Below are 205,000 nucleotides of genomic sequence, written 5' to 3'. Positions count from 1 at the left end.
CCACAGCAGGAGAGGATGACAGACTTAAGGTAGGCACGACGATGGTAAGGTTCTACCGGAGCTGCAACAGTGATGTCACCACCACCATCAAGGAGGGTTTCCTGTGGCAGGTAGTTACAGGCAACTAATCTGCCAATCATGACCATTCAAGGTGTAAACTTAATAAAAAGCATCTCGTTTAGATTCGCCAAAATTAAAATTATATTACTGATGTCTAGTAATTAGGGCCTTTAGACCTGCTGGCATGGGGGGTAATTACTACTCTGCTATTACTTTGTCCACTCTCGTTTACATCAAGATATCATAATCTGTCCCAAATTTGCTACTGCTGACCTACAGATTCTCGATCTTTTCGTGAAATTACCTTAGGTTAATTAAGGGAGATTGGCTACTGCACAATGCACCGTCAAGGGGGATGGTAATAACACATCTAGGGTCCAAGCTACCATGCTTGAGGCTCTGCTGCACTCAGTAGGCTGAAGCACCTTGCTGAGTGAGCTAAATTCTCTCTCTGTCAGGGTGTTCACCTGGCTGACTTAGGGGGTTACCGTCCCCGAGGAATGATGGCTCCGGGTCTGGGGTTGAGGGGCCTTTCTACCCGGCGGTGAGTCACTTTCTCAGGTGGGCGCCAGCGAGGCGACACGCGGACAGGCCTGGCCAGGGCGGGGGTTTGTTTGGGTGTTGTGGAATGGCAGCTATGTTCTCCCCCCTCACTCCTTTACTCTCTCCCTCCACTACCTCAGCCCCCGTTGGAGTCCCCGTCTCGCTGCCAAATTTTCCACAACCATTATATTTAATTCAAAATTTTCATAATTTTTAGGTTGAATTTGATGTTACATATTTTAATATAATAGATAAAAGTCAGTGACAGGTGCAGTTCTGGTATAGGCTTTTAAAAAGGCAGATGACATTAGCAAGGCCATTGAAGATGTGGCAGCCCACAGGGCCCGTGTGAGGCCATATAAGGCTTCTACGCCACCGGACCAGTAACAGTTTCTTGCTAGCTCTCGCCGGGGTAGGTTGTGCCTCCTTGATCTATTTCGCCTGTCGGAATATTATCAGACGCATTCACGGAAGTTTGTGGACTGTGCATCCTCTCGTCCTCTTCAAGTTCTGCTCCTGACGGCCAAGTGACCCAAAGCAAAATTGTTGCTTAAGGACAACCTCGAATATCTCCAGACCCAAAGCTTCGCAAATCAAACATACTTATACTTGCTCCAAGATGCTGGCACTCAGAGCTCTCGTCGTGTTGGCACTTGGCACTATGGCCTCGTCCTCTGCCATCCCTATTTGGGAGCTTCTGACTCGCCAGGAAAAGGTACTTGTCTAGATCTATTTGTTTGTGGGTGTCTGACATTCTGGGGAAAAAATACAATAATTTTATATATAAGTACTGAGTTTTGCAGAAGTCAGAGAATTTGACACGAGAGACTTGTCTCAAGTGTGTCTCAAGAGTTTGATTGAGGAGAGAGATAGCAGGAGACTCGTGTCATTGACTAGTAACAGGTCGCTAACGTGTTTTCTGTTTTGTTTACAGATGGGTCGCTTGATGTACGTGTTCATCCACCTAGTAGACCAGTACTGCAAGGATTCCAACATACCTGGTGAGTCTTCACACTATGTATTCTTCACGCTATGTATCCCCCAACAATAACAGTAGCCTTCATACTGTGTACCCTTCACTATGTATCGTTCACACTGTATCCTTCATACTGTGTACGTTTCACACTATGTATCCTTCACCTACAACACTTAAATACGTAGATATAAGTAAGATCAGGTTTACCCACAGAGCTGTCAAGCACAATGTTTTATTACTGTAGTGCTAGGCTGTTTCTCGTTTTGTTTTTAAGAACGCGTGGCTGGCAAATAATTGCTTCCACTCATTGTACTCTTATAAAGCCTTGCCCAGTGGATGATGTGCGCTTCACTAGGTCAAACACCGTTGGGTCTGGCTAGTAACTGGTTTGGGCGACCACTCACATAGCCTAGTCACTGGCTAGGGCGACCTTGATAAGCTAAATAGTTTTTTTTTTATCTCCGATGGAAACCATAACCTACTACCCATTTATCTTCTCAGTTACCCACTTACGAATTTATCCCACTATCTAAGGTCTAAATATGTTTGCTTGTATGACCACGTTGGAGACTTTTTACACACACTTGCTTGGGTTTCCTGTGTTTTTGTGAGTTGATATAACACTGGAATGATGCTTAAGAATTCAATATAGTATTCACCTCGTTTGAAATATTCTTGATTTCACTGTGATTAAAAAGTATTTGTTCTGTCTAATAAAAAGTTTAATCATTTAAAAGTCTTAAATGAATAGGTATTCTGCCCATTAAGATATTAGTCAAATAAAATTTTATGATACTACTGTGAATTACTTTCTAATATAGAAAGTAGTCAACTAGAAATTGTAATTAATAATCCACCAGAAATTGTAATTAATAATCCACTTAAACTTTTAATTAAATGAATCGGCTCAAATGGCTCACGAGGCTATTTTCTAAGGCATTTAAACAATTTTATTTGATATAAATCACTCGTCTTGCTGACATCTGAGTGCCTCCAACCGAGACTAAACCAATTAATCAAAGCTACCTCGAGTAACTTTCTAACGGAGTCACTCACCACCGACATTAGTGCAGGACTTTCTAATATGGGGGGAGGGGGGGGGGAGGTTGATCCACATTACCCCCCCCCCCATGGAGGTAAACCCCCCACGGACAGAAACAGACTCACGTAAGCTTTCTCATCGGACAAGAGAATTTCTCCTAAATACGTCATGAACCGGATGTTCCCTCGGAAAACCATCTCTGAACACCGGAAGATCTGTAGGAAATTACAACATTGTAATTAAGTTTCACTGGAGAATATATCAACTTTTTAAGTGATCCCTGGATAAGAGAATTATATATCGCGATAATAAAGATATTAAAAGATGATATAACAAGATATCGCGATGTTCTCGAGAATGCTGCAACAATTTGATATTATCATACAATAAAAGAACAAATGAGAATCGGTCATATTCTCATATATTCAGACATTAGAATACAGTGTTCATCTCGTTTGAAATATTCTTGATTTCTCTGTGATAAAACAGTGTTCGTTCTATCTAAAAGTTTAACCATTTAAAAGTCTTAAATGAATGGAAATTCTGCCCACTAATATATTATTTCAAATAACATTTTAACATAATACTGTGAATTACTTTCTAATATAGAAAGTAATTAACTAGAAATTTTAAATAATAATCCACAAGAAATTGAAACTAATAATCAACTAGAAATTCTAATTAAATGAATCGGCTCAAATGGCTCACGAGGCTATTTTCTAAGGGATTTAAACCATTTTATTATATGTAAATTACTTTCCTGGTGCCCGAGTTGCTTAGCACTGCCGAAACACTGTGCGCTAGGCTTTACAAGAATGTCAAAATACCAATAATATGTAATCTCACAAAGCCATTGTACCTTCTTGTAAATAAATACATAAATAAATAAATCAATATTATCAGAATATTAATACTGCGTCATTTGTGGGAGGAAGAAGTCGGTTACACACTGGGAGCGATGGGGTGGATTGCCAGGTTGCGCTAGATTTCAAGTCCGGGATCATTGGAAGGTCATGTCAGGGAGGGCAGATTGCGCACTCTCTTCCTCCCATTGTATACTTCAACAGGAAGTTCTATTTGTTCTACCCTTAAAAAGACGTTCAATGCGTCACACATTGTGGCTACGATTAATGAGGGCACTTCTGCTTGGTTATAATTATCACACAGTTTTCAAGCTACACTGCAATTTGTACTCTAAACTAAAAAGGTAATTGTTGAAACGCAATATATATAAAGGAAAATCTATAATTTTTCCCACGATGAGATTCAGAGAGCAGACTGCTTAAGGTATTATTAGTCTGCTCTTAAATTCTAACTTGCAGGATAGTATATTTTTTCAAATTATACTTATGTTCTTCAACAATTTTGTTTTGCAAGTTACTACGTCATAATATTGTTGCAAAGTCCGTTGGTCCCAGATTTCTTGTCTATAGGGACTTTGCTATTTGGCCTGAGACACACATACAGAGAGACACCGTACAGGATTCGCAGTCCATGGACCCGGGGTCGATTCCTGGCCGCGGCGGGATCAAATAGTAAGCCTCTTTCACCTAATACCGCTGTTCATCTAGCAATAAGTTGCTACCTGTTGTGGGCTGTGTACTGAGGATATGGTTGTACTCACCTAATTGAGCTTCGGGTCTTTGGTCCCACCTCTCAACTGTCAATCAACCGGTGTATAGCTTCCTGAGTGTGTGGGAAAAAAATTAGTTAGTAGTTAGTAACAGTTGACTGATTGACAGCTGAGAGGTGGGCCGAAAGAGCAGAGCTCAATCCCCGCAAGCACAACTAGGTGAATACACACACACACACACACACACACACACACACACACACACACACACACACACACACACACACACACACACACACACACACACACCGAGGCAAATTTTCCCCATATCCCCTCTCGAGCTTCGGAATTCCCAGACTGAACTTGGTCAACTTATACCCCGTACCCTTCCCCCCTCCCACCCCTTCAACTCTGCCAGACGCCCGTAATCTTCCACAACCCCCCCACCCCACCCCCCCTCTACCACAACCAATTCCCCCCCACCACTGCCCCATCACTCCACTGCTTCACCCTCACACCTCCCCTCACCACTTCACTACCACAAGTCTCAATAGCTTACCCACAACACCTTTTCACAACATCCCACTACCACACTACACCCCCAACCACAACACCCTACCACACCACAGCCCCAACCACACCACAACCACAACACCACACAGCCCCACCCCACCACACCACAACTCCCACCACACCACAACTCCCACCACACCACAACAACTTCCACTACCACTGGCCCCTACCACATCACCCCCACACCACAACCACAACACCCCACCACACCACCAAAACACCCCACCACACCACAACCACAACACCCCACCCCACCACCACAACACCCCACCACACCACAACCACAACACCCCACCACCCCATCACAACACCCCACCACCCCACCACAACACCCCACCACCACAACACCCCACCACACCACCACAACACCCCACCACCCCACCACAACACCCCACCACCACACCACCACAACACCCCACCACACCACAACCACAACACCCCACCCCACCACCACAACACCCCACTACACCACAACCACAACACCCCACCACCCCATCACAACACCCCACCACCCCACCACAACACCCCACCACCACAACACCCCACCACACCACCACAACACCCCACCACCCCACCACAACACCCCACCACCACAACACCCCCACCACCACAACACCACACCCCCCCACCACCTCATATAAAGCATCTATTTCACGTAGCACAAGGCAAACTCTGCCATACAAGTGGCTTTAAAAACTTGATTTGACCAAGCTTTTAAAACTTACCAGCTCAAAGAGTTGAAATGGGAACATATCGCCAGATTTGACTGATTTCGTTTATGTAAAGTAAAGCAATTCATAAACATTTAGTAGTGGATTGTTTTTAAATTAGAGGTTAGAATCCCTCCAAGGACGTCACGAGATCCCTCGGCTGATAATCAAACCCCCTTCAACTAGCCGCTCCTATCCCTCCCTCGCCCTCCAGCTGAGGCGCCGGAAAACCCCATCCTCCTGTCGTCTAGGAAATTTCGGGGATTCTTGCCATCTCGGTCCCTTCCGAGCCAGAGCTGGAGGGCCGGAAATGGTGGAGTGGGAGACGGTAGAGATGATAGTTGTGGTGGTAGTTGTGGTAGGAGTGAAGATGGTGGTGATAGCTGTGGGTGAAAGGTGTGGTGAAGATAGTGGTGGAGACAGTGGGTATTCCCGACAGGTCTAGTGATCTCACCTCTTCACAACATTTCGCTCATCTGAGTTTCATGTGCCTTCGTATCCCTTTTTTTTTACTCCCTGAAAGGTTCGCTCGCAAAGACCTTGCCCCAGTCTGTCTCGAGTCTTCTTCCTGTGGCGCCCGACCGTCTTAAAGACCTTCCTGCACTTTGATGTACAGACTCTCAGTCTGTAATGAACTTCTTTATGTTCACATCACACATATGTATTCCTTTAGTAATTATTTTGTTTCTTTCTCTTCAGTCTTTTTTCTATTCTGAAATATTTCGATTTTTTTTCTGAGCGACAATCGCTTGTCATTTCCCTGAACGAAGGCTGTCGATGAGTTTCAGCGTGTTTCACATTGTTGCGTGATCAATTTACTTGTGCACAGTCTAGCGTTAAGAGTGCACAAAGGCGATTTCTCCCAAGCAAGTTTATACCACTTGAATTTAAAGAGGAATTTAGATTTCAATGGCTATTAAAAACGACAAGAAGAGATAGAGATAAAAAGTAGCTAATACCCTGATGCCCAATTGTGCGTTCTGAATGTCTTTCAGTGTTGCTTCCAGGGCATCAAAGACGTTCAAAGGAGTTTAGATCATGTTTCATAAACGATCTTAAAGCTCCAATTACCGAGTGAGCCAAACATGCTGGAGTAGTGTTGACCCATCCACCAACATGCACCCACAGGGAAGACCACCTGAGAATGTTGTCTGGTCTACTTGACTCACCATCCACACAAGTCAGACCATCATTCTTACCAGCTAAACTTTTCTTTTTCTTCTGCCTAAATTTACGTCTTGGAGTCTTTGTTATCCATATTAAACAGCAACTTCCATAGTCACTAAATTCCTGCCTTGGCGTCCTGCACCAGTGAGATTAACGAGTTTTGGGAGACAAAGAGGGACCAGAAAAAATAAGTACTATTCTGTCTCGTAAAAATATGTATACTAAGACATTCTGTATACCCTTTATATATGTATAACTACACATATAGTATTGTAATGAGATGATGGTTTCTCCAGTAAGGAAATTTCATACAGCTCTGAGAAGAAGTGTAAAGGGATTATTATATGCTCTCTTGTTTTAGATTGTATTTTCTTCAACTCTAAAATTTATTCCAAATGAATTCTTGCACTCAATTCTATCTAATTCTCAAACATAGTATTAACGTGTCCCTGTTACATTCTCATCACTACAGTACATTGTTTTCCTGTGATATTCTTACTATCGCAGGCTTTCTCTTCTAGCATTCTTACTATTACGACCTATTTTCCTCCTGGGACATTCTTGGTCTCACAGTCCATCTCTTCTAACACAAGCAGTGAACACTGGTCCCAGCGTGAGACTCACCCGGTCTTCTCTCTGTTGTTTCAGACTGTCGCAAAGTGTTGACGCTCTATGGTATGTCCAACCTGGTCAACGAGGAAGACAACTCCCTCGACCTGATGGACCCCTACCAGAGCAACTCCAAGGGTATCATCTGGGAGAAGGTCATGAAGGGCGACTTTAAGCTCCCGTCCTACAAGACTTTTTACACTGAGGATATCTCCACTAGTAATGAAGGTGTGTTCTTTAGCCTTGTTTTGTTTACCAAGCTGGGGGTTTATTTTTATGTTTTTATATACCCATTTGATTTATGCATGGTAGTTATTATAAGCATTTAAATTGACAAAAAGATCTGTGTAAAGTATTATTTTTGAGCTCCAATAATAAGAATATTTAAAATGGTCAAGGATAGCCAGTTTCCACACTAAGTTACGATCACTGATACCATTTTCTTTGTTACAGATTACGATCAGATGAACGAGGTTCAGGACGGGCCTTACCCTTCCGTTTTTGGAAGCCACAAGACTGCCAACGACCCTCATCCTTATGCTGTCCGCGTCCCTGCCCCTGTTAAATTTGCTAACGCCCATGCCACCAGCAGCCATCCATACGCCGTACGGGTGGCTCCCCCCACTGAGGTGGCTGGCCAGACTTCAGGACCCTCCGGCATCAAACCTAGTGCTGACTTCGAGCCTATGATGACTGAGAGCCGCACTTCGACTTCCTTTGTCCACCGCTTGTTGCCTGGTCCCTCTGCTCCGAGGCTTGCACGCTTCAGACGTAACGTCTTCCCGGAGGAGGAGATGAAGGAACTGCTCTCGCAGGTCTTCACCAAGTGAAGAGTTATGGAATTTCTACCTAGTACCTTCTCCCTCCTCCGCTGCTGTACAGTTAGAGGTAGCCAGAGGTATGTGCATCGACCACCAGCAGCTTTCTGAATGCTGCGGACCTCTGACCACTGTGCCAATGCTTTAAGACTTGCAGTCGAGGACGCTTCCTAAAGAAAAACCTGTGTTCCAATTATAAGAGGCTTTGTAGACAGTAATGCTTTATTGTTATTTAAGTGGCGAGTCTGCCATTGTATATACAAATGTAAATACTTTATTTATATCTGGTGTATATCTAGTCAACAACGTCAGAGCTGTGTGCCAAAGGGTAGATGGAAACCTGCTTCCAGTCGACCTTTGAAGGCTATCATGAGAGGAGGATCGCGCTGCGAGGGGCGGCATTCGGTGTTTGTTTCTGATTTTATCTGACCAGAAAATGTATTCAATGCATGAGGCTACAGTAGCTCCTGAAGCTGGAAACTTTGGGAGGTCTCAAGCCCACCAGCTGCACTACACTTTGCACAATGAGTTGCGACATCGGATGCATTCCACAAGAACCTGGCCTTCAGCGCCTAACACTTTCCTCCCAATCTGTTATCAGCGTTATTTTGTAATGCTGAACGAATCAAGATTCATTACCATAATAACATTCATTTATCAACCACAAGCTGTTACTCTTCATCATTCACTATTATTTATCATCAATGACAACTACAGTAATTGTATTCTTTTGCCGCTATTACATTCATGATCCATGGCCACCGACTGTTCTTGTCAGTGGTACCAAGAACATTTATTCTATACACTCATCAAGACACGAGAGACATATGACTCCCAAACCATTTTCAGACTAAAAAAATAATGTATTAAAGTCTCAACATAACGAAGAAGCTATAGTGGGGCCCACTACAGATCCGTGGACTCTGAGCTCTGCTACTCAAAATCTTCTATACACAAGAGAAACAAAGCTTCGCACCTTCGTCCAAGTATGAAGATGATGTTAACATCCTACAGACGTTAAGGTCATGTTTACCTACAGCAGAAAGTAGCTACACTCTGCTTCGGGTCGACTCTCTCCAACATGCTCCATATTGTTATTGTTGCGATTTTCATTATATTGCATTCTTCATTCTGTATTATAATCATCTGGAATAATGTTTGTATAAATATTGTAAAATAAACGATTTTGTTATGGTTGTAAACCAACAAGTTTCTTTATCCACAATACTGTCTTCAAGTGTTTTTAGCCCGCTATACTGCGTCTCCAAGTGTCTGTAGCCCGCTATACTGCTTCTTCAAGTGTCTTTAGCCCATCTTCAAGTGTCTTTAGCCCACTATACTGCATATTCAAGTGGCTTTAGCCCGCTATACTCCATCTTCAAGTGTCTTTAGCCCGCTATACTGCATCTTCAAGTGTCTTTAGCCCGCTATACTGCATCTTCAAGTGTCTTTAGCCCGCTATACTGCGTCCCTAAGTGTCTTTAGCCCGCTATACTGCATCTTCAAGTGTTTTTAGCCCGCTATACTGCGTCCCTAAGTGTCTTTAGCCCGCAATACTGCCTCTCTAAGTGCCTTTAGCCCGCTACGCCGTGAGTCTAATTATTTTTGTCATGTACACTGTGACTAAGTATCTTTACCTGTTACACTGTGTCTTTGAGTATCTTTACCCACTACACTGTCACCTTTATTGGCTATGCTGTGACTCAAAGCAACCCATCCTACTGTTGAGATAGTATCTATTGTGACGGTCGTCAATAGTCACGAATTTGTACGTACTTAGCTCTTAGATAGTTGTATACTAACTAGTAAGGAATTCTTTAAAAATGTGAAGCTAAAAAAAACAAATATTCCCAGGCCTAGTATAGCACCTATATCTACTATATTAGGCCTCATATATCGTGTATTAGGCCTAGGATGGTTAGGTTAGTTTAGTTTGTCAAAACAACACAAAGTAAAAAATTATTTTCCGGTTTGTCCAACTCAATAGTGCCGATTTCTACTTTTCAAATTTGGTTGTACATGGGAATATATACACTATGGTCCTCATGGTTACTACAAGTACTACCAAAACAGGAGGACGGGCTGGACGAAGTACCAGAACCAAGGCCTCTGTCTCCAGCTACCAACCTTCTATTATGCAGGAAGAACCGCACATGTCTGAACCATCCAGTAAGGTCAGCATACTACTAAACGTTACTAGTGCTAGGCTTAGGCTCGGCTACAAGTATCTCTGGGAGTTTACACCACCTGCTAATGTAGACTTGACTAAATGTAAACTGTCAGCAGAACTATTTCACATATTTTACGGTATTATGTAATTGAATGCAGTTACAGCAGTCCCCGTGGCGCAAGTGGTCACACACTAGCCTGGCGTTTTACTAGCGCTTTGGCCTGGGTTCGTATCTTGGCCGAGGAGGATTTACTGGGTACCAATCCTCAACTGTAGCCTCTGTTCACCCAGCAGTGAATGGGTACCTGGTTGTTAAACGATTTGGCGGGTCGTGTTCCGGGGAACATTAGGATTAAGGACCTGCCCGAAGTGCTATGGGTGCTAGTGGCTGTACAAGAATGTAAGAATATATATATATATATATATATATATATATATATATATATATATATATATATATATATATATATATATATATGCCGGCGAGTGGGGAACCACCCCACTCGCCGGCATCCGAGTGCCGGCGGTGGGGTGGTTCAAATAGCCTCGGCTATCACCTCATTTTGTCCGGTCGTGATGGTCAAGTGGATTAAGGCGTCTTGTACATACCAGTTGCGTTGCTTCTGGGAGTATGGGTTCGAGTCACTTCTGGGGTGTGAGTTTTCAGCTGCATATTGTCCTGGGGACCATTCAGGCTTGTTCGCATTTGTGTTCCTCACGTGTGCCCCAAAGAATGAGGTGATTTGGTAAAATGCTATGCCCAAGATTAGTATCCGAGTGCCGGCGGTGGGGTGGTTCAAATAGCGTCGGCTATCACCTCATTTTGTCCGGTCGTGATGGTCAAGTGGATTAAGGCGTCTTGTACATACCAGTTGCGTTGCTTCTGGGAGTATGGGTTCGAGTCACTTCTGGGGTGTGAGTTTTCAGTTGCATATTGTCCTGGGGACCATTCAGGCTTGTTCGCATTTGTGTTCCTCACGTGTGCCCCAAAGAATGAGGTGATTTGGTAAAATGCTATGCCCAAGATTACTATCCGAGTGCCGGCGGTGGGGTGGTTCAAATAGCCTCGGCTATCACCTCATTTTGTCCGGTCGTGATGGTCAAGTGGATTAAGGCGTCTTGTACATACCAGTTGCGTTGCTTCTGGGAGTATGGGTTCGAGTCACTTCTGGGGTGTGAGTTTTCAGTTGCATATTGTCCTGGGGACCATTCAGGCTTGTTCGCATTTGTGTTCCTCACGTGTGCCCCAAAGAATGAGGTGATTTGGTAAAATACTATGCCCAAGATTACTATCCGAGTGCCGGCGGTGGGGTGGTTCAAATAGCCTCGGCTATCACCTCATTTTGTCCGGTCGTGATGGTCAAGTGGATTAAGGCGTCTTGTACATACCAGTTGCGTTGCTTCTGGGAGTATGGGTTCGAGTCACTTCTGGGGTGTGAGTTTTCAGTTATATATATTATATATATATATATATATATATATATATATATATATATATATAAATGAGAAAAAATCGTAGAATTCAGTGATAACTGTCTCAATGGAGTTTGATAAATGTGTAAGTACTTATGTGTAATTACTCATTCATAATGATGTACTGCCAGGAATCTTAGCAAAGTATACAAAATTTGCTTACTGTAGGTGCAGCCTGCACATGACTGTAAAGCTGCCGCCCAGTTGGGTGGGTGTGGAGCAAGACCAGCAACTGTGTGACTCACCATAGATGTAAAGTGCCTTGTATAGAGACTGTTGTGAGCCTCTTGTTGAAGCACTCATGATATCAAAAGATTACTGATAACTACCTAAGTATGTGTAATTACATAAGTGTAATTACCTAAGAGTAGCTACAGGATGAGAGCTACGCTCGTGGCGTCCCGCTTTCCTTTATGTGTAATATTGTAACTTAAAGATGGGTCAAGTTTGTACACACATTTTTAAGTTGCAATATTGCACAACAGTTTAATTAAAAACTCTTATAGGGAGGGTTACAATGTCTCAATACAATATTATAATCAAATATTATGTGTTTGGTCAATGGGTTTTTGGTTTAATCTTGCATACTTATTATCTGACCGCTTGTTCCTTCTGACTCTTCTTAGCTAATCTATGCCTGCTTCTGGGTAAATCTTTCCCTGGAGATGGGTGGTCAGGTCGCAGTTGTTGGCCTCCACCCTCACTCTGTTTCTCTCAGTCAGTCTGGTGTTGACAACGGCTCTAACCAGCCGAAACGTTCATATCCCTTTCCCATTTCTCTGTGGATTTGGATATATATATCCAAATATAGTGTGAAATCGCTCGCCCTCTCTCTCTCTCCCTCTCTATTTTTTTGTCTGTCACTTAATTAATCCGTTTTTCATCCTGTTTCTTATTTAATTACACAAACACACACATAAAGCGGAAATCGGAAGTACAAACAGCGGTGGGAAACTCTTTTGGAGTTAAACAAAGGTAAAGAGCCGGGGACTATCACGCCAAGCATATCACCAGCCCAGAGGTGATATGGCCATAGAGCCCAGTAGGCTCAGGAACCTGTACACCAGTTGATTGACAGTTGAGAGGCGGGACCAAAGAGCCAGAGCTCAACCCCCGCAGGCACAACTAGGTGAGTACAACTAGGTGAGTACCAGCTTCATATACAAATATCAATAGCATAAGCACTGCCTTCAGAAATCTGAAGGAATATTTGTTCAGGATCCTATAGTCCTCATGTGTTACAGTAATTTTGAAATATGTGGTGCCAGACCGGAGTCAAATATAAAACAAAGTTGAACAAAATCCAGAGGTATGCCACATATTAATTACAGAGCTAAATTATGAGTTACGAGGAAAGACTAAAGCAATAAAGCTTCACGTCTCTGAAAGATAGAGAAAATAAGGGGAGTTATTACTACCAAATATATAATTCACAAATTAATTGATAGGCCAAACAACGACAAATTGGCGTAGATAGTACCGAACGAAATCGGTTGATTTATATAAAATATTTAGAACAATTTTAGTGTCACGTTAAATAGATGGAATGAACAAGAAAGTGGAGGCAGCCTTCAAACACATATGTGTGAGGATAGATAAAATAGCCCAAAGAGCTCGGGAACCAATAGATTGAAGGCTAAAACGGGGTCCAAAGGATAAAGCTCAACCCCTGCAAGCACAGCTAGATGAGAACACACAAGTGACAACTTGACCATCCGATTCTGAAGCGAGGCTCTTGAGAGGAAGAAAAGTTTAGGTTGACTGAACGCAGACGGAGTTGATGGATGAGCAACGATTGAGAATACGTAATTATCATCATGGAAGAAAGAATGGAGAGGCTGATACAGAGTGGATGCCAGAGATGAGTGAGCACATGGGTTAGAACACGAGACTGAGGATAGATAGAGGATAGGGAAAGGATTGGACGAGTAAGTGATTACCAAATGAAGGCGCCAAGCCGGGAAGATTATGTAGCCTGCCCGTCCTCTCAGAGTGGCCACAACGGGCAAAAAATTTTACTAAAACGTTTGAGCCTAACCTATCGAATACGCATAGAAAAAACTTTAATATTTGTGAGCAACTATAACTTATAATACCCCTTTATTTTGTCTGTGATTTTCATTTCAAAACGTAGTACAGTATGTGAGAGGACGGACTGCGTCGCCGGAGTGTACGAATGGGTAAGGACATCGACGAAGAGAAATACTATGTTTATTTTTTTGTCTAACGATAAAATTATTTTCTTCCTAGCAATATTTTCCATTTCCGTCATATTTATTTTTCTCACAATGTAATGTAATAACGACAGGAATTCTTATGGTTTACATAACTGTTGTCGATTCAAGGTACCACGACTGCACTGGTGTTGGACATGTCTAAGAGTTCCCGGGTCTGGAGTCAAACGAAAGGCCTCGTGTCTAACCCAAACTCCTGGTTAGGTAGTACTTACAGTAACGACGTGAACCATCGCACATATAGTGACGTAATGGACAATTAGAAAGTATAATTTGGTAGTACTGAATTTGAACAAATTGGAAAAGGTTTTATATTTATGTTCCTCATATAACCTAACTTAACCATCCTAAGCCTAACACACGCTATATGAGGGCCTTATCTGTGGTATACTAGGCCTAGGAATATATAAGTTTGGTTTTATCTTTATTTTGTCTGGAGCCTATAAAGTGAATAGTACCAAATGCTACTAGCTAATTCTCTAAATACAGCAATATATGTACGATGGTCCACACAGTTACAAAAAGTACTATCTTAATTAACAGAAGGATACGTAGACGCAACAACATACCGTAGACACGGTATGTTGTTGTGGCATTACGTCGCTTGTCGGTGGAGAACAACTGTCCTCTGGGCAGATAATCACACTGTTCAGGAGGCGCTTGGCCGGCCCTGGCGTCCTTCCCCCCCCTGCAGAGGCAAGCCCAGACGTCCACCCTGTACAGACCCAACTTGAACACTATATATCGACACCCAGTAATCCTAAAGAATATAGACGTTAGGCTTCCTGTGAACTCCGGGTTGCCAAACAAAAATCAAAGTCTAACGGCAGAATCGCGAATGCTTCCTCCACTTTTCTTAAGATTTGTTGGGGTAAAAAATGCAGCAGCGTCTTCTAGTGACCTCCGGCAGAGAAAGAGCCAGACACTAACCCCGCCCAAGAGCTCACAGCTGACCCTCCCTCCCCCCCCCTAAGACCCGCCAACTCTCGGCAAGCCGGCGCCAGACACCGCCGCCTCGCTCTAAGAGCCAACCGGAAATTGAAAAAATCGGTTAACTTACCTGTGAACTTAGACGATAAGTGTGTCGTATTATCCTGGACTGTTGAAGAGGGTTGCTTGATGGTAGTACTGACACCCAATGGCAAACATCGCGATGCGATTTCCAGCGACCCCCAGGCGGAGCAGGTATCAAGACGTCTGCTCGCCGTCAAGGTTGAACCAGGCAAGATTTACATTAATTCTCCCCTGGTTATTTACTGATCAAGATGCACGGTGCTAACACACACCAAGGAGAGATCAAGGAGAGGAAAGGAACACGGTGTGTTGTTGAGTTGATTTAGGGGCGACAACGAAAGGAACACGGTAGTGTTGCTGGGAACGGCTTTGTTGACGTCGTTTACATAACTGTAATTAACAGACAAATGTTACAGAAAATGGACAAGGCAATGGTCTCTTACAATATTCGTATCTCAAAGTCACTTTGTAAGAATTTAATCTTTGATAAAATAAATTGTTTAGGTTAAAATCACAGATAAGAAACAAAAACATTTGCTACCTACAACAAATATGGACATTACACAGGCTCAAGGTCGAGGCATTATCATTACAAGCGGATACGAGTCACATCGTACACAAGACGGCTCTCCAAAATATTTTAAACCTACCTAACCTTACCCAACCTAACGTAACCCAACCCAACCCAGCCTTATCTAATGATATATACGGTACTGACAATCAGAAAGCAGGCTTTGTTGTAACCCTTCTGTACAATTTGAAATACACCATTCCAAATATTCTAGACTTATAGAATGCTAGTGACAGTTTTAAATTCACGCTAGGCTATTATTTTAAGTCCCAAAATTTCGGTGGATCACATGATGATAGACGAATCAACCCATTCAATTACGGATCACAATATCATTCCATCAAGGAGCCTTAGCCCTTCCCGGTATGACGAATGATAACACAAAAGGAGGGATTACCAGCGTCAGGAGGACGCTCCGGCAGGCCTCGGACCCCACCAATGTTTACACATGACACGTCATGCTAATGTATGATAATTACTCTCCACGTGTGGTAACATTTGGTTGGAATGGTTATTTATATCCCTTCTGAGGCGTTACCATCCATGGTTTGCATCTTTATATTATAATATTGTATCATATAATTATTACTAATTATTATTATTATTATTATTATTATTATTATTATTATTATTATTATTATTATTATTATTATTGTGATTATTATTATTAATGCCATTTTTTCGTGCTGCATTAATTGTAGTTTACTTTGAAGTTTGTAAGCTAGAAGTTCATTTTTTGTACAGTTGTCTGCAACTATGTGAGGTTTCTATAAATTTATTGAATAATATTATTTGTTATTATAGCCATTCATTTACAAGTTTTTGCATTGCTGAAGTGATAGTGTGTTGTGACAGGCAGCCTGTTGCCACAATGCGTTCCATAATTTTGCGTATTTCGGGGTGAAAAGATTCGAAATTGTTCTGTTTGTGCCCAGAGAACATCTGTCTAGTAGTTTGTTCTTGAGGGAGGAGGAACTTGTAGAGAAGTTAAATGGAGGGCATGCAATTTGTAAACTTCGTAGACTATACACAGACAATATATAGATTTGGATCTCTCCTTTGCTGCAGAGTGTGCATAGTGTGCATGCAGCGACACTGGTTCAAGTACATGAACTTCGCTGCTCACAAGATGTGTAACTCTCGTCTCTCCGCCATAATTGACCTGAGGCCCGCCGTTTTCAGCGGTCTCGACGGGGATGGGAAGTCGTCGGCTTGTCAAAGGACCTCCCCTATTATAAACCTGTGGACAGTACTCCCAAATTAATGGTGAGTACTATATTATAAATCTGAGTTGGGAGTTGTATTATACATCCCTTAACGTTTAGATGATGTGTTACCCCTCAGTAAAGAAGCATCAAGGAAATGTTTTCCACTGATTGAATGAGCTGGAGCACTGAAACACAGTCGCCTGAAGATATTTATACTGACAGTAACACTCTTTGGCTGCAATCCCATTGATAAAGAATTAGGAAGAAAACTAACGGTGATGAACAGCCATCCTTCTTGAAACCTTTGAATCATTTCTGTGTGAATACGCTAAAAAACGTTTCACTGCAATTTGTGTAGGGTTAATCATGGCTTTTACACGAGACCTGTGTTGGAGAGGAAGTTGTAAACCGCACATATTGAGGCTCCAGGAAGCCGAATTACACCTGGGGGGGGGGGGGGGGGCTTTGCACCAGTTACATATTTTTGGAATGCAGTGAGATAACCACACTGTATCACTGTTGTGCATTTTTTTTTTACCGAGGAATTAAAAAGGACTGCGTGTTCAGCTAGAACACGTGACTATCCATTCTCCTCACTATGAGTTATTATCAGTACGCTGACTTTTTTTTTTTTGCCTTATGTTCTTGATAATAACTATTCTGGTAAACCGTGGTGTAGTGGTTAAGACGCTCGCCTGGCGTTCCGCAAGCGCTTTGTCCTGGGTTCGTATCCTGGCCGGGAAGGATTTACTGGGCGCAAATCCTTAACTGTAGCCTCTGTTTAACTGAACAGTAAAATGGGTACTTGGTTGTTAAACGATTCTTCGCGGGGGTCGTATTCCAGGGAACATAGGATTAAGGACTTGCCCGAAACGCTACGCGTACTTGTAGCTAACACAATACTCCTCAGTTGATAATGAAGAGTAACGACACAAGATGTAAGGAAACTGCAGAAGGCCTATTGACCATGTGAGGCAGCTCCTATTTATATACAACATAAACCATGCAGTGATCTCATTTCTATTTCACAGCCTAGGACAATGTTCATATTTCTTGACGATTAAACATAATAATATCACTTATCACACGTAATATCACCTCTGTTATACTTGGTTGGGACATTTATGTATCTAGGATTACATTACCATTTTTTTTTATTCCAATTGAATATATAATTTATCATGTATAAATACAAATATAAATATTATTATGCACATCATATCATGTATAAATATTATCTGTTTTGAATTGTATTACAAAATGTAGTGGATGCTTTGTAATGTCGCAACCATTGTCTGACTGATGACCTCTGATAGTGTATTATACAGGAACGGGTACAGTTTCAGTGACGATGTACTGTACTGAGTGGAATCAATATTAGATAATTTATTACATAGGAACCACATGCTACTAATTTCCTTACCATCCTACTATTTTTGGAATTGTAAACAATTGGTTTACATTCCAGCTTATAAGCCGGGATGAGAGAGCTGCCGACCAAGAGCACTAAGGTGTCTTAAGCAAGACACAGTTTGGAACACTTAACGATGGGAGGTGAGACAGTTAACGACACCACGACAGGAGTTTATGCACTTAGGTAAGTGCATAAACTACATAAAGTGCATAAGTACTACACCACTAAAGAGTGTGTATTCTAATTGATAGTTTAGGGATCAAGTGTCATGTGTTGTACTTATCTTCAAATTCAACGCTGTTCATAAATCATACGTATGTACTTTTACACAAATATTATTATTGTTCTTATTATTAAGATATCACAGGTAAGTACATTACTACTGTCAGGGGTCAATTTGATAGGTGCCGGAGCTCTGATGGGCCTAACAAAAGCTTGTCATATCCTGTCCTATTTCTATATATGGCACATTATTAAGTATTTCGTGTTTGTACTCGCTAATTATCATAAAATAATATTATTAAACAAAGAAAAAAACATCAATCATAGATTTATCAATTTAAAAAGTTAAACCCCCCTAGTGCTCACAACATATAACCAGTGAGAAGTTTCACAAGAGTTTCCACAAAGGGTCAGATGGGAGATGTTTTCAGGGGTGTGAAGCAAGTCTTGTCCTGGTGTCATGTGCTGATCTGTGGCACAGCAGTCATGATATGGCATATGGCTCAGGATGCCACTGAACTAGAGGAGGTCCTCGTAGTTTAACAAACAGGTGATGATACATGAATTATGACAATTCTTGAGCATGTTGTTGTTATTAACCCCCCTCCAAAGGATACCTGATCAACCAGGCTGTGACTCGTACGTCAGGCTGCGAGCAGCCGCGTCCAACAGCCTGGTTAACCAGGAGGCCTGGTCGACGACCGGGCCGCGGGGACGCTAAGCCCCGGAAGCACCTCAAGGTAACCTCAAGGTATTACCAGGTTCATGTGACTGTATCCCCTCCCACACTCAGCAGTACTAATAGGAGTAACTTGTAAACAGCTCAGTAATGGGTGTAAATCTTGGGGGATGCGGCGTCCATGATCCTCCACATAGTCTCTAAAGGCATTTAGTGCAGAATAAGAAGAAAACTTAAACCTCTTACAGAGAGATAATATTTCAGCTTCTCCGTAATTAGGTGGTATTTCATCAGGCCAGCCGCCAGTAGTCTTTGTCAAGGACACACATTTCACTTAGCAGTGATTTATACACACTTTGAGGTTCAGAAGTTTGAGAGCCTTTCATGCATGTTGCCGTGACCGTGCGGTGCTGCACATTGTTCATAAGACTAGTAAAAAACTGTTGATAATTAATGGAAACAATTTTCTTATTCGCTTGTTATGGTAATTCTTCCAAAATTTCCCTTTTTAATTGCTTTTGAGGTTCTAAAGTTCTAATGTCAGGTTTCTCTTTTAGTCTATGTAATGCTCCGTTGAATTAGTTTGTCTGTATACAGTCGAAGTAGTGCGTTTCTGTAGACACTGACAGTAAACCAGGTTCATGCATCGTGTCATACATGAGAGCTAAATCCAATAGAAACTGTTCTGAAGTTAGCTTTTACTATAGACCTTCATAGGTTTTCCTATCACTTCCAAATCTTGTTTATTCTTTCACTGCTTTTTCAAACTGAAAACAAAGTGCTTCATAATTTTTCCACACTGCTGAAACTATTCGAAACGAGTTCAGAACACGGCCTATTTTGTAAATCTGTTGTTCAAGTTGAGAGCCACAGTCAGATACAGCAGTTCATTTTGATTTAGGGGTGACCTACTGTAAACTGAGTACAACTGTCCATAAATGCTTGAAGATTATTAATTCCATGAACTTCTCTCACTGAATCACCTACTGCAAGTTCTAATATGTGATTAAGACAGTGCCAGATTATTATGTCAGGGTAATGTTCCTTGAGAATTGTTGCAACGCCAGATTTGACACCCAGCACGACACTTGCCCCATCACTAGCAAATGCTACAAGGTTCTGTTTCAAATATAAGTTATCAAACCCATGATAATTGAGACAGCTCAATAGATGCCTAGTAATAGTTGCTGCTTTTTGATAGGTAGTTCAGTTAGATCTAAGAACATAAAATGGGGGATTCCCTTCCTTATCACTTTCATATTTATCATACTAAAACAACCTATCAAGGTTGTTTTAATGCTCAGGCGTGTTGATTCATCAATTAGAATATAAATTTTCCCATTTATCTGCATGATATGCTGACAAAAATTATTTTTCATATTAATGGCTATGTGTTTAATTATCTCTGTTGCACTAGTGCGGGAATATAGTCCCATTTCAATGTCAACACCATTTTGCTGTTGTAGTTCCAGTAAGCCAAAGTGATCAGAATATGGTGTGTCATTCTCAGCTAAATAATATGCAGAACGCAGAATTGAACAAGTTGTCTGTAGATGCGAAGCATTCATGTCATCACACAACTTTCCAAGAGCATCTTCACTAGCTACATTTTCAACACGTGCAGCAGCAGTGTGAGCTTTTCATAGTTTATGATCAATAATTGTTTTTCTGGGAGACTTCAAGCGTATACTTCGATCTCTTCCGTAATAGGATACTTGGTACATCTGCCACTCATGTGATACTCTTAAACCCTTAGACGTGAGAAGTGTTACATTGCTTATATTTGCACATCCTTGACAGACAAATTTATCTTCCCTAAAGTCTAACCATGGATAGGTTTCCCTTTTTTCCACATTTCTTCAGTCCAAACACCTGAACAGGGATACAAGTTAGACTTCAAAGCACCATTACTTTCTGAATTGCACTTGGATCTAGTTTCAATCCATTTGAACTGGAAGCAGTCGAAATACAACGTTTGCCCCTTTCACTGTTATCATTATCAGTCTCCTGAACGTTATTCTTCTTACACTCCTCATTTGGTTTATGAAAGAAGGAAGTCAACATTGTTTGCTTAGAAGCCATGATGGGATTGTTTGAGAGAAAAAATGCTTCTGAATTAGAGAGAAATCCAGGGACCACCAGCCACCACCAGAAAATGTATATATGTTGGTTAGCATTGTAAATGTGCGGCCACGTTTGTGGTAGAAAATAATAATAATAAAAAACTAAGTTTTAAGAGTGCCTGAATCCTGCAGTAACCACACTGAAGCCATCAACACTGCCACTCTTCTGGTCAAAAAAGGTGTCCAGCAGCTAGATACTCATAAATACTGTCAAGCAGTGTCCTCCCCCGAGATAGCAGCCTGACGATTTAAATGCGACCTCAAGCACACAGTATACATTCACTTCCCCAAAAATCTACCACTTACGGGCTATTCATACCCGTGCCACTTCTTGAGTGGTTTAATATTCATCAATCAATCAATGAACAGACTATGATGGCGCCCTGTATCGAAACTAACCCAACCAGTGCAGCTGACCGTCGTAATGTCTTCTTCCATGGCAGTGAATCAGTGTACTTTTTTATTATTATTAATATTTTCTACCACAGACGTGGCCACACATTTACAATGCTAACTAGCATATATACATTTTCTTCTGTCCTCCATGAACAGGGTGAAAGATTTGTCAAACATACAGTTCAGAGATTTTAAAATGTTAGGCTAAGCTACATACGTAAATACATAGATACACAGATTTATGAATGCATTAATGTGAATTTATAATGGTGAAATGTAATTCTGATCAGCCTTGTACTTTATACACATACATACACACACATACGTACAATCAGTGTACTGACATAAGTCTGCCGGGGGAAAAAGGTACATCCCGCGAAGCGACGAGAGTCAAGGGAAAACCAGTATTGACACCAGCGTTGGACACCCCACACGACGTGTCCACCTGGTGTGTCGGGAGGATCGGCGCCACGTGTGTGTTACCCAAGGAAGGAAGAGCATATGTGTGACGCCAAGGAAGGAAGAAAATTATCAGGGGGAAAGCGCCATGTTTTGACGACTATATAGCACTTGGAAGGGGTCAGGATAAGGATTAGGGATGGGACAGGGAGGGGGGGGGGTTAGGAATGGTATCCAACCACTTGAATGGTTGGGTCATTCGAATGGACGGTCTCGCTTCACGCCGACCTGCATGAAGCGAGACCGTCGCTCGACCGTCCAGTCCAAGTAGCTGGGCGTGACGTCAGGGAGCCGCCAAGGATGCTTTTTTTCAGCTTTGGTGTTCAAAGGGTTTGGAAAGGATGGGGGAGGTAGAGGGATGAAGAGGTGAAATTCTGGAAGAGGATGCGGGTGTAGAGAGAGAGGAGGTTTGAAAGTTCGGTGGCCTGTCCACCATGGATTGACATATGTGTGTGTGTCGTTTGTTTGGGTATGTGGTATGTTGGGTTGTCAGTACATTGGCTGGGTGGCTAGTGTTTGTGTCCTAGCTGGTGTCTGGAAGGAGTAGAGCCGTTGGAGCTGGTTGCAGGTGATTAATCTTGGCAACATCACGGTGGTTACTCCTCTGGGAGCACAAAAAAGTTTTTTGTTTTTTTTATTTAGTGACGAAATTTCAGTGAGCTGGCAACACATGGGAGAAACAAACCACTTGAGATATTATTTCCTAGCTAAGTAATCTGCTCTTTTCTTCCCCCTTGTTGAATAGACATTTGTAGGAATTTATTAGTATATATATGTATACCCTCATGTGACAGGATACATTGAGACTATACATAGGAATAGAGTAACGTTAGTATTAATAAAAGTCGAGAGCGGCCGTTGATTGCTGACTTGATTGAGGCTATCCAAGACAAATCATTATTTATTTATATGTAATTCTATGGTCAGTAAATGTACTTTTTAGTTTTAAACGTTGTTTATATGTACAGTACCTTCATTACGCTTATGACACGTTATATATATATGTATGTATATATATATATATATATATATATATATATATATATATATATATATATATATATATATATATATATATATATATATATATTATTATTAAATATGACCGAAAAAGTAAGATTAATAATTCTAACACGAATTTTCTCAATGTTTCTTACATTTTTCTTCACTGTTGATGGTAACTGAAAAATCAATTCTCCAAAATTTATTTTTATTTCTAGTCTGACGCAACACTTGAGCGCGTTTCGTAAAACTTATTACATTTTCAAAGACTTTAGTTTACACACACACAACTATAACTGAATAGAGCTTAAACATCTTCGATTTTTTATACCTGCATTTGGGTGAGGTGATATGTTACAACAGTTTTGGATGAGGTGAAAACAAACTTTCAACACAAGACAGAACATGAAACAATGGGTATAATATTTTGTAAGTTAAAGGGAAGAATGGAAGTAACTGCAAAGGGCCTATTGGCCCATATTTCTTGATGCTTCTATATTGGTGCGGAGTCTTGAAGTGGGTAGAATATAGTGGTGCATTAATTGGCTGTTGGTTGCTGGTGTCGACTTCATAATGTGTAGTGCCTTGCAGATATCTAGCCGCCTGCTATCGCTGTATCTATCGATTATTTCCGTGTTTTTTGTTAAGACTTCTCTGGTGATGGTCTGGTTATGGGAAGAGATTATATGTTCCTTAATGGAGCCCTGTTGATTATGCATCGTTAATCGCCTGGAAAGAGATGTTGTTGTCTTGCCTATATACTGAATTCTTTGAGGCTTACAGTCCCCAAGGATGCTCTCAGAGGGAGCCAGGTGTGTGAGGTGTTGGTGGAGGATGCTCTGAGAGGGAGCCAGGTACTCACCTAGTTGTACTCACCTAGTTGTGTTTGCGGGGGTTGAGCTCTGGCTCTTTGGTCCCGCCTCTCAACCGTCAATCAACAGGTGTACAGATTCCTGAGCCTATCGGGCTGTCATATCTACACTTGAAACTGTGTATGGAGTGAGCCTCCACCACATCACCCCCTAATGCATTCCATTTGTCAACCACTCTGACACTAAAAAAGTTCTTTCTAATATCTCTGTGGCTCATTTGGGCACTCAGTTTCCACCTGTGTCCTCTTGTGCGTGTTCCCCTTGTGTTAAATAGACTGTCTTTATCTACCCTATCAATCCCCTTCAGAATCTTGAATGTGGTGATCATGTCCCCCCTAACTCTTCTGTCTTCCAGCGAAGTGAGGTTTAATTCCCGTAGTCTCTCCTCGTAGCTCATACCTCTCAGCTCGGGTACTAGTCTGGTGGCAAACCTTTGAACCTTTTCCAGTTTAGTCTTATCCTTGACTAGATATGGACTCCATGCTGGGGCTGCATACTCCAGGATTGGCCTGACATATGTGGTATACAAAGTTCTGAATGATTCTTTACACAAGTTTCTGAATGCCGTTCGTATGTTGGCCAGCCTGGCATATGCCGCTGATGTTATCCGCTTGATATGTGCTGCAGGAGACAGGTCTGGCGTGATATCAACCCCCAAGTCTTTTTCCTTCTCTGACTCCTGAAGAATTTCCTCTCCCAGATGATACCTTGTATCTGGCCTCCTGCTCCCTACACCTATCTTCATTACATTACATTTGGTTGGGTTAAACTCTAACAACCATTTGTTCGACCATTCCTTCAGCTTGTCTAGGTCTTCTTGAAGCCTCAAACAGTCCTCTTCTGTTTTAATCCTTCTCATAATTTTAGCATCGTCCGCAAACATTGAGAGAAATGAATCGATACCCTCCGGGAGATCATTTACATATATCAGAAACAAGATAGGACCGAGTACAGAGCCCTGTGGGACTCCACTGGTGACTTCACGCCAATCGGAGGTCTCACCCCTCACCGTAACTCTCTGCTTCCTATTGCTTAGATACTCCCTTATCCACTGGAGCACCTTACCAGCTACACCTGCCTGTCTCTCCAGCTTATGTACCAGCCTCTTATGCGGTACTGTGTCAAAGGCTTTCCGACAATCCAAGAAAATGCAGTCCGCCCAGCCCTCTCTTTCTTGCTTAATCTGTGTCACCTGATCGTAGAATTCTATCAAGCCTGTAAGGCAAGATTTACCCTCCCTGAATCCATGTTGGCGATTTGTCACGAAGTCCCTTCTCTCCAGATGTGTTACCAGGTTTTTTCTCACGATCTTCTCCATCACCTTGCATGGTATACAAGTCAAGGACACTGGCCTGTAGTTCAGTGCCTCTTGTCTGTCGCCCTTTTTGTATATTGGGAATATACAAAAAAAGGTGGTTGAGGTGTTGGTGGAGGATGCTCTGAGAGGGAGCCAGGTGGTTGAGGTGTTGGTGGAGGATGCTCTGAGAGGGAGCCAGGTGGTTGAGGGGGTTGGTGGAGGATGCTCTCAGAGGGAGCCAGGTGGTTGAGATGTTGGTGGAGAATGCTCTGAGAGGGAGCCAGGTGGTTGAGGGTGTTGGTGGAGGATGCTCTCAGAGGGAGCCAGGTGGTTGAGGGTGTTGGTGGAGGATGCTCTGAGAGGGAGCCAGGTGGTTGAGGGGGTTGGTGGAGGATGCTCTGAGAGGGAGCCAGGTGGTTGAGGTGTTGGTGGAGGATGCTCTGAGAGGGAGCCAGGTGGTTGAGGTGTTGGTGGAGGATGCTCTGAGAGGGAGCCAGGTGGTTGAGGTGTTGGTGGAGGATGCTCTCAGAGGGAGCCAGGTGGTTGAGGGTGTTGGTGGAGGATGCTCTCAGAGGGAGCCAGGTGGTTGAGGGGGTTGGTGGAGGATGCTCTGAGAGGGAGCCAGGTGGTTGAGGTGTTGGTGGAGGATGCTCTGAGAGGGAGCCAGGTGGTTGAGGTGTTGGTGGAGGATGCTCTGAGAGGGAGCCAGGTGGTTGAGGGGGTTGGTGGAGGATGCTCTCAGAGGGAGCCAGGTGGTTGAGGTGTTGGTGGAGGATGCTCTGAGAGGGAGCCAGGTGGTTGAGGTGTTGGTGGAGGATGCTCTCAGAGGGAGCCAGGTGGTTGAGGTGTTGGTGGAGGATGCTCTGAGAGGGAGCCAGGTGGTTGAGGTGTTGGTGGAGGATGCTCTGAGAGGGAGCCAGGTGGTTGAGGGGGTTGGTGGAGGATGCTCTGAGAGGGAGCCAGGTGGTTGAGGGGTTGGTGGAGGATGCTCTGAGAGGGAGCCAGGTGGTTGAGGTGTTGGTGGAGGATGCTCTCAGAGGGAGCCAGGTGGTTGAGGTGTTGGTGGAGGATGCTCTCAGAGGGAGCCAGGTGGTTGAGGTGTTGGTGGAGGATGCTCTCAGAGGGAGCCAGGTGGTTGAGGGGTTGGTGGAGGATGCTCTCAGAGGGAGCCAGGTGGTTGAGGGGTTGGTGGAGGATGCTCTCAGAGGGAGCCAGGTGGTTGAGGGGTTGGTGGAGGATGCTCTCAGAGGGAGCCAGGTGGTTGAGGGGTTGGTGGAGGATGCTCTCAGAGGGAGCCAGGTGGTTGAGGGGTTGGTGGAGGATGCTCTCAGAGGGAGCCAGGTGGTTGAGGGGTTGGTGGAGGATGCTCTGAGAGGGAGCCAGGTGGTTGAGGGGTTGGTGGAGGATGCTCTGAGAGGGAGCCAGGTGGTTGAGGGGTTGGTGGAGGATGCTCTGAGAGGGAGCCAGGTGGTTGAGGGGGTTGGTGGAGGATGCTCTCAGAGGGAGCCAGGTGGTTGAGATGTTGGTGGAGAATGCTCTGAGAGGGAGCCAGGTGGTTGAGGGTGTTGGTGGAGGATGCTCTCAGAGGGAGCCAGGTGGTTGAGGGTGTTGGTGGAGGATGCTCTGAGAGGGAGCCAGGTGGTTGAGGGGGTTGGTGGAGGATGCTCTGAGAGGGAGCCAGGTGGTTGAGGTGTTGGTGGAGGATGCTCTGAGAGGGAGCCAGGTGGTTGAGGTGTTGGTGGAGGATGCTCTGAGAGGGAGCCAGGTGGTTGAGGTGTTGGTGGAGGATGCTCTCAGAGGGAGCCAGGTGGTTGAGGGTGTTGGTGGAGGATGCTTTCAGAGGGAGCCAGGTGGTTGAGGGGGTTGGTGGAGGATGCTCTGAGAGGGAGCCAGGTGGTTGAGGTGTTGGTGGAGGATGCTCTGAGAGGGAGCCAGGTGGTTGAGGTGTTGGTGGAGGATGCTCTGAGAGGGAGCCAGGTGGTTGAGGGGGTTGGTGGAGGATGCTCTCAGAGGGAGCCAGGTGGTTGAGGTGTTGGTGGAGGATGCTCTGAGAGGGAGCCAGGTGGTTGAGGTGTTGGTGGAGGATGCTCTCAGAGGGAGCCAGGTGGTTGAGGTGTTGGTGGAGGATGCTCTGAGAGGGAGCCAGGTGGTTGAGGTGTTGGTGGAGGATGCTCTGAGAGGGAGCCAGGTGGTTGAGGGGGTTGGTGGAGGATGCTCTGAGAGGGAGCCAGGTGGTTGAGGGGTTGGTGGAGGATGCTCTGAGAGGGAGCCAGGTGGTTGAGGTGTTGGTGGAGGATGCTCTCAGAGGGAGCCAGGTGGTTGAGGTGTTGGTGGAGGATGCTCTCAGAGGGAGCCAGGTGGTTGAGGTGTTGGTGGAGGATGCTCTCAGAGGGAGCCAGGTGGTTGAGGGGTTGGTGGAGGATGCTCTCAGAGGGAGCCAGGTGGTTGAGGGGTTGGTGGAGGATGCTCTCAGAGGGAGCCAGGTGGTTGAGGGGTTGGTGGAGGATGCTCTCAGAGGGAGCCAGGTGGTTGAGGGGTTGGTGGAGGATGCTCTCAGAGGGAGCCAGGTGGTTGAGGGGTTGGTGGAGGATGCTCTCAGAGGGAGCCAGGTGGTTGAGGGGTTGGTGGAGGATGCTCTGAGAGGGAGCCAGGTGGTTGAGGGGTTGGTGGAGGATGCTCTGAGAGGGAGCCAGGTGGTTGAGGGGTTGGTGGAGGATGCTCTGAGAGGGAGCCAGGTGGTTGAGGGGTTGGTGGAGGATGCTCTGAGAGGGAGCCAGGTGGTTGAGGGGGTTGGTGGAGGATGCTCTGAGAGGGAGCCAGGTGGTTGAGGGGGTTGGTGGAGGATGCTCTGAGAGGGAGCCAGGTGGTTGAGGTGTTGGTGGAGGATGCTCTGAGAGGGAGCCAGGTGGTTGAGGTGTTGGTGGAGGATGCTCTGAGAGGGAGCCAGGTGGTTGAGGGGGTTGGTGGAGGATGCTCTGAGAGGGAGCCAGGTGGTTGAGGTGTTGGTGGAGGATGCTCTGAGAGGGAGCCAGGTGGTTAAGGGGGTTGGTGGAGGATGCTCTGAGAGGGAGCCAGGTGGTTGAGGTGTTGGTGGAGGATGCTCTGAGAGGGAGCCAGGTGGTTGAGGGGGTTGGTGGAGGATGCTCTGAGAGGGAGCCAGGTGGTTGAGGTGTTGGTGGAGGATGCTCTGAGAGGGAGCCAGGTGGTTGAGGTGTTGGTGGAGGATGCTCTCAGAGGGAGCCAGGTGGTTGAGGTGTTGGTGGAGGATGCTCTGAGAGGGAGCCAGGTGGTTGAGGGGTTGGTGGAGGATGCTCTGAGAGGGAGCCAGGTGGTTGAGGTGTTGGTGGAGGATGCTCTCAGAGGGAGCCAGGTGGTTGAGGTGTTGGTGGAGGATGCTCTGAGAGGGAGCCAGGTGGTTGAGGTGTTGGTGGAGGATGCTCTCAGAGGGAGCCAGGTGGTTGAGGTGTTGGTGGAGGATGCTCTCAGAGGGAGCCAGGTGGTTGAGGGGTTGGTGGAGGATGCTCTCAGAGGGAGCCAGGTGGTTGAGGGGTTGGTGGAGGATGCTCTCAGAGGGAGCCAGGTGGTTGAGGGGTTGGTGGAGGATGCTCTCAGAGGGAGCCAGGTGGTTGAGGGGTTGGTGGAGGATGCTCTCAGAGGGAGCCAGGTGGTTGAGGGGTTGGTGGAGGATGCTCTCAGAGGGAGCCAGGTGGTTGAGGGGGTTGGTGGAGGATGCTCTGAGAGGGAGCCAGGTGGTTGAGGTGTTGGTGAAGGATGCTCTCAGAGGGAGCCAGGTGGTTGAGGGGTTGGTGGAGGATGCTCTGAGAGGGAGCCAGGTGGTTGAGGTGTTGGTGAAGGATGCTCTCAGAGGGAGCCAGGTGGTTGAGGTGTTGGTGAAGGATGCTCTCAGAGGGAGCCAGGTGGTTGAGGTGTTGGTGAAGGATGCTCTCAGAGGGAGCCAGGTGGTTGAGGTGTTGGTGGAGGATGCTCTGAGAGGGAGCCAGGTGGTTGAGGTGTTGGTGGAGTAAGGTGAGTGTTGTGACAACACGTCGGGCCGACCTCGCTATGCATGTCTGGCGCGCCATAAGATAAGGGGTTCTCTCTGTTTACAAGTTAAGGGGTCCGCGTCGGGGGTGTCGCCTGTCCTAGTGGTTTACGATCTTCACTGTCTGGACGTTGCAACAACTTCATATATATTTTCTTTTTAGAAATGCTTTAATATAATGATACTTTAAATTGAGTTTTTTTTTTAAGTTACGTTAAACTGTATTATTTAAGTTAATTTTTTTACAGTTTTTATTATGAACTCCAAACCTTTTGGCGTTCATAATAAATGTTTTGGGTTAGAGTAGAGCTATTACAGCGTTATATAATAGGCCTAGCTGCCGAGTCCTCATCTTGTATTATTTAAATTTGAAGCTAAGAGCTTGGCTTATAAATATCGCCGAATCTCCACGTCATAGGCTTGACTTTTTGTTATATTGCCTGTGTCCAGATATTAAATCCCCCGTAGGCCATGCCCCGTAGGCCTAGTTATACATTATTAAACCGAAGTAGGCCCGGGAGTCTTCGTTGCAGGAGTGTCTTGTAAATAACAGATTATACACCTTAAGCAGTCCCTGTGGCGCAGTGGTAAAACACTCGCCCGACGCTTCGCGACCTCTTTGGCCTGGGTTCGTATCCTGGCTGGAGAGGATTGACTTGGCGCCAATCCTCAACTGTAGCCTCTGTTCACCCAGCAGTGAATGGGTACCTGGTTGTTAGACGATTTGGCGGGTCGTGTTCCGGGGAACATTAGGATGAAGGACCTGCCCGAAACGCTCTGCGTGCTGGTGACTGTACACGACTGTTAGGTCTCTTGTATATAAGGGTCCCCGGTAGTACAGTCGGGTTCGTTCTCGACGCACAATCGAGAATTCCAGGTTCGAATTCCGGGCGGGACACAAATGGTTAAACACATTTCCTTTCACCTAATGCTACTGTTTACCTAGCAGTAATTAGATACTCAGGAGTTAGTCAGCTTGTTATGGGGTTGTATCCTGGGCGGGGTCAGTAATTCGGCCTTGGGGAGGGGGGGGGGCCTTGATAAAAGCCAAACGTGTATGAATGCACACTGGCTTCCTGTCCCCTGACCCAGTGAATTATTATTATTATTATATACTAGCAGTACCCGGCCACGCATTGCTGTGGCGGCAACACATGTGCGTTGTTGAGCCACAGTAACATTCCCTGGAGTCACAGTTACAGCCCCGCTCCTGTGCCAGGTAAGTCCACTGCGGGCTCACCATAGCCCGTGCTACTTGGAACTTTTTGTTCCCCTTAGCTGAATCTATAACAACAACAACCTTCCCTGTCCCCCAGTCCTCCCCACCATTACTCCCCTCTCCCGTCCCCCCCACCATTCCCTACTCCACCATCCCCTCTTCCTTCCCACCATGCCCCACTCTCCTGTCCCTTTGTCCTCCCCAGCATTCTCCATTCCCCCATCCCCTCGTCCCCACCATCCCAAACTCCCCCATCCCCTCGTCCTCCCCACCATTCCCCACTCCCTCGTCTGATGCCTTCCCAAATGGTCTGATGTTCCCATCAGAAAATAGGGAACATCAAGTGATCTGATGTTCCCATCACTGAAATATAAGAAAAACAGTTAAAAAATGAAAGGAAGATATGAAAAAATAAACAATAAACTATACTCATCAAATGAACGGTATGGTAAACAACACAGCTCAATTCCAACGCAATTCACGCAAAATAATTAAATCAAAATGAAAATAAATAAAAATCTATGAAAATTCAATTTATCAATGCAATCAGAAACATTGAAATGAAATTGTAACATATTTAGTATAGCATGTGTGTTGCTCTTACATGCAACAGATGGCGCTGTTTTTCAAGAAAAGCATAGTTTTACCTGTCACAGGTGTGGCATCTATCTTGAGGTTATCTTGAGATGATTTCGGGGCTTTGTGTCCCCGCGGCCCGGTCCTTGACCAGGCCTCCACCCCCAGGAAGCAGCCCGTGACAGCTGACTAACTCCCAGGTACCTATTTACTGCTAGGTAACAGGGGCATTCAGGGTGAGAGAAACTTTGCCCATTTGTTTCTGCCTCGTGCGGGAATCGAACCCGCGCCACAGAATTACGAGTCCTGCGCGCTATCCACCAGGCTACGAGGCCCCTCTATACTTATACTTACGAAATGAACGGTATGGTAAACAACACAGCTCAATTCCAACACAATGTCATACATAATAATTAAATAAAAAATTAAATAAATCGAAATCTGTGAAAATAAAATTTATCAATGCAATCGGAAACACTGAAATGGAATTCGTGACATATTTAGTATAGCGCGCATGTTGCTGTTATGTGCAGCAGAACGCTGTTATATGACACCTGGACCGATGGTACAATCCTGAACCTAGAACAGAAAACACAACACCACCCAATAAAATTATATTACAAATCAACTATGCACAGTGAACATAAATAATAAGAAAGAATAATGAAGGAAATAATCCGTAAAGGAGTAAAAAGCATTACTCCTGACCAAAACAGAGACCTGATCATATTCTACAAAACAAAGAAGACTACCGACCTCATTAAAAACAGGTCGAAGCCGACGGGGAATCTTTACAGCAGTCAAACATTGTCTACGTGTACTCCTGCTCCCACGAAGGATGTAACCTTTAATCTTTTTTTTTTTTTTTTTTTTTTTGAGATATATACAAGAGTTGTTACATTCTTGTACAGCCACTAGTACGCGTAGCGTTTCGGGCAAGTCCTTAATCCTATGGTCCCTGGAATACGATCCCCTGCCGCGAAGAATCGTTTTTTCATCCAAGTACACATTTTACTGTTGCGTTAAACAGAGGCTACAGTTAAGGAATTGCGCCCAGTAAATCCTCCCCGGCCAGGATACGAACCCATGACATAGCGCTCGCGGAACGCCAGGCGAGTGTCTTACCACTACACCACGGAGACTGCAATCTAAGTTCATAGGTATGACGTCGACCAAGCTGACGAGGCGTTTGACCTGTCATCTTCAATCCTGTGCTCCCAGAAATCAGACAAGCCCATGACATCACCCTAACAAGAGAAATGCTGAATAAGAACACCTGTATAATAGACAGAACCCAAGATGTAAGAAGATTATTGTTACGGCCCTCTCGGGTCGCAACTGGGTTCTTACTCTGATGTTGTTAGAGGAAGGGTATCTGGCCCCAAGCCAGTAGTGGCTTTCAAGGGATGTGATCCACAACGCAAGTAAATTAAAAGGGGAAGGGAAATAAAGTCAAAAACTTAATATAATATAATGATCACCGTCACCAATAAATATATATAAAGGATTACACGTGGGGGGGGGTATAAACACTATAATACACTGTCGTCTTCTTCTGAAGACCCTGGATCCTCTCGGTGCCAAGCTCTCGGTGCTCTCGTGGCCTCACGACGAATCCTTCGAGAAGCTGAGTCTACCCCGGCCACAGGTCAGCCAAAACACAGTTCCACTGGGGGCACCGCCGTGGAGGCCGTCAACCACAAGTCCAGCAGATGGCTGGCAGGTTCCGAATCAGCAACGCTGGTTAGGCCACTCCACGAGCGATACTAGGGTAGCGCCCTAGTTAGGAGCCTCGTGTGATACCACAGATCACTCTCCTTTCCGCAATACCCCAGTGGTTAAGCGTCTCCACCAGCCAGTCCCGGGTATGACAATCCTTCAACTGCCGCTTCACAGGCAGGGTAACACCACAGTGTTCATCCGGGAGGCGACTCACAGCTGCTGCAGCAAAACACTTGGTGTCGAGACGGCTGCCTTGGGTAGACTGACTCAACTTCCCTTACAGCAGTCCCAGGTCGACTCTGTAAGCAGACACGTCATCAGTAACAGGGACACACAAAAGCACCTCACTTACAGGCTCAGACCCAAACGCCCGACGTATCCACTCCATAGATGGCGTTGTTGTCTGAGCACCACCTCACCAGAGGTAAGCAGTGGCTGTGTGGTAAGCTGAACAGGACTGGAAACTGGCCCTTGTGGCCAGTACACCTCGTCCTCACCAGGTGTCGTCGTCCATTTGGAGGGGGTTTCGGGAGCTGACCCACAGATGGCGTGGTCGTCACTGCTCCAGGCTCGGACGCTGGATTCGGGTCCGTAACAATTACAAATTCTTGAAGCAATCCGCATAAAAATAGAACAACCCACCATGAATACTCAAATTACGGAACTATTTACTAAACCCACCACGAGAGTAAGAACAAGACCAGAACGTGAAGATGCCAACACAGAAGACACTACTCGACAAACAGCGCCCACTACGCTTGATTAATCTTTGTGTGTATCCTATTTAGCCTTCTGATCCTCAGCTTCTTTTCTCCTTTATTTATTACTCTTATGTTTACTCAATGTATTCCCACTGTTTACACCTGACCCCATTGTTCTATCCATTTGTATTCACTATTAGTATCCACTATTAGTATAAAATATAGCGTTCTGTACTGTAACATCACTTGAGAATGAACCATGTAGGTTCGAAACGTCGTGCAAATTTATAATAGGTGTAATACATTCTACAGTTAGTCACTTCTTTTTCTTCACCTTGAAAACGAACATGACTTTTGAGGAAATCTTCCAGCTGAACCCTGATGCAAAAGCACTAGTAAGAGAGATAGAAGCCCTAACTCAGAAAATAGTTAATACGGGATATGCTGTCATATTCAATGAGACATATATATATATATATATATATATATATATATATATATATATATATATATATATATATATATATATATATATATATATATATATATATATATATATATATGTCGTACCTAATAGCCAGAACGCACTTCTCAGCCTACTATGCAAGGCCCGATTTGCCTAATAAGCCAAGTTTTCATGAATTAATATATTTTCTCAAATTTTTTTCTTATGAAATGATAAAGCTACCCATTTCATTATGTATGAGGTCAATTTTTTTTTATTGGAGTTAAAATTGACGTAGATATATGACCGAACCTAACCAACCCTACCTAACCTAACCTAACCTATCTTTATAGGTTAGGTTAGGTTAGGTAGCCGAAAAAGTTAGGTTAGGTTAGGTTAGGTAGGTTAGGTAGTCGAAAAACAATTAATTCATGAAAACTTGGCTTATTAGGCAAATTGGGCCTTGCATAGTAGGCTGAGAAGTGCGTTCTGGCTACTAGGTACGACATATATATATATATATATATATATATATATATATATATATGTCGTACCTAGTAGCCAGAACTCACTTCTCAGCCTACTATTCAAGGCCCGATTTGCCTAATAAGCCAAGTTTTCCTGAATTAATATATTTACTATAATTTTTTTCTTATGAAATGATAAAGCAACCCTTTTCTCTATGTATGAGGTCAATTTTGTTTTATTAGAGTTAAAATTAACGTAGATATATGACCGAACCTAACCAACCCTACCTAACCTAACCTAACCTATATTTATAGGTAAGGTTAGGTTAGGTAGCCAAAAAAAGCTAGGTTAGGTTAGGTTAGGTAGGTTAGGTTGACGAAAAACATTAATTCATGAAAACTTGGCTTATTAGGCAAATCGGGCCTTGAATAGTAGGCTGAGAAGTGCGTTCTGGCTATTAGGTACGACATATATATATATATATATATATATATATATATATATATATATATATATATATATATATATATATATATATATATATATATACATGTACATATATATATACATGTACATATATATATATATATATATATATATATATATATATATATATATATATATATATATATATGTACATGACCAAGCTGACGAGGCGTTTGACCTGTCATCTTCAATCCAGTAAGTAATATATATATATATATATATATATATATATATATATATATATATATATATATATATATATATATATAATTGAAAAATCACACCCCAGAAGTGGCTCGAACCCATACTGCCAGGAGCACTATGCATCTGGTGTACTGGGCACCTAATCCACTCGACCATCACGACTGGACAAAAGCTGATGGTAGCCTAGGCTATTTGCCCATCAGCCCGCCGGCACTCTGATGGTAATCTTGGGCATAGTATTTTATCAAATCACCTCATTCTATGTGGTGATACCATCAGCTTTTGTCCGCTCGTGATGGTCGAGTAGAGTTTCACGCTTTTATAAAATTTCCATTTCTCACTTTCTCACGCTTTTATAATATTTCAATTTAAAAAATTGAATTGAATTAGCTTCAACGACTTTACGTCTAACGTATTCCATTTATTGACAGCTCTTGACACTGAAAAAGTTCTTTCTGACGTCCCTGTGACTATTTGCATCTCGAGTTTCCATCTATGACCCCTCGTTCTGCTGTTCCTCCATGGATTAAGATACGCCATTCTCTGGAGTTTGTAGAAAAATATACGAATTAAGATATTTTGTACTTTGTGACATATGAAGAGAACGGAATGCCAGTCAACCTTAATATTTTTGTTACTAAAGCCATTTACATTATAGCTTTCAATTTTGAAATTCATTGTTTACATCTGTGGCCATAGACTTGTCTGTGATGCTCTGGATGCTGGTGAACAGAGACGGTGAGGTGTTTCACTGTTTAAACGTTTATTGTGAACATTTGAACAGTGAACATTTGACAGTAAATGTTCATTGTGAACATTTGAACAGTGAACAGATGTTCACTGTTTCTGCCCGAAACGCTGCGCGTACTAGTGGCTTTACAAGAATGTAATTACTATGCTATGAAGAATGTAATTACTATGCTATGTATCCTCACAATCCCAATGTACCTTCTGGTATATATATAAATAAATAAATAAAAATAAATTAACACAGCTTCAGGCGATCCTCAAGTACCGGCTTGTGTCTAGTTCCATCCATCTAAACTTAATTTTGACACTATATCCATAGGCTTTCTAAAACCTTCGATATGTCACATCTGAGGAGATTTTTAAGGCAGATAGTCAAACAGAGATTGATTGACACGCACAAAGACATACACACATCTATTATTTTTATGTGTTTACACCCTAATATGCAAATGCGTACTTGATTTGATCTTTTCCGTCAGGAAGCCGCCACTAGTGCATCTGTGTATCCTTTTAAATTTCTCTAAATTTATCTAAATCTTTTGCAAAGACAGCATGGCAAAATGTTTAAGGTTTTATGTTTGGGGAAATAAATATCACTTTCTGCTACCACTTAAACTTAATTGTATGTGAGTTCTGGCAGGTGTTTTTCTTATCCCTCCACCACCTAACTTTTATCTTGTCTTCTCATCCTTACTGCCTATTTAACCCCTGCCAGTCCCTAACCCCTAGCCCCTAACCCTCACCTCCTCTACCCTTCTTGCCAGCTACGCCAGAGGACCGGTCCTAGTCATGAGGATAGAAGGCGTGGGTAGATCACCTCTCTTTCGACCTTCTGCAGGTTGGACCGGTCCTTCTGCGTCTCAGTGTGGTCCGCGGACGACCTGCCCTCCCATCGTTCCTATCCCCCAGGGGATCACAAAGTCCTTGACTTACTCGACTTACAACTGTGGTTCCTTCAGGCGTAATGTTTCCACGTGTTCGCTCCCTTTCCCTTGATCAAGGGCTTGTCACCTGTACACATTTTGAGATACATATTTGGGAAACAAATGCGGGGTATTAATACGACAATTTGAAGTTCCACGGAACTCTTACCTTTGACGGGGCATCTGAAGGGATGGGAACATCTGAAGGGATGGGAACATCTAAAGTGACTGGAATACCTAAAGTGACTAGATGTTCCACTCACTTTAGATATTCCAAAGTGACTGGAACACAAAGTGACTGGAACATCTAAAGTGACCGGAACACATAAAGTGACAACTATCTTTAAAATTATTAGTATCTCTAAATTAACAGAACCTTTGAAGGCATAAAAACCAATAAAGGAAAAGGAAGCTCCAAAGTTACAGTAACTTCATCAATTATATAATCATGTGAACTTATAGGAACCTCTGACGTTAAAGATGTCTAAAAAGACCCGTTGAGGTTACTGGATTCTTTAAAAATATATGAACCTCAAGCAACTCTAACCTCCCAAGGAACTCATATCTTTAAAGAGACCCAGGCCTCTTAATTGCAACAACCCCTAAAGTTGCAGGAAACTATGGAGTCACAGAACCTCTTACAAAAGCCTTTGAAAGTTACAAAAGCCTCTGAAAGTTACAAAAGCCTCTGAAAGTTACAAAAGCCTCTGAAAGTTACAAAAGCCTCTGAAGTTACAAAAACCTCTGAAATTACAAAAACCTCTAAAGTTACGAAAAAATTGAAAAAAAAACATGCCCCGAGAGGCGAGTTTATTGGGCAGCGCCACTCATCCTGTGAGTGGACACACCGCCATAGCAGCATGTACAACACTCCCCAACAGGAAAAAAATCCGCTGGGTTGTTCATCCTGTCACTTGTACCCAGACACAGCTGGGACTTGCTTAACTGTCTCAAGTGAACAGCTCCTTAAACCAGAAGATTAACATCTGTCAACTCATAAAAACGTACGTTATATTGCGGGTGCAAAATGGGAAAATCTTTTAAGAACAGTATCAATTTGACAAATAGTGTTTTCCTAACTTAAACAATGTGGCGTTTATTATTCTACACATATTTCTAATGTCTCTCAGGTGTTCACATTCACGTAGATAGTGGTCAAGGCGGTGTCCATCACTCTCATCACAGATTCTGCAATTCCGCTGATCAACTGTTGTTTCCATTCCGAATCTATATGGATATTTGTATCCAAGACGAATTCTCGGTATTACTGATTCTCTCCCACAGCCACCTCCTCTTCGTCCATTATGATTGGGATTGCCAGCCGCAACCATGTTGTACCATCTTACAGATTCACTGGTTTGTGCTTCTATCCTCCTTTCCTCAATTACCTTGCCACGGTGATGTTACAAAAGCCTCTGGAGTTACAAAAGCCTCTGGAGTTACAAAAGCCTCTGGAGTTACAAAAGCCTCTGGAGTTACAAAAGCCCCTGGAGTTACAAAAGCCTCTTGAGTTACAAAAGCCTTTTGAGTTACAAAAGCCTCTGGAGTTACAAAAGCCCCTGGAGTTACAAAAGCCCCTGGAGTTACAAAAGCCCCTGGAGTTACAAAAGCTCCTGTTGTTACAAAAGTGTGTGAGGTTGAGAGGGCGGAGTGTGTGCCAACTGCCGTACCTGGACTCTACTTGGGTGCGGTGTTTATGGTGATCTTGATAACGGCCCATAACAACTGCACACGTGGCCTCCGGAACACCAGGCAGCCTCATGTATTCTTTCCTATTTTCTCTTGTTTCTCTCTTCTTACGTCTGTCTCTCTCTGTCTCTTGTTTGGCATCATGTCTCGTTCATTTTAATCAGAAGGTTCACGTCGTCAGTGTGTGTAGAAGTGGTTGGTGGTTGTCTCAGTAGTGGAAGCTATGAAGGGGTGATGGTAGCTGTGAAGGTCCTGGTGGTATCAGCAGCCTCACTGATGGCAGACTTAGAGACAACAGTGACGTTCGTTGCATCAGCAGAGGTCAGCCGATTCCCGCATGTGCGTCATCACCCATAGGTCTCCAGGCGCGGTTGCTACAGAGTCTGGCTGTGTGCGTTAGGGTGGGAGGGGCAGTTAAGAAGAGTGAGGGGGAAATTAATGGGAAGGAGAGGAGTTAAGGAGTGGGAGGGAAAGTAACACAAGGGAGAGAAGTTAGGGTGAAAGGCGGAAATGATAAAGGAATGAGGTGGGGACCTTGAAAAAACAAATGGTATTCTAGCCTGGGGCCGCCTTTCCTGTGGCTGGCCAGGGCGTCCTAACGGTCACATATTGCGTCTCACAGCCGGAGGAAGGCACTGAAGAAGGATGGAGACCTGCCAGGGGAGGAGGAAGGTTACTGTGTGCTGGGGACGGCCATCAGGAACATACAGGAAAACGAAGAAATGTGAAATGGTTGCATCTATGAACGCCCGACAGCAGCTCATAGAAGGACATTTTTTCATGAACAGCCAAATAACATTGTTGAAAACATAAAATAATTAAACCAAAACCAAAGTGTCGAACAAAAAATCTGACGATCATAACGCACACGTAAACTAGCCGTTAGTTTGAGTCTCCGATGGTGCACGTAAATGATTGATATATATATATATATATATATATTTGAGTGAGGTGGGAAGGGTGATGTGGCATTAACACAAGACAGAACAGGAGGGGATATTAATAGGGTATTAAAAGTATCAACACAAGACAGAACAGAAACAATGGGTATTGAATAGAAGTGTTTGTAGAAAGCCTATTGGTCCATATTTCTTGATGCTTCTATATTGGAGCGGAGTCTTGAGGTGGGTAGAATATAGTTGTGCAAACTATACTCAAACTAGTTGTGCAAACTATAGTTGCACAACTATATTCTACCCACCTCAAGACTCCGCTCCAATATAGAAGCATCAAGAAATATGGACCAATAGGCTTTCTACAAACACTTCTATTCAATACCCATTGTTTCTGTTCTGTCTTGTGTTGATACTTTTAATACCCTATTAATATCCCCTCCTGTTCTGTCTTGTGTTAATGCCACATCACCCTTCCCACCTCACTCAAATGTAGATATAAAATCAGATATATATATATATATATATATATATATATATATATATATATATATATATATATATATATATATATATATATGTCGTACCTAGTAGCCAGAACGCACTTTTCAGCCTACTATGAAAGGCCCGATTTGCCTAATAAGCCAAGTTCTCCTGAATTAATATATTTTCTCTAATTTTTTTCTTATGAAATGATAAAGCTACCCATTTCAGTATGTATGAGGTCAATTTTTTTTATTGGAGTTAAAATTAACGTAGATATATGACCAAACTTATCCAACCCTACCTAACCTAACCTAACCTATTTCATGTTCTAACCTAACCTATTTCCTTTCGTGTTCTGTCTTGTGTTGATGAATTTAATACCCTATTAAATACCACCTCACCCCATCCACCTCACTCAAATGTAGATATAAACAAATCGGAGATGTGTAAGTTCTATTCACTTGTGTATGTGTAAACTAAAGTCTTTGAAAATGTAATAAGTTTTACGAAACGCGCTCAAGTGTCGCGTCAGACTAGAAATAAAAATGAATTTTGGAGAATTGATTTTTGAATTACCACCAACAGTGAAAAGAAATGTACGAAAGATCGAGAAAATTCGTGTTAGAATTATTAATCTTACTTTTTCGGTCATATTTAATAATATATGTCTACAGGAAAGACTGCTACCAAAATATACTAATATATATATATATATATATATATATATATATATATATATATATATATATATATATATATATATTTATATATATATATATATATGTATATATATATATATATATATATATATATATATATATATATATATATATATATATATATATATATATAAACACAAATAGCTTACTGTTGTAAGCTGTTCAAATTTGTTTGTTCATTTGTTCAGCTTACTTTTGTCGTTATTTGTTATAAATTAAAGTAAAATTTATGGTTAGAAAGCAGGTACAATGCGTCCATAACTATCCTAGCAGTCGATGGACCTTAAACATTAAGAACTACACAAAATAACCTTGCAACAAGAAGATAATGTATACCATTTACGATCAGTACTGAATAAGACATCATATTAAGATCATCTATGAACGAGATTCTGAACTATGGCTCGCGCCAAATTCCCTCGAACAGCAACGGTAAGACGCCACATTTACCTGTCTCAACCTTGTACTTTGGCTCGGAGATGTGTACCCAGTCTTGCTGGAACGTACCCCACCGCTAACCCCCCCCCCCCCCCTACCTTCCTGGAGGATCAATCACAGGTCGGAGGTTTTTACGCAAAGTTATCATCTTCCTGAAGATCGAAGTACATTGAGGGACGCAACGTGTGGTTGTGGGGGTTTCTTCCGCGTCTCGGGCAGCTCACCCGCGGGACTCGAAGTGTCTCAGATATTGACGTATGAGTTTAAATTACATTGTTGGCGGCAATCTCCAGCCTCATCATAATGGGGAATATGACCACTTTTAAGAAAATAATCTTTATTTTGAGGGAGAGAGTAAGATATTGTGCGGTGGACTCCTAGTGGCCTTCTAGTGCTCTGTTGGAGGCTGTGCGCTTTATTATTTGATATTTTCTTTATTACTTTGTTGATGTATGTTTGCGGCTGTGTGCTTCATGTGTATACATATTTCTGAATACATATGCGTTTGTTTAAACATACGCGAATTACCTATCCCAGAAAAAACAATCATATACTAAAGTTGGAAAAGAAACTCAGATTAGAGAGGTATTGAGTCATTATGTAACATTATTTAGCTAGAATCGCCACCGAACCTCCTATCTCTATCCCTCATTCCTCCTGCCTCTTCCCCCCCCCCCCTCCCATCCTATCCCGCTGATCCACACCCGTCCTCCTCCATCCGTTCCATCCCCTATCAGATGATTGTCGTACATCGTCCTCACAGCTCCTGGGGATGATGGATGTGCGATGATTGCCGGCCGCGTACCATGCGCCCTACACATCCTAATTAGACAAAAGATGAACAAAAGGTATTAAACAATACCTTTTGTTCATCCTAATTAGTTTCGTGGGAGCTGTGCACCTTTTTAGCAGCAGCAAAATTAGTTCCTGAAAATAACTCTTCGTGAGTTGGTGGAGATTATCAGGTTCGAGGTGAGGCTAATTTAACCCATAACAGCTATTATTATTATTATGAATTGATCATATTGATCATATTATTGTTATTTATTGCGGTGTTCATTTTTTTACATTGATTTATATGATTACTTTGTATTCACTTTAGGTATTTACACACAAACGTTACTATTTATCGCTCCATTTAATATAATTCCCATTTCACGTTGTTTTTTAGTTAATATGTGTAGACTACTGCCTCGTGTGCCTGCTGGAGCTGTTAGTGTGAGGCTCACAATACTACTTACCAACACTACTTACCTACACTACTTACCTTCACTACTTACCTACACTACTTACCAACACTACTTACCTACACTACTTACCTACACCACTTACCAACACTACTTACCTACACTACTTACCTACACTACTTACCTACACCACTTACCAACACTACTTACCTACACTACTTACCTACACCACTTACCAACACTACTTACCTACACTACTTACCTACACCACTTACCAACACTACTTACCTACACCACTTACCTACACCACTTACCTACACTACTTACCTACACCACTTACCTACACCACTTACCAACACTACTTACCTACACTACTTACCAACACTACTTACCTACACCACTTACCAACACTACTTACCTACACTACTTACCAACACTACTTACCAACACTACTTACCTACACCACTTACCAACACTACTTACCAACACTACTTACCTACACCACTTACCTACACTACTTACCTACACCACTTACCTACACTACTTACCTACACCACTTACCTACACTACTTACCAACACTACTTACCTACACCACTTACCTACACCACTTATCAACACTACTTACCTACACAACTTACCTAGTAGAGGTTGTAGGCGGAGCCTCAGTTATGATACCCGCCTTCTCTGTGGGTCGTCCCATTAATTGATTCCAGATGTCTGTTTGTCTCGTCATTTCTGCTTATAAAATGAGTAGATGGTGTACCCGGCGGTGCCCGGGTCTTCTGCAAAGAGTCGTGCCATTTAAGCTTTGGGACGACTCCTCCCTCTCCCTCACGATGCAAATCTTACATTAGAACATCCAGTGTGAATACAAGTATATGTTTTTTTTTTGTTTTTTTTTTATTAAGTTATGAGGTACATCTGCATTAGTGCAGCTACCCTAGACTATATGAAGTGGAGTACAGTGTGTCAAAAAAGCTAACTAGGTGATGCTATAAAATCCCCATCACACAGGAGGGTTAGTCATACAGAGGCATGTGATAAGCGGTCTGCACTGGCAGACTCCGGATGCATTTTGAGGATATCAACAACACAAGATTGAATAAGGTAGCAGTGGTAATACAAGTCCCCATCTCGCAGGATGGTTAGTCATACAGAGCCATGTGTTTAATAGCCTGCACTGGCAAATTTTGGGTATACTGTGAGGATATCTTCAAGAATACGAGAGTGAATAAAGTAATTGCAAAGCTCCAGGTACCTCATGCCAACTGGTCTGAAAGGTCTAATAACTGGGCATTCAGTGATGTAGTGCGGGAGATCATGCCGTAGTTCCTGCTCACAGAGTTTGCAACTGGAGTGCTCAGGATTGGGAGACCCGTCACCTGCAGCCACCTGCCACAGGTAACGGTAACCCAACCTGATCCTTGCAACCACTGTGTCGCACAGTCTAGTGGACGTTTTGTGCTGTCCATAGATGTAGGTTTCAGATCTGAACAAATCATAGCTTTTTATACTAGTACTTTCAGGTCGTTGGGAGTCAGTAAGTTCTTTCCTATCAGATCTGAATGTTTGGACCAATACAGTTTTGACAGCAGAGATGGGGATACCTAGATCTAATTCAACTTCAAACTTGTTACACGCTAATTTGGCTGCAATGTCTGTCTCATTATGATGGGTTATATTTATGTGTGAAGGTATCCATACAAAGGAGATTCGAGACCCTTTACTCTGTGCATCAATTAGGTCATTTATAATTTGTACAAGTATATGAACTGAAAAGCCGGTGGTAAACTCTGTGGACTCGACGCGACACCTTTCATCTTCACCGACCTTATGGGGGTCGCCATAGGAGCCGGCCCCCCTTAAATAGCCGCATTGAGGCCAACCCTGACCCATCTATGACAGTTCCCCCCCCCCCCCACTAGCCCCCCACCAGTCACCCTGCACAGTATCTGGCCTACTGTCTTCTTATCTTGAGATGATTTCGGGGCTTTAGTGTCCCCGCGGCCCGGTCCTCGACCAGGCCTCCACCCCCAGGAAGCAACCAGTGACAACTGACTAACACCCAGGTACCTATTTTACTGCTAGGTAACAGGGGCATAGGGTGAAAGAAACTCTGCCCATTGTTTCTCGCCGGCGCCCGGGATCGAACCCGGGACCTCAGGATCACAAGTTCAGTGTGCACTCCGCTCGGCCAACCGGCTCTCTTTTGTCTGGTATATTTGTTTGTCTTGGACAAACAAATATCCTCATTTATAGATGGATGAAATAACATATACTGTTCTCCATTCTAGTTCAACACACTTGATGAGCGTCTTCACACTGAAATTGGCCTCTTCAAGTCGATACCAATAAGTATTTTGTACATCAGGATCATGTCCCCCTCTAGGTTTCATGTACTAACGAGACGTGAGGTTCATATTCCTCAGTCTGTTCTCATAGCTCGATACTCACAATTTTGGCACTTGTCTTGCAGCAAAATTCTATGTTTTCTCGGTTTTCCCTCTTGTGCTGTTTGAGCATGGGGTGCCGTGCTGGTGCTGCATACGCAACCGTTGATCTACCATTTCAAGAAGTCTGTCTTCGTCTATCCTGTCAATTCCATTGAGAATTTTGCATGTTGCGTTCATGCTTCCCGTTTCTTCTCTCTCGCAAATGATGTCTCTCACCGTGTGAACGATCACTCACGGACGTGTTCCTGCACAACCGTGTTCACTCTTCCTACACTGTCAGTGTTGCCTGTGTTGTTTAGTTGGTAGGCCTGCAGTGTTGCCAGTGTTGCTGTCGGTCGCGTAAAGCAATGACATCTGTTTTCTAGGTGTGTGTGTGTGTGTGTGTGTGTGTGTGTGTGTGTGTGTGTGTGTGTGTGTGTGTGTGTGTGTGTGTGTAAGAAGCATCACACCAGCTGAGACACTCGTGCCCCAAGTCACAGGAATTCTGTGATGTTTATGAGGTCACTGGAGGCATCAGTAAGGACGCAGGCATCAGTGAGGACGCAGTAAGGATCAGTAATGGACGCAGCCTTGGTGGGAGGTGCGTGTCCCCGGCCAGGAGGGCCCGAGCCCGAGCCTGGGGAGACGCGGGGTGCCCTCACACCATCATGACGGTGAAGCCACCGTCATTTGTCTCGCTCTTAACAGATGGCGTTGCCGTTGGGGGCAATTTAACTGTACATACTTTATCTTCATTGGGACAAGGTAAACACATACTGAGAAGTATACCCTGCATCTTGGTGTATATATACACTGAGGGTTTACTGTAGCCCCTGAAGTATCTTGAGGACCAGCGTATACTTGCTGTTGGTCAGTTAGCAGTTGTAGTGGCCCTAGTAACCCTCCGGAGGTTAAATTTAAATTAAATTTTTAAATTTTGTAACCCTCCGGAGGTTGACTGGCCTCAAGTCCAACAGCAAGCCGTCGTGGGTGATCAGACAGCGTCTACGGGGTAACCTTGCTGCCTAGAGTGACCTTGCTGTAGGTCACCCAGTCGTTTATCACATCTTACAAATTGGTTGCCCCGCTTCCCTCCGTTACCCGACTTGCTTAGTATGCGGGCTGGGTAAGAAATGGTTTAGCATGTATTAGTTTCACTAGCGTGAGCCTCATCAAGCGTGCCGCCCCTCTACTCTGCTCCAGATACTTCACTCTTATTTGGCCGGTGTTTATACCTTTGGCGTCGCTGGGTTCCTGGGCGACATTTTAAACCATAATATGTACTCTCGCAATCCGTAATACTTTTTTTGTATAGGGTATATATAACTAAATAACTTTGTATATACTATAATGAATGCATTAAATTCTTGTATAATGCATTAAATTCTTCTATTTTTTTCGCTCCATTGGGCAAGCTCTTCATCTCCGGAAGATGTTGCAATAATTAATGATTAGCATCACACTAAACTTGCAACAGATAGTCCCTTTCAGCAGGTGACAAGAAACAGCTCCAACTGAAGCAAAAGCCCCCCCCCCCCCCAAAAAAAAAGAACAAGAGGGCAATACCACAGGTGCCATCAGAATCATGACCAGCGATGACACTATTGGCCCCAGGAACGCCACGACAGCAGAGGTTCTTCAAGACAAACACCCACCCAGAGCCCCCGACAGCAGCAGGGATCCCCAGGAAAACAACGTTGGAATAGAACCCTTGACTGTTCGAGAATCTGAGGTGTACAAAGCAGCCATGTCTTTCCCAACAGGTTCAGCAGGGGGCTTTACAGGGTTAAGACCCCAGCACATCAAACAAATGCTGAACCCGGTGCTTGGAGATGCTGCAAAGGACCTTCTAGTGGAACTTACCAGATTCTCCAACATGTGTTTGGCTGGCGGCATCCCTGAGGACATCAGGCCTGTCTTTTATGGAGCAGCACTCTGTGCTCTAAAGAAGAAGGATAGGGGTATCAGGCCCATTGCCGTTGGCAACACCCTCCGACGCCTCGTGAAGCTAAGGCTGCTTCCTATCAGCCAGGAAGCAGCCACCTTGCTGAAACCTCATCAGCTCGGGTTTGGGATCCCCCTAGGCTGTGAAGCTGCAGCACATGCAGCGCGGGCTTACATTGTTGATCTCCCGGATCAGAAGGCACTAGTAAAGCTTGACTTCAAAAATGCTTTCAATCAAGTCAGACGAGACGCTGTCCTCAGGGCTGTACACAACCATTTCCGTCCCCTTTACCCATTCATCCGATCGTGCTACAGTGGGGACTCTAAGCTTCTTTTTGGGGAGCATGAAATAAACTCCTGTGAAGGTGTCCAACAAGGTGACCCCTTAGCCCCCCTCCTTTTCTGCCTAGCTATCAAAGAGGTCACTGATAGTCTGACAAGCGAGCTAAACATCTGGTACCTGGATGATGGCACTCTCGCTGGAACTCCGGAAACCATTTTGGAGGATATAAGGAAAATCCAGGAGCAGGGAGCAGCCTTTGGCCTCATTCTCAATGCATCCAAATGTGAAATAATCTCCCGCAACCCAGACATCATTGGGCAAATACAAAATGTTCTTCCAGACAATCTCGTTGTCGAGCCACCAGACTGCACTCTCCTGGGTGCCCCCATTGGCCCACGAGCAATCGAGGAGGTCCTGGTTGCAAAAATCACTGATCTAAAGAGAATGCTGGACAGGATTGACAAGATTGATGCCCATAATGCTCTCTATCTCCTCACAAGATGCCTGTCTCTCCCTAAGTTGACCTACTTTCTGAGATGTTCTCCATCCTACAGCAGCCCAACAGCAGAGATAGCACCACTCCATAAAGGAGGAAATAAGGCAGAGGCAAAAAATTACAGACCGATAGCACTAACATCGCACATCATAAAAATTTTTGAGAGAGTGCTAAGAAGTAAGATCACAAAATACATGGAATCACAGCATCTCCATAACCCCGGACAACATGGTTTCAGAACAGGGCGCTCTTGCCTGTCGCAGTTGCTGGACCACTATGATATGGCATTAGATGCTATGGAAGACAAACAAAATGCTGATGTAATTTACACAGATTTCGCAAAAGCTTTTGATAAATGTGACCATGGTGTTATTGCATATAAAATGCGTTCAAAAGGAATTACCGGGAAAATAGGCAGATGGATCTACAATTTCCTGACTGACAGAACCCAATGTGTAATAGTCAACAAAATAAAATCCAGCCCATCAACCGTGAAGAGCTCAGTCCCCCAGGGTACTGTGCTTGCTCCAGTACTTTTTCTCATCCTCATATCGGACATAGACCAGAACACAACCTATAGCACTGTATCATCCTTTGCAGATGACACTAGGATTTTCATGAGAGTTGGCAACATAGAGGACACGGCAAACCTCCAATCAGATGTAGATCAGGTCTTTCTATGGGCTACAGAAAATAATATGGTATTCAACGAGGATAAGTTTCAGCTCATGCGCTACGGAAAAATTGAAAACATAAAAACAGGAACCACGTACAAAACGCAGGCAAATCATAACATAGAACGAAAAGGCAATGTAAAGGACCTGGGTGTACTCATGTCGGAAGACCTTACCTTTAAAGAACACAATAAAGTAGCCGTCACAACTGCAAGAAAAATGACAGGTTGGATAACAAGAACTTTTCACACTAGAGATGCTATACCGATGATGATACTTTTCAAAACGCTTGTGCTATCTAGAGTGGAGTACTGCTGCACAATGACAGCCCCTTTCAAAGCTGGAGAAATTGCTGACCTAGAGAGCGTGCAGAGATCCTTTACTGCTAGAATCCACTCAGTAAAACATCTAAATTACTGGGACCGACTAAAGAGCCTAAATCTGTACTCCCTTGAGCGCAGGCGGGAGAGATACATAATAATTTACACGTGGAAAATAATTGAGGGGCTGGTCCCAAACCTGCACACAGAAATAACACCACATGAGACCAGAAGACATGGCAGGATGTGCAGAATACCCCCGTTGAAAAGCAGAGGTGCAACAGGTACTCTGAGAGAGAACTCTATCAACATCAGAGGCCCGAGACTGTTCAACACGCTTCCACTACACATAAGGGGCATAACTGGCAAACCCCTCAGTGTTCAAGAGAGAACTGGATAAGCACCTCCAAAGGATACCTGATCAACCAGGCTGTGACTCATACGTCAGGCTGCGAGCAGCCGCGTCTAACAGCCTGGTTGATCAGTCCAGCAACCAGGAGGCCTGGTCGACGACCGGGCCGCGGGGACACTAAGCCCCGGAAGCACCTCAAGGTAGCCTCAAGGTAAGGTAGCCCTAAGTTAAATGTGTATGACACCCTTCTGAGGTCCATGCTGGTGAAAGTCCTGAACCTGCCATTGGACGACTCTCAGTGGGAGCAAGCAACCCTTCCTGTAAGACTCGGCGGCCTTGGTGTCCGCACAGCCTTCCAAATTGCTCTACCAGCCTTCCTTTCCTCCTCCCACGCATCGCACGACCTCGTCAGAGATATCTTACCTGCATCCCTGAGAGATTCAGCAGGAATACACGATCTTGCTTTCACTGAATGTTCAAATCAGTGGGATGTTCTTGCAGTCCCAGCAACCATTATAGAGCCAACAAAACAACACAAACAGTCCGGCTGGGACCACCCTCTAGTGGAAAAAGTAGCTGATGCCATGCTCAGCGTCGCAACATAAGACAAGGAGAAAGCCCGCCTCAGAGCAGTGCCTGCCCCCCATGCAGGAGACTTCCTCCTGGCAGTACCCATGTCAGCAATGGGCACGCGCCTAGATCCAGAATCCCTTCGTGTAGCAGTGGCCCTCCGCCTTGGTGCCCCAATTCACACTAAATACAAGTGTATTTGCAACAGGGTGGAAGCAGAACAATACGGACTGCTTGGGTTGCATTGAGGAAGCACAAAGGGCTGGCATGCAAGACACAACGAGGTCAATGACATCATCAAGAGAAGCCTCGTCTCAGCTAGGTGCCCAGCGGAGAGAGAACCTCGCATCCTAGGGGTCCAAAACCCGGATTTCCCCGCACTTCGCCCTGATGGCATCACCATATACTCATGGAAGGAGGGTAGACAGTTGGTGTGGGACTACACATGTGTATCCACCCTGGCTGACACCTATGTACACTTCGGAGCTGATCAAGCAGGTGGGTCGGGCAACCACAGGGAAACAGCAAAATCACTCAAGTACAGGCGACTGGAAGGTCAATACCTCTTTGTTCCCATAGCGTCTGAGACGCATGGCTCCTGGGGCAAGAGTGCCTTGGGATTTCTCAAGGAATTGGGTTCCAAGCTCATTGACGTCACCAGAGACCCAAGGGCTTCCAGTTTTTTGTTTCAGCGCCTCAGTGTGGCGATCCAGAGGGGAAATGCTTCTGCGTCCTCGGTTCCTGTCCGGAAGCGGAGGAGCTTCAAGAGATCCATAACCTTTAGGCATTTGTCTTGTATGTTTTGTAACCTTTAAATACACAATAAAGCAAAAAAAAAAAAAAAAAGGAAGGGGGTGGTAGGAGAAAAGCACACAAACTGTATTGGAGGGGACCTACATTCCCTCCAATGCGTTATGTGTGGTTTCCTCCGAGGCTATGGGTCCCCCTTCTTCCAGCCAGAGGTGGTACTCCTACTACTACTACTACTATATATATATATATATATATATATATATATATATATATATATATATATATATATATATATATATATATATATATATATATATATATATATATTAAGAACAGATTGAATTCAATTGTTTTATACTTGAATTCCTGACTTTGAACAATGTAACAAAATTGGGGGTACGAATGTCTTTATGTGAAGTGCTCATGTTCCAAAGTGAGGAGCACCTGATTTAATCTCGACACTCATAAACTATCCAATCTGTTTTACTACTAAGACGACAACATATATAGCCGGCCTTGGGTGAAGGGTGGGGGGGGGGGCTGTGACAATCTCTGTCTGGAACCCGTAGGCGCGGGTCCGGGTCGTCCGCCTCCTGGGGCTCGTGCGGGCCAGGCTCTGCTTCAGGAGGCTGGGGTCGTTGTTGCCCTTGATGGGGTGGTTCTTTTCCGGCTCCGACCACGGCGGTCTCCGGGTTTGGGGTCCCTGTGTGCCTTCTTTTACCAACTTCGAGGTGATCTCCGGAGCTGGAGCCCCTGGGGGCAGTTCGTTGTTGCCTTCAACCTCGTTCTGACAGTTCATGCGACGGCGCAGGAACCAGTTGTGACAGCTTCTCTCCCATATCAACCTACCCTGGCTTTGGGCCCTGGAGAGGCCTCTCCAGTCTGACAACCAGAGGGGCAACTCCCTAGTCTCCTGAGACTGATGGAGGCCTACTACTACTATATAGAATATATCATGCAATATAACATATGAAACAACAACCTGAATTTACCTGTGGGCCACCGTCTCTAGTGGCCTCGATGGGGATAGGAATCCGGTGATTTCTTTAAAGGCTCTCCACTTAAATGATGCAGCTGTAGGTCAGGTATGTTACTGATTTCAAATAATCTTAAGTTGATGTAGTAAAGTTTAAGTAATATTTAAAGAGCACAACCGGTTCCTGGCAGGAGTGGGACAGTCTCACAGTTACTTGCAACTGTTCTACTGTTCGGTCATTTGAATTACTCTTGGTCAGGTGTGACTGATCTGAACGGTTCGTAGAAATCCAAATAATTCAAGAATACATATACATATATTCTCGAGTCTACGTAATATTGTCGTACTGTGGTGCCGTGTGAAGGCAAAAGACAAGGAGGCTAGGGGATAGCAGGTTAGAGGGAGAGACAGAGAAAACGAAACTGGGAGAAAGAGAAACGGGTCAGGGTGAAAAAAAATTATTATTATTGAGAAAATCCGTAGGAGCCGTGATGAGGGTTCGAACACCTATGCGGAGGGTAGTCACACGCGCTAGCGACTAGACCACGACTTGGTAAAAAAGGATTACAACCTGGGTTCCAATCGTTTGCGTGGGAACACCCACCGCATAGGTTCGAACCCCTCTTCACGCCTCCTGCGGGTTTTCTCACTGATGCAGTCACGTTAGTGTGATCACTCTCTGTGTATTGAGAGAGGAGCGTCACAGGGACCTTCCCTGGCGGGGACCGTGAGATGATTTCAGGGCTTAGCGTCCCCGCGGCCCGGTCCTCGACCAGGTCTCCTCGTTGCTAAACTGGTCAACCAGGCTGTTTGACGCGGCTGTTCGCAGCCTGGTTGATCAGGTATCTTTTGGAGGTGCTTATCCAGTTCTCTCTTGAACACTGTGAGGGGTCGGCCAGTTATGCCCCTTATGTGTAGTGGAAGCGTGTTGAACAGTCTCGGGCCTCTGATGTTGATAGAGTTTTCTCTCAGAGTACCTGTTGCACCTCCGTTCTTCAACGGGAGTATTTTGCACATCCTGCCATGCCTTCTGGTCTCATGTGATGTTATTTCTGTGTGCAGGTTTGGGACCAGCCCCTCTAATATTTTCCACGTGTAAATTATTATGTATCTCTCCCGCCTGCGCTCAAGGGAATACAGACAGAAATCACACTAACGGCATGCATCAAATGAACAAATCCACAAGGGCCGTGACGAGGATTCGAACCTGCGTCCGGGAAAGAAGAGAGAGAACTATCAGGGGAAAGCGCCAAATCATTACGACTATATAGCACTGGGAGGGGGTCAGGATATGGATCTGGGATGGGACGGGGGGGGGGAAGACCTGCGTCCGGGAGCATCCCAGACACTGCTTTATTAGCAGTCTTATTAGCGTAGCTCAGTCGATTAAGGCAGTGTCTGGGATGCTCCCAGACGCAGGTTCGAATCCTCGTCACGGCCCTTGTGGATATGTTCAAGAGAATACAGATTTAGGCTCTTTAGTCGGTCCCAGTAGTTTAGATGTTTTACTGAGTGGATTCTAGCAGTAAAGGATCTCTGCACGCTCTCCAGGTCAACAATTTCTCCAGCTTTGAAAGGGGCTGTCATTGTGCAGCAGTATTCCACTCTAGAGAGCACAAGCGTTTTGAAAAGTATCATCATCGGTATAGCATCTCTAGTGTGAAAAGTTCTTTTTTATCCAACCTGTCATTTTTCTTGCAGTTGTGACAGCTACTTTATTGTGTTCTTTAAATGTAAGGTCTTCCGACATCACTACACCCAAATACTTTACATTGCCTTTTCGTTCTGTGTTATTATTTGACTGCTTTTTGTACGTGGTTTCCGTTTTTATATTTTCATTTTTTTCCGTAGCGCATGAGGGTTCGAAGTGAGGTAGAGCAAGTCTTAGATGACAGCGCCAGAGTCCATGGGCGGGGATTGTGTGAAAATCCTGGTTTGGCTTCAGTGGAAGCCTAAGGAAATCCTTGTGAGCTCAGTAGGACTCCAGGTTGCAATCCTTTTGACCATGTCGTGGTCTAGTGGCTAGCGCCTGTGCGTGGGAACACCCACCACATAGGTTCGAACCCTCATCACGGCTCCTACAGATTTTTTCGTTGATGCAGTCACGTTAGTGTGAATATTCTCTGCGTATTATTATTATTATTATTATTATTATTATTATTATTATTATTATTATTATTATTATTATTATTATTATTATTATTATTATTATTAATGTTGTTGATGCTACAAGAACAAGAGCACCTTATATAGAGACTGGTGGATAAAGAGGATACAGTGCAGAGGGATAAAGAGAACACACTATAGAGGAAGGATAAAAAAGAAACACTACAGAGGAGGGATAAAGAGGAAACGATAAAGATGGAATAAGCTCGGACATTCCGAGGACCGGAGGAACCAGTCATATCTCACACTGTAAGGTCAGCCAAGGACGGTGGTGGTAGCGTGGTGGTGGTTATGGTGGTGGTGGTGGTGGTGGTTGTGGTGGTTATGGTGGTGGTGGTAGTGGTGGTGGTGGTGGTGGTAGTGGTGGTGGTGGTTATGGTGGTGGTGGTGGTGGTTATGGTGGTGGTGGCGATGGTGGTGGTAGTGATGGTGGTGGTGGTACTTATCAGTTATCTATCAGTGACAACAGGGAAGTGAGGTTTAGCACTGTATGCCCCCGCCTACTAGCCCTGTAGTACCTGGTATAATTTAACAATTCTGACGTTCGAATTCTTTGCCGAATCTGGTCTTAAGTTTATAGATGGAGGTGGCTTCTATAACTTCACCTTACAAAGCATTCCACTTGCTGACCACCCGTGCAGGGTACCAGTATTTCCTTATATTTCTTGGCTCATTTCCGTTCCAGCTTCTATTTACCTCTCTCGTTATACTTTTACTTGAAGAGGCTGTTCTTGTCCACCTTGTCAATTCCCCTCAGTGTCTTGTATGTTGCGATCATGTCTCCCCTGTTTCTTCTCTCCAGGGATGTGAGATCTAGTTCCCTTAATCTGTCCTCATACCTTACCTTCTTAGCTCTGACACTAATCTTGCTGCAAACCTTTGTACTTTTGTACTTCTTTCAATTTTGGTTTTATGCTTTGCAAGGTGTGGGCACCAGGCCGTTGTTGCAAGTTCCAATATTGGTGTAACAAAGGACATGCTGTTTGCCCTAAAAGTACCTCAATTTCGGTTTAAAATCAACGTTTTAATGTTTGCCAGCATCTCGTATGCTGCCGATGTGACCCTGTTTATATGTGCCTCTGAAAATAGTATGGGAATTATATCCACTCTCAAATCCTTTTGTTTTCCGACTTCTGTAGTTGTCTTCCCCCTTAGGGTGTACATACCTTCTGGTGTCCCTTCTCCCTTTTCCCATCATCACGTTACACTTGTTGGAATTTAAATCTAGCAATCATTTGTTTGCCCGTTAATGGAGTTTATCAAGATCATCAGGTAACTTTCTGTAGTCCTCGGTTTTTACATGTCGTCTGCAAACATTTACCTGTATGAGCTCTCATTAATGAAACAGTAGGAGTCCCAGGACCGACCCTTCCAGGACTTCACTTTCTTCAACTTGAGCCCTCCCCCTGACTGTGACTCTCTGTTTTCTGTCTTTCAGGTAGTCCCTTACCTAGTGGTGGTGGTGGTGGTAGTTGTGGTGGGGATGGATGGTGTTGGTGGTGGTGGTGGCAGTAGTGGTGGTGATACTTACCTAGTGATGGCGTGACTAAAGATGGTGCTAATGGTGGTTGGAGGTGGCGCTGGTGGTGATTGATGATTGTGAGTGGTGGTGACGGTGAGTAGTGGTGGGTAGTGGTGGGTAGTGGTGGTGACGGTGAGTAGTGGTGGGTAGTGGTGGTGGTGGTGATACTTATCAATACAGAAGTATTGGTATCCACTTTCTGATGAGTGGTTTGGTCATCATATCTTCAGCCACAGAACCACAGTAAAGGACAGTAAAAATTTTCAAAACACTGGTGCTATTAGAACCGGAATATTGCTCGCTCGAGATAGGAGAACTAGAAAATATACAGAGAGCTGTATATTTTCTGTATACTTTACTGCACTCACATAATCAGTTATGATTATATTAAATTCCCCTATGAAAAGAGGTGAATAAGAACACACTCAAAGGTAGACTGGAGAAACATCTAATACTATATACACATGGATACGGTAAGAAAATTAAAATTAAACCTATGAATAATCGTGCAGTGGTAAGGATGACGCCTATGGCAGGGCTCATCCTGCCAATAAATATAAGAAATTTCACAGGACCGACAGTACAACCTTTCAAAATAAAACTTGGCAAGATTCTGCTCGAGTTATGGGATCAACATGACTGTGATGGGTGTGTGGCCCCTGTGGGCTACACACACACACACACACACACTCTCATAGAGGACACACACTCTCATAGAGGTGGTTGAGTAGTAGATGGAGTAGAAGGAGGGGTGGTAGAGGTGATGGGTAGATAGAGGAAGGGTGGGGGGAGTAGGAGGGGTGGTAGAGGTGATGGGTAGATAGAGGAAGGGTGGGGGGGGGGGGGGGAGGGGGGGTGGTAGAGGCAGTGATGGGTATGGAGGACGGACCGAAGGACGCCTGGACGTGCCCGAGGGAACACAGCACCAGGGTCGTCCAAGGACGTCGCACCATTCCATAAAGGGGTGGCTGGCTGGCGGCCCGCTGGGGTGGACGGCCCCGGGCCTGAACCCATCAACACCCGCTATGTTGCCTCCCTCCCTCACCCCTCCTCTCACTCTTGTTGTTGTGACTGTTGTGACGGTTGTTGTTGTGACTGTGACTGTTGTTGTTGCTGTGACTTGTTGTTGTTGTGACTGTTGTTGTTGTTGTGACTGTTGTTGTTGTTGTTGTTGTTGTTGTGACTGTGACTGTTGTTGTTGTGACTTGTTGTTGTTGTGACTGTTGTTGTTGTTGTGACTGTTGTTGTTGTTGTTGTGACTGTGACTGTTGTTGTTGTGACTGTGACTGTTGTTGTTGTGACTTGTTGTTGTTGAGACTGTTGTTGTTGTTGAGACTTGTTGTTGTTGTTGAGACTTGTTGTTGTTGTGACTGTGACTGTTGTTGTTGTTGTGACTGTTGCTGTGACTTGTTGTTGTTGTGACTGTTGCTGTTGTGACTGTTGTTGTTGTGACTGTGACTATTGTTGTTGTTGTGACTGATGTTGTTGTTGTGACTGTTGCTGTTGTGACTGTTGTTGTTGTTGTTGTGACTGTTGCTGTGACTTGTTGTTGTTGTGACTGTTGCTGTTGTGACTGTTGTTGTTGTGACTGTGACTATTGTTGTTGTTGTGACTGATGTTGTTGTTGTGACTGTTGCTGTTGTGACTGTTGTTGTTGTTGTTGTGACTGTTGTTGTTGTTGTGACTGTTGCTGTGACTGTTGTTGGTGTTGTGACTGTTGTTGTTGTGACTGTTGTTGTGATTGTTGTTGTTGTTGTGACTGTTGCTGTGACTGTTGTTGGTGTTGTGACTGTTGTTGTTGCTGTGACTTGTTGTTGCTGTGAATGTTGTTGTTGTTGTGACTGTTGTTGTTGTGACTGTTGTTGTTGTTGTTGTGACTGTTGTTGTTGTTGTTGTGACTGTTGTTGTTGTTGTTGTGACTGTTGTTGTTGTTGTTGTGACTGTTGTTGTTGTTGTGACTGTTGTTGGTGTTAATTGTGACTGTTGTTGTTGCTGTGAATGTTGTTGGTGTTGTGACTGTTGTTGTTGTGACTGTTGTTGTGATTGTTGCTGTGACTGTTATTGTGACTGTTGCTGTGACTGTTGCTGTGACTGTTGTGGTGACTGTTGCTGTGACTGTTGTTGTGACTATTGTTGTGACTGTTGTTGTGACTGTTGTTGTGATTGTTGTTGTGACTGTCGTTGTGACTGTTGTTGTGACTTGTTGTGACTGTTGCTGTTGTTGTGACTGTTGTTGGTGCTGTGACTGTTGTTGTGATTGTTGTTGTGACTGTCGTTGTTGTTGTTGTTGTTGTGACTGTTGTTGTTGTTGTGACTGTTGTTGTTGTTGTTGTTGTTGTTGTTGTGACTGTTGTTGTTGTTGTGACTGTTGTTGTTGTTGTTGTGATTGTTGTTGTTGTTGTGACTGTTGTTGGTGTTGTGACTGTTGTTGTGATTGTTGTTGTTGTTGTGACTGTTGTTGTTGTTGTGACTGTTGTTGTTGTTGTGACTTGTTGTGACTTGTTGTGACTGTTATTGTGACTGTTGTTGTTTTTGTTGTGACTGTTGTTGTTGTGACTGTTTTTGTTGTGACTGTTGTTGTTGTGACTGTTTTTGTTGTGACTGTTGTTGTGACTGTTGTTTTGACTGTTGTTGTTGTGATTGTTGTTCAGACTGTTGCTGTGACTTGTTGTGACTATTGTTGTGACTGTTGTTGTGACTGTTGTTGTTGTTGTGACTGTTGTTGAGACTGTTGTTGTGACTTGTTGAGACTGTTGTTGTGACTGTTGTTGAGACTGTTGTTGTGACTGTCGTTGTGACTATTGTTGTGACTGTTGTTGTTGTTGTTGTGACTTGTTGTGACTGTTGTTGAGACTTGTTGTGACTGTTGTTGTGACTGTTGCTGTGACTGTTGTTGTGACTGTCGTTGTGACTATTGTTGTGACTGTTGTTGTTGTTGTGACTTTTGTTGGTGTTGTGACTGTTGTTGTGATTGTTGTTGTGACTGTCGTTGTGACTATTGTTGTGACTGTTGTTGTTGTTGTTATGACTGTTGTTATGACTGTTGTTGAGACTGTTGTTGTGACTGTTGTTGAGACTGTTGCTGTGACTGTTGTTGTGACTGTCGTTGTGACTATTGTTGTGACTGTTGTTGTTGTTGTTGTGACTGTTGTTGGTGTTGTGACTGTTGTTGTGATTGTTGTTGTGACTATTTTTGTGACTGTTGTTGTTGTTGTGACTGTTTTGTTGTGACTGTTGTTTTTGTTGTGATTGTTGTTGTGACTGTCGTTGTGACTATTGTTGTGACTGTTGTTGTGATTGTTGTTGTGACTATTTTTGTGACTGTTGTTGTTGTTGTGACTGTTTTGTTGTGACTGTTGTTTTTGTTGTGATTGTTGTTGTGACTATTGTTGTGACTGTTGTTGTTGTTGTGACTGTTGTTGTTGTTGTTGTTGTTGTTGTTGTTGTTGTTGTGACTGTTGTTGTTGTGACTGTTGCTGTGACTTGTTGTGACTATCGTTGTGACTGTTGCTGTGACTGTTGTTGTGACTGTTGTTGTGACTTGTTGTGACTGTTGTTGTGACTTCTTGTGACTGTTTCTGTGACTGTTGTTGCGACTGTTGTTGTGACTTCTTGTGACTGTTGTTGTGACTTGATGTGACTGTTGTTGTGACTGTTGTTGAGATTGTTGTTGTGACTTGTTGAGACTGTTGTTGTGACTATTGTTGTGACTGTTGTTGTTGTTGTGACTGTTGTTGAGACTGTTGTTGTGACTGTTGTTGTGACTTATTGTTGTTGTGACTGTTGTTGTTGTTGTGACTGTTGTTGTTGTTGTGACTGTTGTTGTGATTGTTATTGTGACTATTGCTGTGACTGTTGTTGTGACTGTTGCTGTGACTGTTGTTGTGACTATTGTTGTGACTGTTGTTGTGATTGTTGTTGTGACTGTCGTTGTGACTGTTGTTGTGACTTGTTGTGACTGTTGTTGGTGTTGTGACTGTTGTTGTGATTGTTGTTGTGACTGTTGTTGTGATTGTTGTTGTGACTGTTGTTGTTGTGACTGTTGTTGTTGTGACTGTTGTTGTTGTGACTGTTTTTGTTGTGACTGTTGTTGTTGTGATTGTTGATCAAACTGTTGCTGTGACTGTTGTTGTGACTATTGTTGTGACTGTTGCTGTGACTGTTGTTGTGACTGTTGTTGTGACTGTTGATGAGACTGTTGTTGTGACTGTTGTTGTGACTTGTTGAGAATGTTGTTGTGACTGTTGTTGAGACTGTTGTTGTGACTGTTGTTGAAACTGTTGTTGTGACTGTTGTTGTGACTGTCGTTGTGACTATTGTTGTGACTGTTGTTGTTGTTGTTGTGACTGTTGTTGTTGTTGTTGTGACTGTTGTTGTTGTTGTTGTGACTGTTGTTGTGATTGTTGTTGTGACTGTCGTTGTGTCTATTGTTGTGACTGTTGTTGTTGTTGTGACTGTTGTTGTGACTGTTTTTGTTGTGACTGTTGTTTTTGTGACTGTTTTTGTTGTGATTGTTGTTGTGACTGTCGTTGTGACTATTGTTGTGACTGTTGTTGTTGTTGTTGTGACTGTTGTTATGACTGTTGTTGTTGTTGTGACTGTTGCTGTGACTGTTGTTGTGACTATTGTTGTGACTGTTGCTGTGACTGTTGTTGTGACTGTTGTTGTGACTGTTGTTGAGACTGTTGTTGTGACTTGTTGAGACTGTTGTTGTGACTGTTGTCGTTGTTGTGACTGTTGTTCTGACTGTTGTTGTGACTGTTGTTGAGACTGTTGATGTGACTGCTGTTGTGACTGTTGTTGTAACTGTTGTTGTGACTATTGTTGTGACTGTTGTTGTTGTTGTGGCTGTTGTTGAGACTGTTGTTGTGACTGTTGTTGAGACTGTTGTTGTTGTGACTGTTGTTGGTGTTGTGACTGTTGTTGTGACTGTTGTTGTGACTGTTGTTGAGACTGTTGTTGTTGTTGTTGTGACTTGTTGTGACTGTTGTTGAGACTGTTGTTGTTGTTGTGACTGTTGTTGTTGTGACTGTTGTTGTGACTGTTGCTGAGACTGTTGTTGTGACTGTTGTTGAGACTGTTGTTGTTGTTGTGACTGTTGTTGTGACTGTTGTTGAGACTGTTGTTGTTGTTGTAACTGTTGTTGTGACTTGTTGTGACTGTTGTTGAGACTGTTGTTGTTGTTGTGACTGTTGTTGTGACTATTGTTGTGACTGTTGTTGAGACTGTTGTTGTGACTGTTGTTGAGACTGTTGTTGTGACTTGTTGTGACTGTTGTTGTGACTGTTGCTGTGACTGTTGTTGAGACTGTTGTTGTGACTGTTGTTGAGACTGTTGTTGTTGTTGTGACTGTTGTTGTGACTGTTGTTGAGACTGTTGTTGTTGTTGTGACTGTTGTTGTGACTTGTTGAGACTGTTGTTGTTGTTGTGACTGTTGTTGTGACTGTTGTTGAGACTGTTGTTGTGACTGTTGTTGAGACTGTTGTTGTGACTGTTGTTGTGACTGTTGTTGTGACTGTTGCTGTGACTGTTGTTGTGACTGTTGTTGTGACTGTTGTTGAGACTGTTGTTGTTGTTGTGACTGTTGTTGAGACTTGTTGTTGTTGTTGTGACTGTTGTTGTGACTGTTGTTGAGACTGTTGTTGTTGTTGTTGTTGTTGTTGTGACTGTTGTTGTGACTGTTGTTGAGACTGTTGTTGTTGTTGTGACTGTTGTTGTGACTGTTGTTGAGACTGTTGTTCTGACTGTTGTTGTGACTGTTGTTGTGACTGTTGTTGTGACTGTTGTTGAGACTGTTGTTGTTGTTGTGATTGTTGTTGTGACTGTTGTTGAGACTGTTGTTGTGACTGTTGTTGTGACTGTTGTTGAGACTGTTGTTGTGACTGTTGTTGAGACTGTTGTTGCTGTTGTGACTGTTGTTGTGACTGTTGTTGAGACTGTTGTTGTTGTTGTTGTGACTGTTGTTGTGACTTGTTGAGACTGTTGTTGTTGTTGTTGTTGTGACTGTTGTTGTGACTGTTGTTGTGACTGTTGTTGAGACTGTTGTTGTGACTGTTGTTGTGACTGTTGTTGAGACTGTTGTTGTGACTGTTGTTGAGACTGTTGTTGTTGTTGTGACTGTTGTTGTGACTGTTGTTGAGACTGTTGTTGTTGTTGTTGTTGTGACTGTTGTTGTGACTGTTGTTGTGACTGTTGTTGAGACTGTTGTTGTTGTTGTTGTTGTTGTGACTGTTGTTGTTGTGACTGTTGTTGTGACTGTTGTTGAGACTTGTTGTGGCTGTTGTTGAGACTGTTGTTGTGACTGTTGTTGAGACTTGTTGTGACTGTTGTTGAGACTTGTTGTGACTGTTGTTGAGACTGTTGTTGTGACTGTTGTTGTGACTGTTGTTGTGACTGTCGCTGTGACTGTTGTTGTGACTGTTGTTGTGACTGTTGCTGTGACTGTTGTTGGTGTTGTGACTGTTGTTGTGACTGTTGTTGTGACTGTTGTTGAGACTGTTTTGTTGTTATGACTGTTGTTGTGACTGTTGTTGAGACTGTTGTTGTGACTTGTTGTGACTGTTATTGTTGTTGTGACTGTTGTTGTGACTGTTGTTGAGACTGTTGCTGTGACTGTTGTTGTGACTGTTGTTGTGACTGTTGCTGTGACTGTTGCTGTGACTGATGTTGTGACTGTTGTTGTGACTGTTGTTGTGACTGTTGCTGTGACTGATGTTGTGACTGTTGTTGTTACTTGTTGTGACTGTTGTTACGGGGGGGGGGGGGAGGGCACCTCGATAAGCCTAAGCATAGGCTTCCTGTCCTCGGCAACGATAGTTTTTAATTAAATAAATTATTATTATTATTATTATTATTATTATTATTATTATTATTATTATTATTATTATTATTATAAAACTGCACTCAAAATGTAAGGTCAGAACATTAGCAGAGCGTCAGGAAAACATCAGAAAGTCAAACAAATCAGCAGAACGTCAGGAGAACGTCGGGAGACCATCAGAAGAACGTCAGGAGAACATCAGAAGAACGTCAGGAGAACATCAGGAGAACATCAACATAACGTCAGGAGAACATCAGCCGAACGTCAGGAGAACATTAAAAGAACGTCAGGAGAACATCAGCAGAACGTCAGGAGAACATTAAATGATTGTCAGGAGAACATCAGCAGAACGTCAGGAGAACATCAGCCGAACGTCAGGAGAACATTAAAAGAACGTCAGGAGAACATTAAAAGAACGTCAGGAGAACATCAGCAGAACGTCAGGAGAACATTAAAAGATCGTCAGGAGAACATCAGCAGAACGTCAGGAGAACATTAAAAGAACGTCAGGAGAACATCAGCCGAACGTCAAGAGAACATTAAAAGAACGTCAGGAGAACATCAGCAGAACGTCAGGAGAACATTAAAAGAACGTCAGGAGAACATCAGCAGAACGTCAGGAGAACATTAAATGATTGTCAGGAGAACATCAGCAGAACGTCAGGAGAACATCAGCCGAACGTCAGGAGAACATTAAAAGAACGTCAGGAGAACATTAAAAGAACGTCAGGAGAACATCAGCAGAACGTCAGGAGAACATTAAAAGATCGTCAGGAGAACATCAGCAGAACGTCAGGAGAACATTAAAAGAACGTCAGGAGAACATCAGCCGAACGTCAAGAGAACATTAAAAGAACGTCAGGAGAACATCAGCAGAACGTCAGGAGAACATTAAAAGAACGTCAGGAGAACATCAGCAGAACGTCAGGAGAACATCAGAACGTCAGGAGAACATTAAAAGAACGTCAGGAGAACATTAAAAGAACGTCAGGAGAACATCAGCAGAACGTCAGGAGAACATTAAAAGATCGTCAGGAGAACATCAGCAGAACGTCAGGAGAACATTAAAAGAACGTCAGGAGAACATTAAAAGAACGTCAGGAGAACATCAGCAGAACGTCAGGAGAACATTAAAAGAACGTCAGGAGAACATCAGCCGAACGTCAAGAGAACATTAAAAGAACGTCAGGAGAACATCAGCAGAACGTCAGGAGAACATTAAAAGAACGTCAGGAGAACATCAGCAGAACGTCAGGAGAACATCAGCAGAACGTCAGGAGAACATTAAAAGAACGTCAGGAGAACATTAAAAGAACGTCAGGAGAACATCAGCAGAACGTCAGGAGAATATTAAAAGATCGTCAGGAGAACATCAGCAGAACGTCAGGAGAACATTAAAAGAACGTCAGGAGAACATTAAAAGAACGTCAGGAGAACATCAGCAGAACGTCAGGAGAACATTAAAAGAACGTCAGGAGAACATCAGCCGAACGTCAGTAGAACATTAAAAGAACGTCAGGAGAACATCAGCAGAACGTCAGGAGAACATTAAAAAAACGTCAGGAGAACATCAGCAGAACGTCAGGAGAACATTAAAAGATCGTCAGGAGAACATCAGCAGAACGTCAGGAGAACATTAAAAGATCGTCAGGAGAACATCAGCAGAACGTCAGGAGAACATTAAAAGAACGTCAGGAGAACATCAGCAGAACATCAGCTGAATGGTAAGAGAACATCAGTTGGTATGTTGGTAACAATAACATCAGCAGAACGTCACAAAAACATCAGCAGACCGTCATGAGAACGTCAAGAGAACATTAGCAGAACGTCAGGAGAACAGCAGAACATCAGGAGAACATCAGCAGAACGTATGGAGATCATCAGCAGAACGTCAGGAGAACATCAGCAGAACGTCAGAACATCAGCAGAACGTCAGGAGAACATCAGCAGAACGTCAGGAGAACATCAGCAGAACGTCAGGAGAACATCAGCAGAACGTCAGGAGAACATCAGCAGAACGTCAGGAGAACATCAGCAGAACGTCAGGAAAACATCAATAGAAAGTCATAAGAACATCTGCAGAATGTCAGAACATCAGCAGAACACAAGGAGAACAGGACAATTTAAGCATAAAGCCAGAACCCAAAGTAACCAATAATGTAAATTTTGAACTAGCACTTCTGGAAAGGTGCGAAGCAGAGCATTGATACCAACCACCAACGGAGAGTCCAACGAACCACCAACGGAGAGTCCAACGAACCACCAACGGAGAGCCCAACGAACCACCAACGGAGAGACCAACGAACCACCAACGGAGAGTCCAACGAACCACCAATGGAGAGCCCAACGAACCACCAACGGAGAGCCCAACGAACCACCAACGGAGAGTCCAACGAACCACCAACGGAGAGTCCAACGAACCACCAACGGAGAGCCTAACGAACCACCAACGGAGAGTCCAACGAACCTCCAACGGAGAGCCCAACGAACCTCCAACGGAGTCCAACGAACCACCAACGGAGAGTCCAACGAACCACCAACGGAGAGCCCAACGAACCACCAACGGAGAGTCCAACGAACCACCAACGGAGAGCCCAACGAACCACCAACGGAGAGCCCAACGAACCACCAACGGAGAGCCCAACGAACCTCCAACGGAGAGCCCAACAAATCACCAACGGAGAGTCCAACGAACCACCAACGGAGAGCCCAACGAACCTCCAACGGAGAGCCCAACGAACCTCCAACGGAGTCCAACGAACCACCAACGGAGGGCCCAACGAACCACCAACGGAGAGTCCAACGAACCACCAAGAGGTATACTTGGTACCTTCACAAGGTAATCGTCCTCTCGGGTACCGACATTCCAGTGCTCGGACACAAGGACGATCACCGGCCTCGTCTCCCGGTCCACCCCCCCCCCCCCCCCCACCCCCCACCCCTTCCTTATTTTATTAACTCTTCCCCATTGAAATTGAATTTAAATAAATTTATTGAGGTATAAATACACACAAAGGGATGAGGTAACTCAAGCTATTCTCACCCCGTTCAGTACAAAGTGTACTAATGTCTTGTCCCCATCTTCTGCTACGCTAACGACCACTGAAGAAAATGGGACGCTAGAGAAGGAGGACAAGTGTAAACACAGAGTGAGAAAGATTTTTTTCTAGATATGTACAAGAGTTGTTACATTCTTGTACATATAGATCTATATAGATATGAAAGAAAACCAATTTCCTGTAAGATGTAGGTAAGAAACCATGACGAAATTTGAGACAAGCAGAAACAAATTAAGACTGGCAGGGAAAGATAGCACAAGCGATAATAGAGATAGATAAGTTGAGTGATTAATAGAGAGAGGGAGAGAGGGAGACAGGGCGGGACCTGAGTGACCTCCCAGACATTCTTGCCCACCGTCAACAGGGTGCACCTGGCGCGCCCTACACGCTAGGCTTACACTGCTTCCTCAACACTCCTTTAAACTTGGTTATATTTTCTCAAAGGTTTCAACCCTGGCGTCTCTAACACAGACACACAGCTTGCTGGAAGGCTGCCTTCAGGCCAACAGTGTTCATTCAATTTTTGGGGCAAATTTCGTGACCATAATTGAATTAGTCATTATAAAGAGAAGGGCGAGCAGAAAATCCTTGTTAGAAAACTGGACTGGTCCCCCCACCGTAAGTCTAAAGCGACCATTACACCACCATATAGGGACCCTTAACCCCTGCTGATACCCAACTCACACACATTCACGATTTTACCCATTTCTCACCGACGTTTTCTCTGTCCCCTTGATGTACCTCGCCCACGTACAATAAAAGAGTGATAAAACCTCTATCATGACCCCTACAAATGGAAAATTAAGATTGAATTCAGCCAAAGGCATTAAAAAAACCCCACACCGAGGTTGGAACTTGACATACCGCAGGCCAGCCTAGACTAGAGGTAGGCGCCGGCATGGCGGGCCGCGCAGCCAGCCGCCGCCGCTGTTTCTACAGAGGATCGTCCCTGGTGTGTAACCTGGCAACGTTTTTCTCTTTATATTTAGTCCGTCGGCTGATGCAGATGCTGAGACTTGTTAGCGAGCTAGACAGTTTAGGGGCCTCAGTTTCGTTGATAGCTGGAAATTGTCCTGTATAGCCAAGTTTGATGATGTGTTCCTGATGACATAATTGGATTACTCCTGAGGGCAGGGCGCCAGGTGGTCAAACTGCCCGATGGTCAGACGTGGACGATTTTGCGGATGTGACGGTAGTTAATTACACCTAAGGGTTTTAATATGATGGGAGAACGATGTTACCTATTAAAATAGTTGTTCTATTAATTTGTCAGCAAGTTAAGCTGGCGGCATTAATTAAGCATCACTTCAGCGGTATTTTTGAGTGGAACTCCGGGTGATTGCACATATTTTCAGTTTTAAATTACTACTTTTTATACCGAAAATATGCAAATTAGTGAAAATGACGATTTGTCATATTTTGCCCAAATTGAGCTGCAGTTTTCAAAATTCGATGCCTATCTCATCTTAGAAATATGACTTCCCGTCGTGTGTATATATATATATATATATATATATATATATATATATATATATATATATATATATATATATATATATATATATATATATATATATATATGACTTGACTTGACAGGCTTGTTCCCATATATATATATATATATATATATATATATATATATGGGAACAAGCCTGAATGATCCCCAGGCATATATGCAACTGAAAACTCCACACCCAGAAGGGACTTGAACCCATACTGCCAGGAGCACTATGCAACTGGTGTACAGGAGACCTTAACCACTCGACCATCAGTGACCGTAAAAAAGGTGATGGTAGCCGAGACTATTTGCCCATCATCCCGACGGCACTTTGATGGTAATCTTGGGCATAGTTATTGTATCAAATCACCTCATTTTGGTGAGGTCACTGATGGTCGAGTGGTTAAGGTCTCCTGTACACCAGTTGCATAGTGATTCTGGCAGTATGGGTTCGAGTCACTTTTGAGGTGTGGAGTTTTCAGTTGCATATATGCCTGGGGCATATATATTGTGACGATAATCTCTTTCAAGAGAGATTGAGCCTGCTCTTCTCTACATGACGTTACGTATTTTATACAAGATTAAGATGCTACCTTCAAGATACGTCTCCCAGTAGCACAAAACGTTTTGACCAGGAGGCAAAACGTTTCCAAGACTCACCCCCTACTCCACTCCCTCCACGCCGGCTCGTCATCAACCAGCCAACTACCCTTCCCAGCCTGCCTGCTCCTGATTGGTGACTCGCCGACTGCACACCTGCACACTGCACCTCAGCACCCTCTACCTGAGTCGATGTCTGGGCTTGGTCCAGCCACTGAAGTCAGAATATCATTGTGCTCTCAAGCAGTGAAAACTGATATATGCTATATCAGGTGGATGTCTCGCAGCTAGTGCCATATTCTCAGCACCTAATTATTTTTCACCTTTAACTTTATTATTATTGTAGAGTAACTTCATCCCTATTATTCATTTATGTTATATTGTTTTTGACTTGTTGTTTTGCACTGTACATTGCCAAGGGATTGTCTTTGTTTATAATTTGTTTTCTATATTAATTAAAGTTTCATTGTTCATACTATGTGTTTTGCGTGTCTTCCCTTACTTTACCACAGACAAACAGGCAAGCAGTATCTTTTTTGTGTGTGACTAGGCACTGACACCTGCCATTGGAGGACTGCCGAACATCTACACTCCAACACTTTCCCGTCACAATATATATATATATATATATATATATATATATATATATATATATATATATATATATATATATATATATATATATATATATATATAAACAATCGTGCAACGTGTAACTAGCTTCACAAGATTCACTTGCTTAGGTAAACGAACTATGTAGTTCAGTTCCTGAACCGATTGTGCCTCTGTAACCCTTTCCTCCACCGCCTGACTTGACTTGACAGCTGAGTGGACAGCGCATCAGATTCGTAGTCCTGAGGTTCCGGGTTCGATCCCCGGTGGAGGCAGAAACAAATGGGCAGAGTTTCTTTCACCCTGATGCCCATGTTATCTAGCAGTAAATAAGTACCTGGGAGTTAGACATCTGCTACGGGCTGCTTCCTGGGGGGGGGGGGGATGTAACAAAAAGGAGGCCCTGGTCGAGGACCGGGCCGCGGAGTCGCTAATATCTCAGGGAATATGACTCTTGACAGTTATTTTTGTGAGTAAATTAGGGTGATTGCACATAGTTCCAGGCCCGGCCCGGGTCTTCTTGATGGGCTGGTCCCGACCCGGGCCGAGCCTCCCTGGTCGGCTGGTCCCTGGCGGGCTGGTCCCAACCAGGTAAGACCAGCTCTCTGGTGAGCTGGTCTTATTTACTGCTCGGTGAACAGATGCATCAGGGTGAAAGAAACTATGCCCATTTGTTTCCGCCTCGGCCGGTAATCAAACCCGGGCCCATAGTACTACGACTTCCAAGCGCTGTCCACTCTGCCGCGAGGCTCCTATTGTGAAGCCTCATTTGAGTAAACATAACTAATTTTAAAACTGTTTATTTCCTCCCCTTCATTTCTCTTTATTTTGTTTTGGGGTCTACTGAGCACCGCTCACTAATGAACGAATGCCGGGCTGGACAAGAATAAATTCCACTGCACATGAAGAAATTATCTGGCCACAGGTGAGGTTGGACCTTAAAGATATATACATATATCCTTACGTGGCGGGGAAGTCGGCCGGGTTAAGCCCCAAGTCTTCGTGTCTTGGGGCACAGGAGCAGGAAGACACGAGAGTGGTCGGCCTAGTTTTCCACGGGGGGCAAGGCTGTGTTCAGTGGCAACTCTACTCCGAGGATGACTAAGGTGCTCTCCCTGGGTGGACGGTGGCACCGAGGAAGGGGGAAGTAAGACCCAAAGAGAGAGGAGCTCTAGAGAGCGAGAGAGCTACGGCACTAGGAGGCGTTTGTACGTCGAGTACTCTAGTGGTACATCGGCTCCTCATAATGTAGAGTACGCGCCTCACGTGTCGTAATCTGTTTATCTACTGCTTGGTTGGCGGTGACGTGAGTCTGTGGCAATAACCGACTTCCCAGAAGAGCGTCGCATTTTGACGTAAACTTTACCTAAGGCCAAAAATCGTCGTACTTAAAAATTTTTAATTACTTAAAAAATGTAAATTTCGCGAACAGCGAAATTGACATACTGTCCCGTTTTCTGTTTTGGGTCCTCTGGTAGGTTAGGATAAGGGCACTATAGTACGACAGTTTCTTGACGTTGGGAACCCTTAGGAGGACGGGCTGGGATGTATGCGTAGCTTATGGTCAAGTGTCAGACCCAGAACAGTGGGAGAATAGCGAGACAGGAATGTGTGTAGAATTTGGAGAGTGAGAATAGTCTGACAGGTATAGTGTTTTCGTGTTTTTGCAAAAAAAATAAATGATTATGGACTTCGTAGAGTTCATCTGAATGAGCCAGTAGTATTTTTAGAATGTTGCTTCGTCAGTTTCATCCTGAGTTTTCCGTGAATTATTTTTTTAAATTTGCCCCGAGGGGCGAGTTTATTGGGCAGCGCCACTCATGTTGTGAGTGGACACACCGCCATAGCAGCATGTATAACACTCCCCAATAGGAAGAAACCCCACAGGGTTGTTCATCCTGTCACTTGTACCCAGACACAGCTGGGACTTGCTTAACTGTGAACAGCTCCTCAAACTAGATGATTAACATCTGTCAACCCTTAAAATCTGGATTCTACTTGTGGAAAGCGTCTTAAAGTCCCTACTGAGGAACACATCCACCTAGATGACATGATAAGAGAAAACCTCACAATGAATGGACGTTACCTTAAGACATTACCAAACCAAATCAATCATAAATTGTTGTACCTTTATAACTGGGGAAGTTCACATCAAGTTACAGTACTAATTACATACAGTCACAACAACAGCATAGCCCATAGACATTATTGTTACATACATTACAATCACACAAATCTTTATCTGCGACCATATCACACTTTGTGTTCCCTCACACCCTCACACCCTCACACCCTCACACCCTCACACCCTCACACCCTCACACCCTCACACCCTCACACCTGCCGGCGGCAAATTAGAAGAAAATAACCCGGTTTTGGAGACTTTTAATTAGAAAACAACTTTATTAAATACTCTCATTCTAACCCCCATATTTATTCAACAGGTCTCCTCCCTACATACGCCACACGAGTATATGATAACCACTTTATATTCCCAAGGCTACTCTAGTGTGTAAATATTCCAAGGCTACTCTAGTGTGTAAATATTCCAAGGTTACTCTAGTTTGTATATTTAACAATAATTTACCTAAAGGCCACTAACACACTAGTGGCCTCGACGAGGACAGGAGGCTAGCGGCTTGTCAAATGCCCCCCCCCCCACACACACATTTATCCTGATGATTTGTTCAATTTGGATTTTAAAATTCAGCCGTGTTTTGGCATTTACGACTTCGGCGGGTAGGCGGTTCCATGGATTTATAACTCTGTGTGGGAAAAAGCATCTCCTGTTCTCGGTCTTACATTGTAGCTTCTTGAGCTTGAAACCGTGTTACTCTAGTGTATATATATTACAAGGTTACATTAGGTCACCTGAGAATATAAACACACTAATGAAACCTTCTAAAACTAGAGCAACCTTGGATGTATACAAACTAGAGCAACCTTGGAATGTATACAAACTAGAGCAACCTTGGAATGTATACAAACTAGAGCAACCTTGGAATGTATACAAACTAGAGCAACCTTGGATGTATACAAACTAGAACAACCTTGGAATGTATACAAATTAGAGTAACCTCAGATGACTTAAAAATATTTTAATTATACTAGAATAACTTTGGAATATACACAAAGTTGACCTGCTTTGGAATATATTGACACTAGAGTAACCTTGGAATATATTCAAAGTAGAACAATCTTGGAATATACTAACACTAGACTTACCTTAGAATGCATACGATGTTGAGCAACCTTGGAATATAATAATAATAATAATAATAATAATAATTAATATTATTATTATTTTTATTTTTATTTAGGCAAAAGTACTATAATATATGATAAAAGTAGAGCAATCTTGGAGTATATACACACTAGAGTGTGTATATTCTCCAAGAGCTTGTTTGAAGTTAAGTATGGTGATACATAGACCATATATGCATTAAACTTTCATAGAGCCAAATATATGTCTGGCAGAGGGTCCCAGTTGTACAGTGGGGTTCGTTTTCGACTCACAATCGAGAATTTCGGGTTCAATTCCCGGGCGGGACAGAAATGGTTGGGGGCATTTACTTTCACCTAATGCCCCTGTCCACCTATCAGTAAATAGGTATCCAAGAGTTTCGTCAGCTTCATGTGGGGTTGCATCCTGGGGATGGCCAGTAATTCAGCCCTGGGGTGTTGGGGGCCTCGATATAAACCTGACATGTATATATGCACTGGCTGCCTGTCCCTCGACACTGAATTATTATTATGGGATTATATGAGAAACCTAAATCTTTTATTATTAGTTTATCCTTAAATAGCAAAACTTGCAAGATAATATTAAAGAAAATGTTAATTTTTTCATGGATGACTAAATAAAATGCATAGTGACACTAATTCATTGTAATAATAAAAAGAATAATAATAATTCATTGTGTCGGGGGACAGGCAGCCACTATATATATATATATATATATATATATATATATATATATATATATATATATATATGTATATATATATATATATATATATATATATATATATATATATTCATAGTAGTCTTATATCGAGGTCTTCCCAAATGTCGACTTGCTGACCCTCCCCAGGATCCAACCTCAACAATATTTTTGTGTATTAACAAGCATAGGTATACACAGCAATGTGCTGCTCCCCTATTCTATATGAAAGATAACACAGTGTAGATCAAAAACTAACGATAAGTTAATCTAATATCCCCATCTCACAGGATAGTTAGTCATACATGGAATCAGGAGAGAACATGAAATGTAAGGTGATCTATTAGCCTCCGCTAGCAATATTTGCCACAGCGCAAGAATATCTTCCCATATTCCTGTGTGTATGAAGTAATTACAGAGCTCATTTATAACATTTGGTCTGAAGTCACTGATAACAGGGCAATCACAGATATAATGTTTGACTAATAGCAAATAATTAAAGAAATATACATACAATTATAAATGTTATATATATATAAGGTAACATATATAATAAAATAAAGGAATATAATGAGAATAAAACTCAGAACGCGAAAAACATTATCAAAGTACATAGAGGCAGTAATTATGAGTTATTACAAACAGAATCAACACAGAATGAATAGGATGAAAGTACAATATTTATTTATATCAGTAATCTGTACACTAGTTGATTAACGGTTGAGAGGCGGCACCAAAGAGACAAAGCTTAATCCCCGCAAGCACAATTAGGTGAGTACTGGTGTACAGATTTTTTAGCTTACTGGGCACTTATCATATCTACATTTAAAACTGTGTATGGAGTCAGCCTCCACCACATCACTGCTTAATGTATTCCATTTGTTAACTACTCTGACACCGAACAAATTCTTTCTGATATCTCTGTGGCTCAAATGGGTACAAAGTTTCCATCTGTGTCCCCTTGTTCGTGTTCCATCCGTGCTAAAGAATGTCTTTATCCACCCTGTCAATTCCCCTGAGAATTTTGAAGGTGGTTATCATGTCTCCCCATACTCTTCTGTTTTCCAGGGACGTGAGGTTTAGCTTCCTTAGCCTTTCATTGTAGCTCATACCTCTCAGTTCTGGGACAAGTCTGGTGACATTCCTCTGAATCTTCTCTAACTTTGTCTTGTGTTCAACTAGGTATGGACTCCAGGAAGGAGCTGCATACTCTAGGATTGGTCTGACATAAGTGGTATAAAAGGTCCTGAACGATTCTTTACACAAGTTTCTAAAGGCAGTTCTTATGTTGGCCAGCCTAGCATATGCCGCTGGTGATATCCTTTTGATGTAGGCTTCTGGGGACAGGTTCGGTGTGATATCAACCCCCAGATCTTTCTCTCTATTTGACTCTTGCTGGATTTCACCTCCCAGATGGTACCTTGTGTTCAGTCTTCTGCTTCCTTCGCCTAATTTCATTACTTTACAATTTCCTGAGTTGAACTTTAGTAGCCATTTTCTAGACCATTCCTCCAGTTTGTCCACGTCGTCTTGTAGTCTCTGTCTATCTTTATCTGTCTTGATTCTTCTCATAATTTTTGTATCATCAGCAAACATTGAGAGGAATGAGTCTATACCCTCTGGAAGATCGTTTACATATATTAGAAACAGGATGGTTTCAAGTACTGAGCCCTGTGGAACCCCGCTGGTAACATCTTGCCACTCAGGTCTCTTCCCCCCCCCCCTCACAGTTACTCGCTGTTTCCTGTTGCTTAGATACTCCCTTATCCATTGGAGCACCTTACCTTTTACTTCCCTCTTTTGCTTCAACTTTTGTAACAGCCTTTTATGGGGTACTGTGTCAAAGGCTTTCTGACAGTCCAAGAAAATGCAGTCTGCCTACCCTTCTTTTTCTTGACTAATTTTTGTTGCTTGGTCATAGAATTCTATTAAACCCGTGAGGCACGATTTCCCATCTCTGAACCCATGTTGGTGGTTGTGGTGTTTGTGTGTTACTGAGGAAGTCTTGGTTGTAGGGTTGATGTAAAGTCATGACTTGGTTACTGACTTTAATACTTAATATGATTACATGACTAGTAGCTACCAAGCTTGGCGGGCGTCCTGTACGCTCTCTTGTTTACCTTCTGTCTCTCTCTGGCGTCCCAGCCGCCGCACATAGAAAACGGATGGTACCATTTTCTGTGAACATGACATCCCTCCTTTTCTTTAAAAAGAATGAATACAGGATGTCTACCATGCTTGTAGCACAAAGCAAAGTTATTGACACAAAGTAAGTTATTAACATGTCAAGAGATACTGCATACATTTAACATTAATTAAGCACACAAAGAATTTAAACAACTTAATCTTTTCCACAAAGGATTTCAATGTTAAAAATACATATGCAATGTTAAACAAACATGAAAGAAACTGTAATACAAAGTTACAAAATATTGAATGAGATATCTGCATTATTCAAACAATATTAAATTTAGTTTAGCACAATAAGTAAATACTTTTCATTACATAGGAACACAATTAATCATCAAATCGTGTAGGGCGTTTAACATGACGTTTAGGACGAGAGTCCTTAAATGCAATAACATCCCTTGATGATTTGTTTGTCGGGTTATAACTATTTTTTTCTTTTTCTTTTGCACGACTTTGCACTTCATCATTTTCTACACTAGTTGGAATCACTTTGAAATAAGCCATATTACGTGTTATACTATGATCTCTATTACTAGCTGTTACCATAGTTCCTTTTACACTAATCACTTTATATGGTTTTGTATCATACGGCATATCTAACTTTCCCTCTTTTTTCTTTTTAACGAGAACAGTGTCACCAACCTTTATGAACTGTTCCTTTGCACGTTGATCATGAGCAATTTTCATTTTGCCCTTGGCTAGTGCATCCTTCTGAGCGAGACGTTTATCCGTTACCTCGGCTGGCATGACGGGTAGTGCGATTCTCATAGGACGTCCAAATAAAAGTTCACCAGGTGACTTGCCCAGTGTTCCATGCGGTGTTGCACGGTAGTTCCTGAGAAAAGCATACATAGCTTGTTTCCAGGATCGTCCTTCGGCATGAGCACAGCATACCGCTTTCATGAGAAGTTGCATGAATCTCTCAACTTCTCCATTTGCTTGAGGATGTAGTGGCATCACACGGCGGTGTTTGAATCCAATATGCTCAGAAAAGTTGACGAAGTCTTGTCCATTGAATGGCGGTCCATTGTCTGTCTTGACAACTTCAGGAATGCCAAAGTTTGAAAAGATCTTGTCGAGTTTCGGGACGACAGCCTTTGCAGATGTGGAAGTGATGATTTCTACTTCTGGATAACGTGAGTGATCATCAATGCCTACCATCAAGTACTCTCCAGTTGGTAGTGGTCCGCAGAAGTCCATTGATACTTCCGTCCATGGTGCAGCAGGTAGTGGTGAAGGTTGTAGAGGTGTTGGTGTTGAAGTATCCACTGCAGCTTGGCAAGGGACACAGGCATCATGCATATCCTTTGCTTGACGATCAATGCCAGGAAACCACACCTTTTCTCGTAGCAGCTGTTTCGTCCTAACAAGACCTTGGTGTCCTTGATGTGCAAGCTTCAGAGCACGTTGCTGGAGAACAGCTGGAATCACGATACGAGTACCTCGCAGCACAGTGTCGCGTTGTTGCGTAACACTTAATTCTGTCTGGATGCGTTCAAGTGCTTTGAATGCATCTTGGTCAACTCCTGAGGGTGGGATGCGTGGAAACTTTTTCTTAGTCAATGCATCCACTGTTGCTTGCAGAGTTGGGTCCTCTAGGGTTGCAGTACGGATTTCATCAAGAGTGAGAGCCTTAGGGACTGCATCACAGGTTACAGAGTGTACATATTCCTCGGCAACTTGCTGATGCTTGGTGATGGTGAAACTGTTGGCAGGATGTCGACTGATGTAATCAGCGGGATTGCCTGCACCCGGCTTGTATTTCACCGTAAAGTTGTATGGTTGCAGACGAAGAGCCCATCTCTCAATGCGAGCTGGTGGTTTGGACTTTGGATTATTGAAGATGGTCTCCAACGGTTTGTGGTCAGTGACTATCGTGGTGAAGGGTGCACCAAGCAGATACACATTGAAGTGTTCACAGCCCCATACAAGAGCAAGAGCTTCCTTCTCTGTCTGACTGTATCGTTGCTCAACATCTGTGAGAGAACGGCTGGCGTAGGCAATTACTACTCTGGAATCTGGTTGACCAGGTTTGTGTTGGGCTAAAACAGCACCTAAACCAACAGGACTAGCATCCACCGTTAACTCAGTGTCCATTGATGGATCAAAGTATGCAGCAGTCGCATTCTCTACTAGTGCATCTTTCACAGCATCAAATGCATTTTGCTCGATATCGCTCCAGTACCATGATGCATTTTTCTTCAGGAGCTCACGTAGAGGCTTCGTAATGGTAGCAAAATCTGGAATGAAGCGAGAACAGTAGTTTGCCATTCCCAGAAAACTATGTACTTCAGTGGACGTTGAAGGAGGTGCAGCATTCTTGATATCTGTAACTTTCTTAGGATCTGGAGACAGACCTTTGTCACTAAGTACATGTCCAAAGAATTCAATTTTATGTTGATTGAACTCACACTTTGCTCGGCTTAGCATCAAATTCTTTTCTCGTAAGCGTTGCAATGTTGCACGAAGAGCTTTGTCGTGTTCAGCTTGGGTACGGCCATAAACAATGATGTCATCAGACATGTTGTCAGCATTAGGTATGTCTTGCAATACCTGGCTGATGGTGTGCTGGAATACCTCGGCAGCACTGTTGATACCAAAACTCAGGCGCTTGTACCTATACAGACCTCGATGTGTCGTAAACGTTGTGATGAAGCGACTCTCATCATCAAGTTCAAGCTGATGATAGCCCTTGTTTAAATCTAACTTGCTGAATACAGTTGCACCATTCAAGCGGTAGATCATATCATCTACAGTGGGTGTAGGATGGCGTCCACGCATTATTGCCTTGTTGGGAACACGCATGTCCACACAAATGCGTATCTCATCTGGATTCTTCGGCTTTGGTGGAGTGACAATTGGGCTTACCCATGGTGTTGGGCCTGTTACTGGTTCAATGATATCTAGTTCCATCAGCCTATCCAGTTCGGCATCAACTTTCTTGCGAGTATGGAATGGTTGTCGGCGATGTGGTTGGGCAACTGGAATTACATCTGGGTTGATATGCAGATGTACTTTGCTATCAGTATAACAACCTATGGATTTAAATCGATCAGAAAATTCAGCAACAATACCATCAACATTGTTTGCAGATTCCACTGCTACAGCATTAGAAAGCTGAAGTAGCCCCAATTTGGTTGAAGTCTTGTAACTGAGTAAAGACTCCTTTGCATTCCTAACAACATGGAATGTAGTAATGAGCATTGCATTCTTTGACTTAATCTCTGCAGTGAAAGTTCCAATCACTGGCAAGGCTAACTTTGAAGCATAGGCAGTGGCTTTGCCATTATAGTTCTCAAGCTTTGGGAACTGTTTTTTAAATTTTTCATAGTGGCACTCAGCCATGGTGTCAATGTTTGATCCAGAGTCAATAAGAACTTTGAGACAAATACCAGCAATGTATACACATGTCTCTGGGTTGTTTGGAAGATCATTCCATTCTGTGATTGCTTGTACTCCATGAGTATAATCACATTCACTGTCATCTGAGACTGGTTGTAATGAAATGTTGTCTTGTACATTATTAACATTCTGGATATGAGGTGCAATATTGTGTTTACCACCTCGACCCCTATGACCTGATCCTCGTACAGTGCTTTTATTCATTAACTGTGGTTTCTTAAGTGCAGAACGACACATAGCACCAAAATGACCTAGTTTTCCACACTCATAGCACTTCTTACCTTGAGCAGGACAAACATTATCTTGGTGTGGGTAGTCTCCTCCACAATTGTAACATTTATTGTTGACACCCTCTGATGTGGGTCGTTGTGACTGCTTGAGCCTTGTTCCTTGACCCCAGTTGTGACGTAGTTCTCGGCTAAATTTACTGTTAGGTTTGCCATGATATCTTCTTTGATCACGGTGTCCTCCCTGAACCTTACGTACCTCATCACTGTTAGTAACAGTGGCAGAACCGTTATTGGCACTGCACTCCATGACACGAGCATCACGTGCAGCATCTTCCATTCGACGAGCAATATCCAGTATCTTGGTAAGAGAACTGTCATCATCAACAAGTTCTAGAGCTCTTCGACGAAGACGTGTAGATGTGCATGATTCAATTATTTGCTGTTTGATTTCTTTGTCAACATCAGCAAACTCACAATGGGCTGCTAAACCCTGCAGACGTGTGTGGTATTGATCCACAGTTTCATTAGAGAGTTGTTTTGCTCTCCTGAAATGCATAATTTCCATAGCAGTATTTTGCCTTGGTTTGAAATGCTCTGTTAGTTTGGCTTTGGCAGTGTCATAATCTTTGGCACCACCAGTGTCTTTCAGTGTGTCAAAGATGTCACAAACTCTATCACCTGCATAATGAAGTAGAAAGGCACGCTTTCTTTCAGCACTTTTGATGTCAGAAACTATCAACAAATTTTCAAACTTTTTAAGCCATTTGACCCACCTCTGTGACAGGTTTGTCTGGTCACAGTCAGGATCAAATGCAGGAAACTGAGGTATATTTGCCATATTTTACTGAATAAATGTAAACTTATCACTTAAATGTTCCTCAGAATATTAAACACTTACTGCACTGAATATGTTAGTCAAGAATTCACTGTAATTACTTTAATTTTGCAAAGCACACAAGCATTTTAATGCAAAAGTTCACAACAGTGCACAATATAGCAGCAACTGACTTCTTACCTAGCCCTTGTGTACATGTGTTGTTCCTACTCACAGCAGCAGCACAGCAGTTGGCACGGCAGTTGGTACAGCAGTTGGTACGGCAGCAGTTGGTACAGCAGTTGGTGCAGCAGTTGGTGCAGCAGTTGGTGCAGCAGTTGGTACAGCAGTCAATTCAGTGTGATGAATTTTGTAGCACGAAGCGTTGTTTCGTAACCAAAACATCAGGTTTTGTACACATCAAAGCGTCGTTTCGTACACAACGCCGGCAGATTCCTCAGTACACAGTTTCTTCAGCACAGCTTGGGTAGCACACAGCATCGGTTAGCACACAGCATCGTTTAGCACACAGCATCGGTTAGCACACAGCATCGGTTAACATACAGCATCTGGTATGGCGCTCACAGCTTCTCTTCCTCCTCCAGGCAGCATGCTTCTCCCTTGTGTTTGAAACTGAACAAATACCTGCGTTCACAGTTCATCCTCGTCGCCAATGTGGTGTTTGTGTGTTACTGAGGAAGTCTTGGTTGTAGGGTTGATGTAAAGTCATGACTTGGTTACTGACTTTAATACTTAATATGATTACATGACTAGTAGCTACCAAGCTTGGCGGGCGTCCTGTACGCTCTTGTTTTCCTTCTGTCTCTCTCTGGCGTCCCAGCCGCCGCACATAGAAAACGGATGGTACCATTTTCTGTGAACATGACAGTGGTGTGTTACAAAGTTATTTCCCTCCAGATGCTCTACGAGCCTTTTCCTCACGATCTTCTCCATCACCTTGCATGGTATACAAGTTAGGGAAACTGGCCTGTAGTTTAGTGCCTCTTGCCTGTCACCCTTCTTGTATATTGGGACTACATTAGCTGTCTTCCAGTAGGTCCTCCGTTTCCAGTGGCCTGTTGTATATCATAGAGAGTGGCACACTTAGTGTTTCTGCACTCTCTTTTAGTATCCACTGTGAGATTCTGTCAGGCCCAACAGCCTTTGACAGTTATCACTGTGGGTGGGAGAAGCCAGGAGGTGGGGCAAAGGCTGCAGTCATCCCACAACAGACTTACTCCTGGGAACCTATTTACTGCTAAATGAACAGGTGCATTATGTGGTAGGAAATGTGCCCAACCATTTCTCTCTCGGCCGGGATTCGAACCCGAGATTTCCGATTATGAATCGAGAACGAACGCAACTGTCCTACCTAGACCCTATGTAGAACTATATCCGGTCCCCTTGATAGATTCTTTCGAGGTGGTGGTGATGGGGCAGGTTCTGAACATATTTTAATTGAATTGTGGTCTCTAATGTAATTCCGGGTCACTGACCATTGGCAGCTGAGATATGTTCTAAATGAGATGTACGAGTTCTCCAACGTCCAACGATGATACGGGAGCTCATCACCACACGGACGAACGCTGTAGTACTCTCTGGGGTTTTGCTGTAGGTGCTACTGTAGAAGCAGCAGCAGCAACAGCAGCAGCAGCAAAAGCAGTAGCAACAGCAGCAGCAGCAGTAGCAGTAGCAACAGCAGCAGCTGCAGTAGCAGCAGTAGCAGCAGCAGTAGCAGCAGCAGTAGCAGCAGCAGTAGCAGCAGCAGTAGTAGCAGCAGCAGCAGCAGTAGCAGCAGCAGCAGTAGCAGCTGCAGTAGCAGCAGTAGCAGCAGCAGTAGCAGCAGTAGCAACAGCAGCAGTAGCAGTAGCAACAACAGCAGCAGCAGCAGTAGCAACAGCAGTAGCTGCAGTAGCAGCAGTAGCAGCAGCAATAGCAGCAGTAGCAGCAGCAGCAGTAGCAGCAGCAGTAGCAGCAGCAGTAGCAGCAGTAGCAGCAGCAGTAGCAGCAGCAGCAGTAGCAGCAGCAGTAGCAGCAGTAGCAGCAGCAGCAGCAGCAGCAGCAGCAGCAGTAGCAGCAGCAGCAGTAGCAGCAGCAGTAGCAGCAGCAGCAGCAGCAGCAGTAGCAACAGCAGTAGCTGCAGTAGCAGCAGTAGCAGCAGCAATAGCAGCAGTAGCAGCAGCAGCAGCAGTAGCAGCAGCAGCAGTAGCAGCAGCAGTAGCAGCAGCAGTAGCAGCAGCAGTAGCAGCAGCAGTAGCAGCAGTAGCAGCAGCAGCAGTAGCAGCAGCAGTAGCAGCAGTAGCAGCAGCAGTAGCAGCAGCAGCAGTAGCAGCAGCAGTAGCAGCAGCAGCAGTAGCAGCAGCAGTAGCAGCAGCAGTAGCAGCAGCAGCAGTAGCAGCAGCAGTAGCAGCAGTAGCAGCAGCAGTAGCAGCAGTAGCAGCAGCAGTAGCAGCAGCAGTAGCAGCAGCAGCAGTAGCAGCAGCAGTAGCAGCAGCAGCAGTAGCAGCAGCAGCAGTAGCAGCAGCAGTAGCAGCAGCAGTAGCAGTAGCAGCAGCAGAGTAATGGTGGTTGGTGAGGTAGCGAGAGAGAGGAGGAGTGGATCACATGGTACCGTGGAGGTCTACAGCCGACGTCTACAAGATAATTATTATATTATTATGTTGTATTATTATAACCAACCATTATATAATAATGATTATTATTATAACCAACCATTATATAATAATGATTATTTTTATAACCAACCATTATATAATAATGATTACTATTATAACCAACCGGTCCAGTTGCGTGTTCTGGAATAGTGCAACAAGTCCATACTTCTTGTTAACTTAACACTAAAAAATGAACTTCGTGGCAATATACTTTAGTGAGTCCGAAATCACCATCACAACCAAAGCGAACGAAATATTAACCGCCAATCAGTTGTTAACATCAAATCACAATCAAGATTAACTCAGCATTAACACCATGACCATTAATGACATTAATTCAATTTTAACATCAAGTCACAACCACACGGAAGGTGACATTAACACAAATACAATTATTAACATCAAATAAGAAGCAACTTAACATTACCACAGACACCAACCTTGTGGTTCACAACCCCCCGGCCACACAACTGCCGGCCTGAGGCGCTTCAGGGCTTGGCTTGAGGGCGATGAAAGTGCTCCTAAGTTGTCGCTTGAGGACCTTGCCCAGGGAGTTCTTGGGTAGGGCCCCGACCACCTCCACACCCCCTCTTAGCTGCTTCAGGTCGGTTACTCGCTCTAGTGGAAGCACACAAGGAGGGAAAGAGAATGAGAGAGATGAATACATAAGTAGAAACCGAGAAAACCGAAAAAACGGAAAAAATAAGATAAGAGCGAAAACAGTCAAAAGTTTGATTTGAAAGAGAAGGCAACGAAAGGTAAGATGAGTCAGGGAGAAAGCAAGACGAGGATAGAAAAGGTGAAATTATGAACATAAATGTTGAAAGTATCTACCATTCAATAGGCACTATTATGTAATGATCAAATAGCTCAACCGTTACTACAAGCCGATCATCACTAAGCAAATTGAAGAATACCTTCATTGATATAAGAGGGAACATTTCTATGTTCACTTCAAAACACAGGAGTCGTGGAGAGCGTGACCCAGCAGGCGTAAGGCTCCACTGTACCCTCCACATTATGGTCACGGGAAACGTTTTGACCATCTAGTAGCCTAGTGAGAGTCAAGGCTGCAAGGGACTTTCATCACCTCAAGCAAGAGCTCGACAGGGAATAAAGCGGCTTGATCACCCTTGGTCTCTGGCGACCAATGAACTCCTAACTTCGTCTGGCAATAAAAGCAGATACAGAACTCGTGTGCATTTCTATATGCCTGCGAGCTCTTTGTTGATGCTGAGTGAAGCCCACAGTAAGCATAAAAGCATCAACTGAATCAGTACTAGTAAACACCTCTTCTATATTCATCCTACCTGCGACATACTGCTGTAGGTGAGCCGGGTCGAGGTGGGCGTGGTGGGCGGGTACTACCCACGCCCGGGGCACCTCCCCATACCTCTCACTGGGCACGCCCACCACAACCGCCTCCTCCACGCCCACCGCCCCTCGTATGACCCTCTCCAACTCTGCCGGGGACACCTGTGGGGGCACAGTGCCACATTATAGCATAAAGTATGCTGGGTATAGTATTGAGGCATACTAGTGCAATATATAGTGGGAGCATATTAGGACTATACCGATGTGGTGTAGCATAATCTAACATACACAATAACTGGTTCCTGTATGCTGTATTCAAGGATATTATAGCAAAGGAATACAACAAAAGTATAGATAAGTATAGTACAGTGTATAGCGAGGAACTCTGTATGATATTTTCGCAATAAAGATAAGAGTATTTCAAGCTATGTAAAATATAATGTATATAATGATGTAAATGCCTTGTGCCGTGAGGGGATGTATTGTGTGTGGTTAAATTGTGGTTAAATCGTGTGTGGTGTAATGTGTTGGGTTGTGACAATTGTCTTGTGGCAGTGTGGTGTGTGGTCGTGGCTTGGGTCTTGTGGTAGTGTGGTGTGTGGTCGTGGCTTGGGTCATGTGACAGTGTGGTGTGTGGTCGTGGCTTGGGTCTTGTGACAGTGTGGTGTGTGGTCGTGGCTTGGGTCATGTGGCAGTGTGGTCGTGGCTTGGGTCTTGTGACAGTGTGGTGTGTGGTCGTGGCTTGGATCATGTGACAGTGTGGTGTGTGGTCGTGGCTTGGGTCATGTGGCAGTGTGATGTGTGGTCGTGGCTTGGGTCATGTGGCAGTGTGGTGTGTGGTCGTGGCTTGGGTCATGTGACAGTGTGGTGTGTGGTCGTGGCTTGGGTCATGTGACAGTGTGGTGTGTGGTCGTGGCTTGGGTCATGTGACAGTGTGGTGTGTGGTCGTGGCTTGGGTCATGTGACAGTGTGGTGTGTGGTCGTGGCTTGGGTCATGTGGCAGTGTGGTGTGTGGTCGTGGCTTGGGTCTTGTGGCAGTGTGGTGTGTGGTCGTGGCTTGGGTCTTGTGGCAGTGTGGTGTGTGGTCGTGGCTTGGGTCATGTGACAGTGTGGTGTGTGGTCGTGGCTTGGGTCATGTGACAGTGTGGTGTGTGGTCGTGGCTTGGGTCATGTGACAGTGTGGTGTGTGGTCGTGGCTTGGGTCATGTGGCAGTGTCGTGTGTGGTCGTGGCTAGGGTCATGTGACAGTGTGGTGTGTGGTCGTGGCTTGGGTCATGTGGCAGTGTGGTGTGTGGTCGTGGCTTGGGTCATGTGACAGTGTGGTGTGTGGTCGTGGCTTGGGTCATGTGGCAGTGTGGTGTGTGGTCGTGGCTTGGGTCTTGCAGTGTCTGGTATACAAACTACTTGGTAATCTAGTGGAAAATCTATCACTTAAAAAAAAAAGTTTTCTCAATACTAAAACTACTACACATTGTTAAAGTTTGTTCATATATAATATATAAAAATATATATTTTTTATTGCAAGGGAACTTTAAACTTCTAAAATTCCTAATTAATATTGGTATTGCCGTATGGAAACCCACCTGAAACCCCTTAACTTTGATGATATCCTTAATCCGGTCGGTCAGAAAGATGAAATTCTTTTCATCGTAGTATGCGATGTCCCCAGTATGGAACCAGCCTTCCGGATCTATGGCTGTCGCAGTGGATTGAGGGTCCTTGGCGTAGCCCAGCATAAGAGAGGGTCCACGAACGCACAACTCACCCTCTTGATGATGGGACAGCATTTCTCCCGTCTCCAAGCTCACTACCTGAGGTATATGTACGGGGGAGTGGGTGGTTTTGTCAAACACACACACACACACACACACACACACACACACACACACACACACACACACACACACACACACACACACACACACACACACACACACACACACACACTTACACACACACACACACACACACACACACACACACACACACACACACACACACACACACGCACACAAGATCTAGGAATCAAAAGGCTGGCATTCCGAAAGGGGAATTATGAACAGATGAGAAGTTTCCTAAGTGAAATACCTTGGGACACAGACCTCAGAGATAAGTCTGTACAGGGTATGATGGACTATGTTACCCAAAAGTGTCAGGAGGCAGTAAACAGGTTCATCCCGGCCCAAAGGGAAAAATCCGAGAAGCAACAGAAGAATCCATGGTATAATAGGGCATGTATGGAAGCGAAGAAAGTGAACAAAAGGGCGTGGAGGAACTTCCGGAATAACAGAACACCAGAAAGCAGAGAGAGATACCAGAGAACCAGGAATGAGTACGTCAGGGTGAGAAGAGAAGCAGAGAAAAGTTTTGAAAATGATATAGTAAATAAAGCCAAGACCAAACCAAAGCTACTCCACAGTCACATCAGAAGGAAAACAACAGTGAAAGAACAGGTATTGAAACTTCGAACAGGCGAGAACAGGTATATAGAGAATGACAAAGAGGTGTGTGAAGAACTCAACAAGAGGTTCCAGGAGGTCTTCACAAGAGAACAAGGTGAGGTCACTGTGCTAGGAGAAAGGGAGGTAAACCAGGCGGCCTTGGAAGAGGTCGAAATTACGAGAGAGGAGGTCAAGAGACACCTGCTGGATCTGGATGTTAGAAAGGCTGTTGGTCCAGACGGGATCTCACCATGGATACTGAAAGAGTGTGTAGAGGCACTTTGCTTGACACTCTCCATAGTATATAGTAAGTCACTGGAGACGGGAGACCTACCAGAAATATGGAAGACGGCGAATGTGGTCCCAATATACAAAAAGGGCGACAAGCAAGAGGCACTGAACTCCAGGCCAGTGTCCTTGACTTGTATACCATGCAAGGTGATGGAGAAGATCGTGAGAAAAAACCTGGTAACACATGTGGAGAGAAGGGACTTCGTGACAAATCGCCAACATGGGTTCAGAGAGGATAAATCTTGCCTTACAGGTTTGATAGAATTCTACGATCAGGTGACAAAGATTAAGCAAGAAAGAGAGGGCTGGGCGGACTGCATTTTCTTGGATTGTCGGAAAGCCTTTGACACAGTACCGCATAAGAGGCTGGTACATAAGCTGGAGAGGCAGGCAGGTGTAGCTGGTAAGGTGCTCCAGTGGATAAGGGAGTACCTAAGCAATAGGAAGCAGAGAGTTACGGTGAGGGGTGAGACCTCCGATTGGCGTGAAGTCACCAGTGGAGTCCCACAGGGCTCTGTACTCGGTCCTATCTTGTTTCTGATATATGTAAATGATCTCCCGGAGGGTATCGATTCATTTATCTCAATGTTTGCGGACGATGCCAAAATTATGAGAAGGATTAAAACAGAAGAGGACTGTTTGAGGCTTCAAGAAGACCTAGACAAGCTGAAGGAATGGTCGAACAAATTGTTGTTAGAGTTTAACTCAACCAAATGTAATGTAATGAAGATAGGTGTAGGGAGCAGGAGGCCAAATACAAGGTATCATCTGGGAGAGGAAATTCTTCAGGAGTCAGAGAAAAAAAAGACTTGGGGGGTTGATATCACGCCAGACCTGTCTCCTGCAGCACATATCAAGAGGATAACATCAGCGGCATATGCCAGGCATACGAACGGCATTCAGAAACTTGTGTAAAGAATCATTCAGAACTTTGTATACCACATATGTCAGGCCAATCCTGGAGTATGCAGCCCCAGCATGGAGTCCATATCTAGTCAAGGATAAGACTAAACTGGAAAAGGTTCAAAGGTTTGCCACCAGACTAGTACCCGAGCTGAGAGGTATGAGCTAAGAGGAGAGACTACGGGAATTAAACCTCACTTCGCTGGAAGACAGAAGAGTTAGGGGGGACATGATCACCACATTCAAGATTCTGAAGGGAATAAAGGCTATTTAACACAAGGGGCACACGCACAAGGGGACACAGGTGGAAACTGAGTGCCCAAATGAGCCACAGAGATATTAGAAAGAACTTTTTTAGTGTCAGAGTGGTTGACAAATGGAATGCATTAGGAAGTGATGTGGTGGAGGCTGACTCCATACACAGTTTCAAGTGTAGATATGATAGAGCCCAATAGGCTCAGGAACCTGTACTCCTGTTGATTGACAGTTGAGAGGCGGAACCAAGGAGCCAGAGCTCAACCCTCGCAAACACAACTAGGTGAGTACAACTAGGTGAGTACACACACACACACACACACACACACCCTAGGGGCCTCGTAGCCTGGTGGATAGCGCGCAGGATTCGTAATTCTGTGGCGCGGGTTCGATTCCCGCACGAGGCAGAAAAAAATGGGCAAAGTTTCTTTCACCCTGAATGCCCCTGTTACCTAGCAGTAAATAGGTACCTGGGAGTTAGTCAGCTGTCACGGGCTGCTTCCTGGGGTGTGTGTGTGTGGTGTGGGAAAAAAAAAAAAAAAAAAGTAATTAGTAAACAGTTGATTGACAGTTGAGAGGCGGGCCGAAAGAGCAAAGCTCAACCCCCGTAAAAACACAACTAGTAAACACACACACACACCTTGCCTTCATAGTAGGGATAAAGCTTGCCAACGGAGCCCACTGGAAGGTCGCTGTTGTCCCAGGACGAAGCAACAGTTCCACAGGTCTCGGTGAGGCCGTAGCCCCGGCCAACCACCTTGCCACTCTGAGGGGCACAAGAACAGTCTTACTCCGGTGGGTCGTGGAGGGGAGGGGGGTGGTTCAGGGACAGGGTGCTGCTTCAGGAGCAGGAGGAGGAGGATTCAGGGGAGGAAAGTGATGATGATGATGTTTTCACTCTTAGTAATATGTCACTTGGGGGAAGGATTGTCCTTGTCAAGAGTGTCGTGTCTGCTGAAGCACTTGATACTCAACGTTGAGGCTCTAAAACTAATAATAATTTTCAGAAGCCCTCAATTTAATTTTTATTTTAAGGTAAAGCCCTAAATTAAGGAGTGAGACGCAAAAAACTATTATTGGGATTTAAGGCGTTGAAACGAGTAAATATTGGGAAATTTGGATTTAAAATGATTTAACATTGCTAGTTGAGACTATAAATGTACCGAGCATGGTGAGGTACAACTATAGAGCACTGGGATATGAGGCTGCAACAATGAAAACTGAAAACAAACAAAAAATGCACATCCCATGATGTGCCTCTGTAACCTTTTCCACCACCGCCCACAGGATGGGTATGGGGTGGATAATAAATGACTAAATTGAACTAAAGGATTAAGTTCAAGAGAGTTTATAATCTAATGGGCCTTGAAAATTAGGCCTTATTGGCCCTTATAATTTGAGAATTTATAATCTAATAGGCCTTGAAAATTAGGCCATATTGGCCCTTATAATTAAATATTTTATAACCTAATGGGCCTTGAAATGTATGTCTTAAAGTTAGTGGACGCTGAAAGGATAAAAGACGAATTTACAAAACTGATATACATTGAATTCCAGATTACTGAATTACATCCCTTAAAATTTCAACTGGGCTGCTGATGGTCCCGGAGCCGCGTGGCAGCAGCTACCTTCTGAGTGATGGAGGCCAAGGTGGAGGCGGTGACAGGTCCCGCCCCGCAGCCGAAGGCCCTCAGGGAGGAGAGGTCGTACTGGCCCAGGACCGCTGTGTTGCTCAGGTACTGGGCGATGTGCGGCACTACTGGCGCGAAGGTCACCTGGCGGGCAGAGTCCACCGTCAGGGGCAGTACCGAGGAGGGTGTTATATTCTACGTGGAGGGTGTCATATACTACATGGAGGGTGTCATATACTGCATGGAGGGTGTCATATAAGAGTCATATACGCTTGCTCTCTAGTTTGTTTACGACTATCTGGGGTCGTTGAGTCAGCAACATGACAGAGGAGATGTGTTGTCTACAGCAAGTTGTGTGTAGAGTCACACCTGGCAACAAGGGTCATGTCTGAGGTCAACACGTGATGACCAAGGCAGGCGTGGTGGGTCAGAGTCACGGGTGTGGCTCTTGGCAGCACCTCCTTGTTGTAACACGGGGAGGGGTTCTCGAATGAGCTTTCCTTCTTCTCCCCCTCTACCCGTATTCTTACTTTTTATACTCTACCAAGGGACTCCAAAACTTTTACTAACGCCTACTCCACGCCACATGGTCCTAAGACGATTGATCGACTTAGGATTCTACAACCCGTATGACGTGACCTAGGCTTCGAGCAAAACCCTAGAGTCGCCTCCGCCGCCACCACCAGACCAGTAACACAGAGCAATGATCGAGGTCTGGATCGATCATGCTAATTAATCAACCTTGGGGCTTGATCCCCACTATAACCGATGATCTTGGAACTTGAGTGTGGAATTAATTAAACGGGAATGATGAATTCCGATTCGATGTTAGAATCGGCGCCCAATTCAACTCTGCCTCGTGTGGACCACGTGACCAGGACCAATTCATATACATATAACAAACACATGGAAATAATAAAAATGCAAATTTACTAGCTATTAATTTATTAAAAGAAAAACTAAAACAAAATCTAAATGGTTATCACTCCCTACTGGAACACTCCCTAATTGACCTGAACGGCAATGAATTGACTATCCCTATAAGAACTCATAAAGCAACTCTACCTTGGGCGACCAGCTAGATGCTGTCGGGAGGCCGATGATGGTAAGGCCACCTGCCCGAGTTGTTTCTCAAACCACACTAATCTGTCCTGTCTCTGGTCTTCCCCAGACTAGAGCATTGTATTGTTCCGCATCGCTTACCAAGTTACTTAGCAAGGTTTAAGTTATAACAATTAACCTCTGTTGTACTTAATTGATCCAGACTGGTTGAATTATTTTATTGAAGTTAAATTACACAAGCATCTAACGGCAGAGCTGTTCCCGATCACCAAATGGCTATTTAACCTTTGAGAAATAGTGGACATGTCAACTCTGATGACCTATGACCGCCGGTCACTCCGCCTTACAACTTAGATCTGGTTCGTGACGTCACTGATGGTGACTTAACTCAAGTCTCCTAATAATTAGAATACTCTTGGTACTATAACCAGGAATATTATACAATACCATTTTAATACAAAATGAATAAAGGCTAATTTCTCTAAATAAGTGAATACTATAGAATGGTTCATTATACAAAACTCTGAATAAGGCGTCAATTATTTTCACCGCGAATTCCCTGGGGTCAGGTCCCGGGTCACCACGCGGGTCCAGCTTCCCATTCTCCCTTGTAGATAAAACATTCTGAATAATTCTTACAACCAGCCTAGTTTGTTACATTGTCTCTCACACCAGACCTTCTTCACTTCCTATCTTTCGTGCTGGAAAACGTCTTTACACATATATACTCACACGCACACACACACACAGCCTTGCGGCTGAGTGGACAGCGCTCGGGGGTCGTAGTCCTAAGGACCCGGGTTCGTTTCCCGGCCGAGGCAGAAACAAATGGGCAGAGTTTCTTTCATCCTGATTGCTCCTGTTCACCTAGCAGTAAACAGGTACCTGGGAGTTAGACAGCTGCTACGGGCTGTTTCCTGGGGATGTGTGTTTGTGTGTGTGTGTGTGTGTGTGCGTATGTTAGAGAGAAATATATGTAGTAGGCATATTAGAGGAAAAATAAATTGCTTAGAAAGGCGGGGTCCAAGAGCTAATAGCTCGATTCTGCAGACACAAATAGTAAAGTAAATACACACACACACACACACACACAACCTACATTGGGGGGTCTGGTAGCTGAGCTGACAGCGCGCAGGGCTCGTAATTCTGTGACCCGGGTTCGATTCCCGGACCAGGCAGAAACAAATGGGCAAAGTTCCTTTCACCCTTAATGCCCGTGTTACCTAGCAGTAAATAGGTACCTGGGAGTTAGACAGCTGTTACGGAGCTGCTTCCTGGAAGTGTGTGTGTGGGGGGGGGGGGGAATATAAAAATTAGTTAGTAATTAGTTACAGTTGATTGATTGACAGTTGAGCCGACCGTCCAAGTGGTTTTGCACCATTCCTAACCCTTCGTCGCATCCTAAATCCTTATCCTGATCCCTTCCAAGGGCTATATAGTCTAATGGCTTGGCGCTTTCTCCTCGCAGTTCCCTTCCCTTCCGTATCTGCCTTTCTCTCTACTTTCTCCGCCCACTTCCACTCACCTTGTACTTGTGGATAGCGTGGAAGAAGTGTTCAGGGATAAAGTTGGTCATGAGGACGACGGTGCCCCCAGAGGCGAGACAGTTCATCATCATGGTGTAGCCATAACCGTGGTAGAGCGGCAGCATCACCAGCACCTTCTCCGTCACTCTGGGGCTCCCAGGAGGACGCAGCCCACTTAAGTACCTGCAGGAGGGTGGAAATAGCCTAAACTACTCTGTCTCTTTCAGATGTATTTTATTGTCTCAACAAACGTACATGAAGTACCTGCACAGGGAGCAGGGATTATATTGGCCGGGAATTGTAAAGTCGGTGGATGTGCACCATGAATCTATGTGTATGTGTTCACTTAAGTAGTAGATGTATTGATGTATGTACACTTACTCTTGAGGGTGCGCGACACTTGCCCTGGATGAAGCAGAAAACACTTACTTGCCCTGGAGGAAGGCGGTGAGGAGGTTGGTGTGGCTCAACATAACACCCTTGGGCATCCCTGTGGTGCCGGTGGAGAAGAGGATCATGGCTTTGGTGGTCCGGGGGTTTAGGTTCGAATCCTAGGGAAGGAACAGAAGATAATTCAAGTTCAAGTATGTTTATTGAGACAAGAAAAAATACATCTCAAAGGGATAGAGTAGCTTAGGCTATTTCTACCCCCTTAGAAGATGATGATGTTGGTGTATCATCCCTCACGCCAAGGCGTCTGCGTTATAACAGAACTCCAGATGTTCACTCAGGGATTCAAATCTAGACCACCAGGGCCAGTACTGTACCCACTCACCCAATGATGGCATCATAAGTGTTGGCAAATTGAGAGAAATACATGCATGCAGCACCCTGATACGCTCCTGAGGAATGTGAACAGTTATTTCATTAATTCCTTGACTATGCTAAGATCGCACTGAGTATCACGTGTTATGTGTTGGATACATGGAGGTCACATGACTTTCCAACACTGAAGGTCATGTGCACATGTTTACAATTCAGTGTGGTGGGTTGTGTAAGGACTGGCCCTCGGGAGGCAGCAGGTGGGCAGGTACTGGGGATGGTAGCAACATGGTGATGGAAACCCGGTACTGATAAAGTCATGAACAGATATTAAAGCAATAGTTTGACTGATATACAAATTTAATATTTTGCAGACATCGTTGTATATTTTTTGCAATATTGTAAGAATAACAAAATAACAAAATTAATTCAGAGTTGAGTTAATATAATATTGCAAGATTTGTCGTGAGGTTTGCTTTGGCCCCGTGTCAAGTGGCACTCGTTTCATTGATGCCAACCCTCAACAAGCCCATGTTGGCTATGTACCACAAAACAATTTGTTAAAAATTTTGTGAGGCTATCCCCAAGAGTCTGGTCTACTTCGACCAGATAGATATTCTCATTTATAGATATAGACTCAGATGAGGTACCTGGTGGCGCCCGTGTAGACCCAGGTCGGTCAGGTACGGGGATGGACCAGGCGAGACCTATAACCTAGTATGTGATCGTCCTAGTGTGATATCTCTGCCACCTGCCGCCCTGCCAACCTAACCTGCTGGCCGCCCACCCTGCTACTCACACACCGCATATGTAAGACCAATCCTGGAGTATGCGGCCCCAGCATGGAGCACGTACCTTGTCAAGCACAAGACGAAGCTGGAAAAAGTCCAAAGGTATGCTACTAGACTAGTCCCAGAACTAAGAGGCATGAGTTATGAGGAAAGGCTGCGGGAAATGCACCTTACGACACTGGAAGACAGAAGAGTAAGGGGGGACATGATCACAACCTACAAAATCCTCAGGGGAATCGACCGGGTAAACAAGGATGAACTATTCAACACTGGTGGGACGCGAACAAGGGGACACAGGTGGAAGCTGAGTACCCAAATGAGCCACAGAGACGTTAGAAAGAACTTTTTCAGTGTCAGAGTTGTTAGTAAATGGAATGCATTAGGAAGTGATGTGGTGGAGGCTGACTCCATACACAGTTTCAAATGTAGATATGATAGAGCCCAGTAGGCTCAGGAATCTGTACACCAGTTGATTGACGGTTGAGAGGCGGGACCAAAGAGCCAGAGCTCAACCCCCGCAAGCACAATTAGGTGAGTACACACCCACTCTGCCGCCCGACGACCCTACCACCCGCCCACCCGTCCACCAACTATGCCTGCCCTGCCACCCACCTCCTTACTCAACCATCTGCTCTACCACCACCTGTGTAAGAAAAAAAAATCCTTATAGTACAGTACAGTACTTACCTGGGAAGTCGGTTGAGAGAGGTCGGTGTTCATGAGGGAGGCGAGGGCGGGTGCACCTGTGGCCTGACCCAGCGCCCACACCTGGCTCATGGTGTCCTGGGGAAGGTGGACGAGTGCCTCCTTCACCACCACGCCCACCTCACCCACAACCGCCCACCGCGCCCCACTCACCCGCACCACCTCACCCACCTCCTCTGTCCAATGTAAAGAAATTATTTTTTTTCAATTTTTGCTACTTGAGTCATGCAGAGTTCTTCTCTTGTACAATGTAGCCACACATACTGCCATACCCTGTGGCAGAGTTACACATTACAACTGTAGCCACACATACTGCCATACCCTGTGGCAGAGTTACACATTACAACAGTAGCCACACATACTGCCATACCCTGAACTAGGTTAAACCCTGGCACTGTTGCCACATTGACTGATGTGGAGTCTTACCTGGGGAGAGGGCAGGGCTGACGGGGACGCAGGCCGCCCCTCGGAGCATCACCGCCAGCAGCACCAGCAGGACATCTATGTGGTTGTGGGTGATGAGGAGAAGGGTGTCCCCGGAGGACACCCCAGCGGCTGCCAGACCCGTCGCTAGCCTGGGCACCAGCCGACACACGTCCCCGTACGTGTGGTGCTGCCCAGTGACAGAGTCTACCTGTGGGGGTGGTGGTGGTAGTTGTGGTCAGGGTGGTGGTGGTGGTGGTAGTTGTGGTCAGGGTGGTGGTGGTGGTGGTGATAGTTGTGGTCAGGGTGGTGGTGGTGGTGGTTGTAGTTGTGGTCAGGGTGGTGGTGGTGGTGATAGTTGTGGTCAGGGGTGGTGGTGGTGGTGATAGTTGTGGTCAGGGTGGTGGTGGTAGTTGTGGTCAGGGTGGTGGTGGTGGTGGTAGTTGTGGTCAGGGTGGTGGTGGTAGTTGTGGTCAGGGTGGTGGTGGTAGTTGTGGTCAGGGTGGTGGTGGTGGTGGTAGTTGTGGTCAGGGTGGTGGTGGTGGTGGTGGTGGTGATAGTTGTGGTCAGGGTGGTGGTGGTAGTTGTGGTCAGGGTGGTGGTGGTGGTGGTGATAGTTGTGGTCACGGTGGTGGTGGTGGTAGTTGTGGTCAGGGTGGTGGTGGTAGTTGTGGTCAGGGTGGTGGTGGTGGTGGTAGTTGTGGTCAGGGTGGTGGTGGTGGTGGTAGTTGTGGTCAGGGTGGTGGTGGTGGTGATAGTTGTGGTCAGGGTGGTGGTGGTGGTGGTAGTTGTGGTCAGGGGTGGTGGTGGTGGTGGTAGTTGTGGTCAGGGTGGTGGTGGTGGTGGTGATAGTTGTGGTCAGGGTGGTGGTGGTGGTGATAGTTGTGGTCAGGGTGGTGGTGGTGGTGGTGGTAGTTGTGGTCAGGGGTGGTGGTGGTGGTGGTAGTTGTGGTCAGGGGTGGTGGTGGTGGTGGTAGTTGTGGTCAGGGTGGTGGTGGTGGTGGTAGTTGTGGTCAGGGGTGGTGGTGGTGGTGGTAGTTGTGGTCAGGGTGGTGGTGGTGGTGGTTGTAGTTGTGGTCAGGGTGGTGGTGGTGGTGGTGGTAGTTGTGGTCAGGGGTGGTGGTGGTAGTTGTGGTCAGGGTGGTGGTGGTGGTGGTAGTTGTGGTCAGGGTGGTGGTGGTGGTGATAGTTGTGGTCAGGGTGGTGGTGGTGGTGATAGTTGTGGTCAGGGTGGTGGTGGTGGTGGTAGTTGTGGTCAGGGGTGGTGGTGGTGGTGGTAGTTGTGGTCAGGGTGGTGGTGGTGGTAGTTGTGGTCAGGGTGGTGGTGGTGGTGATAGTTGTGGTCAGGGTGGTGGTGGTGGTGGTAGTTGTGGTCAGGGGTGGTGGTGGTAGTTGTGGTCAGGGTGGTGGTGGTGGTAGTTGTGGTCAGGGTGGTGGTGGTGGTGGTGGTAGTTGTGGTCAGGGGTGGTGGTGGTGGTGATAGTTGTGGTCAGGGTGGTGGTGGTGGTGATAGTTGTGGTCAGGGGTGGTGGTGGTGGTGATAGTTGTGGTCAGGGTGGTGGTGGTGGTGGTAGTTGTGGTCAGGGGTGGTGGTGGTAGTTGTGGTCAGGGTGGTGGTGGTGGTAGTTGTGGTCAGGGTGGTGGTGGTGGTGGTGGTAGTTGTGGTCAGGGGTGGTGGTGGTGGTGGTAGTTGTGGTCAGGGGTGGTGGTGGTGGTGGTAGTTGTGGTCAGGGTGGTGGTGGTAGTTGTGGTCAGGGTGGTGGTGGTGGTAGTTGTGGTCAGGGTGGTGGTGGTGGTAGTTGTGGTCAGGGTGGTGGTGGTGGTAGTTGTGGTCAGGGTGGTGGTGGTGGTGGTAGTTGTGGTCAGGGTGGTGGTGGTGGTAGTTGTGGTCAGGGTGGTGGTGGTGGTGATAGTTGTGGTCAGGGTGGTGGTGGTGGTGATAGTTGTGGTCAGGGTGGTGGTGGTGGTGATAGTTGTGGTCAGGGGTGGTGGTGGTGGTAGTTGTGGTCAGGGTGGTGGTGGTGGTGATAGTTGTGGTCAGGGGTGGTGTTGGTGGTAGTTGTGGTCAGGGTGGGGGTGGTGGTGGTGGTAGTTGTGGTCAGGGTGGTGGTGGTGGCAGTTGTGGTCAGGGTGGTGGTGGTAGTTGTGGTCAGGGTGGGGATGGTGGTGGTGGTAGTTGTGGTCAGGGTGGTGGTGGTGGTAGTTGTGGTCAGGGTGGGGGTGGTGGTGGTGGTAGTTGTGGTCAGGGTGGTGGTGGTGGCAGTTGTGGTCAGGGTGGTGGTGGTAGTTGTGGTCAGGGGTGGTGGTGGTAGTAGTTGTGGTCAGGGTGGGGGTGGTGGTGGTGGTAGTTGTGGTCAGGGTGGTGGTGGTGGTAGTTGTGGTCAGGGTGGGGGTGGTGGTGGTGGTAGTTGTGGTCAGGGTGGTGGTGGTGGTAGTTGTGGTCAGGGTGGTGGTGGTGGTAGTTGTGGTCAGGGTGGTGGTGGTGGTAGTTGTGGTCAGGGTGGTGGTGGTGGTAGTTGTGGTCAGGGTGGTGGTGGTGGCAGTTGTGGTCAGGGTGGTGGTGATGGTGGTAGTTGTGGTCAGGGTGGTGGTGGTAGTTGTGGTCAGGGTGGTGGTGGTGGTAGTTGTGGTCAGGGTGGTGGTGGTGGCAGTTGTGGTCAGGGTGGTGGTGGTGGTGGTAGTTGTGGTCAGGGTGGTGGTGGTAGTTGTGGTCAGGGTGGTGGTGGTGGTGGCAGTTGTGGTCAGGGTGGTGGTGGTGGTGGTAGTAGTGGTCAAGGTGGGGGGGGGGGGGGTTTAGGAATATTCCAGCGGTGGCCCTAAGCCTCTGGCTGGCCCAGGAGGTGGTTGTGCTGACAGTACAGGATAATGATGTGTGTCCACCCACAAAACGTCAGAATGTGTGGTAAAACAGTACTCTAGGCATACAACAGATAAAGCATTAATGCAATAATTCATTTCGCCACTTTTATGCTGCACAAACTCGGTACAATAAGATAGAGGGTGGCACTAGAGAGAAGCTACGGCCTTGAAAACATCTTACATAATATAGAGTACCCCCCCCCCCCCCCCGCCCCTTGCTGTGTCATACACAGAGTATGACCAACATCGCACATCAGGACTGACATAGAGACGATGTGTAAACACGCTCGCTTCTGAAACCATCACACAATGTTTACTTCAAAAGTTGCTTTCAAAATTATATTTCTTTAATATTTATCTTTGGATAGAATTAATATAGAGAATTAAGGTGAGTAAACTGAAACGAGTCAACACATTTCATTGTGGCCGCACGCTCGCCCGGAACACTGGGAGCATTACGGGGAAGTCTGCGGCGGCCACGCCCCGTGTGGCACAGTGTTTTAAGAATAAAATTAAATTTTGTTTTGGATTTTTTGTTAAATTTATATTTTAAATATATATCATTGCAGTCATTTGTTTTGTTTCGTTGCGAAGACTAAGTTTTTAGTAACTGGGTACGTGTTAATTTATGTATTATGTAAAAATGTTATCAACATCGGATATAAACTAAAGAAGACTCAAGCAAAAGCAAAATGGAGTTTGAAATTTTGAATTTGTTCATAAAAATTTCCAAGAATTGTATAGTCTCCGTATAGAAGATAGAATTGTATAGTTTAGCAGTCTCCGTGGTGTAGTGGTAAGACACTCGCCTGGCGTTCCGCGAGCGCTATGTCATGGGTTCGTATCCTGGCCGGGGAGGATTTACTGGGCGCAATTCCTTAACTGTAGCCTCTGTTTAACGCAACAGTAAAATGTGTACTTGGATGAAAAAACGATTCTTCGCGGCAGGGGATCGTATTCCAGGGACCATAGGATTAAGGACTTGCCCGAAACGCTACGCGTACTAGTGGCTGTACAAGAATGTAACAACTCTTGTATATATCTCAAAAAAAAAAAAGTCATATTGGCTTAGCGCTTTCTCCTCATAATTACTTTACCTGTACACTACCTATATGAGGCCAAGACCAGAGTACGCAGCACTTGCATAGAACCCGCACCTAAGAGAAGTATAAGTACTGAAATATGATCAAATACTGATAGCAATGGATTTTACCATAATCATTTAATCAAGAGAAGAAATAGGAGACACGATTGCGACATACAAAATCCTTGGGAATATTCGCAAAGTATATAAAGTCAAAATGTTTAACAAGTATAGCAGCAGAGCAACAGGTCATGGAAGGAAACACTCGAGATTGAATGTCGCCCAGAAATTCAGCGGCCAACAGGAAGATCTATCCTATGCAGAAAAGTGAATATGAAGAGCATGATTACTCCATAGATAAGCACACACACACACACACACACACACACACACACACACACACACACACACACACACACACACACACACACACACACACACACACACACACACACACACACACACACACACACTAAATCAGCAAGATATATATATGGAGAGAGAGCACAAGGTTGGAAGGTTGAAACTGACCAGCGCCACCTGCTCCCCGTGTTTGGTCAGCTCACTAAGGACGAACATGGAGAAATTGATGTCCGGGATGGAGGGGAGGCGGGCCGAGTCGTCCCATCTTAGAATCCGGGGTCCTCCTACAGTTTGGCCTTCCTTAACTTTCTTGAGTCCTTCACCGTTCTTGGTGGCTTTGTGACCTGCTCCATCCCCCATGGCTCCTTGTCTTCGCACAGAGTCTTCATTAGCTTCCTGACCTACTGTATTGTCTTGTTTGGTTTCTAGAGCTCCTACATTGTTCTTCTTGGCATCTTGATCTCCTGCAGCATCTTTATTTGTTTCTTGACCTTTTGCAGCATCCTTCTTGACTTCCTGATAACCTGCATTGTCCTTCTTAGCTTCTTGACCTCCTGGAGCGTTCAACATCATGTTCCTCAATTCCTGTAAAGAAACAAATAAGTTGGTAGCCATTCACCCTATGCAAAGAAAACACATAAATATACAATATAAATCTCGGGTTATAGCACAAGATTTTAGTTTACTTTATAAAGCCTGAACAAAAAATCCAAAATAGAAAAATTTTAGGTATCGTGAAATCTATAAATAACTTTGCAGGTATTGATGAAAATTTTACCAAATCTTCACCCGACATTTGGAGGAGACATTCAAATTTCGCCACATAGCCAAAACAAAATATAAATATATAGTTTACTAAAGGCCCACTTTTCTCGGAGTTTTTCAGTGACTATTGTATAAAATTTACTTACAAATTTATTGGTATATTTTAAGACGCTTTAGAATCTTCGTAACTCATTTTTAAAACGATGCTGTTGTATGGGTTCGTGCAGCTTATACGGAAGTAAATTGGATTCTAGAGTATTTTCCCGGGTAATTTTCCACCCACAGCCGCTTGGTCAGTTTGTTGCATTAGTGGAGCATTGTCAACCCTGGGCGGTCAGGCTTGACTATTAGTATTTCTGTAACGGTGCCTTTAGGTCATGATATGATGCCTCACGTATTCTAAAATTGTGCCATTCATTTCCTGAAATGTTGCACACACACGTAACATATGTAACCTGGAGAGGAGTACACTCGCAAAATATATCTAACCACAACATTTTCTGAACACAAGAGCCTGGTCTTGGTCGACCACTACTCATAAACAAGGCACAAACTGTCATTGCCGCCATTGGTAGACACTTATCACCTACTTGATAGTATGATTATGATAATGTCTCGCCCTGACTATGTTTGGACTCTGCTGCCCTATGTCCCCTTCTGTGAGCCCACCACAAACTGTCTTCTGGGCCTTCTCACTGGTCCTAGGAAAGTCCACCTGTCTCCAGACGACCACTGACGCAGCCCTTCTAGCTAAACATGACTTTGGGTTCTTGAGACGGCGTGTACAGTTTTTTTTTTCACTTTTTACCTTTGCTCGAATGACATCTGTTGTGGGCCTCCTTACAAGCATCTTAAAGCAAATACATCAAGCTGGGAAAAGCAACCAATCATCCAATCACATGGGCGACCTGTGTGCCGCACAAGAAAGGTCACTTACCATTGGCTGACAAAAACCATAGTAGACAAAAACTCCCTCGCCTTTCAGAACGTTCTTTGAAATTTCAGAGCCAGAAAACAAATGAAAAACTATTATATCCGTTCTTACCTACAATGGTGTTTAGGTAGGAACGGATACCTGGCTAAATGCAAGTTGTCGGAAATTCCGACACCAATTACTAACACTTAACATGATATGCTGAGAAATAATTGCTGTTTCATGTTAAGTAAATTCTAATCATTAATATCTTAGTTAATCATACAAAAACATTTGGGTTTCGTAGCATCTCTTAGAAAATTAGATATTTTGCCACGTCACCTTTCTATTTATCCCTAAAACTTATATTAAACAATTTTTAAGCCACCAGTCTGGAGACCAGAAAAAATACAAAAGTATTTCCCAAGACTGGATATAATTAAATAATAAATAAAATAAGCTCCTCCGTCCGTTTGTCCATAAATGGTCAGAAACTGAACCGATCACGCGAGGCGTCGCTTGATCGAGGAGGGAGGAGACGCCATTAATTGGAACAACAGCTTCCCTGCCTAACCAACACGTTGGTACGAGCAACGGAGAATCTTCCCGCTAGTCACAGTTGCTGAGGACGCCAGTGTCTATAAACATCAGCAAGACTACGCTGAGCATAGCAGAGTGCTCCAGTCCTGGTTGATATGCACAATAATTCATATTTGGCTTTATATGTTTATTAATATTATTTGATTAGATTGCAGAACAGCCACCCGGAACGGGTAAGTGTCTACCTAAAGTTAATAACTTTCCTCATGACATATCTGCCATATATTTGTTACTGTTTATTACGATGTAACCATTTGGCAGGTGAAATTGAGAGGAGAGAAATATTGGTGTAACACCACGACTGGTTCTCGTAATGCGGGTGACGACGCCAGCAGCCTCATGGTCCCGAGGACTGGCCGCCTGATCTGGACGTGTCCATTATTGTCAACCAGACAACATTCTTCAAAATCAGCTAAGACTAACGACCATTATTATTAAACCGTTTACAGAAATGTAGATTAAGAGTAGAAACTATCAATCGATTAATTTCGATTAGGCTAACAATATAAATCCCCCCCCCAGGCGTGTGACGGGAAACTACTAACGGGACGTCAACATATAAATCATACAGTCCACTCTCTATAAAGGAATAAATTAAATATAAACAATCCAATGAATAAATAATTAAATAAATAACTAAATCCTACTAGTCAGTTTTCCCCACACAAGTACTGTATGTTCATGGATTAACTCTCATACCGAAAGAGGTGGATTTTACGATGGTCTGGTAACTCAACACTACATTAATTTTATTACAGTAACTATATATAACTGCATTACATTACAACACTACATAAGAATCACTAAGGAAATCAAACAGTAAAATTTGGAAATTCAAAACAATATAAATGTAGGGAAGTGCAGGAAGGCATAGTAAAACACTTTGACGAGCATGAGTAGCGCCACGCTTAACAACTTACATAGTAAGTTGTTCTATGTAAGTATGTAAATTGTTACTTACTATGTAAGTTGTTAGCAGTGCTCTCACCCAGTAGGACATGCCATAATGTCTCTATACTGGCTGGCGTGGTGAACGCCCTTCAGGCTCCTGTAACTGAGTACTCAGTAACACACTACGGTATATGTCGTCTAACATTTCTAACTGTCCACGGACGCCAGAAGAAAAGGTATACATATGCTAGTTAGCATTACATAAATGAATAATCGCGTCTATGGTAGAAAAAACAATGTCAATGAGATGGATATACGAGTTCATATTATAAACTAACTTATAACAACAGATGCTGACACGCCAAACATTTGTGATGATAATCTTACTTACCTCTTCTGTCACAAATGTGTATGTATGTATATATATATATATATATATATATATATATATATATATATATATATATATATATATATATATATATATATATATATATATTATATATATATATATATATATATATATATATATATATATATATATATATATATATATATATATATATATAATCTCAGGATGCTGGGGACGCACTAGGGTGCTGGGGACGCACTAAGGTGCCGGGGACGCACTAGGATGCCGGGGACGCACTAAGGTGCCGGGGACGCACTAAGGTGCCGGGGACGCACTAGGGTGCCGGGGACGCACTAGGGTGCCGGGGACGCACTAAGGTGCCGGGGACGCACTAGGGTGCCGGGGACGCACTAGGGTGCCGGGGACGCACTAGGGTGCCGGGGACGCACTAGGGTGTCGGGGACGCACTAAGGTGCCGGGGACGCACTAGGATGCCGGGGACGCACTAGGATGCCGGGGACGCACTAGGGTGCTGGGGACGCACTAAGGTGCCGGGGACGCACTAAGGTGCTGGGGACGCACTAAGGTGCTGGGGACGCACTAAGGTGCTGGGGACGCACTAAGGTGCTGGGGACGCACTAAGGTGCCGGGGACGCACTAGGGTGCTGGGGACGCACTAAGGTGCTGGGGACGCACTAAGGTGCTGGGGACGCACTAAGGTGCCGGGGACGCACTAGGGTGCCGGGGACGCACTAGGGTGCAGAGTCCGGTGACGCTGTGTTGCTCCCAGCAAGCAAGACTGGTCACTAACCCCGGGGTCCAGCGTCCAGGGTCTACTATCTGGACCTGTCCAGCCTTACAAATATGGAAGTACTCATGAGCCGGTTATTTTATAGTGTGTGATAAAATCGAACAAAACATTGAAGGGTTAAATATACTCATTATTTGCTTATGCATTCAGTATACATGGAAAACGGAGAAAGATGTGTAAATATATATATATGGGCTCCTGGCGACACTTACCAGACAAGCCACTCCACCCTCATGCAACAACAAATATACACCTACGTATATATATATATATATATATATATATATATATATATATATATATATATATATATATATATATATATATATATATATATATATATATAATATATATCTTGCATAGTGTGTTATCTACATACATTACTGCTCTATTATTCTGTCTTGTAGTATACACAATTGTACACCTTTAATTGTGTTCACTTTCCATTCATTTAGTTTAGAGGCCTCTTCATAGCCTCGTGACTTCGTCTGCCTCTGGTAAAGTACTAAGAGAACTAATTTCAGCCAATCCTTTCGAATAATACATCGTATTTTGACGTCAAAATCTCCAACAGATAAAATATGTTTTCTATGAGTGGGTCATTCGGTTATGTTAGGTTAAGATAGATTCGGGTGTTCTAGCACAACATTTTCTGTCCGTTGTGGTATCTGAAGAGGACGGGCTACATATCTCCTTGTATTGTAGACAGTGAGAATCAGGGGTCGTGTAGCACAGGAGTCTACGTGCTCGGCTCACAACCGAGGGGCTCTGGTTCAACCCCGGGCAAGGACAGAAATAGCTGGGCATGTTTACTTGCATCTAGTGCTCCCGGTCACTTAGCAGTAAAATAGGTACCAAGGATCTAGGCAACTGTTGTGGGTTGCATCCTGGGGAAGGTCAGTATAGTTGGCCTGAGGGGGACCTCGGTGAGCCTAAATAAAGTCTTCCTGCTCCCGACAACGGAAATTTAAAGTATATACATTTTCATGTGTTCTATATATACAGGGTTAGACAGCTGCCACAATTCATTGTGATTATTGAGCATTCAGCCATAGTAGGTGATTGAAGTGTTTTTAGAATTCATACATACGCGTGTTCTACATAGACAGGGTTAGGGATCTGTTCTGGTACATATAGTGGGGTGGGTTATTAAGCACTCAACCACACCAGGGGAATACGGGGACCTGTTGCCTGGTTGGGCACTTACAGTATATTAACACTGCTGCCAACTATGACTCTCCCACGTTATCTGCATTTAGACGCTCCTCGCTTCCGACTGTATATGCTTAAGAGAGTACATAATGCAGTTATCACTCGCGGTAACTGTGTAAAGTCCTCAGCTGGCCTTCACGTGGCACTCCTGATTTTGCAAACAGCTGAGGTGTCCCCCCTGCTGCTGCTCTAAGGGAATCATCTGTCTACCTGCAGTAGGGGCCACTTCTCCGTGACATTTGGTTTGAGCTACCCCAAAGGCCGTCTGCCGCGTAAATATGGAGGGAGATGGCGAAGCATCTCATAATGAATGTCATTGGAGTCCGCTGCCATAGAACCGCAGAGGGCCAGGGTAAATTGGAGTTCGGAGAGAGAAAAATGATTTTATAGGGAAGCTGGAGATGCGTTCATAAATCTTAGGGACAAGATTCAAAAAAAGGGCCTCTTTGAGGAGGATGTTTTCCTTGAAATTCAATTTTAGCTTCTCAGTTGAGCACCTCCTTTAGCAAAGTCAAGTGCGTGTCCTTTGATTTCCTTATCCACCAGGCAGCACAGTGTAGCTGGAGCATTGGCTAGCTCGAAGGCTTTTTCAAGATCCAGAAAAAATAAGGATTCCTGGTTTGACATTGAATTTGATCCAGGAGGGAGGTAAAGCATTCTGTGGTTCCGACACATTTTATGTAAGAAAACATATTTTGGTGCAGTAGTTTGACTTTCCAGTCAATTCGATTAAGAGCCATTCTTTCTGCAGTTTTGGCCAGACAGCTTGTTAATGAGATGGGTCTTGGATTCCTGGGTTTTGGGTTTAGTTAGTCCCTTAACTCCCCTTGCCACTTCGGATGGGGGGGGGGGGTTTATAGGATTTTTATATAGCTTGAGGGCACCAATCCCCCCAGCCACTGGGCATGGTGAGAAGGCACCCCCTAAGTATACATATTTCCCTATCAACACAAACTAAAATATATATAAATGGTAGATGGCAATCTCAACCCACAAGAGTTAAGTTGATGATAATAACATGTAAAATGGAAAATTATTTTGTATTTTGTTTTTCTTATATAAAACACAGCACACAAAGAGAGAGGTGCACAGTATATCATCAAAAAAGAACTAAAGCTGAGAGCAAAACAACAAGCTGCCTAAGCGGCAGAATTGGTGACTTAACAGCAGCATACATGGAAAACAATTCAAAGCAGAAGCTCCTAGCAAGGTGCCGGAGCGGGAGGGTTGTCATATATGCGCCTGGCGCCCTCCGGCCGCCGCCGTACCCACTTGTGGGCTCCGGCCAGGTCATCCACCCTCCTGTGAGGAACCATTTGGAGAAGTGGTAATCCAGATGACGACTCTGCTTAGATAGTTGGCTACCAGCAATCCTGGCTGTGGTTCACCTAAACAAGGCTATATTGACCCTTATGCACCCTGTGCACGGTGATCCTGGGATTAAGGTGGTCTGCCACTTGATGTGGACTTGGACCATATTCTGTAGATGGAATATGTCCAGGTCAGGGCTTTCACAGAGCAAATCTCAAGGTCGCTCTTGGTGAGTCCCATATCCAGAAGTCCATGCATTCTACTTGCACCATCTTCCTCTCCAATTAAAGGTTATAGAAGAGGCGGATGCTGTGTACTTACCGGTATATTCCCTCACCTTTTGAAGGATCTCTGGGGTGCCGTATGCTTGGCGGCACCCCAGTATGCTTGGCATACTACTAGGGATTGGATTCAGAATTTACTGAAGCTGTATAACCGTATCTGGGAATTGTAGTCAGTCCCTGAGGACTGGCTTGAGACGGTTGTTCTTATTTGGAAACCAAGGTCTCTAGGGACATCCCCATAGGACTTCCGCCCCATTGCCATCACGAGTTGCGTCTGCAAACTCTTTGAAAGTATGGTCAATTTCCGTCTGATGTGGTTCTTGGAACACTATCACCACCTCTCCTCTCCTCTTCTCAATTATATTTCACAAGTGTCGCAGCATGAATGATGTCTTGGTGAACTTAGAGGTCTATATCCGTACTGCCTTTGCTGCCAAGACCTCCTTTGTTGCTGTTTTTTTTTTTTAGCTGAAAAAGGCATATGACACCACCTGGAGATACCATATTCTTTCCCCAACTCCGTTCATTTGGCCTTCGTGATAATCTCCCTCTCTTCCTACAAAGCTTCCTCTCTAGTCGTTCTTCTAGAACGAGGCTTGGTGCCACTGTCTCTGCCTCTTTTCGGCAGTACGAAGGTGTACCTTAAGGTAATGTTCTGAGCACTTCTCTTTTCCTGGTTGCCCTAAATGGTCTTCTTTCCTCCCTTCCCTCTGGCATTTTCTCAGCTCTCTATGTTGATCTTACCCTCTGCTGTCAAAATGACTCACTTTTCCTCCAACGACGGCATCAACTTTGCGATTGATGCTGTGTCGTCCTGGGCCACCAGTCATGACTTCAAGTTCTCTACAACTAAAACTTGTGCTTTGATTTTTACTCGGAAGCAATTCGTTCCTCGTCTCCCTTTGTCGCTTTATGGTAATCCCCTTTGTACAAAGATTCTGCTAAGCTTTTGAGGTTAATCTTTAACACTCATTTGTCTTGGTCGTCCCATATCTATTACCTCCGAGTTGAATCTTCTGAGGTCCTTAACTTACTTAAGGTTTTGACCCATACTTCCTGGGAAACTGATAAATGCGCGCTTCTCTCTTTACATTCCTCTCTCATGCTGTCTAAACTTGATTATGGTTGTCCTGCTTACTCGTCAGCCTCTCCTTCTACTCTTTGCCGTCTTGATGCTCTGCAGCATACTGGGTTACACCTCAGCTCTGATCCTTTCGTTCGACTCCAACCTTATGCCTGTATATTGAAACTGGCATCCTGTCTCTCCAGGATCGCCGTGATTGCTACTATCTTCGTTACCTTGCGCGGTCTTTACAACACCCTCACTCTCGCTTATGCCATTCTTTGGACTTTACTCCTCCTGTGGTCTCTGTTCCCTTTCACCACCTACCTCTATCTGTACGGTTGTATGAAGGGTCCCCCCTTCCTAACTTTTGTAAAAAAAATGATCCACTAAACTAAAACTTTAGCTAAAATTTTGAGTTACTAAAACTTTGACCCCTCCTACAGTTCTGAAACGCCTTTTCCTTACATACTTTTCTTTACACTTCCACTCCATTTCCGTCTTTACAGATGAGTCCAAGTCTGTAGACGGTGTAGGCTACTCTGTTGTTTTTCCTTACCACACCTATATGTTTCGCCTGTCTCTAGAGACTAGCATGTTCATGGTAGAACTTTATGCTATTTTGTATGCTCGTCGACAACTTCTGTCTCACTGTCAGTCTTCCTTTGTTGATGTCGTTGATTCTCGTAGTGCCCTCGTGGCTCTGGTGTCCTTTAATCCAGTCCATCTGTAGTAGTCGGAATTCAACATTGGCTATTTCTTATCTCCAGCAGATTTAAGACAGTTGAGTTGTGTTGGGTTCCCAGCCATATTGGTGTGTCTTTAAATGAGCGTGTGGACGCTGCCGCTAAGGAGGCTATCCGCACTTGTCCCATCTTCCGTAAAAGTTTTCTTTATTCCGACTTCTACCCAGTTAGTCATTCCTCAGTCCTTGCCCGTTGGCAGGGTCGTTGGTCTTCTGTTACAGGTAACAAACTCCCAAATCCTTATCCTTACCCCTTCCCAGTGCCATATAGTCGTGATGGATTGGCGCTTTTCCCTGATAGTTTTCTTGCCTTGCGTGCTCTTTAGGGTAGCGTAATTCCCATGACCTTCCTCCTACTACCTGCGGTGGGAAACGGCTCTGGCAAGATTACGTATTGGCCATTAGCCATACACGTTTAACTCACAGGCGCTTAATAGAGCGCCGCTCTGCTCCTTATTGTCCAATCTGCATTGTTCCTTTTAAGGTCGTTCATATCTTTGTTGAATATCCGGACTTCCAGGACGTACTCACCTAGTTGTACTCATGTAGTTGTGAGGCCGTGCATGTGTGTCTTGCTTCCCGACCGTTCCTCGCGGTCACTTGTTCCTCGATAGAATTCTTGGTGAATCAGATACCTTTGATATTGTTCGCCTCATGCGCTTTTGTTCTCGTATAGGCATGCTTAGTGATATTTAGCGCCGTTTGAATATCCTGCACATTTGATGGTGGTACATAGCCTTCCCGGCTTGGTGCCTTCTGTTGATAATTACATACTTACTTTCTTGTGGAATGATAAAGCTTTCCTTTATATTATATATGATTTTCTTTTTAATTTGAGGTAAAACTAATTCATAAATTTGATCTAACCTTGCCTAACCTCTCCTATTTAAGTCAGTAATTCATGTTCTTTATGCAATATAATAATGTTAATTCAAATAAACCAATTTGAAAATAACGAAAATCACTCGGTCTTTTAGGCAAATCATACTTGGATACTTGGCCAAGTTGTGCGTTCTGGCTATTAGGTACGATATATATATACACAGAGATTAACATAAAATTCATGGACACTCCAAAAGCCCTTTTGGCTATGGGGCAGCTCCTATTTATATCCTCTTAAACACATTCATTTATGTCTGGCCTACGCTTGAAACACTTCATCCATCCCACGTCAATTATGTTACCTGGTAATTTGTTTAGTGTTTACTGGGGCTTAGGAGGACCACCTCGTAGCGATTCTGAGCTCGTAAACTATGTAGTAAATACCATCTAAGTCACCGTGATCGAGAATCGAGTTTAAGATCTCGTAAGTAGATGCATAAGTGCTTTGTGAATGTGGTGGCCTCGTGCGAGGTAGCTGGCTACGTGGGTGTGACAGATGCTCGGGGAAGTAACTATACGACCAGCATGTAGTTAGTCAGTCACAGTGTTAAAGCCGGAGCAAAAACGTCTAGACAAATGGGAAAGAGAAACACAGAGTAACAGCAACAATATGTATATTTTATTATGGTAGAAGAACGGTAAAGCGACGGTCACGCTTCATGCAGGTCGGCGTTCAATCCCCCGCCCGTCCAAGTGGTTGGGCACCATTCCTTCCCCCCGTCCCATCCCAAATCCTTATCCTGATCCCTTCCAAGTGCTATATAGTTGCAATGGCTTGGCACTTTCTCCTGATAGTTCCCCTCCCCCCTTAAGTTACAATTGACGAGTAACTTGTGAGACGAAGTCGTGGCCAGGGACCGGGACATGGGGGGCACGAGCAGTGAGGACAGGTGGCGGCAGTGGGGCATTAGTGGCAATATTTACGGACACATGTCCGTCCTGTGAGCAGTGGTGGAAGTTTGGATCACATAATGTGGTTAGGAAATGCACTCCTAACAATTGCCTAACTCCCGAGCACCTATTTAATGCTAAGGTAAAAGAGGTATCAAGTGGAACAGAAACATACCCAAACGTCTCTGTCCTGCTGCGGGAACCGAACCTGAGACCTTCCGGATGTGAGCCGACTACGTAGACTACTGTGCCATAATGGCCCATGTTAATTTAGCATATATGACCTTGCAGTCGGTTCCTCCATGTCGGGATAATGTGAAGGTTGAAGCCTTTACCTAACGTGAACCCTCCGGGTGGAGACCAGTGTACGGGGTACTATGGTATTGGGGTACAGACCCCAAGGAGCACGGAACTCTTTCGCTAGTGAATAACAACATATCACTTCTGTTTGGGTATACACTGTAACATATCCTGTATGTTACAGGATATGCTGCAGTTCTCCACGAACCTGTGTTCAACGTATTCACAATACCCAGTTTAGGTAAACTGTTCATTGTTCACATGAATGCAACATACAAGAATCAACTTCCAATTTATTTTTCCCAGTCCAGTAAGGGCGCACAATACTTCCGAGAAGGCTCTTCATGGGTCAGACTCCACCAGTGCGCTGGAAATTGTCTCAGCCAACACAGCAAATACGAATATTTGTAAAAGTTTTTATTTTTGGATGAAATTATATATTTCGAAGTATATTGTTAGACCTGAGCTAATTATCAAATTTATTCGGAAAGTTGGTTTGAAGGTCTCCCACAGCAACTGTGTGCAGTGCTCCTTCTATTATTAGTTTAGTTCATTTATTATGCACGCCCTACCCATCTTGTGGGCGGTAGTGGAAAGGGTTACAGAGGCACATAATGGGCTCAGGGACTGAACCCCACAATTCATTTCGCTAAAAAGTTACAATCTTGATGAGCTAGTTACAAAATTCAGTATAAGTCGTCACATCAACAATGGGTTCGAGATCGACCACAAGTACAGTTTATAAATTAAGTAACTGACATATGTGGAGAGCTAGTGTCACAGTTGATATGTTTGTCCTGCACACCGCCCCCCATCCAGTGGGCAGCGGTGGATAGGTTACAATCACTTTGTTACTACCTACAGTTAGCAAACTGAGGATATTTGGCCAAGACTTCTGTCAGCAGATAATTTTTAATTAAATATTTACACATCTGTTGAACATTGGTTATAGAATTGTCTCTGAATTCACGTATCTTTTCGCACTCCATCACATAGTGACGGAGGGTGTGCGAATAATTTTGTTGACACAGTTTACATTTGGTCAGGTCTACATCAGCAGATAATAAGAATTCCCAGAGATACTTGTAACCGAGTCTAAGCCGAGCAGTAGTAACATCTAGAAGTCTGCTGATTTTATTGGATGATCCATAGATGTGTGGCTCCTCTTGCATGATAGGTTCTCCTTCTAGTGCGTATATGATCGGAGGAGAAAGCAGACATACCTGTATATGCTCTCTCTAAGTTCAAAATCTGAACTTCCCTTACACTATTATCTCTGCCACTTTAACCAATCTGCATCATAAGACAATTGAAATGAAGACAACAAACGTATATACTTGAATTTACCTGAATTTCCTTGAGGGCCACTGACACTAGTGGCCTCGACGAGGACAGGAAGACGGCGGCTAGTCGAAGGTCCCCCCATTTGCCTTGGGGATCTTTTCCAGTTGGACTTTAAAATTTAACTGTTTCGGCATTTACGGCTTCGGCGGATAGACATTTCCATGCGTTTATAACCCTGTGGCTGATAAAGCATCTCCTGTTCTCAGTCCTACATTGTGGCTTGAGCTTGAGATCGTTGCTCCTTGTTTGTGTTACATCTGACCTTTCGAAGAAATTGTCCGGATCAATATCCTTCAGATTGTTCAGTATTTTAAGTTTCAATAAGATTCGCCTTGTCATGCCTGGTTTGCAATGTTCTTAGCCCTGTGGCCCTCAACCGTTCCTGATACGCGAGTTGACTTAGCTCAGGAATAATTATTGCTGCCCGGTGTTGCACTTTCTCCAGAGCAGTTATGTCTTTCTGAAGATGAGATCTCCATGCTTGGGTACAGTAATCCAAATGGGAGCGCACCAGAGATTTATACAGTTGAACCACTTTCAACGACACCTTCTTAAGCACTCACTGTTTCTATAAACTTACTTGAACTTGAACTTTTTTTATGACACGATGATCAGGAAATACCCCCTCGCTGGCTCCCTCCCCAAATCCTTCCAAAATATTCGATTTGAAATAAAAAATGTATATAATCAGATGGTAGATTTTCTTATTTTATTTTCACACACACACACACACACACACACACACACACACACACACACACACACACACACACACACACACACACACACACACACACACACACACACACATACTGGTGTTTGAGTACCTGATTGAAGAAAGGTTATTGAACTCGAGGAGGGATACCGAAACGGAAAGGTTAGCATACTGAAAGGGAAACTATGAGGAGATAAGAAAATTCCTAACAGATATCGCATGGGAAACAGAGCTCAGGGGAAAGACGGCCCAAGATATGATGGACTACATCACGCAGAAGTGCAAGGATGCAGCAAACAAGTTTGTCCGAGTCCAAAAGGAAAACAGTGAAATGAAAATGAGAAACCCATGGTTTAATCAGAAAAGTAGGCTAGCTAAGCAGCAAAGTAAAAGGGCATGGAGAAACTATAGGAATAACAGGACACTGGAGAGCAGAGAAAGATACCAGAATGCCAGGAATGAATATGTCAGGATGAGAAGAGAGAGAGAAAGACAATGCGAAAATGACATCGCAAGCAAGGCAAAGACTCAGCCTAAATTGCTGCATAGCCACATCAGGCGAAAAACAACAGTAAAGGAACAGATCATGAAATTAAGGATAGAGGCAGAAGAATTCACTACAAATGACAAGGAAGTGTGTGAGGAACTGAATAAGAAATTCCAGGAGGTCTTCACCTTAGAACAAGGAGAAATTCCAGAGATAAGAGAGGGAATAGCTAACCAGGAACCACTGGAAGAGTTTGAGATTACCAGCGGGGAAGTAAGGAAGTGTTTACTAGAGTTGGATGTGACAAAGGCTATGGGCCCAGATGGAATCTCCCCTTGGATACTAAAGGAAGGAGCAGAAGAACTGTGCCTACCACTCTTCATAGTGTATAACAAATCACTGGCAATAGGGGAACTGCCAGAAATTTGGAAAGCAGCTAACGTAGTCCCGATATACAAGAAAGTTTTCTTTTAGCGTGAGAGTTGTGGAAAAATGGTATGCACTTAAGAAGCAGGTTGTGGAAGCAAATTCTATTCATAATTTTAAAATTAGGTATGATAGGGAAATAGGACCATAGTCATTGCTGTAAACAACCGATGGCTCGAAAGGTGGGATCCAAGAGTCAGTGCTCGATTCTGCAGACACAAATAGGTGAGTACAGATAGGTGAGTACACACACACACACACACACACACACACACACACACACACACACACACACACACACACACACACACACACACACACACACACACACACACACACACTTAGTGATTTTTTAATCCAATTCAAATAAAACAGAAATATTTATCATTAGTAATTCAGCATCATCACTGATCTTGCGCATCAAGATCATCGATTCTATCACATATGAATGTCTAAATATCATCACCAAACACCAGGGAACATATATCACCAGATAACTTGACTTTTTCACGCCTCCAACCCCGCCAAAATACCCGAAGACTTGCAGGATCGCAAGAGTACCCAAGACATTATTCCAGCATGAGAAGCGTCGCTCTGCGGCTACTTGGGAGACAAATCAGTGGGGAACTGGCCGACAGGGAGGGCACAGAGGGGACTCTTCCTGAGGGGACACTCCTCGTCGGTCATGTGGTAGTAGTGCTGGTAGGTGAGGGCGACGCACTCCCCGACGGGGGTCGGAGAGCGGGGCGCCCGCTGGTAGTGGTAGCAGGTCCCGTTGTTGGCCCACCGGACCACATTCAGCTCCGGAAAGGTCACGGTGCGGTTTTCACAACTGGTCTCGTATCTAGTCGTGTTTTAAGGCAGTAGATAAATAATATCAATACTAATAATAATAATAATGCTTTAGAATGACTTGATGCAAGAAGGTTAGTTTGCATCCATAATAATTTGTTTCAGTTGTTTATAAAAACCTAGATAAGCTGAATTTTAAAGTTCAGAAGTCCACTAGCATGCCAATGGTGTGAGCGAGTGCCTCGTCTCACGACCCAGAAGGGGACTCGAGGTCAACAATTGCCTCACCTGACGGCCCAGAAGGGAGACCTGAGGTCAACAAGGGTATCGTCCAGCCATGTCCAGCCCTGCGAGGCGTTCTTCGCGTGCCCACCAACCCAGAAGTCTGCTGTCATCTCTGGAGGCAGCACACACATATAATATTACTAAATGTTCATAAAATATTACTGAAAATATCATTATCAGTTGAAGGCATCCATTAATTTGACAGTTCTTTGCGAGATCCAAACGTCAGTGACTGTGGAGACGTACCTCCAACACACCACTGATCCATGGAGGTACAAGACCAAGGAATTTACGGAAAATATGAAGGATCCCTGAATTTGCAGTTGAGCCTTCCCCGATATCTCTCAGATAACAATTAGCTGACCGCTATCTATGCTCTCGTCTGTACGAAATAAAATTCACTATATCATTCACAATACAAGTCTCTATAAATATTCACAATATCATCAATATGAGTGTTGGTGTGAGATGTCCACGTTCAGTTGTTTGAGGCTTTTACCAGAACTCTGATCAATCATTTGTTACATTCCCATTATCGTTAACTTACATAGTTTTACATTCTTGTAAAGCCACTAGTACGCGTAGCGTTTCGGGCAGGTCCTTAACCCTAATTTCCCCGGAATACGACCCCGCCGAATCGTTTAACAACCAGGTACCCATTCACTGCTGGGTGAACAGAGGCTACAGTTGAGGATTGGCGCCCGGTCAATCTTCCCCGGCCAGGATTCGAACCCAAGGCAAGGCGCTTGCGAAACGCCAGGCGAGTATCTTACCACTGCGCCACGGAGACTGCTAAACTCGAAACTAAACTTGAGTTTGTATATAATGGAGTGTAGCAATAACTCAGCTAATGGCTACCTGGGTAATATAAGAAAAGAAGCAAGATGCAGGTCTAAGTAACAATTACCTTCCTAATTATTTTTGATGTAGGCCTACGTTCATAACCCAGTAATGAGTCAGTCAACCATGCAACTGTACATACCAGTCTCTCATCGATCTTTGATTTACTCATCCAGTCATATCGATTCACTCACCCTATCAATACTCACGGGAGTTCCTCAGGTGGGTGATGAGGGCGGCGAACTGACTCACATTCTTGAGAGTGACCAGGTCGCCCCCGAGCACCTTACAGAAGGCTCGAGAATCACTCCAGCTTACCTGGGGAGAGTCAAGATGTTACCCCGTATACACGTCACGTGGGGTCAAGTATATGTCATTCGGAAACAACATGTTTTAAAATAGCAAATCAGTATTTTATTATTATTATTTTCTAATAATTAATTTCTAATAATTATTATTTTCTAATAAATGTGTGGCCACACATTTACAATGTGAGTATCTATCGCTGTTTCTATCTACCTGAGGAGCCACAGACACAAGATACACTACCGACAAAGAGGAGCCACAGACACAAGATACACTACCGACAAAGAGGATCCACAGACACACGTACACTACCAACAAAGAGGAGCCACAGACACAAGATACACTACTGACAAAGAGGATCCACAGACACAGATACACTACCAACAAAGAGGAGCCACAGACACAAGATACACTACCGACAAAGAGGAGCCACAGACACAAGATACACTACTGACAAAGAGGAGCCACAGACACAAGATACACTACTGACAAAGAGGATCCACAGTCACAAGATACACTACCGACAAAGAGGAGCCACAGACACAAGATATACTACCGACAAAGAGGAGCCACAGACACAAGATACACTACCGACAAAGAGGAGCCACAGACACAAGATACACTACCGACAAAGAGGAGCCACAGACACAAGATACACTACTGACAAAGAGGAGCCACAGACACAAGATACACTACTGACAAAGAGGAGCCACAGACACAAGATACACTACTGACAAAGAGGAGCCACAGACACAAGATACACTACCGACAAAGAGGAGCCACAGACACAAGATACACTACCGACAAAGAGGAGCCACAGACACAAGATACACTACCGACAAAGAGGAGCCACAGACACAAGATACACTACCGACAAAGAGGAGCCACAGACACAAGATACACTACTGACAAAGAGGAGCCACAGACACAAGATACACTACCGACAAAGAGGAGCCACAGACACAAGATACACTACTGACAAAGAGGAGCCACAGACACAGATACACTACCGACAAAGAGGAGCCACAGACACAAGATACACTACTGACAAAGAGGAGCCACAGACACAAGATACACTACCGACAAAGAGGAGCCACAGACACAAGATACACTACCGACAAAGAGGAGCCACAGACACAAGATACACTACTGACAAAGAAGAGCCACAGACACAAGATACACTACCGACAAAGAGGAGCCACAGACACAAGATACACTACCGACAAAGAGGAGCCACAGACACAAGATACACTACTGACAAAGAAGAGCCACAGACACAAGATACACTACCGACAAAGAGGAGCCACAGACACAAGATACACCACCGACAAAGAGGAGCCACAGACACAGATACCGACAAAGAGGCGCCACAGACACAAGATACACCACCGACAAAGAGGAGCCACAGACACAAGATACGCCACCGACAAAGAGGAGCTACAGACACAGATACCGACAAAGAGGCGCCACAGACACAAGATACGCCACCGACAAAGAGGAGCCACAGACACAGATACCGACAAAGAGGCGCCACAGACACAAGATACACCACCGACAAAGAGGAGCCACAGACAAGATACGCCACCGACAAAGAGGAGCCACAGACACAGATACCGACAAAGAGGCGCCACAGACACAAGATACGCCACCGACAAAGAGGAGCCACAGACACAGATACCGACAAAGAGGCGCCACAGACACAAGATACACCACCGACAAAGAGGAGCCACAGACACAGGTACTCACACTGCCGATGAAGAAGAGTGAGAGACACTGGTGGCCCACCAAGGTGAACATGCTGGGACACTGTGGGTGGGAGATGCTCCTGTTCACCATCACGCTGAACTCCTCAGCCAGATAATCTGTTGCGTTCGGCTCGTCTGTTGAACTCTTTCCCGCGTTTTCTGGTGAAGAGAAAAATATTTAACCCCCGTTGTCCACACAGTTGAACCCCGTTGCTTATGGGTGTGGCAACCTTTCACTCACATCTGCATGTATGGCAACCCTGCACTCACACTGACATGTATGGCAACCCTGCACTCACACTGACATGTATGGTAATCATTCACTCACACCTACATGTATGGCAACCCTACACTCACACTGACTTGTATGGTAATCCTTCACTCACTCCTACATATATGGCAACTCTACACTAACAAGTTCATGTATGGCAACCCTACACTCACGGTATATCACTACCTCACTCTCACACACACATACGCACACAAGTTGTAAACAATATAGTTCCATCTCACTGTATATTTAACTTCCGTTGTCGGGGACAAGAAGCCTGTACATAGGCTTAGCCCCCCCCCCCCAGGCCCACTTCTGACCCTCCTCAGGATGCAACCCACAACAGTTCTGTAACTCCCGGGTACATGTTTACTGTGAACATCACTCTGACTTAGCGCTTTCTCCTGATAATTACCTACCTTGGCTATTAATATCGGAGGGAAGACAACTGGGAGATGACTTACTGTGTAGGAGGGCGGGGTCGGTGTGGTCCAGAGGCGGGAGCTTGGTCACCACCTTGTTCAGTATGATCTGTTGGAGGAACACACACAAGAATTATCTCGTGAAGTTGCCAGGACGGTGTGACTATGTCGCTCTTGGAGGGGATGTCGGGACACGAGAGGTGCTCGGATATGAGGACCAAGGTAAGGAAACGTGCCCAACCCTTTGGGCCTTAGGGAATCGAACGCAAACTTGCATGAATCAAGATATGTATGGCCATACATATCATATGCCATATAAACCTTGTGGTAGTCAATATACTATAAAATATCGTCGATATAGTTCGGTGCCTTGAAGGTGCGCCAGGCGACCAATACCACGGACACACATGCCCAATCTCTTAGCCTGTTCACAAACGTATGAACCCAAACAACCCATTTAATGTATCGAGTCCGATACATAGAAAACGTATATATATTTGTGTGCCATTACTTTTTACCGTAAGTTGTATTTGCAACGTTGGTTACCATAACGTCATTAGTTAAGAGGACGGGTCGGTGTGATGAAACAAAGAAAAACTGAACGAGAACAGGAGGAAACAGAGGATCACGTAGAATGCAACAACTAAAGTTATTTTGTATTTTCTGAGGCTGCAGTTCTCTGAGGCCGTCCTGGCGCTTGACTCATCTCTCACTTCCAAATTCAAAGACAAACACTTAAAAGAAATTCGAAAATAACTTGATTTTTTTTTCAAAGCGTCGAAACATGTTTATCCATTAAAAAGTCCAAACTCAGTTTCTTTCATAATTTGCATCAAAGGTTTAAAACATTTGATTCGTTTTGTTTGACGTCGTGAGCCAGTGACGGACCCGAGTGGGAACCCTGGACGAGGGTGAACGACTGGGCACCGTTCCTCTGTCGTCCGCCGCGGGCTGTCAGCAGTAACTGTCAACCTGGTGGACAGTGACCGGGGTGTGCTACCATCAACAGTCCACTCAATAACCTAACAGGTTTCAGTACCTGGCCTAAGGCCTAAATACCGACACAAAAAGAAGTGTATATGTTTAAATTGTATGTGGGCGTGCGGCGTGAGAGAACTACTACTGCTTCACTACATGATGTAGAGAGTCCCCCCCCACCCCGCCTCCCGCCCAGCCATGAGGTGTTCCTCCCGGTTAGGCCTAGGAATGAAAGCTTATTATGATAATGTTCACATCACCTATTAGTTGTTAACATATAATTGGTTGATATTGCAATCAATATCAAACAATTATATCAATTACTGCAATCAATATATAACAATCAACTTTTGTTATCGTTTACTTCATGGCGTAAGACGTCAAAGCTAGCCAAACATTAGCACTTATTTAACGTACGTTAATATTAACGAACTTTTAAGTTATATTTAACATACACAAACATAAGCTAGGGTGATTATCAGGAGAAAGTACCATGCCAGTACGACTATATAGCACTTAAAAAGGATATGAAGATAAGGATTTAGGATGGGACGGAGGAGAGGAATAGTGCCCAACCACTTGGACAGTCGGGGATTGAACGCCGACCTGCCAACATAGAGACCGTCGTCCTACCGTCCTGTCCAGCATTCATATTTGTAACAGACATGAACATTAACAGCTAAATGCCATACCAAAATTAACCTAAGAATAACTGTTATTTTGTCAAGACAAGTATCAAAGACATGTGTTTACCCTCGTCAACACTGTAAACAAAGACACGTGGACTCACCTCACAGACCCGGAGGTCGAGGTCAACGTCACAGGGCGGGTCCTTGGAGGTGCAGTACGTCTCTATTTCCATGCAGGAGGTGTTGCCGTGACGAGTGCAGGCCACTGACCCACTGGCGCAGGCGTCCGTGCGCCACTCCTGCCGGGGCACCAGAACTCACCGTCAAGAAGCACAATCACATTACACAATCACTGTATATGGCAAGAGCTGATCTTGTTCAGAACATTGTATAGAGTGAGGAAAAACCTTGAGAAAAACCTTTCTCAAAAACCTTGAAAACCCTCGTAGGGTACATCCGATATTTTTTGTTTTGTTTTATATATTTATAAATATATTGGGTCTTTCCTTCACCTATGATTACTCTGATGAGGTTGGTCGTGTAGATGGTCACAGTGATGAGGGCTGTGTGTAGTGATGGTCACAGTGATGAGGGCTGTGTGTAGTGATGGTCACAGTGATGAGGGCTGTGTGTAGTGATGGTCACAGTGATGAGGGCTGTGTGTAGTGATGGTCACAGTGAGGAAGTGAAGAGGGTCACAGTGATGAAGACTGTGAATAGTGAAGAGAGTCACAGTGATGAAGACAGTGAATAGTGAAGATGGTCACTGTGATGAAGACTGTGTAGTGATGAGAGTCACAGTGATGAAGACAGTGAACATGTGCCCCCCCGTCACCCGGGCATCGTATACGCCGCCTTGACCAAGAGGTACATCTCTGATGAGTTGAAATGTAAGTGCCTCGTGGATCAGGTTGAGGTGCGACCACTGTGGGGGGCCCCTCAGGTGTGAGCTGAGGTCACTCACGGGTCACGCCTGGGAGGTAGAGTAGGTGTGGCACACAGCCAGGTCACACGGCCGCGTCACAACAAATTACAACTAAAGTTATGCTCGTGAAAGACCGAGAGAAAGACTTTCCATAAGACCGAGAGAAAGACTTTCCATGATACCGAGAGAAAATTATAAAGTTTTCGTGGTCAAGTTGTCACGATAGGTCAACCTGGGGTCAAGGTGAAAATTTAGTTAGTAATTAAACTATGTTAACAAAATTTTTTATCATGCTGCAAAATCGTTACCCGAATATAAAAAAGACAATAATGTTGATACACGTTACTTAACAATAAGGCTAAATGTATACTTTGTGAGTGATATATTGTTAAAGATTATCGATAAATTGTAGATAGATTCATAGATTCTTTATTGAAATATATACAGAGATAGTGGTTGAATGATATGGCTGACAACAAGACCTATGCCTTTGAGGATGGAACACACTTAGTCTGTCGTCTGTCCCTTCTCCAGAAGAGAAGTTTCACAAGTCTTATTCAACAGTTCCAGGGAATATGAGAAATAGTAAAAATTAGAAGAAGACAATCAGAGGAAGTTTTATACCTACACTTGACAGCTGAGGTATGAAAATAACAAGAAGTCCTCAAGTGCCTCAAAATCTGCTTCTAATACCAATTTCAAACTATTTGAATTGAATAAAGGGAGACAAATCCTCAGAATCTTGGATAATCCTGGTCGGTCACTGATACTCCAAGCATCGTAATACAACCTTATACTCCTACTTCTTGTCTGACGCCCACAAAATCTAATCACCTTTCATCATTCCTATGATAAATGGTTGAATTTTATCTAAATAGACAAATAGTCTAACTGACAAACAGACTACTGGACTTATAGACTAATAGACTCACAGAGTTTTAGATCCAGAGAGCTACTGACTTATAAACCCACACTGGCAGATGCACACACTTGCACACTCATACACATTCAGACCAACAAACACGGACACAGACTCACAGATCCACAGACTTAAGACCCCAGACTTAAAGACTAACAGATCCACAGCCTCATAGATTCACAAAGCAACACACTCTCAGACTCATAGACTCATAGACTCACAAGAGTCACAGACATATCTGCCAACCCATGGATTTACAGATCTCAAGAGTCTCAGATGGACGGAAACACAGACTCACAAACCCACAAACTAACAGACTCACAACTCCACAGACTACAAGACGATCGGATAGAGTTCCCAGACGTTTCGCAAGACGTATTGCCCGGTCTTCTTTGTGATATAAAGTTGAGATGTAAAAAGAAAGGTAGTCAGATAAGATTACATTAATAAAGATAGGAAGATAGACATACAGACGAGACAGACAGAGAGTCAGCCATAGACAGAGGATAACACACCTTACAGAGTTCGATGTCCTCGTCGGCGCCGTCAGAACAATCCTGTTCGTAGTCGCAGATGTAGCTGATGGGGATGTACCTGCCGTTTGGGCACGATATCCCTTCTGTAAGGATATCAAAAACATGTTTTTTATTATTATTATTTTAGGCACGACTTTTAAGGATTCTTTTTTATTCTCTTTTGTTTTCTCTGGGTGTGTATATAATTGCTTTTATCTGGTTACCTATTTGGCGTTACAAAATATATGATCTCTTTATGGTTTCTTATTTGAAATTAGTTCTCTGTGGTTACCTATTTGGGATTACCTTTTTGTGACTACCTATTCGTCCCACTACTCAAATCCTGTGTTTTACATTGTATTGCATCACAGTGCATTGGTCTGCACAGAGACCATACTGACCTGCACCACGCCACAACACCAGTAGCGCCACTAAGACTTCCAACGTGACGAGCATCATTGTACCTCTGGCACGGTAAGGGTTCCTCTACCCTTAAGGTCGCTGTCGTCCACACCTCAGAGAAATATCGTCCACACCTGTCAAGAGTATATTTCTTACCTGCGAGGGATGTCATTATGAGATGTATATTTAAGCACTTTAATTAATCAGTTAATACACATAATGTATAAAGTTTGGTCTATGTACAAGCTTAGGAACTAGACACATAAATCTAAGCTTACATTTTTATTAGTCTACATCAGAATAAAACAGTCACTCTCTTCATTCTCTGGTCAATGTTTGTACATTACCTTGTTGGGACCTGTCTGAGTGTTCGGGGTGGGAGGAATCTCTCGTGTTCGGGTGGGAGGAATCTCTGGTGTTCGGGTGGGTGGAATCTCTGGTGTTCGGGTGGGAGGAATCTCTGGTGTTCGGGTGGGTGGAATCTCTGGTGTTCGGGGTGGGAGGAATCTCTGGTGTTCGGGTGGGTGGAATCTCTGGTGTTCGGGGTGGGAGGAATCTCTGGTGTTCGGGTGGGTGGAATCTCTGGTGTTCGGGGTGGGAGGAATCTCTGGTGTTCGGGTGGGTGGAATCTCTGGTGTTCGGGTGGGAGGAATCTCTGGTGTTCGGGTGGGTGGAATCTCTGGTGTTCGGGGTGGGTGGAATCTCTGGTGTTCGGGTGGGAGGAATCTCTGGTGTTCGGGTGGGTGGAATCTCTGGTGTTCGGGGTGGGAGGAATCTCTGGTGTTCGGGTGGGTGGAATCTCTGGTGTTCGGGGTGGGAGGAATCTCTGGTGTTCGGGTGGGTGGAATCTCTGGTGTTCGGGGTGGGAGGAATCTCTGGTGTTCGGGTGGGTGGAATCTCTGGTGTTCGGGTGGGAGGAATCTCTGGTGTTCGGGTGGGTGGAATCTCTGGTGTTCGGGGTGGGAGGAATCTCTGGTGTTCGGGTGGGTGGAATCTCTGGTGTTCGGGTGGGTGGAATCTCTGGTGTTCGGGGTGGGAGGAATCTCTGGTGTTCGGGTGGGTGGAATCTCTGGTGTTCGGGTGGGTGGAATCTCTGGTGTTCGGGGTGGGAGGAATCTCTGGTGTTCGGGTGGGTGGAATCTCTGGTGTTCGGGTGGGTGGAATCTCTCGTGTTCGGGTGGGAGGAATCTCTCGTGTTCGGGGTGGGAGGAATCTCTGGTGTTCGGGTGGGAGGAATCTCTCGTGTTCGGGTGGGAGGAATCTCTGGTGTTCGGGTGGGTGGAATCTCTGGTGTTCGGGTGGGTGGAATCTCTCGTGTTCGGGTGGGAGGAATCTCTCGTGTTCGGGGTGGGAGGAATCTCTGGTGTTCGGGGTGGGAGGAATCTCTGGTGTTCGGGGTGGGTGGAATCTCTAGTGTTCGGGGTGGGTTGAATTTCTGGTGTTCGGGTGGGTGGACTCTCTGGTGTTCGGGTGGGAGGAATCTCTGGTGTTCGGGGTGGGAGGAATCTCTGGTGTTCGGGTGGGTGAAATCTCTGGTGTTCGGGGTGGGAGGAATCTCTGGTGTTCGGGTGGGTGGAATCTCTGGTGTTCGGGTGGGTGGCCAGGAGGAAACAATAACCACAAGGAGCCCAGTGGACAAAACAGAGCAGCAAGCTAGAAGAAATAGTTAACACAAAGAACCAAGCAATCCCGAATGCTAATATTACTGACCAGGAGGCTATGTTAGTTTGCAATCCAATACTGAGAAGGTGTCGGAGCCCAGCAACATTCCCCGCCACACACACGTGAGCTCAAGTCCGTACTGGCACCCAGATATCCTGCTGGCCGAGGGAGACATGTGTCTCCATCCTGTCTCCTGCGGTCTGCGGAAGTGAGTCGTCGATACCTTTCTGGTCCGTGCACTCTGAGTGCGCACGCTGCACGGGCCGGGGACCGTGACCATGAAAAAGAAAGTTTGGTCGAGGACGTCAGCGGTAGTGTATTATTTCCCAGCAGCTCCACAGCCGCTTCCCTACCTCAAGGTCGGCCCTGCCCACCTCTTCCGTCGCCAACCACAGTCATTTATTAATGTGGTGTTCGACATGCATTCAGACACCGTTACACGGCATCAACGAAGACTGGCATGATAGGCCGGACCAACCGGGCTGTGGTGGGTATGTGGGCCTGCGGGCCGCTCCAAGCAACAGCCTGGTGGACCAAACTCTCACAAGTCAAGCCTGGCCTCGGGCCGGGCTTGGGGAGTAGAAGAACTCCCAGAACCCCATCAACCAGATATCAACCAGGTAAGTGGAAGGTTTCCGTGACGAGGCGGGAACCTATTATAAACGTCACCGCTGGCTATAAGGGCATCGGGAGGCCAGCTAGAAAAGCACAATTTTGGGTCTGGGTGGACCTCGAGGGCGCGGGTTATCGCCTTAACACCCGGAGACAGTAGTGATGATCAGCACAACAACAGTAAACAGTAACACTAAGAACAGCTGTAGTCAACAACAACGGTGCTAGTGGCGTGTCAACACTCAACAGTCTCACCACTAACAGTCAACAATATTGAGACTAGTAACACCAACATCACACCAACGGTATCACTAACTGGCACTAACAACAGTGTCATCACTAACACTGGTATCAAACCTAACAGCGGTATTACTGCTAATAACACCACTAACAACGGCACCACCACTAACAACGGTACCACCACTAACAACGGCACCACCACTAACAACGGTACCACCACTAACAACGGTACCACCACTAACAACGGCACCACCACTAACAACGGTACCACCACTAACAATGGTACCACCACTAACAACGGTACCACCACTAACAACGGCACCACCACTAACAACGGTACCACCACTAACAATGGTACCACCACTAACAACGGTACCACCACTAACAATGGTACCACCACTAACAACGGTACCACCACTAACAACGGCACCACCACTAACAACGGTACCACCACTAACAATGGTACCACCACTAACAACGGTACCACCACTAACAATGGTACCACCACTAACAACGGTACCACCACTAACAACGGTACCACCACTAACAACGGCACCACCACTAACAACGGTACCACCACTAACAATGGTACCACCACTAACAACGGCACCACCACTAACAATGGTACCACCACTAACAACGGTACCACCACTAACAATTGTACCACCACTAACAACAGTACCACCACTAACAACGGTACCACCACTAACAATGGTACCACCACTAACAATGGTACCACCACTAACAACGGTACCACCACTAACAACGGTACCACCACTAACAACGGTACCACCACTAACAACGGCACCACCACTAACAACGGCACCACCACTAACAACGGTACCACCACTAACAACGGTACCACCACTAACAACGGCACCACTAACGCCTGGTGTCAGTGACTGTTGTAGGGGCGTGTGAGCGTGTCTGACCGTTATTGTGTTCTCTGACTGTGAAAGCAGAACAGAAATGTAAACTGCTTCCTTCCTTCCTTCATAGCTGAACCCTGTCTTACAGGTCGCCGTTGGAGACTCGCAGTCCATCTTAAAGTTATGGTCCCTGTGACGATATCGACGCCATCTGTTGAGGGAAGTGTGACAATAACAACGCCACCTGTTGAGCGCCCCCTTCCCCCCTCCCTCAAGACCCTCATTTTCTGTTCCTCGGTGTAAGGTTGTGATCGTCTTTGATCCCGGTGTAGTTTCTGTCTTGCTAATCACATTTTTGTTTGCAGAAGTGATGTGGAGAGTATCTTGGTCCACAGGAATCAGTTCACCCAGGGCAGTCCAGGACTCAAGACGTGTTCCAGCGGCAATACGTGACCGAGTCGGTATTGACAGTGAGTTGTCTGGAGATACTTGGCGAAGTATTGTTGACTGGACCGACGAACCCCGAGATGTCCAAGTTGAGTTACGAGATGGAGGTATTGGCTGTCTGTTAAGGCTTGTTGTAAGTCGGTACTGGGGACCAGCCAGCGTGTTGTTGGAGACTTCTGCCAGTGTGTTGCTGGAGACTTGTGCCGGCGTGTTGCTGGAGACTTGTGCCGGCGTGTTGCTGGAGACTTGTGCCGGCGTGTTGCTGGAGACTTGTGCCGGCGTGTTGCTGGAGACTTGTGCCGGCGTGTTGCTGGAGACTTGTGCCGGCGTGTTGCTGGAGACTTGTGCCGGCGTGTTGCTGGAGACTTGTGCCGGCGTGTTGCTGGAGACTTGTGCCGGCGTGTTGCTGGAGACTTGTGCCGGCGTGTTGCTGGAGACTTGTGCCGGCGTGTTGCTGGAGACTTGTGCCGGCGTGTTGCTGGAGACTTGTGCCGGCGTGTTGCTGGAGACTTGTGCCGGCGTGTTGCTGGAGACTTGTGCCGGCGTGTTGCTGGAGACTTGTGCCGGCGTGTTGCTGGAGACTTGTGCCGGCGTGTTGCTGGAGACTTGTGCCGGCGTGTTGCTGGAGACTTGTGCCGGCGTGTTGCTGGAGACTTGTGCCGGCGTGTTGCTGGAGACTTGTGCCGGCGTGTTGCTGGAGACTTGTGCCGGCGTGTTGCTGGAGACTTGTGCCGGCGTGTTGCTGGAGACTTGTGCCGGCGTGTTGCTGGAGACTTGTGCCGGCGTGTTGCTGGAGACTTGTGCCGGCGTGTTGCTGGAGACTTGTGCCGGCGTGTTGCTGGAGACTTGTGCCGGCGTGTTGCTGGAGACTTGTGCCGGCGTGTTGCTGGAGACTTGTGCCGGCGTGTTGCTGGAGACTTGTGCCGGCGTGTTGCTGGAGACTTGTGCCGGCGTGTTGCTGGAGACTTGTGCCGGCGTGTTGCTGGAGACTTCAAGTGGTGTTTTGTGCACCGTGACGATAGTGTGTTGGACTAGTCCATGTTTTACTGAGTAAGGTGGACTCGCCGGGAAAAGAAGACTGCGGGAGTTTAACAGTGTCCTGTACAAAAGTGACACTAGTAGTGCGATATTATGTACACACATGTAAATACTGTATATTTAAGAAGTACACTTGGTGAAGGTTTTCATTAGTATGGTTTACCCCATTTTCCTTTCACGATTTATTATTACAGTTACTGTCAGTTCTGGGTAACTTTCCAGTGACTGTGGGTGGGATCATGTAAGAAGAGGCACTAAGGTCAAACCCGGTTACTGGCTAAGTGTTGCTGTAATAGTCTATTAATGCTCTGTTTGATGAAGGTCCCTTATTGCTATGTTTAGTGATTTTTTTAGTTATCAGGGGAAAGCGCCAAGCCATTACTACTTTATAGCACTGGGAAGGGCTCAGGATAAGGATTTGGGATGCTACGGGGGAAAAGAATGGTGCCCAACCACTTGGACTGTCGGGCCGTCCCTCTACCGTCCAAAGTGGTTGGGTTATGTTTAGTGAAGGTTCTTTAACGATATGTTGCTATGTTTAGCGAAGGTCCCTTAATGCTATGTTTAGCGAAGGTCCCTTAATGCTATGTTTAGCGAAGGTCCCTTAATGCTATGTTTAGCGAAGGTCCCTTAATGCTATGTTTAGCGAAGGTCCCTTAATGCTATGTTTAGCGAAGGTCCCTTAATGCTATGTTTAGCGAAGGTCCCTTAATGCTATGTTTAGCGAAGGTCCCTTAATGCTATGTTTAGCGAAGGTCCCTTAATGCTATGTTTAGCGAAGGTCCCTTAATGCTATGTTTAGCGAAGGTCCCTTAATGCTATGTTTAGCGAAGGTCCCTTAATGCTATGTTTAGCGAAGGTCCCTTAATGCTATGTTTAGCGAAGGTCCCTTAATGCTATGTTTAGCGAAGGTCCCTTAATGCTATGTTTAGCGAAGGTCCCTTAATGCTATGTTTAGCGAAGGTCCCTTAATGCTATGTTTAGCGAAGGTCCCTTAATGCTATGTTTAGCGAAGGTCCCTTAATGCTATGTTTAGCGAAGGTCCCTTAATGCTATGTTTAGCGAAGGTCCCTTAATGCTATGTTTAGCGAAGGTCCCTTAATGCTATGTTTAGCGAAGGTCCCTTAATGCTATGTTTAGCGAAGGTCCCTTAATGCTATGTTTAGCGAAGGTCCCTTAATGCTATGTTTAGCGAAGGTCCCTTAATGCTATGTTTAGCGAAGGTCCCTTAATGCTATGTTTAGCGAAGGTCCCTTAATGCTATGTTTAGCGAAGGTCCCTTAATGCTATGTTTAGCGAAGGTCCCTTAATGCTATGTTTAGCGAAGGTCCCTTAATGCTATGTTTAGCGAAGGTCCCTTAATGCTATGTTTAGCGAAGGTCCCTTAATGCTATGTTTAGCGAAGGTCCCTTAATGCTATGTTTAGCGAAGGTCCCTTAATGCTATGTTTAGCGAAGGTCCCTTAATGCTATGTTTAGCGAAGGTCCCTTAATGCTATGTTTAGCGAAGGTCCCTTAATGCTATGTTTAGCGAAGGTCCCTTAATGCTATGTTTAGCGAAGGTCCCTTAATGCTATGTTTAGCGAAGGTCCCTTAATGCTATGTTTAGCGAAGGTCCCTTAATGCTATGTTTAGCGAAGGTCCCTTAATGCTATGTTTAGCGAAGGTCCCTTAATGCTATGTTTAGCGAAGGTCCCTTAATGCTATGTTTAGCGAAGGTCCCTTAATGCTATGTTTAGCGAAGGTCCCTTAATGCTATGTTTAGCGAAGGTCCCTTAATGCTATGTTTAGCGAAGGTCCCTTAATGCTATGTTTAGCGAAGGTCCCTTAATGCTATGTTTAGCGAAGGTCCCTTAATGCTATGTTTAGCGAAGGTCCCTTAATGCTATGTTTAGCGAAGGTCCCTTAATGCTATGTTTAGCGAAGGTCCCTTAATGCTATGTTTAGCGAAGGTCCCTTAATGCTATGTATAGCGAAGGTCCCTTAATGCTATGTTTAGCGAAGGTCCCTTAATGCTATGTATAGCGAAGGTCCCTTAATGCTATGTTTAGCGAAGGTCCCTTAATGCTATGTATAGCGAAGGTCCCTTAATGCTATGTTTAGCGAAGGTCCCTTAATGCTATGTTTAGCGAAGGTCCCTTAATGCTATGTTTAGCGAAGGCCCCTTAATGCTATGTTTAGCGAAGGCCCCTTAATGCTATGTTTAGCGAAGGCCCCTTAATGCTATGTTTAGCGAAGGCCCCTTAATGCTATGTTTAGCGAAGGCCCCTTAATGCTATGTTTAGCGAAGGCCCCTTAATGCTATGTTTAGCGAAGGCCCCTTAATGCTATGTTTAGCGAAGGCCCCTTAATGCTATGTTTAGCGAAGGCCCCTTAATGCTATGTTTAGCGAAGGCCCCTTAATGCTATGTTTAGCGAAGGCCCCTTAATGCTATGTTTAGCGAAGGCCCCTTAATGCTATGTTTAGCGAAGGCCCCTTAATGCTATGTTTAGCGAAGGCCCCTTAATGCTATGTTTAGCGAAGGCCCCTTAATGCTATGTTTAGCGAAGGCCCCTTAATGCTATGTTTAGCGAAGGCCCCTTAATGCTATGTTTAGCGAAGGCCCCTTAATGCTATGTTTAGCGAAGGCCCCTTAATGCTATGTTTAGCGAAGGCCCCTTAATGCTATGTTTAGCGAAGGCCCCTTAATGCTATGTTTAGCGAAGGCCCCTTAATGCTATGTTTAGCGAAGGCCCCTTAATGCTATGTTTAGCGAAGGCCCCTTAATGCTATGTTTAGCGAAGGCCCCTTAATGCTATGTTTAGCGAAGGCCCCTTAATGCTATGTTTAGCGAAGGCCCCTTAATGCTATGTTTAGCGAAGGCCCCTTAATGCTATGTTTAGCGAAGGCCCCTTAATGCTATGTTTAGCGAAGGCCCCTTAATGCTATGTTTAGCGAAGGCCCCTTAATGCTATGTTTAGCGAAGGCCCCTTAATGCTATGTTTAGCGAAGGCCCCTTAATGCTATGTTTAGCGAAGGCCCCTTAATGCTATGTTTAGCGAAGGCCCCTTAATGCTATGTTTAGCGAAGGCCCCTTAATGCTATGTTTAGCGAAGGCCCCTTAATGCTATGTTTAGCGAAGGCCCCTTAATGCTATGTTTAGCGAAGGCCCCTTAATGCTATGTTTAGCGAAGGTCCCTTAATGCTATGTTTAGCGAAGGTCCCTTAATGCTATGTTTAGCGAAGGTCCCTTTATGCTATGTTTAGCGAAGGTCCCTTAATGCTATGTTTAGCGAAGGTCCCTTTATGCTATGTTTAGCGAAGGTCCCTTAATGTAAGTGGAAATAACACACACGCACAGAGGCCTTCATGCAAGACGACCAACAAGGTGGTTGCCACACACAGTACCGTGCACGGGTGTGACCGTAGTGGGACACTAACCATACACTAGACAGTCTCCTGGTTCCACACCCTGTGCACTTAATTCGTTTTGTCGGGGACAGGCAGCCTGTGCATGTTTATACGTTAGGCTTATATCGAGGTCTTCCCAAGGTCGAACTACTGACCCTGGAAAGGGTCAGTAGTTCTACTTCCACGTTCTCGCCTGTGGATCCCAACAACAAAATAACTAGTTACCAAATACTTGCATTCACATTTCACATTAACATTTCATGTCACATTCATGTCAGCGGCGCTGCATTGTTATTCTCAGTTAAAACTGCAAGTAAATGTTAACAGGAGACAGCCAGTTCATCACATTCATAAATGGTTCGTATTATGTGACGGTACAACACACAGTATGAGTTGTATGGACCCATCGAAACACACCCGTAGACACCTTGTAGGCTTATGGACCACCGGTTAGGAACCACTGGTGTGGGGGGGACCTTGATAGGCCTAAGTGCAGGCTTCCTGTCCCTGATAACGGAAATTAAAACTGTGTGGTCAGAGAGTTCCCCCACCGGCGCTACCCTGCCCCGGGGTACGCTCCGTCAGTGTGTGTTCACGACTGAGAGGAAGTGTCATCTGGTTGTCACAACAGACCAACGTCAGACTAACGCATGACAGGTTTATGCTTTCAGAAACGTCATAGGGACTACGAGCTCGCCATAGCCCGTGCTGCACGGGGGTTTGGCTCCAGGGTGGCTGAATCTAAAGCCAAAACTTCCCACGTTCCCATGACCGTACAGCTTTCAAAATGCACTACAGTGTGTGATTTAACTCACTATTTCCACCCCAATTTCATGGTCCAGTCACTGGCTGACATCTCTAACCCTGGCCATGGAGGACAGAAGAAAATGTATATATGCTGGTTAGCATTGTAAATGTGTGGCCACATCTGTGGTAGAAAATAATAATAATAATAATAAAGAAAAACTGACTGACCTCAGAAGTAAACACCGATCAAAAGTCCAGCCAGGGAGAGTAGCCACTGTAGGCGACGACCGTTGTATACCACTCAAGTTTATCTTGGCTTGATCCATAACTAATTCGTAGCGTATCTTGTACTTGACCCCGTACCAATCTTTATAACACCTCTCATAACTAATTTATACTGTAACCTTCGCTACATAATTAGTTATAACCTGAATTACCACATTATTCTTTGAGGAATATAGCTTTCATCAAGGTAACCTCGGCGTTAACATTTATAGTATTTTCCAAAAGCCAATTTAGTTTCGGGCCAGATTCACGAAGCAGTTACGCAAGCACTTGCGAACCTGTACATCTTTTCTCAATCTTTGGCGGCTCTGTTTACAATTCTTAAACAGTTAATGAGCTCCGAAGCATCAGGAGCTTGTTTATAACAATAACAACAGTTGACTGGGACGTTTTCATGCTTGTAAACTGTTTACTAAATGTAACCAAATCCGTCAAAAATTGTAGAAAGATGTACATGTTTGTAAGTACTTGCGTAACTGCTTCGTGAGTCTGGCCCCCATTTTACTGTTGGGTAAACAGCGGCTACAGTTAAGGATTTGCGCCCAGTAAATCCTCTCTGGCCAGGATAGGAACCCAGAACAAAGCGCTCGCGAAACGCCAGGCGAGCGTCTTACCACTACGCCACGGGGACAAGCAGGCGGCGTGCGGAGACCTTACGTGTGGGTGAGCGGGTAGTGTGTGCAGGCGCTGACTGGCAGCCAGGTGTGTGGTGGGGGTGAGCGCTCACCGCTGGCGTAGTCACCTGCACGACCTTGTCCTTGACTGGAGTCGAAGGGGGAGGTGCCGCGGGGAGGGAGACGCTGCACCAGACATGACGAGATGAAAGGTGGTGCAAGCATCGTGCACTTGAGCTGCAATATTTGATCTAATTTTATCCCAGAGGAAAATTTGATTGGAGTGTCGTGCATCCTGTGAGTGAACATAAGGACAATATTGGACAGTATCGCGCTTCCTGTGAGTGAGTACTTATCTCCATAAAGATAGCAGTGAGCAGTTCCTCCCGTCCTGTGAGTAAACACGGACACAAAGGCAATATTTTCCAATATACCACAATGCCGTGAGTGAGCATATCTCCATGGTGCCAGTCCACGTAGTTGATGGCTCAGTGCCACAATTAAGTATCCTTAGCTGGTGCAATATTGAGAAATAACTTCCCATACAAATTTGTATCTGTATCTAGCTACAGTTTGACCTGCTGGCTGCTGTAACCTTAGTTACAAAATGTTATCATTGTTAAATTATATTTTGGAGGCCTTATTTGTATATTCTTGCAATCAATTGATTGCTTTGCAACGCGGTGTTTACCTTTAACATTGACCGTATAAATCAATGGACATTATGCACTCTTATGCTTTAGAAAGATTGATTGAATTGATTGATAATGGTTTATGTTCACTCCACGATCTATCGTCATTCCTCTCGTTGAGCTTCTCGTCCTCTCAACTCGTTTTTTGGACGTTATGGCAATCAACGATACAAGTGCAACCTATTAAAAAACGTAACGGCTGCCAAATGTGCACATTTTCTATGCATTTGATCCGATAGGTTAGGAGGGTTGCTTGGGTTCATACGCTTCTGGTTAGGCAAAAAGTTTGAATTTTGTTACGGAGTGGCAGATGTAGAGGCTATAGGTGTTGGCCTCGCCCTTACACAGCTAACACGCGTCACAGCTAACTCGCGTCATAGCTAACACGCGTCGCAGCTAACACGCGTCGCAGCTAACACGCGTCGCAGCTAACACGCGTCGCAGCTAACACGCGTCACAGCTAACACGCGTCACAGCTAACACGCGTCACAGCTAACACGCGTCACAGCTAACACGCGTCACAGCTAACACGCGTCGCAGCTAACACATTTCTTCAGCCAGTTTTCTGTCCCGGTGGAGGCCACTAGAGCCGGTGGCCTTCAGGTACAGTCAGGTAAACGTTGAGTTGGTGACACAGCCTGGCCGTCGCCCGCTTGTCTTCAGTGTGGCGCCTTCAAGCTACTGCTATGTGTATCCAAGATTATTTTGTTTACTTCTTATGGCGCAGGACAACCACTTGTACTAGTCGGTACAGTGACGGCATCGCTTCTTGTAGGTCGGCGTTCGATCCCCGATGGTCAAGTGATTCGGCACCATTGCTTTCCTCCGTCCTATCCCAGCTCCTTTTCCTCCTATCTCAGCTCCTTATCGAATGTCATTTTTATACAAATCAATAATTGTATTTGGTTGTTTACAGTATTCGAGCATTTTGCCGCGCAGGTGTAAGGCGCCCGCCGTCTTGTGATGAGGGGAAACTCGCCTAAAAATTTACATATTAAACGGAATTAACCAGACCGTTAAAAATGCGAGGTATTACTAAATATTCAAGCACTGTAATATTGACGCATGTATAATATAATATGTTAGTAAGTGTTAATTACCAGTGACGATGTTGTCACTGCGTGTCGCCAAGGAGTGAAGGAGACCATGAAGAAGGTGTACATACAATTTGAATAAAATAAACACTATTGTACTCTACTATTAACCTGGATATGTAAATGAAGAAATTTAATTTCGCAAGAGACGTGCGATATCCTTGTCCCTGAGTATAACAGCCGTGATCTGCGCTCCCGCGCGTGACGCAAATTGTCGGGATCCGGGAACCACACGCAAGCCAGTTGAAGGCTGCCTGAGTGACACACTGGAGGGGTGTGGCATGGTTGGGGGTGTGGCAGGCAGTTGAAGGCTGCCTGTATGATACAGTAGTGACATGGTTGGGGGGTGTGGCAGGCAGTTGAAGGCTGCCTGTATGATACAGTAGTGACATGGTTGGCGTGGTGTAGGGAAGCTCCCTAACCTTACCGAGTAAGCCAGACGACTCAAACAGAAAACGGGACAGTTCATCACTTTCGTGGGCTGATTTCATTTCAAATTACGTCCATTTTTGGCCATAGCGCGCATACGAGCGGAAAGCGACGTTATTTATAAGAGGACGGGTTGGCCTACAGCCCGTATGAGAGCCATGCTCACAGACCTCCAGCTGGACTCACAACGTTGCACTACACTTAGCGACCTTTAGCTTGGACTACTGTGGTGAGAATATGTAAGGTTGAGTCTGATAGTTCACATCTTATATGTTCACAGCTAATGAACACTTGGTACAGTTGGAGCAGTGCTACACCTCCGTCACTGAGCCCCATGTACCACGGCCGGGAGTCGTCACGCATTTGTATAACCACTTACGAAACCTATACATCTTGAGTCAGTCATGGTGGCTTTATTTATATTTATTAAACAGTTTATGAGCTTCGAAGCTATACAACTCAGGGTTATTATTGTTATAAACAACTTCGTAGTGCTTCGGAGCCGATAAACTGTTAAATGTAAACAAAGTCGCCATGACTTATGAAAGATGCACAGGTTTCGCAAATGGTTGTGTAAATGGTTGACCATTCCCGGCCCAGAATTAGAAAGTGGCAAACAAAAGTGAGCCTCAAGCAAATGAATGGCTATTGACACAAAACAGCACCTGTTAAACGACAACCATATTCACACTCAACTGGTGTACAGATTCCTGAGCCTACTGGGCTCTATCATATCTACATTTGAAACTGTGTATGGAGTCAGCCTCCACCACATCACTGTCTAATGCATTCCATTTACTAACTACTCTGACACTGAAAAAGTTCTTTCTAATGTCTCTGTGGCTCATTTGGGTACTCAGTTTGCACCTGTGTCCCCTTGCTCGTGTTCCACTCATGCTAAATAGTTTATCTGCCCTGTCAGTTCCTCTGAAAATTTTGTAGGTAGTGATCATGTCTTTTTTTATTCTTCTGTCTTACTTTTCTTACTCGTATTACCACTGGACTCACACCGGCCGACGCTAAGTCTCTTATTTACATTACTCAATTTGCTGGGGCATTATTAGTAAGAAAATGAAATTATTAAACTCGATACTTAAATTTAACTCTTCATTTTATTGAATTTACCAACTTCCAAAAATTACCCCCTCCCCGCTCAGCTCGTTGTCGCCGTGTGGGGGCTTAGTGGGCGGCTGCCGGAGTGTGATGCTCCTTGGGACAGTCCTCTGTCCTTTTCTAGCCTTGTGCTCCTGCTGCCGTCCTCTCCAATTCTGCTGGGCATCTTTTCCTTTTCCTTCTGTTTCGTTTTTCTCCCCCCTCTTCTCCTATCTGCTTGCCGTTTCCTGCCGACCTTTTGCTCGTTCTGGTTCTTCCCTTGGACTTCTTCTATTTTGACGCCCGGGTGCTTGAGGAGGCATACTCTTGCACCCGTAGAACTGCAGTACCCGACGTCGAGAGCGAGGGGAACCTTTTATTGTCAATCCCCACTTCGTCACTGAACCCGATCTCGACGGACTGTCGGTTTCTTAAGGTGGCGTTTGTGGGGCGTATACTCACGACGCACCCCTAGGAGGCCCCGATAAGATCGGCGATAGCTTCTTGTTGGGTGTCCTGCCTCTAATTGTGGCTCCATGGTGGGTGTGGGGGCACATTCGTGAATGAATTCTTCTTTTTGTCAAGATGATAACCCCTGTTTCGGCTTCTTCTGGTTTACCTTCTCAGGCTCGTGGGGTGGGCGACCAAGCCCCCGAGTCGGTCCGTATTGGAAGACCGGGCTCTGTAGCCTCCGCTGCATTGGGCCCCGACCTTGCTCCTCCTTTGGCCTCTCTGACGCCTTCCCCTGGCTCCCCTCCCTCCTCTGTGGTTGGGTCGAGCCCCAAGTGGTGACTACCTCGTCCCCTGGCGCGGCTCCTTCTCTAGTTGTAACTACTGCGCCTTTTAACCCCTCTCTCTCTGGGGGTTCTCACCGCCGTCCTCGTCACGGCCGCCCTCGCTCGATTCCTTCCAGTTCTGCTACCTATCAAGCCTTGTTTGGTCCCGCTTCGTGGGCCAAATATTTTGATCTCCTCCCTCTTGATTCTGCGCCTCCTGACGATTTCTCCCTCCAACGACATCTCATTGATTCCGTGGATGCCTCCATTACTTTCAACCCCACTCGTCTCGGTACACGTGTCGTTGCTGCTCCTTCTCAGGATGCTGCTTCCCGCTTGGCTGCCTTATCCTGCCTTGGCGAGACCCCCGTTCGGGTCTCGAAGAACGCTCAGTTGAATGCCAGTGTTGGCACTATTTTGCTCCCGCCCCATGTTGCGACCGGTGTTCGGGACCTGCGCGACTGCCACGACGATATTCGACATATCCTCGCTGCCCAGGGCCATTCTATTCTCCAGGTGGACACGTTTACTCGTCCCCCTCGTGGTAGTCGCCGTCAACCCTTCCGGGTTGTGAAGATTACCTTTGATGGTAGGACCCTTCCACCCTCTGTCATTCTTGCTGGTGCCAGGTGCTCTGTCCAGGAGTACATTCCTTCTCCTCGGCTCTGCAACAAGTGCTGGAGGTTTGGGCATGGTGCCCTCCGCTGCTCCGGGACTGTCTCTCTCTGTCCTTTGTGTGGTGGCGAAGGTCACTCTAAGTCGGAGTGCGCTTCTCCCCAGGCTCGTTGCCTCAACTGCGGTGAGGCCCATCCTACCTTCTCCCGTGCGTGTGTCCATTACAAGCTTGAGGCAGCCGTCCTCAACTTGAAGCACCGGGAGCGTTTATCTTTTCCTGAGGCGAGGCGCCAGGTTCGCCGGCTCCCGCCTTATGCTAATATCTCTTATGCTCGTGTGTTGCGCTCTTCCTCTCCTCGTCCTTCCCGCCTTCCTCAGACTCACAACCGTTTCCTGCCTTGGACCCTGATGCGCCCACTGCCCCCTCCTCTGTTCCTTTGGGTTCTCTCCCGAAGGATCCTCCTCCTGGTCCTCTGTCTGGGGTTCCCCTTCCTTCTACCCGGTCTGTCGTGTCTTCTGTGTCTTCTTCCTCGTCCCTCTCCGATCCTCCTTCCCATCCTCTTCCTCCATCTATCGGCTCTCCCCACCGCCTGTCGGTGCGGGCGGATGTCCATCGCTCTCCTAACGGCCGTCGTGTGTGCTCTCGTTCGGCTTCTCCTGTTGAGACACTGGAATCCGTTGCCCGGTACGTAGTTGCTGGGACACCGGTCTCTTTAAGTCAGAAGCGTAAGCCTGGCTCCTCTCCTTCCTCTTCCCCGGCGGGTAAGAAGGCTTCGCTTTCTTCCTCAGCTCCTCCTTCTGGCTCTGTTGCTCCTTCCCCTCCCGTTTCAGTGCTTGCGCCCCCTGTTTCTGCTATGGAGGTTTCTTTGGCCCCTGCTTCCCTTTCGGTTGCTGCTCTTGCTGGGGTGCGCTCCCCTCTTTCTACTCCCCCTCTTCCTGCTGCTGTCCTTGACTGCTCCTCTCCGTTGTCTCCTCCTCTTCCTCCTCCTCCTCCTCCGGACCCTTCCCGCCCACCTCTGATCTGTTCTCCCGTTTCCTTCCCTCCGTCTTTGCTTAGTTTACCCATGCCCCCTAACCCTGACTTTGCTGACCCTGATCCCGACCCTGATATTCTTTAACGTGCTCTGTTGCTCTTTCGCCTTTGTTTCTTCCTTGTTCTCTGTTTTTGTCCTTTCTCTTCTCGTCGTTGTCCATTCTTCAATGGAACGTTCGAGGTTATTACGCCAATTTCCTCGAACTCCAACTTCTGATTTCGCGGTTTTCGCCCCTTTGTGTCTGTCTCCAGGAGCCAATGCTTGGTGCTCGTCCTGGTCGTTTTCGTGGCTATTCCTTTCTCTCCCCCCCCCAGCCATTGCTGGGGCTTCTAATTCTTCTGCTCTCTTGATTCGGGCTGATGTTCCCTTTGTTCCTTTACTTTTTCCTTCGCCTCTCCATTGTTCTGCTGCTCGCATCTTTGTGGGGAAATGGTACACAGTTTGTTCCATTTATCTCCCCCCGAGTGTCCCGCTCTCTCTTCCTGATTTGAAACACCTCCTAGACTCCTTGCCGGAGCCTGTGCTCCTGCTGGGTGACTTCAATTGTCGTCATTCTCTTTAGGGTGACGTTCTGACGAATACCCGGGGTCGCCTCCTTGAGCCGTTTCTCCTCTCTTCTTCCCTGTCTCTTCTGAATTCTGGTGAGCCCACTCATTTGGACTCTCGGACTCGCACCCTTTCTTGTCTTGATCTTTCTCTCTGCTCTTCTTCTCTTTACTTAGATTTCACGTGGCAGGTTCTTGATGACCTCCATGGAAGTGATCATTTCCCCATCCTTGTTTCCTTTTTCTCTTTTCGCCCTTCCCTCTCTTTCCCTAGGTGGCAGTTTGCTAAGGCGGACTGGACCCTATTTTCCCTCAGTGCTACTCTCTCTGACCTCTCCCTTCTGCCCCTCTCTCGCGCTCTCCTCCTTTTTCATGACACTGTCTTCAACGCTGCCCTCCGCTCTATTCCTCGCTCTTCCTCTCGGGGTCCACGGAAGTGCGTTCCCTGGAGGAATGCGGACTGTGCTCGGGCTGTCCGCTGTAAGCGTGCAGCCTGGAAGAGGCACCGCCGTAGGCAGACGACCGATTCTTTTCTTTTCTTTCGGAAAGCGAGTGCGGTGGCCCGTAGGGCCATCCGTACGGCTAAACGTGAATGTTGGGCGTCTTATGTCTCAACAATTACGTCCGAAACCCCTCTGGCCCAGATCTGGAAGCGTATCCGCAAGATAGCGGGTAAGTTCGTTCCCGATGTTTCACCGGTCCTTCACCTCCATGATACTCTTGTGGCGGACCCGTTGCAGGTCGCTTCCGAACTGGGTTCCCACTTTTCTTCTGTTAGCTCTGGTCTTCATCTTCCCCAATCTTTCCTTCGTAAACCTGTCCTTGAGTCTCGTCCTTTAGATTTCTGCACTCATCTTCAGCTTCCCTATAATGATCCCTTCTCTCTCTCTGAACTTCGTTCTGCCCTGGCCCTCTGCGGTTCTACGGCGGCGGGCTCCGATGGTATTCATTATGAGATGAATCGCCATCTCCCTCCGAGCACGTCTCAGTATTTACTGAGTCTGTATAATCGGATCTGGGAGTCGTCGTCAGTCCCTGAGGACTGGCTCGATGCCGTTGTCCTCCCTGTTCGCAAACCGGGGTCTCTGGGTACTTCCCCTAAGGACTTTCGCCCTATTGCTCTCACAAGTTGTGTCTGCAAACTCTTTGAACGTATGGTTAACGTTCGTCTGATGTGGTTCCTGGAACACCATCACCTCCTCTCCCCTTCTCAATTTGGTTTCCGCAAGTGCCGCAGCACGACAGATGTCCTGGTGAACTTGGAGGTCTATATTCGTACTGCTTTTGCTGCGAAGACCTCCGTTGTTGCCGTCCTTTTTGACCTAGAAAAGGCTTACGACACCACTTGGCGTTATCATATCCTATCTCAACTTCATTCTTTTGGCCTTCGTGGTCATCTCCCTCTCTTTCTCCGCAGCTTCCTCTCTCGTCGTTCCTTTCGGGTGCGCCTTGGTACCGCTCTCTCTCCCTCTTTTCAGCAATACGAAGGTGTGCCCCAGGGTAGTGTTCTGAGCACTACTCTTTTTCTGGTTGCCCTCAATGGTCTTCTTTCCTCTCTTCCTTCTGGTGTCTTCTCCGCTCTCTATGTCGATGATCTTACCCTTTGTTGTCAGGGTGATGATTCGCCTCTCCTTCAACGCCGGCTTCAACTTGCAATTGATGCCGTGTCGTCTTGGGCCACAGGTCATGGCTTCAAGTTCTCTACTTCTAAGACTTGTGCCATGACTTTTACGCGGAAACGGGTTGTTCTTCGTCCCTCTTTGTCACTTTATGGTCATCCCCTTGAATACAAAGATTCCGCGAAGCTTTTGGGGTTATTCCTTGACACTCGTTTGTCTTGGTCTCCCCATATCTCTTACCTCCGTGTTGAGTGCTCTAAGGCCCTTACCCTCCTTCGGGTCTTGTCCCATACTTCTTGGGGGGCAGATAGGCGTACTCTCCTTGCTTTACATTCCTCTCTCGTCCTGTCTAAGCTCGATTATGGTTGCCCTGCTTACTCGTCTGCTTCTCCTTCTACTCTTCGCCGTCTTGATGCTTTGCACCATACTGGGTTGCGCCTCAGTTCTGGTGCCTTTCGTTCGACTCCCATCCTTAGCTTGTATGTTGACACTGGCTTCCTGTCTCTCCAGGACCGCCGTGATCGCTACTGTCTTCGCTATCTTGCGCGGTCCTTGCAACATCCTTCCTCTCGCCTCTGTCGTGCTTTAACTTTTACCCCTCCTGCGGTTCCTGTTCCTCTTCACCACCTCCCTCTTTCTGTCCGGTTATCTCGCCTACAGGATTCTCTTTCCGTTCGTATTTCTGATGTTTCTCCTCGTGTTGTTCCTTCTTTGCCCCCGTGGAGGGTCCCTCTTCCGCGGTTTTGTACATCCTTGACCCGTATCACTAAAGCTTTTACCCCTCCTACGGTTCTAAAACGCCTTTTCCTCGAGCACTTTTCTTCTCACTCCCGCTCCGTTTCTGTCTTCACCGATGGGTCTAAGTCAGCGGACGGTGTTGGCTACTCTGTTGTTTTTCCTGATCGCACTTATAATTGTCGCTTGCCTCCGGAGACTAGCATCTTTACAGCGGAACTTTATGCTATTCTCTATGCTCTTCATCTCCTGCTTTCTCGTTGTAAGTCTTCCTTTGTGGTTGTTATTGACTCTCGTAGTGCCCTCATGGCTCTCGGGTCCTTTAATCCGGTTCATCCAGTAGTTGTCGAGATCCAGCATTGGCTGTTTCTCGTTCACAGTAAATTTAAGTCGGTTGAGTTTTGTTGGGTTCCCAGCCATATTGGTGTGTCTTTAAATGAGCGTGCAGATGCTGCTGCCAAGGAAGCTGTCCGCTCTTGTCCCATCTCTCGCAAAGGCATTCCGTATTCCGACTTTTACCCGGTTATCCATTCCTCAGTCCTTACCCGTTGGCAGGCTTCTTGGTTGTCTGTTACTGGTAACAAGCTACGTACTCTTAAATGTTGTGTTTCCTCGTGGCCGTCCTCCTTCCACCGTAACCGGCGGTGGGAAACAGCTCTGGCGAGGTTGCGTATTGGCCATACTCGCTTAACCCATGGTCACTTGATGGAGCGCCGCCCTGCTCCTTATTGTCCTAGTTGCATTGTCCCTCTTACGGTCGTGCATGTCCTTCTTGAATGTCCTGACTTCCAGGACGAGCGTGTGTCTTGCTTTCCGACCGCCCCTCGCGGTCACCTGTCCCTCGATAGAATTCTTGGTGACTCGGATACTTTTGATATCGTTCGCCTTATGCGTTTTTGTTCTCGTATTGGCATCCTTGGTGATATTTAGCGCCCTCTGATTATTTTGCGTATTTGATGGTGCTACATAGCCTTCCCGGTTTGGTGCCTTCTTTTGATAATTACTTACTTCCAAAAATTAGACTCAGTTCTTGAACTTAAAAAATGTACTTTATTGAATAAACTTTTTCGGACCCTGGTAAGGCAAGTTACTCTACTATTTCAAGAGACTTAATCATTGACTCTCACTGCCCGACTGTGCTCGTGGGAAGACTGCACTCTACCTCACTGGTGCTGACACAGGTACCTCGACTCTCACTGTCTCATAAGGGAAGCGGAGTCCCCACTCTCTCTAGATGGCTGTTTAGATCACTTAGTTCTCCATCACAGAGAGGATCCAGGACAGAGTATACAGAGACGAGAGCACCCCCAAATTAGACATACTCGAGCCACACTTGAAGAGCCTTCTCGAGGCATGTACAACGGAAGCTCCCAGTCCACAAGGGGGACATGTATCTACAGATAGATGGAGTAGCAATGGGCTCCTCCTTAGGAGTGTTATTTGCAAATTTTTACATGGGAACCATCGAGAAAGAGTCTTCAATAGTAGGCAAAAACCAAATGCATACTACCGAGATGTCGATGACATATTTGTTATAGTAAAAGGCTCAGGTGAACTAAGTCATCTAAAAAGTCATGTAGAGAGTCGGGACTCCATTTCACCCACGTAAATAGGAAAAATAACAGTCTGCCTTTCCTGAATGTGCCAAGCCCAACTTCGGCTGGACGGTAGAGCGACGGTCTCGCTTCATGCAGGTCAGCGTTCAATCCCCGACTGTCCCAGTGGTTGGGCGTCATTCCTTCCCCCCCGTCCTATCCCAAATCCTTATCCTGACCCATTCCAAGTGCTATATAGTCGTAATGGCTTGGCGCTAAGAAGACTCGACAGGGTAGATAAAGATAAATTGTTCAACACTGGTGGTACGCGAACAAGGGGACACAGGTGGAAACTGAGTGCCCAAATGAGCCAGAGACGTTAGAAAGAACTTTTTCAGTGTCAGAGTAGTTAACAGATGGAATGCATTAGGCAGTTATGTAGTGGAGGCTGACTCCATACAGTTTCAAATGTAGATATGATAGAGCCCAATAGGCTCAGGAATCTGTACACCAGTTGATTGACAGTTGAGAGGCGGGACCAAAGAGCCAGAGCTCAACCCCCGCAAGAACAACAAATTGAGTACACGGAAAACTTATATCGAGGTCCCCCCCCCCCCTCCCAAGGCCGAATTACTGACCCCGCCCAGGATGCAATCCACAACAAACTGACTAACTTCTAAGTACCATATTCACTGCTAGGTGAACAGAGGCATTAGGTGAAAGGAAGACTGCCCAACCATTTCTGCCCCGCCCGGAACTCGAACCTGGAATTCTAGATTGTGCGTTGAGAACGAACCCGACTGTACGACCAGGACCCTTCATATATTAATGACCTGCAGTTATTAATCCTGAGAGATGGAGATACGTAAACTTACACCTATAGTTATTACGGGTTCGATTCCCGGTGGAGGCGAAGACAAATTGGGCAAAATGTTTCTTTCATCCCGATGCTCCTATTATCTAGCAGTAAATAGGTACCTGGGAGTTAGACAGCTGCTAAGGGCTGCTTCCCGGGGGATGTGTAACAAAAAAGAGGCGTGGTCGAGGACCGGGCCGCGGGGACGTTAAGCCCCGAAATCATCTCATCTCAAGATATTGGTCCATACACTGTAATCCATCATATATAATGGTGAATACCAAGTAGCGCACTGCTGTGTTCCTAAGGTTGTAGTTTATTCATTTATTTGCTAGCTGTACCCGGCCACGCGTTGCTGTGGCTCAGCAACGCATGTGCGCTGCTGAGCCACAGCAACCTTCCCCGTTGGTGACGACACAACCTTCATTTACTCCAGTCCTGACCCCCTTGCTTTAAATGTCACAGTGAATACTGAGCTAAATAAAGTCCATCTTTGGCTAACTGTCAACAAACTCACCCTCAACATTGACAAAACTTTCTATATTTTGTTTGCCAATAAATCCTCAAATCAAATAGATCTCAGGATAAACAATACCCAAATTTGTAACAAAGTAGATGGCAAATTCCTTGGCGTTCTCATTGATCACAAGCTGAATTTCCAGGGACACATTCTAAATATATCAAAAAAAGTTTCAAAAACTGTTGACATTCTTTCTAAAATCAGATATTATGTACCTCGCCCTGCCCTGGTGACACTCTATTACTCTCTCATCTATCCTTATCTCAACTATGGTATTTGTGCTTGGGGTTCTACTACCCAAAATCATTTACGTCCTCTAATTACTCAACACAAAGCTGCTGTTAGGACAATATCCAACTCTGGCCCCAGACATCACTCGGTACCCCTACTCAAATCTCTGAGTATGTTAGATATTAAGTCACTGCACATCTTCTCATGCGTATTATATGTGTATATATAAAACGCTGAACTGTAATGTCAATCCTGACCTTAAAAGCTTCATTGAAGGTTGTAACAGAACCCATGAGCACCTCTGGGGAGCCGGTCGGCCGAGCGGACAGCACGCTGGACTTGTGATCCTGTGGTCCCAGGTTCGATCCCGGACGCCGGCGAGAAAAAATGGGCAGAGCTTCTTTCACCCTATGCCCCTGTTACCTAGCAGTAAAATAGGTACCTGGGCGTTAGTCAGCTGTCACGGGCTGCTTCCTCGGGGTGGAAGCCTGGTCGAGGACCGGGCCGCGGGGACACTAAAGCCCTGAAATCATCTCAAGATAACCACACCAGTAACAAATACCTGTTTGATATTCCAAGAGTACGACTTAATCAAACTAGAAATGCTCTACAAATCAAGGGACCCAGAATGTGGAATGACCTTCCCAACCATGTTAAAGACTGTACCTCTCTCAACCAGTTTAAGATTAAAACTAAGCACTACCTAATTAACTCCCTGTAACCTACCTTACCCCTATAATGTCAACCCATGTCTGCTATTTTTAAACAGTGCTGTTTGTTGACCAAATTGTATTTTTTGCTGTTTTTCTGCCATGATTTGAGAGAGAGAATGCTCTGTGGACAGAGCATCAATATGGCTTAAGGCGTTGAGCTTTGCCTCAAGACGAAGCTTGGGCTGATCTCTAATTTGCTTCTTGGGTGGAAAGGGAAGGATTAAAACTGGAAAGGATGTAATCTCCCACGGTGCAGGAAAGTGCCGTTGCTGTTTCTCTTGGTACAAATCATGAGCCTGATACATTCTGAGTTGAGTTCCTGATGGTTCCCTACACCACACCACGGGTGCAGCTGGAAGTGCAGTTCTGACAATGGGCGATGGCTTGTACTTTGAGTGGGGAGTCCGTATAAACAATTGGGCCTCTACCCTTCAGACCGAACTATTTGCCTTGATCCTTGCACTGAAATGTGTACAAGTCTCTAAACTTGATACATTAATTGTAAGTGACTCCTTATCATCCTTAAATGCTCTCAACTCTTTAAGACTCTGTAACATGCTCGTGTCCGAAGCTAGACACAAATACAACAAAATTATTAAGGATGGTAACAGTGTCCATTTCATGTGGTCTCCATCTCATGTTGGCCTCCGAATGCATGATAGAGCTGATAAGTTAACCAAAGAATCTGCCTTTAAATGAGCCGTTGAGTGTAACCTTGGATTGTCAATGAGCAATCTGAGAGCAGCAGTACACCGAGAACTTCAACAAGATCCTGTAGATCTGAGGCAAAGTGAAATTGACACCAGTAATTCCATCTATCATCATACTATCATGCAAGAGGAGCCACACATCTATGAATCATCCAATAAAATCAGCAGACTTCTAGATGTTACTACTGCTCGGCTTAGACTCGGTTACAAGTATCTCTGGGAATTCTAATTATCTGCTGATGTAGACCTGACCAAATGTAAACTGTATCAACAAAATTATTCGCACACCCTCCGTCACTATGTGATGGAATGCGAAAAGATACGTGAATTTAGAGACAATTCTATAACCAATGTTCCAGCGATGTGTCAATATTTCATTCAAAATTATCTGCTACAAAAAATTTTAGCCAAATATCCCCAGTTTGCTAACTGTAGGTAGTAACTAAGTGATTGTAACCTATCCACCGCTGCCCACTGGATGGGGGGCGGTGTGCAGGACAAACATATCAATTTTGACACTAGCTCTCCACATATGTCAGTTGCTTAATTTAGAACCTGTACTTGAGGTCGATCTCGAACCCATTGTTGATGTGGCGACTTATATTGAATTTTGTAACTAGCTCATCAAGATTGTAACTTGCTTAGCTAAATGAATTGTGTGGTTCAGTCCCTGAGCCCATTATGTGCCTCTGTAACCCTTTTCACTACCGCCCACAAGATGGGTATGGGGTGCATAATAAATGAACTAAACTAACTAACTAACTAAGTTTCTGCCATGTTCCTCCCTTTGTTATTTTTATATTTTCTCAGCACATTTTATACTCTAATCTCAATTAGTATTAAGTTTTAGTCTTTAGTGTTTTTCCTGCCCGAAATGCTTTGTGTAATAGTGGCTTTAGGCATTGTATGTACTAGCTCTATCTATAAATTCATCAATATTTGTATCACACCTTGTATGTATGTACTTTACCTGAATAAACATTTGATTTTTTTTTATATTTAGTATAGTGTGTGTGTTGCTATTACATACAACAGATGGCGCTGTTTTTAAAAAAAAACATGTTTCTACCTGTCACAGGTGTGGCATCTATGTAGTAGGTGTACAAAAACATGCGCGTATTTGAATGGGACGCTGTGTCAAAATTTCAAAGCAATTGGTGAAGAACTTTCGGAGATTACAGCTTGTGTTGCTCTTACGTCCAACATTTAGGGCAAGAGGGTCAGGACTGGAGAAAATGAAGGTTGTGTCATCAACAAATATGATTGCTTTGAGGTGTTGAGAGGCATTTGGAAGGTCATTAATGTAGATGAGAAAGAGGAGAGGGCAAAGTATGCTGCCCTATGGAACACCAATGTTGATGGGTAGGGTGGGAGAAATAGAATTATTCACAGAAACATATTGGAGCCTGTCAGTAAGGTAAGACTGAAGGTATTGGAGGGAGTGACCTCTGACTCTGTATTGGTGTAATTTAAGAAGATTTTGGTGGTTGACAGTGTCAAAAGCCTTATGCAGGTCAACAAATAAACCAACAGGGAACTCATTTTTATCAAGAGCTGCATGTGTCTGTATCAAGTTAATCATACTAATAAGTGCATCGTTAGTGTTTTTGGGGGTCTGAAGCCATATTGCCAAGAGCTAAGTATATTGTCTTTGACTAGATAAGAGTAAAGCTGCTTGTAGATTAGTTTTTCAAATATTTTTGACAAGTTTGGCAGAATTGATATAAGTCTAAAATTGTTGACATCAGTGAGATCACTACATTCGTGGACAGGGGTTACTCTCGCTTTTTTTTAGAATATCTGGAAAGGTTTGTAATTCAAGTGACTTGTTGTAGAGCAATGCAATGGCAGGAGCTAAAAGTCTGGAGGCTTTTTTGTAAATTAAAGTTGGTATCTCAGCAAGGGCACTAGACTTTGTTTTAAGGGAAAGGATTTTCTCATCGACATCATTGGAATTAGCGGGGGATAGGTACAGAGACTGGATAGTTACCTGTAAGGTGGTCCTTAACATTAGTCAGGGAAGATGGAATATCATTAGCAAGGGATGACCCAATGGATGAGAAGAACCTATTGAATTCAGTAGCAGTATCAGAGGCTGAAAGCCCACCATCGTTATTGGATAATAATATTGTTTTTTATTTAAAATATTTTTTTATTCTAATATTTTGGAAATGGTGCTCCATGTTTTCTTAACGTTGCCCTTTATTTGGGTAAATTTATTTTCGTAGTATTTTATTTTGGCTCTCCTAATTATTTTAGACAGCATTGATGAGTAAATCTTTGAAATTTCTTTGGAGACAACTCCTAACCTTTACTTCTTCTCAAGGTCATGCTTTTTATTAATAGATGTAAGTATCCCCTTTGTAAGCCATGGATTGTTTAACCTTTTAGTTGTGATTTGTTTCGTTTGCATTGGACAGTGGGTGTTATATAGGCTGAGAGTTTTCTGAAGAAATGTTTGCACAGCTAGGTTGATGTTCCCTATGTTACCTAATTCAGTCTCCCAGTTAATATCAGCAGCAGCAGCAATAAAATTGCTTGTAGAAGTTTCATTGTGCAGCCTAAAGCTCAACTTCCTTGTTTCTAGAGGTGGTTTATTAATGTTGGTTACGAGAAATGTGGGGTAATGGTCTGTAGTGCTATCAATGATTATCCCTGAACTAAGTGGAGAGGTTATGATGGTCCAGATGTGAGCAAGAGCCGTGGCAGTACTATCAGTGATTCTAGTAGGTCTAGTGATTAAGGGTATGATAAGGCAGGAATTTATACAGGTTGAGGAAACTAGCAGCAGGAGGGTTATCAGGCTCGCAGAGGTCAATATTAAAGTCCCCTGAGATAATTAGATGGTTTTTGTTCAATCTGTTATCAAGTATTAGATTTCTGAGGCTAGAGTTGAATTCAGACACATCAGTGTTAGGAATTCTATAGACTACTCCCACAGTCAGGACAGCCTCGCCACTCTTGACTCTGAAACAGGCAAAGATATACTCTCCACAGGAGTCTCTAGTTCTAATTACTTTTAAGCATGTCAGTTCTTGGTGGTAGTAAAGAGCAGTACCACCACCTCTCTGAATAGGTCGACAGTTGTGAATTGCTGAGTAGTTTGGTAAGTTGAAGCGTTGAGTAGTATCATCTTTTAACCACGTTTCAGTAAGCACAACAAGAGAGAATTTGTTGTCAACTGTTTGAGTTAGGGCACTAACATCATCAATGTGTTAGCTTAGAATCTTACATTCAAGTTAATTACAGAAACATTGTGAATATGTGCTAATACATTGTCTACATCATGTGCTGTATAATACCTACAATTTTGATCATTTTGATCATTTTTTATCATTTTGATCATTTGATCATTTTTTATCATTATGGTGTGGTGCTCGTGGGTTCTATTACATCTATCAAGGAAGAGTTTTAGATCAGGATTAGCATTTAGGAATAAGATTTTGTACATGTAAATAGCACAAGAGAATGTGTGGAGTGAATGAATGTTTAGCATGTTTAGGGGATTTAAACAGAGGTGCTGTGTGTTGTCTGAAGACAGTTTGTTATTGTTCTAATAACAGTTTTTTGCTGAGTGATGATGGACTTGAGGTAACTTGCAGTGGTTGAACCCCATGGGCAGATACCGTATGTTAGATAGGGATAGATTAGTACGTAGTATAGTGAGAGTAGAGCAGAGTGGCGGAACATAGTATCTGATTTTGGAGAGTATACCAACAGTTTGATACTTTTTTGGCTATGTGTAGTATGTGAGTGCTGAAATTTAGTCTCTTGTCTGTATAGACCAAGGAACTGTCCATGATTTTTAATGCTAATGTTAACATTGTCTGAAGGTGAATTTGGTTTGATGATTTACTTCCAAAGAAAATGTAGTAAGTCTTTCCTATGTTTAATACGAATTTGTTGGTTAACATCCACGAGTGGACCTTTTTTGATTAGTTATTTACAATATTATTTAGTGTTTGTGGGTTGGAGTCTAAAAAGATAAAGATAGCATCATCAGCAAATAGTATAGGTTTAAAAATGTTAAGAGACATTTGGCAAATCATTGATATATTTAAGAAATCAAATAGGCCCTAAGATGCTGCCATATGGTATTCTTACGGTTAATTACGGTTAAATACTATTAACATTACAAACTATTAACAATTAAGCTGCTTATGGCATAAATTACAGTGAGACTTAAATTACGGAGACTTTATACAGTCTCCGTGGTGTAGTTTACCAAGAGTTTCTTTCACCCTATGCCCCTGTTACCTAGCAGTAAAATAGGTACCTGGGTGTTAGTCAGCTGTCACGGGCTGCTTCCTGGGGGTGGAGGCCTGGTCGAGGACCGTGCCGCGGGGACACTAAAAGCCCCGAAATCATCTCAAGATAACCTCAAGATAGTGGTAAGACACTCGCCTGGCGTTCCGCGAGTGCTATGTCATGGGTTCGTATCCTGGCCGGGGAGGATTTACTGGGCGCAATTCCTTAACTGTAGCCTCTGTTTAACGCAACAGTAAAATGTGTACTTGGATGAAAAAACGATTCTTCGCGGCGGGGATCGTATTCCAGGGACCTGCCCGAAACGCTACGCGTACTAGTGGCTGTACAAGAATGCAACAACTCTTGTATATATCTAAAAAAAAAAAAAAATGGGTGCTGGAATGGATCACATATACTTAGTGATTGCAGCCATTAAGTATAAAGGTTTCACTATATTTTGTTTCTATCCCTGTACTTTTAAGGTATAGTAAGTTGTACAGTATATTCATGAAATATCATACTTCTAACTTGCCAGGCTTTCTCCCTGGGAGAAGTTCACAATCTTGCTCTGCTGAGTACTTCATCAGACAGGAACCAAACACTCACGTAGCCTTTCTTGACCTCCAAGGTGTTTTTGACACAGGTAATAGGGAACTCATCCTAGAGAAACTAGCTTTTTTGATATCAGGTGATATGTGTTGAAATGGATTAGGAGTTATTTGAGTAACAGAACTGCCGCAGTCATCTATAAAGGGGTTAAGATATAGTAGCTATAATGCCTCCTTTGAATTGGGTACACCTCAGGGAGGAGTCCTCAGTCTTACGCTTTTCAATGTACTGAAGCATAGACTAACAGCAGACATACCTAAACAAGTAGATAAGGCTGTCATATGCTATACGGATGACATTTGCGTCATTGCAAACAGTGACAACCCCCCCCCCCCCCAAAAAAAAAAAATCGATAAACCTTCTATTTTTAAAGTCAATGATTAGCGCATTGAAAACTACAGGCAGTATAAATACCTCGGTGTGAATATTAATAGTGACATTGTAAGTGAACTACAGTTTAAGCTTAAAGAAAGGCTATGTCCTCTTCAAACGCTTGCCGGGAAGAACATTGGTATTAATGTCAAATATGTTAGAATGTTCTACATGATGTTCAGCAGGTCACTAGTCGGCTACCATGCCCTGCACCTTGTTCGTCTTCCTAGCAATAGGCTGAAAGCTTTAGAGAAAAAATCCAAATTAAGCCATTTATTTATTTATATATATGCAAGAAGGTACATTGGATTTATGAGAGTACAGAGCATTAAAGTTTTACTTTCTTATAAAGCCATTACCACGCATAGCATTTCGGGCAGTAGGATAAGCAGCTAGGCAGTAGGTTCGGCCATGAGGATAATTCTTGGAGCTCCCAGATGCACAAGAATCATCAACATGAGGGAGGAGCTCAAACTCCCAAACATATGGGAAAGAACTGAGCAGCTCAGTACTACCTTCTGTAATTACCTAGGTAATTACACTTAAGTGTAGTTACAGGATGAGAGCTACACTTGTGGTATCCCGTCTTCCCAACACTCTTTGTCGTATAACGCTTTGAAAGTAATGACGATTTTGTGTGATGAGAGATCCAACATCACCCTTACTACTTAGAGGAAAACTGACTAGTGCTGTTTGTAGGCGGGAGAGTGTTGCCCATGCACCAGCGGGCAACCCATATGCAACCTGGCTGAGTAGAAGTGTTGCCAATCTCATTAAACTAAATATTCCTATTGGATGCAACGTACTAGCTAATGATATCCCATTATATCTGTACCCTGAAATACAAGTGTCTAACACGCCCATCAGCAAAAAGAGCAACGAAACCCCAGCACTCCTGAAAACAATAACACTTGAAACCATTGATTCTTTTATAAATAACTTATGGCCTCACGAGCACTATACATATATGCTGTTGGGTCTACAAATGTCAATAGGTCGCACTGCAACAGCATGTAGAATACACAAAGACAACATATGCACACAGACCACAAGTATGAGATTGAATAACTAGCTTAGTTCCACACATGCAGAATTGGTTACAACTTACCACTAATACACTGAAGAACAGTGGAGGAGTAATAAAGCTTTTCAAGGTAAACTAAAATATTCACAATCAATTAGTATGTCACATATGCACTTATTAAATAAGCCAATATTGACTAAAAGCAAGTGCGAGAACGGGTTGCATTATCTGTGATTCAAAGTCAGCTCTTCAAAACCCGACATGCAAAATAGATATTAGGAATGATACTTACACTTATAATGGATGTTGCAACATCCATTATAAACAACATTATTAACGCAAAGAGCAAGAGTTTCAGTCTCATTTGCATGGACACCATCTCATATAGGTGTTGTCCAGCATGATGACATAGACAAGGCAGCTAAATCTGCATGTGATAAGCCTGAAATTGAGTTGGATATGGGCATCCCAATCTCTACTAGTAAGTAAGTAAAGTAAGTAAATTTTATTTAGGAAAGTACATACATAGTTGATTTACAAACATAATGTTGGATTTATAGAGGTAGTACATACAATACCTAAAGCCACTAGTACGCATAGCGTCTCGGGCAAGGTGAGGTGGGGAAAACACTTAGACTAAAACCTAATAGTAATTGAGCTTAAAGTATAAATTGCGTTGAAAAAAAAAGATGAAAAAGGGGGGAGGGAACATGGTAAAAAAATAGCCAATATACAAGTTGGTCAACAAACAGCATTGTTTAAAAATAGTAAGACATGGGTTGACATTTAGGGGTAAGGTAGGTTACATGGAGTTAATTAGGTAGTACTTAGTTGACACGGCACACAAAGGGAGAGGTGCACAGTATATCATTATATATCAAGAACATATCATATATATCAAGAACTAAAGCTGAAGGCAAAACAACAAGCTGCCTAAGCGGCAGGATTGGTGACTTGACATCGGCATACATGGAAAAAACTATTCACAGTGGAAGCTCCTAACAAGGCCCCGGAGCGGGAGGGATATCATGTATGCGCATGGAGGTCCCTCCGGCTGCCGCCTTACCCACTCGTGGGCTCCGGCCAGGTCATCCACCCTCTTGTGAGAAACCATTTGGAGAAGTGGTACTCCAGATGACGACTCTGCTTAGATAGTTGGCTACCAGCTATCCTGGCTGTGGTTCACCTAAGCAAGACTATATTCTTAAACTGGTTGAAAGAGGTGCAGCCTTTGACATGATTGGGAAGGTTATTCCATATTCTAGGTCCCTTGATTTGTAAAGCATTTCTAGTTTGATTAAGTCGTACTCTTGGAATATCAAATAGGTATTTATTTCTGGTGTGGTGCCCATGGGTTCTGTTACAACCTTCTAAGAAACTTTTAAGGTCAGTATTGGCATTACAAATCAGAGTTTTAAATATATAGACTACACATGAGAGGATGTGCAGTGACTTAATATCTAACATATTCAGAGATTTGAGTAAGGGTACCGAGTGCTGTCTGGGGCCAGAGTTAGATATTGTTCTAATAGAAGCTTTGTGTTGGGTACTGTAACTGTAAAAACCGCAACATTTCAGGAAATAAAGAACTGAAGAGCAGCTACTGACACACAAAGGCCAGAAAGTACGAGTATAAAGAGCTATGACATGTTTAGAACCGAGAATTATATACAGGCAGCATAAAACATCCACTAGACAGTGTGACACTGTAATTGCCAGAATTAGGCTGGGATATCTATATATATGGCAGGTGGCTGCAGGTAATGAATTCCCCCCAATGGTGAACATTCCAACTGTAAACTATGTGAACAAGAGCTGGGACATACTCTCCAACACTATATCTGTGATTGCCCTGTTATAAGTGACTTCAGACCAAATGGCATGAGGTACTTTGAGTTCTGTAATTACTTCATACACTCAGGAATATTTGAAGATATTTCTGTGCTGTACCCAGATTTTGCTAGTGGAAGCTAATAGATCAATCAGCCTTACATTTTATGTTCTTTCCTGATTTTTTACTCGGAGTTGATTTGTTTTTGTATTGAGGCTAGTATTTGCTTCCCCCTGACTCCATGTATGACTAACCATCCTGTGAGTCGGGAATATTAGATGAACTTATAGCTAGTTTATGATCTACATTGTGTAATCTTTCATACTGAATAGGGTAGCAGCACATTGCTGTGTATACCTAAGCTTGTTAATACCACAAGTACAGTTTCTAAATTAAGCAACTGACATGTGGAGAGCTAGTGTCACAATTAATATGTTTGTCCTGCACTCCGCCCCCCATCCAGTGGGCAGCGGTAGATAGGTTACAGTCACTTAGTTACTACCTACAGTTAGCAAACTGGGGATATTTGGCTAAAATTTCTAGTAGCAGATCATTTTGAATGAAATATTTACACATCGCTGGAACATTGGTTATAGAATTGTCTCTGAATTCACGTATCTTTTCGCATTCCATCACATAGTGACGGAGGGTGTGCGAATAATTTTGTTGACACAGTTTACAATAAAACTAAAAAATGAAATATCATAAAATTTGCCTCGGAGGGAGAGACGAGGAATGCGCGCTGATTGGTTGGTTTATGTCACGTGACCGGCCGTCACAACAGGATCTGCCATGTGTGTTTGTTGACATGAAATTGTGGGTGTAAGATGAACATTCTGCTCCCAGAAGCTGTTTGAAGACTCTTAAGGTGAATCTTATGTCGTATGCGTCTGCTCTTGATTCATCCTGACCATAGGTGAACTGCGAAGAGTCTGCAGGGCAGATCTGAGAGCAGAGCGTTGATGGAGGCAGAATAACGTAGTGTTAAGTAGATAATATAATTCCCGTTATTGGGGCAGGACGTGTCTACTGTTGTACAGTAAATTTAAGCTGTGCATCAAGGATACAGAGTATTTATGGTGTTGCCACTCGAGGGAATGTTGAGTCAAGGGAAATCTTGTTCAGGAATTCCAGGCGTTTTATACCTTAACCAATAAGATGCTACATCATTAAACCAGGTGAAATGCCACACTACATAGACCTTACACAAGAGGTAAACTATGACCCAAGAGGTTAAGTTTTTTTTAAACCAAGAGGTTAAGAGGTTATTTTCTTAAATTTGGTTCATCAGGTCATTGATCAGTTTATAGACAAGTTTCCCTTCTTACAACAACTTAGCAAACATTGTCATGACATTTAGGTCACAGTCAGGGCAAATTGGAAAGGCCAGGGTGGAAATGGGACACATTATCCTGCTACTGTTATAAGTATCAGGTTAATGTCAATCTACCGACCAGTCCAAGTCCAGGTCTGCACTTGGACTGGTCGATAGATTGACAACGTTGATTCTTATAGGATTGGAGTTCAATGGACAGTGGTTCGAGTTGTTAAGTCACCATTCCTTCATCTTGTCCTCGCATCCCACTGTATTGTCCTCGTATACCTTCCAAGTGTTGAATTGTCATATTGGTTTTGCACTTCTCATAATGACCGGGCCTGACACTTGGGCTTGAGCAAGAACTAGTCTGCCCCAATAATACAAAAATCCGATGGTTTGTGTATCCTTTCATTATTACCAAAAACAGCTGACTCGCTAATCCATCTCAGATGAATAGATTTTCAAGCAAGGATATTAACATTTATAAATCCTTAATTACATGTTGGTCCAAAATGTGGGAAAACTTTTTTAAAAGTGCATCTATATATGACAAAATACAGTATGATTTCCTCATTGGTACAAGAAGTCAGTTAGGCTTATCAAGGTATCTCCTAGCCAAGGATAAGGCTGTCCTTTCCTTTTATTTTAATTTCCAAATAGTCATCCATTACATCATTGGGGTTAATGATACTGTACTGTAATACACAAGTTTCTGATGTTTCTTAGGTGGGCACAATCCCATAGATTCAGTAATACCATACAATAATTTTTTGGTTGCTTTATGCATAAATACTAATTTCTTTAACTTTATCTTCAACTTAATTATCTTGTTTTACACCCATAGTAGACAGAATTAGTAGTCCCCATAGCGCAGTAGTAACACACTCGCCCAGCGCTTCGCGAGCGATTTGGCTTGTTTCATCTCGTAGTCGAGGAGGATTGACTAGGTGCCAATCGTTCGCTGTATGCCTCTGTTCATCCAGCAGTGAATGGGTACCTGGTTGTGAAATGATTTGGCAGGTTGTACTGTATTCCAAGGAAAATTAAGATTAAGGACCTGCCCAAAATGCTATGCATGCTAGTGGCTTTACAAGAATGTAAGAACTCTTGTATAGTATATATAAACAGTAAAAAAAAAAGAAGATACTTCTTGCAGTCCTAATGAATTTAACTTTTATTCACTATAACTTTAGCTAGCATCATTTAAATGGAAAGACTGGTTTATAATACGTTCACAAATTGGTGATGAAAGTGCAGTTTTCTAGGCTCACTGCTGCACTGTTTAAATAGACCTAGATGTTGCATAATTTAGGTACAAAAATAACATTGCAGCCTGTCATTGTAAGCTATGCATTTTGCCAGAAAATGATCAAAATTCTTAGATATAGCAAAAACAGTTCCCTTTACATACTGTGTGATAAATAGTGATGCTCCATGTAGCTCTTCAAGTTGAAGATAAAAAGCACTAGAAAGAAACTAGAATTCTACTGTGACTTTCCATGCAATTATTTTTCCATTGGAATTATTCTCTAACTTTTCTTTCCGTGACTATTTTCCCACAAATCTCATGGATATTTATTCAAACAAGTATTAAATAAAATATTTCACATTATTGAAGTGTAAAATTTTGCATTTAGGTTTCATCTTACTAAGAGAGAACCAGAGTTGAAATGTTACTTACCTTAAGCTATTTTATTGGGCTTACGCATAACCAAATAAAAAAGTTATGTACAGTAGTACTGTACTCTACCATGTGTATATTGCCTAAAGGACTGAGAGTGGTGTAATGTTTGTTAGTGTGGGGCTTGCAATATTGAAGAACTGACGAACAACATTCAGAATAAATGTGTCAGCCATTGTGAGTGAACCAATAAAATCTCAAAAGCCTTCCTTTGCACGTCAAACTCAATTAATTATTAATTTATTGTTAAATATAAAATTATACAAGCATGCAATTTGAACAACTATTAAAGTTAAAAAAACTGAACTCTGCTTATATTTTCACTTACCTGAATTATTAACATTAGCAAAATTAATAAAATTTTAATGTCCCATGAGCACAGTACAGTACTATATTTTGAGACAGTACTGTACATATAGGTTACATACACCATTATATGTATTTAGTGAAAATATCTGTATATACAGTATTTGTATATTATATTATTGAATATGACAAAAAGAGTTGTATCAATGATTCTAGCACTAATCTCTCTTTCTTATGGTCTTCACTTGAGAAAGAAGTTGAAAAATTAACTTTCAAAGTTAATTTTAGTTTTATATGGTCCATTGCTAACAGGATAGGATCATCTAAACGTATCTCTTAGTGTCGGGTCATATAAAACTGTAAGATGAACTTGGCAGAGTTAATTTTTCAACTTCATTCTCAAGTGAAGAACATAAGAAATATATAGATGATTAGTGCTAGAATCATTGATATAATTTTCTATTATACTAATAACATATGTCTACAAGAAAGACTGCTACCAAAATATACTAGTATAGTACAGTATTTATATATTAAATATTTGTATAATTAGTAGCTTAATTTAGTTAATGTACTGTAGATGGAATGGTTTAAATGTCTAACTGAATAGTAAAGAGGATAGTGTTTATAATGCTCTTGCTGGCCATTAAATCATTACAAACAAATCAATGATTTGATAGGTAAACTGCTAAGAAATGCAGCAGTTTTCAGGACCTGAAGCTGGGAGCAGCCATCAAGAAAATTGATGTGACATCTTGCTGTGTGTTTCTGTGCTGTACAGTATTCAGGTTGGTGTAAGTTATGTTATATTACCCTATATCATGTGTAAGTTATGTTATATTACCCTATATCATGTGTAAGTTATGTTATATTACCCTATATCATGTGTAAGTTATGTTATATTACCCTACATCATGTGTAAGTTATGTTATATTACCCTATATCATGTGTAAGTTATGTTATATTACCCTATATCATGTGTAAGTTATGTTATATTACCCTATATCATGTGTAAGTTATGTTATATTACCCTATATCATGTGTAAGTTATGTTATATTACCCTACATCATGTGTAAGTTATGTTATATTACCCTATATCATGTGTAAGTTATGTTATATTACCCTATATCATGTGTAAGTTATGTTATATTACCCTATATCATGTGTAAGTTATGTTATATTATTCTATACCCAAAGAAAGCAGTGGTCTAAGGACTTGTAATTAACATATCCAGAATGTTTAGATAAGGAATTCTATTGGAATGCATTTATAGTTTTAAGTAAATAACCAAAATATTATATTCCCTAAAATAATATTAAATACCAGTACAAATATAGTTGTAGTTCATTTATGTAAAAAATGTGACATGGCCAGCTTCTCCCACTGCTAGGTCTTGTTCCCATATTGGATGGCATGTTACTCACGTGTGAATTTTTTAAGTCATCCCATGAAGGCTTCCCTTGTTTAGCACTGGCTTTACCAAAACACATACTAAATATTGTATTGTATAACATTTAAATTATCTTTTCTGTGGGAAGCCCCTCTGCCTCCCTGGGGCTATCAGACTGGTATACGCTATATTAGTCTGGATATTCAGTCAATGGCGTTCTGCCTACCAGGGACCACGAGTCAGAACCTGGCTTCCTCAAAGAGGCACAGGGAGCGATGGCCTATGGAAACCCCCAATGTGTTTGGGAGCATCCCATGTCTGCCCTTGACTGAGGCTAGGCACCCAGAAAGGTAGACATAACAAAACAAACCCCACTTGGTAAGAAATTGCGACTGAAGACTGAACAGGGAAACAGAACTTCCCCGAAACATCAGGAAACAAGCAAGCGTCACTCACGGCCGCCACGTCTCTTGTTTCTCTGTTCGACCTTTGGTTGCAGTTTCATACCAAGTGGGGTTTGTTTTGTTATGCATACCTTTCTGGGTGCCTAGCCCCGATTGTTATCCATTGTCTATTGTTTGAGTTATCTACACGTCTGCTAAGCTGTGCCTAATTCAACAATAATTTGCTAAATCTTTAATACAGTACAATCTCGATTCGGCGCACTATATGGGACCAACCCTAGATCGTTATGGGGGTGGATTCGTTGCAACATGTGATGCCTTCAGGAGGCGTTTGCGTCAGTGTCTTTTTTTTTTCTTTTTACACAATAAAAATGCATTATCATATTATATTCTGTACCTATATATTACTAATCTACTAAAAAATACTGTGCAATAGTTTTATTTACTTTATTGTTGGAGTACTTACGTCCATCTTGAATTCTCATAGAGTTGTTTAAATTTTAAATTTTGCCCCGTGGGATGAGTTTATTGGGTAGCGCCATCCATCCTGTGAGTGGACATATGGCCTTAGCAGCATGTACAACACTCCACAATAGGAAGAAAACCTGCTGGGTTGTTCATCCTGTCACTTGTACCCAGACACAGCTGGGACTTGCTTACCTGTCTCAAGTGAACAGCTTATCACACAAGAAGATTAACATTCGTCAGCCCTTAAAATCTTATGTTATCTTGCGGGTACAAAATGGGGAAATCTTTTAAGGACAGTATCTATTTTTGACAAGTAGTGTGAATACTGTTCAGTAAATATGTACAATATTGTATTATGCAGGTAGCACTGTACTAATTATGTTGTTCTACAATATACTGTACACTGTATACACTATGTAGTTCTACAACTTTAAGTTTAACACTTTAATACTATGTACTTAAATTTGACACTTGTTCTAACTGTACACTCCACACATGATGTTCTAGATGTTTGCATTAGGTTTGCTGGTGCTTGCTGCTACTGAGTTGGTTTCAGCTTCTTAATGATTCTCAGACAATTTTCCTGTTCTTAATATTATGCATATTCTTAAATCTTTCCAACCATTCTTCTAGCTCAAAAATGTGGAATGTTCATCTTTAAACATCAATCGCATCATCATGGATGGATTAGTGGCTAACTGGTGGGCAGGTAGGGTGGGTGGGTGGATTTGGGGCAGGCGAATGGGTGACCATTTGGGCGGGCAATATGAGTTGCTATTTAGGCAGGCAGATGGGTGGGCAAGCAGGGTGGGTAGATTTGGGCAAGCTGATGGGTGGCTATATGGGCAGGCAATGAGGGTGGGTTTGGACAGGCAGACGGGCAGGCAATGAGGGTGGGTTTGGACAGGCAGACGGGCAGGCAATGAGGGTGGGTTTGGACAGGCAGACGGGCAGGCAATCAGGGTGGGTAGATTTGGGCAGGCGATATGGGTGGGTTTGGTTTGAGCAGGAGGATTGCAGGCTATTCGGGCGGGCAGGCGGTGTGGGTGGGTTTGAGCAGTCCGAATGGGCAGGTGGCTGGGTTTGGGCAGGCGGATGGCTGGCTATTTCTGGGTGGGTTTGGGCAGGCGGATGGCTGGCTATTTCTGGGTGGGTTTGGGCAGGCGGATGGTCATCAGCGTATATGAAGTTTAAGCCAGATCCAGTAACAAATTTCTCAAATATTGGATTCATATCATATTACAGTATATATTTTTTGGGTTATATATTTAGTTTAGCAACATTATTACGATAATAAGAGCTATAAAAACACGTTTTTTAGAAATTATTTATTAATTTTTTTATTTCAAGGCTGTAGGTCACTGAACTGTAGCGACGAATTTGAGCAAAAAGCCCATGGTGCTGTGTGTACAGGTAATAGACCAGTCCACCTGCTCTCAAGTTGTTTTGAAAGCTTTAGCCAATAACATAAATAATTTCTCAAATAGCAGATGTCTATCTTAGCTTTGCTTAGCTTTTTATACCAAAGAACTTAGCAAGGGTGGTAGAGGAAGAAGGATGGGATGGTGAAATTCTTGGAAGAGGACTTGGATGTGGGGAGAGGAGGCTTGATATTTCGGTGACCTTTCCACCGCGGATTGGAGATGTTTTTTCGGTCTAAGCTTGTGGCTTGAGTTTTTCTTAAGCAGCAGGAGGCTATCATATTATAGTATATTTTTGTTTTATATTTAGAAATATAATATCGCTAATCTCCGAAAGTTCTTCACCGATTGCTTTGAAATTTTCACACAACATTCCATTTGCATCCGAGCAGGTTTTTATATACATACTATATAGATGTCACGTCTGTGACGAGAAAAAACATGCTTTTTTTTGAAAAACTACGTTTTTCCATGTGTTTTTCATGCGAGGGAAATCTTCGAAACCACTTTACCGATTTCTTTGAAATTTTGACACAACGTTGCATTCGAATAATTGAGTGTTTTTATATACCTACTATATACATGCCTTAGCTGTGACACGAAAAAACAAGTTTTTTTAAAAAACAGCGCCATCTGTTAGACGTAAGAGCAACACGCTGTAATCTCCAAAAGTTCTTCACTGATTGCTTTAAAATTTTAACACATCGTTCCATTCGAATACGTGCATATTTTTATATACCTGCTATATAGAAGCCACACCTGTGACAGGTAAAAACAGGCTTTTTTTTATATAGCGCCATCTGTTGCACATATTAGCAACACGCTATACTACATATGTTATGATTCCATTTCAATGTTTCCGATTTCATTTTCAAATGATTTTGATTTACAGTATTTTCATTTTGATTTAATTATTTTGTGTGACATTGTGTTGGAATAGAGTTGTGTTGCTTACCATACTGTTCATTTCATAAGTATAAGTACAGATGCCACACCTATGCCAGGTAAACACATTCTTTTTTTAAGAAACAGCACCATCTGTTGCATTTAAGAGCAAAACATGCTGTACTAAATATGTTACGATTTCATTTCAATATTCCGATTTCATTGATAAATTGAATTTTCATAGATTTCAATTTCTTTTCATTTTGATTTATTTATTTTGTGTGAAATTGCATTGGAATTGAGCTGTGTTGTTTACCATACCGTTCATTTCATGAGTATAGTTTATTTTTTATTTTTTTCATTGATTTTCATTTCCTTTTTTAACTGTTTTCTTATATTTAAGTGATGGGAACATCAGATCATTTGATGTTCCCAATTTTCTGATGGAAACATTAGATCATTTGGGAATGCATCGGACGAGGGAGTAGGGAATGGTGAGGGGACAGGAGGGGAGGATGGGGGGAAGGACGAGGGGACAGGGGAGGGGGTAATGGTGGGGAGGACGAGGGGACAGGAGAGCTGGGGATGGTGGGGGTCAAGGGGACAGTGGAGTGGAGAATGGTGGGGAGGATAAGAGGACAGGGGAGTGGGGGATGGTGGGGAAGACGAGGGGATGGGGAAGGGGGAATGGTGGGGAGAATGAGGGGACGGGGGAGTTGGAGATTGTGGGGAGGACGAGGGGACAGTGGAGTGGGAAATGGTTAGGAGGACGAGGACACATTAGAGTGGGGAGGACAAAGGGATGGGGAAGGGGGGACAATCCCCCCCCCTTCCCCATCCCTTTGTCCTCCCCAAACTCTCCCCTGCTGTATTGGGCCCATCCTATGTGGGGAGGATGAGGGGACGAGGGAGTTTGGAATGGTTGGGAGGATGAGGGGACGGGGAGTGGGGAATGGTTAGGACAACGAGGACACGGTAGAGTGGGGGATGGTGGGAAGGACAAAGGGATTGGGGAAGGGGAGATTGGTGGAGAGGAAGAGAGGACGCGGGAGTGAGGAATGGTTGGGAGGATGAGGGGAGAGGGGGAATGGTGGGGAGGACTGGCAGACAGGGGAAGGTTGCTGTTACTCAGCAACGCGTGGCAGGGTACAGCTAGTTAGGATAATAAAAATATAGTAAAACATGTTTGTTTTTTTAGGAAAGATTTATTAATCTGAAACTTTCAAAGTCATGGGTCACTGAACTACGATGAAACATCGAAGGAAAACCAAGTGAGGTTTACAGTACAGTACTGTATTCCCTATATCTGTCCACCCTCACTCATGTTGTTTCATCACTTAAAATGTCTATAAGGAGATTTCACCACATGTAGCTACCTTCTTACCCTTCAGCCTTTAAATTAATTTACAAAGATAGGTGTGCTTTAAATCAGTGAAAGAAAAAAATGGAAACTCAGTCATTCACTTGTTGTGTGGACCACTCTGGCTGGTGTTTGGTTAATATGGTTCACTTGTTGTGTGGACCACTCTGGCTGGTGTTTGGTTAATATGGTTCACTTGTTGTGTGGACCACTCTGGCTTGTGTTTGGTTAATATGGTTCACTCGTTGTGTGGACCACTCTGGCTGGTGTTTGGTTAATATGGTTCACGTGTTGTGTGGACCACTCTGGCTGGTGTTTGGTTAATATGGTTCACTTGTTGTGTGGACCACTCTGGCTGGTGTTTGGTTAATATGGTTCACTTGTTGTGTGGACCACTCTGGCTTGTGTTTGGTTAATATGGTTCACGTGTTGTGTGGACCACTCTGGCTGGTGTTTGGTTAATATGGTTCACTTGTTGTGTGGACCACTCTGGCTTGTGTTTGGTTAATATGGTTCACTTGTTGTGTGGACCACTCTGGCTGGTGTTTGGTTAATATGGTTCACTTGTTGTGTGGACCACTCTGGCTGGTGTTTGGTTAATATGGTTCACTTGTTGTGTGGACCACTCTGGCTTGTGTTTGGTTAATATGGTTCACTTGTTGTGTGGACCACTCTGGCTGGTGTTTGGTTAATATGGTTCACTTGTTGTGTGGACCACTCTGGCTGGTGTTTGGTTAATATGGTTCGCTTATTGTGTGGTCCACTTGTGTGATTCAGCGTGACATATGAAGGAATTAATAATTGTAACTTGTGATATACAGATAATGGGAAAGTTTTCCTCCAGTCTGTGAACTGTCCCAACATTATAAGCAAATCCACACATTCCCCACTTCAGCGAACCAGAGTTCGTCAAGACAGGTGAGGAAATCTGGCCTGAAAAGTGTGCGACCTAGCCAGAGATCTGCTGAATTCGGGTACGCAGAATCGAGGTTGTACTGTACTGTAATTTGATTTTCTAAATCAAATATTAATTTGAATTTGCCTGTATCCAAATGGCCAACCCATCCTCCTGTTTTGGTAGTACTGTACAGTACTTATAGTAACGATGAGGACCATAGTACATATACCGACGTACAACACAATTATAAAGTACAGTATTGTATATATTGGTACTATTGAATTTGTACAAACTGGAAAATATTTTATATTTATGTTGCAAAGACAAACGAACTTAACCTTCCTAGGCCTAATACATGTACATGTTTGTGCTGTATTAGGCCTAGAATATTTAAGTTTGTGTTTTAAGTTCATTTTTTCGGACTATAAAGTGAATAGTACCAAATTCTACGATCTAATTGCTTAGTACGTCAATCTTTGTACTATGGTGCACATAGTTACAAAAACTACTATCTAAATAGGAAGATGGGTTGAAATGATGCTCACACACTCTCAAAGGGTTATATCCAACATATCTGTAATCCTTAGATTAGATAAGAATTTAAGACACTGTACTCCTAATATGGGTGCCTTGTGATTTGCAAAATTTCTGAAGAATGCCTTTGTGTATTGACTTGAAACTTTCAAGGCTTATATGTGGTGGGACAATGAAAGTTGCTAATATTACACACAATAAAAATATTTCTTTTTACTGTATCCAGGCAATTCTTGAATTATTCCTAAAGAAGTACAGCACAGTACTGGCCTTTCTCTGCTATTATGCACCCTCTAATGATACACAGAAAAGTATATAATGCCTGTGTTTCAGATATCATTTCACATTTAATTTATAAATCTGGAAATACCCTGTAGTCAATATTTTGACATTTGTTTATAAAAGCTTTATGTATTTTCTTGCCTGTCAAAGCAAATGTTATAATGAATTAATTAAACACAGTTCAGCCAATGAATCTACAGTAAAAGTTTTAGTAAAGTTTTCTATCGATGGCATTTGTCCGATGGTTTTATTTTTCACAATAAATTGAAAGGATAATATTCTCTTTCTAATATACATTAGGTGTTAATTGAGAATATTTTTACTGGAGTTACAGATTAGGTTGGAGATTAATTGATTGGTTTATTTGAAAAGGTAAGATGGTAACTTTTTATTTAGTTAAAATCTAACAGTGCTGTTTACCTATTTTAGCAAACAATAGAGATTATGGGAAAAGCACAAGCCACCAAGGTTCCGTCACAAGCTGTGTGCAGTTGCACTGGGATGGCGATGCACTTCAAAGTGTACCTGGAGAAAACATCAGGGAGAATGGGAGGACCTTTACAAGCCACCAGCTTCCTGTTCTTGCCGTGGCCAGTAGAGACAGTGGCCTTCAGGTAATTAAAGGTAAATATCATTATTTTTTGAGAAGATAAAAATATAATACATTTGCCAAATATTACCATACGCATTATTACCCCTCAATAGTCACATTTACTTTGTCATAAAAAAGATCAAATTGTCTGAAGTGTTCTGTTGACATTGGTTAAAAACATTCTATAATTATATTCTCTTTATAAAAAAATTATAATTGTAAAACTTTATCTAGCTCATATTCAGAAAATCTCTAGAGCAAAGAAAAATCCCTCTAGGTTGGAAGTATGCAAATATCACCTTTATTTTCTGTGAGGAGCCCCATTGGCTCCCTGAAGCTATCAAACTGACATGTGCCATATTAGTTTGCTGTCATCAGTCCCAGGAGTTCTAGTGCCTACCGGGGGCCACGAGCCAGAACCTGGCTCCCCTCAGAGAGGCGCAGGGAGCAATGGCCATATGAGCACTCTGCATTTAGAGTATGTCGTTTCTGCCATCGACCAGGGAAAGCACCCAGAAAGGTAGGCGAAGCAATATAAGCCCTAGTGAAAATTGCAACCTACGTCCAAACAGAGCCAAAGAATTCCCCCCAAAAGAAAACAAACAAACAAGCAAAGCGGCATCCAACTAGCGCACCAGCTTGTTAGCCCGCTCGGGCAAGCCGGCCGCTCACCCCATCAGTTCATTGACTGATGTGCCAATGTCAATAAATTTCCTCTCCGTTTATGGATTTGCCAGCTTTGTGTGGTATGGTGGCCAGGTGTTCTTTGGTTCGCTGGGCTGCATGCGCCTAGGGCTCTCTTCCCTAGGTGCCCAGTAAGTACTTCCCTTGTGTCACGGTTCTCTTCCCTGGGACGTTCGGGTCTCACACCCATTTGAGGGCTTTGTCACTGGGCGTTGTTCTCGCCCTTGGGGTCCGTCGGGGGTCTTGGGCTTCCTGTCTTGCCCCGGGTATGGAGTGGGCATTTGCTAGGTGGGGTGCACTGCAGCTGGCGCACCCTGCATACAGCGGCTGCCAATGATTCTCTCTGGGGACAGGTTGGTTTGTGTGTGTTGCTTCGGGGACTTTTTGTTTTGTATTGTTTTATTTGGACGTATTCACTTACTGTTGGAGGTGGTGGTCTGCCTAGCTTCCCATTAGACTATCCTAGGTTGTGTTGGTGGTCCTCCTCTATTGCCCCAAGGTTTCACAGCGACCTCTGGTTGTCACTTTGCCTGCAATAGACAGGGTTTACCAGCTGTGCTTCCTGTAGGGCTAACGTATCCTACAGGGCCCTGGAAAATGCCGTTGGGCTCAGGAACACCATGGATGTGTCTTCTGAGCCCTGTCTCACCTTGTGCGATGCTGAAGGTTGGCTGTTGCCTCTGCCTCATGATGATCATCATCCATCCTACCTCCATCATGCTGCCTGTTCGGTCGGTGACATCTGCGATCCTGAGTCTTGCGGGATTTGTTCTCAGCTTGTTATTCAGTTTACCCATTCCTTGTCTGAGGATGTTAGGGGTCAGGCAGCAGCTTTGTTGCATGCTAGGTATTCTTTGTTGCAATGAGCCTTGTTGGTTGCCCAGTTGGAAGCCCAGCTTGCTGGGTTCTTTCCCAGCTTGCTGGGTTCTTTCCCAGCTTGCTGGGTTCTTTCCCAGCTTGCTGGGTTCTTTCCCAGCTTGCTGGGTTCATGTTCCTGGTGAATTGGCGGAAGTCCCATCTGGTTCCATCCTGGGTTCGGACTTGGCTGGCCCTCGTGTGGGATTCTCAGATTGCACCCGTTTTTCAACCTCCTGTGGCTTTGACTTGCGTGCTCGTGGCCTGCTGGCTTTGGCTTTGCGTTTCTATTCCATCCTGGAGCTGTCTTCGGACTGGCTTGAGGAGGATGTAGAGGCGCTTGGGGTCGTTCCTGGGTCTGGCACCTTGTGCTCAGCGGCGTGCGTCGGCTGTCTTTTTAAAGCTGTTTGCGCCAATCCTGCGCTTGTTTTATGCCTCCCAGCTCACATGTTGGCAGGCGGTGCTTGCATCCTCCTTGGAATCTGCTTGGGCCCTGGCTCTTAGAATGTCTTCACCTTTTTGCCACCTGATGTTCGCTGATTCTGCGGTGGCGGAGTACAGTATATGCAGGTGGCTTCTGCTAGCTGTCATCCAATGTCCGACTTGTTGGTTCTCCGAGGGTCCCAGGGGGACTTTCTCTGAGGGGTCGTGCAAGGGCTTGGGGCTCTGCTCATCGTGGTAGGCCACTGGTGCCAATTTTGGCGCTGCCATGGGAACCGTGTTCGTCTGGTCGGTGTGGTGTTCGCTCTGTGCGAAGCTCGGGTTCTTGTAAGGGGCATCAGCCCTTTTGTGGTTCGTCCCATTGACGGGGCGATGGAAGGGGGGGGGAGGCTTGCTCTGTTCGCTCATGCCTGGTCCCACAATTTGTGGGCATCTCGGGTCCCTTCTGACGGCCTGTGGTGGCCCCGCCTCCTTCAGGGGGCTCGGGGCTTGCGGGGCAGGCTTCTTCTCCTGCGCTCTGTTGGGTCATCTCGAAGTGGGTGAGCTTGGGCATGGTCGAAACGACGATGTCTCTTAGATGGGTTTCCCGTTTGTTCCCAGTCCCGTTTCGGTATGTTCCCAGTCCCAAAACGGGACTGTGCAGACCTGCGATTCATTCTGGACTTGTCACTGTCTGAACCCCTGGGTTCATTGCCCCTCCTTTCGGATGACTACTCTGTCCCAGGTCCAGCTTCTGTTGGAGCCGAGCGCTTGGATGGTGTTCCTAGACCTCCGGGACGTGTATTGGCATGTCCCAATTCATCCGGGGTTCAGGGACTGGCTTGGTTTTGTTGTGGGGCGTCAGAGTTATCGCTTTTGTTGTCCCTCGTTCGGGTTGAACCTGGCATCTCGTGTTTTCACGTGCCTTACCCAGGTCGTGGTGGCTCTCTCTTGCGATCACTGGGTTCAGCCTCCGAGGGCCTTGCGTCGGTTGCTGCGTCACCGGCTTCCTCTTCGGGTTTTTCAGGGTTCAGTGACTTGGCGTCTACTCGAGCCCTCGCTCGATGTGTTCACAGACGCGTCATCTCTTGGCTGGGGCTTTGTGACCAGTGCTCACCAGGATGGCCTGGGGCGGGGGGATCCATCCTTCCGTTGAGCCCACAGCACAGTGGTGGAGTTAGTGGCGATGTGGTATTCCCTTTGAAGGGTTCGGGTCGCCTGCGTATCAACAATCCGGCTCCATTCAGACTGCTCCCCGGTGGTTCATTGTCTGAACCTAGGGGTTTGATGCGGCCCTTGGCTCTTTGGGGCTGGTCGCTTCAGATGACTCATCTGCTGAGCTCTCAGGGTTTGGCTCTCCTGACAAACGAGGGGTGTCCAACGTTCAGGCAGACAACCCAGTCTCAGTTCGTTCCCCTGTCCACGGAATGGACGGTCGATACCGACTCCTTCAGTTGGCTCTGCCAGACATTCGGGCGCCCGGATGTGGACCTCTTCACGTCGGTGTGGTCTGTGTATATTATATCTTTTGGTATATGTGGTGCCCTTCCCTGACTGCAACACCATCAGGGTTGATGCCTTTCGGCAGGATTGGTCAAGGTGAGGGGTTCCGGTATCTCTTCCCCCAGGTTCAGCTGTTGCTCCAAGTCCTGTCTCAAAGTCACTTGGAGACTTACCAGGGGTGAGTAGTTCTCTTGGCCCCATGGTGGCCGGCCTAGCCATGGTTTCAGGCACTGCTTGCTCGGTTTTCTGAACCCAAAGGTTTTGCCGCAGCTCCGCCTCTTTCAGCAGATTGGTCCGGTTCATCACGTGGCTGGTTCCACCTTCTCCTTGAGTCTTCGCATTTGGTTTTTTTATTTAAGTCTATCACCATCTGTATGGTGCTCTGGAGGTGTCCTTGATTGTGTCCCACCTGCGAGCTTTGTCTAGGTGGCAGTATGAAGTTTCCTGGCAGTCCTTTCACTTCTTTCTCTGGCGTCGTAGGTATTCCTCGCTCTCGGTTAAGGTTGTCTTGTCCTTTCTCTCGTGGTTGTTTCAGGACCGTCGTCATATGTCGAATACAATCGCCTCGTATCGTGCGACACTTGGCGGAGCCACTACAGCTTGCTTTCGGTATTGATGTTACTTCTGTGCCATTTCACAAGCTATCTCATGCGTTGTTTGACCTCTGGCCTGCTCAGGCACCGCCTGAGCCATCCTGCTCCTTGGATCGAGTGCTTTCTTTTCTTTCTTCTCCTTGGTTTGTTGTAGCCCCTTCGGTTCAGGATTGTTTTTCCAAGGCTCTTTTCTTGTTGGCATTGACCTCTGGGAGGGTGGGTCAGGTCGGGGAGCTTCATGCTCTCCTCTGGCACTGGGGTTTCTGCTCTTTTGGCCCTCGTGATAGGTTTGTTCGCTTGCAGCCGTCTCCTCCGTTTCTGGAGAAGAATGTGACAGCTGCTTTCCAGAGGAGTCCTTCGGTTGTTGATGCCTGGTTGGTCAGGCCAGGGGTGCATCATTGTGTCCGGTTGTGGCTCTCAGCTGTTATTTGCATGACACGGCTTCTGTGTCCGGGGATGTGCTTTGGGTTGATCCGGTTTCCCTTCTTCCCTGTTTTTGGGTGCCGGTCTCTCAGGTCGTCTGCAGGGTTATTCGGTCCAGCCAGCCTGCGGTCTATCCCTGTCCCCATGACATTCGTAAGTTTGCTGCTCTTGCTGCCAACTTTGGCAACATGTCTTGGACTGACATTCGGGCGCAGGGTTTTTGGCAGTCGAACAGGGTACTGGCTGCTCGTTACTTAGTTAATGTTCCTGGGCCTCGTCGGACCTGTGTTGCTTTTGGTCGGCAGTTACAGCCAGTTGCCTCAACTTTGCATTGAGGAGCCAGCAACGACTGCCTCCTGCGTAAGTCCCTCTAGTTTTCGTCTTTTGGTAGATAGCTCCGGGAAGCCAACAGGGCTCCCCCCAGAAAACCAGCACTGAATGTAATGAAATGCAATATTCTGAATGATACCCCGGAGGCTCCCTGACAACCCTACCTCCCTTCAGTCGGCGGTTTTTCGCGTGTTTTTGATATCTAGCCTCAGAACTGCAGGGTGGATCACCGGCTCGAGGGGTCTGGGGCTTCTCCTTTCCCCTTCCGGATGGGGGAAGTGAATGGCGCAGACAGCGGCGCGGTGACGTGGTGACATCATGCTTGTTTGTTCATTTTAGTTTGGGGAGTTCTGTCCACTAGTTAGGCTCTTAGTAGCAATTTCTTAATCAGAAAAGGGGTTTGTTTTGGGATGCTTACGTTTGTGGGTGCCTGACCCGGTCGATGGCAGACATAGAATGCTTCCAAATACATGGGGGTTTCTATAGGCCATTGCTCCTCTTGCCTCTGAGGGGGCCAGGTGCTGGCTCGTGGGCCCCGGTAGGCCTAAGAAGTCATTACATTCAACACTGGATTTTTGTTTATACTGTTCATTGTATATAAGTAAGCATCAGCTCATTATTGCAATATATTTAAATTTAGACTTTATTTTCTGAAGGTAGATGAAGCTTTGTAATGAAATCATGGGATTTGTTGGAGTTTAACTACTATATAAATTCAAATATTTTCAGTCTTAGCAATTTCACTATTGACTGATAAAAGATTCTTCATATACTGCATTGTTTACCTATGTGGAAATGCCTAACAAAATTTTTAGTGGATTCATGAGAAATTCCTTCCCTTAGGGATGACACAGCATAGGATAAGGAAGTGGTGATGGCCCCTGCAGCTAGAGGTTCTGGAGAAGAGCTCTTCGATCCTCCATGGGGGCTTGGTGTGCTATTCCCAAAAGCACTTGCATTTATGTGAGTCAAAAGCAATATTTGTGCAGTATTTTTTAAGAGTTTAGAGGGTGACCTTGTGCACTTTTTATGTAGAATCTTCTCCAAACATTTAAATTATCTTAAAGTATTAAAGACATTTAAAGGAGACACTTAAAATATATAGTATATTATATACAAGAGTTGTTATATTCTTGTACAGCCACTAGTACGCGTAGCGTTTCGGGCAGGTCCCTGGAATACGATCCCCTGCCGCGAAGAATCGTTTTTTCATCCAAGTACACATTTTACTGTTGCGTTAAACAGAGGCTACAGTTAAGGAATTGCGCCCAGTAAATCCTCCCCGGCCAGGATACGAACCCATGACATAGCGCTCGCGGAACGCCAGGCGAGTGTCTTACCACTACACCACGGAGACTGTAAATCATTATCATATACTGTACATTTATTTTAAGAATTGTAAAATAGGTTACTTTCCAAACACAAGTGTTTCCAAGACATCATGAATCATATTCATGGCAGTCACAACCCTTAAAGTATTTGAATTTATAAGTCTTTATCTTATTTAGGAATGTAAATAGACATACCATAAGACTTAACAGATTTTCTAGGGGAGCCCCTTCGACTTCCTGGAGCTATCCAGGCTGATATGCATCTCTTTAGAATATGGCATCAGTCGATGTGGGGTGGAGTTCTAGGCCTACTGGAGACCACAAGACAGAACCTGGCTCCCCTCAGAGAGGCACAAGGAGCAGTGGCCTATAGAAATGCACATGTGATTTGGAGCATTCTATATCTGCCATTGACCAGGACAGGCACCCAAAAAGATAAGCGCCTCAAAATAAACCCTTATTCTGGTTGAAAACAACGAAAATAGACAAATGAGTGGACAGTACTCCTCAAATGAAAACGAGTATGACATCACACGAGCTGCGCCGCATGTCTGTGCAGCTCCCCCCTCCCTGGGAGGGGGGAGGGGGAGCCCCAGACCCTCGCACCTGTGATCCACACCCCAGTTCTTCAGCTGATGTGATACGATATGGTTGTGTGGCTCCAGCTCCAGATTCTTGTGTTGTGTTGTGCTGCCCTTTGGTTCAGTATTGCTCTTACGGTTGCGTGTGAGCTGGGAATAATATTCACAGGTACTCGGGCTGCATGTGCTTAGGAGTCACCTTTCCTGAGTGCCCTGTAAGTACCGCCCTTGGGGCTTGGGGTTCTCTTCCACAAGTCACCTTGGGTCTACCTCTGTCGGTCTTTTGCTGCTCGGCAATTGACTGCCCCAAGTGTTTTGACGGGTTTCCACTCTTGTCTACCTTTAGGTAAGTGGTAGTTTTTGCACTGGTAGGGGCATGGGGTACTGCGCAGCTAGTTTTCATCTATAACAGCAGCCGGCTCTGTTCCCTCTGGATACGCTGTCCTCTTGCAAGGTTTTTCTTTTCTTTTTCTTTTTGCCTGGTGGGGGGAGGGGGGTCTGCATTGTGTGTCTGCCCATTATATTAGGGTTTGACTTTGTTTGGTGGTACCCCCTGCTTCACACTCATAAGTGCATACGTCCCTGGGGTTCAGCATTAGCAGTTTGTTTGATAGCATTGGGTGCCAGTTAGCAGTACCCTACCTGGGATTACCCTTAGCAGAAACAGTCTAGGGGCCCTGGGAAACCCCGCAGGGGCATTCGGGTTTGATGGATGCGACCCCTGAGTCCCCTCGTGCCTTGTGTGAGTTTGAGGGTTGCTCTGTTCCCTTGTCTCAGGGTGACGCTGATTGTTTTTGCCTACATCATGCTGCCTGTTGGGTCAGTGACACCTTCGACCCAGATTCCTGCGAGCATTGTTGCTTGTTTGTGACTGAATTCACCCATTCTACTGATGACATTATTCGGTTGCAGTCGACTCGCTCATTGCAGGTTAGGTTTAGGTCACTGCAACGCACTAGGTTGGTTACTTTCCCGGATGCCCCGATGCTGCCCCCGAATTTGCTTATTAGGGACCCGGACTTGGGGATGTTGGTCGCGTCGGCCTTGGTTCAGTCTGCGCCCCCTCATTCTTTCCCTGCTGTGGTTCATTCTGTCCCCCCCATCCTCTCTTTCCTTCCGGCTCCTGAGCGTTTGAGGGCTTCGGGGCACGGTTTCGAGGTTTCTGAGACTCGGGCAGTTTCGAGGGTTGCCCCTTCAGGGGTAGTGACGGAGGCATTCGAGTCTTTTCCTGCAGCCATAGCTCCGGGGTCTGACCAGTGGGCACCCCCGGCTTTTTCACACCACACAAGTTGTTTTTAGATGTGTGCATCAGCTCTGCTGGTGCTTGCTGCTGCTGTGGCTTCAGCTGCTTCTGAGCTGTTGCTGGCTGCTGTTGTACCAGTGCTGGGTACAGCTGTACTCATGCTGCGTACTGTTGTTCTTGTGCTGGGTATGGCTGTGCTCGTGCTGGTTGATTTTCTGCTACAAGTTCTTGCAAAATATTGCTTCATTTTTGGCATTAATAAGGCACTATTAGTAAGCCCTTGAGACATTTTGTTGTATAACAATACAGCTGTAGTCAAAAAATGGTAAATTTTGCTTGTTGGTTGCTCAAGAGTCTGTGCGAGAGCCTAAACTTTGCGATTATGATCTACTTGCCGGGTCGGGTGTGGCCTCATCGGCTGTTCTGGTTCCTCCAGGGATGTCCCTTCCCTCCCCTCTCGCGATTGCTGGGTTCGTCTCCCGGGAGAATTATGTCGGCTGCTGCGACGCTGGTTTCCTCTTCGGGTTTTTCAGGGTTCAGTGCCTTAGCGCCTACCCGAGCCCTCGCTCGATGTGTTCACGGTACAGGCGTTCCTGTACCTCTTTCCCCCGGTTCAGCTGTTGCTCCAGGTCCTAGCTCGCTTGGAGATTTACCAGGGGCGAGTAGTCCTCTTGGCCCTATGGTGGCCGGCCCTGGTCTTTGTACAGAGTGCTCTCCTATCCCTCTTCTCCTCGGTTTGTTGTGGCCCCTTCGGTTCAGGATTGTTTAGCTAAGGCTCTTTTCTTGATCACATTGGCCTCTGGGGGTCTAGCTACAGAGCTTCATGCTCTTCTCTGGAGCAAGGGTTTCTGCTTTTTTGGTCGTGGTGATAGGTTTGTTCGTTTGCAGCCGTCTCCTTCTTTTCTGGCAAAGAATGAGACTACTGTTTTCCAGAGGGATCCGTGGGTTGTTAATGCTTGGTTGGTCAGGCCAGGGATGCATCATGTGTTGTGTCCGGTTGCGGCCCTCCGCCGTTATTTGCGCGCCACGGCTTCTGTGTCCGGGGATGTGTTTTGGGTTGATCCAATTTCGCTTCTTCCCTGTTCTCAGGTGCAGGTCTCTCAGGTCATCCGCAGAGTTATCAAATCCAGCCAGCCTGCGGTCTATCCCCGTGCCCATGACGTTTGTAAGTTTGCTGCACTTGCTTCCGTCTTTGGTAACGTGTCCTGGGCTGACATTCGGGCACTGGGTTTTTGGCGGTCGAACAGGGTCCTGGCTGCACGCTACCTCGTTAATGTTCCTGGGCCTCCGAGGACATTATCAGGTGGGGAGTTTGACTGGGGCGGTACATCTGTCAAATGATAACGCAGATGTCCTAAGGCCAGCTCAGTGTGGACAGAAACCTCGCGTAGAGCAAAAGGGCAAATGTTGGCTTGATCCTGATTTTCAGTACGAATATGGACTGCGAAAGCAAGGCCTATCGATCCTTTTGACTTTAGGAGTTTTAAGCAAGAGGTGTCAGAAAAGTTTCACAGGCCTAGTCAGGCCTGTCAGGCCGACACAGGCCTAGTCAGGCCTGTGTCGCTTTGGGTTGGCGGTTGCTGCCTGTCTCGACTTCGAGTTGAGATGTGAGCACCGACCGCCTCCCGGGTAAGTCCCCTTTCATTTATGTCTTTGGTGAAGTAGGTCTGGGAAGCCTCCGGGACTCGCCCAGAAAATGGTGTTTCATTACATTCAAAGCTGGTTTTTTGACTCGGGTTTATTGCCATCTGTATGGTGATAAGGTGGCTTCAGTAATGGTGTTCATTTGTATTCTCTTGGGTGACATTCTCGGGCACATTGACTGCTACATTTAAGGCTAGAGAAGTTGCTAATCATGAGAACATGATAAAGATCATTTACAACGAAAATCTAGTCCATAAAATACCAAAATTATTGGGAACTAATCCTTCAAAATGAACTTGGAATGCAAGCAGGAGAGATGCTTGAGAATCTACATCAGGAAAATATTGAAGTTTTGGCTCTAAATTTGCACAAGAAAATAATTCCTTATGAGGCTGGGAGTATGGTAGAATGTGCAGAATAGTCTTTGTATTGGTGTATACACAGCAGGTTTTCATTTAGACATGGTTCACTGAATGACTGCACAATTAAAGGGTCCCGGTAATGTCGGGTTCATTCTCGACACACAATCGAGAATTCCTGGTTCGAGCCATGGTCCGTGCTACTTGGAAATTTTAGTTCCGAGTAGCTGAATCTAAAACAACAACATAAAAAATTCCTTGGCACAATTGTGTACAGGGCTGTTGTTTTGACTCATGGACATTTGAGGGAAAGGAAATGTGTCCATTACTATTCCGGTTGACTTTTTACACATGCAGTTTTGTATCTTTTAGGTGAATAACCAGATTATTGGATAGAAAAAATATGCTTCCCTTCCTTATGGCCGTTGTCACTTGATTGTTCAGCAAATTGGATTCTTTCATGTACAGTACTGTAGATGGCTTACGTCTTGCACTTGTATCAGCATCTTGAAGATGCTTTGATTCTTTATTATATTACTTGCTATACTGTGTAGTTGTTATACTGTGTAGTTACTGTATTATTTGGTATAGTTACTATACAGTACTGTATAGTTAGTATAATATACTACACAGTTACTATATTTACTGTATAGTCACTATACCGCACTGTATAGTCATACATGTTTAATACTGTACTTTCTCTTGATAATTACTTGCTTCCTTTTGAAGTGTGATACAGAAATGCAGTTGTGTTTTAAGACACTGGTTGTTTTAAAATTTTAAAAGTTAAGTATACTGTAGTGTATTGAGGAAATTCCAATAAAATTGGCTTAAAAAAAAAAAACTGGATATCATAGTTGGAAATGCTCTGTATATTTATGATAATTAAGTTTGAAAACAGTATGTGACGGTAAAATGACTAAGAGCAGTGGCTTAGGGCAGATGGATTGGAATGCACATATAAAAAAAAGTAAAAACAAATTAAAATAAAACTGCTAGGTTGACTTCTTCACTGTGTGGTAACTGCAGGATAAAGTACAAAAAATGGAAAATTTAAATACTTTACTATGGAAAAAATAACTTTGACAAAATTATAAAAATAAAAATAGTTTCTCCAAGACTTGGCTATATTACAGTGTGCAGAATAAAAAAAAACAATCAAACAGACAAGTTAACGTTACATTAGAGAACAAGAAATAAATGGTGCTGAAAATACTGAGTACTAGGTTGCGTAAATCTACCACCACACAGGGTAGTATGAGAGTAGGTCCAGCAGGTTTGAGCACTGAGAATATTCTGACTGGTAGTGGCTGGCTGGCATCTATATATACAAGAAAGTGACCATCCAGGTGGCGCTGTGGTCTTGATAATTGGAAGCCGGCAGGCTGCGAACTATCAAGGTGCTTGTTCACCAGCCAGTGGCGCGATCCTAGAGACTCCAGGTGCTGGGGGGGGGGGATGTAGAGTGGTGGAATCTGTTTAGGTGTCGTCATTCTTACTTGTTAATTCTCTATTCTTGAGCATGCAGACGTTACATGGTTGAACAGGTGATGATGGAATAGGCTCAATCTCCTTTTCTAGGGAGATTTTTGTGACAGGTAAAAGAATTGAAAATAATATAAAAAAATAGTTATCATTTTTTTTTATGAATACATCAGTGAAGTGTCAAGTATATAACTTTATCAATGTTGGACTGTATATTGCTTACAAAAGTATTTATCACTCTAGCGCAACTTGTATATCTGTTTGAGGCTCTTTTACTCACCTAGTTGTGCTTGCAGAGGTTGAGCTCTGGCTTTTTGGGCCTGCCTCTCAACTGTCAATCAACTTTTTGGGGGGACCCCCTGTCGGCTTCCCGGAGCTATTCAGGCTGAATGGATATGTATAACTTTCTGGCATCAGTCAAAGTGCTTGGAGTTATTGCCTACCGGGGACGACGACCCAGAACCTGGCCCTTTCAGAGAGGCACGAGGAGCAATGGTCTATAGAAACCCCCCTGTGGTTGGGAGCATTCTATGTCTGCCATCGACCAGGACAGGCACCCAGAAAGGTAGGTGCCCCAAAACAAACCCCTATTCTGGTGAAAATATTGCTACCGAAAGCCGAACGAGTGGAGAGAACTCCCCAAACAAAATTATCAAACTATCATGACGACATGACGTCGCCGTGCCGCTGTCTGCGCAACCCCTCCACCCCCTCCCAGGGAGGGGGAACAGAGGAACAGAAGCGGCCGGCTCTGTTCCGCCTGGGTACATTGTCCTCTAGCAGTTTTTTCTTTTCTTTTCTTTTCTTTTCTTTTCTTTTCTTTTCTTTTTCTTTTCTTTTCTTTTTTTTTTGACCGGCGACCCACACTGCAGTTCTTAAGGCTGATGCTATCGGCTCAGTTGTATGCTCTGGCTCCAGTCTTTTTGGAGCACTGTGCCTTGTGTGTGGCTGTTGTTCTCCAGGGGTGCGAGAGCCAGGCGTTATTCCTCAGTACTCGGGCTGCATGCGCCTAGGGTTCCCTTCCCTAGGTGCCTTGTAAGTACTGCCCTTGGAGCTTGGGGTTAACTTCCACAAGTTCCTCGGGGTCTGCCTCTGTGTGTTCGTTTTACTGCTCAATTGCTCGGCTGCTCTTTGGGTCCTTGGGGATTTTGTCTCCCCTAGTTAACCTTAGAGTAAGAGGCAGTTTTCGCACTGGTAAGGGCGCAGGGTCCTGTGCAGCTAGTTGTCACCTATCACAGCGGCCGGCTCTGTTCCTTGGGGTACGTTGTCCTCTTGCGAGGTTTAGTTTTTGTTTTTGCCTTGGTAGGGGGTTCTGCCCTATTTGCCACTGGTGTTTGGCCTCACCCTAATACTTGGTGGTGCCCCCTGCTTGGTCCCCGTGAGTGTACACATCCCTGGGGTTCAGCTTTAGACAGTTTGTTTGGTAGTTTGGGCGCCGGTTAGCAGTACCCTGCCTGGGTTTACCTGAGCGCGAGTCCTCTTCAAGTAAACGCTTAGGACCCTGGGAATTCCCTTGGGGACACGTGGGTCCAATGGATGTGACCCTGGAGTTCCCCCCTCGCTTCGTGCAAGTTTGAGGGTTGTTCGGTCCCCTTGTCTCAGGGCGACCCTCACTGTTTTTGCCTCCGTCATGCAGCCTGTTGGGTCAGTGACACTTTCTACCCCGAGTCCTGTGAGTATTGTTGCTTGCTGGTGACTCAATTTACCCAGTCTATGGATGATAATCTTCGGGTACAGGCTGCACAGGCATTGTATTCTAGGTTTCGGTTGTTGCAACGCGCTAGGTTGGTTGCTCACCCGGATGCCCACCGGCTGCCCAGTTTTGCTTATAGGGACCCGGACTTGGGAGGTGGGGGTCGCTTCAACCCTGGCTCAGTCCGCACCTCCTGGTTCTTCCCCTCCTGTTGTTCGTTCTGGTCCCCCTCCCCTGCTTCCGGCCCCGAAACATCTGAGGGTTTTAGAGCCGGGACAGGGGTTAGTTGGGATTGAGACTCGGGCAGCCTCGGGGGGATGCCCCTTCCGGTGTGGCGACGGAGGCGTTCGAGTCTCCTCCCCCGGCCGAAGCCTCTGGGTCTGACCAGTGGGCCTCATTTTCTCCGGCTTCTACGGCTGCGCCGGTCTTGTCTAGTGGGGTCGGTGCTTGGGGGGAGGACTCAGCCCCGGGTCCTGCTGGAGAGGACCCTGGGGCTGACTTGGGAGCCTTGGGCCCCGCTGGACCCCGCCTGAGTTTTTCTACCCTCTGAGCGGGGCTTACTGTTGCAAGGAGTGGGGGTTTTCTTTTCCCCCCTCTGCATACGAGTTGGATTTGGTGTCTGCCCCTCCCCTGGTTCGGTCCCGTGTTTTCCCCGGGTGCTTCGGTTCCGTCTTTCCAGAGGTTTTCGGCTTATCACATCCAACCTGCTGCGGTGCAGGTGGCACTTGCAGAAAATCTCCTGCGTGACCCGAATTATGCCTCAGCAATGGATCCCTCGGCTTTCAAGTTTGGGACTTCGTTCCCTTTCTGGCTCCGTTACGAAGTTCCAGAGTCGTCCTGGCTGGCGGACTGTCCTGTCTTTGCCTTGGAGGCTTGAGACTCCTTTTGCCGTTCCTGCACGCTTAAGTGGTGGGAGGCTTCGACAGTGCTTCAGGTTTCCTGGGGGGGCGACCTTGAGCACCTCAATAAGTGCTTGTTTGCTCCTGCCCTTTCCCGGGATATTGGTGTCGTTCAGCTGCATGTGCAGGTTCCCTTCCTTTCGGCGCCGCAGGGGGCATAGGACTTGCACGCTCCGGGCCTTTTGGTTGCAGCCTTGTGCTTCTTTTCCCTCCTGGAGCTGTCTTCTGATTGGCTCAAGGAGGATATGGGGGCGCTTGGGGCTGTACTGGGGTCTGGAGTCTTGGCCTTGGTGGCTCGCTCGTCGGCTGCCTTGCTGAAGCTTTTCGCACCGATCTTGCGGGATGAGGTGGCTCTGTTTTATGCTTCCCGGCTCGCATGTCGGCAGACAATGCTTGCCTCCTCTGTGGAATCCGCTTGGGCCTTGGCTCTTAGGCTGTCGTCCCCTTTTTGCCTTCTCTTGTTTGAGGCTTCAGCTGTTGCACAGTTTATTCAGGCTGCTTCGGCTTCTTGCCGTCCAATGTTGGACTTGCTGGTTCTCCAGGGGTCCCATGGTGGGCTTTCCTGGAAGGGTCGTGAAAAGGCTTGGGGTTCCTCTCGTCGTGGTAGGGCCACTGGTGTCAGGTTCGGGTTCGACTCCTCCTCCGAAGCCGCCTTCGTCTGGTCAGCGCGGTGTTTGCTCTGTGCGAGATTCTGGGTCTCGTAAGGGGCGCCAGCCCTTTCACGGTTCGCCCCATTGACAGGGCAATGGGGGGAGGCTTGCGCTGTTCACTCGCGCCTGGTCCCACGATTTGTGGGCGTTTCGGGTCATTTCGCACGGCCTCCAGTGGCATTGGGTGGCCCCTGCCCCTGCGGGGGTTACGGGGCTGGCGGGGCAGGCTTCTTCCCCTGCGCTCTGTCAGGTCATCTTGGAGTGGATTCGCTTGGGCGTGGTCGAAACGACTACGTCCCTCAGATGGGGTTCCTGTCTGTTTCTGCGCGGACCTGCGGTTCATTCTGGACTTGTCCCGTCTGAACCCCTGGGTTCATTGCCCCTCCTTTCCGATGACCACGCTGTCCCAGGTTCGGCTCCTGTTGGAGCCAGGCGCTTGGATGGTGTCCCTGGACCTCTGGAACGCTTATTGGCACGTCCCGATTCATCCAAGGTTCAGGGACTGGCTCGGTTTTGTTGTGGGGCTTCGTGCTTACCACTTTCGTTGTCTTCCGGTTGGTTTGAACCTGGCACCTCGCGTTTTCACGCGCCTCATGCAGGTCGTGGTGACCCGTCTGCATCTGTTAGGTGTTCGGGTGTTGGCCTCCCTCGACGACTGGCTGGTTTGGGCTCCCAGCCAGTCCGCTTGTCTGCTAGCCAGGGATCTGGTTCTTTTTCAGCTCGCTGGGTTCAGATTCTTGGTGAATTGAAGGAAGTCCCATCTGGTTCCCTCCCAGGATCGGACCTGGCTGGGCCTTGTGTGGGACTCTCGGACCGCTTCCTTGTCTCTTCCTTCGGAGTTTCTTCTGCGGCTGCGGTCCATCTTCTGCCTGTTTCTGGGGGGCTCCCGGGTCACCCGGCGGTTGCTCGAGGGTCTGTGCGGGAGCCTGAACTTCGTGATACTGGTCTACCCGCCGGGTCGGGTTTGGCTTCGTCGGCTGTTCTGGTTCCTTCGGGGACATCCCTTCCCGCCTCTCTCACGATCGCTGAGTTCGGACCCCGGGGGCTTTGCATCGGTTGCTGTGTCACCGGGTCTCCTCTTAAGGGTTTTTCAGGGTTCAGTGCCTTGGCGCCTACCCGAGCCCTCACTCGATGTGTTCACGGACTTGTCGTCTCTCGGCTAGGGCTTTGTAACCAGTGCTCACCAGGCCGGCCAGGGTCTGTGGGGTCTGTCCTTCCGTTGAGCCCACAGCACTGTGCGGGAGTTCGCGGCAATGTGGTTTGCTCTTCGGAAGATTCGAGTCGCCCACAGGTCGACGATCCGGCTCCATTCGAACTGCTCCCCAATGGTTCATTCTCTGAACCGGGGGGGTTCGATGCGGTCCTTGGCTCTTTGGCGCTGGTTGCTTCGGGTGACTCGTCTGCTGAGTTCTCGGGGGTTTGGCTCTCCTGGCAGTTCACGTGCATAGTGTGTCCAACGTCTTGGCCAACGGCCTGTCTCGTTTCGTTCCCCTCTCCATGGAATGTATGGTCGACGCCGACTCCTTCTGTTGGCTTTGCCAGACGTTCGGACCTCCCGAGGTGGACCTCTTTGCGATGGCGTGGTCGCGGTTCCTTCCCCTGTATGTGGCGCCCTTTCCCGACTTTCCCGGGGTCGACGCCTTTCGGCAGGACTGGTCGAGGTGGGGGTTCTTGTACCTCTTTCCCCCGGTTCAGCTGTTGCTCCAGGTTCTGACTCGCTTAGAGACTTACCAGGGAAGAGTTGTCCTCTTGCCCCCTTGCCCCCTTGGTGGCCGGCCCAGCCGTGGTTTCAGGCGCTGCTTGCTCGGTGTCCGAACCCGGAGGTCTTTCCGCGGCTCCGTCTCTTCCAACAGATCGGCCCGGTACGTCACGTGGCTGGTTCAATCTTCTCCTCGAGTCTTCATGTATGGTATTCTTGACTCGAGTTTATCATCATCTCTATGGTGGCTTCCTTATTAGTGGCCCACCTGTGGGCTTCGTCTCGGCGGCAGTATGAAGTTTCCTGGCGGTCCTTCCGGTTCTTCTTACGTCTTCGCCGTTATACTTCGCTTTCTGTTAGGGTGGTGTTGTCCTTTCTCTCTTGGTTGTTCCAGGACCGTCTTCTTATGCCTAACACTGTCGCCTCATATCGTGTGGCGCTGGCAGAGCCACTTCAGCTTGCTTTCGGTATTGATGTCACGTCTGCGCCGTTTTGCAAGCTGTCTCGGGCGTTGTTTCACCTCCGGCCTACTCATGCGCCGCCTGAGCTGTCCTGGTCTTTGGACAGAGTGCTCTCTTTTCTTTCTTCTCCTCATTTTGTTGTGGCCCCGACCTCATTTTGTTGTGGCCCCTTCGGTTCCGGATTGTTTTTCGAAGGCTCTTTTCCTGTTGGCATTAGCCTCTGGGGGTCGGGTGGGTGAGTTCATGCTTTCCTCCGGTGCAGAAGTTTCTGCTCCTTCAGTCGGGGTGATCGTTTTGTTCATCTGCAGCCTTCTCTTTCTTTTCTGGTGAAGACTGCTGCGTTCCGGAGGGGCCCTTGGGTTGTTGAGGCCAGGGGTGCATCATGTTTTGTGTCCAGTTGCTGCTCTCCGCTGTTATTTGCGCGCCACGGATTCTGTGTCTATGGATGCGCTTTGGGTTGATCCGGTTTCCCTACTTCCCTGTTCGAGGGTGCGGGTCTCCCAGGTCGTCCGCAGGGTTATTAAGGTCCTGCGGTGTATCCCCATGCCTATGACATCCGCAAGTTCGCGGCTCTTGCCGCCGTCTTTGGCAATATGTCCTGGGCAGACTTTCGGGGGCGGGGATTTTGGCGGTCGAATAGGGTCCTGGGTGCTCGTTGCCTTGTAAACGCTCCTGGGCCCGGTCGAGCCTGTGTCACTTTGGGTCGGCAGATGCAGCCAGTTGTCTCGACTTTGGGTTGAGGAGTGAGCAGCAACTGCCTCCCAGGTAAGTCCCTATTCTTTCCTCTGTGGGTAGTTAGCTCCCCAGAAAACCACCGTTGAATGTAATGAAACGCCATTTTCTGGGTGAGTCCCGGAGGCTCCCTGGCATCCCGGCATCCCTCCCTCCCTCCGATCGGCGTTTTTTTCGTGTGTTTTTGAGATCCAGCCTCAGAACTTGGGTGTGGATCGCCGGCGCGGTAGGTCTGGGGCTGCCCCTTCCCCCTCCCTAGGAGGGGAGGGGCTGCGCAGACAGTGGCGTGAAAACGGATAACGTCATACTAGTTTGCTCGTTTTTGTTTGGGGAGTTCTATCCACTCGTTCAGCTTTTGGTTGAAATTTTCACTAGAATAGAGGTTTGTTTTAGGACTCCTACCTTTCTGGGTGCCTAACCCGGTCGATGGCAGACATAGATTGCTTCCAATTACACAGGGGTTTCTATAGGCCATTGCTCCCCTTGCCTCTCTAGAGGGGGCCAGGTTCTGGCTCGTGGTCCCCGGTAGGCCCATAAGAACTCCATACACTGCCAAAGTCTGACATTAGCATATCAGCCTAGTAAGCTCCGGGGAGCCTCCGGGACTCGCCCAGAAAATGGCGTTTCATTACATTCAACACTGGGTTTTTTTCTTAGAGGTATGCGATTTGAGCATATTTCTAGTGCTACTGAGCTTATTTTTTCCAGGCACTGGTTCAGGTTTGCATTTTCTAGCTGTTCTTCCCAGCTTATTTCTGCAAAGTCTTGGTTTATTTGCTCTCAGTTTATCTGTTTATTATTGAAGTTGAATTTGCTGAAATATCCTCCAACGGGAATCGGGACTGGTTTTGAAGGTCTATTCCCCATGTTTGTCAGAACTTGAATTAAGTTGTGATCTGAGTAACAGGTATTTGTAATCATTATGTTCCTGATCAATTCATCATTATTGGTGAAAATGAGGTCCGGCGTGTTCTCCTTCCTAGTTGGGTTGAGACTCGGGCGGTCTCGGGTTTTTCACTTCCGAGGTAGCGGCAGAGGCATTCTAGCCTGTTCCTCCAGCTGTGCCGTATGAGTCTGACCATTGGGCTCCCTTCCTTAGTGTTTTGTACGGGTGCCCCAGCTATTCCTTGTGGGGCTGGGGCTTTGAGGGGACAACTCAGCCCCGGGTCCTGCCATAGAGGTTCCTGGGGTTGGGGAGCGGTTGCCTGGGGGGCCTAGGCCCCATTTTGACCCACTTGGGTTTTTGTACCCTCGGAGCGGGGCTTGTGTTTCCCAAAAGTGGGGTTTTTCCTTCCCCCTCTGCATTCATGTTGGTTTCGGGTCTTCCCCTCCCCGGGTTCAGTTCCGTGTTCTTTCGGGTCCGTCGGTTCCGTCATTCCTTTTCTCCTCTTTCCTCTCCTTTTCACGATTATATAGGGTACATGTTCCCTTCATATCAGGATCCCTGCGTGTCCCTCGGTCAGGGATCTTTTTTGGGCCATGTGTGCCTCCATGCATTTGTGCTTACTTCTCACGGTTCTCGTTGATTCGCAGAACTCTTGATACTTCCATTATTATTGGAACGTCTGTTGACTTTTGGTGAGGTTTCCTTCTAGTCCTTTCTCGGACTCGTTGGTCCTCTTCCGTTCTTTTTGTCTTCTTTTGATTCTGTTTTTGCATTATTTAGTCTTCACATTGTCTCTCCTTCCTGTCTTACCATACCTATTATTTGTTCCGTACGCCTTGCTGGCGCCCTCCCCGAAAGATAGGTGTACAGTTCAGTCCTCAAGCACGGGGGCTGGGGGGTTTGTTTTTGTTTTGGGTGGTGTACACGTGTTATTATTCTGCATCCTTTCTCACGGATTCTATGCCATTCTCGCTCCACTTATCTCCGGTCATAACCCCCTGGATACTCGGGGTGTTCTGGATTTTATGTGTGGAGCGATCTTCTAGTTCTTTTCTTGGCTTGCGAGTGTGGGGCGACTCTGAGTGACGCCTCCTCCGCCTCTGTACTGCATGCACCTCGTCTTCTCCTACTGGGCACTCACCTCTGGACATTCTCCACTAGGGATGCTCCTGTTACATTGCACGGCTCAGCTATGTCGTGACACGGTGGTGTGTGTGTCCTGCAGGTGAGATTGTACTGTCTGGCGATTCTGTCGGCCGGTGCTGGTTCTCGCTTTTTGGAGGAGTACTCGCCTAGTTGTACTTGCAGGGGTTGAGCTCTGGCTCTTTGGTCCCACCTTTCAACTGTCAATCGACAGATATGCAGATTCCTGAGACTACTGGGCTCTATCTTTTCTACATTTGAAACTGTTCATGGAGTCTGCCTCCACCACATCACTTCCTAGTGCATTCCGTTTACTAACTACTGTCTCTGAAAAAGTTCTTTCTAATGTCTCTGTGGCTCATTTGGGTCCTTAGCTTCCACCTGTGTCCCCTTGTGCGTGTACCACCCATGTTAAATGATCCATCCTTGTCTACCCTGTCAATTCCCCACTTTACAGGGTAACGCCATTGGCACCTAACAGGGGTGTTAGGTGTTGTGTGTTTTGCTTGGACACTTTGCGTGTGTCTTCCAATGACTTTGTCCATGTATCTTGCTCTTAGTTGTACTGTGGATCACTGCCCCGCATTTAGGTGCTTTTTGTTTAGATTTTCGGCGCCTGGGTCTTTTCTTGATATTTGGACACTCCTTCGTTCCCTCGGACCGTGCCTTCTGTGTCCTCCTTCCTTGACTCGGTCTTTGATCTCTGGACACTCCTTCCTTACCTATCTTCAGTGCTTGCCTGTGTTACCTATCGTACGTTAAGGCTCGTGACCCTACAGCAGCCAAACTTTAATTACGTCTAGGGATACGAGACAACTGCTGTTCTCAATGGCGAATCACCAGTATAACCCCTTGATAAGTAATGAGCACAATAATAAATCTTCCTAGGACTGAAGAATAGATCAAAATCTTATTCACATATATATTAAATAAATCTCAATAGCAAACAGATGATTATATGGTCACAATATATCACATTAAAAATATCACTGTAACTTCCAGACATTAAATCAATATTATTATATGTATGGCTATGACAACAAAATGTATAACTTAACTCCAACTAGATGTTATCTCCCTGGTTCCCGATCAGCTACTGAATAACATAACGCAAGAGTCAAAACACATTGCCTTGCCCCGCGAACAATTTGCCAAAGTTACAATATTATTTATTTCAACAATGGAGCAATACATTGTGACAAGAGTAATCTTAAACTAACTTAATGAATAATTAATACATATTGATATGCAAAATTAAGGTAATTGTTTCTTTACATAGTAATTAAAATATGCATACAGAAGGGAATAATGGCATGCACACCCAGCAACGGACGGTCCCACGACAATTTGCCAGATACAGTTCACTCAATTATTATTCACCTCTGTTACCCACTTATGATCACATATAAATCATTTGTTCCCGTGGGAAAACTGATCACACAAAGAAATAAAACAATCATTCCCACGATACGTTGGGCCTAACGCCAACACTGTAACATGAATGTACGTTTGCATAGAACATATAAGTATATCAATATACATGCTTGTAATTTACACACAATTATAAATGTACATATTAATATATTTACTTACGTATCTTATAGGAGTATGTAACAGCCTGCACCCCTGATATCCATGGTGTCCTTCTGTGTATGTGCGACCACCCAAAACACACGATGTGGTTGGTTGTGTACATTGCGTTACCAGCTGCTACTTGGTCCATATTCCGTTTTTTTCCTTGTCTATTTCCGTTTTTCCTCCTTCTATGCTACACATGGTTATGTATCTTGGTCGGTGCCTATTGGCTATACTGATGTTAGGTGCTGGGGTGGGTCTCTGCCCATGTTCAGTTCCCTGCTTTTGGACTACTCCAGTGTTCAGTTTTGGCACTGGGTTCTTTCACTTTTTCCTTGTATCTCACTGCAGGCTTCTGTGTTGCAATGTCTGCCGGTAGTTGTGGACTTCCAGTCAACCGCTCCTGTTCTACTGGTTCCTTTTCTTGAGACAGGGGTAGCTAGGATTCCGGTCCTGACTACGGCTTTTCTTTGTTCCCTTTCCTGAACATACATTTTTGTTTTCCTGCGGTGTGCTTCCTGCGTAGTTCTCCTCATGTATACCTTGGAGACGAGTGCGTCATTCTTCCCTGCTAGTTCAGGTGGTGCTGCTCCTAGGGGTTGCGGGGTCACTGTTTTTCGATTCGCATCTCGTGCTTTAATTCATAGTGCTTGTTTTCCTTGCTGGCCTCTGCCTGGGCCCTGGCTCTTCGGTGTTTGGCCTTGCTGGTCCTTCAGGGGTCCTGGGAGGGGGGGTCCTCCCGGACAGGGCGTGTATGCTCACCCGGGTTGGTTCCTTTTTGACTCTCTGGGCTTGGGTTCCAGGTTCCCTGGCGGCCGTTCCTTCTGGTTTTTGCCCGCCTTGGTTGGGGACGCTGCTTTACTCGGTTTTCGATCCTGAGGGTCTTCCTGCAGTTCCACCTCTCTTTGCGGATCAGCCCAGCCCTGTACAAGGCTGGTTCGTTCTTCCACTCGAGTCTTTGCGTCTCGGGTTTTTGTCTCGAGTTTCTCGTCGCTTGTGTGGGCACTGATGGCTTCGTTGTTGGTCTCCCACCTGCATGCTTTGTCTCGGCGGCAGTGTGTAGTTTTTCTGGCGATCCTTCCGGTTTTCCTATGACTGAGAAGGGTTGTTCAGTCTCTGATAGGATTGTCCTTGTTTTTCCCTTTGGGGTTGTCTGGGACCGTGGTCTGGTGCCGTGTACTGTCGCCTCGTCTTGGGTTGCGCTGGCGGAGCCGCTCCAGCTTACGTTCGGTGTTGCTGTTCCTTCTGCTCTGTTCTGCTTACTGTCTTGTGCGTTGTTTCACCTCCGGCCTGCTCTTGCGCTTCCGGTGCCGTCCTGGTCATTGGCCCGTGTGGTTTATTTTCTTTCTTCTCCTTGGTTTGTCATGATCCCTTTGGCTCTGGTGTGTTTTTGTTTTATTTTCAGGTCTCCTTAGTCTCTTGGCGTTGACCTCTAGGGGTCAGTTGGGGAGTTTCCAGCTCTCCTCCGGCACCCATGTTTTTTCTGCCTCATTTGGTCCTAGTGGTAGGTTGTTCGCTTCCTGCAGTCTTCTTTTCTGGTGATGTTTGGTTCTGCTGTTTTCCGAAAGGGTCCTTGGGTTGCTGCTTGGTTGGTCAGGCCGGGGGTGCTTTATTTGTTGTTTGGGTGCGGCTCTTCGTTGTTTTCTGCGCGTCTTAGCCTCTCGGGCCATGGACGCATTTTGGTTTGCCCAGGTTCCCTTCCTTCCCTCCTTTCTGTTTTGGGAGTTTGGGTCTTCCGGGTCGTCTGCAGGGTCCTTTACTTTCGTCTATGGTCTTGTTTTTGTGTTAGGTCACATGGCGTCCGCCTTCCGGATCCTTCCCTCTTTTCCTTATCTTTGGTGAGGTAGCTCCGGGGAGCCGACGGGGCTTTCCCCAGAAAACCAGCGTTGAATGTAATGAAACGCCATTTTCTGGATGAGTCCTGGAGGCTCGCCAGCATCCCTCCCTCCCTCCGGTCCACAGTGTTTTTCACATATTTTGACATCCAGTCTAAGGACTGCTGGTTGGATTGCCGACGCGGAGGGCCTGCGGCTTCCCCTTCACCCTCCCGGGATGGGGGGGGGGGTTGCGCAGACGGCGGCACAGCGACGTGATGACGTCATATTAGTTTGATCATTTTGTTTGAAGAGTTCTGTCCACTCGTTCGGCTTTTGGTAGCAATATTTTCACCAGAATAGGGTTTTTTGGGGGGACATCTACCTTTCTGGGTGCCTGTCCCTGTTGATGGCAGACATAGCATGCTCCCAACCACAGGGAGGTTTCTACAGGCCATTGCTCCTTATGCCTCTGAGGGGGCCAGGTTCTGGCTCGTGGTCCCCGGTAGGCAAGAACTTCAAGCACTTTGATGCCAGAAAGTTATACATATCCATTCAGTCTGGATAGCTCTGGGGAGCCTCCGAGATCCACCCAGAAAATGGCGTTTCATTACATTCAACGCTGGTTTTTTAGACTTGGACTTTGAGATGGAAAGAGAAGACATTCATGTTTAATGTTTTTCTAGAACACACTGCATTTGAATCCATCATCTACATCATATTTACCCCTGCCCTTCTCTATTTGTGTTCGGCTTTGAATATTTTACCCTATAGTCATGTTCGAAGATAGTTTCTCCCTCTAATTTTCACTCAGCCTTGTTAGCTGCAGCAGATACATCTGATTCTCACCCTAAATAATCTGCTTTGGTTCTACATGATACATTGACTGGTTTCTATCTGTCTACCAGGCATTCTGGTGGATCATACTAAATTTTCATCTAGAAGTCTGTCTGGTTGCTATCGTTTGAGTTCTCCAAGACGCTCTATAGCTACACATACCTTGTACTCTTTCAAACTCTGACCCCATCCACTACTTTATCTTTCATGTATTGTTTTGCTCTTACCTTTCACAATTATGGTTATCTACCAAATGATCCCTTTATTTAAACTTTGTTCATTTTACTATACCTATCCCACATACACTTTAATCTTAATATAAATACTGTAGCCCCTTCTGCCCTCCTCCATTAGTTTTTATCCAGTAACAAGAATACAGTATTTATCAACGTAACACAGGTCATTTAGCTACTCATTCTCTACACCAGAAAGCCTTGTGGGAGTTGGGATGCTTCAGGGTCTTCTGTGGGACATGTTCAGTAGTAGAATAAAAGTTGTGCCTTGTTTCCGGTTTTTCTGAGAGACATGCTCAGTACTAGAATGTAACTTGTATACTTGTTTCAGGTTCTTCTGTGTGAAATACCCTAAAAGCTGAAGTGATCACTTGAAGGAGTTATTGCAGTGTAACCACAATACAGTACAGAAATTTGAAAGGTTAAGATGTGACATTTGAATCATAACTTACTTAAGAGCTCTTCAGAAATAAATGTAATGTACCAAAACCAAAATTGGTATTATTATATGAATTTCTGTGTACATATTACGTTGACACTTCGCAAATTTAAATTTAACAGATATTTGTGTGCCACATACTCATTTATGAACTCAATAAAGATGAAGTAAAAACTTGCATTTTTGTGCTTAAATATATGACAATTGTATAACTTGAATATGAATAATGTACAGGAGAAATATGTTGTCAAACAGTACATCAATATGCATGTTATTTTACACAATGGTAATGAATATTTTCAGTGTGGAGATTGTGGGGAATTATTTGCAGAAAAGGAAAATTTGCAGTCTCACATGCTACTGCATAATAGTGAGAAGAAGAATTTGTGCAATTTGTGTGGAAAACAGTTCACTCGTAAAAGTGATTTGAGTCGACATCATTTGATACACAGTGGTGAAAAAAAATGTAAATGTAATGAATGCGGAAAACTTTTTACACGTACCAGTGATTTAAACAGGCACCTACTGATGCACACAGGTGAGAAAAAGCATTTGTGCAACGAATGTGGCAAGCGATTCACACGGAAAAGTGACCTAAACCGACATATTCTGGTACATAATGGTGATAAAAGGTGTGAATGTGAAGAGTGTGGAAAGATTTTCAGTCAAGAGGAAAGCTTGAAGATACACATGCTTGTTCACACTGAAGCAAAGACATTCCAGTGTGAGGAATGTGGTGAATTATTCCGAGATAGCAGCAGCCTGAAAGTTCATAAATTTTTGCATACTGGGGAAAAGCCCCATAAGTGCACCGATTGTGAGAAACAATTCACACGTAAAAGTGACCTGAACAGGCATGCTTTAATTCACAGTGGAGAGAAAAAACACAAGTGCAATGAGTGTGATAAGCAATTTATTTTCAAAAATGAACTGAATAGCCATATGCTTGTTCATTGTGCAGAAAGAGATTACAAGTGTGAGGAGTGCAGTAAACGTTTCGTCTGCAACTCCAAGCTAAAAAGGCATATGCTTGTGCATACGGGAGAAAGAAACTACCAATGTGAAGTGTGTGAGAAGCGATTTAACTGCAATTCAAAACTCAAGCGACATATGCTGATACACAGCGGAGAAAAAAACTACAAATGTGATCAGTGTGGCAAACGTTTCAGCTGCAATTCGAAACTTAAGAGACATATATTTGTGCACAAAGGTGAAAAGGCATACAAGCCTAGAGGAAAAAAGTATTGTGATAACTTTTCTCCTAGTTGTTCATTCATAATGCCTCAAGTAGTCAATGAAGTATTTGTGATGCCGGAAACAGTTAATACTAACATTTTTGTAAAGGAAGAAAAATTAGAAGAATGCGTGTTTGTGAACAAAATGGGGTTCCGTTAATGGTCATCTGATTAGAGCACTGTACATATTTTAAGTTAAGAAAATGTCATAACTGGCTGGAACAAAATATGAGTATACAGGACAGATTTGCCCTGTTTCAAGATCTTGTAAGTTATTTTACAAATATAGCCACTGCTTTCTGACAGCCTATACAGTAATTCTAAGGAATTCACTTTTTTCATGTCTTCTTAACAGCACTTGCCCTAAATTTATTTACCAAACAGTAGTGGACAGAACCTACATTAAAATGTTGATATGCCGATAAAATTCTTGCAGTCTGAAGATTGGAGCCATACTAAAATGCCTATCCCTAGGTTGTGGATAAATGAAACTTTCATTTGAAACTAATAGTAGTTCTTATGAATTATGAAATTTATGTTCTTTACTGTTCATAAATATGACTACTGTATATTAAATATACTTGAGAATGTGTCATTCACATTTAGTGTGAATTATTTTACGAATGAGTGAGAAGCTCCAGAGTTTCTCAGGAACACTTGTAAGGTACAAGAGTAAATTACTTGGTTGTGGAATGCTTAACTAAATATGAAATCTTTGCTAAGAAAAAGTATTAAGATTAATCATTTTGTGATTCCTAGTTTTCAGTTCTTTTATATATGTATATATATTTATATATATAATCACTGATTGCTGCATTATTATCAGCTGGCTGATATTAACCTTATTCTGACTGGAAACATACAATAATTGCATTTTATCCTATAGAAATTTTGTTTATATTGGATGGCCACATTTAAGGATTCAATATAATTCAGGTTTCCTTTGAAATATTAGAATGATTCAAGGGAGGAATTTAACTCTTGGTTAAGCTTATACAAGTTTGCTTACTCGGAAGAAATTAATGGAAAGAATAAATTGCCGCAGTATGCATGTGTGTCATACAGTACGTACCGGCATATAGGAAAACTCAAGATAATGAGATAATTTAAGAATATTGAATATTTATACTCACTTAAATAGCAGTGACAAAGAGTGCTATGTGGAGGTGGGAGTGACTGGCCCATCAGCAGGTGTTGTAGTGGCAATGTGGCCAGCAAATTAAACCACTGTCATATCTGTTCTACCATTAGAGACGTGCAATTGCTTAACTATTTATTGTGCCATTTTCAAATCAAGGTGTATTCCATGCCAGCTTTCAAAGTGGAGCTTGAATACTCATCTGTTTAAATTTAAGCAGACTGTACATGGTGGTTTTAAGTTACAAATAACTTTATCTTCAACATGAAGATGTTTAAATAAGTGTTGAGTGCAGTTCACCACACATGTTACCATCAAATGTACGTGCAATATGCTGATTTTTTACACACTAAATTAAATAATGATTAAATAATAAATTCATTCTTCTGTTTGGTTTAATAATTGTACTAGACTAAAGGATATGGATAATTTATATTTTAATGCATACCAACTTTAGAGACCTATATATAACAAATGTATGTATGTATGATATAAATATCAAAGTTTTAGTATTGACCAGCTGTCTGTTGTTCAAAATGAGAAACTGATTATGAGAAGAACAGCATTAGATAGTCTGTGTTACTCCCTACAATCCCTTTATAAAATATTTATTGTAACTGGAATTACATGGTACAACTAAGCAATTAAGTAAAAAACACACTGTACTGAATGCTCTTAAGTATTTACCAAGGACTGGTATACTGTACTGTACCTGTAATTGTGTTTTCATCCCATTCTCGAAACGTTATTTGTATCTTAAGTAGTGTAATAGAACTGCTCTGTTACTAGATTTTCTTGTATTAGATACCAGTACTCTAGTTACCCTAGTTAATTATTGCTGCCATTTATTTCACCTAGATATTTAATAAACATCATACAAATGTTACTTTGTCAATTTTTTTTCTTTAATCCTTACATCACTCACCTGTTTGATCAAAAAATTACAAATTTCTCTAAAACATTTATTCTCCAGACATTTTCTATGTATATAACTTGACCCATATGAATCTGAAGTACACAAGGAAATCACAATAGCATGATATATCGGTGAGAAAGTCACTCGAGCAGAGCAGGGATTGAACCAGCGTCTAGACCAGAGGTTGCCAACGAGTGGTCCGCGGACCACTAGCGAGACAATTTTATTTGTCTATTGTATGTAACTGTGTATTTTCTATAACTGTTATATTTAATGGCATAAAATAGTTTGCTTTAATAACTATCATTTCTTGTTTGGTGGATCGCGGGATTTAAAATTATGAATTTAGTGATCCGTGAGCTCTGAAAGGCTGGCAACCGCTGGTCTAGACGAGTGCCAGATGCACACCATACCACTGAGCCACTACATGCTACAAGAGCTATTCAACCCGGACACTTCTGTGTCCTTTAAGGATTTTGTAGGCCCCACCTGTTGCCACAAACAGTTTTTGTGAATAGCCTGCATGCACTCTGTAGGTATGTAGTTCTCCACCATTTTGCTCCTTTCAAATTCACAGTACAGTACTGTACTGTAGTATAATATACTGTATCTTGAACAAGGTCTTGTTGCTTGTTTCTATTTATAAAATTTCACTATCTTCCTTTGCTCTTACTAAAATGAAACACAGTACAGTAGTTCTAGTATTATTGAACAGTACTTAAATTTGCACCTTAGTGATGTCAGTTTCAAACTTTTGAATAACTATATTTCTTGAAAATCCTGAACACGACTCACTTTGCATATATTGTATTGTTAGATGAAACCCTTGCTGACATATTCCCAGTATTTTAAACAGGCATAGGGGAAGAATATTGTTAAGATTGTGTAAATTTGCTGATCAAATTAAAGGAATTGTAGGGAGATTGTGCCAAAACACAAGATTTACCTCTCACTTCCAGAGAGCTGCCACTTCACTTGTGCTTCTTGGTTGCTGACTTGACAACCATAATAGGCTTCTCTCCTCTCATATCTCATTATCTGTGAGAGCCAAGCAATGTACAAAGTTGCAATAACAAATGTTGCCCAAACATTTGTCATTGGACATTTGTCTATTACTAATGTATGTACTCAAACCTTTGTATGTTATTCATGTTGTCAGGCATCAGACATTGAAATAACATGTGTTCAAGTGTAGTAATATGTGTGAGTGAAGTTATTATCACCCATCATATCTAGTCATACTTTAGTACTTTTTTTTTTAATGCAGTATTCTTTATTAGAAAGACATCCTTTGCAGTGTGATGATTATTCTAATGTGAAAGTAAAATAATACTTTCCTTGCAAGGAACTGGATGTATGGATTACTTTCAATGAAAAGGTTTGGTGCATCAATGCTGACAGTACCTGCATATTGGAATTTATGGGTGTAGAAGATGGAAATGATTACATGAGCTCTAGTGTCACAGTAGTGAAAACTAAGATAACTAGGTTGATCACTGATGTAAGTTACTCTAGCCCAGTAACTATCAGATAGAGCAAGAAAGGAAAGAATACACTTCAACAACAATATAGCATAAAGAACTAGGGGTCAGACTCAAGCTATGGAGACAAATCTGCAAAAAAAAAAAAAAAAAGTTTTTTGCAAACAGAGCAGTAGATGATTGCTGCAAGTTAAGTGAGAAGGTGGTGACTGCCAAAACCATCAGTAGTTTCAAAGCATTATATGACGAAAAGTACTGGGATAATGGAACATCACAAACATAGCTCTCATCTTGTAGCTCAACTTACGTAATTACATACATATTCTCAACAGAGGACCACATAAAGGACATTGTGCAGAGAGCATATGCTACGCTTTCCAACTTCAGAATCTCTCTCAAATACAGGAGTACCTCGGTTTAGAAATTTAATCTATTCCTGGAGATGGTTTGTAACCCGAAAATTTGTAAACCGAAGAGAATTTCCCCATAAGAAGTAATGGGAAATGAATGAATGTGTTCCAGACTACCCAAAAAATTAACTTCAAAGTAAATTTTATACCTAATTCACCCAAATCTTAAGTACAAAAGTATGTATGAGTTAATACTTACCTTTACTGATGACTCCTGTTGGCGTATGGAAGACAGGAAGGAGAAGTGTTACTGTTTGGGAGGGGAGTCCCCTTCCATTATAACATGAGGCAGTGATCACTCCTCTGGGTGTAACACGGGGGGGGGGTTCGTTCTGTACTTCGTATCTTCGTTCTCTCTCAACCCCTCTCTTTACCAATATTCTACTTTAAATCTCTACCAAGGGACTCCAAACTTTTACTTGAGCCGACCCCATGCCACGTGGTCTTAAGACGATTGACCGACTTAAGATTATACAACCCGTATGACGTGAAATAGACTTCTAGCAAAACTCTAGAATCACTTTTTTGCTGCTATCACCAGATCACCAGACCAGCAACACTGAGCAATGATCGAGGTCTGGATCGATCATGCTAATCAATAAACTTTGGGGCTTGATCCTCACTAGTAATAGATGACTTGGATATCCGTAAGTGTGGAATTAATTAATAATCAAAGGGAATACTGAATTATGATTCGGTGTTAGAATCGGCGCCCAACTCAACTCGGCCTCGTCGGCTACCCACGTGGTACGGACCAATTCACATCAACGTGCAGCGTGCAGTGCAGGAGTAGTTTTGTAGTGTATTTGGCGAGGTGGAGGCGAGCAAGAGGTCGCTGAGTCCGCGGGCTCCCTTTTAAGTACCCCACTCGCTGCGCGCGCGCTACTTAGTAGGTTAGTCTCCAAATCATGGTAATACATTTTCTTCTTCGCAGAACTTCACCGCTTTTGTTGTGAAAGCAGTGACTATTTATTTGAGGAATGCTCAGCTGATTCCTCTACATTTAGCATGGAACAAATTTGTGTCCAAGACGTCTTCCTGTTACACAGTTTGTGTCTAACAATCATTATCAAAAATAGGCATCAAGCCGGGAAGGCTATGTAGCAGCATTGTGTGTAACAATAAACCAAATTTTTTAACAGATAATGCACCTGTGAGTAAAACAAATCCTGTCAGCTGTAAAATATTGATCCGGTTATTTAAATAAAAAATATAACGAAACAAATATTTATGGGCTGTTTATCCTATTTTTCTAATGTGTATCCAAAGAAGTGAATAATTGAGACATACTGCACAATTTAATGATTCACAAGAAATATTAATAACATTGTTGTCTTCTTTTTATCTTCTAGTGTGTGGTTTGGTAAACATTACTAACATTAACATATCAATATGAGATCTTAATGATCCATCTTCTTGAGGTTATCTTGAGATGATTTCGGGGCTTTAGTGTCCCCGCGGCCCGGTCCTCGACCAGGCCTCCACCCCCAGGAAGCAGCCCGTGACAGCTGACTAACTCCCAGGTACCTATTTACTGCTAGGTAACAGGGGCATTTAGGGTGAAAGAAACTTTGCCCATTTGTTTCTGCCTCATGCGGGAATCGAACCCGCGCCACAGAATTACGAGTCCTGCGCGCTATCCACCAGGCTACGAGGCCCCATCCATGGTTAACATTTATGATTTAATAAGGATAATACTGGTAATAATAATACAAGCTATAACTTAAAACCTTTATTACTGATTTCTTTTTATTAACAAGCTTAGGTATACACAGCAATGTGCTGCTACCCTATTCTATGTGAAAGATTACAGTGTAGATCATAAAACTAGCTACAAGCTCATCCAACATCCCTACCTCACAGGACGGCCAGTCATACATGGAATCAGGAGAGAATAAGAAATGTAAGGCTGAGATGTATGCCTTGCAATACAGGTTACTATTAGCTCCCACTAGCAAAATCTGAGTACAGTACAAGAATATCTTCCAATATTCCTGAGTGTATGAAGTAATTACAGAGCTCCAAGTACCTCATACCATTTGGTCTTAAGTCACAGATAACAGGGCAATCACAGATATAGTGTTGGAGAGTATGTCCTCTTAAGTAGGACTGAAAACAGATGTTTTTTCACCAAGAGGGTTATAAACCCATGGGAACCGCCTACCCGCTGAAGCTGTAAATAGCCACTGCTTTTATCAAAAGCAGTGAATTTTCTGTGAGAAGAAAACGTAATTCTATGAGTTGTGTCTAAATGACTAAGCTGCGCGCGCACCGAATGGGTACTTATATTGAGCATCACGGACCAGGCGACCTCTGTCTCGCCGTCACTGCAGCTGCTCCACATTAAAAAATGACCCACCCTCATCCCGGGATCCTTCTGCATCCCCTGTTTTCCTTTTCACGGGATGACATTCAGGCAGGCTCAGACGACACTTCGATTCTATCTTGCTATGCTTTTGTGTTACCTTTGGGGGTGCGCCGCCGGAACCCCCAAAGCTAAGGCATATTAACAAGAATTGTCATTAGTGTAAATGCAAATAATGCAACTTTCAGTTACTAATTATAAATGTAACGATTAATTGTAATTGAGTTATACTTTATAATGGCTATTCTCTAATATTATTTCAGGATAATAATTCATTGTTATTCACTAATCTTTATTAGTCACAAAATTATTATTCACTTGAACTATCTACCCTAGTCGCCATAATTAGCTATTATGCTTCGTCATAATTAATGTTTATTATAATTATTTATTATTATAATGAATTATTTATTATTATAATGAATTATTTATTATTATAATGAATTATTTATTATTATAATGAATTATTTATTATTATAATGAATTATTTATTATTATAATGAATTATTTATTATTATAATGAATTATTTATTATTATAATGAATTATTTATTATTATAATGAATTATTTATTATTATAATTAATTTATTATAATTAATGATTTGTTATTATCAAAATAAAAAAGTCCCCACTCTGTACGCGTTGTCTTCCAACCGCAGAAAATGCCAAAATCCAGCTAGAAAATATCATTAGGACAATTGGCGGGACTTAACAAGCCCCCGGCTTTGTCCTCGTCGAGGCCACTAGATAGTTAGTGACCGTTGGGTAAATTTAGGTAAATATATACATAAATAAATACCATTGTTTCTCAAATCTTGGGAGCGACGAGGAAGGTTATACACTATCTCTTAGAATTACGTAGGTAAACAAAAAATGTAACATATTTGTTTACTCATGAAGATCAGCATCCCTCCAAATGGATTACCGTAACTGCCAATGTGCTCAGAATGTATAACTTTCATCACCTCTACCAAGAGAGACAACAACAACACTTTCCTGCCCCATGGGAGATCACTCCTTTCCAAATTATTGTCCCCCCTTTCCCACCCAAGAAGCTGATTAAAGAACAAGCCTTGCTTCGACAAGAAGCAAAGTACAATGCCTTAAGCCAAATTGATACTTTAGTCAGAGAGCGCTCCCTTTCCCAGATTATTTACACTGATGGATCCTTGCATCAGTCCCATGGTGCAGCTGGAAGTGCAGTTGTTGTGACAGGGAGAGATGGTTCCTTCTCCCATGAGTGTGGAGGCGTCTAAGTAACTGGACCTCCACTCTTCAAACAGAATTGGTTGCCATAATCCTTGCACTAGAGCTCGTATATGAATCCAAAGTTGACACGCTAATTGTAAGTGACTCCTTGTCATCCTTGACTGCCCTCAGCTCCCTAGGGCATAACTGTGACGTGCTTATCTCTAAAGCTAGACACAGATATAATGAAATAATCAATGATGGAGTCAGAGTTTGTCTCCTGCGGATTCCTTCCCATATTGGACTCCGAATGCATGATAGAACTGATGAGCTAGCCAAGACATTTGCTCGTAAAGAGGGAATTGATTACCAACTTGAACTGTCTTTGAGCAGCCTGAGGGCAGCAATATCCCAGGAACATCAACTAAATTTCGGAGACTTGAGGCAAAGTGAAATTCACACCAGTTACTCCATCTATCATCATTCTATTATGCAGGAAGAACCGCACGTCTATGGGTCATCCAATAATGTTAGCAGACTTCTAGATGTTACCACTGCTAGGCTTAGGCTCGGCTACAAGTACCTCTGGGAGTTTGTAACATCTGCTGATGTAGATTTGACTAAATGTAAACTCTGTCAGCAGAACTATTCGCATACTTTGCGTCATTATATAATGGAATGTGAAAAAATCGCGGAATTTAGAGATAACACCAATAGTGTTCAAGAAATGTGTAAGTATTTCATTCATAATAATGTGCTGCCCGAAATCTTAGCGAAGTATCCAAAATTTGCTTACTGTAGGTAATGCATGTACATGACTGTAAAGCTGCCGCCCAGTTGGGTGGGTGTGGAGCAAGACTAGTAACTGTGTGACTCACTATAGATGTAAAGTGCCTTGTATAGTGACTGTTGTGAGCCTCTTGTTGAATCACTTGTGACACAAAAGATTATTGATGTGTGTACTTGTGTGGGTGATTAAATATGTATGTGTATGTATATATGTATACGTATATATATATATGTACATGTACGTATGAGAATGTGTACATGTATATATAACATTAATAATTTTGTAACTAGCGTCAAAAATTGTTATTTGCTTCGCTAAACGAACTAGAGGGTTCAGTTCCTGAACCGATTATGTGCCTCTGTAATCCTTTACACCACCGCCCACGGGATGGGTATGGGATGCATAATAAAGAAAGAAATTGAATTCTGTGTAGAGGGTTACGTGCAGAACGGAGCCTTTATCAGTTGTGTGCGAGTGATGAACTGGCTTGATTTCTCCAATATTTGATGTACGAACCGTTCCAGTTAAGTGCAAGACGAGAAAATAAGTGATGGGTGTTGAAATGATGCCCTTGAGAAAGGCACAGCCAATACTCTCTATCGCACGGTGAGAACGGGCTGCACGCACACGCGCTCTCACGCACAGACTCTCCTACACTCATGAGCGCACGCGAATACACACACAAATGGGTAGTTTCTTTCACCTAGCACTAAATAGTTACCTGGGAGCTAGACAGATGCTAGGGCCTGCCTACTGGGAATGCGTGTGTTAGAGAGAAATATATGTAGTAGACATAATAGGGGAAAAGATTGATTAAAAAGGCGGAGTCCAAGAGGTAATAAATAGCTGGGTTCTGCAGGCACACAGAGTAAATACACACACACAAGGGGTGGGAGGGTAGGTGTCCCATGGTCCAGTGATTAACATCCTTGACTTAGCCAAAACCCGGGTCAATCCTATGTGCCTGTCCCGACCCAGGCCGGCCGGGACAGGCACAGTTGAGCAACGTTTCCTTTCATTTGATGCCTCTGTTCACTTACAAGTAAATAGGTACCTGCGGGGTGCTAAACAGCCGTTGTTGGCTTCATCATGGAGATATATGTGTGTGCTTGAGAGAATAATTTATGTAGCAGATATGACAGAGAAAAAGTCGGGAGTCAGTGCATTAAATAATCAACGGTTAGAAAGGCGGTTTCCAAGAGCTTACAGCTCCATCCTACAGACACAAGTATATAAAGACCCACACGCACACACACTACACGCACACAGATGTGCTTATGATCGCCCTGCAAGCTTATATTAGCGAGAAACCGAGAACACACATTCAATTCTTTGTAAAACTAATGTGACCTCAAAGTTCCAGGTAGAATTTGTAGTGGTGTCTGGGAGACAATGACCTCGCTACACACACTCAGACATAATATTTTCTTGTGCTCTCATGTGCTCTGCCGTGGGGTCCAGTTCCTAGACCTATTGCTCATTTATGTTACTATTTATCTTCCACCCGCTGGAGGGGTAGCCCTATGTTGGGGGTGTAGGATGTCAGAAATGTATGTATCTACGTCATCCCTACTCTATGAGCAAACCTAAACCAATCCAACTCAACCCTAACATATGCCATTAAATATAGTTAAGAAAGATACCCATTAGGTGCGTGGGAAGTGGGCACAGTTGATGAATGACTTGAGGAGTCGCTGTAGGAGAAAAAGTGCAGGCGAGAGAGATGCATAACAATTTACACTTGGAAAATATTAGAGGGACTGATTCCAAGTCTGTACATAGAAATAACTCCACATTAGACCAGGAGGCATGGCAAGGTGAGCAAAATACCCCAGTTGAGAATCAGAGGTGCAATATGGGTATGCTGAGAGAACTGTCAACAAGAAGGGCCCAAGACTTTTCAATACACTACCTGTATACATACCTGTATAGTTAAGAGGCATACACTACCTGTATACATAAGAGGCATAACTAGCCGACCCATCCTCCTGTTTAGATAGTTTTTGTTAACTATGTGCACCATAGTACAAATATTGACGTACTAAGCAATTAGATCGTAGAATTTTGTACTATTCACTTTACAGATTCCGAAAAAAATTAAGCTAAAAACTAACTTAAATATTCCTAGGCCTAGTATAGTACACATATGAACTATATTAGGCCTAGTATAGTACACATATGTACTATATTAGGCCTCTGATAACTTGTATTAGGCCTAGGAAGGTTAGGTTAGTTTAGTTTGTCTTTACAACATAAATAGAAAATCTTTTCCGTTGTCCAAATTCAATAATAAGATTTTTACTTGATATTTGTGTTGTGGGTCGATATATATACCATGGTCCTCACGGTTACTGTAAGTACTGCTAAGACAGGAGGACGGGCTGGACTAGCCGACCTCTCGCGGTGTTCAAGTAGCAGTAGCCATCCATCAGAGAACTGATAAACACCTCTGTTAACTATATATTGTTCCAAACATTCAAGTTTAATACAGAACTGCTTACAAACAAAGGCCTCCAGTATAAAAGCTATGATTTAAATCTGAAACATGTGTGTATATATATATAGGCAGCACAAAACGTTCACCAGTGTCGAGTAGACCAGCCCCGGACTCCTGAGGTTTCCCAACGTCAAGAAAACGGTCAATGTCCTCTCCTCAGTGTCCAGTGTCCTCTCCTAACCTATCAAAGGACCCATAACAGAAAACGGAACAGTACGTCATTATCGCGAGCCGCGTCCATTTTCTAGCACGACCATGTTTGGCTTTATGTAACGCATACGAGCGAAAAAGAGACGTTCTTTGTAGGAGAACAGAGTTGGTTAGGCACCGATCCTTATAACTGTTCGCCCCTATTCATCCAGCAGTAATTGAGAACCTGGATGTAAACCTATTTTTTAGGCCGTGTTCCAGAGAAAACTTGCAGGGTAAGGGTAAGATGAGCTACGGTACGGGAAGCTGTAACCCTGCTGGTAACGCACAAGCCGTCTACAGTATCTACTCGTGTAAACACAACAAAAATGGTGGAATAAGGTACGGTTGATCTGTTCTCTGACTGAGACGCGAGAAATCTCTAGCCGATGAAAATACATTACAAACGTCAGCGGACGACTAGCGGAGGTCAAGGTGAAAGAAAATGTTCCGGTTATTGTTGGTGGTCAAGGTGACTCGGACCCATCACCATCTGTCAGTGGAGTTGTGGTCATAGTTATCTAAAGCACAGTTCTTGTGTTCCCTTCCACCGTGTTGTGCTTGCGGGGGTTGAGCTCTGCTCTTTAGGCCCGCCTCTCAACTGTTACTAACTACTAATTTTTTTCACACACACACCTAGGAAGCAGCCGTCTAACTCTCAGGTACCTATTTACTGACAGGTAACAGGAACATCAGGGTGAAGGAAACGCTGCCCATCTGTTTCCGCCGGCTGCCGGGATCGAACCCCGATCCCTAGGTCCACGAGTCTACAGCGTTGTTCACTCAGCTACCAGCCTCTGTAACGGATATAGTGTAATGTGTAATGTGTGTGTGTGTGTATGTATGTGTGTGTGTGTGTGTGTGTGTGTGTGTGTGTGTGTGTGTGTGTGTGTGTGTGTGTGTGTATGTGTGTGTGTGTGTGTGTGTGTGTGTGTGTGTGTGTGTGTGTGTGTGTGTGTGTGTGTGTGTGTGTGTGTGTGTGTGTGTGTGTGTGTGTACTCACCTAGTTGTGCTTGCGGGGGTGGAGCTTTGGCTCTTTGGTCCCGTCTCTCAACTGTCAATCAACTGGTGTACAGATTCCTGAGCCTACTGGGCTCTATCATATCTGTATTTGAAACTGTGTATGGAGTCAGCCTCCACCACATCACTGCCTAATATATTCCATCTGTTAACTACTCTGACACTTAAAAAGTTATATCTAACATCTCTGTGACTCATTTCGATACTCAGTTTCTCGTATCCCCTTGTTCGCGTACCACCCGTGTTAAACAGTTTATCTTTATTTACCCCTGTCATTTCCTCTGGGAATTTTGTAGGTAGAAATCATGTCTCCCCTAACTCTTCTGTCTTCCAGTTTCGTGAGGTTCAGTTTCAGTAATCTTTCCTCGTATCTCATTCCTCTCAGTTCGGGGACCAGCCTGGTGGCATACCTCTGAACCTTTTCTAACTTCGTTTCGTGCTTGACTGGATGTGGACTCCAGGCTGGAGCCGCATATTCCAGTATTGGTCTGACATATGAGGTAAATAAGGTTCTGAATGATTCCTTACACAAGTTTCTGTAGGCAGTTCTTATGATCTCCAGCCTTGCATACGCCGCTGACGATGTGTGTGTGTACTTACTAGTTGTATCTGCAGAATCGAGCTGTTAGCTCTTGGACCCGACTTTCTAACCAATTTTGTTTCCTCTATGATGTCTACTACATATATTTCTCTAACACACGCACTCACACACACACACATCCCCAGGAAGCAGCCCGTAGCAGCTGTCTAACTCCCAGGTACCTATTTACTGCTAGGTGAACAGAGGCTTCAGGGTGAAACAAACTCTGCCCATTTGTTTCCGCCTCCGCCGGGGATCGAACCCGGGCTTGTACCCAGATACAGCTGGGACTTGCTTAATGTCTCAAGTGAACAGCTCCTCAAACAAGAAGATTAACATTTGTCAACCCTTAAAATCTTAAGTTATCCTGCGGGTGTGCAAAATGGGAAAATCTATTGAGAACAGCATTTATACTTTACAGATAGTACTTTCCTAACTCAAACAATGTGAGGTTTGTTATGCTACACACACATTTATAATGTCTCTTAGATGTCCTCACACTCTCAGGTAGTGGTCAAGGCGGTGTCCGTCACTCTCACCACAAATTCTGCAACTCCGCTGCTCAGCTGTTGTTTCCATCCCGAATCGCCGTGGATATTTGTATCCAAGACGGATTCTTGCTATTACTGATTCTCTCCCTCGTCCTCCTCCTTTTCGTCCATAATGATTAGGATTGCCAGCTGCAACCATGTTGTACCATCGTACAGATTCACTGGTTTGTGCTTCTATCCTCCTTTCCTCAGTTACCTTGTCACGGTGATGTTGCCTGATAATACCTCTAATTTGTAGAAGAGTCTTGGGTATGAAGTAGTCAATATGGTTTCACCAGTAAGATGGTATGTGTGTGTGTGTGTGTGTGTGTGTGTGTGTCTGTGTGTACTCACCTAATTGTACTCACCTAATTGTGCTTGCGGGGGTTGAGCTCTGGCTCTTTGGTCCCGCCTCTCAACCGTCAATCAACTGGTGTACAGATTCCTGAGCCTATTGGGCTCTATCATATCTACATTTGAAACTGTGAATGGAGTCAGCCTCCACCACATCACTTCCTAATGCATTCCATTTGCTAACTACTCTGACACTGAAAAAGTTCTTTCTAACGTCTCTGTGGCTCATTTGGGTACTCAGCTTCCACCTGTGTCCCCTTGTTCGCGTCCCACCAGTGTTGAAAAGTTCGTCCTTGTTTACCCGGTCGATTCCCCTGAGGATTTTGTAGGTTGTGATCATGTCCCCCCTTACTCTTCTGTCTTCCAGTGTCGTGAGGTGCATTTCCCGCAGCCTTTCCTCATAACTCATGCCTCTTAGTTCTGGGACTAGTCTAGTAGCATACCTTTGGACTTTTTCCAGCTTCGTCTTGTGCTTGACAAGGTACGGGCTCCATGCTGGGGCCGCATACTCCAGGATTGGTCTTACATATGTGGTGTACAAGATTCTGAATGATTCCTTACACAGGTTCCTGAACGCCGTTCTGATGTTAGCCAGCCTCGCATATGCCGCAGACGTTATTCTCTTTATGTGGGCTTCAGGAGACAGGTTTGGTGTGATATCAACTCCTAGATCTTTCTCTCTGTCTGTTTCATTAAGTACTTCATCTCCTATTCTGTATCCTGTGCCTGGCCTCCTGTTTCCACTGCCTAGTTTCATTACTTTGCATTTACTCGGGTTGAACTTCAACAGCCATTTGTTGGACCATTCACTCAGTCTATCCAGGTCATCTTGTAGCCTCCTACTATCATCCTCTGTTTCAATCCTCCTCATAATTTTTGCATCGTCGGCAAACATTGAGAGGAACGAATCTATACCCTCTGGGAGATCATTTACATATACCAGAAACAGTATAGGTCCGAGGACTGACCCCTGCGGGACTCCACTTGTGACGTCTCGCCAATCTGAGACTTCACCCCTCACACAGACTCGTTGTCTCCTGTTGCTTAGGTATTCCTCTATCCACCGGAGTACCTTCCCTCTCACTCCAGCCTGCATCTCCAACTTTCGCACTAGCCTCTTGTGTGGCACTGTATCAAAGGCTTTCTGACAATCCAAAAATATGCAGTCTGCCCACCCTTCTCTTTCTTGCCTTATTTTTGTTGCCTGGTCGTAGAATTCAAGTAACCCTGTGAGGCAGGACCTGCCATCCCTGAACCCATGTTGATGCTGTGTTACAAAGTTCCTTCGCTCCAGATGCTCCACTAGTTTTTTTCGCACAATCTTCTCCATCAGCTTGCATGGTATGCAGGTTAGGGACACTGGCCTGTAGTTCAGTGCCTCCTGTCTATCCCCTTTCTTGTATATCGGGACTACGTTAGCTGCTTTCCAAATATCTGGCAGTTCCCCTGTTGCCAGTGATTTGTTATACACTATGGAGAGTGGTAGGCTCAGTTCTCTTGCTCCTTCCTTTAGAACCCAAGGGGAGATTCCATCTGGGCCTATAGCCTTCGTCACGTCCAACTCTAGTAAACACTTCCTTACTTCCCCACTGGTAATCTCAAACTCTTCCAGTGGTTCCTGGTTAGCTATTCCCTCACTTACCTCTGGAATTTCTCCTTGTTCTAAGGTGAAGACCTCCTGGAATTTCTTATTCAATTCCTCACACACTTCCTTGTCATTTGTAGTGAATCCTTCCGCCCCTATCCTTAATCTCATAACCTGTTCCTTTACTGTTGTTTTTCTCCTAATGTGGCTATGCAACAATTTAGGCTGAGTCTTTGCCTTGCTTGCGATGTCATTTTCGTATTGTCTTTCTGCCTCTCTTCTCATCCTGACATATTCATTCCTGGCATTCTGGTATCTTTCTCTGCTCTCCAGTGTCCTGTTATTCCTATAGTTTCTCCATGCCCTTTTACTTTGCTGCTTAGCTAGCCTACATCTTTGATTAAACCATGGGTTTCTCATCTTCATTTCTCTGTTTTCCTTTTGGACTGGGACAAACTTGTTTGCTGCGTCCTTGCACTTCTGCGTGATGTAATCCATCATATCTTGGGCCGTCTTACCCCTGAGCTCTGTTTCCCATGCTATATCTGTTAGGAATTTTCTTATCCCCTCATAGTTTCCCTTTCGGTATGCTAACCTTTTGGTTTCGGTATCCCTCCTCGAGTTCAATAACCCTTCTTCAATCAAGTACTCAAACACCAGTACACTGTGGTCGCTCATTCCTACTGGGTCCTCAAAACCGATTTCTCTTATGTCGGAGTCGTTCAGAGTGAAGACTAGGTCGAGTCTCGCTGGTTCGTCATTGCCTCTCATCCTTGTGGGTTCTCCGACATGCTGCGTTAAAAAGTTGCTTGTCACCACCTCCAATAGTTTGGCTCTCCACGTATCCTCGCCTCCATGCGGTTCCTTGTTCTCCCAGTCAATCTTTCCGTGATTGAAGTCGCCCATGATGAGCAGGTGGGATCTATTTCTACAGGCAGCAGAGGCTGCCCTCTCAATTATAGTGTTAACTGCCTTGTTGTTGTTTTCATACTCTTGACTGGGTCTCCTGTCATTTGGTGGAGGGTTGTATATTACTGCTACTACTATTCTTGGTCCTCCCATTGTTATGGTGCCTGCTATGTAGTCTCTGAACTCCTCACAGCCCGGGATGGCCATCTCCTTAAAACTCCATTCCCTTCTCATGAGTAGGGCCACTCCGCCTCCTCCTCTACCTTCCCTCTCTTTCCTTATTACTGTATACTCCTGGGGAAACACGGCATTCGTTATGATTCCAGAGAGTTTTGTTTCAGTGAGTCCGATTACATCTGGGTTAACTTCTTGTGCTCTTTCCCTTAGTTCACTTGTCTTGCTTGTGATCCCATCTATGTTTGAGTACATCACCCTGAAACTGACTCTCTTCTGCTTCTTTTCTGGGGGGGACCTTTGGGATCTGGGGTGAGTGGGAGCTGGGGGGACCTGGCACGGGGGGATTGGTGGAGGAGGGAGGGCTTGGGGTGGTGGGGGAGAGGGGGAGGGTACAGGGGGTGGATAAGAGGGGGAGGGTACAGGGGGTGGATAAGAGGGGGAGGGTACAGGGGGTGGATAAGAGGGGGAGGGTACAGGGGGTGGGTAAGAGAGGGAGGGTTGGG

General features: G+C 44.6%; 7 protein-coding genes and 1 long non-coding RNA gene across 15 annotated transcripts in view; 3 read left to right on the top strand and 5 right to left on the bottom strand.

Moving 5' to 3' along the window:
* The window catches only part of LOC138363161 (uncharacterized), a 73,382-nt gene extending 57,357 nt beyond the window's left edge, over positions 1-16,025 (bottom strand). The window contains exons 1-2 of the long non-coding RNA XR_011228031.1: positions 15,931-16,025; positions 15,009-15,352 (exon numbers count right to left, since the gene is read on the bottom strand). This is a non-coding gene — a long non-coding RNA (uncharacterized lncRNA). The remainder of the gene's footprint in view (positions 1-15,008; positions 15,353-15,930) is intronic.
* Reg-5 (Rhythmically expressed gene 5) lies at positions 989-9,280 on the top strand. Its single transcript, XM_045729348.2, has 4 exons — positions 989-1,318; positions 1,538-1,604; positions 7,293-7,481; positions 7,707-9,280. Exons 1-4 carry the CDS (start codon positions 1,223-1,225, stop codon positions 8,081-8,083), a joined length of 729 nt encoding a protein of 242 aa, XP_045585304.1. The 5' UTR covers positions 989-1,222; the 3' UTR covers positions 8,084-9,280.
* A 10,507-nt stretch (positions 16,026-26,532) lies between the features above and the next one.
* LOC138363119 (uncharacterized) lies at positions 26,533-42,887 on the bottom strand. Its single transcript, XM_069322109.1, has 2 exons — positions 42,793-42,887; positions 26,533-29,023 (listed from the first exon to the last, which is right to left on the bottom strand). Exons 1-2 carry the CDS (start codon positions 42,885-42,887, stop codon positions 26,533-26,535), a joined length of 2,586 nt encoding a protein of 861 aa, XP_069178210.1.
* A 20,445-nt stretch (positions 42,888-63,332) lies between these two features.
* Positions 63,333-65,860, top strand: LOC123748408 (uncharacterized). Its single transcript, XM_045730599.1, has 4 exons — positions 63,333-63,547; positions 63,638-64,279; positions 64,515-64,611; positions 65,795-65,860. The coding sequence occupies exons 1-4, from the start codon at positions 63,333-63,335 to the stop codon at positions 65,858-65,860; spliced, it is 1,020 nt and encodes a 339-aa protein (XP_045586555.1).
* A 15,053-nt stretch (positions 65,861-80,913) lies between these two features.
* LOC123748396 (uncharacterized) lies at positions 80,914-104,844 on the bottom strand. Its single transcript, XM_069322108.1, has 11 exons — positions 104,782-104,844; positions 97,044-97,460; positions 92,573-92,780; positions 92,129-92,322; positions 90,318-90,439; positions 89,888-90,071; positions 87,298-87,444; positions 86,310-86,435; positions 83,363-83,590; positions 81,776-81,941; positions 80,914-81,083 (listed from the first exon to the last, which is right to left on the bottom strand). The coding sequence occupies exons 1-11, from the start codon at positions 104,842-104,844 to the stop codon at positions 80,914-80,916; spliced, it is 2,025 nt and encodes a 674-aa protein (XP_069178209.1).
* A 2,457-nt stretch (positions 104,845-107,301) lies between these two features.
* Positions 107,302-120,068, bottom strand: LOC138363118 (uncharacterized). The gene is made up of 8 exons (XM_069322106.1): positions 120,053-120,068; positions 119,495-119,598; positions 117,297-117,434; positions 115,571-115,637; positions 114,837-114,994; positions 112,994-113,102; positions 111,948-112,056; positions 107,302-111,711 (listed from the first exon to the last, which is right to left on the bottom strand). Exons 1-8 carry the CDS (start codon positions 120,066-120,068, stop codon positions 111,468-111,470), a joined length of 945 nt encoding a protein of 314 aa, XP_069178207.1. The 3' UTR covers positions 107,302-111,467.
* A 157-nt stretch (positions 120,069-120,225) lies between these two features.
* Positions 120,226-164,010, bottom strand: LOC138363117 (uncharacterized). Its single transcript, XM_069322105.1, has 4 exons — positions 163,955-164,010; positions 129,914-130,095; positions 129,130-129,268; positions 120,226-121,549 (listed from the first exon to the last, which is right to left on the bottom strand). The coding sequence occupies exons 1-4, from the start codon at positions 164,008-164,010 to the stop codon at positions 120,226-120,228; spliced, it is 1,701 nt and encodes a 566-aa protein (XP_069178206.1).
* Positions 151,816-190,392, top strand: LOC123747250 (zinc finger protein 83). 8 transcript variants are annotated; one of them, XM_069321557.1, is made up of 5 exons: positions 151,816-151,948; positions 155,066-155,173; positions 162,459-162,643; positions 168,273-168,392; positions 187,026-190,392. In XM_069321557.1, exon 5 carries the CDS (start codon positions 187,353-187,355, stop codon positions 188,526-188,528), a length of 1,176 nt encoding a protein of 391 aa, XP_069177658.1. In that variant the 5' UTR covers positions 151,816-151,948; positions 155,066-155,173; positions 162,459-162,643; positions 168,273-168,392; positions 187,026-187,352; the 3' UTR covers positions 188,529-190,392. The 8 variants fall into 8 exon arrangements, with proteins under 8 accessions (XP_069177658.1, XP_045585246.1, XP_045585290.1 ...); XM_045729290.2 differs by having other exon boundaries at positions 162,459-162,653; XM_045729305.2 differs by having other exon boundaries at positions 151,832-151,948; positions 155,090-155,173; positions 162,459-162,653.
* The last annotated feature ends 14,608 nt before the right edge of the window (positions 190,393-205,000 follow it).

Source organism: Procambarus clarkii, chromosome 10, assembly GCF_040958095.1.
Source record: "Procambarus clarkii isolate CNS0578487 chromosome 10, FALCON_Pclarkii_2.0, whole genome shotgun sequence".
Lineage (NCBI taxonomy): Eukaryota > Metazoa > Arthropoda > Malacostraca > Decapoda > Cambaridae > Procambarus > Procambarus clarkii.
The sequence above is the reverse complement of the archived record's forward strand: the minus strand, read 5'-3'. Positions and strand labels throughout refer to the sequence as shown.

What these genes read in the sequence shown, in the direction of transcription:
- Reg-5 (XM_045729348.2), top strand. Translation starts at nt 1,223, where the DNA reads ATGCTGGCACTCAGAGCTCTCGTCGTGTTGGCACTTGGCACTATGGCC. An exon ending in TTCTGACTCGCCAGGAAAAG is followed by an intron (nt 1,319 to 1,537) that starts GTACTTGTCTAG and finishes TTTTGTTTACAG; the next exon opens with ATGGGTCGCTTGATGTACGT. An exon ending in CAAGGATTCCAACATACCTG is followed by an intron (nt 1,605 to 7,292) that starts GTGAGTCTTCAC and finishes CTGTTGTTTCAG; the next exon opens with ACTGTCGCAAAGTGTTGACG.
- LOC138363119 (XM_069322109.1), bottom strand. Translation starts at nt 42,887, where the DNA reads ATGACGAGACAAACAGACATCTGGAATCAATTAATGGGACGACCCACA. An exon ending in CCGCCTACAACCTCTACTAG is followed by an intron (nt 29,024 to 42,792) that starts GTAAGTTGTGTA and finishes GCTCCCTCTCAG; the next exon opens with AGCATCCTCCACCAACCCCT.
- LOC123748408 (XM_045730599.1), top strand. Translation starts at nt 63,333, where the DNA reads ATGGAGATCATCAGCAGAACGTCAGGAGAACATCAGCAGAACGTCAGA. An exon ending in GTCCAACGAACCACCAAGAG is followed by an intron (nt 64,280 to 64,514) that starts GTATACTTGGTA and finishes CACCCCGTTCAG; the next exon opens with TACAAAGTGTACTAATGTCT. An exon ending in AGGACAAGTGTAAACACAGA is followed by an intron (nt 64,612 to 65,794) that starts GTGAGAAAGATT and finishes TTAATTTGTCAG; the next exon opens with CAAGTTAAGCTGGCGGCATT.
- LOC123748396 (XM_069322108.1), bottom strand. Translation starts at nt 104,844, where the DNA reads ATGACTGGTGGCCCAGGACGACACAGCATCAATCGCAAAGTTGATGCC. An exon ending in TGGCCTCCATCACTCAGAAG is followed by an intron (nt 86,436 to 87,297) that starts GTAGCTGCTGCC and finishes TGTGCCCCTCAG; the next exon opens with AGTGGCAAGGTGGTTGGCCG. An exon ending in TCAAAGTTAAGGGGTTTCAG is followed by an intron (nt 81,942 to 83,362) that starts GTGGGTTTCCAT and finishes GTGCCCCCACAG; the next exon opens with GTGTCCCCGGCAGAGTTGGA.
- LOC138363118 (XM_069322106.1), bottom strand. An exon ending in CGACCCCGCCCTCCTACACA is followed by an intron (nt 114,995 to 115,570) that starts GTAAGTCATCTC and finishes TCTCTTCACCAG; the next exon opens with AAAACGCGGGAAAGAGTTCA. An exon ending in CACCCACCTGAGGAACTCCC is followed by an intron (nt 112,057 to 112,993) that starts GTGAGTATTGAT and finishes TGCTGCCTCCAG; the next exon opens with AGATGACAGCAGACTTCTGG.
- LOC138363117 (XM_069322105.1), bottom strand. Translation starts at nt 164,010, where the DNA reads ATGGATGATGATCATCATGAGGCAGAGGCAACAGCCAACCTTCAGCAT. An exon ending in AACCTTCAGCATCGCACAAG is followed by an intron (nt 130,096 to 163,954) that starts GTGAGACAGGGC and finishes GTTCACTCACAG; the next exon opens with GATGCACGACACTCCAATCA. An exon ending in TGCAGGTGACTACGCCAGCG is followed by an intron (nt 129,269 to 129,913) that starts GTGAGCGCTCAC and finishes GGTGTTATAAAG; the next exon opens with ATTGGTACGGGGTCAAGTAC.
- LOC123747250 (XM_069321557.1), top strand. Translation starts at nt 187,353, where the DNA reads ATGAATAATGTACAGGAGAAATATGTTGTCAAACAGTACATCAATATG.